At 36.8% G+C, this 243,793-nt stretch overlaps 15 protein-coding genes across 18 annotated transcripts in view; 6 read left to right on the forward strand and 9 right to left on the reverse strand.

Annotated features, from left to right (window-relative positions):
* LOC137395067 (phosphatidate cytidylyltransferase, photoreceptor-specific-like) overlaps window positions 1–18,715 on the reverse strand; it is an 18,946-nt gene extending 231 nt beyond the window's left edge. Inside the window, exons 1-12 of one of the 2 annotated variants that reach the window (XM_068081852.1) lie at window positions 18,591–18,715; window positions 17,851–17,970; window positions 17,534–17,673; window positions 14,458–14,554; window positions 13,345–13,521; window positions 13,055–13,174; window positions 12,046–12,128; window positions 8,246–8,402; window positions 7,394–7,549; window positions 5,661–5,795; window positions 1,089–1,192; window positions 1–290 (exon numbers count right to left, since the gene is read on the reverse strand). The exon at window positions 1–290 is cut by the window's left edge and continues 231 nt beyond it. In XM_068081852.1, coding sequence (XP_067937953.1) covers window positions 155–290; window positions 1,089–1,192; window positions 5,661–5,795; window positions 7,394–7,549; window positions 8,246–8,402; window positions 12,046–12,128; window positions 13,055–13,174; window positions 13,345–13,521; window positions 14,458–14,554; window positions 17,534–17,673; window positions 17,851–17,913 — 1,368 coding nt within the window. In that variant the 5' untranslated portion in view covers window positions 17,914–17,970; window positions 18,591–18,715 and the 3' untranslated portion in view covers window positions 1–154. Of the gene's footprint in view, window positions 291–1,088; window positions 1,193–5,660; window positions 5,796–7,393; window positions 7,550–8,245; window positions 8,403–12,045; window positions 12,129–13,054; window positions 13,175–13,344; window positions 13,522–14,457; window positions 14,555–17,533; window positions 17,674–17,850; window positions 17,971–18,357; window positions 18,535–18,590 lie in introns of those variants that run through there. The other variant, XM_068081861.1, reaches the window with a different exon arrangement.
* Window positions 18,716–28,024: 9,309 nt separating this feature from the next.
* LOC137385373 (protein arginine N-methyltransferase 1-like) lies at window positions 28,025–44,140 on the reverse strand. Its single transcript, XM_068071825.1, has 10 exons — window positions 44,091–44,140; window positions 43,054–43,191; window positions 42,329–42,484; window positions 36,233–36,296; window positions 35,753–35,901; window positions 34,263–34,350; window positions 34,055–34,170; window positions 31,080–31,230; window positions 28,588–28,709; window positions 28,025–28,337 (listed from the first exon to the last, which is right to left on the reverse strand). The coding sequence occupies exons 1-10, from the start codon at window positions 44,127–44,129 to the stop codon at window positions 28,254–28,256; spliced, it is 1,107 nt and encodes a 368-aa protein (XP_067927926.1). The 5' UTR covers window positions 44,130–44,140; the 3' UTR covers window positions 28,025–28,253.
* A 2,706-nt stretch (window positions 44,141–46,846) lies between these two features.
* On the reverse strand, window positions 46,847–64,630 carry LOC137409734 (uncharacterized). The gene is made up of 5 exons (XM_068095586.1): window positions 64,419–64,630; window positions 61,063–61,213; window positions 55,598–55,804; window positions 49,309–49,407; window positions 46,847–47,804 (listed from the first exon to the last, which is right to left on the reverse strand). Exons 1-5 carry the CDS (start codon window positions 64,615–64,617, stop codon window positions 47,108–47,110), a joined length of 1,353 nt encoding a protein of 450 aa, XP_067951687.1. The 5' UTR covers window positions 64,618–64,630; the 3' UTR covers window positions 46,847–47,107.
* A 4,967-nt stretch (window positions 64,631–69,597) lies between these two features.
* On the reverse strand, window positions 69,598–89,766 carry LOC137405412 (targeting protein for Xklp2-like). Its single transcript, XM_068091667.1, has 12 exons — window positions 89,626–89,766; window positions 83,157–83,247; window positions 79,812–80,582; window positions 79,559–79,708; window positions 79,146–79,323; window positions 78,428–78,509; window positions 78,158–78,308; window positions 77,899–78,064; window positions 77,378–77,542; window positions 77,132–77,275; window positions 76,883–76,994; window positions 69,598–70,059 (listed from the first exon to the last, which is right to left on the reverse strand). The coding sequence occupies exons 1-12, from the start codon at window positions 89,729–89,731 to the stop codon at window positions 69,791–69,793; spliced, it is 2,385 nt and encodes a 794-aa protein (XP_067947768.1). The 5' UTR covers window positions 89,732–89,766; the 3' UTR covers window positions 69,598–69,790.
* Window positions 89,767–90,264: 498 nt separating this feature from the next.
* On the reverse strand, window positions 90,265–93,963 carry LOC137410556 (interleukin-1 receptor-associated kinase 1-binding protein 1-like). Its single transcript, XM_068095993.1, has 3 exons — window positions 93,705–93,963; window positions 91,495–91,682; window positions 90,265–90,748 (listed from the first exon to the last, which is right to left on the reverse strand). The coding sequence occupies exons 1-3, from the start codon at window positions 93,960–93,962 to the stop codon at window positions 90,505–90,507; spliced, it is 690 nt and encodes a 229-aa protein (XP_067952094.1). The 5' UTR covers window position 93,963; the 3' UTR covers window positions 90,265–90,504.
* Window positions 93,964–103,529: 9,566 nt separating this feature from the next.
* Window positions 103,530–105,268, forward strand: LOC137398846 (prostaglandin E synthase-like). The gene is made up of 4 exons (XM_068085023.1): window positions 103,530–103,705; window positions 103,801–103,883; window positions 104,306–104,465; window positions 104,927–105,268. Exons 1-4 carry the CDS (start codon window positions 103,562–103,564, stop codon window positions 105,026–105,028), a joined length of 489 nt encoding a protein of 162 aa, XP_067941124.1. The 5' UTR covers window positions 103,530–103,561; the 3' UTR covers window positions 105,029–105,268.
* A 173-nt stretch (window positions 105,269–105,441) lies between these two features.
* On the reverse strand, window positions 105,442–110,799 carry LOC137398835 (zinc finger protein 521-like). Of its 2 annotated transcripts, XM_068085017.1 has the most exons (3): window positions 110,744–110,799; window positions 107,492–107,612; window positions 105,442–107,392 (listed from the first exon to the last, which is right to left on the reverse strand). In XM_068085017.1, the coding sequence occupies exons 2-3, from the start codon at window positions 107,588–107,590 to the stop codon at window positions 106,022–106,024; spliced, it is 1,470 nt and encodes a 489-aa protein (XP_067941118.1). In that variant the 5' UTR covers window positions 107,591–107,612; window positions 110,744–110,799; the 3' UTR covers window positions 105,442–106,021. The 2 variants fall into 2 exon arrangements, with proteins under 2 accessions (XP_067941118.1, XP_067941114.1); XM_068085013.1 differs by lacking the exon at window positions 110,744–110,799 and having other exon boundaries at window positions 107,492–107,865.
* A 15,246-nt stretch (window positions 110,800–126,045) lies between these two features.
* LOC137391356 (uncharacterized) lies at window positions 126,046–129,927 on the forward strand. Its single transcript, XM_068077810.1, has 3 exons — window positions 126,046–126,933; window positions 128,210–128,778; window positions 129,738–129,927. The coding sequence occupies exons 1-3, from the start codon at window positions 126,046–126,048 to the stop codon at window positions 129,925–129,927; spliced, it is 1,647 nt and encodes a 548-aa protein (XP_067933911.1).
* A 158-nt stretch (window positions 129,928–130,085) lies between these two features.
* Window positions 130,086–130,571, forward strand: LOC137391366 (uncharacterized). Its single transcript, XM_068077822.1, has one exon. It carries the CDS (start codon window positions 130,086–130,088, stop codon window positions 130,569–130,571), a length of 486 nt encoding a protein of 161 aa, XP_067933923.1.
* An 8,455-nt stretch (window positions 130,572–139,026) lies between these two features.
* Window positions 139,027–176,013, forward strand: LOC137407970 (cytosolic arginine sensor for mTORC1 subunit 1-like). Of its 2 annotated transcripts, none has more exons than XM_068094359.1 (9): window positions 139,027–139,173; window positions 142,027–142,204; window positions 142,326–142,390; window positions 147,258–147,451; window positions 163,150–163,393; window positions 164,150–164,261; window positions 170,471–170,553; window positions 171,212–171,306; window positions 175,422–176,013. In XM_068094359.1, exons 2-9 carry the CDS (start codon window positions 142,032–142,034, stop codon window positions 175,518–175,520), a joined length of 1,065 nt encoding a protein of 354 aa, XP_067950460.1. In that variant the 5' UTR covers window positions 139,027–139,173; window positions 142,027–142,031; the 3' UTR covers window positions 175,521–176,013. The 2 variants fall into 2 exon arrangements, with proteins under 2 accessions (XP_067950460.1, XP_067950467.1); XM_068094366.1 differs by having other exon boundaries at window positions 139,170–139,260.
* Window positions 164,273–165,010, reverse strand: LOC137385447 (uncharacterized; the record flags this gene model as incomplete). Its single annotated transcript, XM_068071910.1, has 1 exon — window positions 164,273–165,010. A coding segment is annotated over one exon (738 nt), but the record flags the coding sequence as incomplete, so codon positions are not given.
* A 136-nt stretch (window positions 176,014–176,149) lies between the features above and the next one.
* LOC137391375 (anaphase-promoting complex subunit 4-like) lies at window positions 176,150–224,280 on the reverse strand. The gene is made up of 19 exons (XM_068077834.1): window positions 224,031–224,280; window positions 223,378–223,579; window positions 222,967–223,008; window positions 222,528–222,630; window positions 220,121–220,210; window positions 218,076–218,159; window positions 217,532–217,627; window positions 216,822–217,003; window positions 216,590–216,742; window positions 215,615–215,670; window positions 214,436–214,542; window positions 211,172–211,298; window positions 206,615–206,712; window positions 206,375–206,451; window positions 204,284–204,403; window positions 200,612–200,671; window positions 183,735–183,884; window positions 182,133–182,250; window positions 176,150–176,284 (listed from the first exon to the last, which is right to left on the reverse strand). Exons 1-19 carry the CDS (start codon window positions 224,278–224,280, stop codon window positions 176,150–176,152), a joined length of 2,250 nt encoding a protein of 749 aa, XP_067933935.1.
* Window positions 190,823–195,168, forward strand: LOC137395129 (uncharacterized). Its single transcript, XM_068081941.1, has 3 exons — window positions 190,823–190,917; window positions 192,149–192,674; window positions 194,441–195,168. The coding sequence occupies exons 1-3, from the start codon at window positions 190,849–190,851 to the stop codon at window positions 194,467–194,469; spliced, it is 624 nt and encodes a 207-aa protein (XP_067938042.1). The 5' UTR covers window positions 190,823–190,848; the 3' UTR covers window positions 194,470–195,168.
* Window positions 224,281–231,269: 6,989 nt separating the features above from the next.
* On the forward strand, window positions 231,270–235,822 carry LOC137391385 (potassium voltage-gated channel protein Shal-like). Its single transcript, XM_068077844.1, has 5 exons — window positions 231,270–232,381; window positions 234,146–234,308; window positions 235,006–235,191; window positions 235,415–235,561; window positions 235,649–235,822. Exons 1-5 carry the CDS (start codon window positions 231,270–231,272, stop codon window positions 235,820–235,822), a joined length of 1,782 nt encoding a protein of 593 aa, XP_067933945.1.
* A 125-nt stretch (window positions 235,823–235,947) lies between these two features.
* Window positions 235,948–242,867, reverse strand: LOC137392649 (mitochondrial potassium channel-like). Its single transcript, XM_068079024.1, has 5 exons — window positions 242,586–242,867; window positions 240,468–240,541; window positions 239,039–239,153; window positions 237,167–237,317; window positions 235,948–237,016 (listed from the first exon to the last, which is right to left on the reverse strand). The coding sequence occupies exons 1-5, from the start codon at window positions 242,712–242,714 to the stop codon at window positions 236,637–236,639; spliced, it is 849 nt and encodes a 282-aa protein (XP_067935125.1). The 5' UTR covers window positions 242,715–242,867; the 3' UTR covers window positions 235,948–236,636.
* Window positions 242,868–243,793: the final 926 nt, after the last annotated feature.

A 243,793-nucleotide genomic window follows, 5' to 3' on the forward strand; every position in this document is an offset into this window, starting at 1 on the left:
TAAATAAGGATCTAACAGTATAAAACGATATTGCAAAGGTTGGATGATGGCCGTATGACTAACTGCGACTAAAACAACAATATATCAGTACCACATTATAGTCATAAATGGTGAAAACTGCAGCTATGTAAACTGTAGCTATATAGCTGTGAGGTTATGACACCAATATGTTGGAGCAATCCACTAATCCTTTGTTCCCGAGGCTATCGCACAGCTGGTGTAGGATTGTCAGTTGATCATCTGAAGGCATGGCAAATATGGTAGCTAAGACTTTGTGTGGATTTGGTATCCTGTATAACAAGAATATGAACAAATAACAGTGATAAAATGAAATAATTCAAAGGTGGGAAATATAAGAGAAACAACCTAATTAATTAAGTCCGCCTACATCTAGATAACCTAAAAATCACAGAACAGTAGTTGTCTTCTCTCACATAACTAGAGATGAACATAGGCAGACAACTTGTAAACTTCATCAAATATTTGCAGTTGGATATCATCGCCGGAGCAAGGAGGGGACAAGCTACCTAATTTTATAAAACTGTTCATATGACAACATATCTTAAAAAATAAATCAAAGAAGCAAGAATTTTGGTTGCTGTGCAATAGAAGCAGAACTGTGCTCAACATCAGGTTGTATATTTTATTACACATCTACTTGGTGAACGTAGTGACATAGTTATATATTATTATACATTTACCTGATAAATGTAATAACATAGTTATATATTACTATACATCTACCTGATGAATGTAGTGACATAGTTATATATTATTATACATCTACCTGATGAATGTAGTGACATAGTTATATATTACTATACATCTAACTAATGAATGCAGTGACATAGCTATATATTACTATACATATACCTGCTGAATGTAGTGACATAGTTATATATTACTATCCATCTACCTGATGAATGTAATGACATAGTTATATATTATTATACATCTACTTAATGAATGTAATGACATAGTTATATATTACTATACATCTACCTGATGAATGTAGAAACATAGTCATATATTACTATACATCTACCTGATGAATGTAATGACATAGTTATATATTACTATACATCTACCTGATGAATGTAGTGACATAGGTGTACATAAATGCCCCCATCAGTATCTGACAGTCAAATCTATCCATAAATCCACCATGCCCAGGGAAGATGTCACCAAAGTCCTGAAGAAACACACCCAATAAAGACACGGAGTACAAACAAAGAATATTACAGACAGGACAGATCAGCGCAAGTCTTACACCGCTGACCATAGAAAGTGGTAAACGATGAATCCGCTTGAAAATCACCACATACACAGAAAAACATTTTTACTACTAGTGATACAAAAATGGTTTTCATTAGTCACCCCTCAGTTTTATTCAACGTGTTCAGAAAATGCATTTAAAAAAGAAATAAAAATTGAGAAGCTATGCTTAGCGTGCAACCAATTTTTCTGCATACATAATGCACGGCACAGATGGAGTAGAAATACACTTATGACTGTAACCAGCAGGTAATATAGTCCAAGTACACCTTACTACTAAATACCTCGGTAACATTTCTTGAAGTTCATTAAATAGTTAACCATTCTAAAAACTTATTAGATACTAAATCTGCTGATTCAGTCGTCTGTAAAAATCAATCGTCTGTAAAAAAGCTTAACTCTATAGCATTAACAATCATTACCAGTTTAGAATAAGTTGTTATTGTTAACTATCAATGCTCAGTGTTATGACAAAATAAAAAGGTGCTGCGTGATATGATTAGCCTCGCATCTGCTCTGAATAAAATGAGTTAATGAACGATATTTATTAAAAGCAAAGATGGTGAAACAAAATTTTAGATCAAAACATACATGGCGCAAACTTCTGAAATGTAAGTAGAGCTGTTGATCTACCTTTCTGTTATGTGATACGAAGGAACTGTAAATAGTCGCATATTTGGTTTTTGCCAAAACCAAATAAATGTAGATACAGATTATTAGAAGTTTTTAGTCGTCTCTATGTCTGCACGAAATTTCGTCTATATTAGTGAATGGAAGAGTCCTAGCAACATAGCAAAGAGGAAGTTGGCCAACTTACCCTAACACAGTGTCACCTCAACATTGATTAAACTACTCATTTAGACTTCGGGCAACATGTCATAAAAATAATCCTATTCATATTTTATTTAGACAAACAAAAAGGAATCCAGGAAACATCTGATAGCTTATAGATCCATCTTAATATTTTTACGTTACTACGATTTTTTCTGAGATCAATGTAGTTAAGTCCTTGTCATTGGTTAAAAGACTGTCACCATGTTATAAGTCCTTGTCATTGGCTGAAAGACTGTCACCATGTTAAAAGTCCTTGTCATTGGTTAAAAGACTGTCACCATGTTATAAGTCCTTGCCATTTGCTAAAACACGTCACCATGTTATAAGTCCTTGTCATTGGCTGAAAGACTGTCACCATGTTAAAAGTCCTTGCCATTGGTTAAAAGACAGTCACCATGTTATAAGTCCTTGTCATTGGCTGAAAGACTGTCACCATGTTAAAAGTCCTTGCCATTGGTTAAAAGACAGTCACCATGTTATAAGTCCTTGTCATTGGCTGAAAGACTGTCACCATGTTAAAAGTCCTTGCCTTTGGTTAAAAGACAGTCACCATGTTATAAGTCCTTGCCAGTTGCTAAAACACTGCCATCAAGCTATAATTGATAGAATTAATTATCATCCTAAAATATTTCCATGTTAATTAATGAATAACACTATCTTACTGTATTAACCAAAGTGCAAACTCATAATCACCTTTTGGTCGTGTTGACCGCACTATCTAAATAATATTTAAAACAGAGGGTAAAAGGTAGCTTTTGCTTAGCTATAATGGCGCCATCTGCTGTTTGGCTATACAGCTCGACTAGTCCAAAGTATAGAACCACAACCAGTTTAGATAATTATAATTCAGTTTCTATTGCTGACACAACTTACTATCTTAATCAATGTTCCTTTTTAAACAAAAAGCATCATGTTGAATTGACTCATAGATCTCCCTGCTTTAACTACAGGAAGTGTTGTACTGAAGGAGAAACAACATTCGCTAAACTATATTTTACTACATTTCATGGTATTGTCAATTGCGTAGATACCAGCGCACTTCGCTGTTAATTTATTCACATATACCATTGGTACGCATGTATGCGATACTGCAGTAAATAAATGTTATTGATTAAGGATTGCAAACACTTTGTTCAGTAAAGCTGATGTCTTGCTTCTAACATCTTAACCAAAGAAATAATTAAAATTTGCTCTATAAACCCATCTCAATCAATTGGTGCAAATCATATCTTCTCGTGTTTCCACTTACGACTAATCCTAGCGAATTCACCATTGTGCCTTTGTTGGGTATTTAATAACCTAGCCTTGGGGAGATGCCAAGGAGAGGGTACTGCAATATTTAGAACTGTGAGCCTACACGACTTTATAAATCGAGCACAAGGCCTAAGCCACATCCTTTAACCGTTTTACGTCTGAAATCAATCATCTGGACTGAAACAGTATCGAAGCACTGAGTCTCATTCTCGACAAAACCCCTGACCGATGATTGGGTCACGCTTCCTCTTTACTTCCAACCTACGGCGTTTTTGTGAAGGCTGCGATTAACTGTTTGTTTTTGAGCTTTTAAGAGCTTATAATCACATTTTCACATATTTTGCACCTACAACACAGCAGAGTAAGACATGGTGAATCTTTTGATACCAAATAACTGTAAGGTGAATTTTGTTGCAAGTCAACCTTAACCTATACACCCAGTGCCAGCCCATGCCTTAACCTGCACACACAGCCTAAACATACAGCTACATACGAAACATACAACTATACACACTAAACATACAGCTATATACACTAAACATACAGCTATACACACTAAACATACAACTATACACACTAAACAAACAGCTATACACTAAACATACAGCTATACACACTAAACATACAGCTATACATACTAAACATACAGCTATACACACTAAACATACAGCTATACACACTAAACATACAGCTATACACACTAAACATACAGCTATACACACTAAACATACAGCTATACACACTAAACATACAGCTATACACACTAAACATACAGCTACACACTAAACATGCAGCTACACACTAAACATACAGCTATACACACTAAACATACAGCTATACACACCAAACATACAGCTATACACACTAAACATACAGCTATACACACTAAACATACAACTATACACACTAGATATACACCACTTACTGTCACTAATAATATCCTTGCAAGGTAGATTATTTAAGCACGCATTTCATAGAAGAGGCTAATCTTACTTGAATATAATCTCTTCACATTACTATTGTTAAGCCATGGTTTCAAGAACACAAGAATTGGCAGAACAACTTTGATATATCATTGCACGACAATTATGAAGCTCAGACTGTGGATTGATAAATTTATACTAAACTTGAACCAAGACCTCTCCTGCATTAGCTTATGTGCCATCTAATCATTTTTCCTTAAAGGTTGACTTGCAACGAAATTCGCATTACAGTTATTTGGTATTAAAAGATTCACCATGTTTTACTCTGTTGTGTTGGAGGTGCCAAATATGTGGAAATGTGATTACAGGCTCTTAGAAGCTCAAAACAAACAGTTAATCGCCGCCAACACAAAACAGCCGTAGATTAGAATCTTTTTCCCAAACCGGCTCAAATGGGACGTAATTGAACGAGATGGCTTCCGTTTACACTTTCATGCAACCTCATTCGTCGAAATATTTTCACAAATATACTTCACGCATTCAATAAAACTATGTCTATTGTTCTTACGCGTCTATTTCATCATCATTATAATGCTGTTACTTTGAGCACTGATATCTCAAAACCTACTGTGAAAACTCGTTCAAGTTTTTAACCTAACTCGATGGAGTGCATATCATTCTCTGATAAACATGACAAGCCTGTTGGTCACCTGCGATAATTGAAAAATGCTGCAGAAATTATTTGCGCTATTTGGCAAGATGTATGGGTCACATGATCAGATTACGACTAGACAATTAGACCAAGCCGGAAAACAAACTGTAAAGTAGTGAGCATCTATATTTGATACAGGCTCTTTGGTAAAACTCGAAGTGTTTGTCATAAACTAGTGCTACAAGAAGTTTTATATTGAGCCTTTTATTGGCCTCTCAATTCACGTGAGCACATCCCGTGACAAGACAATAACCAAATGGATTGATTACGTCAGAAAAATAAACTGATTCCAATCTATGGCGGTTTCGCGATGGCTGCGATTAACTGTTCGTTTTGAGCTTTTAAGAGCTTGTAATCACATTTCCACATATTTTGCACCTACAACACAGCAGAGTAAGACATGGTGAATCTTTTGATACCAAATAACTGTAATGTGAATTTTGTTGCTAGTCAACTTTTAACAACTTATGCCAGCTAGAGTAGAGATAATCAGATGTAAACAAAATGCAAGCCTGCCAGTGGTGCATCAATCACACCTTAGGATAACGCACAGCAATGACCAGACAACCTGAATAAATTAGGAAGATACTGCAAGCAAATAGATCTGCGCAGCGGAGGATGAGTTCTGCTTGATAACTACATGTATCAATCAAAGATCTTACCTTGATTCTAAATGCTCTCTTGAAACCACTGGCGAAGAAGCCTCCAAATGGACCAATCAGGGAAGCAAATGTGGCAAGAAAGATAACATGGAACATAATTGGATAAATATGCAGAGTGGCTGAAGGTTGGCCTACCTGCAAGGAACAGATTTGAAGTAAGACGTTATGGTTCCTTTTTGTCAATGTAAATTATTAGTATTCAATAGCAGCCCTCATGCCACTGAAGCTTAGAACATTGACAGTTGCAAAGTGAAAAAGATTATATCTTTGCGGTTTTGAGATAGCGCATGCCCTATCATTAACTACCCTAGGACACTTATGTATTCGCGTCATCTAACTTTCGCATTTTCGCGGTGTCATCCTCTCGCGAAAAATTCATGAGCGAAACTAAACTATCATAACGAACGAGCGAAAACGCCGAAATTAAATAGCTTTGTTCATTGATATCCATAATAAAATCTTCATATCATAAATGCAAGCAATTTTCGTCTGTGGTTGGGCTCAATGGGAAATTTCTGGTAAACTCATTATAGCTAATACACCGACTGAGCAGCAAGGCAAAGCAAATTAAGATGATATCAGTTTAGTCACCGAATTTGTAACTGATGAGGACGAAAGTCTGGTAGGTGAAGTCATAAAATTGAAGAATAATTATTGTAGTGAAGAATTTTATTACCAACAAAAAAAATATCAACTCTCACCAGGTCCAACCACATTATACAGTTTTGGTTGTGAACAGACACATTAAAGACAGTGCTGCTACTTTAATTATCTGTATAATCACGAAAATCTAAATATTCATTGGCTATAATGTCATCAACAACTAATTACCTGTTTTATGACTCGCGCGCGGTAGTTAATGAACTCACAGAAAAATGTTCGTTTGTAGGTTAGAAATTCTCAAACAAAAGTTTGAAATTGTGTCGTTGTTTTAGGCTGATTTTATAGAGAAATCTTAGGACAACACAGTCAATTTCATAAAACTCTTAAAGACCGTGGGTTATGTGGTCAACAAATATAAAATCAGATTACCACGCAATTGCTGAGAAAGTCCAAAAATGCGTTTATGGCAGTGGCCCCTAGAAAACGCATAAATGCGTTTATGGCTGCAAAAGGGTTATACAGTTTTGGTTGTGAAGTTGGTTGTTACCTATATATTTTCTTCTTCTTGGGATTCGAGTGTGAAAGTCACGGCGGGAGGGGCCTAGACGTCATTGATAGTCCAAGAAACAAATGGCAGCAAGTGATCAAATTGAATTATCGATCTCACCCACACATTTCAACTTGCGGTTTACAAATACGAACTAGTCCCAAATTGAATTTTTTCCTTATTAGCAAACTGGACCTCAGGAATGTAATCTGTTTTTTTCCACTGTATTTATTCTCACATCACTATATTTTCGCACTCATCAGAGCCGCGAAATTAAGTTGCAGCGAAATTTTACTCTGTGTGCTACTCACGAAACTAAATACTAGCGAAATAAAAGTGTCCTAGGGTAGTTGAAATAGGAGAAGGCTGGTGCAGCCCCAGCCTTTAGGTTGAGTATTTGACTGCGAAGCAAACCAGGCCAATACAGCGGACTGTGCGGGTACTAAACAATCAGAAAAGTACTGCATACTAAAACACTCTTCCTGAGCATTCTTATGTAACACAGAGAGTGCTGCCAGCTGGATAATCTGGTTGCTAGTCAAACAACAGAAGAGAACAGAAGAGAGAGAGGCCAAATACTAACCAATGACAAGAGGCTTTGTAAAGTGGCTGGCATGCTGTATTCAGCCTGCATGAAAACAGGATTCCTGATGCAGCTGTCAAGAGAAATGCTACCTTTGCGCATGGCATACTCTATAGGGCAGACAAGATAGTCATAGTGCAGCATCACGTAAGTAACCTGCAAACAAACAAGCGAGTTATCTTTTGGGATCCATAATGACTAAAAGTGACCTCAAAATGCAACTGTTAAAAATTTGACACCGAAACAAATGCATGCAGGACCGGATTTTGAACAGAAACTTCACGAAATGATAGAAGTAGAGAGCTTGTTGTTGTAGAGAGACGTTGCCAGCTATGACACTCACAAATTAATAACAACACACAGTGTTTATGGTTAATAATTCACTTTGACTGGACTGAGTGGAGATTATATCTTACACAGCAAGACTTGACTGTACTGTGATTTACCTACATAACGCTGTATTGGCACGACTTTGCCTTTAGTTATTGAATATTCTCATTCAAGCCACTTATTAAGTTTGTTTGGCAATCACTCACGAGATAGAGAATAAACCAGAGTTTAATCACCGATAGGAGTAGCCAATAACACGTGAGATGCCTGACAGCAGATGCTAACCATGGCTATATACAGAGATATATTATATATGATGAAAAACCATTTGCTCCATTTAAGATGCGACGAACAGCTCCATAATAGCATGTACAGATCCTTCTGGTCATAGTTGTATGGTACCGGTATAAGCAGGCATCACGCTAAATGGTTTTCCCAATAGGTTGCATAATCTGCTTCAGTGAGGTGATCCAGATATCTATGAGAATGCCATACTAAGGTATGAACTATATATATACTCACAATGATAGAGTAGACTATGGTGGCCAAACCACCACCCAGGTAACCCTCAAGTGTCTTCTTCGGAGAGAGTTTGATGAGAGGAGTCTTTCCAAAGAAGAAACCAAACAGATACGCCCAGATATCGTTACATATGATCATAGATGTGCAGAGAAAGAACCTGCAAGCAGATGTCAGAGTACTTGGGTCTATGAAACAGCACATCTGTTTGTTTTTACCATACAAAAGAAAAGGTTGTTTGAGAATTATTGATAACCACAAGGCAGCTTATTACACCTAACGTCAAATTACTGTGTATTGGATACAGGTTACTGACAGTGCGTAGGGTACAAACGTATAGGTTATACAGGTTACTGACAGTGCATAGGGTACAAACATATAGGTTATACAGGTTACTGACAGTGCATAGGGTACAAACATATAGGTTATACAGGTTACTGACAGTGCATAGGGTACAAACATATAGGTTATACAGGTTACTGACAGTGCATAGGGTACAAGCATATAGGTTATACAGGTTACTGACAGTGCATAGGGTACAAACGCATAGGTTATACAGGTTACTGACAGTGCATAGGGTACAAACATATAGGTTATACAGGTTACTGACAGTGCATAGGGTACAAACGCATAGGTTATACAGGTTACTGACAGTGCGTAGGGTACAAACATATAGGTTATACAGGTTACTGACAGTGCATAGGGTACAAACATATAGGTTATACAGGTTACTGACAGTGCATAGGGTACAAACGCATAGGTTATACAGGTTACTGACAGTGCGTAGGGTACAAACGCATAGGTTATACAGGTTACTGACAGTGCATAGGGTACAAACATATAGGTTATACAGGTTACTGACAGTGCGTAGGGTACAAACATATAGGTTATACAGGTTACTGACAGTGCGTAGGGTACAAACGCATAGGTTATACAGGTTACTGACAGTGCATAGGGTACAAACATATAGGTTATACAGATTACTGACAGTGCGTAGGGTACAAACATATAGGTTATACAGATTACTGACAGTGCATAGGGTACAAACATATAGGTTATACAGGTTACTGACAGTGCATAGGGTACAAACGCATAGGTTATACAGATTACTGACAGTGCATAGGGTACAATCATATAGGTTATACAGGTTACTGACAGTGCGTAGGGTACAAACGTATAGGTTACTGAAGCAGGGAGAGAAATCTTAATCAATATCAAGCTCATTAGCCTGTCAATGAGCCAAGAGTTGCGAGGCACAATGGAACAGTCATTAACCACAGCTTTGCACAAACCAAGACTAACTACAACTTGCAATAGGAATTTTTCTGTTATTTCTTTGACACCATCAGCTCTCTCAAACATTTACATAAATACTCTCAATCAAGCCCATGAGCGTAGACACTGAGTATAAACTGAACACAGTAAGACAGTGGACGATAGCACATAAAAGCAACAATATGGTTTAACGGAGTTTAACCATATTGTTGCTTTTGTCTGCCTTTTTTAACCATATATGGAATTAATTCATTTTGAGATCTGCAGTAAGGTGGATGCCGATCTCCATGTTGTTGCAAAAATAAGAACAAAATGAAAATAAATTTATTCCGCAACTAAGACCTACCCTAGGACACTTAAGTATTCGCGGCATCTAACTTTCGCGTTTTCGCAGAGTCATCATCACGCGAAAAATTCATGCGCGAAACTAAACTATCATAACGAACTAGCGAAAATTCGAAATTAAATAGCTATGTTCTACACAGGCCTGTATTCACTGGTTGCAAGTTGGGGGGCTAATGTTAGACGGCTAGTTATGAACATCTGGGGTGTGGAGAAGGAGGGGGGGGGGTGCTGTAAGCTCCCAACAGGTTTCTCTTATGTAGGGCCTGAGCCGGGCCTCTCACGTGAAGTTTTAAAAAATTTTATTGGCAAGTATCAACATTTTTCTATTTTTTGAGATTTGCTTTGTTTTAGCTGATGTGACTGACAAAACGTTTTAAAATTAAAACAGGCAAAACTTGTATGCAGTTAAAAAGCTCAGAAAGAAGACATCTTTTTCTTTTAAGCGTTTTAACAAAGATCATTTTTGCCGATTTTATTTCAAGTTCATTAAGTAGGATATGGGCAAGCAGATGTTTGCTAAAACTTGATATTTTGCAAACCTTTATAAAAGTCGTTAACAAGAATATTTTGCCGCTGATGAAGATAATAATGACGCCTAAGAACTACTAAAAGTTGATGTTTGTATCTATGGCTTCGAATAAAGTGATATTCTACAGCGATAAAAACCTTTCTATAGCCGTTGGACTATGAAATTCCTAAAAAGTTGGGGCGTCTTAGCCGGCCAGCTGTCCAAGGGAATACGGCCCTGTAGTTCATTGATATCCACAACAAAATCGTGATATTAGAAATGCAGATAATTTTGTGTGTGATTGAGCTCATTGGGAAATTTCTAGTAAATTCGTTAATACACCGAATGAGCAGCATGGCAAAGCAAATTAAGATAACAAGTTTTTTTGGAAAAGCCAAGACAAACGAAGAAGATGATGATATCAGTTTAGTCACCGAATTTGTAACTGATGAGGATGAAAGTCTGGTAGGTGAAGTCATACAATTAAATAATACTTATTGTAGTGATGAATTTTACTGCCAACCAAAAACGATAACAACCCTCACTAGGTCCAACCATGTTATACAGTTCTGGTTGTGATGTTGGTTGTTATCTATTTTCTTTTTTATGAGACATGTACTGTATTTGATTTTTTTTTAAATTTGAAATATTGTGAACTCAAAACGTGCCATGGCCATCGCTTGCTATAAATACTTGAGATCTAATATTGGTACCATATCGGTCACGACGGAAAGGACCGAGACGTCATTGATAGTCCAAGAAACATATGGCAGCAAGCGATCACGTTGAATTATCGATTTCTGCCATACATTAATACCTGCGGGTTACAAATACAAACTAGTCGCAAATATAAAAACTTTTTTTACTAGAGGACCGGACCTGAGGAATCTAATTTGTTTGTTCCACTGTATTTATTTTCACATCACTATATTTCCGCACTCATCAGAGCTGCGAAATTAAGTTGCAGCGAAATTTTACTCTGTGTGCTACTCACGAAACTAAATACTAGCGAAATATAAGTGTCCTAGGGTACAACAGCAGTTCCTCTATACACGCTGCAGGAAATTATGACAGTTCCTTAATGCATGCTAAAATTTGCTCTCACCTAAACTCAGACCGACTTGGCTTATACGTTTCAGAAACTTTTTCATTTTGTACTTTTAATTTTCATCAGCCTTCTCTTTTTCATATACAAAATCTTCAAACAACATACATGTAAGTACATGTATGTTAAAAATTAAGTGGGACGTCAAGCCAGAGATTCGCTTAAATTTTGGAAAATTTTTGCGGTGAGGTGAGCATTGCGCAGAAGGTCGACTGCAATAACCTTATTTACGGAGAAGAGCTTTACCTAGCAGTGGCACATAATTGCAGCACAGCCATCAACAAGCTCTAACTTACCGTAGCCACAGTTGTTCACAAAGCACATGCAAGCTGCAACTCACTATCCCTACTCATGAACATTCAGAAACAAGCCACAGATACACTCAGCACCACTACTCGTATAATAAAAAGAGAAATGCTTGAGCGGATAGATCAGTGTTAATTTTAGACCGTAAGATACCAGCATATTAAACACTAACAACAGTACTTTAAAGAAACGTATCAACAATATTTGAGGACCGCAGCAGATGTTAGCTGTGATACCAATATGACGAATAAAGTAATTCCTTACCAGAAAATACCCTCAAATATGAGGCGTGTCAGAAAGTTGGCTCCAACCGCAACTACCAGAAGGGTGACATGCGTGTAACCAAACTACAAACAGAATGTCAGATTTAAACTTGTCCAGACAAGTTGATATATCCTTATACCATTTATATTTTCAATTTATCAGTATAACATAGCTGTGATTAAGGTGTATTCTATGCCTTGAGTATCATGGGCTACTTGATACCGCTGCCACCTAGGTAGAGTCAGCCTAAGATCAGCCAGTAGTATAAAAACTGCTCTGCAAGGCAGCTTAGGAACAACTATAATAAAATCTGACAAATATTACAAGTTAATACACGATTCCCAAGTTTACGCCCGCAAAGACTCATGACAATTATCTCTTTTCTAATTACCAATCAACTTTGTTATTAAATTATCACTATTCCCAAAGACATAAATACTACCAAAAATTGTTTAATTAAAAATTAATTATTAATAAACAAACATACATAAACAAAAACAAAAAACAATGGCCTCACGATGACACCAAATAATGAGAAATGAGTGAAGGCCAAAACAAATTCGTGATCTGCCAATGGTCAGTCAACTGTGATCCTTGATCTCCCATTGGTCAATCAATTGTGAGTAAACAGTTCAACTCAGTGTAGATTGTCTGCACGCAAATTATTGCATAGGGTATGACGACCAGCGATTTACATCTTAAGCTTAAGATGTCAGTAGATGACACAAAACTGTAAGATCACTCAAAACATTACGCTGTGCAAATTTTCCTTTAGCTAGCGATGTTGTGGTCAGAGTATACAGCAGACTACTGCTAAATAGCTTCAACCAGCTTCAGGTTAACTATTAAAAACTGCATATTTGAACTAATGCTAGCATCAATAATCCTATTTCCTCTTTTGCGCATACATAAGATTTACATATCAATATATATCATATATACATATATGATATACATTTATACGTGATCAATATATCTATAGGGGTAGAAACGAGTAGGCTAGACTTACAAGAGTAAACTGACGCAGGTAGTATTTCTTCTTGAGGCTGACCACAAAGGCTACAATCCCAGCCACGTAGAGCGATATCGATATAAATTTATGGTAGACGACGAAATTGATCATAAAATCCTACAAAGCATGTATTTAAAGGTGAGTTTGAGTGCCATAATATGACTCATACAAAGATTCACTAGAATCAAAACTATGGATGAAAGGATAAACTTTGCATGACATATACTTGTACTTTGTCAGAGATTGGAAATAGGCAAAAGGAGCACCCAGTTCCGATAGTTTCTTACTGTTTTCTGGAGAAGAACTCCAAACTGATCAATGATCATCTCTCCATTAACATAGTAATTTGCAGTTACCAGAAAATACCAACTCAGTGAACGAAACCAAGGAAGGTTCTGAGAACGGTAGACGACATAGCCAATATTGATGATCTCAGAGAAGCATTTCATTTGGATACCCATAACCTGTAAAAGAGATCAGACTAGGAACAAACCAGGATAAGAAAAAAGGCAACCATTTCACGTAAAAATGTCAATTTGAAAGCCTTCCTGCATCTCCGTAGACGATGGAATACACTCACCAGAAGGACAACTGCCAGATCAGTGTAGAAGATGGAATAGAGAGGCACTCACCGGAAGGACTAGTATAAGAGGAACTGTGTTGAAGATGGAATAGAGAGACACTCACCAGAAGGACTAGTGTAAGAGGAACTGTGTTGAAGATGGAATAGAGAGACACTCACCAGAAGGACTAGTGTAAGAGGAACTGTGTAGAAGATGGAATAGAGAGACACTCACCAGAAGGACTAGTGTAAGAGGAACTGTGTAGAAGATGGAATAGAGAGACACTCACCAGAAGGACTAGTGTAAGAGGAACTGTGTAGAAGATGGAATGGAGAGACACTCACCAGAAGGACTAGTGTAAGAGGAACTGTGTAGAAGATGAAATAGAGAGACACTCACCAGAAGGACTAGTGTAAGAGGAACTGTGTAGAAGATGGAATGGAGAGACACTCCCCAGAAGGACTAGTGTAAGAGGAACTGTGTAGAAGATGGAATAGAGAGACACTCACCAGAAGGACTAGTGTAAGAGGAACTGTGTAGAAGATGGAATAGAGAGACACTCACCAGAAGGACTAGTGTAAGAGGAACTGTGTAGAAGATGGAATAGAGAGACACTCACCAGAAGGACTAGTGTAAGAGGAACTGTGTTGAAGATGGAATAGAGAGACACTCACCAGAAGGACTAGTGTAAGAGGAACTGTGTAGAAGATGAAATAGAGAGACACTCACCAGAAGGACTAGTGTAAGAGGAACTGTGTAGAAGATGGAATAGAGAGACACTCACCAGAAGGACTAGTGTAAGAGGAACTGTGTAGAAGATGGAATAGAGAAACTTACCAAAAGTACAAGAGCCAGAGGTCCCATGTAGAGGATAAGGAAGAAACCAACAATCATCAGAATGCTCAAGACAAACCGTACTGTGTAGCTCTTCCACCTAAACATCAACCATTAACCACCGCATTTTCAAAAAATTGACAAAAACTCAACATTCAGAATGCGCATTGACAATAAACAAGCCACTGTCAATACATTGCATACTCCTATCCTATGCATTAAAAAAAATATTAAAGAAAATTCCAAAATTTTAGTCTTAATTTTGCCAAATAATGCAACAATGTAAGTTGAAAATCACAGCAAATGGTTAAGAGATGGCTTCAAAAATTGTCATGCAGTAATTAGAACAAGGGTAATTACACATTAGAACAAGGGTAACACACAACATTTTATATTGTGAACATTTCCCTTATACGGAAAGAGTACCTATGGTAATTTTTACTTTGAGTTATTTTGTTAATACAATTCGGCTAACCCAAAAATAATGAATATATTCAGTACAATATGGAATGGCCATTGTGATAAATATCTAATGTGTGGCAGATTCAGTAAAGATCACCAACAAATGTACTTCTACAATGCTTCCGAAACAATTTTACACTGTCTGTATTTGATGAGATAGTAGAGAAAACTTGCTATATTTGAAAGATTACTAGTTGCAAAACTACTATGCTCAAATACTTATCGAACATGGTAACACATGCTAGAAATTAAGTGGCTTTGGCTACATTAACAAACCACAAAAGATGGACTTGACAATCACAGCTATGTTATCAACTTTGAAAATAAAAAACAGGTCCTCAAAAGGTGTAAAACTTCACCACTAGGGAATTCTTGATTTACAAAGGAAACAAAGACAAGCAATATATTCACATCTGTATGTTACATTTTGCATTATAGTTTACTGTTGTTTTAAGAGCTTGGTGTTTTTGAGCAAGCTTCAATTCTGGAAAATGCAATTTAAAGCTGAGCAGTCCATAGTACACATTACGAAGCACAACTGCTAGTACTGAACAGCAACTGAATGTAACCATGTAAACGGTTTATAAATATAGAGCATCGCCTTTTATTCCCTAATAACTGAGTTTTCTTACATTTAGGAAGTAGACAGGTGAGAATGACAATTGGTCATAAATCTAAACTAAAAATTCCTCTGTCATACAGCCCACGACCTGATAATGGAATAAGTGATAATGGAAAAAAGAAATGGCAGTGCTGGTTGTTGAAAAAGTAGTTGTCAAAAAGTACGTTTTACAACAATAAATCACACCTAATCACACAAAAAATCACACCTAATCTACTACTATCTCAAAGCTATGTTTTACAACAATAAATCACACCTAATCACACAAAAAATCACACCTAATCTACTACTATCTCAAACCTATGTTTTACAACAATAAAATAAATATTAATTAAAGCTGTTTAAGCCTAACCTACTGTAATGTATGTAATTTAACAACAACAATAAGGAAATATGTTTATTATAACTCTGAAATGCAAAATTAGAATTAAAATGGCAAGCTACTGTGTACTATACACAGTTTGAAAGTTGGTTGTGTTGAACAAAGAATGGTTTTGATAGCGATCTTTAACAGAAAGCAAGTATGAGCGTTCACGCGTCTGGAAGTTTTCTGCAAACTGGAGCAAAATAAAAAAATGTTCTCGTCATAAAGGGGCATTGTAGTTCGGCCCTAGCTTGTACATAAGCTGTAAAGAATTTCGGCTAACGTTTTAAATAATTTAATGAAACCTTCGAAAATTGGACAAAAAAACATAAGCTGATAAACTGTGTACCACAATTTCGTACCTGTAAATCGGTCTACGCCTCAAACGGTCTACGTTTATTACAGAAACTTTCGGATAAATTTGATTAATTATTCTTATAATTAAATCTACCAAAAATATTAGAAACCTTAGCAAGTAAACAATGCCATAGACTGGTAAAATGAGCACGCTTTTCTCGTGAAATGCGCACTGCTAAATAGTTCTACTATCTGTCGCATGGCTTTATTGGCGTATCGCAGGCCGGTCTTAACTATTATCAAACCAAGCTTTTCAAGCGTTTTGTGGCGATTTTTGGCCGAATTAATCTGTCTATTTATGTAAAATCCGATCAGATGGGTAAGTTTTAAGCTACTGTCGACACTTTTCAAAGACTTGGTAATATATTTAAATAGGTTTATATGTGTTTTGTATCGTTATTATACTTGAACGACTCATTTGTTGATGAGATTTCGATACAAGGGCTTGCGACGTTGTTGATGAATAATTTCCGTAAGTTGTGTGCACATGCATTTATCATAAAAACTCTCAAACATTCGCTCCGCTCGTTTGGTCGTGGGAAAATATATACATATACATTTATGACCAATTGCCATCTACACCTAACTGCTTTCCAAATATAAGACAACTCTGAAAGTAAAAGACTAAATGCCTTGCCATAATAATGGAAGGCGATGCTGGCAGACAAGAGCTTCTAACCGTGACATGTTTTAAACAAAACTACTCTGTAAGTTTGTTTCATCTCATTTCAAGAATATGAGTTCCAATGAAAGTTAGTGAAGGACGCTTGTGGCTCCTTTCTCTTATATAATATATATATATTAACACTTGAGATACAACACTGGTATTAAGGTGAATGACTTCATGAAGTTCAACACCCTGATAAGCACACGACGAATAGATGTACCGAGCCAAATTCTATCAGTGCTGATTGTCCAAACATAACTATGGTCGCTTATTACTTTATAAAGAACCAATCATTGTTTAACATATAGTATTATATTAAAAGTTGTTTGTAATGGTTGCATATCGCTTGAAGAGTTTCTTTTTTATTGGCATAGCATGATACTTGTTTTTGGCTAACAATAGAAAATTTCCTCTGGTATTCTTACAACGTAACCGATTATCTACCAACCCTGTTTTAGTAGCACCGCTAACCTCGCTTCTATATTCAGATTTATCACAAACTCTTAGCTTAGTCATCTCCCAAACTAGGAGAAGGGTGGTCGACCCACCCGAAAATGGTTGTAATACGGTATTTTTAATATAACTATGATGAAATTGTAAAGCTTACCTCTGTGACATATTTTTAGTAACTGATTCTAAAATTTCTGGAGCGCTATCAGTACCAGTGGGAGCTGCTGGATGCAATGTTTGGCCATCTCCAGCACTAAAGTTATGTATATCATCATTGTCAGACTCGTCAGATTCACCCTAAAACAAAAAATATTACCAGTTTTTTTGTAACAGAAGTAATGAAGTCATCTTTTGTTTATATTGCAGCTTCGTAGATTTTATTAAGTTATATTGTAGCTCTTACAGCTAAATAAAAAGAGGCAATAGCACCTAACAGTAGTTGATAGAATCTAGGAAGTTTAATAGTTAACTCACTTGCACTGCCGCAGAATCTTTTTTAGTTGGATCCCCAAATTTTCGGTGTCGAGGTTCTGCCATTATGCACTTTCCAAAACAAAAGTGTATGGTATACTACTGCAGCCACATTAAGCTACCCTGAAAGTATAACAAACATGAATTATAGAATTATTCAATTTGTCACGAATGCTATAATATTCTCAGCAACACGACCACCATAATGAACAAAATAACTAGTTTTCAGTTTTTGTTTCTGACCATTGCATTGTTGCTGCACGAACCAAACATTGAGCACGTACCACGTTTTTTTTATGAAAAAGGACGTATCGACGCAGCTTATCGTTTGTCTCTTCGAAACGTATCTACAGCCCACTGTCACTGATAGCTCAAAAGTCAACGTTATCAGCGATAAGGACGCACAGCCAAACTAAATGTTCTTATTGGATACCACCCGTTACATTGGAGTAGAAGTGAGCATATTATGGATTATTATAACTGTAACAAGGATCACGCGGTTAAACCAACCTGATAAAAAACTATGCGCATGTAGTTGTAATTACAATACTTTGAGCGATTTTGGAGCATAACCGTGGCATGTACATGGAAGTGCCATATCCGTAAAATATACGGAAATCGTAAAACAAGCCTGGCTTAGAGAACGTATTATTATTTTCTACACACTAGCCGTTTTGCGGAAGAACTTTGATTTCCACAGCCTAATTGTACGAGAGGTGAATGCATATTTTTAGTAACCATACATGAAAACATCCACTGTTATTACTGTTGAAGCTCCGCCTCACTAACCGCAGTGTTGAACAGCTCAGTGTCGTATAGTGCAGTGTCGTCCCTATACGACACTAGAACAGCTATGTCGCCGTTGCTTTAAAGCACAACTAAGATGAAACTAAAGCTACTATAGCGGCCCTGATAGCGCGCGTTTGCGTTTGTTAACTTTTCATGAATATTATTGGTTACTGTGCCTTTCAACGCTCCATTCGCATACATTCGGTTAGTCGGAGCAGCTACACATTTTTTCCAAATTGATAAATTTAATTAGCGAATCAAAATGAGAGAAAATCAACAAATTGCGCTCAAGCTTTGTAGTTCTAGCCATTCCACTAAGTCACGAATGCAAATACATGTTTTCGAGACTATAGAGCCGAAAAGAGGGCAAGTGTTGTTTTTTTCTGCAAAAAAGAAACTGGCACCTAATTCGAAATTCGATGTTGTAAAAGAAACACTGCTAATGGGTTCTCGACTAATGTAGCTGAGATAAAATATATTAGTATTGTACTGTTGTCAACCGCTTTACTAATTCAACCATACATACTTCCTGTAGTAACGATTTCCAGTCAGCAAGCAACACGACTTACATGAATCAGCGCTTGTATTAGAATCAATTCACTCAGCTCAGACAGTGTGAATATGTAAGAAAAAGGAAAATAAGGTTATGCAATTGCACAAAGAGAACTTGAAGAAAAGGTATTACATCACAGTTACGAGACAAAGAGGCAATGCACTGAATCTACAAAAACTTACATAAAACTTTCACTCACAACTCTATCTCACGACCAAATTATAATAACCTGATAAGTTCAGACAAGGTAGGGAAGAGTGGGCTACAATGCAATGCGGGCACATTTAAATACTCCCGGGCCACTCCTCAAATTTCTTGCTTGTTCACATCATTTTGAATTCTTACCTCACTAACTAGGTCATCTTATGAGATATCTTGATTGCATGATATGAAAAGAACAGCAATTCAGGTGAGCCATGATTTTGTAAAATTTATTGGTAATTTTTTGCCCTTCTATTTTTATATTCAAATTTAGAAAATTGCTATCTTCTTTGTTACCTCATCCCATGTTAACAAAAGTCAGTGGTGGCAGCTATAGACATGTTCTCGTCACAATGCACCCATCGGCTTCATGATGTTACATCATCCTGAGTTGGCATGAACATTTTAGTTACTCAGAGTCATTTGGGGCACGTTGAAACTCCAAGGGTATGGGGCCAGTTGCAACATGTTTTAATGATAAGAATAGATGAGCAACTTGCAACATGTCTCAACTTGCCCCTCTATTCTTTTAGAGGAAACAGCTCAAGTAGGTTGAAGCTGCAGTTTGAAGCAATCCTCAATGACGCAGCTAAAAATTAATCATCACGATTAACCCCTAAATCTCTGGACAATATTGATATTATGACTGCAAATGCTAATATATAGAAAGAAAAGTTTGCTCTTTAGATCAACATGTATATATGTTTTGTTGTACTGGGGAAGTTTGTTTGTCATGATTCTTGTACACAGCATTTTAATGTTCATAGCCAACTCTTTTCAAGTTTTACTTGCTCAGATAAATTCAAGAAAACGCAATTCTAAAACTAAAACTTACTATGAAAATCAAAGTGTCCCTTAGGGTGTTTCAACGTATCCCCTACTGGGGCATGTTGACACACCAGTTATGCAATTAGTTCTTTTGTGATATTTTCCAAAGTATACAACTAGCAAAATTGGCATACATGTAAAAAATATTTCTACATCTTGTGATTATCTATATTATATTCCAATTGTTTAGGAAAACTTTATAGCCAAAAGTGCATTTTTGTCGCAAATTGCCATACCTCCCCCTACGACATTGAGACATAATTATAATGGCAAATACACACAATTATGGATACACATAACTACATTCTTCCCTGATCTTTATGATCACTAAACTAGGAAATCAGCTAACCAAGCAGGAGATTTACACTCTGTAAGAGACCTTGATATACTAGCCCTAACAGTATTATCACTAGCATCTTTAATCTTGTGTTCATGAATACCTACATTATACTACTGTCACTGTCAGACTACAATAGTACTGTACCAACATCTCTTCAACATGATTATTGTCAGTCTCTACAACCATTATCAGCTCTGACATCAGGACTGAAGCCTACTTCATACTCTAGTATTTTAGAAGAAGGTAGGGCATTAGGATGTCAGCAAAACCTGAAATCTCCTACATGTTGTGTCATACCATCAACTTTGACTGCGGTATTAGAAACAAGGGCTGTAACATCGCCTGTCTGCCACTTTGATGTACACCTTGAATTGCATGGTTTTACATAAACCAAATCTCCCACACTGTATGGATTCACGCCAGTGTCTCTGTTAACAGTACCTGGACTTATGGGGGTATCAGATTTATACCTAAATAGTCTCTCAGATGGCACAATACCATCACCATAAAGTGTATTATTGTACCAGTACACAGTATCAACAACTGTACTTCTTGACCGAGCTAGCATTCGTTTGATTGTGCGATGGTTGCGGCTTTACCATGCCGTTTCTTGATGCCCTATGGGCACAACTGAAAATGTGAGTCACATTCCACTTCTTCAGCATATGACCAAATCCTTTAAAACGGGCCATTGTCAGACAGTTTTATAGGAGCACCTCGTTCTGCAAAGATGTTTTCCAGTTGCTCCTGTACTGCGTGCAATGTCTTATTCCCAAGCTTTCTCCATACAGCACACCTACTTGTTCCACAGTTGGACAGATAAATATGGAATACCTTTGTAATGTCAGTAGCAAGAATATTTATCTACACCTAACTTTACAGTTTTTTATCATGCTCGAGCTGGTTCAATTCTCTTGCATACAAGACATTTCTTTACAATTTTCACAATATCTGCTTTGGTCACTGCTGAACCCCATTTAGCTGTAGCCAAGTATAATGTACAGTTGACAACCAAATGATGAGTATCATGCAGGCTGCATAACTTCTCTACTTTTCCCCCATCTATCCGTCTCAACCCAATCACTGTAGTAGACGCCTTACTACTTAGCCACTTTTGTGGTACTCGGGTTAGTTCATCTGTTTTGTTTACATTTGACTTGACCAATGGGATGCATAGGTTTAGCTTGTACTCTCCTGTCTGCTCACTAATTATACTCAACCGTCTTTTCACAATCATTTCACTTAGTCCACTCACTTTGAGTCTTTTACTGCCCTTCAACATGGAATTAACCCAGCCATAGACAGTTGTAGAATCAGATAGACTGGTTATGCTGCTCAAATTCCTATTCAGAGCCGTGTTGATTACCATGACAACTGCTTCCAGCTCTGCCACATTCATGTAAGCTCCATCATTCCCACTCCTCAACCAAATTGCATCTTCAACTACTTGGTCATCTATTTAATCTCAGCAGCCTATTGCTAAGCTACTGGCATCACACTATACATTTTCCTTTGATAAATCTGCAGCACTCCATACACCGTTAACTGGATCACTTCTTTTTGACCCTATGAGACATTTCAATTAGTATTGCCATTACCTCACTGGGTATGCTATCATCCCATTTACAAAACTTTACCTCACTTTTCAGGTCACTACAGGCAACTCCTAGCCACTTTGCTACTTGGTAGGGTCCAAGATATCTGCCACATATTATAGACAACAATATATTAATAGACAACACTTGCTTTTTGGCTACATTTGGTTCTACTGTCGGTAACTACAATCTCTACACCAATTAAGCCTACCAGTCTCAGAATCACTTACTCGCAAGCCCAAAACTCAATCACTGTCAAGCCTTTCCGGCTGCTTTGATACTATTCCATGTTTTTGCAGGTGTTTTTTAACTTTGGCTGCTGGAACAACTGTTTCATTGACTATTGTATCATTTATGTAATGAGCTGTACCAGCTTGTACTTCTTTATTCAATGACAAGATTAGCGCAAGTATATGCGACAACGTCGTTGGTAACTCCTCTCTATAGTGAGTTTAGTTATTTTTTATTTGATTTGATTGGACTGATGAAAAAGTGATTTGGTTTTTAATTCGAATAAAAATTAAGAGGCTCAGGGTGTATTATAATAAACAAATAAATTGTTAAAGGTAATGTTTCCATGTAATCTTTTAGCGGATAATTTATCAGCAGCTATGAAGCAGAAGTATACGTTATACCAAGCTGCGTAGCCCTTGTGAAGTAACTATCAAAAGCAGTTTGGATTATATGATGCTGGAGTTGTTTGGAGATATCAGCATAACCAGATACCACAAGAGCCTAAACCACACACAAGAAATGTACACAGTTCATTCGGTAAATGGAGATTTAGTTGAAAAGATAATGGTCAAAACCGTTGTTGCCAACAGGCTATTAGTTGAATTCATAGACTATTACTCGAAATTGAGGACTATTAAAAAGATTTGTCCTATAACACTATCATTACGCTGTAATTCTCAAAAAGTGCACATCTAACCATAACTATTATGCTATCTCGTATTATGCCACGATTATATGACATATCACAAAGACTGTGTTTATCTACTTTATAAACGGCAATCGTTGTCTGTCTATCTGTCTGTCCGCTTTATAGAGTACCGTACTTTCCGGACTATTAGCCGCTAGTAGGTATCTAGGGCGCATTAACGAGAATCTCCAGTTATTGCGCCTCTATACATAACCTATTCATCGTTTGCCGTTTTCACACAAAAATGACGTAATAATTACAACTCTATGGCTTTCTTTTAGCTTCATGACATGTGATGCTTTTTGTCCTCGACGTATTAGGGCTAATTTGTTTTCGGCAAAACGATATCGACAATAGACTCTCGATATTAGAATTTGGCGATTAAATTTTATTAACTCTATGAAACACGATGCCGTTTTTATGAACCTCTATTTCTGGCTTTTTTAAAGGTTCAATTGCTAAATCGCTGTTAAGGTCACTAATTTTCACCCGGACAATTGTATTATTTTGAGTAGGAATAGCGTCTAGATTCTCTTTGATTGCGATTGATGATCGCGATTGGCGATTGATTGCGAGGCGATTGAGTGCGAGGCGATTGAGTGCGAGGCGATTGGGTGCCAGGCGATTGAGTGCGAGGCGATTGAGTGCGAGGCAATTGATTGCGACACGAGTGGGAGGTGATTGCAAGGCAAGTGCGAGGTGATTGCAAGGCGAGTGCGAGGCGATTGATCGCGAGGCGATTGATTGCGAGGCGATTGATTGCGAGGCGATTGATTGCGAGGCGATTGATTGCGAGGAGAGTGCAAGGCGATTGATTGCGAGGTGGGCCGATTGATTGCAAGGCGATTGATTGCGAGTGTGAAGCAATTGATTGCGAGTGCGAAGCAATTGATTGCGAGTGCGAAGCAATTGATTGCGAGGCGATTGAGTGCGAGGCGATTGAGTGCGAGGCAATTGATTGCGACACGAGTGGGAGCTGATTGCGAGGCGATTGCAAGGCGAGTGCGAAGCGATTGATTACGAGGCGATTGATTGCGAGGAGAGTGCAAGGCGATTGATTGCGAGGCGGGCCGATTGATTGCAAAACGATTGATTGCGAGTGCGAAGCGATTGATTGCGAGGCGAGTGCAAGAACGCGATTGTCAACTGCTTGGCGGGTAAAGACTGGTCAGCCGAGGCGGGGGCTCAGCGGCAGAAGTGCGCGATCGTCAACTGCAAATATAGACGGGTATGAACGGATGCATGAATCTAGACACATGAACCTAGAATATTTACTAGATTTTACACGCATCTACCTGTAAAACACATTGCAGATTTGCATTATTCTCCCTAACATTATTGACATGTATATGTGTATGCATATTCAGGGCAACAATTTCAGTAGACAATTTACATAATAATACATCAGGGCAGCAATTTCAGTAGACTGCATATTTGGAGTTGTTATACAGTATGAAAGACAACTCTTAATAAAGCTTATGCTGCACGTGAATCTGTTCCTGTAGGCGGGTAATGCAGCTAGTAAATATATAAAACAAGTAGGCCTACTCTGGAATAAGTACTCTGGCATCTCAAATATGAAAAAAAAGTACTCTTCAGTAAGCGATGCAGTATTTAAATGTTTAGACACTGTTATACAAAAACTTCAATTGACATTTGACGAATAATTCAACTAATTTTGTAACAAATAATAAAAAACTGTTGTTTATAGGTTTGTTGATTTTTAAACGTTTTAAAATTTCTCAATTATAGAATCAGATAGTTCTATATAATTGTGGCTAGGAAAAACAATTATTAGTTGAAAAAAAGCTGAGCAGAGACTTTTTATTTATTCATGGCAATCAAAATGGAAACCCTACGAGGCAATGCATGACCATGACAGACAATAATTTTTAGCCCATTCGTTATATGAAATAAACAGTGTTCTCAATCAGTATGTCAGACTATCTTCATTTGCCTCATTTTGGTACTGCATAATCAAATGCAATAGATTGCAAGCAGCTGTTGTACTCTGTTTTATCAATCATGCACCCAGTTTTAAAACACATTTTTAGCGCCTGTTTAATAACTCTGTATTCGCTGCCTGACCGATTAATAATACTACTTGCTGGTCTAGCTATAGCCAGTCAGTTATAAGGTCATTTAGCCTAGGGTACAGTAAATGGATTCCTCGGTGCGTGCAAAAAATTCCAGGTCAGCAACTAGCCAATCATATCACTGATGTGGTTTCTATGGGTCATCATTTAGTCCAGGGTGGTGCCCAGTCTGCATGAATAACTTTTTGCATGTATTTCCAAAATTATAGATGTGAGAAATCCTAAGTTTAGCAGATAACTGATGGGGCAACGTTTTTGCAACATATATGTAGTTGCAGGACAGAAGCCTGTGAGTATTGACAACATATATTAAATCTATTCCAAGAGTTCAGGCATTGGTTTTTATGAAAGTTCATGTTGTGAGAGCATATAACTCCAAAATTCCATTTGTCACTGAGAGGCTGTAAAAACCATCTATTGGGCCTATCATTTACTTCTGTTTTAGAAATGCTGTACGGGTGTGACAAGCTTTGTTTTGAAGACAATATTGCAACATTGATTTGCGATGTTAATCTACAAAAGCTTTATTTTATATAACGTGGTTCTACCATTTTAGATAAAGCAACCCTAAAATCATTATTATAGTATAATAATATACGCGTAATTAGTTATATTCTGACTATCATTATATTTATATATTCTGAAACTACTTTCACTATTATTATTATTATTATTAAGTAGCTGTAAATGGCCAATTAATCAAGTTATGCAAAATTGCTTTGAATACCAGATGAGGAAGGAACAAAGGCACACAAACCAGATGTAACTTTTGAGAGAATGTTATTTAGCTGGTTGATATGGTATGTCCTAGTGAGCAAAGTATAAGCAGGGATAACAGAGAAGAGGCAGAAATACTAACAGGCTGCATTCGAAATTAGAAAAAGTCATCCTAGAGGTTGTTGGCTGCTTGGGCAAATGCATGAGTACTTTGAAGAAATAGGTGGAGGAAGTTCTAAAATCTAGCAACAAAATAGATATATAAACCTATTTATCTATATATAGGTTTATATATCTATGAGCAACATTCACAGGGTCTGTAGAGAAATGCTAAGGACAACTGTGATGAAGTCATAGAACATCCTGAGAAAAGTTAGGCAATGTTGTGACTGTGGACTAAAAGAGGGAAACTACCGACAATAGTTGGTACGTAGTAGCCTATAAACAATGGCCTATCTAAGGCTTGCAGCACCCATAATAATAGTTGAAGCTGTCTCAGAATGTGCACAATAATAACCTGTGAATTATTATTACTGTACTATATTAATGAGTTCCATGTTAACTAGACAAAGAACAAATAAATAAAATAGGAGTATTGCCTATTCCTGCAACGGCTGCTTGAATAGAAAACTTTGTTTCTCAAGCTTACTGGCAACAGGTGAGTGATACGAGTTAGAAATATCAGTTTAATTTTGATTATTTTTCATCGCTTGTTTTGATTAGTGTTGGTCTCACATCAAAATACACGTAAATGAAATATTACCTGTACACCCATAGATACAATGAAAGGAAGCAAATAATTAATCAACTTACAACGATTACTTGTATCCAACACAATGTAACATTTTTCAATGTTGGTGGCTGTATTTGTCCAGCTATAGCTATTAAAATCTTAGAAAAAATAATCTGTACCGCAGAAGATCTGATCTCGGACCTCCCGTTTACCAGTCCAACCGCCTTACCAATACAACCACACGAGCTTGATGGGTGAATTAGATGATATATGGGAGAAAATACGCTACCGCTCTCCGTTACAATGCAGCGTGATGGCGTAACATCATGGACAGTAGCTCTTATTAGTAAGCTTACTCAAATTATCCATTGGCAATGTGCCAGGCTAATGGCAAGCAACTCTCATTGCTATAAGCCTATTTTTGATACCCGGGTGACATCGGGTAGCACAGCTAGTGTATATGTAAATCTCAATGTTCGTCTGTCCAGCTATAGCTTAAAGTTTTAGTAACGAAAAATCAGCTTTGTAGAGTGTGTGATCTAAGAACCTCATGGCATCGAGCTTACATGTTAGACCACGGGTTCAGGTACATGTACGTGAAACAATGAATAACGAAGATATCTACTGACAATGAGTCACACGTCACCAGCTGGCCTCATCAGGCCAGCTGGTAATAAAAACTGCTTATAAACAGTTGCAGGTAATGTTGTGTAAAGGTAATGTAGTAGGTCAGGTAATATCTATAAGCTGTTTATCATTACCCACGCAATGCAGGTCATTCAGTAGTTCAACAAATTGATGACAAAAAAGGGGGAAACATAATAAATAACCTATGCCAGCTTGTTGAACAAAACATTTGTCGCTTCTCATGTTTTGTACCCAAGAATTTGCTAAATATTTCTTTATAATTGATTTGAATTGCACACATTGTGCAGGTAGTCTTATTTCAAATCAAAAGCGATTTGGACAGTTTTACATTTATTAACCTTGTGGATTCTCATCAAACTAGTGCAGGTAGAACCATGTCTGTCTGTCAACTCATGAATGCAGCTCAGCTCTCCCTGCTCATTTCATTACATGATGGGGATATAGGTGTATATATTTTTCAAGGAGTGATGGTTGTAAGGGGTTTTAAGGCAGGGTAAACATTTGGGCTATCCTGTGACAGGGTTGAAGTGGATAGCATGAGTGCGTAGACCAAAAGACGTGGGTAACAATAGAACTATGTATTAGACTGGCTGGGTCAGCCATGTGCAATAAAGCATTTTTGAAATGCCTACATCTTACAATAGTGCAACTTCAAGTTGTTTGCGTTCGGTGTAGCGGAAACTTGCAAATTGATAACGTATATCATTCTTCACATGCAAAACCTGTGTATAAATGTAATACAAGAGTGACCCAAATTATTGACAACAGATTTTATTCCAAGCAATATTTTTGGAAATATGTAGAAGAAACGCAATACACAATTTTAACTTTTTTTTAAAATTATTACCACAAAGATATACATCGTAAATTTTTATAACGTGTATTAATTCACTATAAAGAAATACTAATGCGAGCAATGTTTTGGCAATGAGACAAATATAGCAAAGAATATTCATGCATGAGATTGCAAACCGCACAACTGCACTACCGCATCTTGTACTTGAGAGACTGCTTGGCAGAGCTTAATTCTCCATTGAAGTTCACTTCCATCTCAAAGTCCAGATCTCTCTGAAAGTGTAAAAATGATTAAGACTAGAACAATCTGGTGTAATTACAAGGAAGTCTCAAGCGCATATTGACCGCTTGAGACCAGTGTGACGCAAAGAATGCAATGTAAAAGGAGCATCTTGGCAGTTTGAACACGGAGAGAAGCTTGAGACTGTTGAACGAGGACTGGCAAAGCTATTACAAAAATAGCCAGAAATAAAAAGGACGAAAGAATGTTCCGGAACAAACTGGAGCTTTGCAGCTCACTTACATGATTGCTGCGGTTAGGGTTACATTCAAAAGTGCCAGACAGTTCCTCACCACCTTTCACAGTAAGATAGTCCTCCAGGTAGAACACTGTCTGCTTCCAGTGAGTGTATCTGGCAAACGGTCCTAGCAGAGGGACACAAACAGGATTGATTAGAGCTCAAATACAGCTGGCTGCTGTAACACTTACATTGTTGTTCTCATTTGGCTTCACGGCTAGAGTGCCGTACAGGACGTTGCCTGATTGCACGGTCAGATCGTTTTTTAAATAGAAGACGGTATGCTTCCAATGGGTATATGGTACATTTGGAAAGGGCGCTACAAAATTAAAGTAGACGGGAGTTATCAACTCGTAAAACAAAATGCATCTAGTTTAAAATTTTAGTGGCCATAAGCTGAACTGTGGACAGACACCTGCCAAGGTAAGGAGCGCCTGGCAGCCAATCTAGCGATTTGCTTCTATTATATTTGCTAGCTAGCAGCAATTGTTTGGAATAAAAACTCGACCTACTCTTTGGATGTGTTAAAACATGACAATGTCCACACCTGTCAAATATTATTTCCAGTCAATGTCTCCTCATGCGCAGATTGCAAGTTATTTGCCAAAACGACCTAATATTTTGCTAATGCTAATCCCTTGGTCGAATGCTAATATTTTGGCTAAAGGATGAAAACTCTGATAGCTATTCGAGTAATATAACAGCATGGCATCATGTAGTATACTTCCAAATAGAATTATTTCGAAATTTTTCTTTAGCAATTCATCTATACCTAATTATACATACGGTATATTAATAGTATAGTAGTGTTTAGTGTTATTCAATAACACAGTATCAAACCGACGGTGAAGAATGGCTAAACAGAACCTCAAACGGAAAAATATTCTTTAGTAAACATAAGTATTCCGCTATGGATGGCTATTCTTTATACGAAGAAGCAGTATGATTTCTTATTAGCCATGAAATCTTATAAGCCATCAAATCTGACAACGAATAAGACTAGAGACAGGTGACAGTAACATCAACTTTTGGGGACTGACTTTAGCAAAGACTAAAAAGGTATATTAGCGAGTCTCTTCCTGCAACCAGAACACCTACAGTAAAACCTCTAATCGAACGCCATAGTGATAGAAGGGTTGAAAAATAGATCACCATTTTTTAATTGGACACCACCTACCTCCATTTGATCATTTGCCACTTTAACAATTTTTGAGTTTTACGAACCCGTAATATCAATTGATCAGCAGAAAAGTTTCCATAAAATTGTATTAATAATGAATCGTTTACATCACTAACAATTAATTTTTTCGATGGCATACTCCAAAGCTTGCCGTTTTTTGGTTAAAACTTTGAAAGCAACACCATAGAAATAATTAATACCCGTCTCAGGCTAATAGTAGTTCCTTGGTTAACGTGGTCTTGATAACTTGAAGTACATGTATATAAAAACAGATTACATTTACAATGGTAGATGAACAACCAGTTTAGGCTAAAGATTGCGTTTAGCGAGCAAAACTTTGGCTTTGCAAACTTTTACATTGCATTTGGGCTAAAGGGAATGCGTAAATGTATTGCTCTGCCAAAAAATTATTAGAAAGATAATATCAAATAGTTCAGCAGTACAGAAAAAGAGTTGAAGTCAGAAGACATTGGACAACCAGAAGATGTTTATTCTATCGAAAGCAATAATCACAACGTAGCTATGCGAACAAACATTTTTGTTTTAAAAACATGAATTCTTGTTTCTGCATGTAATATACGTATGGTTCGTTTATGTCACTTGTTCATGAATATTTATTTATTTGTAGCATTTGATCGATTATCGTTATATAACTTATAAATTTGCAGATTTATACCATATTATTTAACAGCATCCTTGCGGTTATCTTAATACGGCTTACAATAGATCTACACTCATAACTCCTCTTCTATTGCACATAAAGCCAGTTTTGGCTGGGAACTGTAGCAAACGTATCGATGAGCGCAATGAGCTTTTAAGCAACATTGTTAAATATAGATATAAAATAAAAATATGTCTTCAAATTGAAAATGAAATAAAAATTGTAAGTTCCAACAAATTGCAAAGCAGTACACAAGCTATAATATCATCGCAGGTTAATTTTAAGCAATAGATACCAACTGGTAGAGATATTTCTCAGTTTCTTAATGCATATTTATTAAGAGATCTTTGACAAGTTGGAGTTATGTTAGCAGATTTATTGCATCCGAAAGGTTTAATATCGCTCCACCGGAAGAAGAGGGCAAAATATAGGCGACATTCGCTTTGCCCGAAAAAGACCTAAAATTATCTTTCCAAAATTCTGAGAGCCATTTGAAAACAAACGCCAGCCTCTATTTGAACGCCACCACCAATGGACCGCCACTATAAAGGGTTGCAAAATTGAGCACCATGGTGTTCAATTAGAGGTTTTACGGTATATTGGTAACCTCTATTGACGTGCAAACAACACAATTATCAGGCCTTGATTTTACTTACCTGTGGAGAAACCTGTTTTCTTGTGACAGTGTGAAAACTGCACGTCGAAGTAACAGACCAACGCCTGTATGTAATCATTTCTCTTGCAAATCAGCTGGAATGGGGATTTGAAAGCTAGATCTTCCACTTTGACTGTGCTAATATCTATTTCCTATAAAAACAACCACTTGTTACATCTTCCTATATTGTATTTAAATTTCCTCCAACATTTTTTTAGTTGGTCATGTGCTATAACACAGCATTCTCAACCTTTACTAAAAATGGCAATATACAGTCAATCTTACGATCAGCTCACATGAATAGGAAGCAAAAGTTGAAATATTTCTATCAATGTGTGAAGTAATTTCTAACACATGATAACTAAAACTTCTAGAAAAATACAAAATTATAGATAAAAAACAGGCAGAAACTACGATAATTTTACCTAGTGCAATCATTTTAAAGGTATATATGTAATTACACGAGACATTTATTATTGTTTTTTGGGCTCTGGAACAAAATACATCGTATATTTTATAAAGGTCCACATTTTTACTTTAACAAAAAATGGCTTTGACATCCTAAACAAATGTAACCTCTCGCGTGAAAATCGACCAAAAGTCGGCATTCACTATCGTTAGTAATGGAGCTTCAAAGTTTGCATTAGGTTTATTGGGAGCACATGGCTACTTTGTTTATTATTTTACCCTAGACCAATCAGGGTGTGAGGAATTCATTTCTGAAGTCAAAAAATGATTTCATTGGCTTCTTATGCCGAAATTTTGCGATCATAGTCGTTGCTATGCGATCGTGACGTCATCAAAATGGCGACTCGTGAAGATTCTTAAACTTCGAAAAACTTTTTTAATCTAGTGAATCTGAGGAACTTGGCACATTGCTCGATAAAATTGATGCTGAATATGGAAAAACAGTGTGTATAGATCTAGATTTTTATGTTACTGATGACCTGCAAGCTCGGATGCCCGATTTTAATGACGATGAAGAAGACGATAATGAACCTACCGAAGGATTAACTGTTATTCAGTCGTATAGTACTCCGGTTATTGACTCAGAATCACCTGCTGCCAGCTTACCAACTCATCCTATGGTGTCTAATGAACCTATTAGACTCAGTTGCAAGTGTGACTGCATCAACAAATTTGATAGAACTCTGATTTTCATTCAGCTGACTTACAATAAAGGATATTCAAAGACAGAGTTAGATTTGGTTATCATGGGCCGAATTTCTACTTGTGTGGATGATGGGAACACCACATAACCTTTTGAGCATAAGGAGAAGATCAGAAAAAGGTCAAGATGCAACTTTAAATATCATGGTGAGTCTTATTGAACTTTTTCTGATCTACCCTGTTGATTTTTAGTAGTAATAGTATAGGTGTAGTAGCCTACTAGTTGCTGGCCCAGCGTATGCTCCCCTGAGTCACATAAAATTACATCTTGCAATACATGACTCAGTGATCAGTCGTACTCACTGACCTGAGTTAGGTGTGTTTTCACTCATAATTGATGGCCAGTTGCTACATGACTTATTCAATGTGTCAATGCTTGTGTGTTTATTTTTTTGCCTGGGGACATTAACCCTATGGCATGAGCAATCCATCCCTTCGTCACATGATCATTAGGCCACTAAGTCTATTACTCATAAAAGTGTCTCAGAGTCAGAATCCGTTGCCAATCACCTCATTAGCTCATTCTTTAGATTTTTTTCTAAATTAATTAGGAATTAAAGGAAATTCTAAATTGTAGGAATTTAATTTTAATTCAAAAGATTTTAAGAATTTAATTCTAAATTAAAGGAATTAAGAGCTCTCACAAGTTTTCATTCAGCCAAACTTACCCTGGTACGATGACATGTTATTCTCATAGACTGTTGTGTGTACTGTTTGCTAACCATGCTACCAGGGTCACTTTGATGCACAGCCATGCTTTTTTTTGTTTAGGAAAAGTAAAAGTTCAGAAGTATCTAGACTCCCCTGCCATGATGTATGATGTAAGACTCGAAGGTATCAATGGACTGCTGAATGTGATAAAACCTGAAGGTTTAGACTATAACCGCCAAGAATACTTGCATACTAACATTCGAGAATTTTGCCGTCTTGGCACTGAGGGTTTAGTTTGCTGGAAGCCTCATGGTGAAAGGCGTAAAACGTGACCATAGCATGAATTTTAGCCTTTTTCTGAGTCAGATGTGAGAAGGAATATAATCGTGGTTTTGGGTCTGATACCCGTTGTGTTTTTTACCCTCACTGTTTTGGCAAAATAAACCTTAGTATTGATTTCAGATGTGATGTTAAATCATACAGCCTATCAGTTAGTGGTGATACCTAGGAGCTTTTCATCTTATTCCTAATGCGCGGTTAGTGTAAAGTATGGATGCGTAAAAATGTCCAATTTTTTTTCAATTTGTGAGCAGGGTTTACCAGTCTTCTGTTGTCCTGACCTTAAAATGGTGTACACCAGCTGTTTCAGCATGCTTACTTACCCTAGAGACCAAGTTTCACTTCAGTCAGTGAAATACAAATGGCCGTATCCAAGGAGAACCTAATGTAAACAACCTATTTCTGTGCGTCGCGTCTTTATTCGCGATTTTCTCTGTTTCAGATTTTGAGAGTTTCGGCTGACGTGCCTTCCAAAAATTCGCAATATCTCATGAACTACTTAAGCTAACTCAAAAATTCAAAATGCTTTAAATTCTCCACAAAATTCTGCATCTGGCTGTGTTACTAACTCAAAATCTGAAAATCCCTCATTTTGGTTGATTTTCACATGAGGTCACAAATATCAGAAGTCATAGGCCAAGGTTCAACTAAAAGTACTGTAAGAACTAAACACGGAGAACTTTAATGAAAAATTTCCCAGAACAGCAAGGCAATTCAAGAAAACATTTACAATAAATCTACTTTCGAAAAAGTACAGTCGATCAACGATAGCAAAACTTGTCTTTCAATCATACCATCGTCATCTATCTCTCTTACCTTGAGAATACACGAGTTTGTGCAGACTTGTTTATGATCGACAGAATCGACCAGAGGCTCCGTCAAGGCAACTTTTCGAATGCAACTCATGTCAAAGCCATAGACATTGTCCCACCCTATACAGAACAAATATCAAATCACAAAACACAGGCCATAATTGACTAGATTAGAAGCAACACGCGAGAGAATCAAATCTTAAAATACTTACAGTTGATCTTTTCATCTTTATACTGCCTGTCCTCTATAGCTGTAACATAGAGAGTTGCACGATCTGGAAACATCATACCACCTTCAACCTGCAATAGCACACAAAATATAAAAATTAAGAAAACTCATCAGCCTGACAAGCCCATCATGCCAACAAAGCACCCAAGTGCAACTACTGTAGACAAAGAGATTCAGCCGTCATTGACTGCATTACCAGTAAAATAGATTTTGGCGCTTTTTCCTGTATAATTTGTGATTGGGTAAGCAACAAAAAGTTTATTTTTACGATCTGACAAAATAGCTTCTCTTTACAGACAGGGTACTACGGAAAAGTGCTTATACAGTCGAACCTTGACTTACAGTGTAAAATTTGAGCAAAAGTGATGTTTGAGTCTCAAACCATGCAAATTTTATGCATTACCATATATGGACATATTCTTGTTCAGTGATCGAATAACATTAAACGGTGCTTCATATGTGGTTTTTGTAGTGTTAAAACCGTGGAGCCCAAAAAATATAGTGCGTGTTAAAATTGGTTAAAAAAGCAACTCACTCCTTAGAATTCAAACAAGAAACTATTGACAAACACAGCAAACAATACATCAATTCTTTTGAAAATGATACTAAGCTTTCTAGTACTTATAGTGAAGGCAAGAAATAAGTGAAATGTGAGTGAAAAAAATTAGCCTGAAACGTGAGTGAAAAAAATCGACGATTACAGATACAAATGTATTTAACAAAATATATATGCGGCAATGCTACATGTTATTACCTGAAGTATTCAACATTAAAATTTTACCCTGTTAACCGAATTAAATGCAATGCAGTGTTTAGGAGATAATGATATGGATAATATCAATGAATTGGGAATCAAAATGGCCAGTGCCATCAGTTGCAAATAATTGCAACTGAGGTCTATTCGGCACCTTTGAAAAGGGTTTTCAAACACTTCAATAATTCATAGCTGACTTCAGGACAACAAATACTGCAATCGACCCCCATACACAGGGCAAATAGCTCAAAAGTGTTCAAGTATCAGTATCCTACTGCGGATAGTAGCAACTTACTATCAGCGGTAGGTTTAATATGTTCACGTTAGAGCAGAGACTTTTGCATGACTTGTTTTATCGGGTAATTATGCTCAAAAGAGCTCTTTTAATATTTTAGCAAGTTGACGCCATTTTTGCTTCAAATAAAATGAAGAACACTTACTTTAATGAGCAATGTCATTAGTCAATATACTAACATATGCGGTATTACTTAGCTGCTATTATAGAGCAATGCAACTTAGAAAGCATTAAATTGATTTATCACACAGTATACATACCATCTAAAACTGGTTCCAATGCTGATGTGATCTAATCATTTACAGCACACAGTTGCTTTTTAGGATACATCATAGAACATAACTAATAATAAATAAATCAATACAAATTTGTTTGCAGTCTAAAGACACAGACAATACAATCAAAAACAATGTTGAACTCTTACCAGCCACTTGTCTCTCGCGAAGATGACTGTGTTCAACATGGACTCATAAAAGAGACAATATCCCATCCATTCACTAATGATTATGTCCACCTTTTCTATCCCATCGGGCAATTCAACCTCTTCAACCTTACCCTTCACAAGGGTAATCACTGCAATGGCAGAAACAGGAGATGGAACTGAGAGAAAAACTATTCCCAAAATGAAAAGCTAAACAAAGCAATTGGTACAGACAGAACTGAAAACATACGAAACTAAACATAGGAGCTATGATCACACATGATTAAAAAGACTGTTAATGATTGTGAGCATCCATCTTACAACAGATATAACAGTTGAGCCTATGATGCTAGGATTTGTAGGATCCTTTTAACTACTAAGACAAATCAGACTGTAAACCAGGCTTTTACATGCATATATGTAAGTGCATTCTCTAGCATTTCTCTTCCTAGTTCATGCGCATAGAATATAATAAAATTTTACCATGATCCAAGTGGTTGGCTTTCACTATGTTTTTGGCATGATCAACAATCCCCGAACACTCGATCTACAGAAGAAATAAGCGAGAGTTACGAACAGTCTTACATGTAAAAAAAGATTAGATCCCTAAATTACTGAAAACCTTTGGCGAGAGGTAAGTTCAGACTGACATATTTTGTTTAAAAGTTTAGGTTTAAAGGTTGATTTGCAACAAAATTCACATTACAGTTATTTGGTATCAAAAGATTCGCCATGTCTTACTTTGTTGTGTGGTAGGTGCCAAATATGTGGAAATGTGATTAAAAGCTCTTATAAGCTCAAAAACAAAAAGCCGCCATATATTGGAATCTCTTGATTTCGATGACGTATCCGCGCCGTTTGGTTATCGTCTTGTCACGTGATGTTCTCGTGTGAATTGAAAGGCCAATACAAAGCTCAATTTCAAACTTATCGTAGCGATAGTTTATGACAAACACTTCGGGTTTTACCTAAGACCCCGTATCAAATATAGATGCTCGCTACTTTACAGTTTCAGCTTGGCCATTCCGTCCGACATTTTACATAAGCGTGCATGTCCGAGTGGCGATCATAAAAAATGTCAAATTCTGAAAAGTTAAGACCCTGGCGTTTCGAGCCTGACGCCTATCTGAAGAAGATCCTCAACAGAATCAAACCTCCCAGCAAGTAAGCACCGCCACTAGCCAGCTCTTATGTGCCAAGCTAGCTAGTAGTAATAGTTTTAGCTTGAGAGTGATAGAACGAATATTATTATTATTATTATATACATGATTTTAATGATAATTATCGCTTCATATTGCGAAAAAATAATTACAGATTTTTCTCGAATGGCAACATTAACAATTTTAATATTTAAATCTAGTGCTGCACTAATATACTGTTGGATAACATCGATCTGATGTATTAGCTATGGTTGCATAGACATATCTGTTCATTTCTTTAGGAGCTAATACCATCGGCTACAGAGTGGTGTGTCTGCAAGCGCTGTCAAGACATGCCATCTCTTCCTGAATGTTTGTGCTGCCATGATGCTGAGTTTGGGCATCGTCTCCATGACCGCGGGGAGCATGAATGCCTGTGTATGCATCCTGGTGTGGACGAACTTGTAGCACCAGCACCCCTTGAGTTGGGGTGGAATAATTACCTGCGATATCATAGTGAGTTGGATTTTCATTTAATGCCAACAACACCAAAGCTATGCTAATGCGTCAAGCATTATCTACAATTCTTGTGTTACACATTTAATGCATCGGTTGAACACACATATTCTGAACTCGTGGAACACAAGGAGAACTGTTATATTTGGCTTGTACACTTACTACAGTATAGAGTGTATTAGTTTTATGATTTTATTATATAGAGATCGAGATTATTTTGATGATCAGCAATTATTGTTTTTCAATAATTGTTTTGGTAGATAATCTATTCCCATTTGGAGAGCCATCGCCAAATGCTCGGAAAAGGTTGTGTGCATACCGCAATTTTGTGTTTTGGCTTATGCCGCAAATTCATCACGGTGAGCGATGGCCTCTACCTGCCTGCTTGGTGTCTAAGATTCGGGCTCTTTTCCCACCAACGGATGATGAAGAAGAGTTTGCAGACTACGTCTTTAAGGGCTTCTGCTATGGCGATGAAGAGACTCAACGACTTTGGTAAGCGGTGAAACCAATATGCGTTCCTATATGTATTTGTTTTTATTTTATAAAATCAGCGATGGCAGATTTATGCACATTAATCATGTGATTTTAAATATGGAAGCAATGTAACAGCAATTTACTAACAAAAATTAGTTTGTTAGCTACATGGTGTGTAGTCACCATGTGGCTTAGCCTGAATAATAATAAAATGACAATGCAATACAAATGAGTACCACCTATGATATAGAGTTGATCTAGAATTCTCAATCAAAGTCGTTGAGTCTCTTCATCGCCATAGCAGAAGCCCTTGAACACATAGTCTGCAAACTCTTCTTCATCATATGTTGGTGGGAAAAGAGCCCGAATCTTAGACACCAAGCAGGCAGGTAGAGGCCGCCGCTCATCGCGACGAATTTGCGGCATAAACCAAAACACAAGCTTGCCGCACATAACCTCTGTAACAAGATCCGTTGTAATGGACCTCACTCTCAGGCCGTGGGAAATTAGATCGGACTGGCATCGCTTGAAGCCTTCCAGCTCCATGGCGTTAGAGCTGGTGGCCTCCGTTGACTGCAAGGTAAAGAAAGTTACGACCAAAAATCACTTTCACATTATTTGAATGAATTATTTAGCTCTTCAGCAACTTCATGTTTATGTATTGATAACTACTAAAAAATTTGGGTTTTTGTCAGGCTGTGAAGTAAAAACTATCAAAGTTTTACCTTGACAAGATGGCTGCTGACTATTAAACCGCAGCTCTGATCCATCATAGTGTAGGCCCCGTATAGTGCGCAATGCCCCGGACTATCGCATCTACCGTCACCTGCCAAATCAAGCTCCTAATCGATTGCTGCCATCAATCCCTCGTTATGCAGGGTGTACTGCTCAGCAATACACTGTAAAATATTGTAAAACTTCATTATACAAGATTAATTTGTATCATTATCATTAGTCTAAGAATGTAGAATCCTCTTCCCCCTTTTTGTGCTATATTATGATGAAGAATCAGAATTTTAAATTATAATATATTTCGCTTGAAGGATGACATATTTTCATTTCAAGAAAAAAATTGTTTCTAAATGTCGTTATTCAATTAATGTGCCAAGCTTTTACTCACATTTTCCAAGTTTATGAGTAAATATTAACACTCACACCATGTAAGTATTCTCTTTGTTGGTAGAAGCAAACGCTGTGGCTTGATATCGCGATGTTCAGGAGCGACAGAAAACGGAGGTTCTGCGTAAGGCATCCGCCAAAAAAGAGTGATGCAGCTGCCAACAGGGGGTTGATGACATGAGCTCTGTTCACCCTGGCAGTTGTTTCCCAAGTGTACGATTGGTGACAGGAGGCACATGTAACCTTGAACTCTATCCAACCGCCTTCTCGCACCATCGTGAATGAGCAGGGGAGGGCTCAGGCGTGGCAGTGAAATAGTCGCTGGAGTGCTGTCACACTTACTATTATTTTTTCCACTTTGAAGGAGGATTCGGGTCTGAAATCACAAAACAATAGTTGACTTGCAATAAGATTTGTACAACATCATTTCCTGTTATTATATCATATTTGCTTGATCAGAAAAAGAATAAATTTATAGCCATGCAATCATGACGCAGATTTTACAAAACCTTATCAGAATCCATGATATTGTAAACATAAAAATGTGAGTAATAACTCTATGGATATTCTTTATATTTTGCAGTTTGGTTAAGTTCAGCTCTATCTGACATGTAATTGGAGAGCGTTTGACACTGGCCAACATAGCGCTCACTCTTCCTAGTCTTCAGTGGTTGGCACAAACTCTTCATCATCTAATACTAATAATCTAATAATATTAATATGCTATTAACGATGATACCAGAAAATGACAATAACTATTTTATATAACATATCTATAAGTGAGTGGGGTTAAGAAATTTGGCGAAATTAATCGTGAAACAACATTATTTTATCAACTATAGATTAATATATTACATTTTACAGATAGATATGCAGTATGAATTAGTTTTGTTGTTATAATAAAAATAATACACGTAATTAAAAAGATAAAATACTAATAATATCATATTACAATTAAATGACATTAATATTGTAATATTAAATATAGATTAATACAGTAGTATTAGGAGAATACTAGAAAATAACCCGAGTTACTACTACTAATACAAGTGGCTCATAAAATAAATTACTCACGTGCTTTGGTGACATGGAGTATGCAAACAGGTTAGAAAACATGTCGTCTTTGAAATGGCGAAAACAAAGGTAAGAGTAAGCAGGCGAATAAATAAAGTTTGTTACATCCAGCTTCACCCAGTTGCTCCACGCCCGGTGAAGGTCTGGTCTTTTCTCTGCTCTTGGCCAAAAAAAGGTGCTTCTCAGCTTGCCAGCTACACAAACACGATGTGGCGCGTTAGAGATTATGACGAATTGAAATTAACAAGTTTAATACGAGAAAGCGTGTGTTATTTGCGATAGATCAAACTTGAACTGAAACTAACATTATCTCATCATGTGACTTACAATTCCCGCCATATGGCGCGAACAACTTCTACAGCATTTTTCGACCATCATAGCGGACCAAAAGGCTCATCATGTTTATCAGAGGATGATATGCAATCGTTCAAGCTAAGTTTAAAAAATTAAACATATTTTTATGCTATGTTCTGAGATATCAGTGCTCAAAGTTGCAGCATTGCGGTGCCGATAAAATAGACGCGTAAGAACAATAGACATGGTTTTTATCGCAAGCGTGAAGTATATTTGTGAAAATAGTTCGACGAATAAGGATGCATGAAAGTGTAAACGTAAACCATCTGGCACACATACGTCACATTTTAGCCGTTTTGGAAAACGAATCCAAACTAGGGCGGTCTCGTGTCGCTGCGATTTTCTGTTCGTTTTTGAGCTTTTAAGAGCTTTTAATCACATTCCCACATATTTGGCACCTACTACACAACAGAGTAAGACATGGCGAATCTTTTGATACCAAATAACCGTAATGTGAATTTGGTTGCAAGTCAACCTTTAAAGTTAAAAGTTATACATGCAGTATACCTGTAACTCGAAACCAGCTTTCAACGTTTGTGGTACGTCCTATACATAGTAGTGGCTTACACAAAAGGATTTATGTTAACTACTCTTACAGTATTACTTAACCTTCTTATCATGGTAAACAAATTGCTAACATCATGTTATGCATCGGAAATGGCAGTCTTTTGCAAGTAATCACAAATTTTAAACTATTTCAAGTCTTCTTGTAAGACTAAATTTACTCGCCCTGCTTGGTCACAAATTGAAAACTATTTATGGTCTTAACCATGAATATAGGCTGATTGTGTAAAACCGATAGCTGAACAGCTTTCCCATCGAATAAAAGCAAATCTCATTGACCCGTCATCTTAGGTAATTTCTAACTATATCACCCTTTCAACCCATAGTTGAACTTTAAAATAGACCGAGATCAGTTAAAGCAGTTTTAACGCAGATTAGCATTTTGCGAATGGCGCTATGCTATATATCGTCTATTCTAATGAGTGGTTGAGAACTGAAGACATTTTTAGGTTGTGCCCAAACATGCATGTGCACTTTGATTTAAGCCAGTTACAAAACTATGGCTTCGGAATGATCCAAGTTTGATGATTATATGGAAGACTTGCAGAACACGGTGCTAACAAATGTGTTAAAATTCAAATGTAGCTCATCCCGAAAGGTCACAAATCACAAATAGTCACAAATCTAATTTAAATTATAAATTCAAAATTTTCAACTAATATTTCTCAACAAATTACTGGGTTAATTACACTTGAGCGTCATTTTTTCCCAATAGTCTAGTATATATTGATGACAAATCCGGTAAAACCTTGGCTTATGATATACTCCACATTCAAACTTTCCAACATACAATGTAAAATTTGAGACGCTGGCGTAAAAGTGTCAGCTTAAAATCTGAATGTCACAAGTTAAGATTCCCCTAAAAGCAACCTTTTATGGTAACTTCTAATCATGGTTTCGAACAAACAAACACGGTATTTATTATAGTATAGATATTTTCTTAGACATAGAATGTTTCGTTTGTCCCTTGCAGCATAGACCAAGGTAAAAAGAATTGATATAAATTGACATTGCAAGTGTGCGGTCCCTCAAATTAATGTTAACTTACTGTAATCATGGACCTTAAACCTAGCGTACCAGTGTCACAATAGAAGCTTGCATTTGGTTGAAAAACATATTAATAGCAAGTGCAATGGTTTTTTCATGGATGATCGATTAAATCTTGATTGAAAAAGCAACAAATAGAATTCCAAGACCATAAACAGCTCAAATAATTTCATATGACCATATTTCAAACATGACCTACTTTAGCTGGATTACTTTTGGTTGCCACGAACCAATCCTACAAGTTCAAGCGTTGTGGTGGACAATTATATTCCAACGAGAGCATGCTTACCCCAATAACTCGCTTTGCTCCAGCCTTGGCAGCAAACATACACAGGATTCCTGTGCCGCAGCCTACATCGAGTACAGTCTTGCCAGCAAAGAGGTGCTTATTGTGAATCATTGAATTGCTGTATGTGATGGTGCGCACCTCATCTTTGAGCATCTCCTGTTCAGATATATTTAGTTAATATCACAAACACTGAACTTTTAACACCAGACTATTAGACAAGGAATTTAAAGTGATGTGGCAATCTCAAACTGATGTGTTAGTGGAAGTAATACATTCACATTTGCTAACACAGAAACATATTGCAAGTGACCAGAAATGAACACAGTCAGGCCTAAACGTAAGAATAACTAGGAATTAGACTTTCAAGCAAAAGATTCATAAGTTCATAAGATACTAACTAGTCTTCATTTAGATACTAGGTACTATCTGGACTAACTCCCTATAAAAATCATACGTCACTCACATCAGCTTCTCATCAACCTTGTGTTACAAAAGTAATTAAATTATAAATAAAACGCTACATAATAATAAGGATACAGGCTTAATTGATGTTTTTTGAAAATGTAGGCATAAATGTTTGCTATGCCTACATAGGCTTTTTAATGTTATCTAAACAATAAAATATTTGTAGGAAAGTTGGTAAATATCACAGAACAAATGTAGTACAGCACATTGCTCTTCTACATCGGAAAATAAATTATGTGTAAAGCGATGCAACAGCTTACCTCATGGATACCAAAGTGAGCATACGAGTCAAAGTAATAGTCTTTTGATGTCATATCAGCTGAACTATCCCCACCAGCTTTTGATGGACAGTCTTTAGATGGACTACTGTTTCCATTCATGATTTTAGCGGGTGATGTCTACCAATAAGCAAAGATCACAATGCTAAGACTTTTTATAAGGGTTTGAATTAGAAAATCACTACATGTTCTCAAGTTATACAGAATATTCTGAATACAAGTTTAGACAAGAGGTAAACTTTAGTTACACTGTCAGAGCAATAGCTCACTTCGAATGCTGGCAGTATAATCTTAGGTTTGCCAAGTTTATTACAAGATAAAAAGAAATGCAACTGCTCACAAACCTCAAATAAAAATGATATTTGGCGATTCTCGATTTTACTTTTTGCTCTCAAAGTTTTTTTAATTTATTTACTATGTAATAATGTTTCATTAACACAAGTATATCTCAAACATACGAGACATACCAATGTTCATTAATAGAATGTTTTTAGGAGTATAGCTAGCTAGCATCATAAGTCCTCGAAATTTCTACCACCCTAAAAGCTAAATGATTTGCTAGCATATAATTACACAATATGTCTTACAAAGGCATATAAAGTTGATATACGACAAGAAACACGTGCTTCATTGTGGCATTAAGCAGCAGTTTTGAAACAAAATATTTAGGAAGATTTTAACTAAATGTATAACTTTACTTTGAAAAATTTACGATAGTGTTGCCATTTTATAAATTTGTAACAAAGTATTAATCTACAAGAGTAAGATGTTTTCATTAACAATCAGATTCACAAATTGACTTTCCTTTAGTAACGTTTACCATATATACTTCAAATAAATTATCAAAATATCAATGGCTAAAATGCTTTTTAACGATTATACTTTAGGCTAGAGAATAACATAAAAACTTTATAATATCGCATCAATTATTGTAATCCTATAAAATATTTTACTCTTGCAACACCGAGCGATGAACTATGAAATCGTCAACGATCTCTTAAAACTGCGTAAAACCTTACCTCCATTGTGCTCGTAAGGCTCTCAAAGACTGGGCACATGGTTGAGCTCAACGTCATCAAAGTTTGCGTACATTTAGTAAACGTTAGCGCGATAAATTAGCATGTACGGACATCTATTCACGATTTCTCGTTCTTCGTCAATTCAATTTGCCAGTACAACGCGTAAAAACACAAAGACCGACAACTCCTTATATAATTGAGCTTGTAGATAAGAGACCTATTATAGTGTGACACCCACTTATCCAGATGATCAAGACCAACAGTAAATGATTTATAGATTGATCAAATTAAACAAACTACTTGGCTGTAGGTATACGTTTGACACTCTTGTCTATAACATTATAGCAGCTTTTGGCATGTAGTTTAGGAAACTCGCAGCAAAGGCGTCAATGATTGTGAATATTTCTATAATTTACTAACCACACTGTAACAGCATCACGTAAGAAATATCAAAACATAACTTGTAGTTAATATCTGCCTAGACTGACTGACTGTTCCTATATTTGGTGGTTGTCGCTCTAACTTTTTGTTTTTATGGGATTGGTACATTATGTTTGGAGGTACCCATATTTAACAGACAATGATGGTGCAGCATTGAGTCTCTGGCTCTCATTCTTTTGTTGCCTCAAATCACCAGTTAGTCTGTATAGTCTGCTAAAATCTGGTCAATTAGCCAGTTGTTAGCTGCCAGCTGTACATTGATACAAAGTCGTAACGTAGTTTTGGCAAAACAAGGGGAAAGGTAAGATAACCATGTATAAATATATATGTACTATTAGTAACCTATACTTTTCACTTTTTTGTTTTGCTTTTTGGTATGCCAATTTTTACGAATGGTTACTCTACAGATAATACATGCATCTGTATATTTTATTTATGCTAATTATGTTATAGACTTGATGATATGTTAAAAACAAAACACCATATTTAAACACCCATGAAGTTTTGCTTATAATATCAAAGTTGATGCATAATAATTTTAACAATTCACTATATAACTCATCATAACTCACCATATCACTGTCATCAGAAAACTGGCTTCAATACCTTTATTTTGCAAATAAACACTTCCACTAATAGATGGAAATGACCACAAGGTAAGTAAACGTACTAATATACTTCACATGTATAGTATATTCAGTATATACCGTATACAGTATATACAAAATAGAACCAACATTGGCACTCACTCATGATGCTCATTCTTTTGTCTTTAAATTTGTCAAACATTACAAATTAATTATATAAAAACTAGCTTTTTTAAATACATGTATTTACCTTTGCGCTATTATACCACATATTAAAGTTAGATACCTTTTGGTTTTGTAAAAATTTTATAAACTATCAGACGAGTCGAGTCATCAGACGAGTCAGACTGAGACGAGTAGAATAATTGACAAATCTAGCGAACTCACTTTACTACTGCATGCACATTACTCCTTGTTTCAAACAGTTAGCTCTTGTGGGGCTCTTGAAAGGTTTTGTTTTTTACCTTACACATTGCAGTGAACAGATACCCTCTCACATTGCAGTGAAAAGATACCCTCCCACATTGCAGTGAACAGATACCCTCTCACATTGCAGTGAACAGATACCCTCTCACATTGCAGTGAACAGATACCCTCTCACATTGCAGTGAATAGATACCCTCTCACATTGCAGTGAACGAATACCCCCTCACATTGCAGTGAACGGATACCCTCTCACAATGCAGTGAACGGATACCCTCTCACATTGCAGTGAACGGATACCCTCTCACATTGCAGTGAACGGATACCCTCTCACATTGCAGTGAACGGATACCCTCTCACATTGCAGTGAACGGATACCCTCTCACATTGCAGTGAACGGATACCCTCTCACATTGCAGTGAACGGATACCCTCTCACATACAGAACATACGTACTCTCATGGAAGCACATGTACCAGTGAAGTAGAACACAAATCAGGTGAATCAAAAAAGACACCAAAACATGTAAACGCCTGTAGTAAAACTAGTTGAGTTGTGTCAATGCTGCTCAACGTAAAACTCTTGCTAATTGTTTGAGCGATCCATAAATTACAAGTCTTCTATGAAAAAGGACTCGGTGGTTCTCTTGTAGAAGCTACATGGAGGAGGTAAGTTTATCAGAATGTGCAGACACACACACAGCAGACTAAAAGCAGCCAATTGGAGCAGAGCATAGCTCAAAGCAAATCTCGAACAAGTATGCGGCAAGTTGCTGTTCAGCTCAACCAGATTTGCATCGAGCTGGTCTGTGCAAGTCCAGAAAAGCAAGCGTGTTGAACTCCACGTATGAACACATGCAGAGATGGAAATATGGCTAGTCAAAGCCCAAATACATGTATGTACATGTAGGTGCAAAATGCTAATGAGAAATAATCTGTATTGCTAACAGAACAAATTACTGTACATTCACATTGTTATGATTTTGCAGCCCTTAAATCCTTGCATTGAGCTAATATAATCCCTGGAATTCAGCCTCAGCTCCTACTACATTACATTGAGATGTGGGAAGGGCACACTTGATTATAGCAGCCAGGATGATGTAAATCATTAAAACCATCAAATACATCGAATGGACAAAATACTTGTGATTTCAGAATATAATACCAAGTAGCCACATCTAAGCTAAAAGATGACACCATTCCAATAGAAAGTACCATATACATGTATTATGAAATGATTATTGATGTAACAATATATCTGTTTGGATATATTAGCTCAATGTTTTACTTTAATATTTAATGCGCAAAGTTTCACAGCCATGTTGAAGGCTGCCATCACACTCGTGATACTTGTCATGGAAAAGATATCTTGTCCAATACATTTGTATATATCCTACAAATTTATAGGATATATATATATGATATACATTGTATATAGGTTATATATATAGAATATATGTATATATATGATATATGAGTGTCTAAAAAATTCTATAGAAAGTAATATATTCGACTAATAAAAACCGCAGGCCTTTGCTCATGATACAATGATAAAAAGCTTTCAGCTGCTACCTCAGTGTAACACAGAGGGCATCAGCTGCGCTCTCCCTTAAACACTGATAATATGAGTACGCATCAGTATACGAGGCGGGCATATCTAAGGATTGATATACAATGCTATAGCAGTGACTAGTCCTTGCGCTCTCTATGTCTGTGTATGTATCTATAAGGGTCACTTCTCTCACAAAATGCCGTGACACTCGGTATACGAGTGCCAAAAAGTCAGCCATTGTATACCCAGTCTTTGGTAGCCAGAAGCTAATATCGAACCTATATTCCGGTGGATAGATGCTGATAGGGGTCTCAATATCAACTTCTATTTCTCCTGTTGCTAATGTATGAAAGTCACAAGCTAGCAGACGGCCATTTGAGAAATATCGGAGGTCCTCAGTTGCATAAACTCTTTTCAAGACATCAACCATACACATGGTCAGGTGATCAGAAGTCCACCTACCAACTATGACTTCCTCACCACCAGTTGTGACTAAAGTAACGATATCATTGTCATGAGTCAAGTGAAATTTGTTCACATAGTGAATTGGTGAGTGTGGCTGATTAGTGCCACTAAATATCACAGTTTGTGGACAGTAGTACTCCAGGTAATGGTTTACATGATGAGGCGTCTTAGCAGCCTCTGTCACTATATTCCATGAATGAGAAATGGAGTCGATAAGAGACTGCAAAATGCTGCCTTCTGACATCCACCTGAAATGTAAATTCCAAGTAGGTATAGTCTAACCTTGTAATCCAAGTTACTCCACTCGGTTCTCAAATGCTTCGGTTCTCGACCACAACATTTAAGATTTGTTCATCTCGGATTTCGAACATAATTTCAGTTCACTACCAAACCAGAGCATGTGCATTGGAATTAAACATTTGGAACAGTTTCGAAAACAGCATGGAAACATTCGTTAATAAAGAGAGAAGCGAATTACGCTTCATAAATTCTTTACAAAAAGGAAGAAACCATCTGGGACGACGTCTCCTCTACCGAAGAGATTTGCTAGGGAAACAACTCCTCCAGTCGAGTTACCCTTAAATAGTTTCGGAGGAGGATTCTCCTTCAAAGATGTGAAGTAAACCTGACATTGCTGTTTATATCTTCTTTTTCACATGATTTTTGATGTAAGAGATCTGTCGCATTTTTTGCTGTTTCATTATCAATTTCTGCAATTTTTAGTATTGTATATTAACCTTTAAGGTTTTCGATGTTTTAAGAGCAAAACATACGAAATGTTTACTTTTTTTCCATCATCATAAATAGAAAATATTTTATTAAAATTAAACACAATCTACATCTACCCGTTTTTGTTTATAGTATGCAGTATACAGTACGGTTTATGGGGTAAAATGTTAAAAAATATTTTATCGAAGTTGCTTTATCAACTTGGAACGGATTAGAATAAACATACATTAATTCTAATGGGCAAAATTGTTTCAGATCGCGAACAACTCGGTTTTCGAACAACCTTCTGGAATGGATTATGTTTGAGAACCGAGGTTCCACTGTATTTGGTTTGTATGTTAAAGCCAGTGTATGTTGAAGGCAACGTTTTTACAAGGACATATTGCAGTGTGTTTAATATGTTCCAGAACCTAAAGACAACGATCAATACATCAAGTAATCACATATATCATTAAAACAAGTGCATTAAATTTTTTTTTGTAAAAAATCAAATTTAAAAACTTAAATTAGCTATATGCCAAAGCAATGATAAGTAATAAGGTGTCATTGTTACTCAAGATTAGAGGTATATGAATAGAGGTGCAGGCCATGCAATACGTGGGTTGTTTGTTATAGAGTGAGTGCTAGTAATACATGGTGTAACTTTCTCTAACTAACACTATACATGATTATAGGTAGTTTAAATTGGCTGTATTTATACTTTATATTATGATACCTATAAAATATATACACAGTATAACAGTATATATACTTAAATATATATGTATATATTATACTTATATATATGTACTTTATTATTGTTGCTTCACTTTGAATTTCTACCAGCTTTCATACATTTATTTACAAAAATGATGTTTCAAGACATTTTGCGCATTCATAGTTGGACATTACTTTGTATATTAAAACAAATATTGGCTCCAATTTTGCGTTGCATCCAGATTTTTACATTGAGGTTTGACTCTGTCTTACCATCAAAAAAGAAGGCTATCTTATTTTCTATATTATACTGTATGGTCTACTTACATTCCTGGGGCAAGATCGCTGGAGGCCTGAGGCAACCGAGGTGACTTGACAAACTTGTGTACCATAGAACCTTCAGTATGAAACCTCTTGTTCTGACTTCTAACAACAGAGTGCAAGTATATGTAAATAGGCAAAAGCTAACAGTTCTTCACCTAGTGTGAAAGTACATAGATGAAAGTTAACAGTTATACTCACTACTACACCTAGTGTATATGTACATAGATGAAAGTTAACAGTTATACTCACTACTACACCTAGTATATATGTATATAAATGAAAGTTAACAGTTATACTCACTACTACACCTAGTGTATAAGTATATAGATGAAAGTTAACAGTTATACTCACTACTACACCTAGTGTATATGTATATAGATGAAAGTTAACAGTTATACTCACTACTACACCTAGTGTATATGTATATAGATGAAAGTTAACAGTTATACTCACTACTACACCTAGTGTATATGTATATAGATGAAAGTTAACAGTTATACTCACTACTACACCTAGTGTATATGTATATAAATGAAAGTTAACAGTTATACTCACTACTACACCTAGTGTATAAGTATATAGATGAAAGTTAACAGTTATACTTACTACTACACCTAGTGTATAAGTATATAAATGAAAGTTAACAGCTATACTCACTACTACACCTAGTGTATAAGTATATAGATTAAAGTTAACAGTTAAACTTGCTTCTGCACCTTGATTATAAGCATATAGACAGGAGTTTTCAGCTATATCAATACTACCCTGATAATGATTATTGGCACATAGAGGACATGCCCTGAGGGGGGAATTATGTGATGGTTGCTCACCAATATGACATTTAATGGATGTGCTTCTCTATTTTTGTTATTCAACCGGGGATTCACTATAAATGGATTGGCTAAGTTGTGCAATTCTACTAGCTAAGTAAATTAGATATATATCTCTAATTTATCAAAAATTTTCCAAAAGTGCACCATATGTGATAGCTGAGAAAAATGAATGAGATCCAGCATAGCCATAAATTCAATGCTTACAACGGTGGGAAACCACAGGGCTAGGACATTGTCTTTTTAGCTTTCCAAGTCAAATATGAGCTCACTGTAAGAAAGGCTAGGAGTCGATTGAATGACCCTTAACAAGACAGCAAAGTCACTGTGCGAGATCAAGTGTTGCCGGTGATTCGACTAGTGAAAATGGTTTGTTTCGATTTACCTCCGCAACACAAATAAAATGTGAGCTTACACAGCTTTTCGAGCGCTCTGGGAAATGGCTACTTAAAAAGGCACTTGCTGGCTGTAAACATTCAAATGTTAAAAGCTGTATGCACTAAAAAAAATTTTTTCGAAAGTGAAAATTTTTGCCACCTTCGAGTCACCTGCACAAATGTTGAACAAGCCCTGACTCTAGAAATTCGAGCTGTAGTTCAAGATCCAATAGCAAGTCTTGCCCATAGTGTGCAAAAGATTTTGGCTGACATCAAAAGCCTAAACAAACACTCCTGAAAGTAGTCAACAGAAGAGGGCAGTTTCACTTAGGAATGCGTGTTTCACTTCGGGGCACCTCCAGCTGAACCAATAGAGGAGACTAATGTCTTTCTTCACTGTTATGAACGCAATTGACAGGCTATACTTGCAGTTGACAGGATACATATATATATATATAAATATATATACAGTCAAACATGGATAACTCGAACTTCACGGGACCGAGCAAAAGTGTTCGAATTATCAGAGCGTTCGAGTTATTAGAGCACTGTCACAAGTCCATGTATTTACTTATTTATTAGTAGATACATGTACATATACAAACTATAATATAAATCAAAAGCACAAATGGCTTGTTTCGAATTAAATGCTTCTAATGTAAAGTTTAAAACGTTTTTATCAAAAAGTATGGAGATTTTTCTATCACTTGAGATTGGTTCATTGTTTGAGGTGATGTTATTGCCAGGACGTTTTTTAGATTGACATTGGCAAAACTTGATCGTTGTTGAAATGCTCAAAAGAAAAGACATTTTTTTCTTTTGGGGGTTTACCCACGATCAATTTTGCCGTTTTTTCTTGAAGTTTATGCAAAGATTACCTTACTTTTCCTGGGATTCGTTAAGAGCAACACTCCGAGGCAGTTCAATTAGAAGTTTTACGAGGTTTTACGTACATTCTATATCACTCACGCTTTTTTAATAGATACTTATTGAATGTACACACGTATTCTGTGTTTAGGTCAAACGATGAATAGTGTTTTGTAGCTAAGACAACGTATACGTTTAATTACAACAATTTTTAAGACGTTTTAAACATTCAATATTCCAACGTTGATTCAACACGGAATCAACGTCGGAAAACCATTCATCACGGGCTAGCTGGGTTACGCCATGCACTCAAGGATTTTCGCCACGCACATACAAAACAAAAACAACATGCGATTTTTGTTTTGTATGTGCGTGGCGAAAATCCTTGCACGCGTGACCCGGCTAGCCCGTGCTATCCATCGTATAGCAGTATAAATCAAATTTCACCAAACCTTTAGAAAAGTCGTTGACAAAAATATTTTGCCGATGGTGTTAATAACGACGATTATGAATTACGAAAAGATGAGGTTTAGCTTTATGGCTTTGAATAAAGTGATTTTCTAAAGCGATAACAACCGTTTCGGTAGCCGTTGGGCAAAAAAACAGTTCGAATTAACAGTGTTGAGTTCGAGTTATATATAGCAATTTATCATTACGTGGGAACGGACCAAAGAAACCGTTCGAATTAACCATGTGTTCGAGCTATCCGTGGGCGAGTTATCCATGTTTGACTGTATATATATGAGAGTGAAGAACAGACTCTGAAAATGCTGAAAACCTAGACCAATTGGAGATGAGGCCCTCAGAGTAGCAGTAGGGGAACTGGCTGCACAATCCTGAATGACATTCCCTAGCCGTAAATCTATCAAGAACTTCCAGTTTCCCAGATAGTGACAGACATTTCGAAGAGCCACAGCCATTCACAGGCCAGATTATGTACTTCATTTTAAATTAACCAATAGCAAAGGGCCAAGGATGTACTTCATTTTAAATTAACCAATAGCAAAGGGCCAAGGATGTACTTCATTTTAAATTAACCAATAGCAAAGGGCCAAGGATGTGTTTCATTTTAAATTAACCAATAGCAAAGGGTCAAGGTGAAACAGAAAGATACTTATGAGACCTCCCAAGAAAAGAAGTCTGTCTGAAGAAGTGTCTTCATTTAGAAGAAACAAATGGATTGAATGAGAATGTGTGCATGTAGCTCGTCCGCAGAACTCGTGTTCTGAGATTTAGTGATAGTAGAAGTAAATTGATTAGTTGAGTCAGTAATTATTCACCAAGTTCAACACCATTAGCTGAAATGTGATGAAAGCTGCTATTTATAGATCAATCTTCATTATTTTCATTGCTCTTGAGTCTAGACATTCAGGAAGGGCAGCAGTATGATAGTATCATGGTTATATTTCTCTCTCTCTTGCAGTCAGTCGTTGAGTCTAGACACTCAGGAAGGGCAACAGTATGATAGTATCATGGTTATATTTCTCTCTCTCTTGCAGTCAGTCGTTGAGTCTAGACACTCAGGAAGGGCAGCAGTATGATAGTATCATTGTTATATTTCTCTCTCTCGCAGTCAGTCGTTGAGTCTAGACACTCAGGAAGGACAGCAGTATGATAGTATCAGGTTATATTTCTCTCTCTCGCAGTCAGTCGTTGAGTCTAGACACTCAGGAAGGGCAGCAGTATGATATTATCATGGTTATATTTCTCTCTCTCTCCTGCAGTCAGTCGTTGAGTCTAGACACTCAGGAAGGACAGCAGTATGATAGTATCAGGTTATATTTCTCTCTCTCGCAGTCAGTCGTTGAGTCTAGACAATCAGGAAAGGCAGCAGTATGATAATATCATGGTTATATTTCTCTCTCTCTTGCAGTCAGTCGTTGAGTCTAGAGACTCAGGAAGGGCAGCAGTATGATAGTATCATGGTTATATTTCTCTCTCTCTTGCAGTCAGTCGTTGAGTCTAGACACTCAGGAAGGGCAGCAGTATGATAGTATCATGGTTATATTTCTCTCTCTCTTGCAGTCAGTCGTTGAGTCTAGACACTCAGGAAGGGCAGCAGTATGATAGTATCATGGTTATATTTCTCTCTTTCTTGCAGTCAGTCGTTGAGTCTAGACACTCAGGAAGGGCAGCAGTATGATAGTATCATTGTTATATTTCTCTCTCTCTCTCTTGCAGTCAGTCGTTGAGTCTAGACACTCAGGAAGGGCAGCAGTATGATGGTATCATTGTTATATTTCTCTCTCTCGCAGTCAGTCGTTGAGTGTAGAGACTCAGGAAGGGCAACAGTATGATAGTATCATGGTTATATTTTTCTCTCTCTTGCGGTCAGTGGTTTTGACAATGACTATCTTATAGTTTAGGCTTTATCACTTGATTTGAGTCGTTTCCATAAAACTGCATGGAAAAGGTATTAAGGAGCACTAGCTCTTGCATTCGTAAAGTCCCTCTCTCGGCAGTGTGGAGATGTAACCCAGCGGGCAGGAACAGGTCCAGACGTACTGGCATCTTTGCTCTGCTGCAGCAGCTATCTGGAGGACAAGTTAATTTATCTCGTGTGGCCATGGTCCAACTTCTGGGACTCTTTAGTCAGGCTCTTTGTTGGCTATTTTACTTCATTCCAACAGGATGCCCAGATCAGCTCCCCTGCTTAGAGCTGGTGTTGCCAGTTTAGTCGTCAAAGATCCTCGTTATTATTCTACCATCTACCATTCTATCTTGATATCATAAGCCTATTGAGACTCTTCTTTTTCCTTTTCAATAAACAGCCTTCCTGTTGTGCAACTTGCCATAACGAGCCAGAGCGAGTTCTGCCACCCGAATGTTCAACATAATATGAGACCTGAATGTTGTCTGGCGCTCATGTTTTTTTAGCCAGCCCAACTCACCTTTCACTGACTATCCTGCACTTGAAAAGGAAGTGATCTAGTTTTGGAGATTTTTTTAGGTTTATTCGCTGAATAACACAACCATGAGTGCAAGCCAAATAAACGCAGACTGAGAGCTGATTTTTCAAGACTTAATAGATGTATCAATTCAGCGCTATGCAAAATTTGTCATATGCTTTGACAAAGTTCTATGCTGAAGACCCTGTTCTTTCAATTTCATGAAAGTACCACAGTACTTGCGAATGGATGCAGTTACTTTGTAAGCATGAAATGAATTATCATTGGGCTATACATAAACATAAGCACAAAATGTACCTAGATAAACAGCTTGAAAAGAACTTGATCCATTTACAAAAATATTTCTTTTCTGATTAACAGCTCTGTTAAAATGGCTAAACAGTTGTATCAGAAATCAAATATTGGTAATACGGGAACAGAGACTTACAACACACACGATCCAGTTGATTCGCCTGCTGCACACTGAATTCTTGCATGAAATAAGCCAATACCAACTTACACTGCAGTCAACCACAATAATGCTTATCAACTTGTGCTCATGCTGCAGAGTCAAGATTAAAATTAGTTTTGGTTTATAATTCTACTAAAATGTCTCAATGTACAATATATGAACGTAAGTAGTGGGAAACATAGAATGAATTTCATATAGTCATATTATTAGTCATAGGTCCTGGGCTCGTCAGCCATGTGCTATATATACATGTATATATAGCACATGGCTGTGCTATATATACATGTATATATAGCACAGCCATGTGCTACCCGGCATTGCCTGGGTAATAAAAAAGTCTTTGGACAGAAAATTGATATGTATTTAACATATAACAACATTTCCCATTCTAACGTTCAAACTACATATCATGAAAGAAGTGTTTTGTGTAGTTGAAATAAATTAAGAGAAAAATAAAAACAACTGTAAAGGTTTTAAAACTTTGTCTGACAACTGTAACTTTCAAGCTATTAGCCAGGCACACTGCCAATGGGAAATTCCAGTAAGCTGCTTAATAAGCTAGGCTTCTAATGGCGGTAAGCCATGGCTTTGTGTCTGCATTGTTGTCCAACTACAGCTATTCTAATAATAGCTATAGCTGGAATGACAGACAGATATACGACACACGGACATACTTTGAGAAACATAAGTATATAGATATGTAGATTGTAGACAAATGACTATTTCATAATCAAGCTGTCACTATAACGCTCAAGACAGCAGGTAAGTTACGCAGTAGAGCTGAATGAGTGTTAAAATAACATAATGTAATAGTTACGGCATGAACAAAATTAATACAGTGTGTGAACACGGACGAACCTGAATCCAGTAGACAGATACGCCTCAAACATCACATTGCCCAGAAATTTATCAACAGATATAAGAAGAAGTCCTGCATTGGCTGCTTTAGCTGTAACCTGCCAACTATTACACCACTCTCTGCGCGGTTGGTCAGCTTCTGTACCGCCTTGACCTTTACATAAAGTCACAAGAATTTTGCCATTCTCTCTAATGTGGTCCACCGCGCTGCAATGAGTAACCAAGGTGCTGGGAAAAATAGTGCTAAAATGTCTGCACGTAAAGCAATGCGGCGATGCTTGGTGTGGCACCCTGAATGGAATGAAGACAGTGATATGTTTAAAGACCACTGAAGGAAGTTATTAGGTAGAGGAGTAACATTAGTATTCAACCAACAGTATTTACTAGTTAGTGTGATTTACACATCGCTGCATGTGTCTGTAAAATAATTTAGACTTTTTTAAAAATAACTGTTTACAACAGATAAATTTTTTAAACACGAGAATTGTAGCTAGAAAGTGTAACAGCCATAAATGAAAAACACAATATCACCGAACTTAGGCAAGTTACTACATACAAAGGTAACCTGTGTATTCTTACCAAACATGATAGGTATCTGGTTTCTCAAATAATGAAAGACAGTTAATAACAATGCCTTTCTAGCAAAGTAACAAACTCTTTTGAAGACATTTGAAAAAAAATTGAGGATTTAACCAAAGAATTATGAACAAAATTTGCAGAAATGTCAATGAAAGGTACAGTTGTGGATTTTATCAAGGATTGTGCAAAAATGGCACTCTCAAAATTTCTTATTTTTACAAACTTCCTTCTTTTTTGTCAAGTCAAAGAAGTAAGAATTTTTTGGTCAAAAGCCAATATGGTCGACATTAAAAATGTTCAACAAGCAAGTTATGACTGTGCTTTGTTTTATGAAAGTTTGATATAAATATTAGAGAACGCGTTTTTAAGAAACTTTTGAAAAAATTTGAATAAGCGTTTGAACCGAGTTTGAGCTGATGAGCTTTTGTTGATGTCGACCTAACATAGAACCCAAAGCTGGGGAGTAGACCAGACTAAAGTTTAGTAGAAAGTAGAATTATATTCATACTAGATGAATATCCGGCATTGCACGGGTAATAAAAAAATTCTTGCACAGAACATTTATTTTCAATCAACATATCCAACATTTAATATTCCAACTTTTAAATCAAGGTGTTTTTTTATTTCTGTGTGTGTTATAAGTTTAATTAGGTTTATGCTATATCTATATATCTATAGCAATTTGGGCAATATTTGGGCAAGTCTGAGCAAATATTTTTCTTCTAGTACACTTGCATTCCCTTGCGCCATTAAAGATTGGCAGGTGCAGTTAGCCTGTCTTGACAAGCTGTTGTTTTTGCGTAGTTGTCCCCCCGTCGAGCGGCGAGCAACAACAACAACAACTGTTGTTGCTCGCCGCTCGACGAGGGGACAACTACGTGTTATGTTTCTGCACAGAAGCAATTAGATAGAGTATTAAATTAGAGAAATGGTTTATTGCACACTCCAGAGACAACTGATTTGATAACAGAAAACCCAAGTATTTATATGTTTGGTCATAGAAAAGCTTTGTAAAAAGCTACAAGCATTATTAATAGCTATAATGAGACAGTAATATATAATATTAGCTTGTATAAAGCTTTAGCTAAAAAGCATAATGTTTGTTGGCAAAGTACCAGTAATACTTGGCACTTGCATGACACCTCCTCACTAAGCTAAAGGTTCTTTCTGGTTCTCTTAGACCTTCGGGGTTTGTCTCTGCTATACTCATCTCCATCAGGTAGACGAGAGTTGCGTGGTCTTCTTCTAGACGGAGGTTGCTCTGTTACAGTTGTAGGGGCTGGTAGTTGCAGTTTTGTCTCCTCTGTTATATCAGGTTTATCTCCAGGGTCTTGATCTTCTTCTGTTGAGTATCTTGGTCTGAGTTGTTCAACATGTCTTCTCCAAGTAGGTCCCTTTGGTACCACTTTGACATTGAGACTACGAGTTCCATATATCTTAGTAACAATGGCTGGAACCCATCTAAGTTGTCTGTTGCGTCTAGGTCCATGATACAAGGCATAGCATGGTGCTCCAAGATTGTAGCTGTGTATCTTGCTAACTGTCTTTTCTGCCGATCGGTTGACTTCTCTGGATTGATGAAACTGTGCTATGTGTGCGGGTGATGGCAATAGGGTGTCAATCTTGCATCTCATCTGTCTTCCATTCAGCAGCTGGTGATACTTCTTGAGAGCAAATATGATTGAGAGAGCTTCTTTTTGTATTTGTCCATATTTCCTCTGTGTGCTGGTCAGTGTTTTTGAAACATTGGCTATTGGTCTCTCACTTCCATCAGGATAACGATGAAATAGTACAGCTCCCAGTCCAGTTTCTGAAGCATCACATGAGATTCCAATGTCAATATCTGGGTTGAAGTGTGCTAAGACACTATCAGTTGATAGCATATCTTTCAGTTTGCTGAAGCTCTTTTCTTGTTCAGTGCCCCACTTCCAGGTCTCTCCTTTGCGTGTCAGTTTGTGCAATGGTCCTGTGGGTTGTGACAGATTGGGTATGAACTTGCTGTAGAATTGTGTAGCTCCTAAGAAAGATCTTAGCTGAGTTAAGTCTGTTGGGACTGGCATCTGTTGTACTGCATCTGCCTTCTTTCCTTTAGTGATTCCCTTTGAAGTGAGTTTGTGTCCCAGATACTCTACTGTAGGTTGAGCAAAACAGCACTTGTCTTTTCTACATCTGAGCCCTCTTTCTTCTAATCTTTGAAGAAGTCGACGTGTTTTGTAGATGGCTCTCTGCATTGGCTCCACTCACTAGTATATCATCTAGGTATACTGCTACTCCTGGGAGGTCTTGTGTCAGTTGCTCCATGATTTCTTGAAAATACCCTGGTGCTGAGCTTATGCCAAAGGGCAACCTCTTCTGTAGTAGTACTCCTCGGTGTGTTGATAGTGCTAGTCGTCGTTGACTTTCTGGTGCCAACAATATTTGATTGTAGGCATCTGCTAAATCAATCTTTGTGTAGCAATAGCCTCCACCTAGTTTTCTGATTAGATCTTCTGGTAGTGGGATAGGTTTCCTATGTGTTTCTAGCTGATTATTGATAGTCTTGGAGTAGTCTCCACATACTCTGATCTTCCCTGCAGCTTGACCTGTTGTAGATTTGCGTACAGGTACAACTGGTGTTCCATACTGGTTGAATTGAGTTAGTTCCCATATGCCTTTAGCTACACCTGCTTCGTATGCTTGGTTGAGCTCTTCTGTCAAGGCAATAGGAACTGGTCTGGGTCGGCAGAAGACTGGCTTTGTTGAAGGTTTGAAGTTTATCTCTAGTTCAAAGTTCTTGAGACATCCTAGCTCGTCTTTGAATATTTCTGGAAATTCTTTGCACATCTCCTTACACTTGATTTGTAACCTCCCATCTGGCTGGTTCTCTGTGATTGTTGATACAAGGTTCTGTTGTAGCTTGTCATCAATAGAGATGCCTAGTTGCTGTATAGCAGTTCTTCCTAGTAGGTTGAGATCTTGTACAGCACTAATCACAAATGGTAGTCTGACTTCTTTCTGTGCATCCAATTGGGCAGTTAGCTCACATCTGCCAAGCGTCTCTATGAGATGTCCTGAGGCTGATTTGTAGTTAACTGTAGTAGGTTTTAGGTTTGGCTTTCCTAGCTTCTCCCATATTGATTTACAGATGAAGTTGTCACATGCTCCAGTGTCCGGTTCAAGTGTGAAGTTGTCTCCCTCCAGTTTGATGTTTTCAGCAAGTTTCACCATCTTGGTTGATGTGCATTCTATCATCTTTACTGGTTTTTCTGCTGCAGATGATTTCTTTTTCTTGCATGCTCTTTCTATGTGACCTTGTTTAGAACAAAAGTTGCAGGTGGCTGCTTTGAATCTGCAGTCATCCGCTGTATGGTTAGTTCGGTCACATCTGTAGCATAGCTTTTCTTCCTTCTGCTTGTCAGGTGTAGAGTTGTTTTTCTGGATTGGTTTGTATCTTGATTTCTGTTGAGCAACCTTGTTGACTTTAGACGAGTTTCCATAAACTGTCTCTTTGGCAACTTTAGCTGCTTCTTCTGTTTCCTGTGCTACCTGTATAGCTTTGTTGAAGTTGAGTTCATTGTCCTTGACCTTGAAGAGAGATTTGAGAACTGCTTCATTGTTTACAGAGCAGATAAATCTTGTTCTGAGAGCCTCATCAAATGGATCTGTAATGTCTATGAAGGCACATGTAGTTGCATCTTGACGAATTCTGGCAGCTAACTCTTGAATAGTTTCTCCAGGTTTCCTCTGCATGTCACTCCAATACTTGTAACGCTCTCTAACAATGAAGCGCTTAGGGTCATCCTGGTCTTTGAGAAATTCCAGTATTTCATCCATGTTGAGGTCGTTGATCTGCTTGGGTGTTGAAAGCTGAGCTGCCATATTACTAAGCTGCTTGTAGAGTGTAGGCTGTTGGTTGGTGAGAAAAGTGCCAGCAATCTTGTCTTGATGAATAGAATTTGCTGCAATGAATGTGTTGAATCTGTCTATGTAATCTGTTAGTAGCTCTGCTGTTGGGTCAAAACCTGGGAAGGCTGGAACAGCGGTTGCAGCTGTTTCTTGTTTCCGTTGTAGGTTTTGTAGTAGTAGCTCCATCAGTTTCTTATTCTCCTCCATTCTTTCATCTTGCTGACGTCTGTATTCCTCTTGTTGCTGCTTGAACTCCTCATGCTGCTGTTGTCTATGCTCTTCTTGCTGCTTTCTCTGCTCCTCTTGCTGCTGTCTCTGGTCCTCCTGCTGCTTCTGCATTAGCTTGATCAGGTCTGCTACTTCTGCCATTGTAGTGGTGCAATTTTGAACAGTTACTCTTGTAATAAACTAGAACTCTTTGTATCGATTTTATCAATGATAATATCTGAACAAAACTCTTTGTAACTGTTCAAAAGAGAAATCCTTGTCGCCAATTAGCTTCTGTTATGTTTCTGCACAGAAGCAATTAGATAGAGTATTAAATTAGAGAAATGGTTTATTGCACACTCCAGAGACAACTGATTTGATAACAGAAAACCCAAGTATTTATATGTTTGGTCATAGAAAAGCTTTGTAAAAAGCTACAAGCATTATTAATAGCTATAATGAGACAGTAATATATAATATTAGCTTGTATAAAGCTTTAGCTAAAAAGCATAATGTTTGTTGGCAAAGTACCAGTAATACTTGGCACTTGCATGACACTACGCAAGAACAACAGCTTGTCAAGACAGTCTAAGGTGTAGTATGTCCACAATTATTTCATAGTATTACAAGTTGGTTGTGTGGTGTAGTGGTTAGCACGCCTGTCTGCAAAACCAGTGTTTCCGAGTTCAATTTTACGGTCTTTTCGTTCCGAACACTAGTAAGATTTAAGTTTATTGCTAAGAATTGAAATATGACATTTATATACGTGTATATAGATAACGATTTTTCCTTACCTCCGAAAGAATGAATCCAGCAGTTGCCTGTTCTTTTTAATGTTTGACTTTCCTCCAACATGGGGAAAGTTGAAAAGGATGTGAGAAAACTGTTGGGGTTGAAAATACTGCTGGAGTTGTGTTGCATCGACTCCAGTGCTCACAGATGCCCCTGAAACATAACATTGTGGGGGATGTCTGTAGCTGTGATATGCCTCGTTGGAGATATGAAAAGGTTGCTGGTACTGCATAATCTAAATAAATAAAACAACTCAAGACCTTGAGGCAACTAGCCTTTAATTGACTTTAAAAGCTACGATTTTTGAGGGTATATATTCATATATTATTAATCTATATATATATATTTCTCAATGTTGGTATGTGTGTCCGTCCAGCAATAGCTATTAAAATCTTTGAATTAAAATTCTATTGTTGATGGATTTGAACCTACGATGAATGCACTCGCAAGGTTCTTATCCTTGCGCTCTACCAATGATCTACAAAAGCATATTGATCAATGACATTATCATATACCGCATGACATGCTAATTATTTTAGCAATGCGCCTACGCGTTACGATGCCCCTGCTTGTAATTTTGTTTCGTAAGGTTCCATTACTACACGTATATCTGGGGTTAAGGCCAATTCTTCTCACGTCGACAATTATGTTACCTTTGTGGGAAGAGCCTCGACATTCTCTATCCGTTCGGTCAAACGAAGTACGATATTTCATTTTTACCGGTATCTAGAGGTACCAGTATTGTCGTATGCAAGGTTTTGACGGACAGCTTCTGGCGGAACAGTAACCTTTATTATACACACAGCAACACTTCTATGCAAGAATTGTTATTATTAATTCAACATATTCGAAATTTTTATTTTCTTCTTTTCAGTTTGTATTAATTGTATCATTACCGAATCATCTTTTATTTTAATCGTAACAAAACCGACTTAATTTAGCTATTACTTGCTAATTATTTCATATGTACATCTAAACCTTTTTATAGTTGTTTTACTTTTATTAATTTATTTGACCTGCCCAAAACATTTTCCTCATGACGTGAAGTTTGAAAGTTACAGTTGTTTGACAAAGTTTGAAAACCTTTACAGTTGTTTTTATTTCCTTTTAAATTATTTCATCTACACAAAACACATATTTGTGTAATATGTAGTTTAAAAGTTAGAATGGCAAATTTTGTTATATGTTAAATGAAAATAAATTTTTTGTGCAAAGGCTTTTTTATTACTAGGGCAATGCCGGGTAGTACAGCTAGTATATATTATATGTATATTATATATATATATATTTCTAGAAGTTTGTGTGTACATATGTGTGTATGCGTATGAAGCTATAGCTATTAAAATCTTGGAATAAAGAACCCCTAAAACAGAAGATTTGATCTCTGAACTAGAGTTGCCCCGATTTTGGTATCGGAATCGGTATCAGTGCCGATATGGGTGTCAGGTATCTGAATCGGTATCGGCTGATCTTTTCTTAAAAAATCTGAACTTTCCGATACCTTTTACAGATCAACTGTTTAGCAAAAAACCGTATTTTAGCCTGCTACACTAATAAAAAATCATCAGCTGTAAGCTTCTTACATTTACTTAATAAATTTCGGGCCTGCCACACAATTTATTTCATGTCTATAGCCTGATCAACACAGCGAAGGAAACTTTTTAGTCAGAACGTAATCAAAAAGTGTGGTATTTCCCAATTACAGCAATATGATTTATTGCAGGCAATCACGAACAAAGATGGGAGACAAGAATGCAGTGTAATATTTCTATTTACTAGCATTAGGAAAGTAATTTGAACAGTCTATGCATAAAGTTATCTATCACTTTCTTGATCCTGACGATACAATGTATCGTTTGTATTGTACAAAAAACGGTAACCCCAGTGGCTTATCGGTATTTAGCCTGTCCTCCATCGTCTGTGACAAGTGAGTCCCCCCTTCAGTACGCCTGGCTACATTGATAGTAATGGAAGAAAGAGACATCTTACTGAAAGAATTGAATCACTAACGGTAACTAAAAAAAACATTGATTTGCTCTAAACTTGTACAGGCGCAGCAGTTCATCCAGCAATAAAAGAGAGACTTCGTTATCACAGAGAGAACTGTACCACTACCAGTAATTACCTTTATTTACAAATTACAAGAAACATGAATTGTTTTTATTACTACATGCACGGTATGTCAGTATGTGAACATACCGTGCATGTAGTATATATGACATATATATTTTTCTCCATTAATACAAGCAAATAAATACATTAATATTTATATTTTCTTTGCATTATGTTTGTATTTGCATAATAAAATGAACAACTATCTATGCAACACAAAAGATCTGAATCGGTATCTGAATTGGATTATTTTTCAATAAGAATCGGTATATCGGATCGGTATCTGAATCAGCTGGTGAATTTAGAATCGGGGCATCTCTACTCTGAACCTCCCGTTCGCCAGACTGACACCTTACTGACTAAACCACACGAGCTTGATATATTCTAGCAATATTCTGGATAAATTCTAAGCAATATATTTCGCTATATGGCATCAAATAGGCAACCGCTTTCGGTCCCGACGCAATGCCATGGCATAACGTAGGTAGGGCTTATTAGTAAGCTTACTCACATTATCCTTTGACAATGTGCCAAGCTAATAACAAGTGGCAGGCAACTCTCATTGTTTAAAAGCTGATTTTTAATACCCGGGCAATGCCGGGTAGCACAGCTAGTAATTATATATAAGTATAATATATTGTAACAATATATTATACTAATACATAATTATAATAAATAACTATATATAATTCTATTACATAAATATACCTATACTAGCTGTGCTATTTGACATTGCCCGGGTATTAAAAACCAGCTTATAAACAATGAGAGGTAATGAGAGTTGCCTGCCACTTGCTATTAGCCTGGCACAATACCAATGGATAATTTGAGTAAGCTTACTAATAAGAGCATCCCTTCTCATGACGTTACGCCATAACTTTGCATTGTGACCGAAAGCGGTAGCCTATTTGCTCTCATATAACGACATACAATGTATATTGCCTAGCCAATCTATCAAGCTCGTATTGGTCTAGTTAAGTATCAGACTAGCCAACGGGAGGTACTGAGATCAAATCTTCTGCTTTACGGATTGTTTCTTCCAAGATTTTAATAGCTAGACATATCCAACGACTGATGACCAACATTGAGAAATTGATACATGTACATGTATATATAACTACCTTTTAATATACACTTAATTTTAATATACATGTACTTAACTCACAACTTAATTTCTTTGAAATGATATCTATATGTAATAATGCAGCCTAACTTTTTTATGCTTTAAAATGTTCAAAAGACAAACCCTGGTTACGGAGATATGATTGGTTGGAGACAAAGTTTGGGTATTTGGACAGCATTATTTCGTCGCTCTCCAAGTTTGTAGCTGTGAGATTGACATCAGGATAGCGAGTAATAAATGCGACGGAGAAGGATAAGTCGCCATCACCAACTATGAGCACATTGTTTTCTTCCGTTAGAACACGACTGAACTCAAAATCCATAGAGAGTTTTCAAATGCTCAGCAAGAGATTAAAAAAGAAGAGTCAAAGACGTTCCATCAGTACCACCATCTACAACATAGCATGCCTGATATTAGCTGGCACGCTAATCACACACTTGCTAATAGTAGTCTGTGAATGTTATGTATGTAAAGTTGACTGTCATGCTCTGCTGTTAGAATGACTTGACAAATATGTGCATGGTACAACCCTTAATCTAATGTATGCGTGTACATAATGTACCGTAAAAAGGATTTATACAATCCAGCCTGCCTCAGCATATTTTCTGTACTTCTGTCAACATTGAGCAGCATAAAGGAGTTTTTTTATTTTAAGACAAAATTCTGCAAGAGGTGAGCCTGTTACCTGAGCCAACACGAATCCATGAAAATATTTTAAACTAAATTTGTGCTTCGGACACCTCCAAACTCTGTGACATTGATGTTATATACCATATATACATATATATATATATGTTATATATAGGTTTCAGTGAACATTGCGTTATCACAATCAACATCAAAATATTAAAATAACAGAAAAAATATTACCAAAAAAAAGTTAAACGGTACTTTGAGGCAGATGCTGAGTTGTACAGGGAAGTCACGCCAAAACTTGTGATACAAACTTGATAACGTGGAGAGTCCTTATGAAATATGGAAGCTTTTATGGATAAGATCAGGATTGCAGTGGTCAGCTGCATACCTACAAAGGTTATTAACCCTTTCACCGCTCTACACGAGTTTATGCTAAATCTATGATTAGCTGCCCTGGATGCATTTTTGCAAAGTTTACAGTAGCTGTGTAGTAACGGAATTTATTGATTCATTACAACATAACCAACGATCTTTGGTACTTGTATGGCATTAGCAGTAATGTCCGAATGTAGTTTTGTTCGTTAGCAAGAAATATGTAACGAAAATGGTTAAGATAGTATTTGAAATTGAAAAAAGTGTGTACGTATCATGCCGCGAAATCGAAATTTCTTAGTAAAATGGCTGGCAGTAGGCCAAAAGCCTAAATTCGTAGATGGATAGCAGTAAAAGGGTTAAAGTGGAAAGCGAAAACACACCCGAGTGGGTGAACAGACAGACAGACAAACAATGAAATGGCTTGCAAGCAGAAAACAACTTGGCCGAAACAAAGACGAATGATAAGCCTCTTACCTAGATACTATACTAAGTAAATATAAGTGAAAGAATATATTTACCGGTAGATACAGTAAGTGTAAGTGAGAAATAAGAGAACGCAAAAATGAATGCAGAAATCAGAAAAAGCTTATGCTGTAGACTGGATCTGCTAGCTTCTCAAAAAGGGCGATGCAAAGTATTTTAATAAACACAACAAACCAAAGAACAATCTCAGCCTGGTATTACGTTGAAAGCCAATGACAAAGAGACAATTGAGGACCTAGCAGTTTGTGATGAAATGCTAAACAACTACTTCCAGTTTCGCAGGTACTAGCAGACATCTCAAAAGGCCCCACTTAGTCAAAGACTAAATTATGTATCTGTTTGAATAAAACAATAACAAAGGGCCAAAATAAAATAGAAAGATTCCTATGAGGCCCAAAGCAAAAACACAGAAAAAACTTGAAGCCTAAAGCAGACATTTCGAAGCTGAGCTCGGTAGCTGGACTAACTCATGAAGCCATGAAGCGAGAGCTTCCACCACCTGTCCTTTCTAAGCTTGTTATTTTCTTTCCAACATTATAGAGGAAAGACGAGCTTAATTCCTTGTAGACACGGGTTACAGAACAACTACTTACAAAATTTGATACAAACTAATAAATCGAAAAGGAGATAAAGCTCTCTGCAATAGAGAACATAATAGCGTAATAAGTCAAAAGATCAAAAACTTAATCTACATCCTCCAAAGCGGCACTACATCCTCTAGGACTCGATGACCTGAAGAAAGGCAACCTATTGGTTGACTGTTCCACCACATTTTCATGTCTACAAATGATCTTCTGGGCTTTCTTAAAAACTTGGAATGTTCCTATGGAAAGAAAGTTCACATGTGTGTAACTTGATACATAAAAGAGGTGAGAGTGATCTTGCACAAAACTATCGCCCTAATCACTCACTAGACTACCGTATAAAATGATGGAGCATGATGCCCTTCGCTACGTCAATGAAAAACAGAACTCGTTCCTGTATAGCAGACAGAATAGGTATAGAAGAATTTCATGCGAGGTAAAACTGTGGGCTACATATAGTGACCTGACTAATGCTGCCGAGGATAAATAAACAATTCAAGTAACAATTTAAAACAATCTCATATCAACTCCTGAAAGGTAGCTTCTTGTTTTACCAACTATACATGATATTCACTGTGAGCACTCATCTAAGTATAAAAAAGAAAGCAAACTCAATTTATAATTTATTTTAAGGTAAACTAAATTGAATTAGCAGGACTTTGGCTATGTACAATGGATAGCTGGTAAACGTGTGAGTTTAGCTAATAGTACATTGCAGATCGGACAGAAAACTATTTATAGCTGCTAAGAATGGGCTATGACATCCTCTCTTTGTGCCAACAATCAAATTCAAACCCCTATTGAACATTGCTGAAGAAAGATGCGGTCAAAGAGAATTTTAATCAAAATGCTGTACTACCATTTCTTTAATCAATATTATAGCTATTCTATAATATAGCTATAATATTTTGAGATGTCTTCAAGTAATACCTTACTTTGTCATATTTGGAATTCTGCTATCACCTAAGCTCTTTAAACCAAGGTAATTTTACTTTCCATTAAACTGTTTATCCTGTTCGGACTGTTTTGCCTCAAGCAGATACATAAGGTAATTCAACAACAAAGTTCGTATCCCCAATGTGTCTCCACTATCAAGATCATAGCATACATTAGATGTGAACTTGACTAAAGCATCTGCAGTGTTAAGGTTCATGGTATAAGTAAATTAGTTATCTAGTATTATAGAAGACCCCCGGTTTATATATTAAAATTTATGAACTAAGGGTCTTCCTCAAGCGTATTACATATTATTAATAGAGTGAAATCACCACAGAGCTTCAGGCAATTAGACCTTCTTATCTATTCTTTTCATCTTGGAAAGATTGCTGAAACTGTTATTTCCCAGTTCAATATAGGTCATCCTACACTAGATAACCAATTTGCTTATACCATGAACCTTAATACTACAAATGATCCAGTCAAGTTCACATCTGACAAGTGCTATGATTTTGATAGTGAAGACACATAGGGGATACAAACTTTTTGCTAGATTTTAGCAAAGCATTTGAAAAGATGTTACTCCATGTAACTGTTAAAAAATTGCTCTGTTTAAAAAGTTGCTAAATCATTCCTGGTAAAGATTGCAACAAAAGTTTCATCATAGACCGTATACAAAGAGAAAAATATGGAGGCTCTACCTCATCGTACGAACACTACAGGATTGGAGTCCCCAAGGAAAAATTTTGGATCCTTTGTTACAGAATGTTTTTGTGCATGACCTCAAGCCAGGTGTCCAACATATAAAGTATGCTGATGACACTACCTTCTATAACACTGTGAAACGATATAGAGTGTTGGTCACAGAATCAACTAAGACTGAATCGCCAATATTGTTTACTTGTCAAAATTCTTTACAGCATGCGGCAGATTATGCATTCCTTTGATGTAAACAGAACTCCATGTCTCTGAATACCGCCAAGTCGCAAACTATCCATTTTACTCTCAGAAATGTAAGCAGCACTTCTATCACAATAAACAATGTGAACATAAAATATACTAGCAGTGTTAAACTTCTGAGCATACAAATAGAATCATTTACGGTTCTCAAGCCATGTTGACTTTATTATCTCAAAAACTAGACCATTAACGTATGCTTTACTTTAGCTCATAAAAATATGTGTAAGACAAAAAGGCCTATCACTTTTTTACCAGAACTGCATATTGTTCATTTTGTCTTACGCCACTCTAAGCTGGTATCCCTGTGTCCCGAAAATTGATAGAGAAAAATTAAAATGCTTTAAAATTTATGCTTTACGCCTTTACGGTTATGCTTCCTGATATGGACAGTTACGACCAGCGTCTAAATTCTTTTAATGCTGAAAAGCTGAATGCACTTTTATACATTTGCTGTTTAAAAGACTCAAACTGTATCCCCAATCTGCCTGACCATCCATTACATTCCAACTTCCCATAAAAACCGCGACACCTCATACCAGACAACAACACTCTGCAAATTTACGCTATAGAACAGCGTTATGCAAAAAAAGTTTTTTGGTAATACACATAATAATTTAATTAACTATTTTTTGTTTTTTTTCTCATGGTCTGATTTGCTCTGAACAACATTGACCGGCGTGAACAAAAATAATGTCTTATCTATCCATCATACGAAAAGTCCTGTGGCCCGTGGTATAGTCGGATAAAGATGCTTCATGGAGACGCTAACATAACCTTGAAACCTTCTTGGACCACATTTAGAGGACGAGAACCGAACTATTTCACGGCTCATAGTGGTTATCATTAGCTCGGTGTTTGCAGCTAGACAACCAATCAGTGATCGAACAACGCAGGGCTTCAATTCCGTAGGGTTCAGAATACGTATCTAGGAACCAGACCGATGCCAAATGCGATTATGTATGCCATGTATTGAGCCGAAGCCTGAAAGCTCATTAGTCTGGTCCCCTCACCAATGAATCGAAGCTTTGCAGATAATGAGCTTAACTTTTACAAAATCATTAACATAGAGTTCGGATAAACATGAATGTAGAGTTAAGCAGTCAGTTAATATCTAATCAAAGCAGCATAAGGCAGTGCAGCTTGCTGAGTGTTTCTTGATTACCAGGCAACAATCCAAATCAAAAATAGAATGTACACTACAACCACCTTCTGCGAGAGAGCATGCTCTACTGTAGGTGGTCATGACCTGGAGTATTGTATGGTTTTATCGACTGTTTCACTACTGATGCAATATGTTACTCGCCATACTTGTCAATGAGAAGTTCAATAAATTTGCAGTTTATTTGTGTTTTAAAAGCTTTAGCCTCCCATAATATGCAGCAAAATATTGACACATAATTGCTAATACTAAAAGCATGTTGAATAAAATGCTACACCGCCTATTATATGTTTAACTCACTAAAATATGAAAGCATAAATTGAAATAAAATTCAGTGAGTAAAATTGGGATAAAACCGTGTGTTAGCGCTGAGAAAACCGTGGAGACATCGGCTGTGTTAGTGGTCTGTCACTCTGTTTTATCTCTACAGGCTTATAATGCTTTATAGGGGCTGGCTTTATTATTGTCTTCTGACGCAACCTTATTAACTCCTTTCTCTCTTCCGCCGCCTGCCTCTTGCGCAGCTCTTCATCCAGAGCTCTTGCTTCAGCTTCCGCCTCCATTTTACGCATATCGTACTCCTTCCGTTCGCCTGCGCGTCTGGCAGAGCTGAGCTCAATATTGAGTGGCTCTACAAAGCATGTGTGATCTATAGCAATGCTTAGGCTGGGCACGTAGTCTGATTCCTAACAGTATTTTGAATTAGTAGACAGACTACCTCACAGTTTCGTTGTGGTCAGTATTAAGCTCACCATTACAACAAGCAAAGCCTAATTAATCCTGTTTCCCTTTAATACTATCAAACCTTATAACCACTTCTACATATGAAAGTAAAAACATTGGTAAAAATCAAACATACAACTTGAAAATAATGAAGAATTATTAAGTTACTTGAAACTATCTAGTTTGAATCAGAGTTGGCTATACCACATATATCTATCACTCACTCTATGAATCAGAGTTGGCTATACCACAGTCAAACATGGATAACTCGAACTTCACGGGACCGAGCAAAAGTGTTCGAATTATCAGAGCATTCAAGTTATCAGAGCACTGTCACAAGTCCATGTATTTACTTATTTATTAGTAGATACATGTACATATGCAAACTATAATATAAATCAAAAGCACAAATGGCTTGTTTCAAATTAAATGCTTCTAATGTAAAGTTTAAAACGTTTTTATCAAAAAGTATAGAGATTTTTCTATCACTTGAGATTGGTTTGTTGTTTGAGGTGATGTTATTGCCAGGACGTTTTTTTAGATTGACATTGGCAAAAATTGATCGTTGTTGAAATGCTCAAAAGAAAAGACATCTTTTTCTTTTGAGCGTTTTACCCACGATCAATTTTGCCGAGTTTTCTTGAAGTTTATGCAACTTCAAGAAAAAGTTACCAAAGAAAAATCCCTTACTTCACCTGGGATTCGTTAAGAGCAACACTCCGAGGCAGTTCAATTAAAAGTTTTACGAGGTTTAACGGTACATTGTATATCACTCACGCTTTTTGAATGGATACTTATTGAATGTACACACGTATTCTGTGTTTAGGTCAAACGATGAATAGTTTTTTAGCTATGACAACGTATACGTTTAATAAAAACATTTTTAAGACGTTTTAAACATTCAACATTCTGACGTTGATTCAACACGGAATCAACGTAGGAAAACTATTCGTCACGGGCTAGCCGGGTCACGCACTCAATAATTTTCGCCACGCACATACAAAACAACATGCTGTTTTTGTTTTGTATGTGCGTGGCGAAAATCCTTGCGCGCGTGATCCGGCAAGCCCGTGCTATTAATCGTATAGCAGTATAAATCAAATTTGACCAAACCTTTAGAAAAGTCGTTGACAAAATTATTTTGCCGATGGTGGTAATAACAACGCTTATGAATTACGAAAAGATGAGGTTTACCTCTATGGCTTTGAATAAAGTGATTTTCTAAAGCGATAACAACCGTTTCGGTAGCCGTTGGGCAAAAAACAGTTCGAATTAACAGTGTTGAGTTCGAGTTATCTATAGCAATTTATCATTACGTGGGAACGGACCAAAGAAACTGTTCGAATTAACCATGTTTTCGAGCTATCCGTGGCCGAGTTATCCATGTTTGACTGTATATCTATCACTCACTCTATGAATCAGAGTTGGCTATACCACATACAGTCAAACATGGATAACTCGAACTTCAAGGGACCGAGCAAAAGTGTTCGAATTATCAGAGCATTCAAGTTATCAGAGCACTGTCACAAGTCCATATATTTACTTATTTATTAGTAGATACATGTACATATACAAACTATAATATAAATCAAAAGCACAAATGGCTTGTTTCAAATATAATGCTTCTAATGTAAAGTTTAAAACGTTTTCATGAAAAAGTATAGAGATTTTTTCTATCACTTGAGATTGGTTTGTTGTTTGAGGTGATGTTATTGCCAGGACGTTTTTCAGATTGACATTGGCAAAACTTGATCGTTGTTGAAATGCTCAAAAGAAAAGACATTTTTTTCTTTTGGGGTTTTACCCACGATCAATTTTGCCGTTTTTTCTTGAAGTTTATGCAGATTACCTTACTTTACCTGGGATTCGTTAAGAGCAACACTCCGAGGCAGTTCAATTAGAAGTTTTACGTGGTTTTACGGTAGAGGTGGAACGAGACAGGTTTTTTAAGCTCGAGACGAGACTCGAGACACTGTCTTGTAAAAATTCGAGACTCGAGACACGAGACAGTAAAATAATGAGCATTTGGTGATGATTTCACTACACAAGTACTAGCTACTTGGTATATATAAAATTAATAAAACTATTATTAGATTGAATTTTCACCTGGTGTAAACGATTTAAATACAACATTTTAAAAGTGATATGCATGTAGTTTTTGTAAACAAAAGTGTCATAAACAGCTCTAAAATACCGAAGTTATATATTCTAAGAATTTTGAGCTTGATTGATCATAATTATTATAAACATATTGCTTTGTACATGTATATTTTTACCATCTATTGAATAGTTCTTACTTTTTAATGTAATGTGTAATGAAACCGATAGCCGTCGCTCTACAAAGAAATACCGCAACTAAAAGAACACACGATAACACTTTCATTCTTATCGTTTCATTAATGTTAAGTTTTGTTTGTGTATTAGCTGTAGTATGTGAATTATATTTAAATTGTACTCATGAAATTATATTAATTACTGTATACATGCACATGTATATTCTTATATTGAGCTAACAAAACGTCATTGTTAACCGAACACGGACTATGGTCGACACGGCCTTTCGTTCGTTTCTCTGTGTCCGGGCAAGTTTTACCCGCGATTGGTAGTATATACGTAAAAGAGGCCCGAATTTTATGAAGGGCAGTTGGTGTTTAGACACGATACGATAAAATACAGACATTTTACCCGCAAAAGTCTAATTTATTAAATTGGATTATTCGAAGAGTAATTAGATACGACCCGGTATCTGTTTTAAGGACACAGAACCGAACTAAAAAATAACAGGTAAGTAATAGTAATAGAGTAATAAGTAATAGTAATAAGTAATAACTAAAAGATAATCATGTCCGGACTACATGATTAGACTCAGTGGCCAACATAATCAGTAGCAACAGGGAGTAACGGACTGGGTATAACTTTAAAGGCAGTTGCCCGCAATCCATTACAATATATGGAGTCGTTGCTACCGCAAGAAACCATGTTTTAACAACCGTGCGCAGGCGCTCTAGTTCTATTTCCTGTCTCGAGTTTGGCAATAGTTAAGTCGAGACGAGACCGATACGAGACAGGTCAATACTCGAGACGTCTCGTGTCTCGTTCCACCTCTATTTTACGGTACATTCTATATCACTCACGCTTTTTTAATAGATACTTATTGAATGTACACACGTATTCTGTGTTTAGGTCAAACGATGAATAGTTTTTTTGTAGCTCAGACAACGTATACGTTTAATTACAACATTTTTTAAGACGTTTTAAACATTCAACATTCCGACGTTGATTCAACACGGAATCAACGTCGGAAAACTATTCATCACGGGTTAGCCGAGTCACGCACTCAAGGATTTTCGCCACGCACATACAAAACAACATGCGATTTTTGTTTTGTATGTGCGTGGCGAAAAATCTTGCGCGCGTGACCCGGCTAGCCCATGCTATTCATCGTATCGCAGTATAAATCAAATTTCACCAAACTTTTAGAAAAGTCGTTGACAAAAATATTTTGCCGATGGTGGTAATAACGACGCTTATGAATTACGAAAAGACGAAGTTTACCTCTATGGCTTTGAATAAAGTGATTTTCTAAAGCGAAAACAACCGTTTCGGTAGCTGTTGGGCAAAAAAACAGTTCGAATTAACAGTGTTGAGTTCGAGTTATCTATAGCAATTTATCATAACGTGGGAGCGGACCAAAGGAAATGTTCGAATTAACCATGTGTTCGAGCTATCCGTGGACGAGTTATCCATGTTTGACTGTATATCTATCACTCACTCTATGAATCAGTGTTGGCTATACCACATACGTATATCTATCACTCCCTCTATCACTGCATTCAATCATTACAGAGTACACATTTCCATTCACATATTTCTAAGGAACAGTTGAAATAGAGACATTTTAATGTACTATTTATTACTATTTTACATAAAATTTAGGTTTCTAAAATAAATTCGCTCATAGTTTTATATGGTTTAATATTATGTAATTACTTGAAGTAGTTATCATTGTGTTTTGGGCTATAGAATTAAATAAAATACAATGTAGTCTCACAAGTGTATTTGCTCTAGCATATGACGATTTCGACATACTAAGCAAATATCAGCATGATTAACTTTGCGTGCCAAGGTTTGACCGATGTGTTTGGGAGTTGTCCAAAAATGATAGAATGCTAAAAAATTGTATATTGTCATTTTAAATACGCTTCAATTATGTAGATTGCAGGCCAAACAGGAACTGGATATAGAAAATCGTATTGTAAATCGTAAATTGTATATAATATAAGTTTGTCTATGTGTCATTTAGGCCTGTATTCCCTGGTTGCAAGTTGGGGTGGCTGCAAATGTTAGGCGACTAGTTATGAACATCTGGGGTTCGGGGGTGGTGTAAGCCTTCCAATGGGGTTTAGGGGGCTCGCCAAAGTCTCACAAGATCACTCATTTGGCGATATCACTGCGGCGACAATATAGAACGCTAGTAAACTAGGTATTGGAAATTCCAAGTGAATGAGCTTAGACTGCAATTCTTAGTACTTAGCCGCCAAAAATCACTAAAAAATTGGGGCAGCTCAGCCACCCCAAGGAATACGGATCTGTTGTCATTCGGTATGTCCAGCTATAGCTATTAAAATCTTGCAGCCTGCTGGATTTGAAATCCAATTGTCTAACTGAGAGTCTATGAAGGCTCTTACAATTCACAGCTCTAACTATATACTGTATAGGAACACCCTTTTCCCGATTTCACAGCTAAAAGACGTATGAATCGAAACTATTAACTCTGAAACACGATACATTTTTGTGTGTTCGCAAATTTCTATTTTCGGTTTTTTGTAAGGTTCAATTTCTAAATCGGCAAAGGCTCATACTTTTCACGTGTACAATTATATTATCTCGAGTGGGAATAGCCTCTATATTCTTTCTGTTTGGTCAGACAAAGACAGTCAGATATCTAATTTTTTACATTTGCACCAGTATCGAGAGGTACCAGCATCGTCATATTCAAAGTTTTGATCGATAGCTTCTGGCGGAACAGTAACCTTTTTTATATACACACATTTCTATGCACGAATTGTTATTATTAATCCAACATATTCACGATTTTTATTTTGTGTTCTCAGTTCGTACTAATTGTATCATTACCAAATCATCTTTTATTGTACTAGTAGCAAAACAGACTCATTTATCAATTACTCGCTAATTATTTCACATTTACATTTAAACACTTTTATAATTGTCTTATTTTGTTTCTTAATCTATTTGCCCTGCACAAAACACTTTGCTTATGATATGAAGTTTGGAAGTTAGTTGTTTGACCAAGTTTGGAAACCTTTACAATTGGTTTGTTTTTTCCTTTAATGTATTTAAACTTGCACAGAACACTTTTCTCATGATATGAAGTTTGAAAGTTAGAGTAACTGTTTTTATATGCTAAATGAAAATAAATTTTTTGTGCGAAGACTCTTATTAATCGGGCAACGCCGGGCATTCAGTAGTAGTGATATAGTAATTGCACATAATGATCATACTCAGGACATAGACTTAATTATTTAGAAATGCATAGCTCAGAAACTAGATAGAGGCGCCTAATTATATTAGCGGTGGTTTGTTTCCGTAGTTATAATAAGGCTATCGTTAAAAAACTACAAAAACCTTGGACAAAAATATACGATGACAATGTATTGCAGTGTAAGGTTATTATAATTAAATGATTATAAACTATTCTAAAAGGAAATGAATATTAATTGAGAACAAGCTGCTTGTATCATAGCTATTTGCAAATAATTTGCTGCTGTTACACATTCAATTTGTAACCAAATGGTATACAAGGAGTTATAAAATGTTTTGCTGTGGTTACTACAAATAATAGACAGTCTGGTGGTAGTGAACTGTTGCTTTCCTGCTGTGATTACTACAGGTAAGAGACAGTCTGGTGGTAGTGAACTGTTGTTTTTCTGCTGTGGTTACTACAGATAAGAGACTCTGGTGGTAGTGAACTGTTGTTTTCCTGCTATGGTTACTACAGATAAGAGACAGTCTGGGGGTAGTGAACTGTTGTTTTCCTGCTATGGTTACTACAGATAAGAGACAGTCTGGGGGTAGTGAACTGTTGTTTTCCTGCTATGGTTACTACAGATAAGAGACAGTCTGGGGGTAGTGAACTGTTGTTTTCCTGCTATGGTTACTACAGATAAGAGACAGTCTGGGGGTAGTGAACTGTTGTTTTCCTGCTGTGGTTACTACAGATAAGAGACAGTCTGGGGTTAGTGAACTGTTGTTTTCCTGCTATGGTTACTAGAGATAAGAGACAATCTGGTTATAGTGAACTGTTGTTTTCCTGCTATGGTTACTACAGATAAGAGACAGTCTGGTTATAGTGAACTGTTGTTTTCCTGCTGTGGTTACTACAGATAAGAGACAGTCTGGGGGTAGTGAACTTTTGTTTTCCATGATGATATAAATTAGATTTACTTTAACTGTAAAGTGATTAAGAGTATTAGCAATCACCTGTCTCATTATTTCATATCCAATGGGTTAACAAGTTACCACAGTAACTATGGTAGCCTAATTACGTCGTTAAATAACGCAGTTGAAATATTTTTTAATGGAATAGTTTTGATTGAATATATATCCTTGATTTCTCTCTTATACCGATATCACATTTTCAATGTCTGGTATAATGATATTTTGTTCTGAACATCTGGGCATGATAGCCAAGATGAGCACATTCTACCCACCAGTTATTTTTGCAGCTTCCTTCTTCGGTACAAATGGGACCTTCTTCAAAACATCAGCTGGTCTGGCATGTATCATGGCTGCCTCCAGCATGCGTGATTTCTCAGCCTCTACCTATTATGTTTCAGCAATTGGAGAAGTGAGCATAAGGAATGAGGGAGTTATCATACCAATAGTTAGCAACATGGAACCTTCGAAAAGCGCAAGTGTGTCAGACGGAAATTTTTTTATTTACTTGTAAAGAGACAAACCTTGCGCTTAATTTTTTGTTGTTGTTGTTCTCCACGCTCATCAATCTTGAGGTGAAACGGCTCAGGAACAGTAGTGGGAAGAGTTTGCTTGGCTGGTATGGGTGCAGGCGACGGAGGCAGTGGATTAGCCTTGAATTCTCTAAGCTGTCAAATGATCAGATTGTGAAATTGAAGCAACAGTTGAAAGAAAAAACTGTTGAAAATATTTACGCTACACAAAAAGAAGTTTACTAATACACGCAATACCTTTCTTTCTTGTTCTTCTGCCTTGCTGAGCAGTTCAGCCTTTCGACGTTTAGCATCCTCATCCTTGGCCTCGAATGTAAATGGCTGCGCATGTGTTCGCTTGTGCTCAAGCTTTGGCTGGAACACTGTCGTATTTTTCGGAGGTGGATTAGCTTTGACTTTAAGCTGCAAGCAATACAACAATACGACATTGTATTGTGCTTTCTACTTGGCCATAACCTTTAAAATTAGGTTTTTGAAAGTGCCGATTTTCGCAGTCAAACAAACTTCGTCATGTCAGAGCGGCATGTAGGACTGCATAGAATCCAGTAGTGACAAGCTTGAGTTGAACAATGAAAGCTTAGGAAAGATAAAACGGGAGAGCAAGTGTGAGGACAAAGAAAGGCACACGTATAACTTATACTGCATGACTGCTAAAGTTCTAAGGAACTATCTATGAGCATAGTTTGCCTTAAGCTCATATTGTGTTACAGTGTAGATTACTCTGCTGGACAGAAACTAACTTTATGCGCTACTCATACCTGAACAGGTTCCACTTCCTTTTCTTTTGAAGCATGGGCAGCTATTCTCTTGTCTGTAGCAAACTTCATAGACACTGGCTCAGTCAAAGGAATACGCTGCACGTGCTTAACTCCTGTCATACCCTCCAATATTCGCTTATCGAGTGGTGCGGCTTTGAACTGCGCTCTAAAAAGCAGTTTTTGAATGGAAAGCAGTTGAAATGACCAGACCGACAAACAGAAAACCAAATGCTTCACCACTGTAACAAAGGTAACTCACTGTTTTATCTTATCAAGTTCCATCTGCTCTCTCTCGGCTGCTGAAGGTACACTAAGAGGGCGCTCTCTAAGTTTGGTTAGAAACTTGGGGCTACGCGGCTTAGTCATACGTGCCATTTTACTATAGACATCTCGACCCTGGCTTGATGATCCTTAGGACAGCACACAACATGGATATGGAGCAAACAATATGAATACTTGGGAGTGCATCAGACATAACTCAAAACAATAGAGCGGCAGGGAGGATTCAATGAGTTAAATACTAAGATACCGTAATCATGGGCATGGAGATTTGGATCACTCGATGCTGTTGTCTGGCCCATTTTATCATATATAGATCTTTTGGCATTGACCTGTACAAAATAGTTTTTGAATTACAACAAATTCTTGAAACATTTAATCTAAACAATTCTGAGTGACTAAAGAGAATGAGAGAAGCAGCCAAAGTAAAAAAAAAGCCAAAGCCTTAAATTCAACAGCTTCGATCACACTCAATCTATCGTTTTTTTGACGCCATCAAGCCGTTTGCAAATGCGCTCGTTCACGAAAAAGCCACCATATTTATAGAAAACGATCGTTTTTCTTTTATTTAATAGTAATTTTTGGCGCTGTTTTGATACTATAATGAAAAGATTGCAAACAAAAGCATTGTTTTCAAACATTTATTGCAAAAGCTTCGTGTTTTTAACGATAAAATTGTCTATAAAGATGGCCGACAACGATAAAATTACGTCACGAAAAAACGAAGGATACAGTTTGGCACAAGCAAAGCTGTTTGATTGGACAGCTCAGTCCAAGCAAATGCAGTGGTCAGATATTTTTTTCGATCAGTTTATTTATGCAGTTGACTAACTAGAAATCGGTGAAAATAAAATCAAATATTCAGGAAGAAAGTACCGGCTTCAAGATAGCGATGCTTTTAGTAACTTTGGTTGAATAATGACAAAGTGAAGGCAAGCTATAGTAAAGCATCACCAAATGTTACCCACAGTTTCATTTGATCTTGCTGTCGGTGGTTTATCCTTCCTGCCTCCAGAAAGTGAAATGTGTTTCAAGCCCTCCTCATTCATCTTCCTTAGACTACGCAGCTGTCTCTTTTCCTGTTCCACCTTTTCCATGACCAAGTCCTCTGTTGACTTCATCGGGGTTAGGCGTGTCCGTGATCGACTGTTTAGGATAGATAAAAACTTTAAGGGTTGCGACAAAATCCATGCCAAAGATTACCCAAATATTTCATAACCATGAATAGCTATTATAATTGTTTTGCCACTCCAAAAATAATCATAGGATATTTCAAGAACCAGACATCGCCAAATTTTTGTTGTATTGTTAAAAACACCAACAATGATGGCAGTACTAATGAGCCATTTGTATAAATCCAAGCATTTTAGACTATACATACCGCAAAAATGTTGGCGATTTAGGGATGGTGTTTTTCTGAACCTTGGGTGGCTTACTATCATAAGCGGACGAAGCCTTACGTTTGTTAAGTGAATTTTCACAAGTTGATGCATGCATTTTTGACTTTGCTGCTTCCGTAGGCCTCATCAATCTACAAATAACCAGTTTCGATGACAAAAAGAAAACACTACAGCCAACAGATATGATATTTGGGACAAACCATTACTTATTGACAGATATTTGTGGGTGAGTACCTTGAAAGCATTGGAGAAATCCCTGTCGATGAAGAGGTAGCCGATTTTGATATGTTTTCTGATTGAGACAGCGACCTTCGTATGGGTTGAGATGCCACGGAAGCAGAAGACCTCGTTGCACTTGATGTTCTCTGCCTTACACTAGGAACAGCAACTACTGCGCCAGTGGTGGAACTTGCTGTTGACCTAGTACAAGTGCGGGGAAAATGAGGAGCATCGCTGTTGTCCTTCGACCTTGTTCTGGCTCGTAATGTTTTTAGTGGAGACCGCTTACCTTTGAATGGTGTTCCAGAATGTGCTGGTTGTGACCGACGCCCATCTGAAGACATCCGTGAACGTAGCGGCTTGCCACCACTTCCCTTCTCTACGGGAGCTTGAAGAGCCTCCCTAGAAGGGGATGCTTTTACGGACACTCGTGTCATGCGAGGCTTTGTTGGGACTGGGGAGCCTGTACCACTACATGCATTATATTCCACTGGTGGAGGATAAGCTTCTAACAAATCTCCACAAGCTATTTTATCCTCCAGCTTCACTGAAGTGACCTCCTCTTTGGGCCCTTTCTGTGGAGATGAACGCACTAGTTCCGACTTCAGTTGAGGAGATGCAGCAGTTGTCGAACACTGAGGAGAAAGTGTCGCAGCAATTTTGTGTTGTATTTCTCGGGCGGCCGACCGTGTAACTCGACGTGTGACCGCAGCGACAGCCGGACTCTCATTTTGAGGCGTCTTCCTCACTAAAGGACTACTAACGGATAGTGGAGTCTTTGATGTCCTAAAATCAAAGTTGATACCAGGGTGGTGATATCTTTGCCCCTACATTATTGTCCTTGCTCCCATAACCAATTACATATACTTTGAAAATGAAGAGTACAATACATGCTCCTACAATGTAAATAATTCGTTCTGAGAATATGACGTTCTAGGGATTTTACAATATGCAAACAATATGCCAAATTTCATGTAAACTGCCAAAGCCGTTCTAAGATCGTCGCATGCACTTCTCCATGGCCTTTCAAATAGGAAAAAACTAACTTTTCAATTTAATGACTGTACAGTAATTGTGTTATTATTGGTTGATACTAATACCTTTTCTATTAACACTATTTTCTCTTAACACTTCTACTTGGTTCAGGGTTCATGATTACTAAATCATGCAAATCTTTAATGTCAGCTTCAATTGATCTTTTCATTTTTTTCTAGACAGCAAGGTCTACGATGAAAAAAAATTATGTAAACGTCTAAAATAAATAAAACAATAAAATATATATACTATCGTAAAAGCAGATGGTGAAAACAAATGTATGTCCATCTGTTTTTCAGAAGCTAGGGTTAGAGGTTAAAATAAAACGTTGGTTTTAAGAAGTCATTACATTCAGCTTAGTAGACCGATACTCTGACACCTGCACCAATTGACCGCCTTTATGTAGTCACCGAATTATTGTGTAGCCACTTATTCTCTTTGTTTTGTCATCACACCTGATGATCTCTCAAGGCACGCTAGATTGCGAGGATACATGTGCATTTAATGGAAATACCTCTATACGTTGATTTCTCTTCCAAGTGCAGCAAGAGGGAATACGATATTTTCAAGGCTAACTATAGGACTCTTGTTATTCAAATCTAGTAATCTAGTAATAGGAGATACAAGCATAAGTGTCTTCATAAGGTCCTCTGTGGCCAGTATATGGCCAAGTATGCAAGAGACCGCTTTGAAGAACAGCATCGCTCGGTCATTCTCCTTGAATAGGTTCGAATTTTTTTTAAAAGGTCGGCTAAAAGTAATAGTGAACGCGAGGCAAAAAGAGTCAAACCGGAAACAGATAATAAAAACTAGGACACCAAAATTAAAGTAAGTTTAGTAAAGATAAAAATTTAACTTCAAGTGTGTATTTGGTAAGCTAAATTCAAAGCTTCTGCTAAGTAGCGTCACAAAGGTACCAAACGCATTGCTGTCAAGTGTCTCTCAGACCACCATTAGCCACTGTGTCTGTCTCGAAGGTCAAAACTTACAGTAGCGCTCATAGTAATATTAAATTTTATTGCAGATTTTAACAACAAAATCGGTTTTTGTTACTTTTTTCAGCGTATTTACTAAATTACAACAGCTAAAGGTTGACTCGCAACAAAAGTCACATAACAGTTATTTGGTATCAAAAGATTCACCATGTCTTACTCTGTTGTGTAGTAAGTGCCAATTATGTGGAAATGTGATTACAAGCTCTTAAAAGCTCAAAAACGAAAAGTCACCGAAGACTGGAATCTCTTTATTTCTCTGACGTATTCATTACAGTTTGGTTATCGTCTTGTCACGTGATGTTTTCACGTGAATTGAAAGGCCAATAAAAAGCTCAATATAAAACTTATCGTAGCACTAGTTTATGACAAACACTTCGGGTTTTACCGAAGACCCCGTATCAAATATAGATGGTCGCTAGTTTACAGTTTTGTTTCATCTTGAACTAATCGTCAAGTCGTAATCTGATCATGTGACCTAATACTTCGCAAATAATTTTTGCAGCACTTTTCGATTATCACAGGTGACCAACGGGCTCGTCATGATTATCAGACAATGATATGTACTCCTTCGAGCTAAGGTTAAAAAGTTTAACAAATTTTTACGGTCATTTATAAGATATCAGTGCTAAAAGTGACAGCATTACAATGATGATAAAATAGACGCGTAAGAACAATAGACATAGTTTTATTGAATGCATGAAGTATATTTGAGAAAATATATCGACGAATGAGGTTGCATGGAAGTGTAAACAGAAACCATCCTGTAACAACTACGTCCCATTTGAGCCGCTTTGGAAAGCGAATCCAAACTACGGCGGTCTCGTGTGGCTGCGATAAATGTTCGTTTTTTTGCTTTTAAGAGCTTGTAATCACATTCCCATATATTTTGCATCTACAACACAACAGAGTAAAACATGGTGAATCTTATGATACCAAATAACTGTAATGTGAATTTTGTTGCAAGTCAACCTTTAAAAACAACGTTTTCCCACCATAATATGCTGTTTTATGTGTTTTTTTTACAGTAAGGTAACGGATTAATTTGTATTTAGTTATTTAATAAAAGAAATAATGCCGTGAGACAAGAGTAAATTGACATACGAACTCAGTCCCAAAACGGGTTAAGCTCGTATGTCGAGGTATGACTGTACTATGTTAGTGTGATTTTTTTTATTGATACTAGTTTTAATTTGACCAATAAAATTTGAGAACTTACAAGGAACATTGTACTTTGTGAGTTGTTTTTTATTTAAAAATCCAGAAGACACCTGTTCACAGAAACATAACTCAGGGCAATGCACTCATGCGCCATCTATGGCATATGACTTACATGCAGATTGAAGCAGATTTACACCATTTTGGTGTAACATTTCCAATATCCTTGAAGGCCCTTATAGATCGCTCACCAACTATCTTCTGATCTAAAACAGAATTTTAAAGCATAAATCAAGAATAGGGACACACAGCCATAAAAATGGGTAGTTATTTATTTATACACGCTGCCTAATCATTAATAAATGTAATGTTCTTTTGATTATTACAATAGTATGACTAGTCATAGCAAGTGACAATTGAGTGATAACCTGTCAGGTCATACAAATCAACGGTGGTGCGTGGTAAGAAACTGAAAATTGAAAGGTTGACTTGCAACAAAATTTACATTACAGTTATTTGGTATCAAAAGATTCACCATGTCTTACTCTGTTGTGTTGTGGGTGCCAAATGCGTGGAAATGTGATTACAAGCCCTTAAAAGCTCAAAAACGAAAAGCCGCCATAGATTGGAATCTACTTATTTGACGTATTCATTACAGTATGGTTATCGTCTTGTCACGTGATGTTCTCACGTGTATTGAAAGGCCAATAAAAAGCTCACTATAAAACATATCATAGCACTAGTTTATGACAAACACTTCGGGTTTTACCGAAGTCCCCGTATTAAATATAGATGCTCGCTACTTTACAGTTTTGTTTCGGCATTATTTAATCGTCAAGTCGTAATCTGATCACGTGACCCAATACTTCGCAAATAATTTTTGCAGCACTTTTCGATCATCACAGGTGACCAACAGGCTCGTCATGATTATCAGACAATGATATGTACTCCTTCAAGCTGAGATTAAAAAGTTTAACGATTTTTTACAGTAAGTAATAAGATATCAGTGCTAAAAGTGACAGCATTAAAATGACGATAAAATAGACGCGTAAGAGCAATAGACATGGTTTTATTGAATACGTGAAGTATATTTGTGAAAATATTTCGATGAATGAGGTTGCATGAAAGTGTAAACAGAAACCATCCTGTAACAACTACGTCCCATTTGAGCCGTTTTGGAAAGCGAATCCAAACTACGGCGGTCTCTTGTGGCTGCGATTGACTGTTCGGTTTTTAGCTTTTAAGAGCTTGTAATCACATTTCCATATATTTTGCACCTACAACACAACGCAGTAAGACATGGTGAATCTTATGATACCAAATAACTGTAATGTGAATTTTGTTGCAAGTTCAACCTTTAATGATCAGAGTTACACGTAAAGAAAAGCTTTTGTACCAGGTCTTGTTTGTATATTGGTCACAGCCTCAACAATTTGATCATATGAATCATTTAGACTTCAGAACTTATCATGATTATTAAGAAGTTTTACAGGCACTAGTTTCCTGTCTTGTAGCAAATCTAGATTTAACCTTTCTCTTGTTACCGTTACTGAAAAATCTCTCCCCTTTGCATTTTGAATAAACCTGATAGCCTATGACCGAATTCTTTCAAGCATATCTATGCGTTTTACGCTGTATGGATACTAAGCTTCCATTACATATTCCAGTAACGGTCTACATAAGGAGAGATATGCTACTCACTTTGAGGATCTTGAAATAGTACATGTTTTATCAATCCAAGTAACCTAGATGCTTTTTTTACATTGTTCTACACTGATATTCACATTTAAATATTTTATAGTTTCCACATAGCTCAAGGGTTGACTACACCGGTAGTAATTTTTAAAATGTTGTTTTGCGTTGACTATTTTGGTCAACTCATAAAACCAGGTTTTGTACCTGAATCAAATGTGACTAGTAAATTTTTTTCTACAAATTGATACTAATAATGACTAGATAACGCCGACTATGCATGACTTTATAGGGATGCAGTTGGTTTTGCCATATATTCGAACATATTCTTTTCAAAGATGCGGTTTGCTTATGCAGCTGAGAACTTCGCTTATACAAATGCTGTGATGAAATAAGTTAACTCGACAACCCAATTACCGTAGACTGGGTATGGCGGATTAGAGTGTCCCGAGTTTGCAACCAGAGTTGATAAACCGAGTTATACAGTCAAACATGGACAACTCGAACTTCACGGGACAGAGCGAAAGTGTTCGAATTATCAGAGCGTTCAAGTTATTAGAGCACTGTCACAAGTCCATGTATTTACTTATTTATTAGTAGATACATGTACATATACAAACTATAATATAAATCAAAAGCACAAATGGCTTGTTTCAAATTAAATGCTTCTAATGTAAAGTTTAAAAATTTTTATCAAAAAGTATAGAGATTTTTCTATCACTTGAGATTGGTTCGTTGTTTGAGGTGATGTTATTGCCAGGACGTTTTTTAGATTGACATTGGCAAAACTTGATCGTTGTTAAAATGCTCAAAAGAAAAGACATATTTTTCTTTTGAGCGTTTTACCCACGATCAATTTTGCCGATTTTTCTTGCAGTTTATGCAAAGATTACCTCACTTTACCTTGCTTCCGAAGGGCGATCGCTAAGCGGATGTTTGGTATAAATCAAATTTCACCAAACCTTTAGAAAAGTCGTTGACAAAAATACTTTGCCGATGGTGGTAATAACGACGCTTATGAATTACGAATAGTTGAGGTTTACCTCTATGGCTTGGAATAAAGTGATTTTCTAAAGCGATAACGACCGTTTCGGTAGCCGTTGGGAAAAGACAGTTCGAGTTAACAGTGTTGAGTTCAAGTTATCTATTAGAGATGCCCCGATTCTAAATTCACCAGCCGATTCAGATACCGATCCGATATACCGATCCTAATTGAAAAATAATCCGATTCAGATCTTTTGTGTTGCATAGATAGTAGCTCATTTTATTATGCAAATACAAACATAATGCAAAAAAAACATGAATATTATTGTATTTATTTGTTTGCATTTATGGAAAAAAATATATACATATTCACATACTGACATACCGTGCATGTAGTAACAAAACAGTCCATGTTTCTTGTAATTTGTAAATAAAGGTAATTACTGTTAGTGGTACAGTTCTATCTGTGATAACGAAGTCCCTCTTCTATTGTTGGATGAACTGCTGTGCCTGTACAAGTTTAGAGCAAATCAATGCATCTTTTAAAAACCGTTAGTGATTCAATTATCTCAGTAAGACGTCTCTTTTCTTCCATCATTATCAATGTAGCCGAGCATACTGAAGGGGAATTCCCTTGCAACAGATGTTGGAGGACAGGCTACATACCGATAAGCCACTGGGGTTACCGTTTTTTGTACAATACAAACGATCCATTGTATCGTCAGGATCAAGAGAGTGATGGATAACTTTATGCGTCGACTGTTTAAATTACTTTCGTAATGCTAGTAAATAGAATTATTACACTGCGTTCTTGTTTCCCACTTTTGTTATCTTGTTCGTGATTGCTTGCAATAAAACCTATCGCTGTAATTGGGAAATACCACACTTTTTGTTTACGTTCTGGCTAAAAAGTTTCCTTCGCTGTGTTGATCAGGCTATAGACATGAAATAAATTGTGTGGCAGGCCTGAAATTCATTAAGTAAAAGTAAGAAGCTTACGGCTGATGATTTTTTATTAGTATAGCAGGCTAAAATACAGTTTTCTGCTAAATGGTTGATCTGTAAAAAGTATCGGAAGGTTCAGATTTTTTAAGAAAAGATCGGCCGATACCGATTCAGATACTTGACACTCATATCGGCACCGATACCGATACCAAAATCGGGGCAACTCTATTATCTATAGCAATTTATCATTACGTGGGAACGGACCAAAGAAACCGTTCGAGTTAACCATGTGTTTGAGCTATCCGTGGGCGAGTTATCCATGTTTGACTGTATTTACAGAATCGCCTTTGCAATTTATATAACTCGGTTTATCAACGCGGGTTGCAAACTTGGGACACTTTATTCGGCCATAACTTCTAGTTTTACAGTACATTTTATGGAGCCTTATAGTGCCCGTGTTCCATGTTCTCAACCCGCGTTGTTGAACTTGTTGAAGTTTTACAGTACATACATAGTTTAATTTCTATTAGCTGTCAGTGTACCATTGTTAATATAACCAGATTTACGGTTATGCTACCGTAATACCAGTCTATTGCGCCTTATATTTACAAACCAGAGAAAAGGATTTTCCCCGGTTTGCAGAAGCCGAGTTCTTCAAATTGGTGTATAACTCTTGCTTTGTAAACACGAGTCCCTGGTAAAAGCAATAAGTTCTAGCTTTACAGTACATACATAGTTTAATTTCTATTAGCTAACGGGTGCCTGTCGGTGTACCATTGTTAACATAACCAGATCTACAGTTATGCTACTGTAATACCTATGGCGGATTAGAGTGCTAAGGGTTTGCAACTCGAGTTGATGAACCGAGTTATATTTACAAACTCAAGTTTGTAAATATATGGTGCAATATACTCCTATTACGGTAGCATAACCGTAGATCTAGTTATGTTAACAATGGTGCACCGACAGGCACCCGTTAGCTAATAGAAATTAAACTATGTACTGTAAAACTAGAACTTACGGCGAATTAGAGTGTCCCGATTTGCAACCTTAGTTGATAAACCGAATTATATTTACGAACTCGAGTTTATAAATATAACTCGGTTAATCAACTCAGGTTGCAAACTCGGTACACTTTAATTCGCCATAAGTTGTTGTTTTCCAGTACATACATAGTTCAATTTTTATTAGCTAACGGCTGCCTGTCGGTGTACCATTGTTAATATAACCAGATCTACGATTTGCTACCATAATAAAACTATATTGCATTTTATTTTTACAAATCGAGCTTGTAAAAATAACTCAGTTTATTAACTCGGGGCACTATAAGGCTCCATACACACTAGCTTTACACAAATTTTGAAGAACTCGGTTTCTGAAAACTGGGAAAATCTGCTCGAAAGCAAGTTAAAAAACCTGAGTTACTGTTTTCGAGCTGGCAATGATCCAACTCGTTCTAAACAACTCAATTGTTCTCATCTCTTTTAATGCTTTTTTCTAGCTATATTTTTATATGGAATTTTTTGGGTGCATCGTTAAATGTCCTTGATATAATTTTTATGTTTGATCATTTCCGGTGTTCATTCAGTTTCTTGTCAGGTTCTATAAAGATAACTCTTTTTTTCCATTTGAAAAAGAAGTGGCCCGGCCCCACATATATTGCTTTTTAGTTTGCTTTTTACATTCTACAATTGCTTTTGTCTTTTTATATTTATATAAATATGCGCAAATATCGCCAATATTTATAGTTTGAATATATATATTTAAATTATTAATTAATTATTAAACTATATATAATATGCGCAAATGCGGTTCTGTAAATGAGACACTCTCACAATTACTCACTCCGTTATCTGGCATTATCGGGTGGGTCCATTGCTCCCGTACCAAAACTTAAACTATTTTTACTACTACTTTACTACCTCTACTACAACTAGCACGTGGGTAATGTATGGTTGTTAAACTGTGTTGTGATTGGCTTACATTGTAGCCTCTATTCGAGGCCGGGTGTTTATATGGACACCCGAAAGTTAATCTACAGTACAGGCTACCTCCGGAACCCGTGAGAGACATTTTGGTGTAGGATGAAACCTGGTTATTCTTGGCCAAAAATCGTGGCAGGTATATTTCCAGAAAATAAGGTATTAACCATTATGTAACTTGGTTGGCCTATTTTATTTGAGGTATTCAGATACTTTAATAGGTTACTCATCCATTAGTAGGTTGTGTTTGGCCAATAGAATTGACATCTGTTGGTGTTTTGACTATTTGTGCGGAAGACCACGATTAGTGAGTCTACCCTGTTGTTTGTGTTGTGTGTGTGGGGGTTGGTGGGTGTGGCGGAAATCCTTGAGTGCGGGACTAGGCTAGCCCATGGCTATAAGGCTCCATAGTAGTCGGTACTCCTATGTTTACACAACATTTAGAGGATACTAATATGACAAACTTTTAATTTCCTTTATTTGAAGCGTTTGAGACATAATAATGTCTTTGTAGTTGGATTAAAAATTTTATTCTTGCAATCATGAGCAAATACAAAATAAAATATATGTTAATGGAACCGCGTAGAACTAGACTTTTTTATCCCATTAGCCGATGTGAATACGAAAGATAGAGACAGACTGTTTCACTGTATACATCATTTTGGGCAAGTCTGGGCACATCTTTTTCTGAGCTGTTTACCGCGATCAATTTTTGGCGATTTTAATCTTCAAACATATTGACAATGAGATCGCCTAAAACAACAAACGACATATCGACTGACACAGGAAAATCAATAATTTCTGTTAAAGTCAACTAGAATTTGACGCAATCACATCTTTAAAGCCTTAAAAACACCTCTGCAATTTTGTATCGTCGGCATACAAAACTGGACTTCACGTAACAAAAGCAATCAGCCCAATATTTTTTAATCAATAACCGAGTAAGCCCAACTAACACAAACGAGCGTTAGTGGCGGAGTTGGTTTGTGGTCAATGCAACACAACTGAGATAGCTCATGTCGGCAAATTACGTTTTCTTACCGAATATTGATTCATTCACTGATATATCCGTAGCATCAAAATCTACCAGTCCAGGGGCGTCCATCTCATACATAGAGTCATAATATGGCGCCTCTACATCCTCCATTCTTGAAAAATAAAATTAAAACTTCTACTCTCCCGTAACGGTATTGAACTTTTGTTCTTGAATTTTCTGCGCATTCAATGTTAGCCAATGAGCACACCGTACACGGTTTTGAGCCAATGAAGTGCTTTCATGTTTTTCATAGCGCAGAATCTTTAAATTGTGCGTAGAGCTATTTTACCGAACATTAAAACTTCTATGAGTTGAAAGCAGACAACTTCGAAACTGTCCACAGTACAGCTGAAATACACACTTTCACATACATGTATACATCTGCAAGTATGTATATATATATATATATACGTATATATTGTAATACAGTGCATGGGGTTTTTTAAACAAGGTTTTTTTCCAAAGGTTGACCTTAAGCACATTGCTTGTTTGAAAATAAATTGATTGAGCACAAAAAACTTGGATTTTCAGCATGAGTTTGTATGTGTACGTGTATGCCAACTATCAGCTACACCCGTGCTTCGTGAACCTTAAATTTGTATAGAAATGTGTTTAGTCAGATACAATATATTATCTTATTCTCAAACACCTCATAAAAATCTATTAAAGTGATGGTCATCAAATCTTAATAATCATATTTGATGGAATACAAAGGTAGAGCTGTTGCATCATTGTTAGACTGCAAAGTTAAGCACACCGAAAAGCTGTTTGAAGCCCTGAATAAGTTGAAATAAAAAGATAAAAACCAAAAGAACTGACTTCACGTGCACAATGAATAAATGATTAATGGAATAAATCTAAATTAGTGTTTTCAATCAACAGTATCAACTATTCTTTCTTGCGCGTAATTCAAACATAATCCTCACAGCACTTGCCATGGAAACACAGGCCCGCTGCCAAGATCCAAACTGGGATCCAGTGTTTATTTCATTAATACTACTGATAGGACTTTCTTCACACTCGAGTTGTTCAACAGAAATAGGAGGTCCTAAGCTGCCTTCGACTAGTCTCGCCATCTCCGATGCCTTCTTCTTAGCATTCTGTACAGCATTGCTAGCTGATTGGGATCTGAAATGACAACCTAGAAATATTCATATACTATTAATAGTTCAACTCTTATATACAACATGAAATTGATGAAGCCATCAAATCAAGAATTTAGATTTACAACCACAATCTTGCTGACTTTACATACTTATAACATTTGGAGCTCCCCATAGATATAGTAAGTAGATATGGTATAAGGTTTACTATATCTATGGTGCTTCCTATCATTAGCTCTTAGAAATTTTTAACACAGCCAAGCTCATCTTGTTTTTGCATATCACTAGTACATTACTAGTATATTACCAGTACACCCACTTTGTGACCCGCAACCCTTCAAATATGGAGTGTGATGTCTGCTTAGCTCACAGCAAGCAAAGGCTGTACATGATTTTAAGAGTATTGTTACACAAACAATGGCTCTGCGATCTTGGATGGAGTCTGGATGGACTTGTCTGAGTCCAGCGGCAAGGAAACCTTGACGACTGGAGACCCGCTTAGCCATGGAGTGCAATTTAAGGTTGGCTGTTATTCCCATCACCATCAGTGTACTTTTTGGGAATTAAACCTCAACCTGTAGTTTGTAGGTCAAGTATTCTAGACCACTAGGCTACAGTTGCCCTCTACATCCACTCCTCAGCACAAATCATCAGCTATAACAACTAGTAATACTCTCTGGTAAGTTTGTTTTAGCGGAACTAACTTCTTGGAAGGAGTAGACTACTCTCTATTAGAACCGTTTATTAGAATATCTCCAACATGATCTTTACCTGCCATGGGCTAGAGCTGAGGTGCTCACCGAGTATGACACTGGGGATACATAGACTGTATCATCCAACTTTTGGGTTAATGTCTCTCCTAATTCATAGAGTTTAGAAGCTTCTGTGGTTGTCACAAATATCTCTACAGTGTGAATGTAGCCTGACTCAACAGATTGAAAAGTCTTCATGTCAGTTTCCTGTTTGGTAAAATTACAGTTGATAGTATAAGCCATTATCAGGTTACATTTGGAGCAATGCAATTATGCATGCAGAAACTGCATAGCTGGCAGCACTCACTGGCTTGAACTAGCTTTTTACATGTAACCAGATTTAATAGATACATGCAAGGAATGATGCAGTTATCTGGATTATATCCACAGAGTTATCTAGCCTAGATCAAGTTTGCTCTGTTATATGGGTGATTACTAATGATCATCAATTAAACCATAGCCATTAAAGACAACTAACTGGTCAATGATCATCCGTGGAAATATGTATTAACTAGCCAATGAATGACTACCTAGTCAATGACCTTTCAATGAACTCCTAATTAGCCAATGACTATCCAGAGAACAACTAAGCAGCCAATGATCATCTAAAGAACTACTACCCGTAACTAGCCAAATCAATCAATGCACTCAAATTAATATATACATATGTAAATATTGCTAACTAATCAACGAAAAATGTCTAAGAAAGTCCATATTTGAGCTCTCCAATCTTTCTGCATACATTTTCTCATTTTCTGTCTGTTATCATACAACATCCACACCCTCCTACGTCCACTAAGCTACAACCTTTGTTCAATGGACGTTCACTGATATAGCATATCATGGCTAGAAAGCAGCTTGATAATGCTGTCAGTAGTGGTTATAAAACAGGGCTGAGCTCAACTAGATGAAATCGAGGGAAGCTAATGCGATATATTGTTCTTACATCACATCTATGATATGGTGTCTAATCAGACACGAGGCTTTGTAGATTTTTAAAGATTTAAAAATTTTAAAGATTCTAAAGATAATGAGTGCCTAGTTATAGAGCTATGGGGTGTTTGATGAAATTGCTTGTAGAACTACCAACAAGCACTAAAGAGCGATAAAAGGCCAAGTATTTAAAACAATGATTACCAGTTTTACCACCCTGCAATAATAATAAAACAATGCCATATTAAGAAGGTAACTTAGTATGTAAGTATAACGCAATGAACATTGAGTTGTTTTCTGCGACGGTAGTTCTATTGCTGGCAAACTTACCTAAAGTAGATTATTGCTGTGCTATTATGATCATAACTGCTATAATACGCGTGTCTGCGCTGTCAGGCGGAGAAAAGTATGCTATGATGGCACCAATACCAGCATAAAACAAGTCTACCTCTATACAGCTGGTGGTATCTGACAACATTGTGCCTGATTTGCACATGATACATGTACATGGTACATTGTACATGATTTTGTTACAAACATTTTATGCTGTTAACCATGCAACCAGAGGTACGAGCAAATGCTGGTCCATCCACAAACATGTTATTAAGATGAGAAGGAACTAATACTAATTACCCCTAATTAGTTAATTAGGTTATTAGTTCCTTCCCATCTTGGGCAGCCAAATGATAGAGAAAGTTTTCTCTCTAGGTTTATTACCGAAATACTTTTGGAAAATACTGTTCTTACTAAACGCTTACTTATGCTTTATCATACAGGGCTCTGGTGGAATGTGTTATGACCTCTTTTTACAAGCAGTTCACACAAAAAAGTGTGGACAAAAACATTCATAGACATAATCTGAACAAAGAACATAAACATAACGTCATCAGTGTACACTGAACACAGACTAAAAACTGAATCTAAATCATAGATATAAACTAAACATAGATCATAGATATAAACTAAATATAGATCATAGACATAAACTGAACATAGATCATAGATATAAACTAAATATAGATCATAGACATAAATTGAAGATAGATCATAGAAATAAACTAAACATAGGTCATAGAAATAAACTGAACATAAATCATAAAAATAAACTAAACATAGATCATAGAAATAAACTGAACATAGATCATAGATATAAACTAAATATAGATCATAGAAATAAACTAAACATAAATCATAGAAATAAACTAAGGACAGATCATAGACCTAAACTAAACATAGATAATAAACATAAACTAAACATAGATCATAGACATAAGCAGAACATACACTAATGTGTACCTGAATCTGACAATTCTGTATAGTCTGTTTGACGTAGGCCAGTCTTCGTTCCACACTGTCTTTTGCTTGAGAAACGGTTTGTTTCTGGCTGGTTATTTTGATGAGAAGATGACACAAGTCAGGGACAACCTTTACAACTCCAACGCCCTCTACATGCATTGTCCTTTGTAGGCTTCTACTCTTCTCTTCATCCTTTGGCACTGTCAGATAGCCTTTTAAGCTTTTTAACCGCTTACTGGATTGTTGATCTAGCTCCATGATCAACTGAAAATCAGCAATGGATTTCCTACTGATGCTGCATAGCTAAAACCTCTGTTCAACCAATAATGTAATTACAAATTATATCATGATATGCTCACTTTCAAGATTTTATAAACAGTAACAGATTACCATGTAGGTTCATAAGGCCGATATGCAACTGACTGAGCGAGAACTACAACAATGAACTCCAACAATGCGGAGCTCAAAATGACAGAAAAATGCAAACAAATCAAAATTATTTTGCTATTGCACCTATAAAATATTATTTATTTAAAACAAGTATGTGTCGTCATATCATTGTTTTTGAGAATCTTTATGCATTGCTAACTATGTGATTTATTATCTAACGTTATATAGCAAGCAGACCAGACAGTAGATAAGTGGACTAGAGGGTAAATGTGTGGACCAGACAGTAGATGAGTGGATCAAGACATAAATATGTGGATCAGACAGTAGATATGTGGGTCAGAGTGTAAATATGTAGACCAGACTCAATCTGGTCTACATATTTACATTATACTGATCTATGCTGAGATTTTAGATAGCATTTAGATTTTAGATTTAAAATCGAACTGTGTTGACCACTTGGGTAAATCAATTGTGGCGGAGCCTATCTTGGTTCTGTTATTCAAAACTGCTGACGGGCAGCTTGTTGAGCAAGTGATATAGAGAAGCAAAATATCAAAAAAGCAAAGAAGCTTCAACCACTCGTGAGAAATCTCAAGGATACAGAGTGCGCTTAGCCAAGGGAGTTTAGACTATTTTTTTAATTGAATACACTAGAAATTCCCCTGTCATACAGCCCACGACCAAAGTGATAATGGAAAAAGAAAGGGTATTGCCGGTTGAGAAATCCAATTTGTATTAGCAGTCAAATGGCATTGAAGTGCAATAGGAGAACTGCAATGGTAGCTGCAATGGTAGCTGTAATGTACTGAATGTACAACAAACAGCAATAATGAAAGGAGAAGATTATATGTTTATATATCTCCCCTGCAATAGGAGAAATGCAATATTAGAAGTAAAATGGCAAGCTGCTGTGTAATATACACAGGCTGGGTGGGCTGTATATCATTGGTCATAGCAACCAATATTAAAAAGTTGTGATATTTATCTAGCTTTCTGTATTTATATATCTAAAAAATTATGCTGAATTTAAAAATCTCAACAGATTTTAGCTGGTTGTCATAGAAATTGATGTATATCTATAAGAAAATGTAGGCCGATTACTTAATTTTGCAGATATTAAAAATGGCTTGGCAGTCCCGCGATATTGGGCACAGCCGCAGTATCATCAACAAAATCTTTAAAAAAATAGTAACAGTAACATATTGCACACCATCGGTCACTATATAATTTGATCTTGTACATTCGAATGATTATTCTTATAACTAAATCTTATAATAATTTTATAAAATCGAATAATTATTCTTACAATTAAATATTGTAATAATCTTATAAGCATCGTTAGAAAAATATCATCGTTATTTCCTTTACTTTCACTGCTTTGAACATCAGTTGGAATACCAATGTACTCATTATAAGTGTCCAAAATGTCAGAGTCCGGTAGAATCGGCAAAAAAAACACGATTACTTTTCAGTACTTCTACGTTAATTTCAGAAACCTTCAGCAATTGGACAATGCCATAGACGTGAAATTTGCACGTTTTTCTCGTGAAATGCGCACGACTTGATGGTTCTACTCTCTGTCTCATGGCCTTATCGGCGTTTCTTTGGTTGGTCTTAATTTTGATTAAAAAAGGCTTGTCAAGTTTTTATTTCGATTTTAGGCCAAATTAATCTGTCTATTTATGTATAATCCGTTCAGATGGGTTAGTTTTAGGATATTGCGTTAAATTTTCAAAAACTTGGTAACATATTTAAATATTTTTATATGTGTTTTGTATCAATATTATACTTAAACGACTCTACACAAAAATGGTTAAATTTTTTGATGGGATTTCGGTACAAGGCTTTGGTAACGGCCGTTGACGGATAATTTTTCGGGAGTTGTGTGCGCATATCACAAATAAAGCATAGCATGTGTGCGCATAGCATTTATCATAAAGCTCCCAAACAATCGCTTCGCTCGTGTTTGGTCATGGGGTTAGATGTCCCGCACACATAACCGATCCTGAATTTACTAGTGGCTTTTATAGTGGCTCCTAAATGTACTGATATCCAGCATGTGTGAGCATTAAGAAAGCACACACAAAACTAAGAACAATTACTCTTTGCTCATTTAGCTGTGGGCAAGTTTAGATGGACTTTCAAGTACCTAATTGACGTATTGCGTGTCAGTTAGAGCCCTGTATTTAATTTTAAAGTAGTACTTCTGAAGAGAAAGCCGGCAAACTAAATTTTATGACAAGTTTTGTAACAATGTTATTACATACTTATCATGCAAGACTGCTAAAACACTGTCAAATGTTTCATTTAGATTATGAGTGTTAATTATACTTTGATTAGAAGATTATTTTTATGTCAACTCATGTCAGGATCAATATTACATAAGATTGCTAAAAGGAGAATCAAAGGGCAACATGCATAACCAAAACAAAAAGGAAACATTGTAAAAGCTAAAATGTGTTATATGAATATACAAATAGACTTGAGATCATTCATTGAATTGACAGTAAAAATTGACACCCCATGCATTTTGAACTAGCTCACTTCACGACCAGGACTTTTTATATTTATTCCTCATTTGTAGTTAATAGTCTGATATATGGACAGATTACTGCCATTCAAATGAGCATCAAAAATTTGTTAGTTCAAAGGCTGTTGTCAATTATTAAAATTGATAGCTACCAAAAACTTTATATTCCTATTTTTTTTAAAAGAAATCAAGCTTTAACTTTTACTTAGTGTTATCAAGTTTCTTTTAAACAGCTTTTCCTAATCTTTTGACTATTGAGCTGCTGAAATATTAACAAATTGCTACATGTCAAAAACTTCTAAGCAACTATAATATAAGTTCAGATATATATTTTTGCTAAACATAAAAAAATTGGACAAATGATGTTGTTCTTTAGCCTTTATACGATCGTTATAGATTTGCTAAACTCAGCTACATGTATTTCTAATAGCCATATGCATCATGCTATCCTAGGATCAGCATGGTAATACGTAAGCCAGCTTTTATGAAAAGCCAATGGACTATCATATAACACTGTATATAAAGATATGCAAGTCAGTGTATAACAGGATGGGTAAGAATATGTAACAAAAAAAGATACCCTAGTGACAGAAGAACAAAGAGCACAGAGCACAAGGTATGGACTGCAAGCAATGGAATTACAAGACTGAGCATTACGTTCTTGATCGTCATTAAGAACGGTGTAGTAACATTAACTCAAAAGCATAAAAAACAACTTGAATTGATAAACCGTAAAGCCTATCAATGGGGCTTCCGCAATAGGAAATATGACAAAATCACTGACCAAATGGATATGAATGATTGGCCTTATCTTGAATGGCGTCGCAGACTTACTGACATAGCAGTAAGGGAAAAAATTCTAAGTAAATCTGTTTCAGTGGATACTGAATTTTCTGTGCAGCATTGTGAGGCATACCCGTTTACTCATGTAGGTAGAATTAAATCCCACATAAATACACAGACTAAGAGAAACTGCTTCTTTCATCGAACTGCATGATTATAACATATTGCCTTGTTTTACAGTCTTTAACCACTTGTATACTAGTCACTAACACCATCTGGCAATCTAAAGTTTTGAAAAAACTTATTGACCCCAATCTCTAGTTCTATAAGATATCACAATAAGGCTTCAGCACAGGAGCGGATGTGATTAGTGAAAAGAACTCATCTCTGTGCAGCTTTAGCTTGCGTAATAAAGAGCCATACTCATTCACCAGTCACCTTGCTTGCATCAATTATAGTTGTGCATGAAAGCTATCACTCATTCGGTATAAAACAATTTGCAACCAGAACCCACTTGCAAGTGGATAGTCAGCGCGGACTTCCACAACACGTTATTAGTTGTTAGCCTCTCGAGGTTTGCTTAGTTCTTTTAATTTTAAACGAATTTTGACAAGCTTACTTAGTCAGCTTTGAAACCAGCTGTTAAATTGAACAAATCATTAAAAATTATTACTACACAATAACTCTAAAACAGGACTTAATCAAGTACAGCAATCGTGTTATCAAAAATGTATCCCTGCTTATCCAATATACTTGATTATTTTGAAAATGTTTACAAATGTTACCATTGACATAGATTAAGATTACACGTTAGCAACACGTAAATATGCGTTCATCTACACCCGTACTACAGCTTCAGACCCATGGTACCAAGCGAAGCGGTAGTAACGAGTGCAATTGTCGTCTATTATTTTGAGCGCCCGCCCTCCCTTTAGTTCAATCCTTGCCATAATTTGATATAACGTTTTTGTTTTAATATGTATAGTACAAAATCAATAAGTAAAATTGATGTGGTACAGACGTACTTTTGTTCATTTTAGTATGTTCACGCTCAGCCGAGTTAAGCTTAAAAAAATTTGAATTAATTCGGCGCTTTAGTCATTGCAATGCTACAGCTCAAACGTCAATTTTAGCGTCAAGATTTTTATAGGACACAACAACAACTTGCGAGTTAAAAGTATCGTCACCGCCTAAAATACATGTTAGGCTTAAAATCGAAACTTAATAGTCGTAAAACAATAGCATAACGTTTGTAATTTTAGCATTCGTTCATGCTCATCACGAAATCTTGATTTAAAATATAAAATGCAAGTTTTCATTCTGTTTTCAACACTCAGTCGAAGTTCAATAAGCAAAAGAGGTGTTAGGCATTCGTGTATTGTTCAAAACGTTTCTTAATATTTAAAAATACTATCAATTAAATGAGCTTACGAATGCCTTTTGAGCATACTAATGAAGTAAAAAGAATTGAAAAATTCTAGGAGGTAACTGCAACACCCTGAAGGTTTGCATACTGGCTGATTTGATTATGGACTGAGCCTTAGCTCATGGCTGATTTGGACCGCAACTGGCTCAGCTGAATTGGACCCACGACTGGCTCGAAAACTTGGAAAATTGGCCGGCTTGATTTTGACCAGTCTGGCCCAGCAGAAGCTGGGCCGGCTGTCTTGGACTAAAATTTGACCCGGCTGAATTAGATTGAACACTGGCATGGCTACATTGGACATGCTGGTTTTCAATGCTCAAAGTGAGCAAATAGCTCGCTCACGCTCATCAATTACAATAGCTTAGCAACGCGATGCGCCGACAATTTGAGCACAAGAACTTATACTTTTATTTTTCCAACTGCCTGGGTTATTTAAACAAATGCAAACAGGTGATAATATCTACTGCATTTTCACAGAACACTTGTTCAGCTAGGTTAGTACACTTGAGTAGATACAGCTATGGTTCCGCTGCCTTTTACCATTTGTATGTCACCTTGAGTTACAGATTAGCCGAACCCGTGAGTCATCTCATAAAACCTCGGGTAACTAAAGCTTTGAGATGCTGACCAATGCCACGGTTTGTAAGGAGAGAATGGCAGGTTTAACTAGTTTGCTATACCAACTAATCTGCTGATGGCTAAATTAATAATGACTTCCCAAGTTGATTAGAACCAAAACAAATGCACAGCAAAAGCAGACTGCTCCAAATGTTCAACACACATGCCTTATATACAAAAAATAACAAAGCACAAGTAGTTGGTTGAAAAAAATCTAAATTGAGTCTGCTGCTATAATTGATTCATGTACATAATCCTGAAGTTAAAAAAGTGTACATAAATCATCCGATGGGGTGCCACTATAAATAAGTGAGTCAACATTTTAATGTTCATTCCCGATGCTTACACTAGTGGTATCTGTAGTACACCTGCCTATTAGCTATAAATGCTGCGCACATTGTATGGGGCTTTCACTGGCAGTTGTGGTGTTATTCCGTATGGAATTTTTTTACAAAATGAAGGGTCTCCATGACCCTAAAAGTCATGAGCAGCTCCTCCACTGTTGAGTTTGCTGTCCTCAATGCTGTGCTCAAACATCTTTTCGGAGTGCGCTGAAGGGACACCAGCTGGAAGAACACTCGAAGAACATGGCATGTCCGACTGAAACTCCTCCCAGTTGTGGTAAATCTCCATAGAGGTCTCATCTGAAGTCTCTAGAGAAGCTTTCCTGCAAGCGGAATGACACTCACCCTAGTCGAAGCCATCTTTCTTACTCAACTGGAAAGCACTCTTGCAGATGTTCGCTGTCTCCGCAGCAACCTCGACAGCCCGGAAAGATCTACAGACCTGAGCAAAAGCCAACAATAGCTTCTGTTGTTGTTCTGCTGATGGTTCCTTCCGAGATCTTTAACTCGGACTACATCTTGTAGTTCCACATTGACGTTTTTCTCAAGACCATTTTCGGTGCAACAGCTTTGCTTAAAATTATGGCCCTTCTTGCTATCGCCGCTTACTTCACTAGAAGCAATGCAGCAAACACTCCAAATCAGACTAGTTGTTAATTGCTTACAGCTTTTAAAGATTGTGTAGTGCTTGGTAACAGTGGTAAGCAGTGCAAGCCTGGAACAATAGCTTGAATATTATTATTAGTAATACCTGAATTTTTGTCAAAAGACTCATGTTGAGCAAAAACGTTAAATTATATCATTACATCGTATTTTGGCTAAAGAAATTTTGAATTTTACACTGAAATTTCAAAATTGAACAGATGACGTGACCGTTTTCAGTTGCAGAAAGTCTGTAATAACAATATATAGCCGAAGTTGTTTTTTCAATTATTCTCACCCGGATGTGAAGTTAATAACACCTACAAAGCAATAATTTAATGGATAGCTATGCAATGTGCACAATGACTATTTTTAGCATTTTTTAAAAGTAAAAAATCATCTAGTGTAAATAATAAAATATTGACTAATTGCTAGCTTTGCTAAATATCGGCAAGAATACACCCATGAACAGTTGGGCCTACACAGTTGCTGGTGACAGCTAATCTGTGCACAGCCTATGTAGAAGTGAGCATGTTATTCAATTATTACAAATACACAAAAGTATTATGTACGCTACATCTGTGAACTCCATAATTTAACGTAGTAATTTAATCCATAGTAATCGTATTTGCTTTTGTCAATAGTAAATGAGGTCGCATCATCTTTAAAATATTAAGCTAGTCAGTTTTATGTGAGAGCTTTGTCGACCACCTCCCAACACTAGCATTTTAGCGGATTGGAAAAACTCACTAATTCGTTTGTAGCACTACCATTATTGTCAGCGTGCCTTTACTCTTCATTTAGTTGTATGTTCATAAGAGGTTGCATTAATCAACTGATGGGCAATGTATTCCAATATGTACATATTTTGAGAAGTTTTATGTTGGAATAAAACATACATTTTTTACTGTTTTTATGATATTGTCATAAAAAGTCTTAAACTGCAGTAATTGTCACTTGTTCACAATACAGATTAGCCTACACTAAAATATTATTCTGAAAATTTTAATGTTTATAACTCTTGTAAAACTCTGCAATAGTAAACTTAAATTGCTAAATTGTACTTTTAGTTGCCAAGTCTTTTTCATTCACATGGCTGTAAATGCAAGTTTTTTGCCCAGCCCTACTCTATGCCAGGCAACCGCGATAATAAGGTATGAGCCACAATGAAAGGTGCAAACACTTTTGTTTCGATGTGACATAATCTACCTGCTGCTAAGAGTGTAGTAAACTTGAAATACATACTAGAATTTATTTGTGTTGCTAAAATGTATAATCTAAGTATGAAAACTCAGACATCTAGTCAGCATGAAAGGATTTTGAGACCTGACTAACACACATACAATGAAAGACGCAATTATGTTTAGATAGGGCCTAACCAGCGTTTTTTAGATCCTAAACATTTCATGAACGTTGGGTGAATTCTTTGTGGTATAACCCAGTCATTCCTAACGCAGCCATTCACTTGGAGTATTTTTGCTTTATAGCTATTGGATTTTAAGTTGTGATTCAGTTTCATCAGAATATTATTCACCTGATGTTTGAAGCATGAGATTTTTATTCATCAAACTATGTAATACAAAGACGTTCTGCTATACAAACTTTGATATATGGGGACTGGGTGATGTCTTGTAGCATTCTTTTTTGTAGGAAAAAGCTTTGGGACATACTGACTGTTTACTTGTACCTACTACTTAGGTTCAAATTTCTTCTTATTTTCCATATTCCCTTGTCATGGTTCTGTTTTTGCCTACTCGACAAAAAAAAGCGAGGAAAGGCTATATGAATGTAACAAGATCATGAATGTGACTCATTGAATCCACAAATGAGAATCAGACACAAAAGAACAGCACATAGCTTGCTGGCAAAAAGTATCATGTTTAAAACTTCTGAAAACAATTTTTTCTGCAAGAGACTCCAAGCTTATTTAAAAAGTTGTCAAAAGCATTGTTTATAAAAACATTTGTAGAATAAATATGGTATGCCATATTACTTCAAGTTTAGAAATCCTTGATTGGCGAGCTCAAGTTTTTCCACTAATTCTATTACGTCTATTTAAATATTGCTACTTTCTATCTCTTGTGGAAGTTAATTGCTCTTTTGAAATTCTACTAGCAGCAATAACTCTAGCTAGAGTCGCACAAAACAGCTTGAACTATCATGCCTGAGCTAGATGTAATGCATGCCTGAACTATATTTATCAACACAAACTGATGAGCGGCAATAAGTCTGAAGTTCTATGCTAGTAGATTGAGGTGCATGAATTGAAAGAACGCAAAACTTAGAATAAAATAGTGTGAGTAAATCCGTTTCTGTACATCTAGCTATTTTGTCAACAGAGCCTGTGCTCTATAGAGAATATCAGTATTAAAATATAAAAATATGATAGAGATTAACTTCGGCACAAGTTATATATTTGTTCTTAACTGTTTTGAGCCGGAATGATTGAATGAATAAATAGTGAATGAATAGTAATATTCAAGTATAAATGTACTATGCAGAATAATAGACCACCCCTCACTTCAGCTTCCAATGTACTACAAATTAAATCAACAAGGTTTACAGTTAACCTTTAGCTAGGTTGAAGAGTTAGCTTTTAAAATCGATACTAAAGAATATTCTAGTGATCTAAGATGCTTTTCACTGACTTGTGTAAAGAACCAGAACTACCGTATGCAATGACTGACAAATAAACAGGCAAAGATTGTACAATACTGTACACACTATTAGCAAATAAAAAAAATGACTATTGTTTAGAAAATGAGAAGTATTTCTGAAAAAAATGAGAAAGCCGATAAACTACAAAGATCTTTTGTTGACCCAGTGTTTAAAAGTGCTTCATAGCTTTATTAAAAATAGAATTTTGGGGATCACCAATGATCTGGGAAATTTTGCATTATAGAGATCATTGTATTCTCACTCACGCAAATAAAACACTGGTCTTGAACATGTTACTACAATATACTTTTATATATTTTGGAAGATCATTTTTTTTGTTGGACAATTATAAATAAATGTTACTATGGAGCAAAGTTGAGTCTAATTATATAATAAATTGTTGTGTATAAACTGAGATGACGTAGAATAAGATGAACTGGAACTAAGCTATAATGTTTTAGCAAGAATGGCAGATGCTGATGACGAGCAACATTTGAGTGGAAATGTCAATCCATGGGTGATGTCATCCTATATAACATATTCAAGCCTCCTTCTTATGAAGCTTCTCTTCAATATTCTATTGATCATCGCCACAAGGCTACGCACTAAGGTGATCATAGTCTTACTCTTTTTATATTCTATCTGCCCTCACAAGTAAACTTACCTCTCCTACTCTGACCTATCAATTACTCTGTTTATCAATAGATTGTTCCTAACCCAGAAGACAAAGGAAGCAATAAAGAACTCAAGGTTGGGGGCACTCACCCCCTTCTCACCAGAGTACAAAGGTAATCAGGCTTGGATGACATAATTAATATCAACCCACTCTCTTTGTGCCTTTCCTTCGCTATATATTACATTGTGCAAACCGTTCTCATGATTGGAAAATTTACTGTGGTAATTGGTGAAATTGTAAACTAGTTTATTACTAACTTGAATCTGTGGACATTTTTCTTTGCATTTCATTATTGTGACTACAACAAGTAGGAGACTAACTTGTGCAAAGCCAGCTGTGAAATATTGGCAGCTTCAAAAACTTGTCAGAGAGATAATTTTCCCGCCTCAATTTTCAAATGCCCACGCATTCTCATTCAGCTCATCATTTCTTGTGATGAACTTATTCTTTGGTAGCCATGCCAAATTTAAATGTTACAATCACAGAACTACATTATAAACACATATTGTTAAAGAATGGTCTGTGTTGTTATAGGATGCAACAGAATGATTTGGAGAACATCATTCCATTCCTTATGATCGGCTTCGCCTTCGTCATGACCTGGTATTCTCCGTACTCACGGGCTGTCTGGCACTTCCGCATCTTCTTCATCTCTAGAATGCTTATGAGTTTCTGCCACTACTTCAGCCTTCAGGTGGGACTAGCTTGCGCCCAGCTTATTGTTATACAGCTGAGAAGGGGTTAATTGATAAATAAAACTGACAGGGATGTGATGGATTTGCACTCTATTTGACAAGTTCCACTACTGGTTGATTTTAATAACAAAAATAATCTTACCAGCCTGGGGACAAAACCACTAGATGCCTTTTATGTCGTAAAAGTATCATTAAACCCAATGGTTTATGATGTGGTCTGTAGTGGCGAGCTAAACATTCACGCTCTGGCTGATCACAAAGAATCGCTATCATGAAATAAATGTTTTGGAGACAAAACAGGGCAAGCATAGCAATCCAGTGTAAATTATATAATAATCATGAAGGCTTATATTGCTTCCATTTAACTCTAGATCTAACTTTTAATTTGCTTTTGTGTCTTATTCTGTCTCAAGGAGCCAATCATGTGCATGCTAGGGATACTTCATGGTTTATATTGTAGCCATTCCGATCAATCTTCTTTCTGATAGCCATGTGCACTAACATCTCTATGGGAGGACACGTGCTCTACAAGGCGGCGGCCTATTCCGTGAAATATTTCTGAAGCTAGTGACACGACAAGATTGCATAATGGAAATTTCAACTGTTTTTATATCTTTCACCATGATAGATTCTATCTGATTTTTCTCATTTCGTAGTTGTTAGCGATTTATGAATGATATATCTTTTAAGCATTTGATTGTGCTATTGTCATCATTTCATTATTTGTTCCATCTTTTTCCTATCAACTTTGCCAATTTTTTAAAATGATTAAATGAGTTTGTGTTCCAAACAATTGTTTGAATCTAGATGTTTTTGCAAAATACGCATATAGCTTCATCTATCAGCATGTATCACCCAGTCACCATCAAGCATCCACATAATATTATATCCATGCATGTGTATTAAAATTACAGCTTGTGCCCCACATAGCTTAATGGATTTCAGCTTTGATACCAGTTGTAGAGGTGCTGGGCAAATTCTTACCTAGCATGTTGGCCATCAACACTTTGGGCCATCATGGTGATCTGAGAGTTTGACTAGCAGATCACACCAAATTATTTTATTTAAACATGCAAATAATTCTATAGTGAATGTGCTTCAACATCTATTTGACAAGATTGGACTGTACATGTACGCTCAGCAAAGTACATCATGCATCTGCGATGGCATTGCTGACATAATTTGTGTTATACTACATCTATGTGAAGCCATATAACTTTTAACCATGTAACCAGTGTACAGAGTTCATCTGAGTTAATATATGGATAGAATTTGCATAAACTATTTTGTGCATGTAGGTTATTGACTTTCATTCCAACAAAAATGCTAAAATACAAATATAGAAAAGTAGCACAAAAACAGCCTCAATGCTGTGCCAGGCAAATTTGGAGCCACAATAGTAAGAACCGTGTGAAACTACAACTGAATAAAAAAAGAATGAATACTTAATACCCGAATACTATCTGCAGAAAAAAGTACCAAGATGGAAGGAAGCTCTAAGTCCAGTCCATATTTTATCCTGCTTCCTATGCGAACACAAAATAAATCATGATCCCTATAAAGTGTAGTAACCTGCTTTGAAATAATGCTCAGTATCCATGTGCTCCGCTAATTCACCACTGGTCTTTGCTATTATTGTGCAGTATTTACAGTGCAGCAATGCATGAAAATCCTTTATATGTTTCTCGAGATCCTCTTCAAACAAACTTTGGTAATCACATCTGTCACAGTGTTTCATAGTAATTGGGTGTGCACTGATTATATGAGATGTCAACTGGTTGCTATCAGTTGTTTGAAAAGCACAACTCGGGCAAGAGAGGTTCAGTAAAACTGTGTCATCACGTGACGTTGAATGATCTGGCAACGAAGTTTGTTGTTCTAGCAGTCGTTTTCGTAGCTTTTGTCTCCTAGCATATATCTGAGCACGTAATATTTCCTTATGATTGGCGAGACAATGTATTCGAAGGGAAAGTTTGTTATTTAAAATTTTACAGCCACAAATTCGGCACATCACCGTATATAAGTGACCCATCAATCGTGCATCAACAGCTGGTGGAGCAAGTGGGCTACCAGCTCTGTCAGAACTGGCATGGTGCTGATGATGTTGCGCTGAATATTGTTTGCGAGGTAGCGACGAATCGGAAAAAACTAAGTTATTACTAGTGGATGAGTTTGTACTAGGTTTAGATTCGACCATAATCGGTAAACTTTGATTTGAACAGGTTAAATCGTCAAGTGGGTGCACAGACTTCGCAGGATTAGTCCTATGTAACGTGGGCTGAGCATCTCCAAAGCTCACGAGATGAGTAGCATCCGAAGAATCAATAGTTTCAATACTAAAGGATACTTTTGCAGATGGTGGTTGAACTAGTACAAAAGCAGGTTTTTCAGCTGGCGATTTACTATCATCTAATACAACAGCAGCATCAGAAGCTGACACAACGTCACAGCTTTTAGATTCTTCGATAAACATGGTATTCTCCTTTTGTGAGTCTGAAGAAAAATTGGGAGAAGTTATATTTGAAAGAGTGTTGACACAATTTACAATAGTCTCATTCGCTGCTTCGCTATATACATCCACGATTAGCAAGTTTAGAGGCGATGATTCAGACTTGTCGTTGTCCAAATCCTGCGAAGTAACTTGAGCATTAGTATCACCATCATTCTGTAAGCAACTTATGATGGTGGCTTGTGAAGCTTCTGTAATGTGTGGCTCTGATGGCTGCTTTAATGAACCTTCATCTAAATGTTCTCTCCAATGCTTGCTCAGTTGATAGGCATGACGACTACTAAATAACTGGCCACAGATCCTACATGAAGAACCATGATGTTCAACAACGTGATTGCTTAGTCCACCTTTTGAAGGATACTTCCTCTTGCATAAGTAGCAGACATAATTCTTGTTAATGAAGGAGCTGGCAGGCTGCTGCAATGATAAAAGGATGGAACAGCTGGACTCATAACCCTAAGTATAGATGGGTATATGTGCGTATGCACTGGACCGAACCAGATTTAATGTACATACCTTATTGTTTTGTGAGCACTTTGAGTGCTGGAGATTGTGCTGATTTAAGACATCAGTAAGAATGACAATAGCTTTTCGTTTAAACAGCTGCACTTCCATGTTATATGTCCGCGTAAATTACCTAAAGCATCATCAAGTGAGGAAATCAAAGCAATACCAAATATTTAATATACGTATACTAGTTCCTCATCACAATAATATATTGTGATGAGGAAAAAGAATTCATTAAATCAGTCAATCCTAAAAAGTTATCGAAAAATCTAACTTTGGTGAACATGTTAAAGATGGCAAATTCGAGCAAAAAACCACAGTGCCAAAGCTTTTTAGAAAAACAGACCAAACAAGGTATCATAAAATAAAAGTTTTTTTGAAGATTAGCTTCATCCATATTCACAAAATTGTTAAGTTGCATAATGACAAAATTGTTCCACTAATATAGATACAGTTTATGCTGCCTTATGAGTAATATCATTTGTAGTATCTCAATTGACACTACTGATAGTTTTTCGAGTAAAGTAGAACAAGTACACTGTATACCATTTGCTGTTGAAAATTTTTATTGCAACTCGGGGGTGTAGTACTGTACGAGACAACACAAAACACTACACTTAAACACCAACCAATACAAAGGTGCTCGCATGAGAAAGTGATGCAACGAAGATCAAACCTGCAGTTGTTTTTTTAAACCCCTTCGTGTTCACTATGATATCCATAAGAATGCATATAGTAAGAAGTATTAGAAGAAAGCACTTATAACCACCTTCAACCAAAGGACTCTACAAGCACTTCACTGATTGTTTATTCCATCTATTCGGTATGAACCTCTGAATTTGATTGGCACGACCACCAATCTGACTCGGTAAAAATGTAGGGACAATAAGGGGTGAACTACGTGCCCATTAGACAATCCTATAAAAGCTGGCGGGTTGTTTTGATCACTGTGTTATGGGTGCTTCAAGAAAGAAAGCAGCTTTAGGTCAGTAGCAGCTAACTGTAGCAAATCGGAGTTTGCAGCAACAAAGATTTGCTAGGAAGCCTGGCTGTGCAAATAATAGTTCCATATGCAGCAGTGTATAGTTAACCACATGACAATTTTCGTGACAATTGAGCTCTCACATGACAATTAATGTTAAAAGGCATGGTATTGTGGTGATATAATAAAACTCTTGTGAGACGAGCAGTAGAATTGGCCTTGGTGTGTCAAGCACCACCAGAAATAAGTGATCAAATAAGCAAGCCGAGTTTTAGATAACAAGAGAATATCTTGTAATTAAATGCATGCACCTCGCCTTTCAGGAGAATGAGAAAAAAGTTGATAAAACTGTTCTACATTTGCAAGTGTTGCCGAAGTGCATATTCATAGTAAACCTACCACTTATGCACAAATTCATTCAGCGATATTTGATAATAGGTAAGCAGTTTTGTTCGAAAAATCATACAGAAATTAGTCAGTGATAATGCTTTGCAGTTTTTACCATATGAGAGGTAGCATTTGGTATAGAAAATTTAAAGTGAAGAAAAAATTATTAGAAGTATAGAAAATTGGGTGTTTAAATTTGTTGGAGTTATTGTAATAGTTGGGCTCTACACTGGATTTGACTAAAGTATTTTATCCAGTTGTGATATTGTGTGTGTCACGCTGTATAGTTGTTAGGATGCATCATTAAGTCCATGCTGTGCTTTTATTTACATGAAGTTCATTGGTGTGAGTACACAATGAGAGAGTGTCGCAACTCATGAATGTAAATGTAATGACTTGACCGTATTAGCAAGTGCTTTCCTGTTAATAGACTGTCTCTGAATTTGCATAATTTGCTGACCACCCAGGTTTGCGTTAATCCACAGCACCACAATGTCACGTAAATTTCAAGTTAATTAACGGTCTTTGATGAACCTTGGGTAATACACAGCTTGACATGAAAATTCAATCCTTGCATTCCTTGAGTAATTTATGCCGGATTTTTATTGCATGTGGTTTTGACTTGTTTAGTGATTTCCTGTTTTAGTCATAATGAAACCATGCTAGCTTTTATGACCCCTAGATTATATCTCCTATTTGTGCAATCTTTAAGAAAGTTTCAGTTGTTAAGCCTTTACCTTTGCTACAAGCTGCTTTCTGTATGCCACGAGCTATCACTAGTAGCAGACTCTAATTGAAATCCCTAACAACCTTATGCACCATATTGGAATGCCAACATATGTATCAAAGTATAACTCAGACTAGTATGCAAACAGTGTAAAACCAAGTTTCATAGCTGTTATCAAACTTGAGTGTTTACATATTTAGATGAATGTATCGAACATCAAAAAATAACAATTAATATTTTCAAGACTTACCTGGTGCAAGCTCAGACTCATTTTATCACCACTGTATTCTATGAAAAAATATGTGGTTCAAATAATTATTGGTGTACAACTCATTATGGGTAATGAATTCAAATGATTTAAGGTACTAATGGCTTGCGTGTCAGTTTATAAAAAAAATTAATAGTTCCGGTATTGTAGCTATACGGGCATAGTAAAACTTATGAAGTAAGGGATGCAGTTATAATGATCAGTGGAACACAGACATATGGACACAGGCTTAAGACACAGAACTTGGAAGAAACAGAAACTTGAAAGAAAGACGTAGGACAGACTTAGCGAGCTGACAGACTTGAGGGCAAACTGATATACAAACTCTCCTTGGTGAGCCAGAACACAAACTTGAGGGCTGACAGATATACAGGCTCCGAGACAAGCAGGTAGACATACTTGGGGTAAGCATTACGAAGGCTCCAGGGAGAACCAATACAAACTCAAAAATCCAATACATAGACTCAAGAGATGATGCAAAAATCCCTCCATCATTCAAAGGCAATCCATATGTACCTCTATAATAATTCTTTGTGTTTGGTCCGTAGCGGTTGAAGTAATTGCAGCTATGGTGTGTTGACGGATATTATGATGTTAAAAGTCGGTTATATAGAGGCAAGAAGTTAATGCCTTTACTTGGTTGTCTACAAATACAGTGGCACAACCATGTTCAATTTATTTATTCAAATATGTTTTATTCAATCATGTGACAAAAAGAGGCTAAAGAGGCACATGATGGCAAGCTATTGCCGACCACCACACACTCAGAACCTGAAAATCAAACAGAAGAGGTCCCCTAGGTGTCTCATCTATCATAGAGAGCGAAGTCATAAAGGAAATGGCACAACTGAAAAATCCGCTAGCAATAAACCAGGATGACTTGGATCACCTCCTCACCATGAAGTGATATCCGTGGTAGCACATCCATGTGGGGAATTGCCAGCGGATGACAGTGATCGATTCGAGCTCCTGAACCTACTAATCAAGACTGATATTCGAGCCTCCGAATTCAAGGTCTCCGCATCGTTTCAAGAGTAATGTTCTGTAGCATTAATCAAAATTTGATGTCATAAATGATGCCGTTGTGTTGTCTTTTAAGTGAATCGGGCCTACACAATTTTACTGACAGCGTTGTCTAATGTATTCATCAGGGTTGGCTTGATATATATCGCTTGATATATATCATCGATATATATCGCCGATAGATATGACCTTTTTGAGTAAAAAGAATCGATATTTTTGACAAATATCCATCTTATCATTCCATTTTCACCTTACAACTATTGCTAAGTCTAAAAATGCTAACACCTAAAATCATCAAACACTTGCATAAGGGCCTATTAGGCTTACCCAACACAGACAAAAAGACAGCCAGACCAAGGAGGTGGCTTTGGCTAGACCAATTATTTAGTGTTTGAGTTGAGAAGAGTTTTTCAGATCTAAATTGTATTCCTTCATCCCAGTACTATCTCCCTAACCTGATTATTTCATCTCATGTTAAACTGTTATATTTTATTGAATTATTGGAAGACCAGCCTGCTGAAAACCCTTTGAACTTCATAATCCATGATTTTGAATTGAACAATCTGACACCCAGAAACAGAATTGTTAGCACATTACCCTGACTCACTGAGATGACAGAGTAACTCATCTCATCATTTTCTGTAAAAATCTTTCAATGAATACCTTCAAAGGATTCTGGATTAAAAGTATAAAATCTATAAATATGATGATATAACTCTGAATGCTAGTGTTAAGTGTGTTCTCATCATGTGGACTGGTTCACAGCAAGTTGAGAAACCATCTCGATGTGGTGAAGGCTGGCAAGCTGGTGTTTGTTTACAAATACCTAAACTAGACAAGAGTAGGACATTAGAACATGCTTGGATTATCATAGCGTGTATTTACTATTTGCATTATTTTGTTTGCACTTTGCATTTACGTCATGATTTCCAATTCAATGTTTGACAAACATTTTCATATTTATAAATATTATTATTATACTAAGCCTACAATAAATCAAGTGTTTGGTATTAAACATTGCCGACTGGTCCCATTCAACCTATAAAATACGTCAATCACAATGTAAACACCATACCAATTCAGCTTAGCTTCAAATTTTTTTCAAAAATGTCATTTGTTTCAAAAATATCATAAATATCAATAAATATCATAAATAACAATAAATATCATGATACATATCAGTGATATGATATTTTTTTAAATATCGATATTTTTGCCAACCCTGGTATTCCACAGGTCAAGTTATTGTTGTATAACCGGACTAGTGGGCCCCAGGCTATGCTAATGTTTGAGATCACGGCAGTTGCAGGTCGTGACGAGAAGTCAGTGGCGTAGGAGTGACGCAGTAGAGGGAAGTTATAAAAGCGAGTGCAAGACAGGAGCAGTTCCTTCTTTGCTTCAACTCATGTAAGGTCATCTATTTATACAACATGGCACAGCTGACAAATAGTTTTTTGCAGTTATCGTCAGCGAAAATTTTCTGGTGGTGTCAAAGTTTAAAAGTTGCAACAAATTTCACATTACAGTTATTTGGTATCAACAGATTCACCATGTCTTACTCGGCTGTGTTGTAGGTGCAAAGTATGTGGAAATGTGATTACAAGCTCTTAAAAGCTAAAAAATGAACAGTTAATCGCAGCCATCACGAAAATGTAGTAGATTGGAATCCCTTTCGAAAACAGCTTAAATGGGACGTAGTTGAACACGATGGCTTCCATTTACACTGTCATGCAAACTCACTCGTCGAAATATTTTCACAAATAAACTTCATCATCATTGTAATCATGTCACATTGAGCACTGATATCTCAAAACCTACTGTAAAAATTCTTTTTATTTTTTTAACCTTAGCTCGAAAGAGTGCATATCATCCTTTGATGAACATGACGAGCCTGTTGGTCACCTGTGATAGTCGAAAAATGCTGCAGAAATTGTTCGCGCTATTTGGCAGAAAGTATGGGTAAAATGATTAGATTACGACTAGATGATTAGACCAGGCTGAAACGAAACTGTAAAGTAGCGAGTATCTATATTTGATAAGGGCTTTCCGGTAGAACCTGAAGTGTTTGTCATAAACTAGTGCTACAGGACATTTTATATTGAACCTTTCATTGACCTTTAATTTCACGTAATAACATCACGCGTTAAAACAATAACCACAATGTTGGAGTACGCCGTCGAAATAAAAAATTCCAAACTACAGCGTTTTCGCGATGGCTGCGATTATGTATTCTTAAAGCTTTTAGGAGCTTGTAATCATATTTCCACATAATTTGCAATTACAACACGGCAGAGTAAGGCTTGGTGAACCTTTTGATACCAAAAAACAGTAACGTGAATTTTTTTCCAAGTAAACCTTTAACGATTTATGGTACCCTTTCACGGGCGTGCAGGTGAGGTATAGTGTGATCGTGTAGTGATGTGCAGGCGAGTTGTCATAGCTATGAAGTGCCGAAGCTGTGAGGTATCGTGATTAATTAAGGGAAAGGCGTTTACATATATGATTTGTGAAAGGGGAGTGAATTAAAAAAAAAAGCGGAATAGAGTGGGTTGGTGGTGTAAAATAGATCGTGTTATGACTTGATGGAGTTCGGTTATCCAAAGCTGGTGTTTGGTGAGCACGGTGATGATTTATGGGAGAGATCTGTAGCAGAGATGAATTTGTGTATTGAAAGTGCAGTTGAAAAGAGAGGTTGTGAAGTTGACGATAGTGACAGATTACCTATTATGAGAGGTAGAGCTAAGTTAGTGCCGCTATTGAGATCTATTGGGCACAGTGGTAGAGAAGTATCAAGAAGTGCAGGGTTTGATGTAGATAGTGCAAATTCCACTTACATGTATGAAGAGGCAGTGGAGATTTTGCAAGAATATTATGGTAGACAGGAGAGCATGTTTGTGAAGGGGCATAAGTTCTTGACGACGAGACAGGCACTTGGTGAAAGTGATAGAGATTTCTTGTAACAGGTTGAGCATTTAAGCAGATATGCCGAGGTAACAAATAATACGAAAGTGAAATTAAAAAGGAGGTAGCAAGAGTATCAGAGTGCGACAGCCGTGCGCGGTACTGGAGTGGTGGTGATAGAGGATAACATTCAGGAGGTAGATATTCTTCTACAAGTAGTCCTAGAAGTGGTAGAAGTAGCTCTTCAAGTGGTAGAATGTATTATGAGAATAGTAGTGATGAGAGTGATGTTAGTAGGTATGGGACAAGAAGTTGAGAGTATAAAAAGGACAGAGACTGTAGGAAGTATACAGACAATAGCAAGGAGAGGTATGTCTCTAGATATGGAGTAAATAGTAGAGAAGGTAGTGGAGATAGAGTTTGCTACAATTGCAAGCATAGTGGCCATAAGATAAGGAATTGTCCATCCATTCAATGTTTTTCTTGGGGAAATGAGGACATGTATGATGTATCCCGATATTGCAGGGATAAGGGTAGAAAATCAAGGTATGGCTGTGGAGATAGCAGTAGGGAGATGTATTGGGGCAGAGACAGTCCTTATGATGTAAGGGATAAATGGAGTAGACTCATATATTGCAGTGTGAACAGGTATAAGAGAGACAGTCGGTATGAGAAGCGAGAGATGGATAGGCATGATGAAAGTACAGTGACAGTAGTAGGAGTAAAAGTGCAAGATTTGCTGGCTCTGGAGATAAATATGGTGAAGATCAATGACTAAGCCACAGAACTGCAGTATTTAAAAGTTAATGGAGTACCGTACTTTTTGGACTATAAACCGCACCCCTATATAGGTCGCATTTGCTTTATTTTCCAAAAATGATAATAAAACAATACAGAGGCCACACCTTTGTATAGGCGGCAGAACTCAGGACAGTGTTTTTTAACACGGCAGCAACTTTGCTGTTTAAAACGGCAGCAACTTTGCTGTTTAAAACGGAACAGTGCCTAACGGCACTGTTTCGTATTAACCGACGCTTTTTAACCTAGTGTCTAGCGGAACAGTACCAATGGGCATTGTTTCGTTTTTGCTTTCACCGCTAAAGGGGCACGAACCGGAGATTCTGGTTAATGCGCCCTAGCGGTGAAAGAAAAAGCCACAAAATAGCCGCACCATTATATAAGCCGCATGGCTCAAATCATCAGAAAAAAGTAGCGGCTAATAGTCCGAAAAGTACGGTATAAATGTTAAGTTTACGTTTGATACTGGGGCTGAGGGGTCAATAGTAACCAAGGCAACAGTCAATAAGCTAAACCTACAGTTGAAGAAGCTATCAACAGTTTTAGAAAATGCTGATGGTAGTGAATTGAAAGTGGTTAGAAGTGTGGTAGTTCATTTGGGAAGTAAACACAAGACTAGGGATGTTGAAATTTATGTGGTGAAAGAATTGAGAACAAACTTGTTGGGCATAACTGAGTTGAACCAGCAAAAATTATTTGCTGTTGTAAATGTGTTATGCAAGAGAAAGTTTGAGCCTGTAAAGGCGTGTAGAAGTATTAAGCCAGTTAGTCCATTTTTGTCGAGAGCTATTACTGCTGAGTTAAGCTGTTATGTTTTAGATCGTCAAGTTGCAAAACCTGACAAATAAGTCTGTCAGGGAGAATGATGTTGGGAAATACTATACAGGTCGAGATTTGTGGACTTGTGAAACCAAGAGTGATGAGTAGTGGAAGCGCAGTAATAAAAAGGTATATTGGAAACTAGCACAAGGACACTTGATGGAGACACCGGTAGTCAAGGGGGGGGCAGCCTAAGGCACAAAAGAGATCAAAGTGTCGATGGGGTATGATAGGGAACACAGTCATGCTGAGGTAAGTGAAGATGCTAAAAAAGTTGCTGGACCAGTATCTGTAATAGAGAAGGTGTGCTCTTTGTTTAGCTCAGGTGTCCAGAGATGGACTGTTGGACAGAGATGGTTATGAGAAAAAGGTGGTGGTGGTTGAGAAGGAGGAACAGGAGGCACAGAGGAAGTCCAAGGAAGAAAATGGCTAAGCTAGAAGCCAAGCATGATGTATCAGTCATGGAATTGGAGAATGCCAAAGCATTCAGGGTAGGTATGCAGTTGTTAGCCAAGATTTGGCTAACAGATTGTTGATAGTAGACCTGCACGAGTGGAGGGCCAGGCCGAGCTAGATAGGTCTGAGTTTATGTCCCAGACGGCCCAGGTAGAGACCCACAGGATGCCTGTCTATATTGGGGAGAGCATGGTGAAGACAGAAGGAACGGAACCCAATGTTGAGGAGTCATTGCTGACCCAACCACACGTTTACGGACTAGTTGAAGGTAGTGGTGATGTTGGCGATCACGGTAGTGATGGTGTTGGTAGTAACAAAGGTCACGATGGTGGCGCAGGACGTGGAGGGGAGCCCAGGAGTGATAGTGGTTCAGGCAAATTGATAGAACCAGTCGTAAAGAGTAAGTTAAACTCCACCAGCAAGGCGAGTCACTGGATGAGTTCATGTGTATTTCTTGTCATGTGCATTCCTGGAAGGTTTGAGGCCAAAAGAAAAAAAGACAGGGCATGCTGTATAATCAGTTTGTAGGTCCAAGGCTACGCTAATGTCTGAGATCACAGCAGTTACAGGTAGTGATGAGAAGTTACGAGAGGTCGGTGACGTAATAGTGATGTGGTAGAGGGAAGGTTATAAAAGCAAGTGAAAGACAGGTGCAATTCCTTCTTTGCCTCAGTTTATGCAAGTTCATCTATTTATACAGCAGTTATCAATCCTGCAAAATCATCCATCAACTGAGTTTTATGAAACCATTCATTGAACCAACTGCTTTAGGACTATTGTCAGTCTAACTCATCAGCAGTTGCTATTTGTTAATTTTATGAAACGTTTGATGAATCTTGTAAGCTAATATCGCCTACAATTTATTGACATCCAAGTTTTTTAATTGCGGTATCTTGCGCTTCCGTTACCTAAAATCCATACGAAGTAAGACCACGCACTTATTCCCAGCCCATGGGGTAGTTTTTGCAAAATACACTTATCTAACTTGATACAGCAAGAGACTGATACACAAGCTTATAAAAACATGTACATAGCATTCGTGAAACATGCCAATCTATTGTGAGAAGCCTAGCAAACAAACTAAGATCTGGAAAACGCATCAAACCGGTTAGGAATAACATCAACAGGGTTTTAAAACGCAAAACGTCAACGAAGCTTTTCTAGTAAATAAATAACAAGTAAATAGAATAGATAAGTAAATAAATAGTAAGTAAATAGCTTTTCTAGACAAAATAATTCAACGTGAAAAGCAAAATTGATGAACATTACTGGTTTTTAAGCAACCTATGATTTGCAAGCATAGAAACACACTGCCAGTTTTCCAACCCAAAACCTCCATAGTTTGAATGTTGGACTCAAACCAAAGTGCTAAAATGTTGTATTGTAGTATTGAATCAGCACCCTTTTAAATCAATACGCGTCTTTCAAAGTATAAGCATTTAACCAAATGTTGTGGTTACAAATAACGCAGCAGTTTTACTGCGCTTTAAAACATGGACTGAACTAAATCTATAAGTTCTAAAAATAATTTGATCGTTAAAATCGGGGTACGTAACGTTAAGAAGTTATTTGTGTAGTTTAGAGATGAGAAAAGAAGCAAAAATGAACGAGTAGGAAGATTGGAAGAACGCATGGGTTCTCTTTATAACCAGTTCTTGTTCGCAAAAGTGGTGAAACAAGATGGCAAAACCTTTCAGCTTATTCTAGTTAGGACGCTTACAAACTGAACCGTGGCGAACCACACAATGAACTCACGCTCGACTGCAGGCAATTTAATATTGCGCGAATAGGAAAAAGCCTTAGATCTATAAATTACATCAGTCATTGGATATCATAGACCATTTTTACTATTCCGCGTTTATCTCATAGGCGGTATTTCGATGAAACAGTATTTTTTCGTGTAAAATGAAATGTTTTTTTTGTGCTGAACACCAACCTGAATGTCAGTAAACTCTCTCACAATAAAAACAAACACTGTCAAACTTTTCAGTTGGTTTTAGTTAGCAATAGAGCAACATTCTTTTATCAGCATATCAACGCAGACGATTACGAATTTCTTAAACAGTCCGCTATTGACGCGAAACCATTTGCTATTTATAGAACTAGTCGTCTTGTACATTCTATAGAATTAGCTACCCTCTAGATTTACGTACCACATGTACATCGGTGTCGTGCAGGGACGACACTGATGCTGCCCTATACGACACTGATGTACGTACATGCAATCGGAGTGCATTGTTAAAGTCCTTGACATTACATTTAATTCACCGCGCCAGTTATAAATCGTCGTGATCATTATTAGTAGAGCAGGAGGGCATCAAAAAGCTGTCAAAAAAGGTGATTTATTCCTTTTGAAGGTGGGCTATGTGATAAAAGTGGCATCTAGATCAGAATTTTGAGCTGATTTCAAATATCTGGTTTCTACACCTTTCAGATTGTTCATTTTTGAGCAATATAATTAATATATTATTTTAATTAAATAAATGTCTGTAATGTTTTATGTGCTTCTACCAACAATGTGATAATGAAAATGACATATAAATACTAAATAACTAGCAATAACCTAAGTTGGAATCAATTCTGGTAACACTAAAATATTTATTCTTCAAATATCATAATATTAGAATTGTATTATATAACATTATGTATTCCCATTTTGGTTGATATTGGGCAGCTTTACAGTTTTTCCTTGTAATACCGCAACTCCTATATCATTACAGATCTGCAAAAGAAAATGAAAAGTATTTTTAAAGACTCAGACCATGTATATATAACATTTTAGTATACATATATTAATCATTAATGCTTATTCTGTTGAACCGTTTACTTTATTATGCAAGTGAAATCGCAGTTAGTCAGTCTTTCATACGGTGTGACACATATTTATTCTAATCAAACATGAAGCACACCTTTGGTTACAATACCACTTGAATAATAACCTTCTAATTCATAGTCATCTGAGTCTTCTGCATCACTACTTTCATCTCCATCCTCTTTATTTCTATTGCTACAGCAGCTGCATCTGCACATGTCCGTACATTTGAGATCTGTATTGTTCACTGACAGCGACGAGACTGGAACCCAGTTTTACATCGACAAAACATGTCCACGAGCACATCAGGAGGTACTGGTTGTGTCATCCATCTAACTTTAAGCTCTCCATCTTCCATAAATCATCCATGTTGCTGGGGGATGGGGCATTGATGATGATTTGCTTGGTTCTTCTCCATATTGCGGCCTGATGGGCAGCCCCAGATATATGGAGATTTAACCCATCTAGTGTGGGTGGTGGGTGTGATTGTGATGTGCGAGACGGTGAGCAGAAGATCTTATACCGTGCTTCATTGATGGAATTTGTTTCTTCACCATATAATCTGCATATGAATGTCTCAATAGATTCTCTTATTTCAAAACCCGTTCCCAATGATTTCAGTGGGTTACAGAATTCAAGATTGTTCTTTAGCAGCTTGAAGAAAGTTATCTTCTCTTTGGAATAGAATGCGCTTACACTCTCTCATACACTTAGAGCATGGAGCCCGAGCAGTGCTTTGAATCGTTCAGGTGTAAGGGCGGTAGACAGACAGCCTGTTTACATATCTCAACTGCTTCTTACCACAGCTGTAAATGAGGTTTTGTGATGGCAGCTCATCCACTAGAGATAGACAGCTTATGAAAATATCTGTGTCCTGGCACTTGACTAAAACTTTTGAGCTGGGTTTGTCTTCCATTATTTTTGTGATATGTGATAACATGCGAGTATCTGCTTTTTCGTGGTCTGGTGTCAAACTATCTATTTGGCTTACAGCGATTGATCCATCAAGGTCATAGCTGATCATGTGGCATTCTTGAGAAAAAGCTGTTACAAGATCTAGTTTCTGCTTCACGGTTGCTTTCCTCCCTGTATCCTTTAAAAATTTCCCTAGGGCAGTCTTGTTTGAGCCATCTGCTAAAAATTCAGACCTTGTTGGCACTGATTAGTTCGAACTAAACACAGCAACCTTCTGCCTTCCTTTCACACTTCTACGACTTCTCTCACCTTCTTGAATGCTGATATCAGGATATGTGTCACAAACAAAATCCATGTGTGATACACGTTTGCAATACTAACTATTCGTTGCAAAAGCTGACTTGCAACCATGCCAAAAGTTGGAGGAGCTTTCATGGTCTAACTTTCATAGCATCAACCACAACAGCGTCAAAGACTGGTAGCTGATCCTGGTTAACATAGATTGATGGTTGATCATCAACATCTTCCTCAACAGCAGCCATCAGAGCCGACTTGGCAGTCTTCAATATAGAGCCATCATAGTTAGCCAGGGACCAGCTGATGTTGCCAAGAGAGAATGATAACACTTTTCTCAAATCCAAGTTACGCTGTTGGCTTATCACTAACAAATTCTCAAACAGTCTGTGCAAACACTCTAGGACTTTTTATTTTGATTTCTTCTTAGCCGATAGTAATGTGGTGAAGGTTTTGAGCTTGTTTGACTTGAAGGATGCATTGAAATAAATCTCTTGGTTGCTTAATCTCTTCTGGACCAATTCTGAAAGCTGTTTCTCTCCTATCACATTTGACATTTCAAGATCCTGCTTTTCTTCTATGGAGGCTTTTGCACCACTGGTAATATGTACTAGCTTGGTGGTTTGAAACACAAACGGATTTATTCTTGCTGTTATGAGTCTTTCATGACTTCCTTCATTTTTTCATCAGCCTTCCATGCCTTTTCACGCATCTCATAACTTGCTGCATCCGAATCACCAGGCACTGGCATCTTCTTCATGTCTGTATGTACAGCTGTTTGTTCCGGGTGAGATAGAGTCCAGCGTTGAGAGGCCGATGATTCCTGGTAAACCCTATGATACCATCGTGAGACTTTGAGTCTCTTTTAACTGTTTGCTCAATAGATTGATCACAAGCGATAGAGCTGAATGGGCAGTGATGTCGTGATTGATAAATAAAATACCCCTTCTTCATAAGAGCCTCATACACCTTGCTCTGCGATACTTTCAGATTAGTCATCTCTGCATAGTACAGCATGCCATATCTAGCGTAGTTTGTGTGGTCATATGCAGAAAACCAAGGAAGGATCATACATGTAATTTATCTATAAATTTATGTCCAAATTGTAGGCTATAACACGTCATGTAAACTGCAAAATGTTAGTTTGTTGCTCACAAAATGTGCAGACAAAAATAAAAATGTTTTCTTTTTCTCCCACCAAAGTACCATCATCATGGAGTAATCATCATGAATTTGTAAAGTTATAAATATCTAATTTCACCTCTTCTGCTGTATCACATTCTTTCTGTCTCTTCTCATGTCTTTTCTCAGCTCTTTCCATGACGAGTTTGTTACAGTACTTTTTATGACAAGCATAATGACATAACAAGTCTGAACTTTCATCAAAGTTCTCAATGCTTAGCACTTTTTGAGCAATTTCATATTGAATGCTCTCTTCTTCCAATATCAATCATCTTTTTGAAAACTTTTTGGCCGTCTCATATTGAAGTTTAGTCACTCTGACTAGGGTTTCATTCACAGACTGATCAATACAGTGAAACAAGCAGTCTTGCTGCATCTTTGGCATGGGTTAAGAAATGCTGACAGTTGACTTACCTAATCTCAAATAAAAGCATTTATTAATTTTCGAGATTATAAAATAGTTTTCTTTGTCTGATATGTAAGGTGTTCTAAGCAAACTTGGAGTTGTCCCCTCCCATTTCAAAAGTGCTCTTTAGCTCAGAAATGTGCAAACACATAGGTGTAGAAACGTTATAAATGAATTCAGCATAAATTTCTGACTATAAAACATTTTTGTTTGAGTAGCCCACCCTCCGAAGGAAAAGGCTGAAAGATAAGTTTATGTTCCTGCTCTACTATATGCCAGACTTAGGCATTGGTATAGTTAATTACCTTTTCAAATAATTAATTACCTTTTTAAATAGTTAATTACCTTTTTAAATAGCTTAATTTTGCGTCTACGCCTAGACAGTCTTTGTGAAGTAAATAGTAATGTACAATAAGTACAATTTACATATCTATTTTGGAAAACTAAGCTATTACATATAAAAACACGAGGATATATATCAGTTTGTTGTAACTAAAGTCAATAACAAATCATTAATCTAGACATTTATGGACTTGCATACACTTGAAAATGCAAACATGATCATCACACAAATACATAAAAAAGTAGTGATCAACACTACATTACTTCGTTTACACTGACTAACCTTCCATCATCCGCCTAAGCCATTAACCTGGCTGACTCAAACCCTGTAACTTATAGCATGAAGAACCCTAACCGAAACCTCTTCGATAGCTTACAGACTACAACTATACAGAATTGCTAACAGTTTAGAAACTTCAGAATAAACGTTAAAGATATACATGTATATGAGCATCAAGTTTTGGTCATCACACTTATTCGTCATTATAACAAGACCTATATGCTATTGTAACTCGACATCGTAGTGTAATATTTCTCAAGACATTCTATTTTAATGTAAGTTTGCTTGTGCTGTGGTGTTTCATTATTGTATTGTTTAATTGTTAGTGTGGAGGTGTCTATGAATTCCCAAGCCGTCTAACAGAAATTACCAGGTGGGCATAGTTAGAACATCAGAGGAAAGTCAAAGAAAGGCAAGAATCAGAGGAAAGTTTACTTGAGTGCTTGATTTAGACCTGGCTAGATGGACAGACAAACCAAGTCCAAGGTGAGCTTCATAACGTTGTACCGCGTTTGAATCAAATCTGCCAGCCGAGTTGAGGAGCATATTTCTGTGCTGTTTTGTAACAGGATTTTAAAAAATTTACGGAAGTGACAAATTTGCCGAAATATAGCTCAGTTAGGAGAGAGTTAGCATGTGGGAGAGGTCTGTTTTAACAAGATAGTTCAACAACCAGGAAAATTAGTCCATCAGTCCATTATTTGTTCGCAAGTACAGAGTGAGTGTCATAGAATTGTTGTAGTTGGAGTTGTGTTGGAGTGAGTGTTGTAGAAGGTGTAAGAGATTATGAGCTCTGCAAGTGCCTCATTGATGTACCGAACTTTACATTAAGACTCTGAATTCAAAAAGTTAAACGCTTTGTATTCAACCTGAAGCATCTAGCATGAACCTCAACAAACCATGTCCTAGCTGTTGCAAGAACAAACACTTTTAGGGCCGATACTATGCCCAAAGTTTACAATGTACAAAATGTAAAGAAAAGGGTCAAGGTATGGCCCAGCCTAGGCTTGGCCTAGGCTGGGCCAAGCTATGTGGATGTAGGATCGACATTGGTGAAAACTCACCACTTCAGTTTTGGTGCATTATGACAGTCTTGTTTGCATTGCAAAAATTTGGTAATGGCCATCTAATAGCACTGTTTGCCAATTGCAACATTTATTTTCTTTGTCAACCAAGCTGTTGCCATCCGGCTGCCTTATGATTTCACTGCCTAATTTTGCAAAACAACTGATTCATGGTATTTCTTTTTGCCTTCCAACAACTATCACTTCAACTTTAGATACTGCACAAGCAACATGTGAAATTGTCGAACTCTCGAACATATATATCTGCTAAGCAGCATTTTTTGCTTTATTATTGTATCTACATACACATATTCTATACCTAATAAATACAAGTCGTGGAATCAAATTATTACAGAATCCCCAGAAGGTCGTTCAAGGAAACAATGATTACTTTTATTTCATGTATTATTCTTGTGTTTTATCATTTACTATTCTTGAGTCTAATGTTACTATTAGTGCATTTATATTCATGCCTAGAATGCATATTGTGCTAATTGAGAAATTTAACATTTCATTATATCTACTCATAGTACGTTTTATGTTATTTTAGTTTTCACATTGTTCAATAAATCTCATAAGTAGACATCAGTTTGAATTCCTTCAAGTATCTGGGGGTGAAGCCGTAACAATGAAAACTTGTGACTAGACGAGAAACAAAGATGTTGCCACACCTATGCACAGATGAAGTCATACAAAGCTAAGAAGCATCAATCTTGGTTTCGTGAATCAAACAGTTTTAGAATAGTACAACAACATCCACATCATTTCCTACAGAGAGTTCTTGTCAGATCATGACAGAGTTTAGAAACTCGAACCAAGTCAGCAGTTTTAGAATTTGTATTGTTATTTCTAGAACAGCCTGACCATTGTTTTATACTAGTAGTGAACTGCTGTTATACTTTAGTGTCTTTACTTTCCTACATTTTGTTAGGATTTGCAATCTTTTTTTAGTCATATTTTTACGAGTGTATTATTTTAGCTTTCATTGTATAGTTGTGCCGGTGATACCATACAAGGCAGCCTGAGTGACCAAATATTTGCTAGTAAAATAATGAACTATGCTAATGACTTTGTGGATGGTTTGTGTCACACTGCAATGCAGATGCTTAGGCTATTATTAACTATTAATAGCCTAGGCATCTGCATTGCAGTGTGACACAAACCATTCACAAAGTCATTAGCAGAGTTCATTATTTTGCTCAAATTTGGCTTGTTGTTATTGCTCAAAACACTGCAGTTTCAACTATGCCAAAACAGTCATATTGCCGAAAGTGAGGTCACGGGTCATCAGTGCACTTGCTGATAGGCTCTTTACTGATAGGCGATATGTGCTGTCGTTTCATATTACGAAACAGCTCTGACTGGCTTTACCAGTTCTTGTCAAAGCTATTTTTAACCATGACTAGTTCTGAGCAAGTTGATATTCCTTTGCCAGCTACTGATGATAGACGTGTGTCACAGTGCGTGAGGGCACAACTATTAATAAATGATGTTGAAGTAGCTGTTGAAATACAGTCTAAATTTCATTTACTGATTCTAAGAGAAATTGAAGCTGGTGTAAGCGGAGCACGCCTTGTAGAATTACAGCAACAATTAGTGGAAAGTAGCAATTTGAGAGAGCAAATGAAGATTTTGAAAGTGTGAGGGAGTGTGGTGCAAGTAGTGAAAAGCTCAAGAAGTTGGTGAGAGAGATCGACCACCGTGTGAATGGTCATTGTAAAAAAATGCTACACAAGTGAAGCAATTGCTGAGTAACATGTCAGAGGTCAAAGATCATTCATCTGTCAGACAATCAGGTGTTGATAGACAATACGAGCCCGTCTCGTATGCCCATAAACAGACAAGCATGTCAAGCATTGCACATGATTTGTTGGAATCACATAGCCATATTAAGAACACAATTGATCACAGCATTGACTTAGTAAGTAGCAAAGGTAGTTGTGATAGTAGGTCACGCAAGTGCAAACAACCCTTGGTGCAATCACCTACTGGTCATTCTACAGCGCTACCCTTGCGCAGGTAAGCCTGAGTCAATAAAGTCATCTAAGCAGTCATGAGTCAAAATTGATCACATTTCATTCACAAATTTTAGAGCCACACTTAACCCACACGATCAAGCCACAGTCTCTTAGATCTAAGACCTACATATCTCAGATGAACAAGTCTCTGTCTTGTGTACCTGAATCACAATCATCTAACACACTTTACACAGCTCAAACTAACAGATCACATAGCTCTTCATACTACAGAGCACAGGCAACTAAGGCTGCAGCCAAAGTGGCTGCTGCAAAAGCAAAGCTTCAAATTGAACTTGAAGCCAAGCAAATGGAAGAAGACCTGGCATTGTTTGAGCTGAAGAAAAAGGAAGACATGATCCTCAAAAGACGCCGCATAACTCAAATGAAGCTTCAGGCTGAGGTTGCAGTTGAAAAGGCTTGACAAAGAGCTTATGAAGATGCCTTAGAGCAAGAGCAGGAGGCATATATGCGAAACTCTCTGCTGCGTCCTTCATCCAAAGCATTGCAATTACGAGTGCTGGGTTTGAGGTCAGATGTAGCATCGCAGGCTCAAGTAAGCAGAATACCAATACAAACTCAATCACTGACCAACCAGCCAATTAAGCTTGTAGAAAAGCCAGACATCTCACCGAATGTTGATCTGTCTACAGCGATAGCCAAAGCAGTCGATGAATCCATGGCCAAAGAAATGACAATGGAGAGGGCTCATATCCCTAAATCAGAGGTGTTCGACGGAGATCCGTTGAAATACAATGACTGGCAAATATCCTTGCAGCTCTTATAGATATGAAGCCATACTCTACCATTAAAAAGCTGCAGTTCCTAAAAGAATATGTCAGTGGTGAGGCAAGAGAAGCCATAAGCAAGTTTTTCTCCCTCAATTCCAATGATGCTTACCAAGAAGCTTGATATGCTTCATTCAGAATATGGAGCAGACAAGATGGTCGAAGAAAAATTTAGAGACCGTCTTGAACAATGGCCAAAGATTTCAGGAAGAGATTTTTCTGCTCTCAAGCACTATAGCTATTTCCTGAATGCATGTGTTAGTACAATGAACAGTATACCAGGTCTCAACGTTCTCAACCAAAAGCGGGAGAACAGAAACATTATTCGAGCTCTCCTAGACTGGCTTTCAGACAGGTGGGTACGACATGCAGAAGATACCCAAACTCAAACTGGGGCCTTCCTAAAATTCAAAAAATATGCTGAGTTCATTGCTAAAAAAGCTAAGTATGCCTGCAGCAATCTGCGGAATAGAACAGCCACCCAAAAATCCATAAGCAAGGCAACTCCGAACAAAAGGTCACAATCACAGGATAAACCAAAGTCAAACAACCAAGTTCATGTTTCAATTAAGGCAGAATCAAGAACACAAGCTGCACCTACTTCTACTACTAACAGTTCTATAGCAAAATCAAACACCACTGAGCTCCAATGTCAATACTGCATTTCAAAAGAAGACAAGAGGTTTAAACATCTAACTGCAGAATGTCTCTTCCTAGCAAAGTTGACACACAAAGAAATACAAGACTTCATAACTGAAAAATCGTTGTGCTTTGGCTGTCTTGAGACTGGACATAGATTCAAGTCACGCTTTTCCAAAGCTGTTTGCAAAGAGTGCAAGCTAGCCCATGCTACAGTTCTGCATGGAAAACATGAAGATAAAGCTGTTTCTGAGATCAACAGAAAATCTGACACCAAGCCCAACAATCCTGTAAAGTCTGACAATACTTCGGATTCAAAAAACACACAACCAAGTCAAACCACAGAAAACAAGGTCTGTAACAAAGCAAGCCATGCAGCTCCAAGCAAACAAATCAGTATACCTCTGTCATGGACCATACCAGTATGGGTCTCAAGTAAACACTCACAGACAAGGAGGTATTGGTATACGCGCTCATGGATTCCCAATCTGATGCAACTTTCATTTTGGATCTAGAAGTTGATGAACTAAAGCCTGAAATTCATTCCACAAAACTAGAACTAACCACAATTAATGAAACCGATGTGGCAGTACATTGCAATATTGTAACAGGACTAACTGTAGGAGGCTGCAATGACAAACAGATATATGATTGACACACGGTTTACACTAAAAAAAACATACCAGCCCAAATGACTCACATTGCCAAACCAGAAATGAATGGATCTTGGCCACACCTGCTTCAAGTATCTCAAGAAATGCCAAAAACAATCTAATATACCAGTGAGACACCTCATAGGCTATGACTTCCAGGAAATGTTCAGACAGCGCCAGATCATTGAAACTGGAAGCGACTCTGAATCGTATGCTGTTAGAACAGATCTTGGATGCTCAATATTAGGCAATACGCAGCCTCTAATAACACACAGAACAATGCACAATACACCTAAACTCCCACATGATTCAAAGAAAAAGGTCGTTACATTTAAATGCACGACTGAAACTTCTAAGCAAATAAACAGACTACTTGCAGCATTCAGCCAAGGCTTTAAAGACTTCGCTGACAACAAAGAAGCTGCATCAACTGAAGACAAATGTTTCTTAGCATTATGAAAAAGGAAACACACATGTTGGATGGTTATGTTACCATGCCACTACCTCTAAAAGAAAAACTTCTCATAAACAAGAACCTGATAACTGCAAAGAGACAATTTAAAACTCTCTAAAGAAAACTTCAAAAAGATCCAAACCTATCGAAGCAATACCATAAATTTCTGAGCAATCTAATACAGAATGGCGAAGCTGAGGTAATTCCAGAGGAAGGGTATAACAAGCGAGATGCTTTGTATATTCCTCACTTTGAGGTTTGGCATCCAAAAAGCCAGGCAAAATAAGAGTAGAATTCGATGGAAGTGCTACAACAGATGGCAAGTCTATCAATGACTACCTTATGCAGCGCCCTGACTTTATGAATAGCCTTACAGGTATTTTCCTATGCTTTTGACAGAATCAGGTTGCTATAACATGTTACATTGAGAGCATGTTCCACCAATTCACAGTAGCCAACACAGACCAGGATTATCTTAGATTTCTTTGGTTTAATGATTAAGGTAGCACTGCACTTTATCAGATGAAAGTTCATTTGTTTGGAGCCAAGTCATCACCTGCATGTGCAACCTATGGTCTTCGATACATAGCACATCAACTTAGCCAAGAAGACCAGATTAGTAAAAATTCTGTAGAGTTCATCACAGAAAACCTTTATGTTGATGATGGAATTCTCAGTGTTGCAGACCCAACTACAGCTATTCAGGTTCTTAGCAAAGCTATAGAAATCTGTCATGGAAAAAATGGTTGCCTCCACAAAGTTCTGTCTAACATCAGGGAAGTAGTCGAAGCATTTCTGAAAACCGAGCAGATGAGTTCTTTTCAAAACCTAGACCTAAATGTCGAAGCTCTACCCACTGAGCGAACACTTGGAATGTTGTGGAATTCTGAGCAAGATTGCTTCCAGTACGAAGTTAACATGATAGAAAAACCTAATACTAGAAGAGGAATTCTGTCTAATGTTGCCTCAATATTCGACCCACTAGGATTGGTGTCACCAGTATTACTGCAGGACAAGTCAATTTTAGAAGACATATGCAAACGAAAGCTTGACTGGGATGATGCCCTGGATAGACCTACCCTAAAGAGCTGGTTGGCATGGAAAAATGGCTGGAAGGATTTTAAAAATAACAGCATCTTTAGGTGCTACATATCAACCAACTTTGGAAAACCTAAACGCATGGAACTCCACACATTTAGTGATGCCAGTACAAAAGGATATGGCTAATGGGTCTATCTAAGATCTGTGAATGCGGTCAACAAAGTGCATGTGACGCTAATTAGCAGCAAAGCTAAGGTTACTCCAGTTAAATCCATCACAATACCCAGATTATAACTCCAGGCAGCTCATGGTGCTGTAACACTTATACAAAAATTAATCAATGAGCTTGATCTCCCTAATGCACAAACCTACTATTACACTGATTCTGAAGTAGTGCTTGGCTATATCACAAATACAGAAACTAGATTCCACACCTTCGTGGCTAACAGGGTGGAAAGAATCCGTGATCATAGCAAGTCAGAACAGTGGTTCCATGTGCTAACTGACAAATCCTGCTGATCGTGCATCGCATGGGCTAAATCCATGCAGGCTTCAATCTTCCAATTGGTTCACAGGACCAGAATTTCTCTGGACTGAACCAATCAGTCTGCCTAAGCAACCAAAACATCAGATATCGTCGAGTGACAAAGAGATTAAAGCAATCTCATTTTCGACCCACCATATGCAAGCATTGATGAACGAATAACTCGTTATTCTCACCTAGACCAAGCAGTGCGAATCATTTCTAGAATTCAAGGTTGTCTCACAAAGGGAAGCCAACAGAAGCCAGCACAGTTTAGGCAGGCTGCTATTGGTGCTCTGGTTAAGTCTGAAAATTTCTCAGTTGACATACAGAAACTAGAAGGCGCGAAATGTGTAGCAACGCAAACCTCAATATCCAAACTTGACCCTTGAGCCTTCAGGAAGGCTTTCTGAGAGTAGGATACAGGCTCCAAAGCAGTGAGCTTCTATCATTTGGAGAAAAACACCCTTTGCTTCTTTTAAACAGGAGCCATCTCACAAATCTGATGATCGACTACTTTCATTGCAAGACAGCAAATCAAGGTGCTGAACAAACTCTTGCACTGCTCCGTACTCAAGGTTATTGGATACCAGATGGAAGATCCGCTGTCTCCTCTAGAATTCGCGGCTGTGTCACATGCAAGAGAATTCGTGGTCAGCCATGGAAGCCACATTAGCTTCTGTTAGGGTTAACGAAGCACTCCCCTTTACACACTGTGGTTTAGATTGCTTTGGTCCCTTTTTGATTAAGGATGGTAGAAAAAAGTAAAAGCACTATGGCTTAATTGTGACATGTATGACTTCAAGAGCTGTCCATATCGAGCTACTTAAAGACATGTCAACTGACAGTTTCATAAATGCTATACAAGCTGTAACTGCCATCCGAGGACCAATTCAATATATACAGTGTGATCAGGGCACCAACTTTACTGGTGCATCAAAAGACCTTCAAGGTAACTTGCTGACCAGTATGAAAATCAAAATGAAATTTAATCCTCCTCATTCAAGCAACATGGGAGATGTCTGGGAGCGCCAAATACGCTCCATCAGAAACGTTCTAAAGGGCCTCGGGCCCCAACATAGTGAGAGGGTTAGTACAGCCTTACTCAGAATAATCTTCTATGAGATTATGGCTATCATCAGCTGTCGACCACTAACCACAGTGTGCAGTGATGATCTTCCTCTATCCCCAAACATGTTACTAACAATGAAGTCAGATGTGGTGCTTCCGCCACCTAGTAACTTTTCAGATGCAGAAGTCTACTCTCGCAAGCGCTGGAGAGCAGTACAGCATAGAGCTAATGAATTTTGGAAACGCTAGTGCAAGCATTACCCTCTAGACCTACAATCACGCCAAAATTGGCCAAACAAAACTCCAGAAATCAATGTAGGTAACATAGTCATTGTGTGATGATGATGTAGCAAGGAATGAGTGGAGAATGGCACGTGTTACTGAATGCTTCAAGTATCATGATAAACAAGTACGGTCTGTAAAACTTCTTGTTGCCAGCAGAAAATACCCTAAAGATAAAAACAAAAGGCAATATCTGATTCGACCTGTATCAAAATTAGTTACACTGGTAAGAGCATATCAAGATTCGTAGATGGGTATGAGATGACACCGGGTGAAATTTCAGGTGGGAGTGTAGGATCGACGTTGGTGAAACCTCACCACTTCAGTTTTGGTGCATTATGACAGTCTTGTTTGCATGGCAAAAATTTGGTAATGGGCATCTAATAGCATTGTTTGCCACTTGCAACATTTATTTTCTTTGTCAACCAAGCTGTTGCCATCCGGCTGCCTTATGATTTCACTGCCTAATTTTGCAAAACACTTGATTCATGGTATTTCTTTTTGCCTTCCAACAACTATCACTTTAACTTTAGCTACTGCACATGCAACATGTGGAATTGTTGAACTCTCGAATATATATGTCTGCTTTATTATTATATTTATATACACATATTCTATACCTATCAAATACAAGTCTTGGAATCAAGTTATTACGGAATCCCCAGAAGGTTGTTCAAGGTAACAATGATTACTTTTATTTCATGTATTATTATTGTGTTTTATCATTTACTATTCTTGAGTCTAATGTTACTATTAGAGCATTTATATTCATGTATAGAATGCATATTGTGCTAATTAAAAAATTTAATCTTTCATTATATCTACTCATAGTACGTTTTATGTTATTTTAGTTTTCACATTGTTCAATAAACCTCATAAATAGACATCAGTTTGAATTCCTTCGAGTATCTGGGGGTGAAGCCATAACAGTGGAGGTAAGGCTAAAATGCATGAAGTCCAAGATGATGACTATGAAGTCAGCGTCGACAGTGTGTACCTTGGAATGTCACAAGGACTAGATGGTAGCTCCATCAATTGTGTCAACACAGTGACTGAGACCTTGAATGCATGGTATGTTGAGCTTAGAAAAAATCTCAAAAAGTGAGTTTCAAGATTGACTCAGTAGCAGCAGTGTCAGTGATTCCAACTCATCTCGAAAAACTGTTGCAGCTGAAGTTGAAACCAATTAAGTGTGAACTGGCACTTGGAACACGTGTTTGACTGTGGTTGGCATGGCCTGAGTAAAGTGAAAGTAAGGTAGGAGTTAAGCGAGGATATTTTCGTAGTGAAGGAGTTTACTTGGTCACTTTCGGGCAAACCTTCAATCAAAAAGCTGAAGGCATTTGGTTAGCTGAGGTCTCTGGACTGAGCCAGAAAAAAAAATTTCCATCACTCTTCACTGGTGTAGGCACAATGAAGCCAGATGTTAATATAACTCTCAAAGAGGGGATAGCACCATTTGCTCAGGCTCCTCCGAAGTGACTAGCTGATGCAAGGCACTGGTCTTCGCAGGAGGAGCTCTACACAATGGAAAAAATTGGTGTTATGCAGAACATTAAACCAACTGATTGGTAAGATTTTTGCATACAGATACAAACATGTATTGACTTTAATTGCTTAAATAAAGTTGTGCTGAGATCTTATCCCCAAATGCCTGTTACAGACAAAAACATGGCTAGTCTGGAAAAATCTGGCGTGTTCTCCAAATTAGATGCAAACTGTGATTATTGGCAACTACTCTTGAGGGAAAGTCTCAAAAGTTAATCACATACATCACAACATTTTGGGAAATATTTCTACAAACTCTTGTCATGTAGCATGTTTTCTACTCAAGATTTGTCTAAGAAAAATGCAAAAAGCTCTGGAGGTTTTGGAGGGTGCAGTATGCCAGATGAATGATATCCTCTGTCATACAGAAGTCAAAGAGGAAACTCTAAGAAAGGGGTGGAACCTTTTTTCCAACTTTTAGCAGCAGAAATTACATTAAAAAAGAACAAATGTCAATTGTTTCACAATCCATTCAGCTTTCTTGGTCATATTATTGAAAAATCAGGGATTCATGTGAATCCTGAAAAAATCTCTGCTATTCAAAACTTTCCAGTACTCAAGTACAAAAAGGCTCTGAAAAGATTCTTTGAACTAATTAACTATCTTAGAAAGTTATCTCGACACTTGCAGACCATTTTTTAAAGCTGTGGTCCCTACTCGAGCTTAAGACAATGTCTGGTTTGGGACACCTGAGATGACATTGGAGTTCGAACTCCTCAAGCAGAAGTTGTCCACATTCCCATTCCTTGTAACTTTTGACTTTGATACAGAAGCATGGTTCTCCACCAATGCCTCCTCCTATGGTTTAGGAGTGACAATTTTTCAGAACATGGATGATGGTGACAAGTCCATTGCCCTAGCCTCACAAACACTTACTGACACTGAGAAGTGCTATGCACATATTGAGAAAGAAGCTTTGGCTATATTGGGTGGCCGAAAAGTTTCATTATTATTTCACTGGAAGGGACTTCAAAATCGAAACTGACCATAAACCTGTGGTGTGGCTAATAGCGAAAAAGTAGTGGTATAAACTTTTTTACTACGTACAGCTGTTCTGACTCCAATTGGTGAGGTTTTCATATGATGTACATTACAGACTGTAAATGAAACTAGTCATGACTGATGCTCTAAGTAGAGCACCCAAGACTGAAAAAATTTCAAACATTGAACTTCTACTCGTGGAAGAGATGATTGAAGACCTACTTATGTCTAATGCCCGGCAAGTATCACTTTAGATTGCTTTCGAAGCCAGCCCAGTTAGTAATCAGCTGATGCGGTACTAAGCTCGCCTGACTACAAAAACTTACTTCAGTCATTGAGGGTGTACAACTCTTACAAAGATGAACTTACTTCAACAGCGGTTAAACAGATGTCAGCATGTCCAACTGGGCATAGAGGTACAAGGTCCAGAAAAGAACTAAGAACAAACGCATTCACAGGGCACAGAAGTTAGTTTTGTAGCTTGGCTTGTCTCAGAAAATTGAGAAGATTGCCAAGTATTGTGAAACATGTACTGTATTCAGGAAAGTACTTACTGAGCCTCTGATACCAACAGTTATGCTTGATTGTGCATGGTAGAGGTTGGCCATGATTCATCTGCATTACAAATGAAAATGAGGGTTTTTTAATCTCAATTACAGTTGCTTCAAGGTGGCTGAAAAGTTCACCCAGGCTTCAACAGCAAACTTATGCAGAGCAGCTCACAGACTTATCTGTTATGGTGTTCCACATATTATTGTTTCTGATAATGGACCACAAGTTGTTCCCAGAGCAGTTCGCCAGACTGGTAAAGAATTGGGTTTGAAACATCGAATGAATTCTCAAAAACCTTCAACTCAACGGTATGCTGAAAAGCCCTTTAAGAAATTGGCAGCAAAGGATATCGATATTGATTCCACTGTGATGTTATATAATGATAGCCCATTAAAAATGAGTATGCTTTAGTACAACTCATAATGGGTAGGATTATGAACTCATTTGGTTAGGCAGTTAACAGTGATTTTTATGTTAAGAGATTGCGCACATTTGAAACTGAACACGAGGCCAAATAGGTTCACACCTACAACGCAACACACAGAACTTTATAGAAGGATGTATTACCGGAGAGAACTCCTGTGGTGCGAACAGACACTGAAAGAAAACCAGATAGTACAACCATCAATGCGGCATCTGGTAGCATTGCAGACAGATATAGGCTTAACCCTGCGATACTGGACTAAATGTTGGTTCAAGTAGACAACAGACTTTATCGTAACACTGTACTGTTGCCTGGACAGGTGGTAAGCTGACAGGATTTAAAGCCCTCAATACTCCGAGAGAAGATCAAAAGAGCCCAGACACATTGACAGCATTTCTCAACACCATATCCTTACCTGTCAGTGTAAGAGATAATTACTATTAACCTAACATTAATATGCCAGTGTCGGCATCCAAATCTTCAACGGTCTCTCAGGAGAGAAGTAAAACAACTCCAACTCGATCTCAACAGAGCAGAACTCTTAAACCTGGACCAAGACAGTCTCAACCTCATATATCTCACAATAGTCAGCACCAGAAAAGTCAGCTTCGTCGAACTCTGTCAGAGAAAGCCACTGATGGGTGATGAAAGCCACTGATAAATTAAACCTGTAGACTGTTATACTGTATGACACAATATAACATATTCTTGGAGTCTATAAGGATAATAAATAAAGACACGCAAACACTCTCCTTAGACTGTTGATCATAAACTTGAGCAACATCAATGAGCACTGCAGTGCAGGTATTCTTGTAGCCGTTAATTAGCTTGAAAAAACTTACCTCTTGCACTCTATTAGCTCTAATTGAGCCCTGTGTATTCCGACAAAGTTTTCAGAAAATTGTGTCACTATTTTTAGGACACTCCAGGCAACCTATTACAAAGATATACATCTGTACTACTTGCCACTCTCAACTCTCTAACATTGTGTCTGCGGGAATTCTTTAAAAAGCCAATATGGCGGGACAACTTTTAAATTCCACTGGTTGAAAAATCTCTCTTCCAACTTATTTTATATATTATATGCCACACCTGAGAATGATTGACCTAATGTCATTGACTAGGTTAATGACATTAGGTCGATTCTAGCACTAGTTTTAGATTACAAATTCTCTTTAACCTAGCACTAGATTAAAGAGACTTTTTAATCTAAAACATGAAACGTCAATGAAGCTTTTTCTATGGTATACAATAAAATATCAAAAGGTAAAAGAGCAAAACTTGATGGACATCATAAAAGTTTTTAAACAACTCATGAGTGGCAGGCATAGAGACGCACCACCAGTTTTCTACCCCAAAGTTTCTGTAGTTTCAATGAGACACAACCCAAAGCACTAAAATGTTGTATGGTGTAGTATTGAATAAGTACACTCAAAATCAGTACGCCTTCTACAAAGTATAAGCCTCTAACAAATAACTGTGCTTGTAAACAGCCGACAGTTCTACTGCGCTTCAGATCATAGGCTAAACAAAGCTTCAGATCATAGGCTAAACAAAACCTAAAAGTTTCAAAATTAATTTGCTCTGTAAATCATGTATATTTGGTAATGCGCATACATTGTGTTATAAAATAGGTAACTGCTGCGCTCCTTCAGTTAGAGCGGGTTATGTTCTAAAGGATGGATTGCTATACTAGAATGCTTTAGTTGGGGTTGACAACAAACTCCCAAGCGCTTGTCACAAAAGCTGAGACTCCAGATGAATTGTTAAGGAGCGCAATAATTGGTAGAAACTCAAATCAAGTACTAATCAATAGTCGTTCAGACTTCAATTATTGATGACAAACGGATTAAATATGGTAATCTATGATAAAAAAGGAGACAGGCTTGTCAATCACTAAATGCCTCTTTTTACTCACGAGGTAAACGAATAGAACGCAAACTCCACCAAATAGTTAAGAAGCACAAGTAACCTACGCTAAATAGAACCAGTTGTCTTTATAAATATAATGCTGCAGTAGCTCTCGACATCTGGTACAATAGCGTGCAGGACTTAGCTGTACAGTGCGGAGTTTGAAAAGGGAAAATTAGGAATGGAAAAGATAAAGTCAGAGTATTTTTATACAAAGTATGTTTAGCCTTTTCACTTCTGTTTTCAAGCCGTTCAATTCATACAGAGGTATTTGTCAAGCTTGGAGGCAATTAAGGCTTGTATTGGGTTATGTGGTCATCACACTGGACAAAGAGCAGTTATATTTGGATAGCAAACCTGGTTCACACTTTGATGCGATGTTTGAGGGCGAATGCTATAAAATCTTTGTTTTCTCTATGTAGTTGAGACTCCTTAGGATAGTAGATGTAATGGTAGATAGTAGATTGGTAATGGATAACTCCTTTATGTTGAATTCGGTTATGACATTATAGCACGACATGATAGTCTCAAAGGTATTAATTCATTTACGAGTGCTGATAAAAACAGACTTTTCTTCTTATTACTATAATAAGAAGAAAAGTTTGTTTGCTATAATTTAATACACTTTTACTACAGGGAAGCTAACAAAGTTTTAGAAAAATTGCAGTTAATAGAATTCTTGCAAAATTGTAGTTTTTGTTCCAGCAATTTCATATTTGTTTGTTGTCTTAAGATTTATCCTGTATGTCTACAGGTGGTCAGGGTATGGACTTTAATAAATAACTCTGATGTTCTCTCAGTAGTTTTTCGCGGCCTTGCTAATGTGTCTACCATATTTCATTAGCCAGATATCATTGAAAATTCAATGATATCTGGCTAATGAAACTTGTGACATTGTGTGTTGACACAAAATACAAAATACAATATTCCAACTCATCACAAGGTAATTACTGTAAGTCAAAAAGAATTATGAGACAGAAATCAATATATTTTGCAGTTTTCTCAATTCAAGATTATTTTCAAAACCATTTGAAGATATTCTTAAACAATTTTGTCTAAGACATCATGCAAAGACTATTTACTTTTATTTCATGTTCTTTTTTGTCATGTGCTGGTACACTTACAATGTGGTGTCGTGTGGTGGTACACTCGCAATGTGGTCTCGTGTGATGGTACACTCACAATGTGGTGTCGTGTGATGGTACACTCACAATGTGGTGTTGTGTGGCGGTACACTGACAATGTGGTGTCGTGTGATGGTACACTCATAATGTGGTGTCGTGTGATGGTACACTCACAATGTGGTGTCTTGTGGTGGTACACTCACAATATGGTGTCGTGTGGTGGTACACTCACAATGTGGTGTCGTGTGGTAGTACACTCACAATGCGGTCTCGTGTGATGGTACACGCCCAATGTGGTGGTACACGCACAATGTGGTGTCGTGTGGTGGTACACTCACAATGTGGTGTCGTGTGGTAGTATACTCACAATGTGGTCTCGTGTGGTAGTACACTCACAAGGTGGTGTCGTGTGGTGGAACACTCACAATGTGGTGTCATATGGTGATACTCATTGTGTGATGTCATGCGGCAGTAAACTCACAATGTGGTGTCATGTGGTAGTACACTCACCATGTGGTGTCATGTGGTAGTACACTCACCATATGGTGTCATGTGGTAGTATACCAACCATATGGTGTCGTGTGGTGTTACACACACCATATGGTGTCGTGTGGTGTTACACAGACCATATGGTGTCATGTGGTGAAACATTCACCATGTGGTGTCGTGCGGTGGTACATTTACCGTGCAGTGTCATATGGTGATATTCTCACAAAATCGCTCTCCCCTTCACCACTGATTGCCAAAGATGATACATATCTACATGTATAGTGGAAATTTTTGATTGGCCAACAGCTTTCATCTTTATACCTGACGTCTTCGTAATAGAATTGAAAAAGAAGTAAAGATAAAATGACAGAGAAATGAAAAGATACAGAGAGAGAGGAATTGACAAAATGAAGAAATGAGAGAAAAATATCAAGAGGAAGGGAGGCGATAAGGTAGAGAGACTGTGAGGCAAAGCTGTATAGTTTAACATTACTGTCAGTTAAGGTTAAATTTAGTTAAATTGGCTATCACTCTAGCTACATGTAACTTACTGCTCGGTCACTAACAAACCTAAATATAAAAAGCTTTGTGAAAGCAATAAACTTGGTGATCTTCGCATATAAAATAAGGAGGGAGCGTTCAACTGTTCCAATAGTCTGCTAACCATGGGTATTGAATCGCATTTGATAATCCAAAAAGGGTTAAATATCATGAGTCAATACACTGTAATTTATGTGATTCACATGTCAAAATGTAGTATGTATTGTCAGTATGTATTGCATATGTCAGAAATTAAGCACAATACTAGCATAAAATAGATTCTTCTTAGTATAAAAAAGCATGATGTGTAAAAAAGAAACATACCTGAACATAAAAAGATTTTTCAACAACAAAGGCACAAAATATCAATCTAGCATAACCCACTAACACAAGTGTAAGCTCAAACAATGTAATACAATGTATTATTTGATTTATCAATGATCATGCAGAAAAAAGAAACTCTAAATATAGAATAATTTTAGTTCATGCAAATTTATCATCTATAGCAACCTGCTTTCACTATGTTAAGGCTATGTGTCTGTTTACCCCCATCCTTTCTTTATTAGCAATGCTAATAAAATACACAATACCCTATATTTCGCTTGTGCTTATTACTTTTACAGTTTATATTTAACAGTTGTCAAATTGCTACATTTAAAAGATTGAAATGGTCGTTACCTGGAATGGCTTTTTTGGCTTCCCATGACATTTTTTCTGGTGATTCATATTTCAACAAGTTAAGGCAGATAAATGAGAGTTGCTTCCACTATTTCCACTATGCTTGACCTATATCTATATTTAAGAGTTCAAGGTTGGAAAACTATGGAAAAATCCCAAAATTAACAGCTGATTGTCTATCGATCGGTTCTTTTATGCCGGTTGGTTAAAACACAGGACGTTTGCGTGGTTTAGTTAGGTTGCTGCAATTGCGAGAGTTTCGTGCCATCAACAAAGTAATTGGTGTTAAGTTGGAACGGAAACCGTTTAAAGATTGATGATCGTAAGTATGCAAGGGGAGGGGCCGTGATGGTCAATGCGGCATACACGCGCAGGACATTATTTTTGTAGAAATTTATTTTACCTCTCTGTAAATATTGTATTTAAGATTACCTTTATGCCAATTTTTTGTACTATATATCATTTAACACGTAAACAATTTATTGCATATTAAGTAAATTTATTTGTTGATATGTAGTTATTCGAGCCTTCTTTGTATAAACACGTGTGGTTAAATAGCCAGTGAATATATATATTTTTCTTTAATTTGTGCCAGCACGTATGTATAGTGGTTTACAAGCGATATTAAAGAATTCAAAAAACAAGCTCGTGGAGCAAATAAGTTAGCTGATATCGCGACACTAGACTATCACGAAGGGCGCTATCGTCCCGCTATCGTTAATGATCTGTTTCCCAGTAACATTTGCAACAATACCAAGGCCTGTGCAATATGTTGCTAGACTGACTGAGAAGTGATTGCTTCCCTGTTTTCTCCAGAATATACTGATGAAGCAGATTTTGTCTATGCGTTTATGCGCGACTAGTTTTTGTTGATTGTTATTTTTTCGATGAAAGCTCAACCTCTAGGCTTGGCTGTCGCAGATCTTTCATTCTTTTCCTCCCTAAACTTAAACCATCGCTCACCTCTCATGACAAGCATTATTCAATCAAATCTCTTCAGTTTCGATCCATTAAATAGATTTTTATGTAAATTTGATTATCACTTTTGATTTTTATATTTGATTGTCTCTAGCTCCACCCGAGTTCAACGCTACAGATAATTTAAAGCACTATGATTAGTCTTTTTTAAACCGTTGTTGACACATTTTCAATCTCAGTCAGCATTCATTTCATGCCAATGTTTAGTTGAACTTATAACATTAAACTCGTTTTTTGTAATATAACATTAAACTCGTTTTATGTAATGCACAATGGGTATGAAAAAAAAGTTACTTGCATTCAAAGATATATACATGTATATAAAACTCCCGTGCCAACAGTTAATTAACACATTTCTTTTTTGTTTGCATGTTCAATGACATGGCATGAGCTCAAATTTATGTACAAAAAATGCTCAGACGATAATGGATTAAAGTGCAATGATACACGACATCATTAAAACACCAAATTTTATTGCTATATATTTTTAAATCATACAAGAGTCAGAATTCTGAATAAAGCGCTACTACTAAAGCTAATGATGAGGTGTAAAACTATCAAACTATTGTAAAATACGAAATGTTGGAAGAGTACCATTTGAGTATAAACATGCACATACTGTTGTACTTGGTACATATGTATACAATATGACATTTTTATGGAACAAACTCTAACAACAGGTAGATTTGAAATGTGGCATTATTCTAGTATATGCTAAAGTTACTGTGCAAACAATTGAGTGATAACTACTAGAAAGCTAAGATCAACAGGAAGGTTTGTTAGTAAACAGAGAATGTAAAGCCTTTGACCTTAAAACATTTGACCCAGCTTTTAAGTCTCAGTGATTGAGTTATCATAATCATGCAGTCTCACAACTTCACGTTAAGAATGCAGTTATGTGTATATGCAACGAGAATTACTACTTCAGTGCTTTATCTTCAGAAGTAAGCCTAAGAAAACAAAGTTTGCTGTGTCTCCATCCCTGATGTGACACACATTTTATGCGTTGTTGTTATGTCATGAGAAGCATCAGGAACTTACAAACGGCAGTTGTTTTGCTACAGTGATTTTAAATATATTTAACACTCTATGTGGTGCCACATGATCAATACATAGTTGCGGTGTGTATGACATCATATTTATTGATGTTGTAATGTGCATGCATATGCCCATATAGGCATATCTACTCTAGCGGTAAGTTTTCACCTAAATATGGTGATTTTGCCCGCAACAATTTTGCCTGACCATAATAATTGTAAAATTGTTCTCTAAATACTTAATTCTATAGTTGAGAGTCACTTATACTTCTTGAATTGTATAATCATTTTTATAGCCTGCATCTCTCACAGGCCATTTAATGTAGTTTTGGCTATGACATTTATGCATGAAAGATATTATGTATTGGAACTTTTACAGCAAATGTCTAAATAACTAATTACAATCGAAAAGTACCAAATGTGAAACGATTCTTTGAATTGTAGTTTTTGCTTTAGGGATTATGCTTTTTTAGTGAATAATATTGTCAAATCCAATAGTTATCATAGAAAATTTATCATATGCACTAGAGCGATAGTATTTTTGTTGTAATTCTCACAGTATAAGGACTAAATGTGTTCTTTTCAAAATCAACCGTCTGGTAGCTCTGCTAACACTGTCAAACTCAAATCACACATTCCATAAAATTTTTAGAAGTTTATTAGAACATCAGTTATTTAAGTATATGCCTTTTTAGTAATTGATCTAATCAAGAATCTTAGGGCTACAAGTTGCCAGACATCGTTCTGATGGTTCTAATGCATTGCAGTTTTATATGAAACGAGCTGAAACTGTTGATTCATAAAACCATTCACCCTACTAGTAAGTTAGGATACAAGAAATAGCATGGCTAAAATTCACAAGAAATCTGTCAGTAAGGGATTTACTCGCTAGAATCTCAAGCAGTTTAAAATAGGATTACTACCTCCATACAACGTATTAGTTGCTACTAGCTTTTGCATTCAATTTTGTCAAGACATAATTATTATGCCATAGTTCTATTATTGACTGCTAGTGAGATGCACTGCTTATCTAGTGTATGACACCAGGAGCAGGTATGTAAGTTTGAGAAGCTGCTGACAGAACTATGGTGCACATGCAAAGTGAGAGCTAGCTTTCTATTAATCTGTTTTTTATCTTATCATATGTAGTGTGTTTCTAGATGCGATGGTGAATGTCGGGGCTAAAATGGATGAGCGCATGGAGATAAACATCCTTGACTATCGGCTTAAGGTCATGTCCATCGCCAAGCCTGCTATAGAAAGGTTCACTCATGCTTTGATTGATGTTCTTTTCTTCAAAAGCTATTTATCTGGCGGTTGTGCTAATAATCAACACGGGTAAGCAATTTTAACCCCAGATGAATTGGTGACTCGGCGGTATTTTGAGATTGAATGTGATGTCCAGTCAGCATTTGTTACTCTGATCTGATGTCTAATGGCACCAGTTGTTCTACTGTAGATTTGTGAGTGTGACGGAGACTGATGCAGACTATTCTGTTATAGTCGAGGAAGAAGCTTACAAAGGTCAGTCACACAAACCAGATACCTCTAGGGTAGTAGTACTCTACACCTTCCTCTTTCACTTATTTAATGTACTTTATTTTTGTTATAAATTGTCTTTTTGCGTCACATTGTTTTTTAAAGTGTATTTTTTCTATCCTTTTCCTTGTTTGGCACATTTTGGTGATGGCGGTTTCTTAGCGGTACAACTGGAGAGCACGACTTGTCATTGTGTGATTCTGATATTATCTGCTCGGCAACTAGTCGAATTGACGGATTGCCCGTCCGTTTATGTAGTTAAAAAGCTTGCTATTCTAGTATTAAACTTATATGCAAATAATGTTCATTTTGTTTTAAGTCGATTGTTTTGATGATGATCTTTGTCTGAAGTTGTTATGGGCGGCGACCATATCCTAAAAACTATTATCTGAATAAACTTAATAGAGCTTCGAGTGATTTTAGTTCTGTTTATTCACATTGAAGAGTTTCTCTTCTTTTTCTCATGAGAAATTATTTTATGGAATGCTCCTAGCATAGTATGGTTATTTGGCATGTACCAGAACAGGCACAACGCTAGTGAGCTGCTGCGTGTGAAAAAGAAAGGGTGTCGTGGTTTATTAGTTTACAAGCCAGTTGTGATTGCCGACCGCATTCTAGTTTTCATTTGAAATCATGGTCTCTACACCCGATTTCCAGCAGTCAAAAGAAATAGTAAAAGTAATGCTACTATGTTATTATGGTGGAAAAAGCTAAGGCATGCGGACCCACAACTCATAATCATATAAAAGTAGATTCCTGTCATTCGCACGCTACGCTAAAAATTTAATAGTGGCGTTTGCTGTATATGATTTTTTTAATTAGTGGCACAGCCAGAAATCAGCTAGTTTGCCGTATAAAAATAATGCTTTGCAAGAATATATGGCATAAGTTATCTGATCTGCTAGTTATAAATAATGGAGTATGTGCGATTAATTGAATCCATATATGCTGTTGTTTTTCCAATTTTATGGAAATACTGTTATATATGTATAATTGGATTTAGGTGTATCCAAGTTCAAATATTGGACATAACCATTGCAAAGCCTCAAGTACTGTCGTTAGATTTTGACTACCACTCAAAGAACTATAGTTTTGGTTGCCTGACTCCTTTTGTTACAGAATACTTGAAAATTCTCAGTTTTATATACCTATCATTCTTAGTTTCTTGTTTCAAATCTCCCATCTTTAAAAAACTCACATCCCTTTTATATAGGGAAGTCAAATCGGTCATATAATATTTGAAACAAACTTCTAATCACACTTATTACCGTAAAACCTCTAATTGAACGCCACCTCTATTTGAACGGCACCTCTATTTGAACGCCACCTCTATTTGAACGCCATCTCTATTTGAATGCCACCTCTATTTGATCACCACTATGAGAGAAGGGTTGAAATAGAGCGCCACTCTTTATTTGAACGCCACCTCCATTTGACCGCCACTTGGACTATCAATGATCTTTATCAACCCATAATCTCAAGTGATCAGTAAAAAAGTGTCCACAAATTGTATTACCGTATATACTCAATTATAGGACGCACCCTAGTATAAGACGCAGCATAAATTTCAGCCAATTATTGAGAATAAAGGGTAATTCAAGTATAGGACGCACTTCAATTGATCTCTTCACAAGTGAAATTTTCGCACGATCAATCGATTGTTTTCTCACTTTTAGGGCTCAGTTGACTGACGTGTAAGTTTTAACGCTGGAGTGAATTCAACTCAAGTCTGCCGGCAATCAATTTTGTAATTGGAATCAATAAATCTTTTCACATGCGCTGTTTTTTTGTTGTTTTTGTTTGTCATGAATAAATCTTTTGAAAACGAATCTAGTTGTTATTTTCTTGTTAGTCATGTGACTATATCTTGGAAGTGCGCAATCATTCTTAATCTTCCTTATAAAGGCGTCCGTTTGACTCAATAATAAAAAGCTACGAAAACGTGAAATAAAAACATAATTCCATTTACCTTATTTTTCACCTCACTCAGACATAGAAATATGAAATTCATTGCAATTTTTACAAGTAAGTGTATATTGTAAGTGTATAATAAAGTGACAAATGTTTATTTTCAAAAGCCGTGGAATTCTTCTTCATCAGATGAATCTTCAAAGAGTTTCTTGGCTTGTTCCTCGGTGAGTATATCGTCATAGATTTCATTTTCGTCATCAGTGTCTTCATTGGTGTCGTTCACTTGATCAGTCCAGAGGATGTCGTCTTCTGTTCCGTCGAGGTTGTTACTGATAGAACATTTCTTGAACGATTTTTCGATCATCGGTGCTTCAATGGAATCCCAAGCAGTCTTGACCCAGGTGACGACAGTAGAGAGAGAGGGACGTTTGAAGTTTCCAGAAGTAGTGAGTTCGGCTGCACCGGATGACATCCATCTGGTCCACTGGTCACGAACTCTGCATTTGAAGGGGTGGTTAAGGGATACGTCTAACGGTTGGAGCACTGAGGTGAGGCCGCCTGGAATTACAGCTAAATCAGTGTTGTAGCCTCTGGTTACACGTTGTTTGACTCGATCTACAAGGTGGGCCCTGAACATGTCCCAAACGAGCAAGCTGCGTTTATTTCGGAGTGTCCCATTTGGTCGTCGAGCCCAGACTTTCTGCAGCCATAGGAGCATGCCGTTCTCATCCATCCAGCCTTTCGGGTGTACAGGGATGGTGACACCTGGTGGGAATTTCTCCTTGGAGATGGTTTTTCGTTTGAAAATTACCATGGGGGTAATTTGGTTCCGTTAGCCATGCAAGAAAGAACAGTTGTAAAGTGGGTTCGGTCATGTCCTGTGGTTTTGATAGTTACAGTTTTGGTTCCACAGCTATCAACAGTTCTGTTACTGGGTAGATCAAAAAACATTGTTGTTTCGTCCATGTTCCCAATCCGGCTGAGAGGATAGTTATGAGTTTGACGGAGTTTTATGACAAATCTCTGGAAAGAAGTGATTTTGTCATCAAGATCAGCAGGTAATTTTTGACAGATTTTGGTTTTTTGACGAGTTGTTAATTTTTCTCTACGCATGAAGCGAGTACACCAGCCAGCTGATGCTTTGAAACTGGGATCTGCTATCAACTCCTTGGCTTTCAGACGGATTGCTGAACGGGTAACAATATAACCCTCTTGACGAAGATTGAGAATCCAGTTTTTCAGCTCATTTTCTTCTTTAAGAAAGGAAGTTTGGAGACCCCTACGGGCTTTTTTGTGACGTGGCATTTCAAGTAATTCAAGTTTGATTTTTCGCCAGTCTCTGACTTGTTTTTCAGAAATTCCAAACTCAGCAGCAGTCTTACGATTGTTGTTACAAGTTTCAGCGTATTGAACAACTTTCAGTTTGAAAGATGCGTCGTATGCAAATCGCTTACGTTTGTTGACTGAAGACATTTTTGCGAGCAATAAGTGAAGTTAAAACAGTTAAAATCGCCGCGATTGTCTTCCGTCTACCGAGTGTCCGTCCACTCTCGTATACATGGTATACGGTATAGCAGTGGCCTGATAATCGGTGCTGCTTCATAGAAACACATGGCCTCTCGTGGTATGTTGCGATTATAAGACGCAGGTGAAATGTAGGCTGATTTTCAGGTCAAAAAAGTGCGTCTTATAATTGAGTATATACGGTAATAATGAATTGTTTACATTAATAACAATCAATTCTCTTGTTGTCCAACTTGAATAACTTTTCGCTTTTTTTTGGTAAAACTTTGAAAGCAGCACCATAGAAATAAATAATAAGTGTCTCAGGCTAATAGTAGCTTCTTGTTTAATGCGGTCTTGATACTTCAAAATACATATATACATATTTTAAAAACGGTTTTCAAGTTTTGGGCCAAAGGTTATGTTTAGCGAGCAAAACTTACGCGTTGTACATGTATTTCTGCTAAATACAACTCGTAAAGTTTTGCGACCAAAAAATTGTTTAGATGCTAATATCGACTAGTTCAGCAGTGCAGAAGAGTTGAGGTCAGATGATACTGAAAGGTATTGGACAAGTAGAAGATGTCCGTTCCATCGAAAGCAACAATCAGAGCGCACCTATCTTATCAAACAATACAAATCTTTTTGATTTAAAAACATTAATTTTGGTTCCTGCGTGTAATATTAGTATGGTTCGTTTACGTCATTTGTTCATGAATATATATTTGTATCATTTGATAGATTATCATTCTATAACTTATAAATTTGCACATTAATATCATATTATTTTGTAGCATCATTGCGGTAATCTGATCTTAGGATTGATCGACGCTCGTAACTCCTTTTCTATTGCACATAAAAAGCTAGTGTTGGCTGCAAATTGTAGCAAACATATCAATGATTGCAATGAGCTTTTATGCAACAATGTTAAATATAGATATAAGATAAAAATGCGTCTTCGAATTCAGAATGGAATAAAAATTGAAAAGAAGGATACAGGCTATAATATCATCGCAGATTAATTGCAAGCAATAGATATCAACTGTTATATATTTCTCAATTTTTCAATGTATTTTTATGAAGAGATCTTTGACAAGTTGGAGGTAAGTTAGCAGATTTATTGCATCCAAAAGGTTTAATATCGCTCTACCGGAAGGAGAGGGCAAAATATAGCCGACATTCACTTCGCATGAAAAAGGTCTAAATTTATCTTCCCAAAATTCTGACGAGCCATTTGAAAAATACACCGCCAGCCTCTATTTGGATGCCGCCTCCAATTGACCGCCACTACAGAAGAAGAGTTGAAAAATATAGCGCTACGGCATTCAATTAGAGGTTTTATGGTAACTATAAACTATAGCAGTATCGTTCTAGTTGTTAACAAACTGACAAGCAGAAAAATGCTACTTGGTACCCATCATCATCACTTCTCTTACAGCCTTTGAAGGAAAGAGCCAGGATGTAAAAGTGAACGAGCAAACGTGGCTGCCTCTCGTGGCATCAACAGGCCCAGCTATGGTTGTTCAGAATGCAGCTGGCATCAGCAAGATAGCTAACTCAGTGGTCATACCGTTAGCTGATCGAGGTATCTCCGTTTACCCGCTCTCAACCTACAAGACGGACTACGTACTGGTAAGTGTATGTAGTAGGTTGCTGCCAGCTTTTTAGTATTTTTATGATTGCAAAGTTGCCCAGAGAGTTCTTGCTAGAACAGCTGCTACTGCCTCTTTTTATGCTGTCGGTAAGTTTATCTTTTGGTTTAAGTTTTAAGAAGCTGTATTAAGACTGATAACACAACCTATGCTGCTGCGACCCATTTTTTCTTGCATTAAAACAAAAGAATTTTTTAGCATAAGATTTAAATAAAGCTTTGGTACATGCTGTAACCGCGATGTTCCATCAAAATCAAAATAAATTGTATTTGTAAATATTATCGTGACAGAAGCACCTCAGGCGAATCAAAAAAGAATATCATAAAACTCATCCAATCACAAAAAGGCTGTGGTCGTCGATGCCTGGTCAGTGATCATGGAAACAATGTAGTATTTTGCTATTCATAATGAAGATTTAATTTTGTAAGTCATCATAAGTCATGCATGTAATTAGAGGACTAGTTGTAATTGTGCTGAAGTTTGAGAATTCCCTTGTCGAGGTCAGAAGGTTACACGGTATAAAGGTCTAACCATCAAATCAAAATCTTATTGCGATTTTCTAGTCAGTGTTTTAGTTTCATTAAAACCAGTTTAAGTATTTTCTTGCCGACCAGTTCACAATACAAAGATAAACTGTTTTGGATAGGTAGTCGGTTTTGGTATGTTTTTTGTTCAATATTACATGTGAAAGCTGGTAGTCATGTACATATACGTCCTGTAAGCAAATTCTGCATCTCAAAAGACCAACTAGCTAGAAGGCATCACTACACATTACAATAGACCAATGATTATGGATAATGTATTTTTACATACCTTAATCTATATTTCTCAAAGTTTGTGTCTGTGTAAATCCAGCTATAGCTGTTAAAGTCTAGGAATTAACATTTGTCCATTCTGATGGATTTGAACTCCCAAAGATTGCTATCACAAGTTTTAAATCTATGCGCTCTACCACTGAGCTATACAAGGCGTATTGATCAAAGACACTATCATATACCGTATAGCGTATGCACACGCTAAATGGCGAATTATTTGAGCAGTGCGCCCACGCATCATGATGCCCCTGTTATCAAATATTTTTTGCATACCTCTAGGAAAGACGATGCTTTTTCTTTATTTTTTCAGTAGGGTGAATTTTTTCTGCAGTACGATGTCAACAATAATTTATCTCAAAATTAAAATTTGGCAATTTGTGTACTGATTATATACGTTGTTAAAATATATACATTGCTCGCCATGGCGAGTTCAGAGGTATCCGTATGGTAAATGATAAACTTTTAGTTAAAAGTTTGAAGTTTACTAAAATACTTATTCAAACTTCCTTCAAGCATGCGTTTAGTAAATTAAATTCATTTAAGTTAGATTCAGCGTTTATGTTACACTTCTGTCTCGAAGATAATAACTCTCCACGTAGTACATTGTAATGTTATATTATCTTGGGCCCGCAGATCATAACCACAAAATGCACTAAAATCATTGTAGGTACGTATAGTTACTAAGGTTAACATATTATTTTGTTATTAATTTTTAATGATGATTTTTACCAGGAGGTGATTGCATTAGATAATTACTATGGGTTGCTATACCACTACCAGACAATATTTTCGCATGCCAACACTGCATGCGAAAACTGGCATGCCAATTTTCACATGCCAACACTGAAACAAACTAAAATCATATAATCTTATACCAACTAATTTTTCATTGGATTCATGCAAAACAGACTATATGTAGCCATTACTTGCTAACAATTTCACATTTACATATAAACACTTTTTCATTTTTATTTTTCCTCCCAATTTTTTTCAACGAAACACTTATTTCAAATTATAAAACTTGAAACTTGCAGTTGTTTCAAAAAGTTTTAACACCTTTACAGTTGCTATATTTTTTTTCTTAATTCATTTGAACTGCACAAAAATAATTTTCTCATGATATGAAGAAGTTTAAAAGTTATAATGGTAAATGTTGTATATGTTAAATAAAACAAAAATTTTTGTCCAAAGACTTTTTATTACCCGGGAAACGAGTAATATTTTTATTATTTGCGCAACCCCGGGCATTCAGCAAGTAAACTAATAACTATGGCCATTGTATTGTGACACATCATAATTTTGCCAGTAGAAGGATGAATTTCTTATTGTATCCTAAAATAAGCAAATGGCTAAAAATAATTATTCATTGCACACAAGAATACACCACTGAAATATTGCCGGTCACTATATACTAATAAATAAAAATGTATCATTACACAATATATTAAACCAATGACTAAGCAGAATGCATCATTACACAATATATTAAACCAATGACTAGAGAAGGTGCATCATTACACAATATATTAAACCAATGACTAGAGAAGGTGCATCATTACACAATATATTAAACCAATGACTAGAGAGAGTGCATCATTACACAATATATTAAACCAATGTCTGGAGAGAGTGCATCATTACACAATATATTAAACCAATGACTAGAGAGAGTGCATCATTACACAATATATTAAACCAATGTCTGGAGAGAGTGCATCATTACACAATATATTAAACCAATGGCTAGAGAAGGTGCATCATTACACAATATATTAAACCAATGACTAGAGAAGGTGCATCATTACACAATATATTAAACCAATGACTAAGCAGAATGCATCATTACACAATATATTAAACCAATGACTAGAGAAGGTGCATCATTACACAATATATTAAACCAATATCTAGGAAGAGTGCATCATTACAAAGTATATTAAACCAATATCTAGGAAGAGTGCATCATTACACAATATATTAAACCAATATCTAGGAAGAGTGCATCATTACAAAGTATATTAAACCAATGTCTAGGAAGAGTGCATCATTACACAATATATTAAACCAATGTCTAGAGAGAGTGCATCATTACACAATATGTTAAACCAATGACTAGAGAAGGTGCATCATTACACAATATATTAAACCAATATTTAGGAAGAGTGCATCATTACAAAGTATATTAAACCAATGTCTAGGAAGAGTGCATCATTACACAATATATTAAACCAATGACTAGAGAGAGTGCATCATTACACAATATATTAAACCAATGACTAGAGAAGGTGCATCATTACACAATATATTAAACCAATGACTAGAGAAGGTGCATCATTACACAATATATTAAACCAATGACTAGAGAGAGTGCATCATTACACAATATATTAAACCAATGTCTGGAGAGAGTGCATCATTACACAATATATTAAACCAATGACTAGAGAGAAGGTGCATCATTACACAATATATTAAACCAATGACTAAGCAGAATGTATCATTACACAATATATTAAACCAATGGCTAGAGAAGGTGCATCATTACACAATATATTAAACCAATGACTAGAGAAGGTGCATCATTACACAATATATTAAACCAATGACTAGAGAGAGTGCATCATTACACAATATATTAAACCAATGACTAGAGAAGGTGCATCATTACACAATATATTAAACCAATGACTAAGCAGAATGCATCATTACACAATATATTAAACCAATGACTAGAGAGAGTGCATCATTACACAATATATTAAACCAATGTCTGGAGAGAGTGCATCATTACACAATATATTAAACCAATGACTAGAGAGAGTGCATCATTACACAATATATTAAACCAATGTCTGGAGAGAGTGCATCATTACACAATATATTAAACCAATGACTAGAGAGAGTGCATCATTACACAATATATTAAACCAATGTCTGGAGAGAGTGCATCATTACACAATATATTAAACCAATGGCTAGAGAAGGTGCATCATTACACAATATATTAAACCAATGACTAGAGAAGGTGCATCATTACACAATATATTAAACCAATGACTAAGCAGAATGCATCATTACACAATATATTAAACCAATGACTAGAGAAGGTGCATCATTACACAATATATTAAACCAATATCTAGGAAGAGTGCATCATTACAAAGTATATTAAACCAATATCTAGGAAGAGTGCATCATTACACAATATATTAAACCAATATCTAGGAAGAGTGCATCATTACAAAGTATATTAAACCAATGTCTAGGAAGAGTGCATCATTACACAATATATTAAACCAATGTCTAGAGAGAGTGCATCATTACACAATATGTTAAACCAATGACTAGAGAAGGTGCATCATTACACAATATATTAAACCAATATCTAGGAAGAGTGCATCATTACAAAGTATATTAAACCAATGTCTAGGAAGAGTGCATCATTACACAATATATTAAACCAATGACTAGAGAGAGTGCATCATTACACAATATATTAAACCAATGACTAGAGAGAAGGTGCATCATTACACAATATATTAAACCAATGACTAAGCAGAATGTATCATTACACAATATATTAAACCAATGGCTAGAGAAGGTGCATCATTACACAATATATTAAACCAATGACTAGAGAAGGTGCATCATTACACAATATATTAAACCAATGACTAGAGAGAGTGCATCATTACACAATATATTAAACCAATGACTAGAGAAGGTGCATCATTACACAATATATTAAACCAATATCTAGGAAGAGTGCATCATTACACAATATATTAAACCAATGACTAGAGAGAAGGTGCATCATTACACAATATATTAAACCAATGACTAAGCAGAATGTATCATTACACAATATATTAAACCAATGACTAGAGAGAAGGTGCATCATTACACAATATATTAAACCAATGACTAAGCAGAATGTATCATTACACAATATATTAAACCAATGGCTAGAGAATGCATCATTACACAATATATTAAATCAATGGCTAGAGAGAGTGCATCATTACACAATAATTTAACCAATGACTAGAGAGAGTGCATCATTACACAATATATTAAACCAATGACTAGAGAGAGTGCATCATTACACAATATATTAAACCAATGGCTAGAGAGAGTGCATCATTACACAATATATTAAACCAATGTCTAGGAAGAGTGCATCGTTACACAATATATTAAACCAATGACTAGAGAGAGTGCATCATTACACAGTATATTAAACCAATGACTAGAGAGAGTGCATCATTACACAATATATTAAACCAATGACTAGAGAGAGTGCATCATTACACAATATATTAAACCAATGACTAGAGAGAGTGCATCATTACACAATATATTAAACCAATGACTAGAGAAGGTGCATCATTACACAGTATATTAAACCAATGACTAGAGAGAGTGCATCATTACACAATATATTAAACCAATGTCTGGAGAGAGTGCATCATTACACAATATATTAAACTAATGACTAGAGAAGGTGCATCATTACACAATATATTAAACCAATGTCTAGGAAGAGTGCATCATTACACAATATATGTATATTAAACCAATGGCTAGAGAGAGTGCATCATTACACAATATATTAAACTAATGACTAGAGAAGGTGCATCATTACACAATATATTAAACCAATGTCTAGGAAGAGTGCATCATTACACAATATATTAAACCAATGTCTGGAGAGAGTGCATCATTACACAGTACATTAAATCAATGACTAGAGAGAGTGCATCATCAGTGTGCCAATAGATCAATTTGACTATTAATAATCTGTAGCAAGTTCAGACTCGAAGCAGTGAGTTGTCTGCTATAATCACATAGTCACCACTCCTTGCTGTTTGTGTACACGTGATACCTTAGTAGCAGAGGCTATTTGAGATGTCAGGGTCACTCACAAATCTGCCTAATGTGAGTGAGCCTTACCCAGTCACTTTGCTATAATTTCTTGTTTCCTCTACTCCCTTCCTCTCCTTTTTTGTTCTACTAGTTTCTTTTCTGTTTTTTTAAACTTCAGCATTTTGTGTTTGAGACTATTTTGAATAGGATTAGTGGGAGGCTCAATCTCTTGTAAAGGTCGAAGCGTTCACCCCATTATGGTCACCATATTTTCATATATAAATACATATAGTGAGTCCATTATCAGCATACTTTCAATAGCACCTTCTGAATTTGCTCAAAGTTGTTCCTCTTCAACGTCAATCCTACAAGGCAACAATGATTATTGTGAGAACATTTTTTATTTCTAATTCACTTGATAAATCTATTGTTTTAACTGGCAATTTTAATCATGCCTACGTTTATGTACTCGCTATTTATAAAGCAACTAGCTGTGCCTCCCGGGGTTGCCTGGGTATTAAAAATCAGCTTATAAACAATGAGAAGTGATGTGATTTGCTTACCGCTTGCTGGCAGGCAACTCTCTAGCAAGTGACAGGTCATTGCCAAGTGGCCTGGCACATTGCCAATGGAAAATTCCACTAACCTAGTTAGTAAGCTTCAAATGCCGGTAGGTTAGGCAATGACGTTGCGTCAGCATTGTTGCCCAGCTAGGCTATTTAATAATAGCTATAGCCGGAATGCAGACAGACATACGACATACTTTGAGAAATATATATACAAGACAAGCGTTGACAGCCTTCCTGTTATGTGCGGCTCACATCATCCGTGTCGTCATTATGCATAGAAAAGCGCACATTTGAAACACTCTGGTTGTATGTGACTGCTAATACCTTTTGCAAAGAAAATTTTATCACGTCTTGGGCTGCCATAGATTTCTGTCTGCGCTTCTACAAACTGGTATGATGCAATCATTAATCAGGTTTTATTCATTGAAATATACACTGAAACAATTGATGAGGTGACAATGTGGGCATACCAACTCCTGCAAACAAGTGTTACATTTATCATAATAAACACTTGGAAGACTATGAAACCACCATCAATTGCTTCAGCATAGACAATAGAGGCAAATCACATACAAACCTCAGTTTCATTCTAGTCTTAATGCAAATTGATTGGATAAGCGCAAAAAGATATGCATGTGCCTGTAGATTGTTGAAGCTTGTTTGCACAGGTGAGTGCCATGCTTGTGCTATTACTAGTAGCACTACCTCGTGTGATATGTTACTAGTAACACTACCTCGTGTGATATGTTACTAAAAGCACTACCTCGTGTGATATGTTACTAGTAACACTACCTCATGTGATATGTTACTAGTAACACTACCTCATGTGATATGTTACTAGTTGCCTACCTCGTGTGATATGCTATTAGTAGCACTACCTCGTGTGATATGTTACTAGTTGCCTACCTCGTGTGATATGCTATTAGTAGCACTACCTCGTGTGATATGTTACTAGTAGCACTACCTCATGTGATATGTTACTAGTAGCACTACCTCATGTGATATGTTACTAGTTGAACTACCTCATGTGATATGTTACTAGTTGAACTACCTCATGTGATATGTTACTAGTAACATTGATTGTAATCACTTTCCATTGCTGATATACTGTATTAGGTTGATGGCTGTAGCTTGTTTGAGACGGCACAGCTTCCACGATTGCGTTTCTATTCAGTTTGATAATAGTTTTTCTTACCTTGTCAGATGTACCCCCCTTTTTCAACATGTCATTAATGTAAGGTGGAACCAGCAGCCTCTCCTGGCCTATACTGGCCTACACCTATAATGGCCTATACTGGCTCATGTATGCAAATACTGCTTGTTAAACAGAGAGGTAAAAACTAGTTTTTTAATATCTTAGCGCATCAGTATTTCAATCGTGAATCATGAACAGCCATTGACAGAGGCAGCAGAGGAGATGCTGCCACTTGTCTAACTTAATCTGTGTGATATCAAACCATTGTGTGTATGGTGATTCAAGTATTTGAGTAGGTAGTACACTATTGGTTGAGAGTGTTTGAGTAGGTAGTACACTATTGGTTGAGAGTGTTTGAGTAGGTAGTACACTATTGGTTGAGAGTGTTTGAGTAGGTAGTACACTATTGGTTGAGAGTGTTTGAGTAAGTAGTACACTATTGGTTGAGAGTGTTTGAGTAGGTAGTACACTATTGGTTGAGAGTGTTTGAGTAGGTAGTACACTATTGGTTGAGAGTGTTTGAGTAGGTAGTACACTATTGATTGAGATTGTACGCTAACGGTACAATCTTCAAAGTTCAAACCCTCCCAACGAATTACTTTTAAGATAGACCAACCCTTTCTTTAAACAAAATTATAAAAAACGGATGTTCTACCGGGTAGAGGCATCACAAAAGTGCTGTTTGCAGGGCTTTAAGACTTGACAGATACAATCACCGCGGGTACTGACTCTTATCTCCATGCGTAATAAGCCAGCTTTGTCTCAGCCGAGTGCTGGGAGGTTGGAGTGGCTTTGTGGCAAGCACAATTGCCCGGTATGACACTTGTGACTTTTCAGATAAAATTACCTATGCAGACAGCTAAGGCATTGACTCTATGTCCATGTCAAGCACCTAATCATGCACATTTGCTGCTTCAGCTGGAGGCTTCAATCTCCTAAGAAATAGCCTGATTATTCTTGGATTGGAATTCTAGTTGTTGGGGTGGGGTGTCCAGTCAGCCGTGTCGTACGTGTACCTATGAGTGGATAAGGAATTATTTCAAGTGAAACTTTTAATGTTTGCGTTAAGCCTGGTTCCCATATCGATTGCGAGACTCCTGCGGTAACTTTCGCAGCAGAACGCTTGCGACATTAGGCTCGGCGGCATCTGTTCACATATAAGCTGCATTGCTAAACATAATCGCGTAATCAAATGAAATAAAATGTTCCCTCGCCATGCCGTTTCTATAATGGTGACCTCCACCTGAACAGTGCATTTCGGGATGGTTTTGCCTGCGGCCTTTGGCGAAATTTGAACAGCGCTAAACTATTGTGTTGCCGCCGGCAACTACCGGCGGCCCTTTGCGGTACCCGGCGGTACCCATTTCGCCGCTAATAGCCTGCGGTGCTGTCGCCGGTGCTTTGCGACGTATATGGGAACTAGGCTTTACACTGCTGCACTGTCAGAGTTGCTCGCTGCCTGTAGCTTGTGAATTTAGACATCAAGCTGTGTAGCTACCCTGCAACTAATTTTAAGAGACACTAGCTATGTTCTAAGCCGAAAACTTTCTATTCAAAACTGCAAAAGCTATTCCGCAGATAAACAACATCTGAAGATATATTACTATTTTTCCATTATGAAAATTAGTTTGCAATATGTATATGGGTCAAGTGTAGTAGTTGCGAAACCCTCTCTGAGGTCCCAACCAGGGAGTAGGAAGATAAAGGGTTCATTCATCTCACAGTAATTTTTGTTCCAAGCCCATTGTAACCTGTTGACTAGGTTGATAGCCCTGGTATTGGCGCCCACCGCACATGTTGTACAAGTGTTATCATAACCAATATGTCTAGGACTATTGGTAAAACCGGTTCTCGCAACTGCCAGTATCTTTGCATCCCTGGAGGTTGTTGTATTTCTTAGTCTCTTGTTTGTTATGTCGCTATCATTGGACAGCACTATGACAACTTTATCCTAGTTGTCTGTTAGTCCTTGTCTGCCAGCATAAGGGTCGGCTGCTTTCCAAAAACGCGTGTATCTTACCCGTACTTACGAAAGGTGTTAATAAAGGAATGGCAATTTGATAATTAGTAATGGAGCATCAGAGTTTCAGTTTGTTGACCATGAAAGTCGAATTCATGCATCAAAGAGCCATTGATGCGCCGCAGGTTTTTGTGATGAAGCGGTTACGAACAACGTCTCGCTGCGTGTCATCGTTATGTTCTGCTTACTGAGTCGCTTTGCCCTATCACTTGGACTTTTTTCTGTTCAAGTGTGAATAAAGATTAATGTCGAACTTCCATGTCGTCATGAAAGTTCGACTGCATGTTTATATGAATTATTCTCTCCAGCAGTTAAAGTACAGTAAAACTAATTGATTGAAGTCCAATTCACCATTACATGAAGTAGACTGAAGGGGTAAATATGAAACTGGTTTTACCATGAATAAAAATATGGAAAAGTTGTTTTTGGGTAAAGTTATTCTAATCATCACGCCCTTTATATTAACCATTCGTGATTATATGCTACCATACATCTGATAAAGTAAATCCATTGCTCCGCTCGACACACTCATTGTCTGATCGATTTATTGATAGATCATGACTTCATGAAATTAAACGCTTAACAGCCTAGAATATCAATCCTTACCTCTGATTGATTCCTTGATTAATAACTCTGAATTTGTATGGTAGAGAGTCCAGTGGTTGTCATAAGTGGAGGTTTTTAAGTGTAAAAGGAATAGGTTGACGGAACCATAAGTACTCGTTCTATTTTCTTTATGTCTTCATCTATTCATCTGGTTATATTGACGATTGTTATTCTGCAAGCTTCCAGTTGAGTCTGTCAGCTATTAATATGTGATGCTGGCTTAACTTTTCTTCTCATTGCGACTGGTTGGACGCACATTGGCGATCTGAATAGACATTCAACCAGGATTTTTAGATGGTTATGAAATAGTAACAGCAAAGAAATCAGATTGGTGAATTCCGATGCATACTTGTTCAGTATCAATAGCTTTATCCAGATGACCATGGGTTTCTTCTACCTCTATCTTATCTCATTAATTTGCCGCACTATTTTTAGTGATGGATTATGGGCTAGCCAGAGTATCGTGTGACCTAGATTCCTGCATTTAACCTATTTAGGTACGAATCTATTATCAAAACAAACAGTACAAGGGTTTTGGTCAATTTACTTGCTTTGTTGCAAGCCAATAGGATATGATTTATCAGTGCTCCGCTTTTTCAGCTGTTCTGACACATGGCGTGATAATCTGGCGTTTCACTCACCAGCTTCATGACCTTTGTTGTTTATTACAACTTCAATGCTTCGAGCCCGCAGATAAACCAGAACATACAAAACACCTTTGCTCAAAACTGTCAACAAGCCAGCTTCATGGCCGCTGCCTTTTGCTCTTTGAAGAATGTAGATGTACAGACATGAAATGCATGAAAAATGAAATCTGCAACAATCCTTTGAAAAATGACAAATGTCTGAAAAACTTGCAGCATGCTATAGGTCTATTTCTTACAGCTTATCATATATTTCTTACGGCGTATCATATATTTCTTACAGCGTATCATATATTTCTTACAGCGTATCGTATATCAGTGTGTTGAACTTAAATGGGAGATGATGATTAATTTTTGTGAATATGCAGTGTCCACTTTTGCCAATTCGGTATTGCAATGATTCTTGTACATATCAAACATGTTAGATACGTTTCGTTACATTAATGGAAGAGAGTTCCTGCTGTTCTTCAAAGACATGATAAACTCAGTCACAACAACTAACCTGCACATTGCATTGTCACTGCCCATCACTATTTTTCAAGTTTGTTAACACACCTGTTTTACTTTTTTTGAAAGTTTGGTTTTTCATTTGCTGTTTTGAAAAGCTTGTTAGCAGAAGCGGTCACCAAATTTGTGGTTGTATAGGAAATGAGACCTAAGCTAGTTATGCAATTGTGGTCTAGTTATGCACCAGAAATAGAAGACTCTCCACTCCAAATATTGATTTTATATCACAGCTTTTGCCTCTTGTCGCTGACTACATTCTTCAGACTGTGTCTCCAAATTCTAGCTGGTTTGCATGTTATGTTATTGGAGGCCATATAGACCCATCGTACAGAATGGTCATTTAGATTGGTCATATTGAGTTGATGCATGGAGTCCTCGAATCATGTTGTTGTATAAAGCATCAAATTATGTCATCATTGGAATAGAGCCAACCGTATAGTCGGTCATATGAAGTCATTTTATAGTCACTGTATAATAATGTCATCATAAAGTTGCCGTATCGCGTTGCTATATGGAGTCGCTGAAAAGAGACATGTAAAGCTGCCATATCGAGTCGCTGAATTGCGCTGCTTCAAACGGTATCTGATTTTGGGTAGCTTACATATTAGCCCACATAGCACATACCAATCTTGCTGAAAACACTTTCAGTCTGCGTATCACTGATTGTCAATCAGACTATTCGCACCAATCGGACTATTCGCACCAATTGGACTATTCGCACCAGTCGAACTGTTCGTACCAATCGGACTGTTCGCACCAATCGGATTATTCGTACCAATCGGACTATTCGCACCAATCGAACTATTTTATTAAAAGCTAATTACAATTCTAAAAGAACTAACTGGCGATATAAAGCCGGAGATGTGTCAGATAAGACAGCGAGCTCATTTTGCACAAGTCAAAAACTGGGAACAGCTCTCAGCAGCTCATGCCTGTGGCTTCTTGCCACAAGTGCTTCGGCTGATTCATAGTGCTAAACCAACCAATCGTTGAAGAGTTACATTGTGTCACGCGTGCTCCAGATTTGGCAGTTATAGTCTGCGTGACTTGATTAATTCTTCCACGATTACTTTGCATAGTCTCGGCTGCTAGTTTTCACTCACGTAATTTTGTACTGGCTTGACGCCTTAAATCTAAGAGTCGCATGACTTGCTCAGTTGGATGATGTAAGGTTGTAAGACTTTGCCCATTCGAATTGTCTAGTTACTGCTAATATAATAAATAGATGTTGAAAGAACGTTTTTTGCTCTTTCTGTTGCCTCTTATCATTTTTGCCAGTTGTAACGTCCCAGCTGTTTTGGCTTTTATCTAGAGCTCAAATGTGTAGATACTAAAAGTGCAAGGCTACTATCACTTGCATTCAGCAAGAACTATATATTTTTAAATCGACCAAAAATAGTTAATGATCCATTAGAGGTTTTTATTGCAATTTTTGTGATTATCAAACAGAGCACCTAGCGTCTGGTCTCACACTGTGCAGCCTAACAGTGTCATGAGCAATACAATACGTCTAAGAGGATAGAAGTTAGTAAGTACACTAGGATTGGACAATTTACATTCGCAATGCAATTTTTTGATTTGGACTATTGCTTTTTAAATAGAATTTCTGTTAAAAAAAACCGTAAACCCAAGCTAAACCTTCATTTCAAGCTTATAAATATCATGTTTTTAGGTAGGTAAGAGCTTGAAGGTCAACTTGTATGGCGTACTTATTCTGCAGGCTTGCTATTCCTCATCAAAAAATTTCAAGCATCTGTTTTAATAAGAGTTGATGCCTATTTGTATAAATAACCAAATCAGTTAGTAAAATCTAAAGATCTTTAGTCAATCCCTGTCCAAAACTTTGTTTTTCCACCTGTTATCTTGATTGTGCGAAACACAATTGAGCCTGTTGCCTAATTCGCCACCCCCCTTCTCCCTGTTAATACTCGAACATGCCACACCGAGAAAATTAGTCAGGTACTTCGATACTTATTGTATTGAAATCATTGGCAAATCATAGGGTGTAACCATGGTACCCTGTTGCTCAGTTACAGCATTAGTTACCCTGATCTGATCATATTCTTAGCCAAGAGACTCCAGCATGCATCACCAAGTCCTGTATGATATTATGACTACTTATTGGCTACGACTACTACTTGGACACTTCTTGCCGGACCTACCATTACTACTACAGCAGATGGCACCACGATATAAACTTCCTTGTATGTAAATTCCGCTGAATATAAAGTTTTTGCATCGCGTTACGTTAGAAATTCCTTATAACGTAAAGCGTCAAGTCGGTGCAAGTTCTCATAATTGATTTGAATAACGAGAGTCCCATAGCCTTAAAAACGGTAGATACGAAAAGCCGAACGCACTGAATGACTGAACAGACCGAATATCATTTGGGAGTTGGCCTCCCTCAACTATCATCTATAAATCAATTATTATCTATAAATAATATTGATTGCATGTTTCATAAAATTATAATAAATATTACTATATATAGAAATAAATATATTCATTTCCAATTGAATAAAGAAACAATTTTGGCTAGTTATTTAGCTACTAGTTCACCAATGGTTAACGATATTACTGAACAAATTGAAACCTTTTGCTTCTACCAGGCATTTTCCTTTTATCTGTCAAAGGTAAGGCAAGTTCTGATTGGACTAGTGTCAGCAAAAATACTTCGATTGAATATGTAATATTTTTATTCACAGCGAGCTTCACTGGCGCGAAAATAAACAACAGCCTCTAAAATGTTTCTACCGGAATTCATTGAGCTCTTTATTTATAGAAGTTTGAGTTACGCACCCTTATCCTTAAATAATCACATGAAAGGGCAACTCCCAAAATATTCGGTCTGTTCAGTCATTCAGTGCGTTCGGCTTTTCGTAACTACCGCCTTAAAAATACCGTCTGGTCTCTTGTCAACTTGCCGCACTCGGGATAGAAAACGATGTATGGGGCTATCTGTTGAATGTACTTACTAGTACCCAGGAAGTCTAGTGTGCTGTGTGAGAGAAGTAGCTGCACAATTATTCAGAAACCCTGAAAGGCGGTTCATGGATACAGGCTTTAGAGTGTTAGTCTACCAATCTGAATGTCATAAGTAAGTCTCACTGAGGGCAATCTTCTATCTTGTTGACTAGGTTGACTTGCAACAAAATTCACGTTACAGTTATTTGGTATTAAAAGGTTCACCATGTCTTACTCTCCTGTATTGTAGGTGCAAAATATGTGAAAATGTAATTACAACCTCTTAAAAGCTCAAAAACGAACATTTAATCGCAGCCATCATGAAAACGCCGTATTTTAGAATCGCTTTATTTTGATGACGTTCTCAAACATTTTGGTTATTGTTTTGACACGTGATGCTATCACCTGAAATTAAAGGCCAATAAAAGGCTTAATATAAAACATCTTGTATCACTAGTTTATGACAAACACTTCAGGTTCTACTGAAAAGCCCATATCAAATATAGATGCTCGCGACTTTACAGTTTTGTTTCGGTTTGGTCTAATCATCTATTCATAATCTGATCATGTGACTCATACTTACCAAACAGCGCGAATGACTTCTGCAGCATTTTTCGACTATCACAGGTAACCAACAGGCTCGTCAAGAGAGTTATCTGCACAAGTAAACCGGCGGCAAGAGAGTTATCAGTACAAACCGGTGATAAGAGAGTTATCTGTACAAACCGGCAATAAGAGAGTTATCTGTACAAACTGTTGATAAGAGAGTTATCTGTTTAAACTGGTGATAAGAGAGTTATCTGTACAAACTGTTGATAAGAGAATTATCTGTTTAAACCGGTGATAAGAGAGTTATCTGTACAAACCGGTGATAAGAGTTATCTGTACAAACCGGTGATAAGAGTTATCTGTACAAACCGGTGATAAGAGAGTTATCTGTTTAACCTGGTGATAAGAGAGTTATCTGTTTAAACCGGTGATAAGAGAGTTATCTGTACAAACCGGTGATAAGAGAGTTATCTGTACAAACCGGTGATAAGAGAGTTATCTGTACAAACCGGTGATAAGAGAGTTATCTGTACAGGCATTAAACTAAGAAGCTAAGTTTAGTTTTTTATTCGGAAGGGCCAAAGGGGTGAGTTTGGGAAGAACTTGGCACAGATTAGGTATTCACATGTATTTTACTGTTTGTATAATTGAAAAAAAACTCTATAATGTAGCCGTTCTTGGAATGGATGGTTTACGCTGTAGGATTGTCTACTGTACTCCTGCTCTTAGCAAAGATGCGACTCTCACTACTATCACAACTAGTGCTAGTCCGACTACTTCTACTGCCGCTACTACCACCGATCGGCTGGGTTGCGGAGCAGTGATCTAGCGGCGATGACTGTTCCGCTTGTAGCAAACTGATTTTCTCATATTCTTTTATCAAAACAGTGCCAATTCCTTTTCTCTGAATGTTTAAGAACTGCGTAATGTTTTGTGTTTACAGATACAAGAAGCAGATTTTGACAAAGTTTGTGAAGTTCTGGCCCAAAATTTTCGAATAACTAGGGAAGGGCACTTGCAGAGTTCAGAAATTGTGGTTGAGCCGACGCGAGTTCAGAAAGCTCTGCCATCAGGCGCTGGCAATAGCCGAGCCTTGACACATACTTTTGATTGCAGTGACACGAACACCTATTGCATGACATCTATGGACAGCAAAAGTCTGGAACCTCATGGTCTCGCCATTATTAGTAAGCTAAACCTTTTTTTCTTTAGCTTCAAATGTTTCACCTACTCATTGTTTGCAAGTTGCATGTACTTTTAATAAAAATGCAATTGCGTATGCCACGTCTGGTCAATATTCGTCTTAAAATACTTTGTTGGCTTCTTGTTAGATTTATGTTAGCAATTAAAGAAATCTAAGGCCGTGATAAGACCGGTGATAACCGGAGTTATTTTTGAGGGAAGACAACTCCGATTTTGAAGGTTATGATTGCTTCAGCAGATTTATTGTCTCATTACGCATCAGGTCTATATATAACAGTCTTTTTAACACAGTCAGGTTTTATTCAATAAAACATTAATTTAAATGACAGCTCTGAGTAGTATTTGTGGCAATTTCCTACAATGAATAGATATATTGGAAACAGCGATGGATAATCTAAATAATATTTATCTGTAATAACTCTACGGTGAATCAAAGTTGAATTGCCGAGAGTCAAGGACGACGAACCGTTTTTAGGACTCTTAGTCCACAGTTGCCGATTAACTTTTCAACTGAATTGGTGCAAATGTATATTAAAAACCCAATAACAGGGTTGTGATAAAACAGATTGCAGTAATGGTTACAGCATCATATTTTTTAAAAGCGAAGCTTCCATATATCGTAATGGCTGTCTTTCGCTCACCGTAAACATATGTACAGTTTCCGACATATTTTGATATTAGTTTCATGCAGAACAAACTATTCCACTCGCTGATTGATCTTCTTTTCTTTCATGTTAAAGAAGCTCTCCTTTACTCAGGCCATCAATCAGAGGTACAGACTAGTTACTTCTTCAACTTGAGTATAATTGAGCAGGACATCTCACTCATACTAAATGTGACCTTGTTAAATAAGTAAGTACTCTTTACCTTCTCTCTTTTTTATGCCAGCTGAAAGTTGTATTATTTAAAGATGTTGTGTCTAATTTGAAACAGCCCATCGGTGTAGGAGGTGAAGGAGGTGTAGGAGGTGAAGGAGGTGAAGGAGGTGTAGGAGGTGAAGGAGGTTTAGGAGGTGGAGGAGGTGTAGGAGGTGAAGGAGGTGGAGGAGGTGGAGGAGGTGAAGGAGGTGGAGGAGGAGGTGAAGGAGGAGGTGTAGGAGGTGAAGGAGGTGGAGGAGGTGTAGGAGGTGAAGGAGGTGAAGGAGGTGTAGGAGGTGAAGGAGGTGAAGGAGGTGAAGGAGGAGGTGAAGGAGGAGGTGTAGGAGGTGAAGGAGGTGGAGGAGGTGTAGGAGGTGAAGGAGGTGAAGGAGGTGTAGGAGGTGAAGGAGGTGTAGGAGGTGAAGGAGGAGGTGAAGGAGGAGGTGTAGGAGGTGAAGGAGGTGTAGGAGGTGAAGGAGGTTTAGGAGGTGGAGGAGGTGTAGGAGGTGAAGGAGGTGGAGGAGGTGGAGGAGGTGAAGGAGGTGGAGGAGGAGGTGAAGGAGGAGGTGTAGGAGGTGAAGGAGGTGGAGGAGGTGTAGGAGGTGAAGGAGGTGAAGGAGGTGTAGGAGGTGAAGGAGGTGAAGGAGGTGAAGGAGGTGTAGGAGGTGAAGGAGGAGGTGTAGGAGGTGAAGGAGGTGTAGGAGGTGGAGGAGGTGGAGGAGGTGGAGGAGGTGAAGGAGATTTAATATAAACAAAAATGTCAGATATTTAAATGTTACCTTAAAACATTCAAAATTGCTGCAAGACGATTTTAAAAAGATAGCCAAAGTTTTTATTTCAACTATCACACATCGACTACCTGGAGAACAAATGGTACTGTCAAAATGCTATTCATTTCATTTTTACTGCCATCTAAACTACATGTTGTCACATACATACATTTCCTCTCCTACCTGTAGAATACTGCCATACTTGGGTACTGTTGTCACCAGTAGTAGTAACTAAACCACTCATGGCTTTGCTATGACCTAACTTTTGATAATTAACTGAAAACTCGACTCTGATATAAAAAGCAATAAAAATGCTTTGTATCATTGATACAGGGCATGTTTAATGAGCTCTCATTAATTAGAAATCTTCAAGCTTTAGTAACGTCTTTGAGTGTGAGAAAATATTGAAGAGACTTTTACTAACTGCTGGTAAAATTTTATTTATTTTGGTCAGATAAAACGTTTACGCTATCAGTATAATTTGATGTTGGATATAATAGACTTGCTTGATACCATATTAGTTTGTCCTGTTGTTCAGCCAGGGATCCTTTTAGAATTGGCAGAGCAGAGTTTTTATTATGAGACTTGACAAAATATTTGGACGACAAACCAAGTCGCTAGGATTAACTTGCTTTATGAATATGGGCTCGATATCTTGTGGACAGCGCGCAAAAATATGTGATAGTGTAACTCCTATTTACCATTTATCAAAGTTGATCAATTTGATTACATTTTAATTGAAATACATTTTACTTCCATAGTGTAGTGGTGTAAAATAACGGATTCATCTAAATATATACATAATCAAGCTGACGTACACGTAGTTGATTCAATTCTCTTCATTCTTTCAAGCTTGAGGCATACAACTACATTGGTTGTAACTAAAAATGATAGCCTTTCTATCAAAAATAATTTAGTATTATATTTGATACATTTGTTTCTATGTGAAAATATGGATTATTTACATATAAATCATAGCTATGTTACAAATTTTTGTATATGTGAAGTTTGCAGGAAATTTTACAATTTGTGGTGAATAAAAATAACTGAATAGCGAGTAGTAAATTAATGCTCAATCAATGCGTGTTTTTAGTAGCCGTGATTATTGGTGAGTTCTGGTAGCAAAGACCACAGTCTAAGCAAACAAATAGCTTATAAAATATTAGCCTGTGACTCAGTTGGCTCCGGCGCGTTGTGGCGAGTGTGATGTTTATGCGCTACCCACAATGCACTGAATTTTTGAGCTAGTAATGAGTGTGAATCCTTCAGCTTTACTGCATAATATGCATTCCATTAGAAAAAAAACATTTTTTGGTAAATTAGCAACATTAATTGTATCTAAACTTTGAGATTGTTATGCCACTGTGTAATTCACCACTAGTGACTATAAATATGACTCACCCTCCAAAAGATCACTAGTGACTATAAATATGACTCACCCTCCAAAGGATCACTAGTGACTATAAATATGACTTACCCTCCAAAAGATCACTAGCGACAATAAATATGACTCACCCTCCAAAAGATCATGAGTGACTATAAATATGACTCACCCTCCAAAAGATCATGAGTGACTATAAATATGGCTCACTCTCCAAAAGATCACTAGTGACCATAAATATGACTCACCCTCCAAAAGATCACTAGTGACTATAAATATGACTCACCCTCCAAAAGATCACTAGTGACTATAAATATGGCTCACCCTCCAAAAGATCACTAGTGACCATAAATATGACTCACCCTCCAAAAGATCACTAGTGACTATAAATATGACTCACCCTCCAAAAGATCACTAGTGACTATAAATATGACTCACCCTCCAAAAGATCACTAGTGACTATAAATATGACTGACCCTCCAAAAGATCACTAGTGACAATAAATATGACTCACCCTCTAAAGGATCACTTCGAGAATTTATAAACACTCATCTGTGTATTGAGCTTTAGTTGTCAGCTCCAAGTTTATTCTTATTAAATGGTCTTAACTAAGCGAGATGGCAGTAAAACAAAGAGAAATAACGCCCAATAAATATAGAGTTTGCAAATTTTAAATAAAAACAATTTCTCTTATCGATTTGTGTTAAGTTCATGACAACACCAGTCAGTTTAAGATGTCAAAAACTAGCCACATGAACCAAAGACATATTCACATCATAAGTATTTTTAGTTGGGACCATAAGATGCTTTTACCGTGTCAGCATCAATCATTCCCCTAATTGTGTTCAGCATTTATTCTTTATTTTATCGTATCATTATCATTTATTCTGTTATTATCATTTATCATATCATTGCAAACTTTTAAATATTGCATTACTTTGTTGATAGATATTCGGTGTATATATTGAAAATAAAACGTCTCAATGTACCAGTATGTTAAATACTCACCTTAAGTATTAATAATTTATTAAAAATATTAATGTCTGTAAAATAACTGTCTCATTTTTATAATTCTTACGTGATGGAGCCATGTGTGCACTTACCAAAGTGAGCTGCAAATGATCCACAAATCACTGTATGCAAGAAGAAGAAACGACAGCACACCGTTATAATTTGTTGATAGCATAAGTTGTACGATGATTTTTAAAATATTAAATCTTTCAGTGACATTATTAGACAAAATATCGGTTTCGGCAGCCATTGTAATTCAATATTTGGGAAAATCTTGTTATGTTCATTGTGCCGTTCTAATGATAAAACAGCAGAAATGAGATACATTCATACATGTATGATAGGGATGATGCGAATGAAGAATGTTTGCTAATTATGTGTTACCATCTTGTGTTGTCATCATCATGTTGACCCTGATTCATTCTAGCACTACTGAAGTAGTCCCTGCTTTCAGTTCTCATGCCATCATTTTGAATGTAGTTGCAATTGTTTTTAGAAATAGTCATTTTTCATCAAATATCAATTTCAATGTAAGTTAGTTCATCATCACAGAATGAAGCACTAAGATATAGCGAATGATGGTTATTAACATGTAGACTGTCAAAATATTCATACTTGTAGTTCAAAGGGTTTACCTACTATCATGATCACATTAGTAGTTGTGTGCTCAATGCAGTGATCACATTAGTAGTTGTGTGCTCAATGCAGTGATCACATTAATAGTTGTGTGCTCAATGCAGTGATCACATTAGTAGTTGTGTGCTCAATCGTGATCACATTAGTAGTTGTGTGCTCAATGCAGTGATTTTCATTCCTACCCATCAGTGATAGTTCTCTATACCTTGTAGTATCCAGTATTTATCATTTACCTGAGTTGTTATGTTACTACTAGTTACTAGCCAACGGATGAAACACAATTTGACTATCTGAACACTGATAACCCATACTGATATTATATTAATCTATCCGTTAATGTTGAAGAGTGAGTCATGTGTGCCAAGCAAGAAACTAATAATCCTAGATTGTTGAGTTGCTTGTGAGTAAACACCATTTTCCTTTTCTATAGGAAACACTGTAGGCAGCCTACCTTATATACTGCTTTTGCGCCTTGTAAAATAAAGCTCTTAAAAATCTAATAGTCTGTGAATTCCTTCGTAATGTTTCGCAATGAATGTAACATAAATTGTCGTCAAACCTTTGAGCATGTAGGAACTGTTAAAATACTATAGAGTATAGAGGATATATTATAGCAGGAGTCCAAATGATGACACACTAGCAGAGTTAGTATTCATAGTAATGACTTGACTTGTAGGCAGTTGTTGGCTTTATTAAAGTACTAGGTGGATGCCCGTGTAATAAAAAAGTCTTTGGACAGAAAATGTATTTTAATTCAACATATATATATATGTTTACCATCATAAATTTTAAACTTCATATCATGTGTAAAGAGTTTTGTGCAGCTCAAATAAATTAAGAGAAAAACTAATACAACTGTAAAGGTGCTTAAATGTGAAATAATCTGCAAGTCATGGCTAGATAAAGTATGATTTGTTACAATGCTTGCAATAAAAAGTGAATTGATACTGATACAATTAGAAGGTACTGCGAAAAAAAAATCATGGATATGTTGAATTCATAATAATAAAGAGTACTTAGGAGTGTGTCTATAAAAAGGTTGCTGTTGATGCAGAAGCTACCCATCAAGATTTTGAAAACGACAATACTGGTACCTCTCGATAGTCGATAATGCCCATAAATGGAAAAATGAGATATCGAAATTAAATACAACGGTGAAGCGTACGACGGTTCGTTGTCTGACCGAACCGAGAGAAAATGTTGAGGTAATTCCTACTCGAGAATGTCCGTGTGAATATTCTTTAGTTTTACTATTTTTAGCGATTGCCCTTCGCAATAACCGTAAGTGAAGATTGCAATTGTGCCGTTACAGTGCAGTAACCAAACATTTGAAATTGAAACGGCACAATTTAAAATTACAAATAAAGAAAATTGAATAATGGATTTTGAAATAGCTTTTAAAAAAAATTCTAAAAAGAACAAATGCAAAAGGTAATATAAATTTATAATAAAATGTACATATTTAGCTTTAATCGTGTTAAGGATTGCATAGATGAGCTAAATCAGGTAAGAATGTCGTGGCCTTGTGGTTAGGTGAACATTTTTTCATACACGCAATCATTCCGAGTTCAACTCCAGTATGGTGGGAAATTTTCACTGTTAGATTTTAATCGCTTTGGAAAACAAACATTGAGATTTATATATACACTAGCAGAATCCCGGCGTTGCACGGGTATTAAAAATCAGCTTATAAACAATGACACGTAATGTAGTTGCCTTCCACTTACCATTACCCTGGCACATAGCGACTTATATCGGCGAGGCAATAACACATTCTCTGGGCCTATTGGGTAGGGCATCGGACTGGTGAATGGTAGGGTACGTGATCAAATCTTTTTCGGTAGGGATTCTTTAGTCCAAGATTTTAATAGCTATAACCGAAATGCAGACACACGACATACGACCTACAGATATAAAACATACTTTGAGAAATATATATAGATTGGATTTAATATTTAATGCACAAATTTAAAAAGTAATCATATTTAGAATGACAAGTATGGTGATATTCTAGTGTATGTTAGCGTTGCTGTACAAAAGAGCGCATGCTATCTGGCCAGCAATTGTGATACCACACAATGTAGCTATGGTTGTTCCATTAGTCGATATATGAGCTCAGAAACCTTACATGCATAAAAACCGAAACTTCATTTTAAGGCCTAAAACAAGTTTAACCCCATTTGCTGTTTACAGCGGATTCATTCCAAGCCTTTGCCAATCTTTCGCTTTGTTGTCAGGCTTTGGTAACCTTTTAATTTTACCTTTTTGGGTAAGAGCAACTTTATTCCGGACATGTTGATGGCTAAGACGTTCCTTAATTCCATGCAGTCATCATATGATTAATCACATGATCTCAGTTATGTAGACTGACTGAAAATCTGACAAAGCTTTCTTTTGCATTTGTAGATTTCCAGCCCACTTGTTTTTTGACAATTCTGAGTATTGGCGTCTTATCACCATTGGAGATATGCCAGAAGGTGTTGGCTTCAGTAAGTTAACCCCACTAACCATTCCTTTATTGTAACTTTACAGCATCTAAAACTTTACTTGTATTTTTACAAACATCGATTTGTTAAACAAAATACCATAATTTCACTACTAGTCACTTCCATACTGTAAGCAGAGCTGTATAGTTTTACAGGGTCCCACATCAAAAACCGGAAACATAAACGCTTGTTTCCAAACAAACCCGATCGACATACTGATCTCTATTGGAATATTCATACCTCGCTCTCAATACAGCTCTTTTTTGCATTGACTTTACGTTTTTACAAAAAAGTTATTAGTAGCTTTTTGTAGGGAATTTTGTCCTCCTTCAAATGGTGTATGATTCAATAATCAATTTTAAAGCGGCTGCCAATGTAGTAACTTTCGTTGGTTAATGTTGCGGCCTCTCCTTTATAACTTATATAAAAAAAAGTGAGCGCAGCCTGTTTGTTTGGAAACGAGCGAGCTCCTATATTCGCTTCCGTTGGTCGCGGGACTCTGTAAAACTATACGGCTCTGACTGTTAGCAGCTGTCATTTAACCAGGCACTGTTAACCAGGCACTGTTAACCAGGCACTGTTAACCAGGCACTGTTGCAAGGTGTATGCACAGATACATGGGTCGCTGCTTCTTTAACTATATGTTGCATATGTTTTGCAGGACAAGCAGGCATTGTAGCACAAATATCTGAGCCAATTGCCTCAGCAGATATATCTGAGTACTACATATCTTCTTTTTACTATGGTCATGCCTTCGTAAGTGTTTCTTTCTCATACTTATCTCTATATGTCACTTGCTGCATTTGACCGCAGCGTTGTGCAATAGCCTTTTTTTGTGTACCCGCTGATATGGGATGGTCACCAAAATTGCTGTATTAACAAATAATTTGGAATGGTACAATATCTAGAGCTTTGAATGGAATTTAGTTCATTCTAATGATCACGTTTTTAGTCTCATACTAGTAGTAGGCCTGGGATTCCTTTCATTTAAAATCAGACAGCCAGTAGGTGGGTGCTTAAGAGGCTGGTTTTCAGGAACCAGACAGAGTTTTAAACCCAAATATTTTCAGCAAGCACGGAAAGCACGGAGCATATATGTTTGGAGTTTATATGGAATTAGCCAAAAAATGTGGAAATGCATAGCGTTTTTAGGTTCAGCAACGTTCATAGGTTAGCAACTTTCATGAAGCACACCAAAGTCATACTACATGACTACAAATGTAAAAACTGTCAATATCTGACATATAAAGTGAAAACTGTTGTTCTTGGTGAGTTAAATATAATATATAATACTTAAGAACATATATAGTACTATGAGCACTGAGATTGTCAAGTCATTGGCTTACTTGCGAAAGGCGCACGAACGATAGGAAACTAGTAGTTCTTTTGCTTATACAAGTACAGTGATCTCTCCCAGCGCTATATGCGAGACGCCGAGTAATTTTGAGGGTCAATATAAATCCCGGAACAGTTCGAGCAAATAAAGACACGTGAGCTATTAGCCACCTACGAGCCACCTAGATGAAACACTAATTTTAGAAATAACCATTGCAGAACTTCTAGCGTGTTGATGCTCTCGCAGCGTTCCATCGACATCAATAAGATAAGCAAACTTGTTCAAAACCGTGTTATCAGGCAAAGCAGTGCGGTGAACCTACTACATTAATCGTAGTCTATGTTCTATTTCTACAAACTGGCAAACAACTTAACAAATTACAGTTGATCTAATGTGGAGAATAAATGGAAGGCAATATTTCAAGGTTTTTCGTTTTTTACATCAGTGCTAGTTCCCGCCATAGTTGACTCATCACTGTATATACATTGTAAGTATAACTACATATTACCAAGCGATGGTTTCTGATGATGCAATAGAGTAATTCCTTGCTACATTGTGGTTCAGCTTTCGAGACTTCAGTACTTTGCGGGGTAAAAAATATTCATAAAAACATTAACCAAAATAAAACAAAAAACTACAGTACACAAATCGCTCTCATATATACAAACATGTGATTTCGTTCTCACAATGAATCCAGTTAATCACAAGTGCGAATATTCAGACAAGATACAGCCTATACTAAAGCATACATGTAAGTGCATTCTCTGGCTTAGAATACTGGGACTAAAGTGTAAATATAAACTGAAAGTCAATTGAAAAACTTCAATTGATATACTTCACATGTATATGAAATTCATTCAATAAATACAAGTTTTGAAAGTATGTAGTTTTAAATGTGTGAACATTGGTTTCTATTGGGCCGGTGCCGATCAACCAAGAAAAATGAGTGATTATTGCAATCATCTTTGTTGAATAGAGAAGAGAATTGATAAAATTTTATAACAAACATTTTGAGAAATCAACTTCTACAAAAGTAAATATCGAGTTCACTGAGATGACCTGTTTGCGTGTCCCTCAATAAACATTTATATGTCAACTTCTGGCATGTTTGTGATAAATTTGTCATTCACTATTGTTATGTTATTCTCAACTGATCTTTGTTTCAGTAGTTGAATGTGTAGTAAGCAGTGTAAAACTTTCTACTAACATTCCAAATTTGTATTTCATTTAGCGTCCTACATTTTCATAGATTATTATTTTATCACAATTGGTCGGTGTTTTATCCTGATAAACTACGTAGAATCCTTTATGTCTGACAACAGTAAATGAACTTGTAGAAAACTACTTGTAATAATGAACATTGTGTGCTTGTATTTTATCAATTGGTAGAAATATAACAAATAAAATGTATAGGCAAAAAATAAATACAGTTACAATATTGATTAAATGAAAAAGAGCTCTGTATTCAATTGTTTTTCGACCGGAAGCGGTATAAAATATTGGTAATGGTCGATTGGTTTTCAAAAAGCTAGTATAGTCAGATTTTATTTAACTTCATAATCATTTCAATAAAATTTTGAATGTGCTATCAAGAGAATTTTATACTGGTAAAGTTTATTAACACAAAAGGCTAAACAAACAAGAGCTGAAGTCAATGGCGGCTTGTCAAAGATATGCGCATTAGACGCTTTTGGGATATTATTATTTTTCTTAAATAATAATGTGGAGCATTCCCCACTAATTCCAGACAGTGCATAATTTTAGAGTTAATAAATATGTTGTATATCAGTTTCGAAAATAGTTTATTATTTATAGAAATTAGTTTCGGATACTTTCCATGCTCAACATGGATCTTATCTGCTTATTTAGCTTATTGGTGTGTGTATTCCCTATACCAGGTATCTGTTGAAATGAATTCCTAAGAATTTGATCGAAGATGTCTCCTGAAGCTCCAAATCAAATAATTTTATTGGTTTTCTGAATTTAATTTTCTTCTGATAATTTCTCATTAAAATGTACATTGCTTGTCCATGTTTACAGTTAGTTTATTTGTTTTACACCATTGTTGACTTATTTTTAGTTCATTATTAACTCTATCTATGTCATTATTAAAATTGCTAGGCTCAAAAAATAAATCTGTATCGTCAGCATACAGAATAGGTTTCAAATGATTAGTACACAACACAAGATCATTAATATATATCAAGAATGAAGTTAGACACAGGATAGAACCCTGAGGAATCCCACAATTTACACTTGAAAAGCTGGATTTGGAGTTTTTTTTTATAAATGTTACTTGTTTTCCATATTCTAAATAGTTTTTAATACTGTGAGTAGAAGACAATGAAAAGTGCATTGACGTTAATTTATGAATGAGTGAGTGCCTGGTGGTCAATAGTGTCGAATCAATTGCTAAAATCAAGAAATATCCCTTGTACTGCTTTGCCATGGTTCATTGCAGATAAAACTTTATTAGTAAGCTCAATTAATGCTGACTAGCGCTTCGATTTCTTTCTGAAACCAAATTGTTGTGTTGTAAGAATGTTGTTATTTTCTAAATATTTGCATATTAGTAACATTGAACAGTAAAGTTTCTCTCATATCACCTGCCAGTGATATAGTGCAAATCTTCCCCATCTCTTTCAAGCCATTTTACCATAAAGTTGTGAAATGGAAAAATAAGCACTGGTACGATTATACTGTGGATAGGATATTTACTGTTTATATAAGGTTGCTGCACATAATAATGTCCATTCATAAACTCATCTTTGTAAAGAAATATGCATCTGGTCATTTTCTATTTGTTTATATTAGAAAGTGGTTTCAGCATTAGCAGATGGTTTGATGAATGTAGATCTTTTCGACGCGAATATTTACTTGAATTTCAGCAATGAAGCTTCACATGTGTGCCTATCGTTTCAATATGCTTGCAGCCGATTATTTGTTGCATTTGCTCGCACACCTTCTAACCTAGCTGTGATGTTAGCGTGTTGAGAATGCCACTTCTGCGTCAGATAAAATTTCGCTGCCTGCAGGATTTGTGTCTACAAAATCATTCAAGGCGTTAAACATTGATTTCAATGTCTAGTTAGTGCTTTTATCGACGATAAGTTTTATTGTCAGGCTATTTACATCTTTTCAAAATAAAATAAAAATATATTGTTTATTATAGGTATTATGTTTCTAAAGGTGGTGTATATATATACAAATATATATATATAAATATACCACCTTTAGAATCTTTTCTAGTTTGCCGAGAAATGGCATTGAATAATATATCAGGTTTTTCCGTGTATGGTAAAGATTTTCTAAATTTATGTTGTAAATGAAAAGGTGTTAGAATTTTCAAGAATTTGCAAAACGAAACTTATTTATTTGTACTTCATGAACTTTGATGCTCTTTGACTCAAAAATATGATGGCTGAATTATAGTCAGTTTTGCTGGGAAACTTCACATTATATTAGCGTTCATTGACATGAGTAAATGATACCCGATCATTTCATTCAGTAGTTGTCACACCTCGTACTTTTTAAGGTGCCCTTCGACCAGTTTGATGAAGTGAGAAGGCTGCTCATAAAGAAGCAAAATAGTCAGAAGGCTGCTGCCGCTGCCAAGCTGTCCAACGGACTGTGATAGAAGACAAATCATAGGAGTTATAAACTCTCATTTATGTAGTATAAGTTAGTTTATGAATAGTACCTTAGCGCAAAGCACTGTACATTAGCTATAACTGTCAAAGCATTAACAAATGCTTTTTGTTGTCATATCCTATGTTGTTCTGTTATGGTCAGTACTCTAGGTACTCAGCGCTGTAAACAATTTATATTTTTATATTATGCCAGTTCATTTTTATGTTTACTATGGAAGATTAAGTGTCGATACACGTCCGTCCCAGTTGGCCTCAATTATGCGGGTAAATGTAGAAGGGAGCCTGGCCCAAACTGGTGTATCAAAAAAAATTTTGTGATATGTACAATAACTCCAGTCAATTTGTGTCACAGACAATATTTACATGTACTTGGTAGTTATTACTATTATTATAAATTGCTTCATAAGTCATTTTGAAGCTATTTTTGACATAAACCATGGACAGCAGCAATACCTGTTTGAAAAATAAAAATGCAAAAAGTTTAAAAAGATTTTTTACATTACACGCATTTGCTGATATGACTACTTTGAGATATCATTTTAAGTTTTGTTTATAAACGGCAAAATCATCACATTAGCTATGATTTTCAAATGTTTACAAGTCGCAGTCAGTGTCAACTTTGCGAATTTTCTTTGTCACTGCCGATAGTCGATTCCTCAAGCATGGACGCGCTAGCAGTGAGGCTTTCATCATCAGAATCATCATCCACATCGTACATAAACAGCCTCACACGCCGACTTGATAGCATCTGAAAAGTGCAGATAATGTACATAAACCCTAGGCTTAGAAGTTTAACAGTTCCTTAGAATTATAAAGTAGCCTTTCCAGTAATAGTAGAGCAGGAACATGAACTTATCTTTCAGCCTTTTCCTTTGGAGGGTGGGCTACTCAAACTAAGATGTTTTATAGTCAGAAATTTATGCTGAATTTAATTATAATGTTTCTACACCTATGTGTTTGCACATTTCTGAGCTAGAGAGCATTTTCGAAATGGGAGGGGGCAACTCCAAGTTTGCTTGGAAAACCTTACATATCAGACAAAGAAAACTATTTTATAATTTCAAAAATTAATAAATGATTTATTTGAGATTAAGTGAGTCAATTCTCAGCATTCCTTAACCTATGCCAAGGATGCAGCAAAACCGCTTGTTTCACTGTCTTGATTAGTCTGTGAATGAAACCCTAGTCAGAGTGACTAAACTTCAATATGAGACAGCCAAACAGTATTCAAACAGATGGTTGATATTGGAAGAAAAGAGCATTCAATGTGAAATTGCTCAAAAAGTGCTAATCATTGAGAACTTCGATGAGAGTTCAGACTTCTTGTCATTATGCCTGTTATAAAAAGTATTGTAACAAACTCGTTATGGAAAAAGCTGAGAAAAGACATGAGAAGAGACAGAAAGAATGTGATACAACAGCAGAGGTGAGATCAGATATTTATAGCTTTACAAATTCATGATGATTACTCCATGATGATGGTACTTTGGTGGGAGAAAAAGAAAACATTTTCATTTTTGTCTGCACATTTTGTGAGCAGCAAAATTAACTCTTTGCAGTTTACATGACTTGTTATAGCCTACAATTTGGACATAAATTTATGGATAAATTACTTGTATGATCCTTCCTTGGTTTTTTGCATATGACCACACAAACTACGCTAGATATGGCATGCTGTACTATGCAGAGATGACTAATCTGAAAGTATGGCGTAGCAAGGTGTATGAGGCTCTTATGAAGAAGGGGTATTTTACTTATCAATCACGACATCACGGTCCATTCAGCTCTATCGCTTGTGATCAATCTATTGAGTAAACAGTTAAAAGAGACTCAAAGTCTCACGGCAGAATCATAGGGTTTAACAGGAATCACCGGCCTCTCAATGCTGGACTCTATCTCACCCAGAACGAACAGCTGTGCATGCAGACGTGAAGAAGATGCTAGTGCCTGGTGATTCGGATGCAGCAAGTTATGAGATGCGTGAAAAGGCATGGAAGGCTGATGAGGAAATGAGGGAAGTCATGAAAGACTCATAACAGCAACAATAAATCAATTTGCGTTTCAAACCACCAAGCTAGTACATATTACCAGTGGTGCAAAAGCCTCCATTGAAGTGAAGCAGGATCTTGAAATGGCAAATGTGATAGGAGAGAAACAGCTTTCAGAATTTGTCCAGAGGAGGTTAAGCACCCAAAAGATTGATTTCAATGCATCCATCAAGTCAAACAAGCTCAAAACCTTCCCCACATTACCATTAGCTAAAAAAAATCAAAAGAAAAAGTCCTAGCGTGTTCACACAGACTGTTTGAGAATTTGTTAGTGGTCAGCCAACAGCGTAACTTGGATTTAAGAAAAGTGTTATCATTCTCTCTTGACAACATCAGCTGGTCCCTGGCTAACTCTGATGACTCTATATTGAATACTGCTAAGTCGGCTCTGATGGCTGCTGTTGAGGAAGATGCTGATGATCAACCATCAATCTATGTTAACCAGGATCAACTACCAGTCTTTGACGCTGTTGTGGTTGATGCCATGGCCGAAATTCAGACCTTGAAAGCTCCTCCAACTTTTGGCGTGGTTGCAAGTCAGCTTTTCCAACGGATAGTTAGTATTGCAAAAGTATATCACACATGTCGTGTGGATGTTGTTTGTGACACATACCCTAATATCAGCATTAAAGGAGGTGAGAGAAGTCATAGAAGTGTGGAAGGAAGGCAGAAAGTTGCTGTGTTTAGTCCGAACTTCTGAATTTCCAGCAGATGGCTCAAACAAGCCTGCTTTAGTGAAATTTTTAAAGGATACATAGAGGAAGTCAACTGTGACGCAGAAACTAGATCTTGTAACAGCTTTTTCTCAAGAATGCCACATGATCAGCTATGACCTTGATGGATCAATCGCTGTATACCAAATAGATAGTTGGACACCAGACCACGAGGAAGCAGATACGCGCATGTTATCACATATCGCAAAGATAATTGAAGACAAACCCAGCTCAAAAGTTCTAGTCAAGTGCCAGGACACAGATGTTTTCCTAAGCTGTCTATCTCTAGTGAATGAGCTGCCATTGCAAAAACCCATTTACTGCTGTGGTAAGAAGCAGTTGAGATATGTAAACAGGCTGTCTGTCTACTGTCCTCACATCCGAATGATGCAAAGCACTGCTCGGGCTCCATGCTCTAAGTGGATATGACAGTGTAAGCGCATTCTATTCCAACGGGAAGATAACTTTCTTCAAGCTGCTAAAGAACAATCTTGAATTCTGTAACACACTGAAATCATTGGGAACAGATTTTGAAGTTGATGGTGCAATAAGATAATCTATTGAGACATTCATATGCAGATTATATAGCGAAGAGACAAATTCCATCAATGAAGCAAGGTATAAAATCTTCTGCTCACCGTCTCGCACATCACAACCAAACCTACCACCCACACTAGATGAGCTAAATCTCCATATATCTAAGGCTGCCTATCAGGTCGCGATATGGAGAAGAGCCAAGCAAATCATCATCAATGTCCCATCCCCCAGCAACATGGTTGGTTTATGGAAGATGGAGAGCTTAAAGCTAGATGGATAACACAACAACCAGCACTTCCTGATGTGCTCGTGGACATGTTTTGTCGATGCAAAACTGGGTGCCAGTCTCGTTGCTGTCAGTGCAACAATACAGATCTCAAGTGCACGGACATGTGCAGAAGCAGCTGCTGTAGCAATAGAAATAAAGAGGATGGAGATGAAAGTAGTGATGCAGAAGACTCAGATGACTGTGAATTAGAAGGTTAGTATTTGAATGGTATTGTAACCAAAGGTGCACTTCATGTTTGATTAGAATGCATACATGTATGTGTCACACCGTATAAAAGACTCACTAATTGCGATTTCACTTGCATAATAAAGTAAACGGTTCAACATAATAAGCATTAATGATGAATATATGTATACTAAAATGTTATATATACATGGTCTAAGTCTTTAAAACTATTTTTCATGTTGTTTTACAGATCTGTAATGATATATGAGTTGCGGAATAACAAGGACAAACTGTAAAGCTGCCACAATATCAACCAAACTGAGAACACATAATATTATATAATACAATTCTAATATTATAATATTTGAAGAATAAATATTTTAATGTTATCAGAATTGATTCCAACTTAGGTTATTGCTAATTATTTAGTATTTATATGCCAATTTCATTATTACATTGTTGGTAGAAGCACATGAAACATTACATATATTTATTTAATTAAAATAATATATTAATTAAATTGCTCAAAAATGAACAATCTGAGAGGTGTAGAAACCAGATATTTGAAATCAGCTCAAAATTCTGATCTAGATGCCACTCTTATCACATAGCCCACCTCCAAAAGGAATAAATCACTTTTTTGACAGCTTTTTGATGCCCTCCTGCTCTACTATAAGTAGTTCGGCAATCTTATAGTCACTCTTACAATAATTATATGACCAGTTGTAGTCGAGATATATCACTAATCCTGGCTAGCCTTCACCATGTATGTTTTAATGTAAGTAATATAAATATTTGTTAACCATGACAGATTGCGCAAAGACTTCACAGTAATTGACAGTCATGTTTATTGGTTTTGCTTTCCTCCTGGTTGCAAGTAATTTTACAAAAACTAACCTTAGGAACAATGACCTATCACCATAACAATAGATTTTTAACTTTACATTTTCTGCGTACATGTAGGTCTATTGCAAGACTCTGGGCTGCAAATATTGTCTTATCTACTCCATTAACACCATTTCATGTAAAATCTAAAAAATCGCACTGATGGTCAATCGTATAAATGCTCAACCTACACATGAGTGGATAACTTCTCACATTTTGATAACTGCGTATGGCGGATTCGTTATTCAGTACTTTTACAGGCTAATGATAAATATAACTATTTCTGAGATGTTAAGAAGATAGCCAAGCGATAGAAAGTGAGCAGAGGAGCATGGAAGGTTTTCCAAATTAAATGAAAACAAATTTTCACTTTCCAAGAAATGACAGATGGCTGAACAATTTGTGTTAATTAAATGGAAGCATAGGTGCCGACTCGTAAACAACTCATGCCTTGTATCTAGACATTATAACTTTATGCAAAAAGCCCTATTCCATTACTGTGAGCGGCGTGAAGTAAAACACAACTCCTGTAAAATGGGTGGCCCACAAAAGGTCCAAGAGATGATACAGGATATCGGAAAGAGGCGTTATTTATACTGGATAGCATGGGACAAGCGACTGTCGTATTGATGGTGCACGACAGAAAAGAGACTGCAGACCGCGGAAACTGTTTATTACAAGTCTAAAGTATCTGAAGCTTGTATAGATTTTGTAATTGTTATGAGTCTTTCTCCGTTTTGTAAAATTTTATTTTACAATTTTGGTAACAACTTGATTATATTTCGCATGTTTATGATGCGCAATAATAGGATCGCTAGAATTTGAACTAGAAGACAAAGTAAATCGAACTAATCCCATCAACAAATGATTTCCATTGTCCAGCTGATTTCCATTGTCCAGCAGATTTTCACTGCCCAGCAAAACATGCCCTGCATCTCGGCATCATACTCTCACATACTAAAGTTGTTAACGACTGGTTACAGTTGTTTTCCCCCTAAAGTGAAAAGTGGGGACCCTGAGCCCTAAAACTGATAGACACCTCTGTATTAGCTAGGGATGGCATTTGGAGAAGTGTGATTAACTATCGTTGGAGTTGTCCCACTGATAACGATAGCTATCGAATTATCAATGAGCAGAGTTCACCGATAGTTATCGCGTGACTTGGCAGCTGGTAAAACTATCGTATTATCGAGAAGATAACTTCACCAGCCAGATGACCAGATCGAGGATTGTGAGAAGCGATGGGAAAAGGAAAAGCTGCAGAAAAAAATCTGCAAAAGAAAACAGAAACTATCTGCAAAAGAAACAACAAAAACTATCTGCAAAACTATTGGGTTATATTCTTTTTTATTATTCAATAACGATATATAAATTTCGGTTGTTTTGATAGGCTAAAAATAGGCAACATTCATATCAAGAAGACAACTACCGACTATCGCAGTTGACTATCGAGCTATCGCGCAACCCTAGTATTAGCTCTCCTTCCAACCTAAACTGCTGTGCCTGCAGCATGAAAAACTTTGCACGCATAATCACCAGATAAAATTACAAGTTTGATTAGGTAAGTATTTTTCAATGTGTATTTTATATTTGGAGCTCTCAGTGTTGTGAATACCGTTTGTGATATTGTAAATATAATGGACTGATCTATGTAACTGCCTTCACCCGTACCACCTCTGAATATTTATGGACAATACAAACTATTAAACTCTCGACATCACATTATGCTCACTTGTTGGATAATACGCTAATAGAGTTGTTAACGTCCGTGACCTTAGCGCGTTCCTTTCATGCACATAAATAAGTTTCTAACACGAAATTCCTACAGACATCCACTCGTGTGACAATCAACTTGTCAAATGAAAGCGATACAAGTTTTTCATAATAACTTTGTGAGGTTTTGCTTTTTAGGATTCCACGGATAACAGAAAAAAATTATATTAGCAAGATATTACTTACCACACTCCCAATATCTCTTTTACCACTGCTGCTCGTGCATAAAGCATTGGTAGCATTTTGCAGTATCTTTATGTATGAAGGACAGATCCATGGAGCAGCATCAACCACTGTAGGTGCACTGCAATTCATCAGCTACATCAATGTTATTGTTATGATATCATAGCTAATGTACTGAAAATAAACAGCATGAAATTGAACTGACTACTCCCAAACTGCCAAAGACCCTGAAACGATGAAACATGAAGCAAATAGGTTACAAGAATTACTTAACAGAAGATATGACAAGTATTGCCAGTAAAATTACAAGGAAAATAGGATTACCATTAATCAAGAGAAGGCAACTTGAAATTATCCCAGCATGATTCTTATAAAATCTTAAAGGTTGACTCGCAACAAAATTCACATTACAGTTATTTGGTACCAAAAAGTTCACCATGCCTTACTCTGCTGTGTTGTAGGTGCCAAATATGTGAAAATGTGATGACAAGCTCTTAAAAGCTTAAAAACGAACAGTTAATCGCAGCCATCATGAAAACGTCATAGTTTGGAATCTTTATTATTTCGATAACCGTACTCAAACATTGTGGTTATTGTTTTGACACGTGATGTTGTCACTTGAAATTAAAGGCCAATAGCTCAATATAAATTGGCTCAATATAAAACGGCTCAATATAAAACGTCTCGTAGCACTAGTTTATGACAAAACACTTTGGGTTCTACCGGAAAGCCCGTATCAAATATAGATGCTCGCTACTTTACAGTTTTGTTTCGGCTTGCTCTAATCATCTAATCGTAATTTGACCGCGTGACCAATACTTCCTGCCAAATAGCACGAACAATTTCTGCAGTATTTTCTGCCTATCACAGGTGACCAACAGGCTTGTCATGTTTACCCGAAGATGATATGTACTCCTTCGAGCTAAGGTTAAAAAATTAAATTGAATGTTTTGGTCCTGAGATATCAATGCTCAAAGTGACATTACAATGATGCTGAAATAGACGCGTAAGGACAGACATGGTTTTATTGAATATGTGAAGTATATTTGTGAGAATATTTCGACGAATGAGGTTGCATGAAAGTGTAAACAGAAGCCATCGTGTTCAACTACGTCCCATTTGAGCCGTTTCTGAAAGTGATTCCAACCTACGGCGTTTTTGTGACGGCTGAGATTAACTGTTTGTTTTTGAGCTTTTAAGAGCTTGTAATCACATCTCCACATATTTTGTACCTACAACACAGCAGAGTAAGACATGGTGAATCTTTTGATACCAAATAACTGTAATATGAATTTTGTTGCAAGTCAACCTCTAACATAGTAGTTGGACAGCAAATAAACCAACTGTTGGCATACTCGTGGTTCACTTATTTTAGTACCATGTCTGGTGACTGGTAGTTGAAGAATGTCATGTGATCTACTGCTAACACCATTGAGTGGAAGCTATCCTCATACCTTGCTATACATGGCAGCAGGTTAGCAGCCAATAAAATAAGTCACAAAGCCTGTAGCAGCTTTCAAACACAAATATTCTGCAGCTTTAAAATTAGCGCAGATCTGAAGATAAAGGGCTGCCAGCGCGTGTCACTAACGAGTACGTACAAACCTGTCGCAGACCCAGTAGTCTGAAGGTATATTTGCAAGGTTTAACCGAACTGTCAGATATGCCTGTTGGTCTTCATCTCTTTGTTGAAGTAACACAATGATCTCTTCTTTGAGATAATGATCAAAGTCGAGCACCTTATGGATTTGACATCTACAATCAGTGAATTGAGTACATTCACATCAATTTGACAGTAAGAATATTAGCCAATAGAGGCGATGCATTGCGGTGGGCCTTCGGCTGAGAAACAATCGGTGCATACAATCCCAATTGTATACCAAATATGAAACAGCCTTTTAGCATACATGTGTAGAGCAGACACCAAGACAATGTAAGGTAATATGGATGCCAATGGTAACTTATCGTGTTATCTTTCACTACTCCCATGAAATTAGGAGTACGTATACTAAAATATTGCATTCAACTTTTCTAACTATTCAGTCAGATAGCAATGCAGATGAACGCACGCTCACACCGCACGCTCACACCGCACGCTCACACCGCACGCTCACACCGCACGCTCACACCGCACGCTCACACCGCACGCTCACACCGCACGCTCACACCGCACGCTCACACCGCACGCTCACACCGCACGCTCACACCGCACGCTCACACCGCACGCTCACACCACAACCTCACACCACACAGACTACCAATCTACAGCAAATTACATGTATGTGGACACAGGGAGTTTTCTTTGAGCCATTAAGAAATACGAATAAGACACTGACGCCTAATGCTGATATAATCATCACCTAAAAGCTGCAAACTTGATAAGTTAAATGCCAAATAATACTAAAATATTAGAAAGAAAGCGTGAATAGTATTAGCTTTCTAAACTGTGTACAGATATCTACTAGCCTTCTAAGACCAGGACTATAACTACCAAATAACTAGAACCTAAATGCATCGGAGTTTTGGCAGCCTTTAGCCCTGCTTAACGTACCTTAACTCAGTAGGTAGAAAGTAACAAAATAAACTTTTTTGATGACAATTTTTTGTCTATAAATTAACTTTACTTTTTATCTAAGTAAGCTTGATTAGCCAATGATGAAACTGCATTATTCTCTTTTATTATTATTCTCTCTTATTATTATTCTCTCTTATTATTATTCTCTCGTTGACTGCTAACTGAACTAGTACTTAGCAGAAAACAACCTGTTGTAAGTGAAATCAAACAGAAGTAACATATCAGTATTTTGAAGTTTGCGTTGAATAACAATCTTGTCTGAGTGGATTAGATTTATTTTTGTGCGAAACAGAATGTGAACTCTAACTTACCGGCAACCTTGAAAGCAAACATGAGTAACACATAGTTATTTGCTACTATTATAGTTATCATACATTTATTCTAGAAATACCGAAACTTTGAGTAAAATAAATTATGACAAGCTAACGGACAACTACACAATTTTACTGCAAAAATACATAAAAACTTATTTCAACCATTTAAACTAAAAGCATGGGTTTGTAAAATGAATCTTTTTGAACAGATAACATGATACTACAAAACATTAGGAGTTGTCTTCTTTTTAGTGCTTTTGCTTACAAGTCAAAAGGCGCAGCTAACACACATCAAGTAAGCAAGCTGTGCCAAGCTACTGCAAATAGATGTGGTGGTACGAAACAACTGCATAAGCTAAACACTTCACTACAAAACAATTCCACTGCAGCAATAGACGTTCATAAATATTCACAATGTTCTTTCATAAAAATTATTAAAAACGGCAGGAACAAGCACTTAGCTCCTCAAACATTGAAACTGCCATGAGAGCCAAAGGAGCACATGCAATGCAGGAAAAAGCTGCCAAGGCAGATAACCTCATCCCTGTATGTGAACTGAATGATGCCTTTCTTCTAAATGGCAGAGCTGAATGGATAAAGAAATAACTGTTTAGGCTATACTGATAACATTATTATAGTGGTATTAACTAAAAACTTTGTGTTACCAATGAGAAGATTTCCCTAACAGAAAATCAACATACTCCATGGAAAACTATGACGCTCCATTCAATGACAGCATTGGAACTTAACAATTTCAAAAGACAAATCAATGACAAATCGATATTTTTATATGATTTCCTGTGATGATCTTTGGTTTTATTTTAGATAATACAATAGCAAACTACTGGCATGCCAAAATTAGGAATAAAATAATAGTAATGTTATAACTACTATCTATAAAACAAGAACAATATTATAAATACTTTGCACTTTTTGTAATGCAATACATCCAAGCGAAGACACAAGAGGATTTCCTTTGCGCTGAGTGTGCAGTCAGAGGCCCTAAACCCTGTCCTCGCACAAGGATTAACTTCACTAAGTAGCACTGATCTTGCATAGCTCAGGAGCCTGGCAACGAAGGTAAGCGATGGTCAGCCATCAAACAATTAGTAGTGAGATTGGCTGTTTTAACCCAACAAATTGCAGACGAGTTGCGACTAAAAAAGCAAGCCTTCGCTGGACTGGTAATACTGTCTCTAAAGACATGCTTTCTGCTCCAAATGTTTTCGATGATGTGAAACTGTGCGACTGATATAGTCATTGTGAGTCTATATGATCTCTTGAGTTCCCATAGAATTGATAGCTGACTCAAGCATGAATATTTGAAGAGTTTATCAAGCAATTGCTCGAGGCTAGGTATGTGTGGGCCAGCCTGGCAAACATGGATACAGATGACCGCCACTACGTTACAGCTCGCTAGATATGGGCCAAACAAAGGCATGGCAGGTGAACAAAGGAGTCTGATAGATTACACGCGCAAGGAGATAAAGTTATCTCCTCTTAGATTACATCATTACGCAATTTGGCTTATCAGGCAGTAAGTCAAATCTTGGAATGGACTAGGAGGCACCTGATTATAGCGCAGCCTCTCAGCTTGTCTAAACTCTCAGCTTGTCCAAACTCTCAGCTTGTCCAAACTCTCAGCTTGTCCAAACTCTCAGCCTGTCCAAACTCTCAGCCTGTCCAAACTCTCAGCCTGTCCAAACTCTCAGCTTGTCCAAACTCTCAGCCTGTCCAAACTCTCAGCCTATCCAAACTCTCAGCTTGTCCAAACTCTCAACTTGTCCAAACTCTCAGCTTGTCCAAACTCTCAGCCTGTCCAAACTCTCAGCCTGTCCAAACTCTCAGCTTGTCCAAACTCTCAGCCTGTCCAAACTCTCAGCTTGTCCAAACTCTCAGCCTGTCCAAACTCTCAGCTTGTCCAAACTCTCAGCCTGTCCAAACTCTCAGCTTGTCCAAACTCTCAGCCTGTCCAAACTCTCAGCTTGTCCAAACTCTCAGCCTGTCCAAACTCTCAGCCTGTCCAAACTCTCAGCCTGTCCAAATTCACAGCCTGTCCCAACTCGAATGTCTTCAGTGGAGTTTTCTGGCTAGCTATTGAAGCTAGACTATATGCATGGAACTAAGCACAAGCCTTTCTACGCAGAAAGAACACAACTACTCGACACCGATTTAATGGCGCCGGCAATCTAAGCAGTTTCTTAACGGGTTGAAGCTATTAGGCACAGCTATGGCAATGACAAAAGAGAATATCATGCAAGTGCAGTGCAACACAGAGTGGTTTTATCTGTGTGACTCACCATTTGAGGTCATGATTTGTAGGTAGATGGTGGTATGTAATGTATATGCATCATGATTGTTAGTTAGTTATCACGAATAATGTTATATGATCTATGCAGAGAAAAACCAATAACAGCAATATTACAGGGAACTTAGACCACTAGAAAAATATATCGATCTACCACATAAATGCCTCTCTTGCAAATGAAATACCATTGAGACAAGACATAACCAACAGCAAGGAAGTAAATTTGATGATAAATTTGGATATTTAATGAATACAGCACAAATGAATGAGACGAATGAATGAGACGAATGAATGAGACGTACTTCCACACTGATAGAAAACATTGAAATAGCCTTGTGCTTGATTAGTAAAGTGTTTCAGGTTAGGAAGGGACTGTCTTGTTTTATTGTTTTTTGTTTTTTTGTTCTGTATTGGTTTTTTGTTTTATAACAAATTACAAAACTAGATAAGCTTTGGCCTGAATATTAGGTATTTAAAAGAATCATACATTTGAATACGCTGCACATTTTACAGGCACTACTATTCTGGCAACTTATCTGTAAGAGCATCAAAGTTGTGATAGTAATTGTATATATTATAGAACATGGTGTCAGTGTTAAAGTGCATATTTAAACCAGCCCAAAAGACCGTGTGATAGTTTTAAATAAGGCAACTCCTCGTTAGGTGCGGCAATTAATTTCAGTTAAACTGTACGACCATATATACTACTGTTATTAGTTAAACTGTACGACCATATATACTACTGTTGTTACGGTTAAATTGTACGACCATATATACTACTGTTGTTACAGTTAAACTGTACGACCATATATAATACTGTTGTTACAGTTAAATTGTTTGACCATATATACTACTGTTGTTACGGTTAAACTGTACGACCATATATACTACTGTTGTTACAGTTAAACTGTACGACCATATATAATACTGTTGTTACAGTTAAACTGTACGACCATATATACTACTGTTGTTACAGTTAAACTGTACGACCATATATAATACTGTTGTTACAGTTAAATTGTACGACCATATATAATACTGTTGTTACAGTTAAATTGTACGACCATATATACTACTGTTGTTACGGTTAAATTGTACGACCATATATACTACTGTTGTTACAGTTAAATTGTACGACCATATATAATACTGTTGTTACAGTTAAACTGTACGACCATATATACTACTGTTGTTACAGTTAAACTGTGCGACCATATATAATACTGTTATTACAGTTAAATTGTACGACCATATATAATACTGTTGTTACAGTTAAATTGTACGACCATATATACTACTGTTGTTACGGTTAAATTGTACGACCATATATACTACTGTTGTTACGGTTAAACTGTACGACCATATATAATACTGTTGTTACAGTTAAATTGTACGACCATATATAATACTGTTGTTACAGTTAAACTGTACGACCATATATACTACTGTTGTTACAGTTAAACTGTACGACCATATATAATACTGTTGTTACAGTTAAACTGTACGACCATATATAATACTGTGTTACAGTTAAATTGTACGACCATATATAATACTGTTGTTACAGTTAAACTGTACGACCATATATACTAATGTTGTTACAATTAAACTGTACGACCATATATAATACTGTTGTTACAGTTAAATTGTACGACCATATATAATACTGTTGTTACAGTTAAATTGTACGACCATATATACTACTGTTGTTACAGTTAAATTGTACGACCATATATACTACTGTTGTTACAGTTAAACTGTACGACCATATATAATACTGTTGTTACGGTTAAACTGTACGACCATATATAATACTGTTGTTACAGTTAAATTGTACGACCATATATACTACTGTTGTTACAGTCAAACTGTACGACCATATATACTACTGTTGGTACATGAAACGTTGCTGGAACGGATGAGTACACAGTGGTGTGAGTGTCAAGTAAGAAGATGGTTTCTATAAAGGTCTTAACACGCACTAGCATTCTGGGTAAAACTGGAACAGCTGTATCATCAGTGGGCCGCCCTAAGTCTGTCCACAGTTGTTTTTTAAAACACATAAGACAGTTTTGACAACTGCATGCCATTTTTTGTACATAATCACTATTAAATGATCTCATTTCTGGTGGCAGAAAGAAATAGCAAAAAAATGTCCCTATGATATTAATATAGAAGACAGGCTAAGGTTTAGCAACCGGCAATTCTTAACCTTTATAATGAGAAGTTAATAGTGGCCCTTGCCATGGCAGATTCTTGAATTAGTGACACAGCAAGATCTTGTAACAATGGACTTATAACGGTTTTATGCTCTGTAGTAACAGTTTATCCTATAGTTTTTGTTAAAATCGCTGCTGACATGACTGTCCATTGTGACACTTCGACACATTCTCTACACTTGTGGCCAGTGGTCACAGGATGAGACAGCATAAAGAGCTAACATTACACAAGGCAAAGGTTTTCCATGTCAAAAATTGTTATGTACACAATGACCAGCCTGGTCTAACTGTTACTCCGTGTTTGAACACGCCTGTAAGGTGTTTGTTTACTCTTAATACTGAACATTCTGGTAAAAACAAATGATTCGAGTAATATCAAGTACTTTTTGATTACGTATAGATTTTCAAATCAAATACCACAATATTACCGAATACTGTGGTATTTTGATTAATACTATTAACAAATACCACAAATTATCAAATAATCCAAAGTTTTTCACAGCTTTTTGCCAAGCAGAACTGTGTGAACTACAAATCTAGAGGACACCTTTAAAACCTAGTTCTACAGCCAATCAAAAGCTAGATGGTAATGAATACATAAAAATCTGCATTATGATTTAATGTGTCAACATACTTTAAAGCTTTTTCTGGTAGCCGATAGCTGGACTGCGTTTCTATGAGTAGATTTTAAAGGCTTTGCTCAATGTAAGATGTAGCGTGCCAGTGAATAATAAACACAAAGGACATCTGAAGGGGGCTGGACTCCAAATTCCAGAGCACAAAAGCCTGACAGATCAATCTCACAGTATTAGATAACTTTTCAATAACTGAACATTGTATAGATTGCAATGAAATATTTTTGCTATAATAGAATTATATCAAGCTGAACATGATAAGCAATGTGAATCCACAAAGTTTCAAGGCACGAGAAATGATGCAGGTATTCGTATGAACACAGCTGAATGTGTTTTGGTGCCAGATAACCATACCAGACGATCATACACTACACAATCATCTCTGCAACATATGACAGCTTCAAGGCTTGTCATCTACTTAGTATTCCAAGTCTTTAGAGGCAAAAACAGTAAAATACACAGAGAAACTGAAATGAGCAAAGCGAGATGTTGCACATAGTTTGTGCAGAGTTAGTCAACTTTTACACCTTTTGTCGATGTGTGAATGTCTATGGGAGTTGTCTACTAACACCCATCTTTTGATTGGCTCCTATTATGCTCTCAAGCAAGGATGCAGTGAAGCAGGCGATAGTTGGCTGGCGGAAGGCATTGCATATCATTTGTCTGGGATGGTTGGGTGGAAGGAGATGTGGATGAATGGATTAACATTACTGGCTTTAGCCACCACAGTTTTAGCAGTAAGTACCAGATAATGATTATCTGATTCATTAAGAGTAGTAGACATGATCCTTTCAACTTCAGAGTATCTTCATTTTTGGTTATTTAGTTTTATTTATAACCTTGGGAACACTTTTTTCAATTTAGGCGTCTTAAGATAATTTTGTTATAGAATATCGTATAGCGCCAAGTATCTTTCCTAAAAACCATTAACCCACTGTTTCAGAACAACAAAGCCAATTATGGATTGGAGGACAAACAATTGTGGGTAATGGTAAAAATTGGCTCATGAGGCTCATAAATCACAGATAGCATAAGTCAGTGGTTTATAGATTCAGTCTCTTCGCAGCCAGTGCTTGATCAGTACTTGTGAAACTAATGGGCACTCCGGCAAAGGTGTTTGCATATGGTACGAGTAGCCAGATTATATTGGCGTAAGCTCACTATTTCCACACTTGACACTATTCCTTGGCAGCTTCTCAAATCACACAAGTTATGTGACTTCTCAGCGGAGCAAGTCTTTGTCAAACTCTTGTCCCTCGGCTGTGTTAACAAGAGAAATGAGCAAAATGGCCTCTTGAGAAGTTACATGAGGTAAATTATAGGAATGAGTACAATTAGTAACACTCCAACCTTTGATGAGTGCGGTGTCTAGGTGGCTAGTGACAACTTACTCATGGTGTGAATTCATCTTTTAAAATGAGGGAATAACCTAAAATATCAAGCGGATGTCACTTATTTGTCCGCTAAACTGCCAATGAAATTTTCATTTTAGATTAGTCTGTTGAGATAGTTCATTAAATCATTTTTTCAAGAATAGGAGGAGCATATCCAAGCAGAAATGTAAAATTTGAAGCAACTAGTAAAATCCTACTTGCTGGCTACCCAGCTTTGTAATTATCCTGGCTTATCTAGAAATAATCTCTTCGATATTTCTGGCAGCATTGACGTATGTGAGCAGGTATACAAAACAACTTAAATATTCGTTCCAAAAACCCACCCTAGACTTGCCCGCTAGGTTCCCATGGTGAAACCCAATACGGTTTGTAATCATTTTAGCATTCTTAGATATCCAAAGATACGCATAGATGGTATAGGCGGCAAGTCATACTGTACTGTTAGGCTGTTGAACTGTTGATCTAGCAACGTATGAGAGGCAATAAAAGTCTCTGATGAAACTGATAAAACAATAATAAGCTTGCTGAGGATTGTGGGAGGAGGCAGCTTATCCCTTTGTTGACTTGTTTACAGACGGAGTTACCGAGCTGGAGAGACCTCTCCAAGCACTACCCAGGATACAAGCACAATGGCAAAGGGCAGTACACCAACCTAGAAATTTTTGCGATAGTGGGCAAAGCACCGCTGCCTCAAGAGCGCAAAGAGGATACATCAGCTCTGCGCCTGTCTCTGGCGTTTAACAGACTCGGTGGTGAGCATTCACTCGGCGCCACTGAAATACATATTTCAAAAAACCATGAGCATGACAGTGTGATGGGACGAGATGGACAGCAGTATATATACAGGACGATAGCTTATGGTCCATTTCTTGCTATGAAGTATGGAAGTCCAGAATTAATTCGAACAGACCCTTTAAAGCCTGGCTTAGCAGAGAAGACAATCAAAGACAGACGGGGCATAGTACGATATGTCCTCTTCCACAAGAGCAGCAAGTTGGCAGATGCTCGAATAGGGCTATGGGATTGTGATCAGCTACTCAATATGAGACAACTGAACCACATACACCATCTTATTTCTGTCGAATTCTGGGAACTTCCAGGTAACTTTCTATTTTTCTTATTAACAACATTCATTTTAGCTGAATACGCACACAGCATCCTGCCGATATGCTTTTTCTCATGCAGCGGGTGGTGAGGGCAGTGCAATTCACTAGGAAGTTAGAAGTGCTATGTTAATGAATTCAGCTAAGTTGGCTTGCAGTCAATCATTGAACGTATCCATTGCTCATAACAATGCTAATAAAAGTGAGATTATTATTTCTAAGCACAATATATAGTCGGCATGATGCATCATATTTGACTTCTAAATAGATAGGAGCTAGTCACCAGCAACGCCAAATGAATGCAACTTATTTCTTGTTGGTTTCCTTTATTGGTTTCCAACTGGTGTCACTGAAGAGCTTCGAGAGCAGGCCTAGTGGCCACACAAAGGGTTTGCCAGAGTTATATAGTAGATAACCTTAAGGTCTCCTGCGAGGCTACCCGCTATATTCTCACAGCAGCCCATCCAATCTTGTCAGATAAAGGGCTAGCATTGCATGAATTTTTATCTTCGGCTAGCAGTGTTTGTTATTTAGTAAAGATAAAAACTAAAGAAGGTGGGAGACAGACTGGAAAAAATACCTAAAAGCTAACTTGGCACTGTAAACAATCCAAGTGTAGTTCCTCAGTAAAGGTGACTAATTCAAGCAACCAAGCATCTTTAGAATGAGCTCAGGAGCAAATCTAAGTTAGGACAGTCATAGGCATGTAATAAACTCCCGTTATCAATTGTGACATTGATAAGAAAAATGCTATCAGCTGGGAAAGCTAACAGATGCTGGCATTTATATGATCGCCAGTTCATCATGTGAGGAGATAACCACTCACTGTGGGCACAATATTAGTATGCTACCCACATCTGGTTACCCTACACTCCGTATGCACGAGGCAGTGTGTAAATACTAGTCTGCGTGTGGATACAGTTCGATAGTGCTTCAAACTTTGAAACCTTAAGGAGACAAACGGCTAGGTTTCTGTTACACCAAAATCGCAAGATGAGTAAAACTGCATAACGATCCTATCATAGCTATTAAGGATAAGCTGAAGACCTTATAGAACTGCAGATGGTCAAACACGCTCTCTCTATCTCACATTAGTTAGATCTCTATGAAAAGAGCTTCTTTGTGCAAGCCTCCAGCAAAATGAAAGATGCATTGTCTTCCCTTTAGAAAAACAAATTCAAGCAAAAACATTTTATGTCATGACATTTTGAAAGTCTTTTAGAGCACGCGAAAGCCTTCCATAAGATATACACCAGCAGCTTCTCATTCAATGAAAACAAACAATTGGTAAAAATCATAATTGTTCAAATAGTGAGCTTGTAAAGGGTCTGATTCCATTAGAATACCTGATTCAGGTGAATGGCTAGGCAATTTCAATAGACTAAAAACAAGTTAAAGAGAGATTAGGGTCTTCTACAGGCAAGGAGCACCTGAGCGCTAATGGAGAATGGATAGGAGGGATTGTAGGAGCAGCCATAGAGCTCAAGCGCAAACAAAGCTGTCTCGCTGCCTAATACCCTGTTAATACTTGATATCTGCTACTCATAGACACTAGCCTTTAACCTTGGACTTCCTGCCTCCTCAAACCTCCCTAACATAGCAACTACAACACTCTATATAATTTTAAAATGACAGGGAAAACAAGGAGCTTCTTCCTTTCATGGCATTATTACTGGTAATCATTGCTTTGCCGACTGTCATAGGTAAACCAGAGGCACTTCAAAAGAAATGAATATTTAAATGTTGTTCTACTTTGATTTCAGGAAGCAAATGTGAAAACTCTGACAAGTAATTCAGCCACACCCGAAAAATAAAGCTATGCCAAAGAGGGGAGAGAGCGAAAGAGAAGAAACATTTAAATCTGGTCGAGTCTTGCTACGCATCCAGTGATCGCTGTGAAGGTCACTTAACATCCAGACAGTGTGGCAGTATTCTCTGCATCCTGATTAGCTTGCCATACGCCTGACAAATATGATATTTAGTACTTCCAGTTCAGAACTGTCAATCTTTGACCAACTAAATCGGTGGATACAATTAGTCAGTAAGATTGGGGATCATCACACATGTAAGGATTAGGTGAGGAGATGCTGCTATTCATTGTATTGTATTTAGACCAGTGTCACAGAGGTGTTTACATCATGCAATGTTAATATATATAATATTTCATGCGCACAGTCACATGCCATCTTACATGACAGCTGAGACGGGAGACGGATTACATTTGATATCACTAGACACCTGCCTCTACCAAGCTTTCCTGTCACTAACTCTTCTGTCCATTGTATATTTTTCTGTTTCTCACGCATTCATATTCTTACTGGCCACCCAAAGAAGAGTATATTTTTGAATTAAATTATTCCTATTTTCAGCATTGTAAATAAACCTATGCCAGTGAATAATTAATGGCTTACTGTAATGCATTAGAGCTTTGTGTCAAAACCTTTTGTCATCAGATGGGCAATGTGATTACATAAACTTCTTTTCGTTCTGACTAGAATATTGGTTATTCTGATTCTGATGCTACTTATAATGATGGGCTTATGACCATACACCCAGTCTTTTACAAATCTTAGTATAATCTTGCTAAAGTGTTATATGATTGGCCAATAGTGGCAGGTGATGCGTTACTGAGGATTGGAAGCATGGGAGTGAAAGAGATAACATTTGCCCAGCTGAGGCTCATCAAATCTCCAGTTGACTGGTTTGGCGGCAGATAATGGACAGCAGACCAAATGACATCTGCTTCACAGCAATGAAATACAAAAACATGATACATAAAATTCTTTTGATGACCAATTAGTAAGTGCTATAATGGGAGTGACAAAATGCCCAGTGAACACTTAACACCTCTATGCGAATGCAGGAGCCAACCGCAAATCGCTGCTCGTAGTATCCTCGAGAGGCATGCGGGTGTCAACTACCCGACACTAAGAGCACCCCTTAGCAATAATTAATCATTAAATTTTCAGCATAACAATGCCACTGGGGTGCTACTTGCACCTTGCAAGATAAGCAAACTTGAGAAATAAAAACAAATGTGTGTACTTTGTGGGCCAAAACATGTAAACAAAAACGCAGCTGCACAAAGTTGCAGTTTTTCTTAGATGTAGATCAGAGATGAGTGAGTGTAGTGCTTGAGTAATTGTTTGTTCTTTTTCTTTCTGCCTAGCATGAATATCTCTAAACTCTTAAAACAGCATTCCCTAACATGACTGTTTATGAATTCACAATCAACACCAAAAAACAATAGTGCCTTATGTATTGTTATGGCTTCCTCAGTAGTCTGTATCATCGCCATTGAGCTTCAGGAGTCGCAGAGAAAAGAGTTCAACTCCTCACCAGCGTATTTTTCATACTCAAGTCAGTACACCTTTGACTCACAGATAAATTATTGCACCATAATTCCATTCTGCTGATAATAAAATGCAACGCAGACCACATGATAATTCACGTAGCCTTTTTGTATCGGTCTACTGCTCAATAAAAGGCAGTCTTTCTCATCGGCTGTGAGCACAGCAAGCTCAACGTACCCCTTAATTGCTGTGTATAAGTAGTGTCATTTTCAGGACTGGTGCTGGGTATGAAGTAGCTCTTGGCACATAGCTAAATGCAGGATGAGCTGCCATAGACTCCGAGCGCATCCTGTATATCAATGTTACATATCACTCCCTTTCTTTTGAATGCCAAGCATGAGCAAATAATCTAAGTTCTTTTCTGATTCTCTTCTGATGTGTCATTCATTTGTTGTTGACAACGTTCCATCAAAAGCCAATTTCAAACCCATTCCTAATTGATGCTTTTTATAACTTGCTGGAATTGGACAATCTGGAGACAAAAGAAAGACTTGCAAACACTGTCACTGTCAATCCTGACACTTATACGTTGGTGTGGAAACCTGTAAAGTGGAGATGCAAACTGGGAGGGTCAAACGAAAGCAGCTTTTCTCAGAATATCCATGCATCTCCAAGAGTTTTCTAAAGACACTTCTTGCAACAGAGCTTCCTCGCTATGTGATTATACCATGACTAATTATAATTGCCCTCCATAAGCATAACATAAATATCCTGCTGATTACTCTACATATTTATTGCATTGCGGACTTCTTTATCTTGGGAGGAGATGAGATCCTTCAGGTCTGTCATACATTCTTCAACTGCCAACGGAATTGCTTTCAGCCAGTTGAGAGGAAAAGATGAAAGCCTCGCGCTGGCAAGCAGACTGTTGGAATGACTTTCATGGTTTTTGAAAAAGAAAAAGGTGATAGAGAATATAGAAGCTCGGCCGTTAGGGAAAGCTCAAGCTTGTCCCATTTTCAACCACTGGTTAAACTAGCTACACTAGCTAATATATATTATCAGAAACTCCAATAAATGTAACTTGTTATAAAACACAGTTTCCTAAAGAATGCAAAGCAAAAATCGTCTTTCATTAGCAGTTCATTCACTTGGCTTACCCTAAATTAGAGTTGACTGCTGTCACTGAGAGCTAAAAAGACCGAGCGCTACAGCAATCTTTAAATAATCAAGAAAACTACTAGAGTCACATATATGCTGGGTATAATGCATCGTAACTTTATTTTAAAACCAGAAAAAGCTATATTGCACTTGTGAGCATTTTACCTACTTACAAACTGAGATGTATAACTCAGATAAGCGCAACTCTATCTAAACAAGGCTTAATTGAATAAGTCTGTTATAGGATTCCTTCAACAAAGCATAGCGCCTCATTACACCTCCTACGACTCATATTTGGTGACAATCATCAGACATCATTTTGCCCACTACTCAGAGTCGCCCAGCACCTAGCAACTATAATTGAAGGAGGTATGACAAATTCAAATGCTATACAGTTGTGAAACTACCTGAGGGGAGACAACTTCATTTGCGGTCACCGTATGGTCAGTTGTTGAGTAGCTACTATTCATTAGAACGTATACATGTATATGGTTGGCTTGTTTATAGCCAATATTTTCACAGAGCCTTACTGATGATGATAAATAGTGGCTAATCAAAAACTTTTCAATATTGACTCAGAATAAGGCTGCTCAGTTGGCTGAGCATTGTTAAAGGTATCTAGAATATCGGCGCTTGAGTCCTTTAATAATGACATGAGGTGATTCCTACAAATCATCTCATACCATTCATACAATATTTTTAACGTTTCATTAATTTATGTCACTTTTTTATTAGTTATTGTTTTAAAACAATTTTAAATATGATAGACACAAAAAGAGGAATTGTCTTTTCTGGTTGAAGTATGAAAACATTCAGTTTTTTATTTTCTCATTACGAGTTTACACGGGCTACAACCTTGGCAGATGAAAATAAATAGTAGGCCTAGGCATTTCTTGAGCATATTATTAAATGAATGACAGACTCGGAGCATATTAACATTTAGTGGCAACTTTTTGTCTTATTTAATCTGGTAAAACTTTATTTCTAGATAACAAAAAATAGCAAAAACAATCTTGTTATGCATAATTAACAAAGCTGTCAATAAGAACTCATCATGACATAGAAATATTCCGAAACGTATTTATCTACCTATTTACTATTGCATGCAGCAAATATTGCGTTTATAGATATTTTTAAGATCCTCTACCTATCCACTAAATGGTTACTTTAGTATATTCTGGTAAAGACTGAACTCCCACAACAGAGAGAATTATTTAACCAACAAAGTAGAGCTAAGCCACATCAACGAGAAGTTGCTTTCGGCATGTCTTTGGCTTTTGTTAGAACTACGCTTAAATTATCAGCTTGGAAGGGCTTAAACAGTTTTAAAACTGCATCGAATTAGATTTTAAAAAGTAATGACATTTGACATTCACCTTTTCTCATGGCCAATATGATTGGCCAATTATAGCATCCATGGTGCGTCTAAGTCAATATATCTATGTAACTTGTGTACTTAACGCTATTGTTAGGAATTGCTTTTAGCTATCAGTCTATGCTACGGGGAAATTGACACAAAACTAGTGGTCATGCGATGGCAGGGTGCAGCGCCCCTTTCCTAGCTGTTGATCTCGTCAGATGCAGTAATGGAAAGGATTCGATGAGCATCCGGAAAAGCAAAGCTATACGTATTCAGCGAACGAATCATCGGTAGCAAAAGGGGCAGGCATGAAAAATCTATTGGCAAATGGTTGATTTTAAATTAAACCTTTCTACAAACCTTACAGATAGGCATCGGCAGCGGTGAAGGTTGATTATTCAAGTGATTTAACACTTCTATGAAAATGATGAGTTATACTAGAGACATATTGAAAGCATTTTTGTTGATTAATTGTTGACATTCTAAGGTAATTTTTAGTTGCAATACTGAGATCATAGTACAACCTACAAACATGACCACGCCAGCACAAAATAATTACCCCACAAGCGGCCTGTACCATTTCGTATATTGTTCTAGGAGGTAATCCGGTGAACAGTTTCAAACTTATTTTTGAACTTTCACTTGCGGTAGTAGGATCATGTTGGATAGGTTTTATTACTGTGATAAATATTGAGATTAAAGTAGTAATTATTACAGTTCCCAGTAAGCCAGATTATATATTGTGCAACTCAAGTCATCAACGAGTATGGAATACTTGCAGTGAGTGAAAGTTTGTATCTGAGCATCGCTATGTCTAAATTTGATATTAGTTCAGGGCATGCGCTGCTACGAATAAATAGGCCTTATATACATATAACTGAAACACCAAGACACAACAAGAACAGGAATTATAAGTAGTATTTTGGTTTAATATTTTAGTCAGCTTAATATTAGTATAATAGCTTAGTATTTAATATTTTACTCAAAAAGTTTAGTTTTCCTTTTAAAAATAATCTGACGTATTGCTCTCTCCCTCTTTCTTCCTTTCCCTCCCCTCAAGAAAGGCATGTACATGCATATAGGGTCTGACGCAAAAAAAAACTTTGAGACACAAACCCTCGCCCTAGACCACATCCTTGAGAATATTCTCTGGTATAGAAATGAGTCTATTTAATCTCTTCTCATACAGACAAGAATTTCTGTAAATCCTGACATGAAAAATTTCATATTTAATGGTTTGGTCGTGATTCATCAGGTATGAGTTCTCGATACAGCGGAACCTATTCTAAGGTTTAGCAAAGACATTGAAACCTAGATTCATCGCAAGTCTACAGCCATTGAATCAGCAAATGACTTCAGTTTGTCTTCTTTCTAACACGTACAACTACTTGTACAATTTGTTCAAAAAAGCATATCTAAATTCTGCTAACAAGCTGCTCATAACTTGTTCACAACCAAATAACTTGTTCACAACCAAGTTACCTCAACAAGTAATACAAATTCAAAGGCCAGACAATTAAATAACGATGATAGCCTTAGTTCTCAACAATTCTGAAGGCTGAAATAAAGACAATTGGAGGCAGTAACGCTCGCAACGCGCTTGATATTTTCATCTGTTATTCTGTCCTTATTGGTTAGCCGACTGCCAGAGAATAATATAACCAAAACCAGAGAAGCACTAATAGAAAGAAGCTCGACTTATAATAACAACTCGATTGCTTCAAAGTAAAATAAATCCATACCGAATAAAACTTTCAAATACAAATACTAAAAATTATATTAAAAGCATCATAATAAAATTAATTTCTAAAAATGCTAAGGTTCCAAGATTACAGCCCTGTCTGGCGCTTCTAGAGCGCTTCGCGGAGCATTCATTGCAAGGCTCTCGCTAGTACTAGTATTTCACCTCATTTCACCATGCCTCTCACTTCACCATGCCTCTCACTTCACCATGCCTCTCATTTCACCTCTGGTCTGCTTCAGGCATCAAATTAATGTTTCGTGATTTATACAATATGGCTAGATGGCTCTCTTTCAACCAGCCATAGCAAACGAAAATGCAATCTGACAGGATCATCATCATCATCATCTGACATGCTAGGAGGTATTGTGTAACTTACGTATATTGAGCTGTACCTTGGCCAAGTCTGCCAAATTCCAGCTCGCACTGATAGAGAGGCCTACAACAACAAGCAATTGTCAAAGCCTGGCAACCAACACTCGGTGTGTCATGCCAGTGCGTCATGGGAGCACCAGCAAGCCATGCCATCTCTAATGGCTGTCATTAGATTGGCAAATTGACTGTCAATTGCAGCCAGGAGCCACAGTAAGAGAACAAAGGAGCTCACACTACATACGGATGATACACAGAAGCACATATCCTATGGCAGGACTCCCGCGCCAATGAGTCAAATCCATCGGAATGCTTTACCAAGTACAGCAAGGCACAAGTTCTCACGAATCTCTTCTAACATGTGTTTACATAGCTGCTGGAGCGTCAGTCATTAGTTGCACAATCCTGGCAAAGTATGCTGCCATACAAAGTTTTTATAGTGATTGTGGGTATCCGAATTTAGTACATATTAGAAAACACAGGAAAACTTATTAGTTATCCGCACACTGCTATTGTAATAAAAAAGCTAGACACACGGAGTCAATGATATGCTGGTTCCATGATGTTGACTAGACGATCTTAATATAATATAATCACCTAATTACACACAAATTGCTATGAGAGTTTGTGCCATTCATTTGATTTCTTCATCCTCAGGCGCCTCGAATGTCTTTTTAACCCCTTGAATATAGGTTGTTGCCTACTTTAGCAGGAAGATGCTCACATATACATCTGGGGAAACAGGAATGTTGTAAGGCTCTAGTCTGAGCACTAATCTAGACCTCTTGTATAACACCAGGTTCAGCGTCAAACCCCTGCTGGTTATGATCAATTCAAATACTCTTATTTCTTAAGATTAATAACTGCACTTATAATCATGACTTGCATTTAGTTTATATTCCCCAAGTACTAGGTTCAGCTTTTATGATCGAGCAGACACTAACCCATCGTACAGTATGACTTATTGACCAAAACTCTTTTACTTATTATTGTGACAACCATATGAGTGGCGACACATCCGATGCCCCCCCCTCTACAGATAGTACTCCGTATTTAAATTGCTTATAAGATCTGATGAGATATTTAAACTACATGTAGGCCCTATATTAAATCGGAAAAATTGAGTCGTTAAAATATTAGTAATATTTTACAACCGCATATTAAAACATTAAGAAAATTAATATTGGATTAGCAAAAACAATTTAAAGAAATATGCCAGTTGACGCCATCAATGTCCGCATTAGCTCAATTCACACCATACAACAGGAGCACGGGTATTACACCCGTGTTCACACAAGTCCCAATAGTTTCCCATCAGGTCTGCCTTTGTACTGCTCAGTGTGAATCACGCATAAGCTAGACTACAGTGATGTACGAATTGAAGCAAGAGCAACGCTGACTTGGGATGTTATGTCTAGTATATTATGTCTAGTATATATTATGTCTAGTATATATTATGTCTAGTATATATTATGTCTAGTATATTATGTCTAGTATATTATGTCTAGTATATATTATGTCTAGTATATATTATGTCTAGTATATATTATGTCTAGTATATATTATGTCTAGTATATTATGTCTAGTATATATTATGTCTAGTATATTATGTCTAATATATATTATGTCTAGTAATTATGCTGAATGTTTGTGTAATTTATCTAAAACTTGTCCAGAAATGAGCGATTATCAATACATCAGAAACCAATAATAAACACCTATTTTATGTAACAAAAGCTAAGATGCAACCCTTTTTAGGACATAAACCTCCTTGGGCATTTTTTGAAGGGTTGTATCACCCACAAAAAGCTTCACAAATCAAACAAAAAGCTGACAAGCAGCGAGTTTATTTTTAAACAAAACATGTTCCTTGTGTAGGACTAGGAATATCCCTCACACAGTAGAGTCCTATGTCACATAAAAGAGTCACATGTCCCCACAAGGGTCATATGCCACACAAAATAATCATATGAAAAGAGTTAAATGTGATACACAAGTGCCATATACCGTATAAAGAGCTGGAATGCTACACAAGGTTGACATGTCACACAAGAGTCATGCCATACAAGAGTGTCATATTTAATACACTAAGGTGACATATTAAACACATCCAATATGTTATATACAAGAGTCATATGTTACACATTAAGGTCATATGTTACATATTAAGGTCATATGTTACACATTAAGGTCATATGTTACACATTAAGGTCATATGTCATACATATGTCATACATGTCATATGTCATAGGTCATATGTCATGTCTGATATGTTCGCCACAAGAGTCAGTAATGGAAGTTACTGACTCTTGTGGGACAACATTACAGTTGTCCCACATAATGATCATATATGTTTGAGAGTCGTATGTCAGACACTAGGGCCATATGAGAGTTGTCAGTTACATACAATATATAATAGAGCTGTGAGATGTGACATAGAACTACCTTCAGTAGTCACAGTAAGATAATTGAACAAAGGAGAGACGAGAATACTCAGACGACTAACCATCAGACCAAGACATTAATCAAAGTTAATCCGTTCCTATATTTGCATTGCATGTTGAAACTGTTGTATGTTGAAAGTGTTGTATGTTGATGCATTGTATGTTGAATCATTGTATGTTGAATCATTGCATGTTGAAGCATTGCATGTTGAAAGTGTTGTATGTTGAAGTGATGTATGTTGAAGCTGTTGTATGTTGAAGCATTGTATGTTGAAACTGTTGTATGTTGAAGCTGTTGTATGTTGAAGCATTGTATGTTGAAACTGTTGTATGTTGAAGCTGTTGTATGTTGAAGCATTGTATGTTGAAACTGTTGTATGTTGAAACTGTTGTATGTTGAAGCATTGTATGTTGAAACTGTTGTATGTTGAAGCATTGTATGTTGAAAGTGTTGTATGTTGAAGCAAGTATTCTTATAAGAATAGGTTGTATTTAATTCACTCCACAAACCAAAACCTAACAATAAATACTTCATGTAAAAAACTTCAGCAAATAAAACTATATTGAAACTAAATGTAAAAACTATATGTAACACATAAGAAACTAAACAAAGTACCAATCATCCAAATGAGGCTTTGATTGTCACTATGCCGTCATATTGAAGACAGGCAAATGAACTTGTTGCCATGGAGATGGAGACAAACTGCGCGTAGGAGGAGGTGATAGAAATATGAAGTTGACAAAACTTAGATTAAGTGAACTTTAAATTACAATGGCTTAAGTCTCTAGCCTCTTCAACCCTTCTTTCAAACTTTTTTTCTTTTCCAATGCTTCTATTTTCTTCTGGGTGATGACTGCCAAATGGCTTTATAGATCTTATAAAAATTTGAACCATAAATGTTTGCTGAAGTTTTTTATGATTTCTTGTTACTAACCTTTTTGAAATACTTTGCTTACAAAAAGAATATAAAAATATATATATAGAAAAAATTATTAAAAAAAAATGAGGCACTGTTTGATACTATTTTGATACCAAAGAACTATGTGAGAGACATCGTTGTACACACGTACTGATCTACAAACTGCAGTGTTTTGAGAAACTATGACGTTGCATGTTGTAAATTATTTCAAATGCTGCAACAAATATTCAATCAAATTTTACATCAGAGGTTTGTTAAAAATATCTGTATTGTTAATGTTTAACTGTTCTGTATATCATAGATTTAAGTACTCACAAGCTGTGCTCAGCCAGAACAAGTCTTGTAACAACGAGTTTAAGGTCTGAAGAGCCCGGCCTCTCTGAAAGATAGGCAGTGTATATAAGAGATGAACTGTCTTCCCTCTCGAATGAAAATCTACAATAGTTCAACCAAAACCACGTCAATGGTTTCGCCTGAACCCGTTTAAGAACGCATCTATGGAGCACCATGAAAATAGCAATCTATTTATACGTGCAAAGATGTCTAATAGTAATCATATACATACAACCTTTGCTGAATCTTTTTAACAGAGTCGAGTTTGATTATCATAACTAAACCAAATAGTCTAAATCTCCCAAACATTAAATTTTCTCACATTTTGGCATATATGATCCAGATCATGGCATAGACATGTATGATCTAGATAATGGCATATATGATCGAGATAATGGCACATATGATCCAGATAATGGCTCACAGGATCCAGATAATGGCACACATGATCCAGATAATGGCACATATGATCCAGATAATGCAGTCAGCGTGCAATAAGAAATAATGAGCGCTATCATTGGGAGTAAACAAGAATGCGAAAAAAAATACAAAAATTATAGGAATTTTGCGGAGGGGTGTCCAAATGTTGATTAGAAGAATCTTACCATTCACAAGCCAAACTAAGTGAAAAATGTGAACGACCTGAGCTATTCCTATAGTTCAGCATTGTGGATTGATACACCTTAGATCGTTTACCATCACAATAATTGTAGTGATTTTGTAATTCTTGCTTGTATTTCTAGCTCTCTCCTCTAGTTTTATTTAGTTTTTTATGTTATATGCCGCCTGCTGGTTACTGCTGACTCACCCTTTAAAACAATAAAATGTGTTCAAATACACGCCATTAGTTCAGGATATTGTGGTAAAAAAAGAGTTCTTGTCAGGTCACAGAGGTGGGCAGTTGCTGCTTGCTTGACCAGCTGTTGCTGGGCTCTTGCTTCCTCGGTTCTTTAGGAGAGCCCAGTTTTTGAGTGGTGCTCTAGCGTGGAACGTTTTCTGGTGGGGCCAGTAGGAGTGCGACAGCACCTATGTCCCATTTTGCTGCCAGCGATACTTTCAGACTGCTCAATCAGTTAGCAATTTGCAATGCATCAGACCAGATGCAATTCGCTTTAGAAATTTATACTTTATCATTTTATTGTCAGTACGTACACTACGCAAAGTTAACGTTTTAACCATTTGTTCAAAGCTAAGTGCTAAGGAGGCAAAAGGTATGTCACATTTTTTGTATATTATATTTTATGCTTTACTGTCGAATTATTTACTCTGTAATTGCTGTTATGTAATTGTCACAATTGCATTTATGTCTCATTTATACATGCAGTTTTCATTTGCTATTATAGCTCATGTGAGCATTTTGCTTAGTGCTACTTGTTCTATTGCAGACTTCACGGTGTGTTTTGACCATTATGTTTGGAGAATGAATAATAATGAGCATTACATAGTAACACTTCCTTAGTCGAGTCATTTCACATCAGTGAATCTAAGCCAATCTAGCAATTTAGCCAACTGAATTGCTATAATAATGTTGCATCATTATTGTTACTGTTTTTCAATGACCAGAAACTCAGCATTTCAAGTGTGTTTCTGAATGAAAAATAGCTTGTGGGGTTGAACAAAATCACCTTCACCTAAAAAGCAACAGTGCATACCACTTAATTGTTCAATGTGGTTTGAGCCATTCTTGTCTGGCACGTGTCTGTCTAGTGTTTAAATTAGTCTATATTTGATAGTGATTTTCACCACATAATATATTTCTAAATCCCATTGAAAAACCACTCCTCAAGCATTCCCTGTAACTTTGGAAATAGATAGCAAACACCACAAGTTCAAAAAGTTTTCTTCTTGCATGGTATGCTCTATAGCACCTCAATCTGGCGCAGCCCCGAGGTCTTCATAAAACATATGTCTATCTACCAGTCTCTTTATGATATAACACGTACTGAGCCTTTTTTGTAACACCGGCTATAGTCGGAACAAAAACTGACACATTTGCCCTTATCGCAACAGAGCCTCACAATTATGGTGGTCTCTACCAGAATATTATGGCAGCAATTATTCACATAGACTCACTGCTGCAAGGCTTGAAACTTGGTCCTCTTACACAGCAACTTCTGTGTTCCTATTGACATGGTGCGAATGACTGAGACCTGAAACCAACCAACAGCAGGTGACTAGCGCCTGGTCCTACTCATAAATTTCTCAAGAATACATAAAACTACTAAATTGTTAACTTAAAGGGAACATTTGGTTGTTGAAGATAAAACTTGCTAAGCAAACAAACAACAAGATGATGTTATAGGAAGGACTGACTGCAGGAGTGGTGAGTGCGTCTCGGAGTCCGAGTGCGAGTCTCTTGTAGAGCTGGATAAGTGATTTATTAGGCTCTGCCTTGTAGATGAGTCCGCTAGCTGTAGGATAAGGAAAGACAAGGGTGGTAAGACGAGTTGACAGTTTTATGGATTATATGTCTTACAGCCCCGTTCAATACCGATCATGTTATCACCATTCTTATAAATAGCTAAGTCAAAAGACTGCAAAGTAATTTGTTGCCAGTTGCATTTCCTGGCTCATTACTGCAATAAGACTTTTACCTTTGATGTGCTATTAATTGGAATAGAAAATAGCTCTTTTTACAATGATAATTAATGGACCAAAGTTAGCCTCTAGGTTGCTCAAGCCTCCACTAATTGAGCACCAACCTGACAGATAACTCTCATGCTATCCCCACTAGAACTCCACGCAAAACTCTTTAGTGCAAAAAGGGTAATTCAGTCGAAAAACGGAAGAATCCAAAACTTTTTGCAAAATTCCATAATTTTAATTAACTTTTGAAAGGAATTGGTCAAAATGTCATCATCCATCATGGCTTTAGGAAAATCAATCTTTGGTTTGCCTTCCATGGCTGAGCAAATCAGAGTAACCAACCTATAGGCATGATAATGATTCAAACGTGTCTCAGAAATGCCTAAAGAGCTCATCCCACAACCGGAAACTTCAGCTGGACGAGGAACGGTCACAGGCTGAAGATTAAATTGAGCACTCAGTTTGATTCAGTTAGACTCAACCAAGACTTTGATTGAATACTCAGTTTGATTCAGTTAGACCCGACCAAGACTTTGATTGAACACTCGGTTTGATTCAGTTAGACTCAACCAAGAGTTTGATTGAACACTCAGTTTGATTCAGTTAGACCCAACCAAGAGTTTGATTGAACACTCAGTTTGATTCAGTTAGACCCGACCAAGACTTTGATTGAACACTCGGTTTGATTCAGTTAGACTCAACCAAGAGTTTGATTGAACACTCAGTTTGATTCAGTTAGACCCAACCAAGCGTTTGATTGAATACTCAGTTTGATTCAGTTAGACTCAACCAAGAGTTTGATTGAATACTCAGTTTGATTCAGTTAGACCCAACCAAGACTTTGATTGAATACTCAGTTTGATTCAGTTAGACCCAACCAAAACTCGAGTTTGATTGAACACTCAGTTTGATTCAGTTAGACCCAACCAAAACTCGAGTTTAATTGAACACTCAGTTTGATTCAGTTAGACCCAACCAAGACTCGAGTTTGATTAGATAATATATATGGTGAGAGAATTTAATCATCAATATGGTTTTCACAACAGGTTTATTTGCTAAGAATGGAATCACATCAGAATAAATCACAAAGTAGAACAAGGTTACTTTATTCAGACAGTAATTGTTGGCAAGGCTGGTTGGATAGTAATGCTATTAGTAATGAAATATTCGATCTATTGTTACTATAATTGTTTATATGCTGAGAATGCTGTTTGATTCAAATTTGCATGGCAATTGATCACAAATATCGATGTTATAGATGAAATATGGGCAGTAGTGTGGACACTCTTTAAAGCACATCAATTACATATAAGTACTTTTATCATATATTTCAGTACACCATATAGTCTTGGCTTTCGAAAGAGCCTATATTCAACACACAAAGAATAATAGAACTATGAAAAACAGAGTGTCAAAAGTATGTCCTGCAAAAAAAACACTTGGTTGTGGTTCCCACAATGTGATGTCATAATTATCATCTAGCTTAAGGTCGTCGATCCCTATCACTGTCATTGAGGCTACGCTTTTTTGACAATCAGTGCTCTTAAACCCAGAGAGCGCTAATAATAAACTAGCATTCTAGATATTCAACAATGCTCGAGGATCGTGCTAACGCCCGAACAATACAAACACATTTTCTGGGTTAATAGATTTCGGGTGATTGTTAGAGTTTGCTTTTTTCACCCTTTCGTTCATTTTAAACATTTATGGTAATTATTATCACACCGTTTTATATGATGGCATTGTTTGACCCATACAGAAATGATCAATAATGTGATTAGTAACTAATTAGTAATTAAATATCAAAAAGAAAAAAATTAAAATACAGTCAAACATGGATAACTCGGCCACGGATAGCTCGAAAACATGGTTAATTCGAACAGTTTCTTTGGTCCGTTCCCACGTAATGATAAATTGCTATAGATAACTCGAACTCAACACTGTTAATTCGAACTGTTTTTTTGCCCAACGGCTACCGAAACGGTTGTTATCGCTTTAGAAAATCACTTTATTCAAAGCCATAGAGGTAAACCTCATCTTTTCGTAATTCATAAGCGTTGTTATTACCACCATCGGCAAAATAATTTTGTCAACGACTTTTCTAAAGGTTTGGTCAAATTTGATTTATACTGCTATACGATTAATAGCACGGGCTTGCCGGGTCACGCGCGCAAGGATATTCGCCACGCACATACAAAACAAAAACAGCATGTTGTTTTGTATGTGCGTGGCGAAAATCCTTGAGTGCATGACCCGGCTAGCCCGTGACGAATAGTTTTCCGACGTTGATTCCGTGTTGAATCAACGTCGGAATGTTGAATGTTTAAAACGTCTTAAAATTGTGTTTATTAAACGTATACGTTGTCTTAGCTAAAAAACTATTCATCGTTTGACCTAAACACAGAATACGTGTGTACATTCAATAAGTATCCATTCAAAAAGCGTGAGTGATATACAATGTACCGTTAAACCTCGTAAAACTTTTAATTGAACTGCCTCGGAGTGTTGCTCTTAACGAATCCCAGGTAAAGTAAGGGATTTTTCTTTGGTAACTTTTTCTTGAAGTTGCATAAACTTCAAGAAAAGTCGGCAAAATTGATTGTGGGTAAAACGCTCAAAAGAAAAAGATGTCTTTTCTTTTGAGCATTTCAACAACGATCAAGTTTTGCCAATGTCAATCTAAAAAAACGTCCTGGCAATAACATCACCTCAAACAACAAACCAATCTCAAGTGATAGAAAAATCTCTATACTTTTTGATAAAAACGTTTTAAACTTTACATTAGAAGCATTTAATTTGAAACAAGCCATTTGTGCTTTTGATTTATATTATAGTTTGCATATGTACATGTATCTACTAATAAATAAGTAAATACATGGACTTGTGACAGTGCTCTGATAACTTGAACGCTCTGATAATTCGAACACTTTTGCTCGGTCCCGTGAAGTTCGAGTTATCCATGTTTGACTGTATTTATATTATGTTATATTCGAATAAATTATATGGAAAACAGAAAACAGATGTATTATACAGTTAAATTAATCACTTTGTGTATGATACTAGCTTATAGGCAGATTATGTTATTTACAGTAAGCTTCTCTATTTTGAACAAACCCGGAGTGCAGTGAGTCAACCCCAACGATTGATTTAATTTAATTGACTTCTACAACAAAATTAAACAAAAACAGAAATGACTACTAACAACATACCTAGTTGTTAACCACCCATGGTGCTAAAGGTAATGAAATCACATCGATTAAATTGTGACCTGCAGTGGGGTGGCCCTAGGACTATATGTAAATTGCACTCTTGCTAGATCATGCAATGCTTGAAATTAATTAGCCTCAGTCGTGCCCCTCAACATCACATTAAAAAGAGAGGGCTAGTGCATAATATCATCGGGAAAATATAGTATGGTGCTTGGAATCGGAGTTATTTATTATAAAAATAATCCGTACATGGAGAGCTAATGACACGGATTCCTTTGTCATCTTCATTGGTTCTCTGGAGTTGTCCTACCTTCGCCTGCCACTAGCGTCATTATCGTAGTTGATAAATATAAGCGGTAAGCGATACAAATAAGCGGTAAGAGCACACAACACCGAATATGAAAATTGTGATGTCATAATTTCCGAGCCTATACCATTGAACATTTCTGCGGTAGAGCTCTGGGGAAATCCTATAAACACCAACCAATGTCTGTCTCACCATGTCAAACAATGGCTCATTTGAAAGCCAAGATATTGAAGAACCTGAATAAGCTGAAACAGTACTTATGTAATTGATGTGCTTTAAATAAGTGTAAATTTACATTCAACTTGGTAGTCTAAAGGCTGAGGCAACTGTGTTAAGAATTGACACTATCTGCACTTAGTACAAAATTAAGCTATAAGCATGTGATATGAAGTGAGGCTGTATGAGGTGATGTATACAATGTAATGTGCAATGTGATGCATACAATGTAATGTGCAATGTGATGTATACAATATACATGCACGTCTATTGTACAAGTATATATATACATCTTCTACAAGAGACATGTAAAACAAATATGCTAAACCTTATTGGGCATTTTACAGCACTCAGTTACTAAAGCTCCAAAAACACTTGTCTGTGAACTCCTTTTGCACTATATCCATGCTAGTCCAAGGTACAGGAGTTGCCTTCTCGGTGAACGTGTACTAAATATGAAGATAAAGGTGAATATAAAGCCTCCCATCCAAGGGTATAACACATGCCCACTGGCTAACAGATGTATGGCTTGGGCCGTTGGCAATGTCATACCTGCAAGGTGTGGAATGCTAGTAAGATTATCCCAAAGGTTGTTCTCTGTAAGTTTGAGGGGAGAAACTAGGTCATCATCCCTCAAATACTGCCCTACCTTCTCGAGTCTGATACGGGAGTTGCTTTCCTACAATTGGATGGGCTTAGAATAAAAATTCATTGGAGTTATCTTTGCTCATTAAACAGAGCAAATAACTCCTTAGTAATGAAGTGTATGCTGAACCTGTGTGACTCTGAGAGTGTGACTCTGGAGTCTATGGGTTTCAAATGTGTTCCACAATGGACAATTTTGTTTTGATATGAATAACTTATTTGTGGAATAATTATGTAATCAAATCATTATGTAATCAACAGGTGGATTAACCATTTGTCATGTCCAGTGACATTATAGGACCGTGTCTATAAGTACAAGATGTTTGCTTGAAGTAAACAATTCATGTTTATATAATTGCTAACATATAACATGGTTCCTTACCATCCCAAACTGAGTGCTAAAGAATTCACATACGGTATATTATCTGGCCATGTTCTGTTCCGATGAAGGCAACGATCTTTTCGAGCATTCACTATATTAGCTTACCGTATACCTTTGCACACAGTCTGATCTCACGTATAAGCACGATCCCAGAGAAACACCGTCTCAAATGGCGAGCTTTTAAAACTTGCATATAAGCCGACCCTAATAATTGCAACATGCCGCACGCACCCACCACAGCAAAAGGTTGCCGAAAAGAGTTAGGGAAAATAATAACCATTATTGTTAGGTTTAATTTTTATTAAGAATAGTATTTTTCAACTGCACTAACAGTACTATTAATGTGAAATAATTGCATGTAAAGTTGTACATGACGATTGTAAACACACAAACGATCACGTGTATGAGCAACCAATCACAGACTGTTATTGCTGTCTTAAGCATGCTATTATCAACCAAGCGCTGCTTCGCGTGTGCATGCTCTTATCGTGAGAATACAAGCCGGACAGAAAAAAGGCGAAATGCACCGGTTCTGTTGTATTTTTGTCAGGAAATCTTTACTTTCGGCTTTTCTTCAAGTGCCTCTCAGGACGGCATAAAACAAACTGTAAGTAACAGACTATCAGTTTATGTATTGGACTAGTAGCTACATACTTGCATGTTCAATGCAAGTTTAGCATGGTTCGGGTTGTGGTTGTTGCAATTAAATTAGCATGTCATTTTATTTCAGCGCGATAAGAGTTTTGAATGTACAAACTGGCCCCTTAGTTTGATTTCTCTCTATGAGTTTCAAACCAGACTTATATGCGAGGATATACAGTATGTGACCATTTGCATAGGCAGTAAAGGAGTAGTCATCTCAACAAATACATAGATCACACATGAATTCTTAAAAACACAGCATTGACAGTTTTAGCTTAAGCCAGTGACAGAGAAATTAGTTATTTGCTGAAAATTCTAAAATTTTCATTTCGTATCCTCTCTTATTAGAAAACAGACAACGACATGTTGGCCTTCATTGACATTGAAAGCATTAAAGGTTGACTTGCAACAAAACTCAATATTACAGTTATTTGATATCAAAAGGTACACCATGTCTTACTCTGCTGTGTTGCAGGTGCAAAATATGTGGAAATGTGATTGCAAGTTCTTAAAAGCTAAAAAACGAACAGTTAATCGCAGCCATCACGAAAAAGCCGTAGTTTGGAATCGCTATTATTTAGAGGACGTACTCAAACATTGTGGTTATTGTTTTGACATGTGATGTTGTCACGTGAAACTAAAGGCCAATAAAAGGCTCAATATAAAACGTCTCGTAGCACTAGTTTATGACAAACACTTTGGGTTCTACCGGAAATCCCGTATCGAATATAGATGTTAATTTTTGAACTTAATGTTCGTTTTTGAGCTTTTAAAAGCTTGTAATCACATTTCCACATATTTTGCACCTACAAAACAGCAGAGTAAGACATGGTGAACCTTTTGATACCAAATAACTAATGTGAATTTTATTGCAAGTCAACCTTTAAGGATAATTTAGTTATTGCTAACAAAGGGTATATAATCGGTCTGTATAACAAGTGTCAGATATGCAAGATCAGCCATGGTTGATTTACTTACTAATATCTAGCCTAAAGACTAGAACAGGGGTCAGCCACCCACGGCTCCGGAGCCGCATGCGGCTCTTTCATCCCCTCACTGCGGCTCCCTCTGACTTTGGATTTTTTTTCCTTTTTTCCATTTTTTACCATATGCTGAGTAATTAATAAAAATATAGAAGTTTTGTCACCAGATTTTGTAATACAATTTAAAATATTGCAATTATGATGATAAATCAAACGCTGTCGCTTGTCATGTGTCATTATTAATGTGCTAATAAAACCGCTAAAATTACTCCAGCCGGCACCGACACTTCTTGATTTTTTTACTTTCCCAGGTGCGCAACTATGGCGAATACTAAGGATTGAAAAGTGACAGAGGAAAATAGAACATTTAATCCTACGTGGGCTGATTCATTCATGCTGAATCAATCCTGCATGGGCTGATTCGTTTGCTTTCACCACTGATGAGACTGGTTCATGTAATATGTAATGAAAAATTTGCAAACAAAAAGTCAAATGTCGCAAGACACTTTCAGAATAAACACGCAGCCTTTGCTAAAAATATCCAGAGGAAGATGAGAGAAAAAGGCCATTTCGGAACTGATGCATAAGGCTAAGGCGTAAGGCTAATTTGAGCAAACATCGCTGCACGAATGACATTTGCGGAAGTTAGAATTTAAGTTCGGCGTTTTGTTAAAAGCAGGACGGAATTAAACATGAAGTTGCAACTTTTCTTGAAAGTAATCTTATATACAACGTAATATTTTCACGTTACGATCAAGTTATTATTAGCTATTTTATTGTTCTGTACAAAAGTGTATAAGTTTTTTCTCATCAGTTAAATCATTATACATGCCACACCTTTTCGTTTTATGAAAAGTTTTACAAAAACGTTACATGCAGTATGTAATTTTTAATTTAAAATATCAAAGGGGGTTGTGGCTCCCACTGCGTTCTTTCCTGCGGAAAAATGGCTCCTTGAGTGGAAAAGGTTGCAGACTCCTGGACTAGAAGGAGCTATGGGACGACCGACAAGCTATAAGACTTACTAACTGTAAGAATAACCAGTTTACACAATAAATGTAGCTCCGGCAGCCATAGCTGTTTTATTAACACAGGAGAGATCTCAGTTGGAGAGCATGAATCAGCTTAGCTATCAATGATTGATGGAAAAATAAATTGACAAACCTCCAAACCTTTGAAGTTGTCCTCGAGAAACTCAGCCACAGCGTTAGGATCAGGAATGAAAGAATTCATTCTCTCAGAAATCTCTTGCTCGGATATTCTCAATATTACTACAGAAAAAATCCATCAGTTGAGAAAGTTACGCAAAGCACTGACCCAGCTTTGAAATATGACAGAAAACAAAACTAGTTGAGCTAATACTATCAGGATCATATGAGCCACTATCTGGATCAAGTGTGCTATTATCTGGACCATATGTGCTATTATCTGGATCATGTGTGCCAATATCTGGATCATATGAGCCATTATCTCGATCAAGTGTGCCATTATCTGGACCATATGCGCCATTATCTAGATCAAGTGTGCCATTATCTGAATCATATGTACTATTATCTGGATCACGTGTGCCAATATCTGGATCATATGTGCTTATTATCTGGATCCCGTGTGCCAATATCGGAATCATGTGTGCCATTATCTACATCATTATGCCATTATCTGAATCATTTGTGCCCTTATCTGGATCATATATGCCATTATCTAAATCCTATATGTCATTATTCGAGAAGATTTAGAGTAGATAATAGCGAATAGGAAAAATAATTCCATAAAAGCACATACAGCTAAAGATACAGCTACAGATATATGACAACTCCAAATTATACATGGAATGAAACAAAAACACTGGAGTTTGATACTCATTATCATTATTAAATAACACTGAGTGAGACGAGACATGTACATCGTATCCACGGGAAACCATCAAATTACGGGGCCAAAATATGAAAGGCAGTTTGGTTTTTCGCGGCTAGATACATTTTGTGTAAATCGAAGCAAAACTTATACCAAAAAGATTTTTTATAACTCCAACATATCCTATGTAGAGTCTTTCGTAAATAGAGGTTCCACTGTACATAGTTATGAAAGATTTGCTTAAAATAAAGGCACTGGCAAGTATTTTGTGAACTAATTTGGTAGGCACAAACAAGCTCATCAAGGACAGGCAAATTATTTACAACCAATGTCTGATATGGATTTAACCTGAGACAGACAGAGAGATTGCAAAACCTGTTGAAACCTAAAGCCATATGACTATGCAAGCTATATACTAGCATCACATAGGTGAGGCGTACAGGGCAGAAATAAAGAAAAGTAAAAAACAATGGTTTGTAAAGCAAATACCTCTATAAAGCCAGCTAGAAAATGCCCGAAGATTTTTCGTCCCTGTGGTGATAAGCCTGTAAAACGAAAGGCATTTTTTATATTTTCAGTTCACCCAGTTACATGCATTCAAATACTCCAAAGTGAACACCACCAAGAATAAACACAGGCATATGACTCAACCTTTAATAAATACAGGCATATGACTCAACCTTTAATAAATACAGGCATATGACTCAACCTTTAATAAATACAGGCATATGACTCCATAATGAATAAATACAGGCATATGACTCAACCTTTAATAAATACAGGCATATGACTCAACCTTTAATAAATACAGGCATATGACTCCATAATGAATAAATACAGGCATATGACTCAACCTTTAATAAATACAGGCATATGACTCAACCTTTAATAAATACAGGCATATGACTCAACCTTTAATAAACACAGGCATATGACTCCATAATGAATAAATACAGGCATATGACTCAACCTTTAATAAATACAGGCATATGACTCAACCTTTAATAAATACAGGCATATGACTCAACCTTTAATAAACACAGGCATATGACTCCATAATGAATAAATACAGGCTTTATCATATATCCAACTACACAGAACAGTCCATCAAACCCTTTCCAACAGATACTTAGTTACCCTTCAGGTAACTGCCTACCACTACAGATAGCAACTACCTACCACTACAGATAGCAACTACCTACCACTGCTACAGATAACAACTACCTACCTACCACTACAGATAACACCTGCCTACCACTACAGATAACAACTATCCACCACTACAGATAACAACTGTCTACCACTACTACAGATAACAACTATCTACTTCTACAGATAACACCCGCCTACCACTGCAGATAACAACTGCCTATAGTTACCGATACCAATTGCACACTATGAGCAAGTGACAACAAAAAGCTCCAACACAGATGCCCAACACACAGAAATAGTCTAGAAACTTACTGCTGCATCTCATTAATCTTTAGGCAGAGGCTGCCGCAGGCCTGTAGAGCACTGTTTACATGGGCCGTGTCGAGACCAACAAGGGCAAAAGTGTCACTCCACTGTGACAGGCCATACAGGTCATTCAGGTGATAGAATATAGACTCTACAGCTCTACAAGATAAAGCTGAGGTTAAAGAAAACTGGAAAAGTTGTAGAATGGCCAAAAGATGGGAGACAAGAGAAGACAAACCCTTGCATGTTGATGGTGAGCAACTCTTCCATAGTCCTATAATACGTCTGTAGAGATGTACCCAGCTTCTTCATACCACGCTCCGTCAAGTCCTTGACAAGAAACACTTTGAGCAGGTCACTCGGAGTTCCAAACAGCAGTAACTCAAGAAAGTCATTCAACACCGTCCCTTCCTTTAGCTCCTGCTTCACAACATCACCACGACTAAAGTCTTCAAGATCAAAATAGTGATAGTCGTGAATTTGGCCTGACGCATCGGGTGTTATTCAGCATACCCTGTTATCACCCTTAACTATTCATGCACGCTGTTTGGGCTGCTGCGCTATCCAATATATGGTACACATGATGATAGTCAGCGAGTGTAGGATATTGGACAATTCACTGCATGGTGCACATGTTACAGAGTGCTGCCGTCATAGGCCACCTATTCTCTTCTAACTCATCTGACTCGATCAATAGAGTATGGGAGAGCTGAGAAGCTGATATATACAGCTCAAGTAATGCCAATCTTTCACATATGTTTAACAGATTGCCAATATGGCAGGGAAAATGGGCACATTTTTAGCCACATGTAGAAACTGCACGCGTGAGCCGTTTACATAGAAATGTGGCACACTTACTATGTGTATAATACAGTCAATCAAGCCCTATGACTGTTATAATGTGTGTATAATACAACTATTAAAGGCTACTGTTAAGGTGTCACTAACCTGTTTTTGTTGAGCAAACTGATTTAGCTTTGAATCAAGCTCCATCAAACTGTCTTCCCAAGCCTCCACCATCTTATTAACACTCAGGTCACATTGCTAAAATGTAGTCAATGAAGCCTATGAGCAAAATTGGAGTTTTATATCAGCAAACAGTTAAGCTTTAAAATGGCGACAATGATCTAGGGCTGCACGATAATACGATATAATTTGATATGACGATATATTTCAGTGCATGATTTTATATTTGGTCAGTTTTCAAGTCGATATGAATATCGAAGCCGATATTTTATCGAAATATTGGCTGATATTACTTTGCAAAAATGGAGTTGTCTATTCTCGTTATTGTAACGAGGTGACAACTCCTGTTTTTTAACCGATATTAACCAATATCCTTTCTTATCGTTCATGTTAAAGCCTAACACTATACCGTATATCAAAAGAAGACAACTCCAATTTTCGATATTTTTTGATATTCGATATATTTTGAGACCAAATAATCGAATGTACATGCAAAGATATCGTGCAGCACTACGACAATCCTCACCTCGAGAAGACTGAGAAGTTTAACAAATTTGTCAGCCAGCACTTGTATCTCTTCATTCCTGGCAGCGAGCACATCGGTGTTGACCTACAAGGATGGTTGCCATTAGCTAGCACGCAGCCAAGAATAGAATGCAAATGAACTGAAAGGGTGACACTGCTAGCATATGCTAGAGCTTAGAACAGTCCCTCATCATTATCAACACAGTTATTGATGTTAATATCTTGAATATGTTACCAAGCAATGCCTAGGAATGTTATCAGATGATAATGCTATTGCAGCTTGTATCACATCTGTTAAATGTGCACGGGTAGCAATTGCATTACTATTTGATAACATTTCTAAAATGTATCAAATCAGCACAGCTGTAACACACGTGGTAGATGTGCAAAAATAACAACACATGGATACATGTATGTAATGCATGTATGTGATGTACATGCGTGTTGCATGTCCTTGTATGTGTAATGCTATGGTGCATCACACAAGGTATAAGATAAAAATGTTTTAAGGCTTAAAATATGGTTCAATTTAATTCTTACAAGAAATTAATAATTCAATTCCCAATTCTTCTGGAGTATAGATCGCGTAAGACTCAATTCAATTCACTCAAATAAACAAAACCAAATTTTCATCAATTCTTATAAAAAACATGACTCAGTGCGATCTACCAAAATAACAATAAACCACAATCACTGACTTGACAAAACACACACTAGCTCAGCCCCTTGAATTTTTGTATTGCAAATATTAACTCCTTCACAAGAGGATTGCGTGCTCGTTCGCACGAAATTAAGTTACGTCAATAGTTTTTAATACCATACACTCAGTAATTCTGCTGTAAATCTAGAGTTTCTGCCAGAGAGCTTTAATTTAAAGGTTTTGGAAATTAACAGAAACTTTTGCTCAAGAATCAATGAATTTGACTAATATAAGCCATATTTAACACTTTTGTAGGTTAGAGAAACCGGCTGTAAAAGAAAAACGCTATCGTTTTTACAGCTTCACCAAATGCAGACCAAAATTCTCTAATATAAAAATATAGTTAGTCAGAAATATTTTAGGCCCAGTGTTGAAGAATTTCACTAGCAGGAATATGTTTAGGCAACTATTTACAATTTTGAAATTTGTTGAAGAATTTTAGCTATTTACAATTTTTTCCCTAAACTGGAAATTAGAAAAGCAGTAAACCGCGATTTTATGATTTCTGAGTAAAATAAAATTTAACTGGTTCGTTTTTTTGGCAAAATGATAACTTAATATCCTAAATTTACTGTGGAAAAGTCTTTGGTGGGTCTGTTAACTCTGTGATCCGTGATCAATGTTTTGTATGGGTACTAAGGCGAGCCGTTACAAAGGCTTCCGTAGCAAAGGAGTTGAGGCAAGTATTCATAAAACAATAAATATAACCATGACATTTCAAGTATAAAAATAAACATGGGCTATGAATGACTAGCACATATATGTATACATATGTACATATATGCCTGACAAAATTACACTTATTTGTACCGCAATAAAAACGGCATAAGGAAGCTTATTGTCAGTGTGAAAGCAAATCATAGAATTATAGCCTACTATATTAGTGCGTAGTACATATTATAGATTAATATACTATACGCAGTGATATCGGTATTGTGGAAACATTTGCGGAGGGCAGCATTGGACTGCACTGACATATTCCCTTTGACACGCATCAAATAACAGATTGGTTTACTTAGGAATTTCCGTAAACGCACTAATAATCATAGAGGTAACAATAATAAAGAGAAGCATTGAAAATAGAGAATCGATTCAATTCGTCTATGGTGACAGTAAAGAGCCGATTAAATTCCATTTTTACTGGTATGATTCGCCGAGTCAATTCAATTCTACAGTCAACAAAGGATACGAGAGAATCAATTAAATTCAATTTATCTGTAAGTTGAGCCTTAAGGCTTACTCGAGCAAGCGTGTTAACTCGAATGCCCACCTCTGGTATTAAATTGAACAAATAAAATTCCTATTTCTTATAAGCAGTAGAGATCACGCATGAGGGGACAACTCACGACTGTCAAATAGACATTTGTGTCATCCTCTCCTATGGAAACAAGGCTGGAGCTTGAGCGGGAGAGACACGAGGAAAGAGCTCGGCAATGCTGAAACACATGGAATCAATTTTAGACTTGCCCAACTCATATCGTCACATGAACAGTGATGAAGGACTGAAGGCACTGTTGAGGTCGAAGGTTTACTTGCAATATAAAACGCCATGTAGCACTAGTTTATGACAAACACTTCGTCTTCTACCGGAAAACCTGTATCAAATATAGATGCTCGCTACTTTACAGTTTCGTTTCTGCCAGGTCTAACCATCTAGTCGTAATCTAATCATGTGACCCATACTTCCTGCCAAATGGCGCGGACAATTTCTGCAGGCTTCTCGTGTTAATCGAAGGATGGTATGCACTCCTTCAAGCTGAGGTTAAAAAGTTAAACGAAGTTAAGCTACGAGTTACGGTAGGTCATAGGATATCAGTGCTCAAAGTGACAGCATTACAACGGTAATAAAATAGACGCGTAAGGACAATAGACATGGTTTTATTGAATGCGTGAAGTATATTTGTGAAAATATTTCGACGTATGAGATTGCATGAAAGTGTAAACAGAAGCCATGGTGTTCATATACGTCCTGTTTGAGTCATTTGGAAAGGGTTTCCAAACTACGGCGTTTATGCGATGGCTGCGATTATTTGTTTGTTTTTTAGCTTTTAAGAGCTTGTAATCACATTTCCACGTATTTTGCACCTGCAACACAGCAGAGTAAGACATGGTGAATCTTTTGATACCAAATAACTGTAATGTGAATTTTGTTGCAAGTCAACCTTCAAGTGTTTAGAGCCAAAGAATTATAATGTAAGGACTAGTTATATTACTGTAGCTCACAGCTCTTAAAGATGATTATAATCTAAGGACTAGTTATATTACTGTAGCTCACAACTCTTAAAGATGATTATAATCTAAGGACTAGTTATATTACTGTAGCTCACAGCTCTTAAAGATGATTATAATGTAAGGACTAGTTATATTACTGTAGCTCACAGCTCTTAAAGATGATTATAATGTAAGGACTAGTTATATTACTGTAGCTCACAGCTCTTAAAGATGATTATAATGTAAGGACTAGTTATATTACTGTAGCTCACAGCTCTTAAAAATGATTATAATGTAAGGACTAATTATATTACTGTAGCTCACAACTCTTAAAGATGATTATAATGTAAGGACTAGTTATATTACTGTAGCTCACAGCTCTTAAACATGATTATAATGTAAGGACTAATTATATTACTGTAGCTCACAACTCTTAAAGATGATTATAATGTAAGGACTAGTTATATTACTGTAGCTCACAGCTCTTAAAGATGATTATAATGTAAGGACTAGTTATATTACTGTAGCTCACAGCTCTTAAAGATGATTATAATGTAAGGACTAGTTATATTACTGTAGCTCACAACTCTTAAAGATGATTATAATGTAAGGACTAGTTATATTACTGTAGCTCACAACCCTTAAAGATGATTATAATGTAAGGACTAGTTATATTACTGTAGCTCACAACTCTTAAAGATGATTATAATGTAAGGACTAGTTATATTACTGTAGCTCACAACTCTTAAAGATGATTATAATGTAAGGACTAGTTATATTACTGTAGCTCACAGCTCTTAAAGATGATTATAATGTAAGGACTAGTTATATTACTGTAGCTCACAGCTCTTAAAGATGATTATAATGTAAGGACTAGTTATATTACTGTAGCTCACAACTCTTAAAGATGATTATAATGTAAGGACTAGTTATATTACTGTAGCTCACAGCTCTTAAAGATGATTATAATGTAAGGACTAGTTATATTACTGTAGCTCACAGCTCTTAAACATGATTATAATGTAAGGACTAATTATATTACTGTAGCTCACAACTCTTAAAGATGACTATACATGATTGAGTTGAAGAAAAGCCTCAACTAATCATTTCTATCCATAAAAATCAAGAATACAAAGCGACGAAGCGAAAACCGAAATACATTGTTTTTGCAAGGATCATAAAAAAACTAACATTTACATGCATGTTTGACTATAAAAATGCATAACATCTTAATGTTTTTCAACTTGCGGTTAACCTTGGCAGCAACATAATTCTTTAACAACAGCAACAAAGATATTGTGTTTTAGAAGCAGACTAAAAACCTGTGATTCTTCTACTCTATTCATGGAATGTTGCGCTACTGCTTTCTGTAGAAGTGCCAGATCACTAATTAAAAACATGTAAAGTGAAAATTTCCAAAATTCTCCCTGCATTTATGCATCAAACTCAACGATGTTACTTCTCAAGCAATCCGTTGTAGGTTTCCTATCACATACAGAAATAACAAATCAACACAAACAATAATAATTGAGTAGAACATACCTGAGCACTGTAGTTGTGCAGGTTAATATGTGCAATAGACAGTAAGCCATAGACATAGATGTTAACAATGCCATCCTCATCTGATACGACCAAATAATTCAAACTGTAGACAGAGAGAGAGAGCAACTCCACAAGCACAGCATATCAAGGGCAAGACAACTAATATGTAATCCATAAGTGTATCCCAATGTCACTCGCGTCTAGAAACAATGTGCATTGTAGTCTGGTTCAGTTCTAATTACCACAAGTACAAAAATTTACGGTTACTAATAATATAAATGCGATGGGTTGTTTTTGCTCTGAATGGTTTCTCTGAAACTAAAAAATATGTATGGAAGATGTATTTTAGCAATCTTATGTTGTTGAAATACCAGGGATAAGACTAGATTAGTAAACTTACTGACAACAACAAAAATCAAACTGATACACATAGACTTACATGTCTCTGTTGATATGGGTTACACTTGGTCGTGATTCATTTCTACAAATCAATGGAAATAGCTATAGACACTATTCACATTTGTTAAACATGAAGATATATAAATTTATATGTAAATTGATGCTTTTCGACAAGAACTTTGTGAATAACAATAGTGTTAAAAAGATACAATAATACTCGACATATCAAAATCAGTTTTTAATGAATTCCAATTAGAAAACTAAAAGCATCTCTGCATCAATAAATTTAATTACCTATATGCTATAAGGCTACAGAAGTTATACACTATAAACTACATGATATAAAGTATACTTCGAGAAAATTATGTCTCCAACATCGAACTAAACAACTGACTGATAACTCCACCATTGTCTAGTGCGTGCACCAACACAAATGTGCTCATTCACGTACTCTCTGCTTGTTGTTGGAACTTCAGGCAACATTTTGTCGCAGAGGTCTTTAAAGAGAGGTACGCCAAGCCTCTTTTCTGGCTGGTCCACAGCATGCCAATAAAGTTTTGTGGGTATCGAGTTAATGTTGTGTGTGTACAATACACCAGCTTTTTCAACTGAAAGGATCATCACCTGCCCAGTGCTGTAGGCAACAGCCAAACCTGTTGAACATGATAGAACTGAAGATGTACCAAATGAGAAACAGTAGAAGGCAAACAGTAAGCAAATAAAGAAAATGAATTAATAGGGTCTGTCATAATATCTAGCCTTGTCAATATGAGGAGACGGGTCAACTTTTATCAAGTCAAATTATAACAGGCAAAAATATTACAAACAAATTACCATCGACACTGAGTTATTTTCGTTAACTTCAAACTTCATTTTCAATACAATTTGTGAGACTTTATCCAATGTGAATACATGTTCTTGATTACAAAATAATTCAACTAATGAAAATATCTTAAAAGAATTTGAAACAAATTTCTTAAGCTATTTTTGCAGCGTGTCTAAACATACATGCAGCATCACATAGAAGCATCACAGAGACATTACATCTCTTAGACATAATATCACATAGACATAACATCACCCCTATATAAAAGAAGTCCTTACACTTCCCCAAGGGACCCCACGCAAGGCACCTAACTATAGAGGTGTCTGAAGGTGACGGATGAGTCCATAGTTTGGCCAGTGAATGAAACCGATATAGAATGACATCGTTAGGCTCAGGTAAGGCTACTGCAGCAACCAGATCCATTTTAGGTGACCAGACCATCTCTCTCAACTCAGATGAGGCATGTTTTTCATCAGTTTGCTTCACTGCCCCACCAAGCTTCACATCAGCCTCTTCACTAGTATCCATAACAACTAGAAAAAATATCACTTGCAAAGACCACTAAAGTAATACATAGTAAACCAGCAAATAAACTTTGCATTAAAAGATCAAATTTAATTGCAATTCAAGCAACTAGGGAAACAGATGAGTTTAAAACGTATTAAATTGCGTCAATTTAGACTTATATATAGGCTATATCCAAGTTGCAGATCATTGGAGAAATTTATAATAGATTTAGAACATCCCTAAATTTCAAATACAATCTGTCGGCGACCGTAGTAAGATATGAGAAAAGTAATACGGACATAAGCTATAACGTTGATTTTTATTCTATATATATTTTATAGAATTGTAGAATTTTGACCATTAAACATATTTACTGCAGTTTGTTACAGTTGACCCTGCTATTATCGTGCTTAAACAGCCAGTTGATTTTAACATGAGGAAAGAGACATCAATTAAAATGCCAGAAAACCATTAAAAGATATCAGACCTCTACCAGATACGACCAAGACAAACTGAGTTTGTCATCATTTCCAATCATTACACTCCCATGATGTACTTAAGACAAGTCAACTTAATTGCAAACCATCTATAACATAACGAATGGAGCCTAAGCGCCTAAACTCGTTCTCACAGGCTAATAGAGACATCTGTAAAAGAAAACAGCTCCAACGACTTAGCATCCATCTCTATCTATCTTTCTCTTGCTCAAGGACTTGCTGAGGCTCCCTCTGCTTGCTGAGGCGCATTCCTCTGCCTGTAGAGCCTCTTTTTCCTACCTATGGTGCCTCCTTCTCTGCCTGTAGAGCATCTTTTTCCTACCTATGGTGCCTCCTTCTCTATTATTAGCTGATCCTCTTCTACTTCACTATCTCAACTGCTGAGCCTCTACATATCTAAAGACTCTCATTACTATTATTTGTCTGTCAAAACTCGCAGTCATACAGGACCGAGCAAGCAAACCTGGACGATTGTTTGAGTACGGGTGTAACTTTAATTGGCTGTTTTTACCTTTTGTCATTAATATCATTGTTTAGAATTTTGTTAGTTGTGTATTTTAATTGTTTGACTTAAAGAATAAAGAAGTAACTTTTACTGGTAAATATCAGTATTGCTTACAATTGCTTAACACCTTCACTAGTACCTAAACCAGTAATAATCAAATTAGTTCCCACAAGCTAAGCAAAAGTGCAAAAACTGAACCCAGTCAAAATAGAATAGAATGACAAAGCAAATTCAACACTGATGTTGTGTGTGGATTCGGATTAGTTATGCATCACATAATTTCTCCATATTCTCTCATGACACACGCACTGCAGATATTAAGTAGATAAAAATTAAAAGTAATAATCATTCAATTGCAAAATGTAATCTGGCTGAACTGCACACTTACTAGACAGAAACCTTTCAGGAATGTGAGTTACCCCTGCATTAATATTACGGTATATGCGTTACAGTTTTTTGATATGCATTCGACAAAAAAATTACGATGTGCTGGAAACCATACAAAATACAAAAACCGCTCATTGAACAAAGACCTTTAAAAGAATTTTTGCTAGTATGTACTGGCTTGCTATTCGGATGAGTCTGCAACTCTAGGACTGTTGCGGCACATCAAGTGGCCAAGAAGAGACAATCGATATTTATTAAATGAGAATAAAATTCTACTCAAAGGCTCTTTCGTTAAAATAGTCGTTGGTAATATGCTCGTTCGATTAAAGCAGAACAATAGACAACTAACAGATTTATGGCAAAGATTAAAAATCTTTCGGCATAGTGCTATTATACCGCTAACATGAAAAAAGCTTTCATGGCAAACAAGTTAACGTTCAACTAATAAGCGAAATCGTACCAAAAAAACCCTGAATTTTATCAAATCAGCGTACCGTAAGCCGCTTGACGGTGTTGCGTCTAAAGCATCACTAAGCCATGCAAATTTTTACTTCTAGGCTCTAGCCTTCGCCTTCAAACTATCCGCGAGTAATATTTTACGGACAGGCGCAGCATGGTAACGCCTGCGCTATAAATGTTTCCACTACGACAAGAGCCCATCATAATACTTCATGATTAAAAACCAAATCTAAGGCTACAATAACGAGAGGTTTCTTTTTATCAGTTCTAAAATCAGGAAACGACAACTCTTGTTTGTAGCTAAACGAACATTTGTTCGCATTTGTGATAACCAGGGTCGTGATGCAATAGGAGAACAGCATTAGTATTGCACCGCGACATTGTGGTGCAGTACGCAGTAATTTTGAGTACATAGCAACTTTCTAATTCGCTGCAAACGTGTACTGCAACTGCACTCATTACACGCATTGCTTACCTTGAAATACTGCATATTTACTTCCAAAACACATTAGGTATCTAAAACCCAGCGATTCATGCATACTGCGATCAATGATATACAGCCCCCACATGGGGGGCTGTATTTCATTGCTGTATATCATCAACTCAATGCTAGATTATACGAGTTTTCACGAGAATGCTTGGCATATATGTACAGTGTGATAAAGAAGTTCCTACTACATCTATCACTCCGAAATGCGCACAAGCAACACTCTTGCTACATGCAAATATACGTACTGCCTACTGTGACACGCTAATTACTGCTAGTGCGCTGCTAGTATAACTACGTACATAAATATCCTGATATTTTACATCTAGGCATCAGCAAGTACTTTTTAATGCGGAGTCAACATTTTTTTCAAAATGGTCACAACCCTGGTAATAACATATACATGCAGTTTATTTAAAATAATACAAACGTCTAAAAAGTTTACCGAACGACTTCAGTGCACTGCGGTTTTATTGCGCTACTTATTCGCTGTATTTTAGCTCCCCTGTACCTCCACAGCACTGAGATTTTACTGCACCACCTTTTGCATTTCTTATGCGATTCTCATGCATTTCTCACACATTTCTCACGCATTTCTCACGCATTTCTCACGCATTTCTTACGCATTTCTCACGCATTTCTCACGCATTTCTTACGCATTTCTCACGCATTTCTCACGCATTTCTCACGCATTTCTCACGCATTTATCACGCATTTCTCATGCATTACTCATGCATTACATTTTTTATGCATTACTCATGCACTACACTGCAAATGCACTACATCTCAACTGAGCTACATCTCTAACACATCACATCTTTATTGTTAGCCCAAAGTCTTCATTACAATGCATCTTTCGGGCTCCACCCCCTCTCCCTTCCTTGCAGTTTGATACTCCAAGTTATCAACAGTTGTTTGATAGTTGTTGCCACTTTTCTGTGCCTTTGTACAAAGAGCCCATGTATAGCACTCTACACTCTAGTGTACTCAAGTGACAAGTTGGGTTAAACAAACTTTGTTATACTCAACAATGCATTCCAGTATAATCAGTGTAAATTGAAATTATTGATTGACTCTTGATATAGTATCCCAAACAAATCCCACAATGTTTACAAAGACTGGGTCATGACACGAACAGAAATGTATATTCTGAGAGAATGAATGTGATTTATAATTGACAAATGCTTTATAAATAGCAACCACCACAGCAAATAAAATTATTTTTCATGCTTTCCTCTTGCATTTGTTCTACGTGAGACACGCTAGTCTTGGCTAAGACAGCATTAATTGAACAGCCTCAGCAAGTTGAATATACATAAATATTTACTAGAGATAAACGGTTTTCTTTAGCTAAACAAACAGTCATTCAAAATGTTATAAGATTTTATTAAATACAGGCTGACAACTTCAAGAGTTGTCTCCCGTGCTAAGTAAGCAGTAAAAGATTTATTCTTGAATTAAGATTGCTGTAATTCTAAAAAGGTATTATATCAAATAGTAAACATAATTCTATTCAAAATCTGTATTTATGTCTTTTAGCTATCACTTGACTTATAAAGCACTCTTAAGTAGGCTAGGGCACGTTGGTCTTTTATCATGCACTAACCACTGGCTACATCATCCAAGGTTCTGCAGTCAGATCACTAGAACTATGTAAGTAAACCCTTTCACTGTGAGAGCAGCTTTGCTGATCTGCGAAGGTATCAGCAGACAACTCTCATATTTCAGACATCCGCCAATTGGCTTGTAGAACTCGGAGAGTAAAGCATTCCTAAGAGAGTTGTAACAAGGCCTACCAGAGATTTGCAATTAAATACAGATGAATAAGTCGGCATGAATACTCTTGCGAGTGCCTCTGAATACAAGCGCTGATAATGCAAAGAGATTCATGGATGTTTGTATCTTAAAAGTATTACCGTTTCATCATTGCCTTCTTTACATCACAGCAGCAATGCTAATAGGTGCAGGTGTGTAGATCACTCATATTGATAAGGAGTGGGGCAGCAATTAGAGCTCGTGACTTTTGCATTTGACTTTTCTGATTGGCTCGTGAGAACAGTAAAGGTTTAATCATTAACTACAAAGAAAACCATAAAATAAAAAACTAACTACATGAAAGGCTCACAAAGCATTACGTTAGTAACTGATGTATAGATTTGTAGCTACCATTATTTCAAGGTTAACTCTTAGTAGTACAAACCCAAACGCTTTAGGGATTAACACGACTTCAAACATGCAAATCTACTACCTTAACATAATGGAATATAAACAAATGGCTAGGTAGAAGTAATCAATGCATATTCCTACAGTATATTAATACTAAATATTTACCAAAACACAACATGACATTCAAATTATTTTGATAAATGGATATAATAACTTTAATTATGTAAACATGGATCGGAGGTGAGCGACACCGACTCGAAATTAAATAAGAATATTGGCTGAAGTTTGTTTCCTCGGAGGCTTAGGTATTTATTGATAATCAATAGAAGTATGCAGTCTTTCCATTAGTCGGCAATAGATGTGTACAGAAGCTCCTTCAATCTTTATGCGTATCTCAAAAGTAAATAAAACTGTTAAGGATAAGTGCATATTCACTACTGAGCATTGGCAGCAACGCTGACCAGGTAAGTAATTCTCTTTTTTTGCTTTCGACTAAGACCCTACAAGACATTTCTTCCATAGCTTATTTTTCCACTCGGGTATATGTGACAATAAGTCAATGCACGTGCACTGGGGAATTTACCGCATTCTGAAGATCAGCTATTATGCAGATCAGACAACAGGTATTTACTAACATTGGATTCTTAATCTTTATGTCAGCGGTAATGAACTAGAGAACAACGCAAAATAGATTTTATGAGCTTATGAACTTATGAACTTATGATGATCTTAACAAATCATGCAAAAATGAAATAAGATTCAGCACATTTGCTAAAAAGGTTGTGAGCTTTTTAGCAAATTTTTATCATACAACAGGATGTGTTAGCATCTAAACCAACAGGGTGCATTTACCTTGACCCTTCTATCAAATCTTCCGATACTTTAAAAATGTAAAAGCACAAGTTATTTATCTAAAATAAATTATTTCAGTTATGAATCTGTTTATGTATTTGTTAAGGAAGCTCTGGTTATGCTCTAAGGTAAGCTGCCATTTTTTTAACAAAAAGCAGACACCGAAATAGAACAGAGGCAGCAGCCATAAAGCCTAGCATAACCGCCTACTGAATATTAAAATATTTACTCCCTATAATCCACTTGCTCAGCGGGTATTAGCGAGTTTCTCACACGAGACCGAGACAGCCGCTAACACAAATATAAAAGTCACACCCGTAGCAAGATTGGCTAAAAGTTAACGTGATACTATAACGATATTAAGAATATTAGGAGAGTCGCGGCTTATGCGCCACTCGCGGCTGGCTAGCGCTTTGTCAAACTCTGAGCAGCTCGTTGCCTTTGCTATGAAAAAACCGACTCACAAAAGAAAGTAAAGTAAGGGAATAATTTCTAAAAGCAGGTAAGTTGAAGATGCGGATAAGACAAGCATGTCTTAGCAAACTTACCAGATATAGTGGTGGTGGACAAGGAGAACAGAGGGCTACTATGATAGATATAGCGGTACCCGATAACTATAATGCCCAAGTGCAGTTTTAGTCACAAATTGCTGCTTACTCTAGCTGAGTGAAGGTGAATATACGCCTGCAAGGCACTGCATAGTTTTGAATATTCAAGGAGCCTTTTAAACTTTCCTGACATTTATGCAAGTGGCTGGAAGATTTGCTCAAGGATAGGCACAGCGGGTGTGCAGCTAGTTCATGCTCTCAATTAATCTGCCATTCTACTCTAACTAAATATTGTTCTCGAGCTCTAAAAATCTGAAAACCCAATACAGAGTTGATCATCCATGGAAAAAACAATAATCACAAGTGTCATTTTTGCCTGAATGCGGTGGCAATATATTGAAATTGAGAAGTTTATTACAGCAATACAAACTCACGAGCAGCATAAGCATAGCTATCGTAATAACATTAATTTATAGGTTATAAGTTTATAGGTTTATTAATTTATACTTTTGAGGTGGGTGGAGCAAGCCAGTTATAATTATTATTTTCAGGTAATTATTATTTTCTCTCGGTTGACAAAACATTTATTGCAGCTAGTATACACAATTTACTGATACAACATAATCAGCATCGGTAATGGTAGCACGGTATAAGCTTTACTCACCTTGAAACAGAGGGCACAACTCTAAGCATATACTGAAGTGGTCGTCATGAAGAGAAAGTGATGGAAAAATTAGTTTGTCAGGTGATAGGATTTTTGTTAGAACTGTGTACCATGCAAACAGCCAGTTTTCAATTCCTTTTTAATAGCAGTATGCATTTCCATTATTAGTGGTAGTGAGCCTTTAGTAAGCGTTGCATTCCTCAAAGTGTTTGATGGACAAGCTCGCAACTATTATCAGCGTGGCCAATATTTACCTCAGCTATCAAAGTCTAAAATATTAATTACAATTACAGTGCCTGCTATTGTCTCTACAAGAGTTTGATATTATTATACAGACATAAAATGAAGCGGTGAGTGGTTAATTGCTAGCTGCTGGCTACAACTGATTACGGTGATGCCTCTCTTCGTCTCTTCAATCACGGTTTATATTCTTGTAGAGGAAGATATGGCTTCGGTAGCTGCCTGGCTTTCACTCGCTCGTGCCTCAGCCATCGGCTGGGTGCCCATAGCGAAGAACAATATTCCGGCGCCACCTTTTACCGCCAACAGTCACCGATCTGACCAAAGACTCAAAATTAATGTCAGTGGAAGACATTTTGAAGTTTGGAGAAATACGTTAGAGAAATATCCTGATACACTTTTGGGATCAAACGAACGAGACTTCTTCTACGACGAAGATGTTGGAGAGTATTTTTTTGATCGAGACCCCGACATTTTTAAATTTATTTTAAACTATTACAGAACAGGAAAGCTACACTTGCCAAAAAATGAATGCGTATCAAATTTTGATGAGGAGTTGTCATTCTTTGGTATCATGCCTGACATAATTGGTGATTGCTGCTTTGAGGAGTACCGTGAGAAGAAAAGAGAGGTACAAGAACAGACTCTTGATAGCGGTGACATAGATGTCTCTCTTCCACGGACTAAAAAAAAGGAAACTTTACGAGAGAGAATGTTCGAGTCATTTGAGGATCCTCAGTCTAACACAGTCGCTTTAGTCTTTTACTATGTAACTGGATTTTTTATTGCCGGTTCAGTGCTAGCTAACATTGTGGAGACGGTCCCATGCGGTAAGTTACTTGGTACTAACCTGAACCCGGGTTGTGGCGACAAATATGCAGAAGCATTCTTTTGCATCGACACAGCATGTGTTATGATATTCACGATTGAATACTGCTTGCGTCTCTACGCGGCACCTAATCGCTGCAAGTTTATGAGAAGCATAATGAGTGTGATAGATGTTGTGGCCATTGCACCATATTACATCGGCCTCGTCATCCCAAACAACGACGATGTAAGTGGAGCCTTCGTCACCCTGCGAGTCTTCAGGGTCTTTAGAATATTCAAGTTTAGTCGACATTCGCAAGGATTAAGGATCTTAGGCTACACCTTGCAGAGCTGTGCCAGCGAGTTGGGGTTCTTGCTTTTCTCCATTAGCATGGCCATCATCATCTTCTCTACCATTATGTTTTATGCCGAGAAGAACGTTCCAGAGACTAAGTTTCAGAGCATTCCAGCAGCCTTCTGGTACACTATCGTCACCATGACCACCTTAGGGTATGTGAGTACTTCTTTTTAAATATCTTAAATAGTACTGCTTTACACTTATCTACGCCTTTGTTTATGCTTTATTACCAAGGCCTTGTAGAAAGATTCTGTAGAAAAACACGCTTGTTTTTGAGGAAGCTCAGCTTCTATTTAATACCTTACTATCCGGTTTCTTTTCGCTACCGATTGGCTTTTGATCAACGTAAAACTCTGGCCATTTTATGTAGACAGATTGGAGCTATCGGAAGGATTTTCCTAAAAAGACAAATTGATTGCTGAGCGCTGCCTTTATTCGTCCAGATTTGATGACTCAGTGACTTCTTGGCGGACTGATAAAATTCATAAAAGACTGTGCATAGCTTGTTGAAATCTACCCATAGATAAACAAGTTAGATAAAAAGGAGTGCTTAGGCAATTTCCTCAATTATTCTTAACATTCAACTTGCTGTGACTCTCTAACCATGAGTAAATTTTTTTATTTTTCACAAACAATTCACACCAGTAGAATTAAAAACGAGTTTTTGTGTAAAGCCGGTGACATTCGGCAATGAGTATTGATTATTTAATCAGAACCTAATATAAGAAACTGCCTGGGTGCTCAAGCAAGCTCTGTCCATAGGGTTGTTAGTCAGCAAACAGACCGATTTGAGACAAGTTCTCAGTCTTAATATCATAATCCCATCAAATTAAGAAGCTTCCGGAGCTCAAACGAAGCTCACGCAGTTCACATGTATTCAGCCTTTTGTATGGTTTAGTTCTCAACAGTCTAGCGTCAGTCTAATGGCCTTTCTACGCACAAGGTGTTAAGTCTGCGGCCTCTTCAAGCCTACTGTTTAGCGTGGCCAGTGTGACTGAAATGTTGCAAGTCAGCTGGCAGCTGCTGCAGCTTCCTATAGCCAGTCTCCTAGGCACACCTTACCAATAGAGATAATTCCTGTCAATTCATTTCAATGACACGCGGAGTTCTTCACAAAGATTAATGGGTTTTCTGTTATGGCTGAGATCAACCATGATAGAGGCAAGTATTGCTGCTAGTTTGAAGAGCTGCTGATGGAGTCATATGGTAATTTAATGACCAGATGAGCGAGTGAGAAACAATACTATGATGTCCTATACAACTTACATAAATTATCATAAATGGATTTACGAGTTGGAGAGGGGAGGAAATACCTAATTATCCAACAAATAACTCTATTAGTGGTGTTTAAGGGAACCTTGGGATTGTGTCTCCAGGGCATCAGGCTATAGATATACTTGCCAAGGCATTTATAATACTCATTCATTCAGTGTTATACACATGTGAATACTTGCAAGGACATTTTGTTTTGAAAATATGTTACATTCAATAGCAAAAGAGCCACCAAAGAATTTCGCATTATTAATACCAGAGCAACATATCGTTCACTCTTGTGGAAATTGTCTTCTCACTTCCTTGACCAAACACTGATAAAGTACTACTGTAAATTTTTTCATAGATTATGTAGTTATTTTATAGCTAACGTATCATAAAGAAAAATTTGAAATTCAAATAGAAAGGAAGGATAACTCCTATTAGAAAAAAAACGGTTCTCAAGGTTAAAATTCGGGCAGGTCTTTATAAGCCTAGAATAAGTACCCAGTAAGCTGCAGGGTACAAAATGTAGACGAGGGTGTTACTATCAGCTAAAAATCACTGAGATACTTTACTTTCTAAAATATATCTTAAAAATTGACAAGTATTTTACAAAACCATTCAGTATAGAGCCATCAGGAAATATGCTTTATGGTTAATAGCTATGGCGACATGGTGCCCAGTACAATACCAGGAATGCTGGTTGGAAGCTTGTGTTCTCTGAGTGGTGTGCTGGTCATAGCTCTTCCAGTGCCTGTCATAGTCTCCAACTTCAGTAGGATTTGCACACAGAGCCAACGAGCCGAAAAGCGGAAGGCTTTACAGGTACGCTATACAGGGATCTCTTTAGACTAGCTTGATGCAGGCGATGTTAATACATCGTATGATTATTTCAGCTATGGCGATATGACACCACTCACACCAATGGGTCAGGTATTCGGTGGCGTGTGTGCTTTGTGTGGGGTTTTAGTGATAGCACTGCCAGTGCCTGTCATAGTATCCAACTTTACCAGAATTGTTGGTCAGAATCAACGAGAAGAACAAAAGAAATGTATTCAGGTATCTTGTGAAACCCGCGTGTTTAATATATCTGTTCTTCTCCTAATACTTCATACTTCAGTTTCAGTCTTCATATTTGCACAAAACTTAAGAGTCATCTTATCTTTCCACTCCAATGAAGTCTAACAGCCTAATAATTAACAATTCTATTATGTTTGTATTCTGTGCCAAAGTTGGTCAACTATGCCACTAAGAAATAATTGCTTTTCCTATTCTTTGAAACGAGAAGGAACGATAACTTTACCAAGGCAAAAATGAATAAGTACCTGAAGCAATAACTTGATTAGGCCTTATAATTTGTTATAATTCACTATAATGCTAAACTGAAATTGAATTAGTGACCAAACAGTGCTGTTACTCACAAGCATACAAGTTGTACACGCATATCACAGACAAATCTTTCTTCACCCGCTAGTAAGAGCCGATCACCTTTACTTGGGACATATTTAACCTTGTATTACAGAGGGTGCGCATGACCAAGATTAAAATGGCTAAAATAGCCAGCAATCAGGCCTTCCTGAATGCTAAAAAGGCTATGATGGAAAATGAGCTGAGAAGGCAGGAGGGCACAGAAGTAGACAACTCCGAGAGTAGAGACGTGTTTGAAGTCCAGAAACATCACTTGCTGTCATGCCTAGAGAATGCTACGGTTCGTTAGTCAAGCAATCCGAGACTGTTGACCTTATTGACTAGACTGTTGACCAATTTATAAATAGTGTTTTTATGTAATTGTTTGAGCAGTGCCTACATATTGTATGTGCATACATATATATTGTTCAGTCAAGATATTATACATAAAAGCTGAGCTAGCTAGTAGTTCCTGAATTACAGCATCACGAATAATTACGGATAATTTGGCTGTATTTATGTAGGGATGCGAGTTTACAAACGCAGAGTCTAGTGCAATTCCCAACCAAAATACCAACAACACCACCTCAGAGACACCCCTTCTTTCTGGCCGCTCATCCGAGTGTTCCTTGCAAGGAGCTTGCTATTGTACTAAAAAGAGACAGGCCAAGGTAAAACCTGAGGGCACGTACTATGCAATGCACTCGCACTAGAAGACCTTTTAATGCAAGGGTTACCTAACTCTATATGCGTTTTAGAATGGCGAACTGAAGCAAAAGTTTTCCAATGATGAAATGAAGGCGGATGGGAGGAGCCGCGACTGCGAAGGTGTCTATATAAACAACAATAAATGTGTAGCTGCCTTCAGCCACAAGCATCACATAGAGTCTGACACCCAATCAGAAAAATCCCTCCAGCTGTCAGTACTTTGACTTTTAATTGCTAACAAAGAAGCAGACGGATAAGGAGCGAATAATGCCAAATGACCGAGTATACAGAAAAGCTACAATTCTTTGCAGCTTAACAATAAAAGCCTCACGATTTTCTTTGAACTGTGAATTTTCATTCTTGTTTGCTAGCAACGGAGTTGATGACCGATAAGATAAGTCTTATGAATGGGTTCATGTAGATACTCTATCAGCTGATGATAACAAATAAAAACATCACTACCAAGACCAAGCTAGGCGTACATTGTTGACAGAAGGTACAATACATGACAGAATCGTAACCCTGCTAGAGAATAAAATGATATGTATGCTTATTCTAGATGGTATGGTCTGTTAGAGAGTATATAAACTAGTTGTATGTGATACCAGAAGCATACATAACAATACTGCTAGCATAGTATTTTCAATACTCAAAGAACTAACAGCTGCAGAAGCTCTAACAATGCAAGTTGAATTTTGAAGATTTTTCAAATTATTATTCATCCTTCAATTTGTCAAATATGGTAGTTTGTTTTATAACTCTCCTTGTATAGCCCTTGTATGTCACAGCAGGTGATTGTTCAACACTTGTATAGTCATGTCACAGCAGGTGATCGTTCAACACTATTCACCAGCTATGCATTGTTCCACTTTTTGATGCATTCTTCTGGCCATATAGCAACAACTAGACAAACATTGTTTCATATAGCTCTATCAGATATGAGAAATCTAAGAGCTGATTTCCACCATCTTCATAACCTGCATTACTACAGACACCTCAAGACAACCACAATCCTGCTCTCTGCACCAAGAGTTCCAGCTAAAGTATACTATAGGAAATAGCTAGCAGGAGCCCTGCAAACAGTGTCCGAAACAGAGTTTTCTCAACATGTTCTTCCAGTGTATCCATACGAGCAAGCACCTGCTGACACTCAACTCCGTGTGACAGTACGACCTGATCAGTATCAGTACACGCAGAGGCATCTATTAAATTATCTCCAACAGAGAAGTTGTCCACTTGAATAGAGTTTTCCCTATCTAATGACTTGCTAACGCTATTACTTTCAACTAATCGTTCGGTGACTTCATCCAGCCTAGATTGAATTTCTTCTAGTTTGTCAGTAACTGATGGAGTTGCATCCCTTGACAACATCATAGATTTGAGTTGCCGCATCCTCATTCTGTTGTTTACGCTTGAGCCTGCAAGGGTAACAGGTTATCAAATAAAGGCAAGCTATTAGCTAAATACTGACACTAATTGTTAGACCTGCCCGCTTGTCTAAATTCATACAGTAGCTCTGCCCCTAGGATACCAGACTAGACTTTGTCTCGTGAACAACTTAGTCCAACCTATAACGCCCAAGCAGGCTCCTATGAGAGACCCTCCCAAAGACCAGTACTTCGTACGCTCTGCTTGGGCTGATTCTTTACTGTGGGAGTCGCGAAGAGCTGTAGAAAGCAATGTGAAACGCTCTCTCTCCTCTTGCTCAAGACCATCTACCTGCGACATGAGTAGGCAGCGATAATACCACAGTTTTAAAATAGTGTGTTGGAACAGGTGACACGACTGTTCACCTGACCCACATACCAAATGTTGCATATCTATTGATGCTATAAACGCTATGACCCATAAACCAAATGATATAGGTATATCTATTGATGCTATAAACACAATAACCCATATACCAAATGGTGTATATCTGTTGCTGGTATAAACACTATGACTCATATACCAAATAGTGTATATCTGTTGCTGGTATAAACACTATGACTCATATACCAAATAGTGTATATCTGTCGCTGGTATAAACACTATGACCCATGTATCAAATGTTGTATATCTGTTGCTGGTATAAACACTATGACACATGTATTAAATGTTGTATACCTGTTGCTGGTATAAACACTATGACCCATGTATTAAATGTTGTATATCTGTTGCTGGTATAACCACTATGACTCATATACCAAATGGTGTATATCTGTTGCTGGTATAACCACTATGACTAATATACTAAATAATGTATATCTGTTGCTGGTATAACCACTATGATTCATATACTAAATGTATCAAATAGAACGGTTATTTGCATTGCTGCCAAATCTATAAAGTAAACTCTCTACAAGAATGATAACCATGCTGGCAAACAATGCATCATCCTGTCAGGGTATGCCATGAGCTATACTTTGTACCTTAGATTTGCTACAATGTTACACAAGGCAGACAGTCAAGAGTTATACAGCTTGCGCTAGTTGTCGATATGTCAAACTTCTACTGACTAGGCAGCAGCTCCATGTTATTTACACAAATTCCTTCTAGAATGTACTTTTAGACTAGCAGATGTAAGTCATTTATTACCTTCATAGATACATACAAGAACACCGACGAGAGTATGAAACAAATAGAACTAGCTCTTGGAGATAAGAAACAACATAAAATATAAAACTGTCGAGTTTTCTCAGCTAGTGAGCAAGCATTTAACTTAGCATTTAATATAACCAAACACCCTGTTCATATTTGCACATTTCACATATATAATCGTTACCGCATTCGCTGTTAATAATTGATCTAAAAACACCGTTGAAAGCAATAAGGGTGCTTTCAGATATCATAAATATCTATTGGTGATTAGCCCAGGCATTAATTTAGTCACAAATGAGAAGTCATTCTCTCCATGCAATTTCCAGCAATATGTGACCAAAATGTAAATTACCCTATCAAAGACCTGCGAAAGAATCTAGTAAAACCTTCCAGCACATACTGCACACATTTGTTATGAAGCGTGTATTTGGTAGTCGTGGTCTGAAAACGTTAAAACACCACTCAATATCACGGCCCACACAATTACTGATGTACCACCACGCATGCATTAATCAGCTGTCTACAGACCCTACCCGACCCCAACCCTTCTGGTAAAGCAAAACAATCCTAAAGAATACGCAATTGTTCCCCTAAGTTATTGGACCAATTTTTACACAGATTGACAAACCAACCATATTGCATTTCTAAATTTACAGGTTTTCATTTAGAATCCAAAAATGCGCAAAGTAAAATCAGGATAGCTTATGTTATAAAATATTTTGTGTAATCCAATGCTAAAATTCCCCACACACCTACATGTATACATACGACTGAGCAAATATGAATAACTAGCAAGCAAGGAGTGGACAACTGCAACCACTGACTGCGACGAGTCACTGTAAACATCGGCAACTGCTGACCTCATTGCGTAAAGTTTGTTCCTCCTTAATTATGGTATGTTCCTCTGTCAGCAGTGTCAAGTACCTGTCATCAGTACGTGGTATCTTCTCCAGCTCTGTGTTCAGTTTTTTCAACCTTGTGAAAAAATTGAATGGCATTGATATTCCTCAAAGTTCCAGCATGCAGCTGAGTGAAAATTATAACTGCATGTAGGCAATGCAACAATCTGCAATCAAGTCACAGTAGATCACAATGCTAAACAACTTTTTCCCAAATCTATTGTTTTGACTGATCATACTTTCTTATAGGCATTCAAGTCCCCTTTTCCCTGTTCATTCTCGTTGGTTACAAGCATTCATTGTAAACCTGTTTGGCAAAAGCTTAATATTTTGAGTATTATCTCCTCTTGTTTATTGCAAGCAGAAGCTGTGTATGTGTTCCAAAGCACTGTGGAATCCCAAAAACTTAACTAGACACTAAAAGTCCTATGGTGAGAAAGCCTACTGATAAGAGAGACCCTCAAACCACTGTTGAGAGCCAAAGAAATGCTTTTTTCTTGATTGAGATTTGAGCCACCGACCTACCATATGATAACTTCATGTTTTATCAAGTACTTTATGTCAGTCCAGTAAAGTTCATCTAGGAAGCCAAGGCTAAACTGCTTTGTTTTCAGTGTTACCGGCTTTCATAGCTATCTTTAATCAACATGTCATAACATTGCTGAATATATTTGAGATACATAAAGTTTACAAATCTCTTGCAGTTAAGTGTTCGTAACAGTATGCCTAAAAGCTGCGCAAACACAACAAACTACAAGTTTTTTTTATAACAAAAACACAAAAAAATTTAATATTTCACCAAACCCCAATAGACTAATTATTTTTGTCAGCTCACGTTATGTACCAATTACATTTTTATTAAAAACCAATAGTTAAACAATAACAACATGAAGAAAGAAACAGCAATATTTATTTGGCATTTAAAGGGAACCAATCAGATGCAGAGTTCCAGAATTATTTTCTTGTATCACTTTTCTAAATGATCTGGTTGTGCCAGTAAGTCTGATGCGAACAAAATATTTTATTTTAAATATTCAACTTCCCATAAAACTACGCAATGCTGTGTTGTAATTTTTAGCCTGTTAACTACGAGCATTTTTGTGACCAAGTTCAAATTTCTTTTACTATAATTGTCATAGGTAGTTTTCAACCATTCTTTAATGCTGCAACAGTTACCGATTGGTTGCTGCAACAGAGTATTCCTCTAAAACTTATGAGTTTTGATAATAATAACTCAATAACAATTTTATTTTTAATTATCAAATAGAACTACAGGTCGCAGAGCATGAAGAAAACAGAGATGAGGAGACGATAACGAACAATAAACATGAGAACATAAACATGGGAACATAAACATAGGAACATAATTGCTGTGTGACTGAAAGCTTACCTCACCTGAATGGTGGTTAAACAGTGTTGCTTTTCTCTTCGCTTTTGCTGGGTAGAAATGAAGACAGTTTCTGCCTACAAATGTCTTATGAATTATTAAAGTAATACACAAATACCTCCAAGAGCCACACTTTGAGCTTTCCATACCAAAACAGCTCGGCCTCAGTCCACTACATTATTATTCTACAGATTCATGGCCTGAATTTGATCATTTCATGTCTGTGCTGTCTGTGGGCCATTTATGCAGATGGGAATATAAACTAGCACTTTCAATATTCGATGAGTTTTAGTTCATAGCCCAAAGAACTACAAGGAATTTATGTGAAATCAAAATCTAACCGAACCACATTTTCATTAATTAATTAATTTAAAGCCGGGTTATGAAAAATTGTCTTGGTGTAACATATTATAGAATATTATAATTTATATATATACTGTATATATATCAGATGTTTTTCTACCAAAGCATATTTTAGAGATGCCATTTCAAAGAACAATTGATAGCGTAACTTTCCGCATGAAAAAACCAGAATCTTGTCCCAAATCTACTCGCCAACCATCTGAAACTATAGATTAAATTATACACTAACATTGTGTTAAGTTCTAATAAATTTCCTCATAGTTTGAAATTTTATAAGCTTGTTGTGAAACTTTATAAAAACTTCCAAAAGGAACACATAAAAATTTTCAGTAATGTATTAAAAGTAACAAAAGATTTCTTATGTAGTTTTCTTGTCGAATGCCCACAAGGAATACAAGCATCGTGTCTTGGTGAACATTTTTGATCACAAAGCTTACACATCAGGTTTGTCAGCATCTGATAAATTCTTTATTCTGCAACATACCCATTGATTATACCTATTGATAGATTTATTGATTAGACCTACATGTAAATACTTATTTCTAATGTAAACTATATGCAATAGAGCTATCAAAGATTGCTTCAAGTTTGCTTCCAAATTAGGATGAACTAGTTTTGAGCTACAAATATATCTAGCTAAGTATACATGACTTTAATTAAAAAAATTTAGTTATAGCTAACTGTGTTTTTGATTGCCACGCCTTTTGATACATTATTACTGAGGGATCTTCGCAGCCACAAGAACGTTTATTCAATGTCAACTTTAGATATGGGCAAGTAGAGTTGCTTCTTTGGTGGCAAAGTTAGGGTGGAGTAGATTAAAACAGAGGTAGAGCAGAGTAACTTAATCCCAGTCAAGACAAGTTGCCTTGAAATGAATTAACAGAGGAATTTATTTTTGTCTGCTTTCTGGCTATTTGCTGATTATTTACCATTCGCTTATGAATATCAGACGATGCTTCAACTTATTATTCTATTGCTGCCGTACCATACTGAGTAATCGTAACATACCAGCATGTATTCTTCCAAACAACTCCAAACTAAGATGTACATGTACGTATATACTGAAAAATAACAGCAATAGATATGCAATAAAAACCACAAGTTTCTTTGCTTTCATCAGTCACACTTCTTTCAAATCATTTAGCAAAATTTATGGGAAAAACTTAAACAAGGAGTAATCCCTTGATTAAAGCTCCTAAACGTTGGTTAAAAGTGACAAAAAATGCGAAGTAGTCTTTTAACATTGCTAACATCATAAACATAAGAATCTGTAATGACTTGACCCTGAATATTTCCTATCTTCCTACATTGTGTTTTTGAAATACTATTAAATGTAAATGTTAAATTGGCAGCATGGTAGTAAAAACAAGTTAGGCCTATATAGAAAATAGATATATTTAAATAACTTCGTATGTTAATCTAAAAAAGAGTGAGTGTTAGTTGTGAAGGAAAAGAGGCAGGACAAGCAATAAGTAACAGTTTGAGAGTTGTAAAGCTTAATAATTGTAGCAAAACCACCAATTAACGACCATACACGAACTATAGCATATCTGCTACCGTGAACTACTATCAACCAATCAGCTTTGAATATTAAACAACAACAGAATACTACACCCCTTCAAATAGTACATCACTGAGCTACTATCTACTAGGCGATACAACAGGTTGGGCAGGTACTTAAAACTAAAAACGTTAGCGCACAGGTTAATAATCATATTACGTACTACTTTTTATGAAATCAACAATTCAACTCACTTGTAATACGTTCTCTTGCGCTGACTTAACAGCTGTCAACCCAACAAAATCTTCATATGCCTTCAGCCATCGTTTTGCATGAGTGTTTATATTGCGGAGATTAGAAAGTTGAGCATTTGCCTTAAGCATTTTTGTTTCACAATAAAAAGTTTGTTTATAAAGGTAGTTTTAGTGCAATCAAAAATATATCAGTGTCAACAACAGCATACTACTGCCATTTAAACACAATCATTGGCCTAAACAATCTATATAATCAATCATCAAATGCCTAGATCCGGAGCAATGCACTGGCTTAAGAAAAAAAATCTAAATAGATTCGCTATGAGTCGTAAACATTTTTATCTCTCCTTCATACCGGTAGAAAATAACTCCGCCGTTGCTTAGTTAATACATGTGCGCGTACATGTATAGGCAAGCCAAGGTGTTGCACTACATTCAAACTGCAAACAACACATAATATAATTTTTTCTGAACTATTTTCTTTCTCAAAATATATCGAGCTGGTACATACAAAATGAACTTGATAAGATTCAAATTGCTAACACACATGCAATTACATATTAGCATAGGCTAATTTTGTACTTGAAAATAAATTTTATTCATGATTAGCGCTGTTCATATACATGTACTTGTTTTGACAATACCAATAAATACATACATACAGAAAAAATTTTCGATGTTAGTTGTCAACTATAATAATTTAAACACTAACTTACAAATACTAAAGCGAGCCTGAATGCATGTACAGCCTGGTATAATTGTTGCATTGCTATCTGAGTACTGATTATGCCTATCATATCATAGCATATCACAAATTAAAATAAATTCTACTATCTTTAAATCTAAGTGTTTGTCATTTGTTTGGTGGTCTGTCATTCGTGTGCAGTTATAGCAAAAAAGTTTTAGGAACAAAAAATCTGGTTTGCACTGGATTTAAACTCAGAACCTACCTCTAAGTCTGCAAACACATGAGCTAACCTACTAGACCACGCGGAGTCAGCGACAGTGGACAGCGATGGGCAGTCAGCAGTGTGCAACTAAAATGAGCCTATAGAATCATTTTTCTATATATGTACATCTATATATTTCTCAAAGTCCGTCTGTTGGAAATGCGGCTATAGCTATTATTAGAACAGCTGAACTGGACAACAATACAGACTCAAAGTCATGGCTTACGGTCATTGGAAGCCTAACCTTATTAACTAGCT

This window comes from Watersipora subatra, chromosome 1 (genome assembly GCF_963576615.1).
Source record: "Watersipora subatra chromosome 1, tzWatSuba1.1, whole genome shotgun sequence".
NCBI lineage: Eukaryota > Metazoa > Bryozoa > Gymnolaemata > Cheilostomatida > Watersiporidae > Watersipora > Watersipora subatra.

Excerpts from the sequence above, each read along its gene's own strand:
- LOC137392649 (XM_068079024.1), bottom strand. The coding sequence starts at position 242,714 with ATGCTTAAGGCAAATGCTCAACTTTCTAATCTCCGCAATATAAACACT. Across the intron at positions 239,154-240,467 it reads TTAACCACCATTCAGGTGAG|GTTGAAAAAACTGAACACAG; the intron begins GTAAGCTTTCAG and ends TTTTTTCACAAG. Across the intron at positions 237,017-237,166 it reads AGCCTGCTTGGGCGTTATAG|GCTCAAGCGTAAACAACAGA; the intron begins GTTGGACTAAGT and ends TTACCCTTGCAG.
- LOC137385373 (XM_068071825.1), bottom strand. The coding sequence starts at position 44,129 with ATGTGCCCAGTCTTTGAGAGCCTTACGAGCACAATGGAG. Across the intron at positions 43,192-44,090 it reads GCCTTACGAGCACAATGGAG|ACATCACCCGCTAAAATCAT; the intron begins GTAAGGTTTTAC and ends GCTTATTGGTAG. Across the intron at positions 28,710-31,079 it reads GAAAACAGGTTTCTCCACAG|GACCGTTTGCCAGATACACT; the intron begins GTAAGTAAAATC and ends TCCCTCTGCTAG.
- LOC137405412 (XM_068091667.1), bottom strand. The coding sequence starts at position 89,731 with ATGGAGGATGTAGAGGCGCCATATTATGACTCTATGTATGAGATGGAC. Across the intron at positions 78,065-78,157 it reads GAACTTGATAAGATAAAACA|AGCGCAGTTCAAAGCCGCAC; the intron begins GTGAGTTACCTT and ends ACTGCTTTTTAG. Across the intron at positions 77,543-77,898 it reads AGGAAGTGGAACCTGTTCAG|CTTAAAGTCAAAGCTAATCC; the intron begins GTATGAGTAGCG and ends TATTGCTTGCAG.
- LOC137391356 (XM_068077810.1), top strand. The coding sequence starts at position 126,046 with ATGCTTACCAAGAAGCTTGATATGCTTCATTCAGAATATGGAGCAGAC. Across the intron at positions 126,934-128,209 it reads GTCAAACCACAGAAAACAAG|ATGAAAGTTCATTTGTTTGG; the intron begins GTCTGTAACAAA and ends GCACTTTATCAG. Across the intron at positions 128,779-129,737 it reads AGACCTACCCTAAAGAGCTG|GAGCCATCTCACAAATCTGA; the intron begins GTTGGCATGGAA and ends TCTTTTAAACAG.
- LOC137410556 (XM_068095993.1), bottom strand. The coding sequence starts at position 93,962 with ATGGAGCTAGATCAACAATCCAGTAAGCGGTTAAAAAGCTTAAAAGGC. Across the intron at positions 91,683-93,704 it reads TACAGAATTGTCAGATTCAG|GAAACTGACATGAAGACTTT; the intron begins GTACACATTAGT and ends TTTACCAAACAG. Across the intron at positions 90,749-91,494 it reads TCAGCTCTAGCCCATGGCAG|ATCCCAATCAGCTAGCAATG; the intron begins GTAAAGATCATG and ends TTGTCATTTCAG.
- LOC137391385 (XM_068077844.1), top strand. The coding sequence starts at position 231,270 with ATGGCTTCGGTAGCTGCCTGGCTTTCACTCGCTCGTGCCTCAGCCATC. Across the intron at positions 232,382-234,145 it reads GTCACCATGACCACCTTAGG|CTATGGCGACATGGTGCCCA; the intron begins GTATGTGAGTAC and ends TATGGTTAATAG. Across the intron at positions 235,562-235,648 it reads CTAAAAAGAGACAGGCCAAG|AATGGCGAACTGAAGCAAAA; the intron begins GTAAAACCTGAG and ends TATGCGTTTTAG.
- LOC137391375 (XM_068077834.1), bottom strand. The coding sequence starts at position 224,280 with ATGGATACTAGTGAAGAGGCTGATGTGAAGCTTGGTGGGGCAGTGAAG. Across the intron at positions 206,452-206,614 it reads ACGCACTCACCACTCCTGCA|GTCTCAGTCATTCGCACCAT; the intron begins GTCAGTCCTTCC and ends GGTTGGTTTCAG. Across the intron at positions 176,285-182,132 it reads AAAGAGATATTGGGAGTGTG|ATGCTATCAAGTCGGCGTGT; the intron begins GTAAGTAATATC and ends TGCACTTTTCAG.
- LOC137409734 (XM_068095586.1), bottom strand. The coding sequence starts at position 64,617 with ATGGATTTTGAGTTCAGTCGTGTTCTAACGGAAGAAAACAATGTGCTC. Across the intron at positions 61,214-64,418 it reads ATCATATCTCCGTAACCAGG|GGGCATCTGTGAGCACTGGA; the intron begins GTTTGTCTTTTG and ends GTTATGTTTCAG. Across the intron at positions 47,805-49,308 it reads AGCGATCTTGCCCCAGGAAT|GTGGATGTCAGAAGGCAGCA; the intron begins GTAAGTAGACCA and ends TTTACATTTCAG.
- LOC137398835 (XM_068085017.1), bottom strand. The coding sequence starts at position 107,590 with ATGGAAGTGCAGCTGTTTAAACGAAAAGCTATTGTCATTCTTACTGAT. Across the intron at positions 107,393-107,491 it reads AGTGCTCACAAAACAATAAG|CAGCCTGCCAGCTCCTTCAT; the intron begins GTATGTACATTA and ends TTATCATTGCAG.
- LOC137398846 (XM_068085023.1), top strand. The coding sequence starts at position 103,562 with ATGGCAGATGCTGATGACGAGCAACATTTGAGTGGAAATGTCAATCCA. Across the intron at positions 103,884-104,305 it reads CTTCTCACCAGAGTACAAAG|GATGCAACAGAATGATTTGG; the intron begins GTAATCAGGCTT and ends GTGTTGTTATAG. Across the intron at positions 104,466-104,926 it reads GCCACTACTTCAGCCTTCAG|CCATTCCGATCAATCTTCTT; the intron begins GTGGGACTAGCT and ends TTTATATTGTAG.
- LOC137395129 (XM_068081941.1), top strand. The coding sequence starts at position 190,849 with ATGGTTGGGTGGAAGGAGATGTGGATGAATGGATTAACATTACTGGCT. Across the intron at positions 190,918-192,148 it reads TAGCCACCACAGTTTTAGCA|ACGGAGTTACCGAGCTGGAG; the intron begins GTAAGTACCAGA and ends ACTTGTTTACAG. Across the intron at positions 192,675-194,440 it reads CGAATTCTGGGAACTTCCAG|GAAGCAAATGTGAAAACTCT; the intron begins GTAACTTTCTAT and ends CTTTGATTTCAG.
- LOC137391366 (XM_068077822.1), top strand. The coding sequence starts at position 130,086 with ATGTCAACTGACAGTTTCATAAATGCTATACAAGCTGTAACTGCCATC.
- LOC137407970 (XM_068094359.1), top strand. The coding sequence starts at position 142,032 with ATGGTGAATGTCGGGGCTAAAATGGATGAGCGCATGGAGATAAACATC. Across the intron at positions 142,391-147,257 it reads CGAGGAAGAAGCTTACAAAG|CCTTTGAAGGAAAGAGCCAG; the intron begins GTCAGTCACACA and ends CTTCTCTTACAG. Across the intron at positions 163,394-164,149 it reads TCATGGTCTCGCCATTATTA|AAGCTCTCCTTTACTCAGGC; the intron begins GTAAGCTAAACC and ends TTCATGTTAAAG.